A 210,704-nucleotide genomic window follows, 5' to 3' on the forward strand; every position below is an offset into this window, starting at 1 on the left:
TTGATTCGATGGCTAAATTGTATGTGTTTAATAGTTTAAACATGAATGAGATTATTAATTTGATGAGTTTTGACTGATACATTTGACAGATGCAGCTCCTCATCTTCACATTTGCGAGTCGACTCCTTGCCATCACTGAAAATATATCAATGACAAAGAGTCGATTCATTCGCAAACGATGCACCAGGTTCACGAGCTTGTTCTAGTAACTTCTAGGTCGCGTGCGGCTTAGAACAAGACGGTTGTTTTACCTGCTGCGGGCTATCAGTAGCCTAGGCGGCTAACCAGTCTTATATCACCGCTATTAGCTGTTACTCTAGCAGATTATTGCACATGGTGACTGCTAACTAACACACTCTCTCTCACACACACACACACACACACACACACACTGTACCAGTGAACTGCTAGCATGCAGGGTAAGGTTATACACCACACTACATAATTCATTCAATTTATTATTATTATTATTATTATTATTATTATTATTATTATTATTATTATATACCATATAAAGACTATTAGCCAAGTTCACTAACGATATTATCTAGCTTTGAGCTAGAAATATATTTTGTAATTAGGTCTTTAGCAATTTTAGGGAGGCTAGTATAACTATAGAGTTATATAAATGAAAACCATTAACCAACCTACCGAACCAACAATTGGTTTTATTTATTTATTTATTTATTTATTTATTTATTTATGTTCAATACCTCAGAAATGTTTGTATAAAAATTATCCACAGATGATAAAGAGTGTACAGGGTGGAGCAGAACTGCATGATGTTTACTGGCAGTAAATCAGTAAAGCTTTAATGAGCCATCAAAGTCCTAATAGTGTAGTGTAGAGTTCAGTAGGGTGATGGTAGTAAAGCTGACCCTGAACAACTGCTTCTGGTGTGTGTGTATCTCCTGTATCTCCTTCTGCACAGAATATTATGTATAAACCAGTAGTATGTTATTAGAAAATACAGTGACTAGGTGTTCAAACCTCCCCCTCTAGCAGACTGTCATACATGAGGACAAATCCACCCCTATATTTTCCAACGACATTCAATTTTCCTGTTATAGAGCAACCTGAAATTTTGTCAATTCACTGTTTTTCCCCCATTAATTCCATGTTAATTCCCATATATTTTGAAAATGAAAATTCTGCAACCCAACATGGAACTGCAGCTATAATAATACCACCCACTGCACACTGCACTCATTAGCACTGGGATCCCTTGCTGTGTCTCCTTCTCTACCTCTCTCCTAATGGAAAGCTCAGACAGGGTCATGTGACTTCTCAGGATTTGCAGCGAACATGCTCCCTCACTCAACCCCTCCTTCCTTCCTTCCTTCCATTCGTGTGTGTGTGTGTGTGTGTGCCCCTCCCTCCTCTCATCTCTTTTCCAAGGGGAAGATGCGTGTTGTTGTACAGCATCCCAAAGCTTCACTCTCACCAGCACTGACTCTGTTGTAGCTGCCTAATAAATGGCTGTTGCTTTTTTTTAAGCTTAGCTTTCTACTTATTTCTTCACTGACCATCTTATACACGGTCTACACAAGACTCCCATCTCTTTTGCTGTACGAGGCTGATATATTGTGGACATATTGGACACTGGTAATCAGAGACGTCGAGGAGAGCTTGGAGCAGGTGGCTGGTGAGTATGTATTAATGGCTGTCAGTGGTGCTCATGTGATTTTGTGCTTGGGTATTAAACATGATAATTTATTGTGTGACACATGTATTTGGCTCTTTCCGGGGACCAAATGTACTCACGAGGATAGTACTGGACGATATTGACATTGTATGGACATTTGACCTGGAGTGGAAAGAGTGCAGGAAAAAAGATCCATAGGCATAGCATTATTTTGATAGAGCAACAGACATCAATGAAAACACCCTACAATGATATCAATACAAGATATGGTGTGTGTGTGTTTGTTTGTGTGTGGTGGGGGATAAGCTGCTCTGAAATGGTCATGCTGGATCCTCCATGTGGTCAACACACTGATCCTGTTTTTACATCCGTACGCTCATTCCCTCTCCATTCACAGAGACAGCTGTTTGATGGGTTCAGAGGAATAAATGATTATTATTGCACACAGTTGTTACCATGCGTAATACAAAATACATGTGTGAAACTATATCCTTTAGTAATGAAAAGGTTCAAAATAGAGTGGTGTTCATTTCGCTGCTCATTTCATCTGCCGTGGCAAAAAATATGTCCTCTGCTGAACCCCAGAGAGTCACCACCTGTCACCCTTTTCTTAATTTTTTTTTTGTCTGTTTCTTTTTTCTCTTTTCCTCTTTGTCGGTTATGTTTGTTTGTGTCGTGGATTTTGGGAGACTGCAGTGTTTTCTAACCCTGTCGTGTTCTATAGCATGCTAGTGTTGATGATGTAGACAGTCTGCACAGAGGAATGTGGTGTAATGCTTAGACTGGGATGAAAATTGTTTTACAAATTCAAGGCTGTATAAACCTCCTAACTGGAAACGATAAAAATACACCATGGTTTTTCTTAAGTGTGTATGGAAGCTTTAGACAATGAAAAGGATGCACACTGTCTCTTTAGCATTGTCTGTACTTCGCAATATCTTGTCTGTACTGTCTTCCCTGGCTATATTTTTTTTGTGGTGCATGGTCTGTAAGTGAGCTGTCGTCTTAATCCCTTATTGGGCACAATAGTGTGACTATCACTACATTAGACTATATTATATATATATATATATATATATATATATATATATATATATATATATATATATATATATATATATATATATATAAAGGCATTGTTTATCTTGGTGCGTGATAGGTGTTTGTAGCAGACTGGGAGTATTTTTTTGTAAATGATTGGATCCTTGATTGTCTAAACACCTTGCAACTCACACTTTCATACATGTCCTGTTCTTGCTGTTCTTGCATCCAGGCCTCCTTTATTGTTACAATAAAATCTGCTCAAAAGTAAATTAATATGCATACAAACTGCATGTACAGGAATGACTATTAAGTCTCCATGGCAATAGTACATTGTGAAAGACAAAAACAGAAGCAGAGCACATAATGTGTTACAGTGTAACACAACCCTGAACGTTATTAAGGTTCAGTAATTTAATATCTAGCTGGAAGGATCCCTCAGCAGAACCCAGGCAAAATATCCTGCACTATATTTTTACACCCAGCATATTTGCATTTTGTTCAACTCAATAAAACTCTCTGCTAAAGTGCTTTTCCCATTCGAGTCACATTGCACTCTTTGTTTTCCTTAGAAGATAACGTGTGATGTCAGATTAATTATTTGTATTATGTAAACCTTAAAATGCTTGAAGAAATAAGGGGAGGTTTGTTTGGTACCTTGAGCTAATGCTTGTAGATGAATTATAAAATCATTAGATCACTGGGAAGCTTAAGCATTAATGTCTCAGGTTTAAGTGGAAGTGTCTCAAGACAGTGAGATTAAAAACAACCAGCAGACATTAGAATCATTATGTTTAAAAAATATCTGTATACCAAAGTCAGTACGATTTTTTTCTTTTGTCTCTCAGGAACTTATGAATAACAAATTTGTCCTATGTGGCATAATATGTGTATTATTTCTGACTTTTATGATTTGTGATATATTATAAGTTTGTTTATTAAAGTCCTATAACCCATTGTGTAAAAAAAATAATAAGCAGAATTCTGCCTCTGGTTTTGGCTCTAGCGCTGCCAATTCAACCGTGACAGCATGCTGTGACTTTTCATCACAAGTGTAATTAAGAATGTATTAAACTTAGCACTTTACAAAATAAGCTCAACTCCAGTTACAGCTTGAGACATCTTTTAGCAGGCGATGGATGAAACTGGGCACAGAGACGTAGAGTTTAAAGGGTACACTGCGCACCTAAACCAAACAGACCCATCAAATTAACTTCGCAGTGGTGCCTAGGGACATGGTCTCTGATGGAAGGACAAAGGAAGAGAATGAAGGGGAACTGGGGAGTGTGTCAAGGGAGGAGGGGGGGCATGAAAAGAGGTAGTGATGAGGGGAGGGGATGGTTGAGGTCATATTACTTTTCCCTGATGTCCTTTGTTGCACCATGTCCCAGACTCCTGACAGTTGCTCTGGTTTTGTTATCTTTTCATTATTTATTTTTATTCATGTACAGCATGCCTGAATATGTATTTTCCTTAACAAACACTGAAACTAAAAATAACATCATGTGAAGGAAGGCAGGGTTGTTTGGAGTGCAGATGTGCCAAGTCTACCACAGATCAGCTCATATGGTGGTTTAACCCTTTGCCTCTACCGCTGCTCTCATTTGCTTGTGTTGCATCCATCCCACTAGGAGAGACCTGCTACCTGCTGGCTCACCTGGACTCCTCACTTTATATCATTTTTTTCTTCTGTTTCCATATCAATCACTAGGAGCCATAGAGCAGTTTGAGTGTATCCATGATTGGTGTTTACTTGCCAGCAACAGCAGTTTGGCATAAGATCCCTGGCATCACCCACTGTGGCTGGTAATTCAAGTGGGAAATGATTTCTGACAGGCTCATTAATATTTAAGGCAATCTGCAACCAAATCACACTTAACTGTATCCTGAGAGGTCCTGCTGGTTTTTATGGTGCAGACTAAAAGCTTGCTTGCTCAGCGAAGCAGGCTGAAGACAGCGAACCATTGATTATTCTCTTGCAGAAGAACAACTGTTTGACTGTGCCATTTGCTTATAACCACACAAAATCCGCACAGTGAAAAGTACATTGAGATGGAAGCACTGACACTAAAGACTCCATTGTTTAACAAAGTGGCACCAGAACGATCCGCCATAAATTATTTATTAAATATTTTTGTTTAGGATTCACAGCTAAATTTACACATTTATTATTTATGCTCTCAGTTGGCTAATCATAATACAGATACCAAAATAATGCAAAGTGATGAAAGTTCACATAGTTCAACAACTGTCCTTGTAGGATTTATGCCAGTATAAGGTAACAAATGTCAATTCAACATTTATTCTACATTATTTACAGAGAAGGACCTATCACACCTCTAATGTATTAACCAGTTTAGATGCTCTGCAATATCACTGGATATACCGTGTCCATATTAATTATTAATTTCAGGCCACTAGAATTGTAAGCACATGGACTTTGCCTTCATTAGCATGTGAATGGCCCTGTTTAGCTCAGTTCCACTCCCTATGGGCTGCCTGGCAAACCTGGGTGTGTGTATGAGATTTTGACTCATGGGCATCCATGTATCTCTCCCTGAGGACTAATTAGGAAGGTTTTTAATGTAGAATTCTTCCTCGTTGATGCTTCTGCACAGCTGTGTCTCTCTATACCCTTTTCTTTTGTTTCCTTATCAGGTTTCGGAAAATGGATTAAAAAATCTAAGCTGCCATGCCTTCTTTGCAAATTATTCATTGCTTAAAGTCATTGCCTAAACCATAACAGGGCATCTTTTTTATGCTAAGTCAGGAAGATACTACATTTCAAAAGAACATCTCTTAATACTTCAAAGACTACACTGTTACTGTGTCATCTAGAATGACTAGACTGCCCACTTCCTACTTTCCTCATAAAACAAAACCCCTAAGAGCTACTATGATCATGAACTAATCATAAGGAAGTCAATTCCACCCCACCCCATTTTCACACCAATTTGGTTCTTTCAGTTGTTTCTCCGCAATGCCAGAAGAACAGCCTGAAACACAATCTGACTCAAAAGCACACCCTGCTTTTTTCCACTTAACCAAAGACCTCCACCACAAATTTCAGTCTTTAAACGTAAACACAGGTCACCTCTTGTTCTCTTACTGTTGACTGTCTGCATATGTATTCTCTCATTTATTCCATAGAGACTTGTGCTTTACTATCTGGTTATGGAAGTCTCCCACTACGCCTACTCTTTTTCTTACCCTATGTTTTAGAGCATTTCATAGATGCAACTGATTGGCTGGGTTCCAGGTGTAGAGAAATGTGGAGAACACCAGGCAGTAAGGATTTCTTTCCTGGACAACCTGAGAAACTCAGATTATTTATATGCTCATTTGACTTCATCTATGGATTTATATCATTGGGCTGGCTGTTTTCTTCTTCTTTTTCTTTCTTTCTTCTTCTTCTTTTTTTCATCTTCATTTCTTATATTATTTATATACATGGTCATTTAAACCCAGAACTTGATGGGTTTTAAAGAAATTATTTGGATCAGTCATATAAACTCCCCTTTTCTATGGTTTCCCTAAGGTTATATATGGATGGCTTGGTTTATAAGCATCAAATTATTCACGGCTGCCGTTAATGTGCAGATTAGAATTTTTTCCCCTGAAGCTCTTCCTGTCTGTACTAGCTGCAGAAATGCCAGAAATCAAGACTCTGGCGTGCATCATGTGGCCAAGAAAAATACAAGATAATTTGAAAGCCTTTTGAATTACTATTTAGAGGTTTAATAGTGGATTTTGTTGTTGCTTTCAAATCAGTCTGATCCCTAGACTCATGATCAGTAGAGATTATGGTGAAATTGCATTGAAAAAGCAGACTATTTTAAGTTAGCAGAGCAATATAAAGTGCCTGGGAAAGAGCCGCATCAGCATGAGAACAAATGACTGACCCTGGCTATACTCCCTAGTGCCTCTGTAACCCCTTACCAGGACTAGGCAGGAGATGAGGAAAAAAGGGATTAAGGCATAAAAAAAAAAGCAACAACCTGACTGCTTATAGCTTTTCACATTGCAAACATACGCAAAAAGTATGACATAGAACAGGTTTATAAGACTGCACATGCATGTTATAGGCTGGTGTTACACCAAAATAAAGTACAGCCCTTCTTAGCAGTTAGTTTGCCTTTCCCCAGAATCATCTTCTTCTTTTGGCTTCTTCAATTAGGGGTCGCCACAGCCGATCACCCGTGTCCATACCCCCTGTCCTCTACATCTGCCTCTTATATACCTGCATGTCTTTCCTCACCACATCCATAAACCTCCTCCTTGGTCTTTCTCTTTTCCTCCTTTCTGGTGGCTCCATCCTCAGCATTCTTCTTCCTATGTACCCCATATACCTCCTCTGCAAAAGTCCAAACCATCTCAATCGCACCTCTTTCACCTTGTCTCCAAAATGTCCTACATGTGCTGTTCCTCTAATAAACTTATTTTTAATTCTGTCCATCCTCGTCACTCCCAACGAAAACCTTAACATCTTCAGCTCTGCTACCTCCAGCTCCACCTCCTGTCTTTTACTCAATGCCACTGTCTCTAATCAATACAACATTGCAGGTCTCACCACAGTCCTATAAACTTTCCCTTTCACTCTTGCAGATACCCTTCTATCACAAATCACTCCTGCCACTCTTCTCCACCCACTCCACCCTGCCTGCACTCTTTTCTTCATCTCTCTAACACACTCTCCATTACTTTGCACTGTTGACCCCATGTACCTGAACTCCTCCACCTTCTCCACCTCTTTTCCCTGCAACCACACCACTCTACTGCCCTCCCTCTCATTCACACACATGTACTCAGTCTTATCCCTACTGACTTTTATTCCCCTTCTTTCCAGTGCGTACCTCCACCTCTCCAGGCTCTTCTTCACCTGCTCATCTGCAAACATCATGGTCCACGGAGACTCCTGTCTGACCTCGTCCGTCAACCAGTCCATCACCACTGCAAACACAAACAGGCTCATAGCCGATCTTTGATGCTGTCTGTTGTTCCTACTGCACACTTTACTGCTGTCACACTGTCCTCATATATGTCCTGCACCACCCTCACATACTTCTCTGACACACCTGACTTTCTCATACAGTACCACAGCTCCTCTCTTGGCACTCTGTCGTACGCTTTCACTAAATCCACAAACACACAATGCAACTCCTTCTGACCTTCTCTATACTTCTCCATCAACATTATCAAAAACAAATAATGCGTCTGTGGTGGTCTTCCTCGGCATGAAACCATACTGTTGCTCACAGATTGTCACCTTTTCTCTCAGTTTGCTCTTCCACTACTCTTTCCCATAACTGTAGGTCTGCACATCTCCCTTATTCTTATTCTCCTGAACATCTTAATGCTTATACCAGTATGTCATCTGGTCGAACCGACTTTTCACTTTTCATCCTCTTAATCGCTGCTTTTACTTCCTCCTTGCTAATCCTATTTACTTCCTGCTTCACCATCTCCTCATTATCCAATTTTCTCTCTCTCATTTTCCTCATTCATCAGCTGCTCAAAATACTCCCTCCACCTTCTCAACACACTCTCCTCACTAGTCAACACATTTCCATCTCCATCCTTCATTGCTCTAACTTGCAGCACATCTTTCCCAGCTCGGTCCCTCTGCCTGGCCAATTGGTGCATTTCCCCAGAATGTGTTTGTATATATTTTTTTCAGTCATTCAGTTCTATTGGTGTTATGAAAATATTGGCTATGTGCTCAAGTACATATTTCTTTGAGTCATCAGACACTGCTGCTTTTTATAGTAAAATCTTTGGCACGTTGGTTATAGCTTGTTGCTTTGTCCAGTATTTGATCTATTCTGGGTGGAAGGGAGTGTTTTGTTTTACAAAGAGGAATACTGAATATAGATTTCCATTAATGCACATACTCCATTACGCATTTTAGAAATAATAATAATAATAATAATAATAATAATAATGATACTACTAATTGTAGTAGTAATAATAATAATAATAATAATAATGATACTACTAATCGTAGTAATAATAATAATAATAATAATAATAATAATAATAATAATATAAATGTAATAAACTTCACCCCTTAAATTGAAGGATGATTTAATAAGAGTTACAGCAAAAATCTACAGTTTTACATATTTATATATAACATAATACAGGATGATGTGTGCACATGCCTGAAGCCTAAATTTCTTCTGCTTCTCTGACACAGGAATGTTGCCTTTCTTGGAGTCCAGAAGCTAGGTCAAAGAGTATGCATGGCTGAGTGTGTTTACATCTTCCATTGAGAACTCTGCTGATGAAAACCTTGCACTTATTTAGCCATTTAGCAATGAAGTGACCTCATCGTTGATGCTCACTCACTCATTTAGCATTCACGTGCGGTATTATGCTGACTTTGGCGCGTTAATGCCAACAGCTAACTTTCATCTCCAAGTGAAACTGCATCTGTTTTCTCCGCTGATAATAGATTGTTCATTCTTCTTAGCCACAGGGTGTGTATGTCTGTGTGGGAAGTGTTTTTCTGACTGGATGTTGTGAGTCATCGCTGAAACAAGTCTCTTGGAGTTATTCATAACTGATTCACAGTGAGTAGCTCAGAATGAACAAAATTGTTTTCTTCATTTTTCCTTTTTTCTTTTTTTTCTTTTCCAATTTCCAAACATTTTCCAATTTTTTATTTTTCGTTTGGACTTAACATATACTCTACATATGCTTTATAATACATATTATAATACAAATAATCTACATATGCATTATAATTTGGCACGGCTGAGTTCTTGATTCTGATTGGTCAGAAAGTGTTGATTTAATTTTTCCATCATATAAACTCAGTAGCACAACTGCAACCCCCAGGTCTATGTTAATTTGTTTGTTTAATTCTGTAGGTTTTTACAACAATAACATGTACACAGGGATTTATGGTGAACTTCACATATCAAATCTCAGCTTAATAATTTAAGTGTATAATCATTGATATTCTGAAACGTTGAGCAAGGGGATATATTTTCTGCATTTACTTCTGCCAGATGAATTTCATGGAAAAAAAGCTGAAATTGTATGTAAGCGATTTTTTTTAATGTTTCACAACATTAATAGAACTTCAAATGAATAAAAATTAATTTTTTATTCATTCATTATTTTACTGATTGGCTGATTGCTTTAATAGAAGACATTAAACACTACTAGACATGTTGTTATAGGAAAATAATGTTTAGTGTGGTCTGTCTTGTTTCATTCATTACATACTAATCTGATCCATAGGCTGCTGCACCCATTTTGAATAGCTATAAAGCAGTTTCGAATCACAGAAAGTTCTCTGTAAGACCAGTTTTGTTTATGGAGTAAGCATTCAGAATCAGTGGTAGAAGGAGTAATAATAATGGCCACAAATGCATCCAGTTATACGGGTTTATTGGTAATGATGGTCTTTACTTATAAACCAACAGTAAGATGCTCATTATTACCCTTTTTATCATTACTATATACATTTACATATTTATCATTAGTATGTTTTTTTTATGGTTATTGTTTATTTATGTATTTATTTTTACTATTTATTGTTTGTTTTTGTATAGTTTTAATGAACTCTAATACCAGCTGTAGATTGGGATAACATTAATTACGGTTCATGATAAGGCATGGCACATGGCAAAATATTACATTTGCATATCACTAGCCATTTTGTTTTGATCATTTTCTGTAATTTTTTATACAGAGTGCATTATATATAAAATGCACTCTGTATAAAAAAATTCTGTATAAAAAAATGTAGTGTGTGTGTATGTATGCTTATATATGTGTGTGTGTGTATATATATATCTGCACTGTACTACTATCAAATGCACTGTGTAAAATGTGCAGGCATACAGTGCAGCCAGTTATGTTGAAGATACGACTTGATTTTCAATAATGTAGCAGAGTCTTTGCTGTTCATTCAGACAGTAGGAGTGGAGCTAAAGTGATGGATGGATGGATTATAGATGGGTGGGGGAGGTCTTTAGTGCTCAGACTCAGCAAAGACAGATAATGACTCTGTTTGGAGGCACCTGCCCTCCTTAGAGACCCTCCTCCACACAAAGACCCTTATAGTGGCTCAGTGCTTTTGTTGTGCTTTGGCTTCATGAAGCCATTGTTCAGGACACTTGGCATGTATTTATTTATTTATTTATTTATTGCGCTTTCTTTTTATTCTTGACTGTAATATTTAGAAGACTTTTGAGGAGATTGCTACTAATAATAAAATGAAATGACATTAGATTTGGAAGACATAAAGGTGACCAGTAGAGTATGTATTTATTATGCATTGGCTGTAAATAGATTAGAGATTAAGGATTTGTTTGGTTTGTGTTGACATTCAATAAAAGAATTGATGCATTTTTTAAACCCTGAAAAGAGCTTTTTGAGTGAAACTAAAAAGCACTTGATGTTTATTTCACGTTGCTGTAGATGTTATTGACATGTCACGTTTTAGATTTGCTCTGGGCTATCGATCAGTGATCGTGACCACAGCCCTTAAAAGATCTGTTTAATTAAAAAGATTGCAAGGTGTTCAGCACTTTAACTGGATTGAACATGAAGACATTCCTCACAGCAAACTCAGCTGTAAGTGATACAGATAGTGTGTGTGTTTGTGTGTGTGTGTGTGTGTGTGTGTGTGTGTGTGTGTGTGTGTGTGTGTGCGTGCTAGATTTGCTCCTCGGAGGTCAATTATGATGCATCCTTCAATGATGAGCAGTAGGGGTCTAATCATCACAGACAACACATGCTGACTAATCAGATTAAATGGATGCCCTATTTCTGGTAGCTCATTTCATCTTCAGTATACAAAGTATTTACATTTATATTCTTCTGATTAAAAAGTGTGATTAGCAAAACAGGATGTGGACAGTTGAGGCTGTGCTTGAAAAGCAAGATAAGCTTGTTTTCAGGGGATAACAAAAGAAGCTAATGAAGGTTGCATGGCTTACTGCCTGATGCTTTTTCAAGTATTTTAGGGCTTTCATAATGAAGGATCTGGCATGAAATGTGAGCGCTGAGGGTTTTATTTATGCAGTGTTTACTCCATTCATATAGAACCGTGTTTTCCCTGCATGTTTTGGTACGCTGCAACACACACAGCATCTGTCCTGAGACTGATCAAAACAGCAAAACAGTCTAAAAGTGTCTGGCTTCAAGTGAACTCCAGCATTACAGTGAGAAAGTATAAAATATCCATGCACTTAGTAAGATTTGTTAACATTCTTTTCCCTCACCGCAGTTTTTTATTTGTTTGTTTATGTACAGTGTCAAACAAAACTGAAAAGCAAATAAACCAAAAATATCACTTTTGCACTTGGGAAATAATAGTGAATCAACAACAGAGGACAGTGAAATCTTCGGCTGTCGTGGTAAAATTATTTGCTCCCACCTTCACAGCTTATGAGGGTCTTATATTATTTTATTATTACTGAAGGAGTCATGGAGAGAATTTATAACCTTCGCCCATTGGGTGGTAGAACACTGTTCATCTTTCATGAAGGAATTCTCTCTTGCTCTCGCTCTCGCTCTCTCTCTCTCTCTCTCTCTCTCTCTCTCGCTCTCTGTCACTGAGGACTTGTCCCCTCTGAGATACTGGCATATAAACATACTCAGATTGCAGCTTGGAATTGTCAATTCTTAGTTTTGTATGGTTTTAGTAGTTATTGTTTGATGTCTTTATTAGGAGATTTCTCTCTTTTGTTTTAGGTTGTTTTTTTGTCTGAGTAGGTATCAGCTTGATTGCAGTGGGTGTAAATGTTCAACCGTACCAAGATTTATTACTGCAGTGCCCTAAGAAGAAATGCACTTTGTTCAGTGCAACATATACAGTATATACACTGCATATACCAAGTGCACTACGTTTCTCCTTCTGCAACCCATTGCAGCCAACTTTATACTAGCTTATAAACAGTCACATCAATTCACTAAGATGGCATGGAATATTAGGTCTCTCCTTACTGTATGATTGTGCTGCCATGTCATCTGTCAGTCTCACTGACGCTAGTCACCATTATCAAGTGTCTGTAAGCTTATGCAGCATGTGGGAAAAGATGTTTTGTCACATGTTAGTCTCCACTTACCCTAGTTATTAGTTGTTGTATGATTGTAGATCATTATATGGATGTGTAATAGAATGTTGAATTTTACGATGCACAGTCACTTATTTTATTGTTACAGTGAAATTAAATCAACAGTGACCAATGATGCAAGGTCTAATGAGGTCATTAATGTAATGTTTAAAGTTATTCACTAGTCTCGTAGGATAAAAATGCATTTCCTGTACCTGCATTTAAAAATTATCTTTTTGGTATTCAATTTGATAAATGAAGGTCATTATATATAATTATATATAATTATATAATTATAAGTTAATTTCTATAGCGCTTTTCACAACAGACATTGTCTCAAAGCAGCTTTACAGAATTTAACAGTTAAGGTGAATTTTGTGTATTTATCCCTGATGAGCAGCCATGGCGACTGTGGCAAGGAAAAACTCCTTTAAATGTTATGAGGAAGAAACCTTGAGAGGAACCAGACTCAAAAGGGGAACCCATCCTCATTTGGGTGACATCAAGAGTGTGATTATAAATCTTTAAGCAATACAGAACACTGGCGAGTGAGAGCTCATTTCATGAGCACTGGAATGTGTGATGAGTAACGTCCTTCCAACAGTCTTATACAGTGATTTGAAATTATGGAACCAGGAGCTACTGAGCAACTCATAAAATAGCTCAACATTTGTGATTATCATAGGTCCAACACCAGTAAATTTCACTCTAAAGTCATATAGTGGTGAAACATCACATTCCTGAACCCCTGTATACATATGTAAGTGATCTACTGGTAGCTGTAGAGGAAGGTTTCCTATTAGGGTTTTGAGGGAACTGGTTTTATGTTGAGTTCAGTTTTGAGAACCAATTAAAAGTGTAGTAAAATGGCACCTCCCCTAGATGGCGTTTTAGGCAGCTGTGCATATTCTCCTATATCACTGAAGACTGACCCTCATTAGCTCTGCCCTACTTTTGATGCCATGCTTAGTCTTTGCAGATGAAGCAGTCTCTAACATTTCGACTCTGCCCAGCAACTTATAGCAGGTTAAAAAGCAGTACAACATAAGGATTAATGAAGTGGATTTGTAAAGCGGAAATATCCCATAAATTTATTGTGTACATGGGATATTGTCTGGGGAGTGAGGAAACAATTGCAGCAATCATTTGCCAAGCATTAGTCATCAAGAGATATTACCCTCTTATGTGGGTACTAATTTCCTCTCTAGGTTTACTCTTATGAGAAGTAAAATATCTACAACCTGCCTTCAAATAAAAATGAGCCATTAAGCCTCAGCAGCTGGTTTACTACACAAATCCTCTGTCCTTCCTTTCTTTTCTTTTTGAGCTACAGAAAGTTATTCTTCTGACTTGATTTTGATGGCCTTCACTTCTTCCTTTTAACAGGCGTTGACGTGTTGTCACTAGGAAACCTATTTATCTGCTCAGTTACCACGCGTTTAGCACAGAGCCTGTGTTTCTCTGTATTTCATCTCTCAGGCACTTAGTGATTCCTAAGTACTGTTGATTTACCACTGTCTTTCCCAGAGGCCATGAGAAAGGTTTCCTGAGCTCATGTCTTTAGAAACCATTATAGAAAATGGGTTGCTAGCAATAAATGAAGACGCTTTTATCATTGTGTCAGTTCCAGTGCAAAACTTTTGTTTATCTGGTGTCGGTCAACAGTCGACTTGCTCCAACTCCTTTTTTAAAAACTGGTGAGTTATAGGGCAGGGCAGGGCGTTCTTTTCTAGACTTACATATGAGCATTCTGTGTACTCAGATTTTTTTTTCTTCTTTTTTCCCCCACATCAGTGTATAATGCAATAAAGGTTCAGTAGTAAACTAAGCAAACCCTGCAAGATCTGTGGAACATGTTAAAAATGTTTTACTAATGTAACTTAACTAAAGTAAGGGACAAAGTAAAGGGAAAATATATTACACAGCAGGTAAATTAAAACTCGGTCTGGGATGATTGTGTTTGGATGGGTCCGATAATATTAATTATTAGATAGATAGATAGATAGATAGATAGATAGATAGATAGATAGATAGATAGATAGATAGATAGATAGATAGATAGATAGATAGATAGATAGATAGATAGATAGATAGATATATGAATGTAAAATGCAGGATGTACAATAAGGTATGTACAGATACACATAAATAACATAGTAGTGCAGATGTATGTAAGACACAATATGTGTATAGAATTATACACATATTAAAAATATGTATTCAATTTCAATATGTAATTTGTACATTGTATGTATAATCATACAGAAGTCAATATTGTAATTGACACTCTGCTCCATGGCCCACTGCAGATCCTGCATATGGAGATTTTCTGCACATGAACAGGAAAGAGGGTGGGCAGGCTGAAGGAGATATAAAAATAATCTTACTCCCCCACTTAACTGTTAGAAAGCTCATCTGCATATTGGCAGAAATAAGGCTGAATTTAGAAGAAGAGATTTTAGATTTAGGAGATTAGTGAGTTTGGAATCGATCCTGCTCTGAGGGTGCGAGTGTTTTCCAGCCAATCATAGGCAGCTGTGAGGTCATGCATTTGGAAGAGGGCAGAGACCCTGTGTATTACAATGCCATTTGAAACATGATCACGTGGTTGACTGGCTTCACGTTTTTAAGTAAGCGTGTCAGTTTTCACCTGACCCTGTTATTGGCTGTTATACGATATTGTAGAGGTGAGTGTGAATTGTCAGGTGACCAAATTGGCAGGATAAGAACAAGCTATATTATGCTCTTCATGCCAACGTTAACTTGTACAAATTAAAAAAAAAAAAAAAGCCTTTGATTTAATATCGGGATGTATGTAACTGATAAGCAGAGATGGTTCATGCTTTAATAACTTGTGTCTGAGTTCTGCACTGCTGAAGTGCTGTTCTGTCATGTGTCACATCGACTGTTTATTTCCTGCTACTGCACCACGCATCAAGCAGCTTTGCTCCCTTCAGATAAGAGCATGAAGTGAATAATAGTTGGCTGTAAATTTAAATAAGGTTTAGTTCCTAGAATCATTATTTGGTTGCTAGATAATTTCCATGTATTACAATCAGTGGAAACTGAAGCATTATATACTGTACACTTGTTCTTTATGGTCTGCATGCTGACATGTCAAGATAAATTATAAAATCTTTTTTTTAAACAGAATTTAGATTTTTTGAAATCTTGTTAGATCACGGTTTTGACCTAAGAAAATTCACCTGATAGAATCCTGTGTCTTTTCTTTAAACAGCATTTTTTTGTGATACTCTTAAAAGAGTGGGCTACGAACAGTGGCCTTGGCGTTCCACTGCGTTAGCGACTTGCAGAGCCAATCAAATACAGCCTCACTTTTGTGACAAAATCCTCTGTCTCTGCCAAGCAGGAATCCATTCACTTCAGGTTTTTCTTTAAGCGCTAGCAGCCGTGTGGGAGGCGAGTACTCCTCTACAGTCGAGTGCAGGTTAGCATCTCAATGTTGGCTTTAGAGCACCCACTTTACACAAGGTGAAAAATCCCTGCCTTCCCACACATACCGTTTTTCCGTTTGTCACAGAAAAAGTATACAAAAGGCTGTGCCATAACAGCAGTCTTTTTACAAAATACAGTTTTAGCTGTGCAAATGCCATGTTAAAGCACTGAAGAACAAATATTCTGACCATTTGCAGTTTCGGCTGTGACAGCATCACTAAGAATAAAAGCAGTGTGAAGCATTCAGCCATACCTCAGACGTGACTAACCTTTATCTGATTTATTTAAAGCACTTTTTTTTTGTGGTGTAGACCATCAACTTGAAATCAAGCATGTAAAAAAATATATATAATAAAATAAAATTAGCGATTGAAAATGAGGACCAGAGAAATTGCTGTCGCTAAATAAAGAATTATTATTATTTTTTTCATTTTAAGATTTTATGTTTACTGTATAACAGTCTATAAATATAGATTTAACAGTGTTCATGTTTTGGTACCTCCACATCTACCAAGTAACAGTTTTATATTTCATATGTATATACAGTGTCGTGTACCTTCCAGACAAACAGAATGTGAGTTTGTCTAATCAGCAGATTAAGTGGAATCCAGTGCTCAGGTTCAGTAGCCTCCCAGACATCCACCCGTTGCTTTACCTTAAATACCCCCTTCCCCCGAGTGACCCTGTTTGCACCAAGGCTATCACTGCGGTCCGGGGTTGTTATTTAAACAACCAGAAAGGAATCTGACTTCTTCTTAAGCTTAACGCAGCATATGGGACAGTTCAAATCCTTTAAGGCTGCCACTCGTTGCCATGTCAAGTCTCTGTTTGAGCCCTTAGGAATAATCACGTACATTTTGCACTTGTGTTGATTTTGTAGTAGCTACATAACTGTTATTACTCTTCATTTGCTTGCCAGACCACAGTTTTGGTATATTGAAATGCCAGGGGCCATGTTTGCTTTGAGACGCTGGAAACTGATTAGTTTTTGGGTGCTGTTTGTGTTCAAGCGTAGTACAGTGAGTTCTCATGTTTCTGGATAATAATCAGTGAACAGTTTAGCTGGTCAGTTTACTCGTCAAATAGTCTTTGTGGAGCGACATTAGATGATGGCATGACACTCTGTTTGCCTGTCTTTCTTTATTTCTCTGTCTGTTTATCTCTCTTTCTTTTTTATTGTTTCTGTATCTTTTTCCACCAGTTTCTTTCTCTCTCACTCTTTGGCTTTCTCTTTTCCCTAAGTATTATATTCTCATTTTATCTCGACTTATGTCTCCACAAATTTTGTCTGTGTCTTGATGACTCTCTCACTCCATCTTTTTCTCTCTGCCTAAAACAGATTATACTTTTTTCAGTTCTAAAGTTTATGCTGATCGAGACAGGTTTGTACTGGTTACTGCTAGTTTATGATGTTTATGCTGTAGGAGCTTATTTTTCATGCGTTTTTTTTTATTTTTATTGCAGCATATGTTGCTTTAAACTGTTTTCCCCTCACAAGTTATCTGCCAGCACTACTTTCTGTCTGTTCGTCTGTCTGTCTGTCACTCTCCTTTTCCCTGCGGCGTGTATCTCCGTAGCTGTAGCATTATATCAACACTGCAGACCCGAACGCCTGCTGGCTAAAGAAAGACGTCTTTGTGTTCATATTTGAGGGTCTGCTCCCCCAGAGTCAGGTAGCAGAGAGTGTGGAAGGGCAGAGTAAAAAGACAAATGAGCATATACCTTTTGCAAATACAGAAAAAGTTGCACTAGTTCTTTCACATCTGTGTTTTATAAGTGTTTTAACTTAGGCTGAAGCTGTTGATTATTTAAGTGATTAAGTATTCTACCGATTATTCGGATAAACAGCACCTTTTCTTTTTAAAGAGCAATATTAATTATACAAGAGGAAATAAGACGGGTCTCTTAAAATGAACAAGTCATTTGTTTCCTTTTTAGAAACACAAGAATATCTGTAAAAATGCAACCCATTTAGTGCATTTATTTGCCATATTAGATCAAAATGGTAATACAAATATATAAATAAAAATTACTGTGTATAGTTAAATGGAGTAAACGAAGGATCGAGGCAAATAATTCGATTTTCAAATTACTCAAGTTATTCAAGGATTTTTTTTAGCCCCAGGTTTAAACCCATAATGAATCTTTTCAAAGCTGGCCAGCTTAATGTATATTGTTATGATCATGTATTAACAGTATTAAACAAGTAGTAAATTCAATTGGAAAAAAAACCTGGTCTCATGAATTTGTATCAATTTGTATAAACGTGATACAAGAAATCAGCATGTGTGTTTTACACTTTTAGATGTTTTCCTGCAAGCCAAAGCCACAAGTTCTTTTTGGAGTAGATCTGCACATCTGTATGGTTGCATTGTGGATGTGTTTTGCTTCCTGCAGTGGCCCAAAGTTGGTACTAGGTGGCCTGACAACACTTAACCTTTGACTCATGAAAGCCTAGACATGTAAACAAACGCAGAAGCCTGGCCTCAGGTGGTTCAGGCTGTGGATGTGTGATAATAAACTAATAAAGTTCCTCAGAGCCTTTTCAGTATTTACCACTAATTACATGCATGCCTCCAGAAATAACTGTCCATTTTGATAAATCCTTTTTAATATTTGTGCATTGTACAGTACAGTATCTCACAAAAGTTAGTACATCCCTCACATTTCAGCAACCATTTTAGTATTTCTTCTCAAGGTAAAATACTATTGAAATTAAACTATTTTAATAAAGAAATTATAGAGAAGTCAATAGGCAGTTTGTATAGCAGTACATATTTACTGTTCTCTAAAATTATTATTGTCAAAATAGCTGTCAACACAATTGAGTACACACTAAGTAAACATGTCCAAACGGTGTTTAAAGTGTCAGTATTCAGTGTGAGCACCATTGTTATCTAACACTGCTTTAATCCTCCTGAGCATGGAATTCACCAGAGCTGCACAGGTTGTTGCTGGGATCCTCTTCCACTCCTTTATAATGACATCACGGAGTTGCTGGATGTTAGACACATGGCGCTTCTCCACCTTTCTCTTAAGGGATGCCCCACAGGTGCTCAATAGGGTTCAGGTCTGGTGACATACTAGGCCACTCCTTCAACTTCACCTTCACCCTCTCAATGTAGTTGTCATCTTGTGTGTTTGGGGGTCGTTATTATGTTGGAAAACTGCCGTTCGGCCCATTTTCTGAAGGGAGGGCGTCATGCTCTTCTTCAGAATGTCAGTACATGTTGGAATCCATGTTTTCCTCAATGAACTCATTGAGCACTCATGCAGCCCCAGAGCATGACGCTACCACCACCTTGTTTGACTGTGGGCAAGACACAGTTTTCTTGGTACTCCTCGCCAGGGTCCATCACCACACATGCTCGATATTATCTGAGCCAAAAAAGTTTATCTTAGTCTTATCAGACCACAGGACATAGTTCCAGTAATTCATGCTCTTGGACAGTTTGATCTGTGTATGATCTGAGCACTGACAAGTGGACCTTCTGCTTCTGCAACCTCTAAAGCAATGCTGCAGCACTCATGCACCCATCTTAAAAAAACCTCTGTATGACCCTGGCCACTGTACTCTTTGTGTAGAGTAACAATTCTAATTCTTAAATCCTCCAGAGTTCTTTGCAATGAGGTGCCATGTTGAACATCCAGTGGTCAGTATGAGAAAATTGTACACAAAGCACCACATTTTAACTGCTCTAATACAAGATACACAAATCTGTATGGTCCTGTCAAGCAGACAAAAACATGAACATGGGACATGTGGCTTGGTTACATGGTTACACAATGTACAGCTGTTATTGCTCAGGGTGTACTCACTTTTTTTTGCCAGCTATGTTGCCAATAATGGCTGTATGTTGAGTTATTTTCAGAGGACAGTAAATCTCTACTGCTAGACAAGCTGCACATTGACTACTCTAAAATATATTCAAGTGTCATTTCAATAGCATTGTTCCTTGAGAAGATACTAAAATGGTTGTGAGGGGTGTACTCTATTTTTGTGAGTGTTTGTTTTGATCTTAATATAAAGCCAAGCATTTTTTATCATCCATTAGCATCACATGACCAGGCTGATTTTGTAAACATATCAGTAATATTTTGACCTCTCACATTCATAGAAAACAACCTGGGTGTGTGTAGCATTTTGTTTTAACTTAACCCCTGTGTTTATCGCAAATTCATGTCATGGCATGCAAACAGAGAAAAAAAAAAAAGAAAATACTACAGAGTGAACTGTGGTGTAACTGTCACTTATTGTGCCATGACAAACAAACAACATTCCCATGGACTTAAGCAACACTTGTTTCCATCCACCTGTGTTCAGCTTTCTCTCTCTCTCTCTCTCTCTCTCTCTCTCTCTCTCTCTCTCTCTCCATTAGTCAGCATTGGTAGTTTTTGTATGCTTGTTTTGGATGAACTTGAGGTTGGAATAATAAAAAGCACCACAGCCCTGCTTGTAATTTCCTGTGCATTTTAAAAAAGGAAACTAATTTCACGGGCCATATTTTTACTCGTAGTCTTTGCGGCTACATGTTTCCCACTCATCAAATTTCCTAGTTTTGCTCTAAATCCAGACTGAAACAAATCTGACTGTCCCCAGTCTGGAGACTCGAAGGAGAAAAATAGCGGGAAAGAGAGAGGAAAAGGGGGGGGGATTGATTGTTTGAGGGCCATTGGTGGTTTCATGTTTCTCCTTCTCTGCTTTCGATTCTTCTGCTTGCTTACCCATTCTCTCTTTTTCTTCTCTCTCTCTCTCTCTCTCTCTCTCTCTCTCTCTCTCGCTCTCTCTCTCTCTCTCTCTCTCTCTCTCTCTCTCTCCCTTACCTCCACTCCCACCTCCTTTAGTCAAGCTACACCATATTCTCATGCAGGAAGAGAGGGAGACAGACAAGAAACTACATCGTGAGTGCACTGAAGGACTTTCTTAAAGGTAGGAGATCTTTCTTTGGCTTTTAGAAGGAAAGAAAGATAAAGGCCAAGTACATTTCGTTACTAACTAGTACTAGTTGCTTTTATTCATGGAACACTTTATTCTGTTTCTTCTCATGCACAGTGTTTGAATTTTGTGGGAGGTCTAGACAGAGATTTGTTTTCATTCCATCAGTAAAACTCCATAGTAAATTATCGATTCGCTTTGCAGTTTGCTTCACTGTCACAGCCTGAGCGTTTTTAGAATAATACAGTTTCACAATTCTGATATTTGCTCCAAATTTGCTTCTATTTTTGCCTGAAAATCACCTGGACCAGGTAGTCAGAGGCTTTAGGGACACACACTGACTGCATAACTCAGGTATGTCGGGGGCAGGAGCAGAACAAAAACGCTAAACCACAGACTGCCTTGGGGTGTCTCAAAGCCTGGATTGGCTTGAGCAAATGATATCACCTAAGAAGCATCTTGTAAAAACAGAAGGTGTCTCTTTAGCTCTAGAACTGAGAGAACTACGGTATCTGCTGTTATCTCTTATGTTGGGTCTGAACAGTTGAATCACACAGCTCATCACAGGTCTACTGCGTGATGCAGATGATTTATTTGAGTCATACAACCCCAAGCAGGGCAGCCAGGTGTACAGACTTGTAATGAAGATGCTCTGATGCTGAGAACAACCATTCATGGAGAGTTTGCCAAAATCAGCAGTGCTGTATCATTCCCCGCAGCCTGCTTTTAAACCTGTAATTAGCACAAAACAATGGGTTTTTTTTCTGCAATTATACACACTCATAATCTTATTTTTGTGGATCTCTAAATCATGATAAGGGGTGTCACATTTAGAGCTGCTTGTGTTTGTTATATTTAGTTTGCTCAAAATGATAGGATGCTAATTGGTAGTGGGCAGATGGTTATTAGCCATTGAAAGAGGAAGAAAGTAGGAGCGGTACAGCAAATGACAGACCTCTACTTCATTACTTCAAAAGAATATAAGCAGTGCTGTTGCTGGAACATGATGGTAAATGCCTGTGAGCTGTAATGTGCTATAGGCATGATGTCCATAGGCACCTTCTCGTGTTCTTCGTGAAAGAAACCTCCACAGTAATAATAAATGCAGCTCCAGAGAAGCTAATGGTCCTACTGCAGAGTGTATTTATTATATATTAGATGTGTTTTTATCATATAGTACGATCCAAACATCTAAGTGCACTACCAAGTGGACTGTTTTTATTAAGACTTGAGACACTGCTGTTTCTCTGTTAATAACCCCCCGGCTAGTTGCTCTTACTGCTTACCTTGGGGAAAGACCAGGATAAAATTCCCTGCAATCCAGCTGGTAATTTTGTTGTTATTACAGAAAGACAAATCATCGTATAGACATCATGTTTTGCCCACAGGGACATTAATAATTTCCTTTCTGGTGACTCATTTTGTCAATGAGATATTTGCACCAGGTTTCCAAGTGCACCTTTGAGGACTGGATTTAAGATTTCCAGGTTATGAGACTAACAATTCTGTCATTGCAGCCTCAGTAAATTCACATTTTTTTTTTTATTGGCCAGGAATTTTGTGGCACGAGAAAATTGTCAACCATTAAACACTTTCACGGTCCAACCAGGCTTCAGATTGTTAACTCTTACACATAATCCAAGGTAGCTATTTTTTTTTTTTTTATGCTGTGACCTGGCTGTTTATCACCATGTATTGAGCTATCACAGGCCTCTGGATAAAAGTGATGGGCATAAAGAAGCATTTGAGAAAATTACCCTCTAGAATCATATCACCTTTTTTGAGAGGTGGGAGGAAGCCAGAACACTTGGAGAAAATGGACAATGTGAAGAACATGCAAAGCTCCACACAAAATCAGGGACCCTGACACTATTATGCCATTTTCTAGATTCTACACTGTGTTATTATGTGAACATTATGTGGCTCATTCAGCATTAATAAGCATTAGTAAGATCAGTCACTGATATCAGATCATGAGGGCAACTTATTCTAAAGGTGCTCAGTGGGATAACATTTCAGGGCTATGTGTAGGCAGCTTGAGTGCATTCAAACCAACCCAACTATGTCTTCATAGACTTTTTCATCATTAGAGATGTTGGCAGGGTTGTGCAAAGATACATCAAAATATATTTAAAAATAAAATACCAAATACCTTAACTTTAAGTGTGTTAAAATAAACTACAAGTTACAGCAGCCACACCATGTATCAAAATAAACTACCGTATTTTAGTATTTTAAAAATCATTTTACAAGACATTTCATCGCAAATCAGTTGGCCTTTTGATGGATCCCCTCACCATTACACTGTAAACAATGTTTGATAGCAACAGCTTTTCTCTGGTCAATCTCAATCTTAATCACAAAAAAGTCATTCATAACAAAAAAAAAACTGATGCCACCTGCATTCATAGCAACTAGTTTCTAACGAATGAATCATTTGATTGTTAATCATAAGTACAATATATTGTGAGTCAGGCATTGTTCATGCAGTGGTATGCAAAATCATGATCCTACTAAACAGCTACTTCAATTAGGGTACAATATTCGGCAATCAAATATTTATTTATCAACCACTGGACACCTATTTGAAAGCTGCCAGCCAGCGCGTTTCTTACCTTGACCACCTTCTTCCATATAGTTTAATTTTCTGTTAAGATCTCAACAAGTCTGGGCAAATTACTGAGTCGGCACCAATCAGAGGTCGCATTTTTACTTCTTACAAAGTTTTTTTTAAGTATTTAAAAAATACAAAAGTATTTGAATAATAAAAAATGAAGCCATTTTCATCAACCCTATCAAACACAAATTGCAATATCCTATTTTATACTTGAAATACATGTACCATCCCGGGATGCTGGGATGTGATGCTGGAACATGTTTGGGCTTCCTGCAATTTCAGGTTGAAGGTAGAAACCCTTCTGACATGATTTATTATGGTTTTATTTTTTTACATTTCAAAAACCTCCAGATGTGTTGAAAAATTGATATCCATTGTAGATTAGAAAATAATTAATGTTAAATGGTTCCAGATCAGTCTTAAAATGGCCCAAACAAGAGTGGTATAGATGACTCTGAGGCTGGTTAACTGGCAGCTGAATGGCCAGACTTGGCACTGCCAGCTGGTTGGCTGAGGTAAACAGAGAGATGGTGATGATGGGTGCTTTCAGGGAGAAGAATACATTGCTTGTCCTCTGTGACTGAGGGGCTTTTTGCTGTGTGTCTTTGTGTATCTGTGTTGGTGCTAGACTGCTTTCACTGGGACACTCCTCCCCAGAAAAGCCCTTGCCTGCAAGAGTAATTTATACACACATTCACTAGATGCTTGTGTGGCTTCTCCACACTGCCAGGCTCTCTGTTTTTAAGAGGCTCTGCCTCAGGCATTATCAGTATTGTACTGAAGCACCACCTTGTCCACATGGCCTTTTTAAAGTATCCTATCACAGAAGATTTGAGATCCTCAATTAATGCAGAAGGCCAAATAGGGAGCTTGTAATTTATTAAAATCTAAGGAATCTGAAATGTACTTAACCATTATTAAATTATAAAAGATGTTTTAGCCATGGTCATTTTCACTATATAGGTGTTATAAGATTCTGAAAACCTTCTGGCTTCACCACTTAGTGATGGACAAACACCAAATGGGACCATCAGCAATTGTTACCAAATGATAATACATTTGATATTAACATTGTCAATTTGTTTTTCATTTACTGTTTTCAGTAACATTTTCAAGCCGCAAAGATGAAGCTTGTTTTTTACCAGCTGGTCATTTTGCAAGTCAGTACATAAAAGCAGTGCTGAGAAATGATGCCACTTCCAGTTTTTTGAAACTTTGTTGTGTAATTAACTTATAGCATCCAAGCAAAACTATTGGACTCACTCAAGTTCTGGTCTTTCACTTGAGCACGAATTTTGGTCTGAAAATGTTTGGTCTAAAATCTAACCATAGCTTCTATATGCTAAGCATTCTTTGGGCTGCCATAGATTACCGTGTTAAAGTACTATAATAAAAATACAACTATTAATAATAATAATCCTAATAACAACATCGTACAAGTGCAGCAGGGTGTCTATGAAGCCTTTGTTTTTGGCAGTTTTAATATTATGCATATTGTTTCTGTTCTTTAGAATTGTAAACAATTTAGATCATCATTTAGTATTTAATAATATGGGAACCAAGTTGAAATGGACTTATAGAAGAGGTCTAAGAAGAAGAGATACTGATGTGTATCATAATGGATTAACATGATCATTGCTACTAGTGTCGGGTAACAATGAGCAAGTCAATGTTATAATGGCATACAGTACGTCATTAGAAGGAGTCACGTGTTTACTGGCCATAGCTAATTTAACCACACCCAGACCAAATTACAGGCTTCAGCCCACTTCTCTGTTCCCCTACCATCACCCCACACTCCTTTATGAAGAGGAAATGATGGATGGGCAGATATATATTTATCAGTTACAATGATGAATGTTTCAATTTGGCATAATGAAACCATTCATTGGAGCATGTTGACTCGTGTGAATTTTTACAGTTTTATAGTTTATATTTGTCATATGTAGGTTCAGTAGAAAATATGGGATGCTAATGTGTGATCAACTTGACAGATAGAAGGAAAGTGAGTTTGTGGCATGGCAGAAAATGCAGATTTGTTCTTTATTAGCTAAACACGCAAGCAGAGTCAGAGGAAGCTGAAGCTGCAAGAGACATAAAATCTCTTTTCCATCCTAGTTGCATAGTAACAAAGCAAGTTTCAGTTTCTATGAGTGACACATGAAACTGTCTTTCGACATCAAAGCGAGCTTTTATGAGTAACTGAATTGGTGACTCAATTTCAGTCATATTGATATGGAGATAAAAGAAAAAACTTCCACGCACTGGTGTCAGAAATATAGGAAGTTCAAATCTGCATGTAAAAAGTGTTTAAAGAACATACAGAACATGCAGAACTATTTTTGTTATTAAGCAAATGAGATCATGCTTATTTATGGCATTTCAATTCAATTCAATTCATTTTATTTGTATAGCGCTTTTAACAATGAACATTGTCTCAAAGCAGCTTTACACAGATAATGTGGTGATTAAATGTAAATATGTTCTTTGTAAGTATGTTTGTCCCCGATGAGCAACTGTGGCAAGGAAAAACTCCCCGAGATGGCAAAGGAAGAAACCTTGAGAGGAACCAGACTCAAGAGGGAACCCATCCTCATCTGGGTTGCACCAAATGTCCATTTGAAGCATATATGCAAAGTTGCGGGGTACAGTGATGATGATCAGAAGCAAACTGCACTCCCGAGTCAGTGCAGCAGACCGCTGACACCAACTACAGTCCAATCCGTCCTCAAAAGCACCCGTTCTACTCCGGAATTACATGGAACCACACAAGGTGTTGATGAGAGACCGTCCCGAGCTGCACAGAAGTGTGAAGATCCACGGAGGGGAGAGGGGCAGGAACAGTGGTCACTGGAGCCTCAGGAGCATGTTTAAACATGACACCCTTATACAGAGTGACTTATAACTGAGCATTGGAGGGTTAAGAGCCTTGCTTAAGGGCCCCAGCAGTGGCAGCTTGGTGGCGCTTTTTAGATTTTAACTTGTGACCTCCTGATCAGAGTCCAAGAATTTACCCACTGAGCTGCCACCTACCCTCATGTAGAGATTATGTTTAGAGAAGGCCTAAAACATATTAAATACCAAATAAACACCAAAAATACCATTCATTCATGATGAATACCAAAAATGTTTGTTATTTGTATGCGTACATTCACTTATACTTAGAATAGTTTGTACTAAGATCTTGTAAATTTACTCTTTCACTATTCAGTTCTGAAAATATTTTTTAGATATTGGAGAAAATCATTTATGTCCAAATAAATGAGCAGAATAATGTAATGATTAATAAAATCATAAATCTTTTTTTTTTCAGTTAATTAAAAATAATAATCACTGGCAAATCATAATGTATAATCTGAATAATACTCTAAACTATTTATTTAAAAATAATTAACCAACAGGTTTTTTTCCCTTACTTGCCACATGAACAAGGTCTTACAGTAGAAATATAATTGGAACAGAAAATTGTTTGTTTATATCGAGCAAACTTTGATCATGATACGCTGAAGAAAATCAGCCGTTTTCCTTCCGTATCAAATATCAAGCAGTCCATGTTTTTCAGCCATATAGAAAGCAATAGTAAATTCTGTTTGCTGATTTTAGAGGAACATAAACATCATCACAGTTACAGTCACGTCATGGTCAGGATTATGACCGTGACTGTTTTCAAATTGTAAAGAGAAACTGTGTCAGTAACATTATCACGTGTCATAAATTCTAGAAGTTCCATATTAACCTTTGTGTGGAAATATTTTTTTAACCCTGATGCTAAGTCAAAGATGGATGTTGCATCATAGTCTTAGAGAAAAAATATCTTGTCCCAATGTATGTTTGTACAACAACAGGATGACAGTAAAGTCAGCTTGACTTGCAAATTCCTTTTTAGTCTTATCTGAGTACTTTTGTGGTTTAACCAAACAACAGGATTTGTTTAAGGGAAGTTCATCCTAGAAGCATGGGGCAAACTTCTACGCACTGAGTGACGAATAACTGACTTGTCCAAGCACGTTAAACGTATCTCTATGTGCCTAGCTTGAGGCATTAGGAGGAGCAGAACTCCAGCGAAATGCCTGGCTGATGATACATCCCAAAGATAGAATCCTACCTTTGTCTCAATGCACCGGATGTCAGGCAGGTGTTGACACCCTGTTTAAAACACACATGCTTTGAAGCACAGATGTGAACACGCACACGTACATGTACACAGACACGGTGTGGAAAGCAACACATCACAACATTCTAGCAGCTTGTAATGAGTTGCCAATCATAAAGCACTCACCTTCAAGGCAAAGCATTGTTTAAGTTTGTTTAATGCAACATGCAATAAAAGGCACATCTGCTTTTTTATATTGTTGCTTAATTATTATTTATTAAATTTTACTGACTGGCTTTGTAAACGAAAAAAAAAAAATGGGTGTAAATGTTATCTTCTCGTGGAAAAACAGCTTTGTGGATCTCTGAAACGCCGATAGCGCACAGTTTTGTTTTGAAGATAAAGTAGTGAATCATGTGCTACAATTCCCAGCAATATTAAGCATATGTTCTAAAATCGTTTGTGTTATAAGGATTTAAAACCATCCTATGCACTGTGTTTTGAAGTAGACTGGAGGACTGTGTGAAAAAAATCGAAACAAAGGATTTTAGAAATGATTCAGTCAGCAAAGTCCTGAGTGTTTCTACTTGGACATTTGTGTTGTTCAGAGAACAGATGGAAAGAAAATGAAGGGCTTTCATGCTTTTTATGGCGGCCCCCATGTACTGCTCCTCCGTTATCATCCTTGAAGTACGGTGTCTCAGGAGACTCCAAAATTAGCACTCATGCTTTTCAGAAGATAAAGGGGATTAACGACACTTGCAGCACCGGTTTGGTCCAGCTAATAGCCATGCCACGCGTCCTCCACAAATAACCCACATTCTTTCCATTCTTTAAGCATGCTACTACTTGCTACACTTTATTCTCCCTAAAGGGGATGGTCACCACTGCCAACCCCTCATTTATCCCCTCATTTAGCATTTCATTCATCACCTTTTGTCGTTTTGCCTATTTCTTTTTTCCTTTTTTTACTACACGTGACCAGTAAAGCACACTGGAATTAATTCCTGCCATGGGTTTTAGAATAAAATGATCAAATCGCCTAATAATAAGATCCAGATTGTATGATAATAATATCCAACTGTTGAGCCTAGGGCAGTCTGAGAATGCTTACACGTTTATTGTGTGCTAAACTCATTAAAATGTTCAAACAGAACCATACCTGGCTTTTCTGCCTGTTTGAGTAGACAGAATCAGGCAATAATGGTGAACAAGCAACATCTTTACTTTAAGGGCACAGCTGGTGCTTCAAATCGTCTTGGTTTACAGATTAGCGGTAAATTACAAGTTAATGGGCCATGGTGAAAACAAAGACCATTGGGCTGGAATGTTTTAATTGGCCAAGGAGCATTGGAAAGAGCACTGTGGGGAGTTGTGAGAAGTTCAGGCTCATTCTTTGGGCTGCTGTGTGGCCAGACTATGATATATAACTTGTTTCCCCCAATTTGACAGGCGCAGCCTAAGTGTGAGGTAGAATTTATCTGTGGGAGACACTTTGTGTTTTCTGTGGAGTGTTTGTGTGCGTTGAAGTGGAGGGTCTGTGTTTGTGCTGAAGGGTAGGATATCTGCGTGTTGACATTCCAGTCATGCCAGTGACCCTGAGAAATAGTAGGTGATATCGGAGGAGGTGAAAGTTTGAAGCCTAGAGAGGAGATGATTCCAGATTAAACATGATTGAGTTTAGGTGCAGAAGGATCAATATACCAATTACAACAAAGTGTACTTCTGTGTAAAGTGACCTGACTGTAAAGGTGATAGCATGCAGGAGATATAATCTCATGCTTTCAGCATTAATGGTTGCACTCTGTAAACCAAATTCAAATGATTTCATCGCTGTCATTTTGCAGCAGAATGTGGTCGAGATGAAAGGCCATCATTGGGTTATCTTTCATGTGCTCCACAGGTTCAAACTGGATAACAGCACTGAGCTTGGATTCTTAACATTTCTGAGAAGTAACCACTGAACTCCACTTCTTTTGTGTTCCACAGACATAGTGCTTGAAGGAGCTGGTATGTGTTCTGCATTCACTGAATGAGCTTTTTTGAACATATTAAACTAGGGTAGAATTCTCTAAAATGGTTAAAGCTGACAAGAATTAGTCACAAGTAGAACTACATCTTAGAATGCACACAGCATACCTTCAGGTCAAGGCCTACAACAGGAGACTGAAAAATCATATCAGATTCTAGTGCTGTTAGTCAACACTGAAATTCAAGGTCACTCTAGACTTATCGAAAGTGGATAGATGGAGATTGGAATAAGAAGTGCTGTTTTTCTCTCCTGCAGAGGATTTGCCAAATATCGGATGTGAAAATATTTAGCTAATTTTTATGAGAATATTATTTTCCACTTGTTCGTAGATCCATTCAAGGCCTGGGAACGAAGCTCAACACTTGTGGACTTGCACAATCTTTTAACAAATTTTACATTTCTGGCCACCTCAAGAAATTTCTATCAGGATGTAAGAAAAATGAAGTGAACTTTTCCTGCACTCATACTGCTACAGCAGAAGAGATATGTCCAATTAGTCAGTGAACTCTGTGTTCAAGTTCATTCTTCAGAAAATCTGGCTTCAGGGAGGTTCCAGTCTGTTTTGACTTCATCCCTTGCTCATAAGTTTGAATACTTGAGTCAGGCGAGTCTGAGGGTCTATACAGAAATGTGGGTTGCACGAGTTAAACCCGTAGAGAAAAGAAAACACACTTCCCTTAATGCCAAACTGAATAGAAAGCTTTATCAAAACAATGTAGGGTAGCACTGGTGTTAATGCTGAGCACATGGCGGTGAAGGGCCAGGATAAATAGTGGGGCAATCCCAATGAGGAGATTGCTTTGGCATTGAGGGCCAGAGACATGAGCCTTGTGTCTCTTGAATGATGAGGTTTGACTGAACAGCAGGAGCTGAGGAGCAGTGGCTGGTCGGACAGAATAGTTAGTGTTGTTTCTGTGGTTAGTTAATAGTGCACCAAAACTCACCAGGCAGCCACAAGCAGGCTGCCTCACACTGTGTGTGGGCCATCTATACTTTTATGAAAGTACCCACATGTGTGGAATAGTTAGTGATGGCGCATTCAGGATATAGATAGGTCATTGTTTAAAGCTTTTTTTAGGGCATTTTGTAAAGTAAAAATTTCTCCATGTGCACTGGTTTCTAGTCTCTAGTTTCCTCATACTGTCCAAATGAATCCATGTTGATGAATTCATTGTTCCTGGGATTGACTCCAGGATCCAATGCAAACTCTAACCAGGATAAAATGCTGAATGAAGTCAAGTCAAGTCAAGAATCAAGAGGCTTTTATTGTCATTTCTACTATACACAGTTGTACACGGTACACAGTAAAAATGAGACAACGTTCCTCCGGACGAATATTAGATGAATAAATGATCATATAAAACATTTAAACTGAATAATGAGAATGGATTATTTTGAATGATCAGATAGTGTGTTTAAAACCTTAAATACAGGTATGAATCGATTTCTTTTCCCACTCGGAAATGTCACGTGTATAAGGTTGATGCTAGGATTGTGAAAGTTTTTTGCATTTATGCAGCAAGCAGTCAGATAGGAAGCTTGGGAAATAAAAAAGCCCATAATGCTTAATGTGAACATGAACAAGTTTTACTGAATTTAATCATTCATATATTTATCCTTAGTACTGCCTGGGCAAGGATTTAATACTATAAGTTGGTACAAAGAACAATAATATCTGGGTGACTGAAAAGAAACAAAAAGTCCCACCCACATCGCATTTTTGTAAAAAAAAATTAAAAACCGTGAAAGAATATGAAGCCCTGATTTAGTCAACCCCCACTGTTGATTTCAATCTAAATACAGTCATTGTTAATAATATATGAAGCATTAAACAGATGCAGATAGTGGCACTGATTCACGTGTTTTGAACACAATGCTCTATCACACTACTGGGTCTGAATCTGTGGCATTTGGAACACTTAGATATATAGATTTTGCTCAGACTGGGAATATTTTCCTCACAGAAATCCAATCCATCTGGCCGGGGCCTAGCTTAAATCATGCGTTGTGATGTTATGCAACTTTGTGCGGTTCATTAGCTTTGAAACTCTCTGTATTTACGTCTACACGGCACGTGAATGGTTTAATACAGAGTCTGGGTTGAAATCTTTTTGAGTGACTTTGTGCATGAATAAGAGGAGGTTGCTGAAGGAGTTAAGCATCAGAAGCCCAGCCCTATAGGAGTTAATGATTAGAGTAGAGAACCCTGGGTGGAGGAAAGCAAGAAGGCTGGGGCCATGCTTAGGGTGTGTATGTGTGTAAGAGTGCGCATATGTGTGTGTATTTGTAAAGAAGACAGCAGGATCGGCCGTAGTGCTTAAATGCAGCTGCCTGTTCCACTGAGAATGTAATCCATATGCGTGCACAAGTTCAGCTGCAGGAGAAAGGAGACATATCACCCGCGAAGAAGCAATTTCTTTTGCTTTTCTTGTTTAAATTCCACTCATACCCGCCTCTGGATCCTGGCTTGCCTTCTGCAGCCAGGAAGAGAGAGATTAAAAAAAAAAGGCAAAAGCTTGCAGTAGTCGCACGGGTCGAAAAAGTATAACGATGGAAGGAGAGGAGACGGTGGACGAGGGAGCATTGCGGTAGGTCTTGTTTTTCTCATGTAAACACTTGCTCTTGCTTCAGTAGTAGCGAGTTATGGGCTCTCACGCCTGGATGGGAGCTGAGAGGTGACCATGTGGAGCGTGTGTGCGGGATATAAACAGATGGCTTGTGTATAGCAGGTAGTAAAACAAAGATCTATGATTTAATGCGTGTTTCTTAGGCTTCGTGATGTTAATGAATAACTAGTTGGCTGTGTAATTCTGCTTCACTGCCATTCTCCATCTGCAGCTCCTATTTCAATGTTTGTACACCAATCGAATTGCATTCCTTTCAGTAACAGCTAGAAGTGTTGGGGAAAATAAATGGAAAGGTCTTAAGCGAAATCATTAGTATTTATAGTTATAATTAAAGTTATTCTGACAAACTACTGTATGTTGTTTGCTCTAATTGTGGACCTAGGTAAGTGATCTGAACTCCCTTGACCTGGGGACCACATGTACAGAAAATCTGCTGAGTACTGAAAAAAACTTTGACCACCTGAGAAACAAACTATTGCTGTTGCCAGCGCTTCAAAAACAGACACACTGATGCCATCTTTTTTGCCTTCAGATCTTGAGCATGCAGTAGGACTCGTTTCTTTGTTCAAGTTGTGTGCAGAGATCAGGTAGAGGGTGATCTTCAGGTTACAGATAGAAAAGAGGCTCATCAAGTGCTGCTTGGAGTATCTCATTTAATAATAATCCACTTGGCAGTCTTTGAAAAGGTTAACATTTAAGAACAATATGCATTGCACAACAAGAAGACCTTTGAAAAGCTCAGGCTTCTATAGCTGATCTTATTGTTTCAAAATCTGGGAGGGTTACAGAACTTAATAACTGGCCACAACATCCGGATTGCCACACTTCAAACTTAGACACACCTGTCTGTCTGCCAGAATGCCCTTTCATGAAGTCATCAGGAAGCAGAAAGGATTTTTTTTTTACGGTTGCTCAAGTGGACAGGTCTTTCCACACCTACACGAGACAAGCATGACATGTTTGCTGGGATTTGTTTTTAACGAACACTTAATGAACGCCTGTGTGTGAAGGAGAAGTCCTAAGGCGAAGGCAGATGTTGAAATGTAGGTTGATTTGTAGTAACACAGTGCTGTAGTGTTGGCACAAGACTCCCTGGTACTGCAAGCTGGCAAAAAGCCGCGCAGTCTGTCTTATGAGAGTCATAGTGCAGTTTGACTTTAGCACCCATAGGAAAAGATGTATTGTTCCTTGGAATGCTTTTTAAATGCCCCCCTGTATGTGTGTGTGTGTATACATGTGTGTGCATGTGTGTACGTGCTAAAGTAAGCATGTTTTTGTATCGGTGCAGATTAAAAAAAATTTTTATAAAAAAGGATTTCCGAGGATGGTGACGTTTTACTCAACTATCCATCACTTTACTCAAGTATTAATCAAATAGAACTTGCATATCTAGTTAATGGAATCTTTTAAATAATTTATTTCACATTACAGAAATCTCACGTATTATTTAGCATCAGTCTAACAAGTTACTGCACATTTGATTGTGTTAGTAGGTGTGTATACAGCATGCTTATTTTTGATTGCACACACAATTGTTTTTAAAATAAATAAAAAAAGTTATCATCTTTGACATGATAGGAAGTGGTCCGATAAATATCCATAAATTTAGACAATTAAGAATATACTTTAAATTTCCAACATGTAAAAGGAGGAAGAGTTAGCATATGACTGTTAGTACGTGACACGCTGCGTTGGCTGTGCTGCATTTTTGGAAGATTAACACCTTGTCCAGGAGGCGTGCGTCCATCATTTTGTCATTATTTTGTCATTCTCACCTTTCTGAGAGCATTTGAGCAATTCATAGGTGTTTCTAATGGTACCATATACACTCGCGAGCATGAAGAAAATCTGCATTGCCAGCACATATGTAAATCTGACGGAGGGTATTAGATGGGTGTAACTTGTAAAAACATTTACACAGAGCTTTATTAAAGGATTGATAAACAGAGCCTGGTGTGCATGAACAGGAGGTGATACATTTCCTAAATATGTCTCAAATGGATGTCAAGCAGATATTTACCTTCTGCATACATATGTCCTGCCCCTGTGCTAAATTTATAGAATCTCTCTGCTGCCGATTTGCTTGGCCTGGAACTGATCCTCAAATTTGGAACTCGGCTAACTATAAAAAAGGGCTAATTTCCTGATTACCCTCTGAGCATACTGTAGGCACCCACATGGCCTCGTTATGTCTGAGTCATTGTTCCCTCATCAAAAGAGCACTTAAATCTGCATTAACGCTTTAATGCTTAGCATCTGCAGATGGTACAATCTGACTTCAGGGCTCCGATCCAACTCCTACTCGATGACATTTGTTTTCATGTTTAGCCCATACAAGCTAATTGAATAGTACAGTCCCGGAGTCAGTGTTTGCTTAAACCAGATGATCTGCTAACTGTAAAGCAGTGGTAAAGGATTGGGTTCTTTCTGCTCACAGTAGACTTGTAGATTGCTTTGTGTTCCAGCAGGAGGAAAATACAGTATAATCAAATTAGAAATTAGGCTTCCTGGATTCAGTGCTGTATTTTTAGACTGAGAACCTGAACAGGAAGTCATGGGTGTAAAACAAATTACCATAGACCTTTTTTGCTACAGTCTTGTATATAGTACCTTGTATATAATTTTCTTTTAATATTCAGATTAGATTGATATTCTTGTAAGATTAGCTATACAAACTGAGATTTGTTTGTTAATTTTTAAGTGTAATAATTGGCCATAGGATTGCCATTGGATTATCATATCACCTGCACCAGGCTGCACAATTTTGAAAATGTTTGCATTGACACTTTAATTTCCTTCTGGAATAAAGTGGTCTATCTGTCTGTTTGTCTTTCTTATCTAAATGTTTTTTGGGAGAATGGATGCTCTTTCTTTGCATGTTGTGCAGTTCAGATCATTAATATACAGGCATTTGATTTAATCTTATTTCTGGAGTGAAACTTTCATGTGCACCAATATTATTTTATATTATGTATAAAGAGGTGAGACATGAATGATAAAAATGAATGCATACATTTGCTCCTTATGGTTTAAAATGGGGATAATTGGTCAAATACACCACTTTTTCATTAAGTAACTGTTAAACAAACATATTCATATATTGATTCTTGCATTTATGCATTCATCTTCAATAAGAGAAAAATCTTTTTTGATTCTTTGACCATGTTTGTGGCTTGTTATAATGAAGGAACTTTGGTGAAACCTAACACGATTTGTCTTCTTCTTATTTTCTAAGGGTATGCAAAAGTTTATACACTAAAGCATGTGTGAAAGAGGAGTGGAAATGTACAGATTAGTTTGCACAAACTGAGATTGCGAGAAGGAAGACCATGTACCAACCACAAAGTATAAACATTATGTTGCTTCCTTCAAGTTTCAAGTGCACTTGAACTTAACAGTAGCCTTGGGGAAAAAAAAAGTCACTTATATTATGTTTTTAGTCTGGCTCATCAGCAGATGGCTTGTGTAACAGTTTGCTGCTCACTAATCCGAATCGTTCCTTAGCTAACATCCGGGATAGATCAGTGAACATCTTTGATTGAATAAATCATGTTTAGTACATGTTCAGAGGAGGATGTCTATTTCCATCCTTCTGTTATTCATTAGATTAAAGGCTCTAGTGGCGATTTAATGGAGGAATGAATGGGGAATTTTCCAGTCTCTTCAGATGTACAGTCTGCTGCTTTGACATGCCTTGTTTTTTCAAGCTAATTGAAGAAGCCTGATTCCAAATTTAACCTCTGAATTCGGTTGAAAGTGGATTCCAAACCCTGATCCTCCACTCTGGCCAGTGCCATCTCTCGTTCAGCTTTTTGTTAACGCCCTTGTATGTCTGACAGGAACCTTCACCTTTTCATTGTCTCACTGGTGTGTCTTAGTCACACCATTACCCTTTGTTACTCTAGATTTCAGCCTCTGCTGGACAGTCTTGAGAAGAACAGAGTACCAGCAGGATCACAAAACAAACATGATACTTCGACGCTTGATGTACCTGAAGTGTTGTTTTTCCATCTGCTTGCAGGCAGTGCAGTTTGCACTGTGAAGGACAGAAGATCGTATTTTCCTTTGATGTCAAACTCGTTTGTATGAAATCGAACAGTGTTGAATATTGGCAATATGTATGGTATCATATTTTGTTGTCTTTTTTTTTCCCCTTCCAAAATTTCTTCCCAACCTCATTGTCATGGATGTGGTGGCTCATTTCATCACCTTAAACAACCTTATGCGGTTAAAAAACCCACATGTGACTCAACCAGTACCAGAGACACTCCAGGCTTCAAGATCAAATGTCCTCAAAGAGATCAATATGCTATCTTATTCTGTAGGTGCTTTTTTTGTAATGTGCCAGACTCTGACAGCTGATGAAATCACCATTTAAGGCTAAAGTTTCATTCTAGGGTTCGGATTTATAGGTACTTCAGGCACACACACACACACACACACACACACACACACACACACACACACACACATATACACACACATAGTATTCTCACTTTTTTTAGCAAACGGAAAAATTAACTATCTGAAATCATGATCAGCAGTGCGTAACAATAATTAGTAAGGTGTGTGCTACTATTGCCATGTATTTTCACCTGGCAGAGGATGATTTGTTTTTAATCTCTGCTGAACTCTTTTCTGATTGCGGCATCCGCAGCTCTATCAATACGCCTCCACCTTCTTGCTCGTCGGTAAGCCACTGCTTTTGTTCGCTTTGGCACCATTGACTGTAACTGCAGACTCGTTTGACGTTTGGCAAGCAGATCAGGTGCGTGTTTTTTTATACGCTTTAATCTCCATGAGCCTCCTCTGTTTTGTGCTGGTTTCTGTCGTACATGTTTAGCAGGCCCAGTGCTCAACCACTATAATGAGAACTGTCAAGGAAGGATCTCACCAGGAAATGAATGGGAGATTAACCGTAGTCATGGAATCTTCACTCATTAGAGATTAGCAGCGAATCAAGATCTCGCCATTTGGATTCACCCACATTGCAAAAATGTGGTCGTCAGCAGTAAATCCTATGGTTATGCAAGATGGCCTACTCCTACAGCCTACTCTACTCTGTGATATTAGAGAGATTGAAGTTCATCTCTGAAGACTGCTCCATTTACTAGGGAGAGACAGGGAAAGTGAAAGAAGCCAATAAACCAGACACTAGACACTCATCACTCCCCTGTGTATGATGTCACCAGGATGAGTTTGACAGATATACAGTATACACTCTAGCACTCTCACAAGATTGATGGACCCCCAGTTTACTTAAAACCTGCGAGAAATACAACCTGATGGCCTTCTTATTATTTTCTCTTCCAAATTCCATTCAAATTTTTACTTTATTTTGAGGCTCTTGTGTATGATGTAAGAAATAAAGCTGGACAGCATGGAACAGTTCAAAAAAAGAAAAATAAGCAAAAGATGGTGTGATGTATAAATTCTAGGATTATTTATGAGTGAATTATTTTCCAATTCCCACAGAATCCACACGATTTATTTTGCATACAATGTGTTTTTGAATGGTTATTTTTCTTTGGTTAAGAGCAACATCATCAATAGCTTTATGTAATGTACATTTTTGAATAAACATCTGTGATACCCAAGTAAGATGATAAAATAAACAATGTAGACTACATTTTCAGGATTAAAGTTTTCAACAACAAATTTAACGCCATAGGGTTAATGGCGTCCATCTATAAACGCAGAATCTGTCAGGAGTGTTGTGCGTACTGCACATGCATACATTCAACATATTCATAAACCTCTGCTATGTTTTTTACAGGATCTCACTCTCGTGCTCGCTCTCCTCTCTAAATTAAAGCAGTTTTTATAATAAAAAAAAATGAATAAGCAAAAATACAAGGGTCAACTCATCAGCAATTATGCTTTACTTTGATATCATGTTTGTTAAAATCATTTTATTGTTATTTCTAGATTAGGTGGACTATACACGCACTATACACGCATTGGAACAAACGCACAAGTCTTTAAATTACATTGTCAATCATGTTACAGGCAGAACTACAATCCTAACCATGCGCTTGTACAGAATTAATACACACATTTGGACCAATCAGATTTGAGGATTAAATCGCACTGTGGTATGAAAGGAATTAACTTTGTAACAAACACATTGTTACAACTGTTTAGATTTCGAAATTTGCTTAAGGTCACAGCAAGGTTAAATATTTTGAAACATTTTCTTCATATCTTTCTTCCTGTTTTTTCTACAGAGTTGTGATTTACAACTCAAGGCTCATTTTCTGGTCACACTTTTGCTACCTGTCAGTTTACTGATTGTGCATTTGTTCAACTATTAATTGAGTTTTATTTGTATATTTGATGGACTTTTTCCCAAAACAGCTTGTAAAAGATAAATAATTTATAAAATATGAATTTATCTTTTAGTGCTTATAAGTGTATCCCTTATAAGTGTATCCCTTATCCCAGTCCCAAAAAAGAACCATTTTCATCATTTAACACCGAATGCTCTTTCATTATAGTTTTATCATTGTTATGGCGTGGTCACTTAAATGCAGATCTGTTCGTGCAAATTGCAGTCCTAAGCCTATTAGATGTTTATATTAACTACAATCCAAATTTATTCTGCTTAGTAACTTCATGAATCTTTAGGCTTTTCATGTGGAGGCATTCCCAGGTGCACAGAGTGGTTTCTAACTGAATAGAGAGTAAAGAGGCCACAGGGGAAGAGAAATAAGGATTATTTCTCTTTTGATATCAATACTGAATATACAGTATCAGTAACAATTCAAAACAGGACTTATACAATACAGGATATGAACTTTGGCATTGATCCAAACATATTTATTGTGTGTTTTAAGTGTATAAAAGTGCTAGAATGTACATCCAGTTATTTTTGTTTAAATTAAATGGTATTGTTTTGTGAAAATTAATGTGCCAAGTGAACTGAAGTTAAACGGAACAGTGATTGATTTATAGGCAGAGTGAATTAATGCATTACAAAACGTCTGCACAAAAAGAAAAAAAAGGTATGAAAAGTGTAGAATTACATCCAGTTGACTGCTCACTCGAAATTCAGTCAGCTGCCTTTCTGCACCGAGTTATTGAACTGTTTGGGTGGGTCTGGGAGATCAAAACTCCACGATTACACAGGAGAGTGCTTTATTATAAATTACACTGGATTTTAATACAACTTGTCCTTTCAGCTGCCTGCAGGGCCTCTCTCTCTTTCTCTCTCTCTCTCTCTCTCTCTGTCTCTCTCTCTCTCTCTCTCTCTCTCTCTCTCTCTCTCTCTCTCTCTCTCTCTCTCTCTCTCTCTCTCTCTCTCTCTCTCTATCTCTTTCCTTTTTTGATTTCTGGAGTGAAAAACACGCAATAGGGTGCTCATTCAAAGCATTCATAAACAAACTGTACAGCACACGGAAGGGAATGAGGGAAACACATGTTTAGCTTTATCCAAAATAAAATGCAGTGAGTTTAGTGTTTTGCTTTTTTTTTTTTTCCATCAAGTGATTAAATGACCAAACGACTGCCTGATATCATTAAAACATAAAAAAAAATGAGTGTACTTCAGGCATCTGTGCACTAGGTGGCACTTTACATCTAAAGCAGGTTTAAATGTGCACTTGGGTACATAAAACCAGAGCCATTTCAGAAAACGGGGAGCAAGGACACCCTTTTTTGCTATATCTGATTGTTGTTTTCATTATTTTTTTATTCATTGGAGATAATTTTGCTTGGAGTCATTGTGCTAAAGGAGTATGGTATCAAACCCTTTTATCAGCAAGTATTCAAATGGCATTAATGTCAGAAACTATGAACAAGTACTAATATCAGTGAACTTTTTATTTAATGACTAAAAACACAATTTAATTGCAGAATTATTCGTGGAAGATTTATTTATATAAAGTTTAATATGCAGGTTGCTCAGGGTGCATCTGATACTAAGCAGCAGTGTAATGAGGGTATTAGACCAGCGTTTAACAGAGTTATGAGATGTATTCTACAAACAAGCTTCGTGGAAAACTACACACACCCACTCAGACACATGCTGTGATATCCCCGAATCTGAGCCTTCTCTCTTTCATATCTGCACTTGGCTGTAACTGAGTATTGTAGCACACAAATGCAACATTGCATCATAAATTCACGATATTACCATCTTCATCAGCACATCATAATCGGCCATGATATCATCGATCCGCTTGTAGTAATCGTCTGCAATCCAGAACACCGTGTTCAGGTTTTCAGTATAAACATGACTGCTTTCTGTTAGCTGTAATTTGCAACAGAGAAGATTTCTCACTAATTCAAAGGGAAGTCAAAAGATGGTTTTCGTTAGCCTGTCCGATACAAAACAGTATCTACGGTTTGTGGGAATGTGTGCAAATAATAAACAAAATCCTCTGCAGAAAGGGAGAACACTGTGGCATGTACAACTTCAGGTACTTATCCGATTCAGTGGACTTGCAACATGGAAATAAACATGTCAGTTTAAATTAATAATTATGTTGAGTTAATAAAAGTGGGGTGCGATTGGCTTGTAGTTCAGTGTGGAAGCTTTATTACTGCTAACATTGTGCCGGTTGGTCTTCATATTTATTTGCTGACTAGGTACATTTAGATCTGTGTACAGACAAAGCACACCTTATTCATGACCGTGATTTTTTTCTTATTTTCTGTTTCTGTTTTATTCTTTTTTGTATGTTTTCTAATTTGTACAAGGAATGACGTTATTACACGATATCTGGATTGAAGCCAGAGGGTTTTAGCAGCACGTGTGGAGTCCCTGTGTAGTACAGCCATAGCTGTGCAAGGGTCATCAGTGTTTTACTGTGCCGCACTGGTGCCTAATTATCCATCCCCCATCCCTCCCTCCACTCGTTCACTGCGTCCTCCAGCAGCCTTGATGCTGTGGATGTGGCTGCTGTGAAGTGGTGACTGTGAGGTTTGTGTGTGTGTGTGTGTGTGTGTGTGTGTGTGTGTAAAAGTGTGAGAGAGAGCGAGAGACAGAAAGAGAGAGAGAGAGAGCACCATATTGGCCAAACAGGAATTGGGGAGGGGCTTATTATGGCTGTTAAAGATTCATTTTGAGGTGATAGTCATTGCTGTGCATATTATTCTCCTGAACCGAATTCATGATGCCCATTCAATTAGAGTTTGTTTTCTCCCTTGACCTCTTTAATGACCTTTTGTTTGTTTGTTTGAGTGTCTTTTTTTATGTATTTATTTTTTTTTTATCAGAGATTTTCTATTAAATATTTCCCTGGGTCTGTTGACCGTTAAAAAAAACAAATCAAGCACAAGGGCCTCTTTTGCCAGAAATGATGAAATGTTGATCAGAGTTCATCATGTGCTATGCCAAATGTGTTTTTTTTTTTTCCCCTCTTTCGTTTTAATGAAGGAACTGTTGGAGAAGATTCAGTAGCAGTGGCCTGGGAATATGGAGTACAATAAGAGTGGGCAGAGTGCCAGACAAACTCCTGACAGATGTAGTGAACTTGAATGCTTGGGGGGAAACAATCTTTTTATAAACCCAGCTTTTTTTGCCAAGTCAGAGCAAAGTGCGACATGCCATTTGTTACACTGGGACTGATGGATTGACAGGAATACGTCACTGTTTAATACTGATTTATCTGATCCTATTATCATGAGCAAATCACTTCCTGTGTACATGCCCTTGCATGCTGATTTTTATAGGTCACTTTTTTATAGCTGACTTGCCAGGACAAAACCCCGTGTGACTCTGTGACATCCATCCTGTTAGTTTAAAGAAACAGGAAAAAAAACTAATACAATTATTGTCTGCACTGACACCGGCTGATCTACAGTATGAGTGAGAATGCTGTCTCAGAGAGCTTATTAATAGAATTCATTGTGAAACCCCATGAGCACTGATAACAAACTGACCCCGTGCATGGCCTTCCTCATTCTTTCAGGTTGAGCGTTTCTTAGAATATGAATCATAATCATCATGAGCTAAAACTTCAAAAAAAAATTAAAATGCAACACTGCAACAATGCTTTGGTCAGAGTTTAGAGCTTTAGGTTTGAATATCCAGAATAGATTTTAGTCTGGAGCTTCATGGAGTTGTAAACATCACACTGGAAGGTGAAGGCATATGCAAGCAACACTCACAGTGTCACTCACAAACGTTTCAGTCGAAACAATTTTTGCCTTTGTGATACTGTTCTTAGTAAAGAAACTGTGGATGTTTCAACACTTCACAAGCACATGATACACGTGAAATTCATGATTCTTTATTTATTTGCATTTTTATTCATTATTATTTTTTCATTTTTTCATTTTTTTTTTCCTCACATCAGCCCACGTGGCTTCAAACCTCTTACACAGGAAAAGCTATTTGTTGGCAGGTGTTCCTGCATTATTGCATGCCAAACATTCAAAAGTGTAGCGCAATCATCGCATAGATCAGGCGGAATTCTTCTACGTAAAAAAAAAAATAAATTCCTGTGTTTTTGAGCCCCGCCCCAAACAAGAACCGAATCCGTTGAAGTGTTTTGGTTGAATGGTTGTAGTTTCACACATGTTTCACCTGAACTGGACTTTTTTTTTCTTGCATAGAGAACATGAGATTTGATTGATTTGTCATGATGTTCATTCGTCACCTGTAGGACAGTTTCTTTCAGTTTCTTATATGATTATTGCTTTTTCACATGCGATCACATTATTTGCATGCTTTGAAAGATGGCTAAAAGATCTTGTTTTATTACACGCAGAATGAAATATAATTAATAAGTATGTCTAATGTGTACAGTCCAGCATTTCTGTTTACAAGATCTAAATCTGGCAACCCTGATAAATTATATAACTACTTGACATTTGTCAGGAAGCATGTTTGCATGTTAACTGCATGGTGTCTGTTTTTCAGCTGCTTATTGCAGGGTCAATATCGAATAGTATCGAATAGTAGTTTATGGTATGAGTCATTATTAATGTTGTCCTGCCCCCAAAATCTGTGGTCACAAACCACTGCTGCTGAAGATATAACTAATGGTTAGACTGGTTTATATGTACAAGTGAAGTCTATTTGTGCAGTCTAATGAACATTTTCATGACTAGTCTGCCTAATTTAATAGAAATGTTACGTATAGATTTTTTGGGACAGGAAATCATGGCAGCACTGCTATGGCCATATTTTTTATAGATTTACATCATATTAGCAGTCGTCATTGTTGCTGCTAAAAAGGAGTGAACATATTTTTAATAGGCCCCCTCCCTTGTTTAATGATTTTTTTAAGGACACATAAAAGCGTAAATAAATTAAAAAAATTATACTTTATATCATCTTGGGGTATGGATGCAGTATTTGCTTGATGATGATGATGATGATGATGATGATGATACACTGATCTTATTAATGCAAAGTAACAACTGGGTATCTGTGTACGATCAGGAAGAAGGAGGGTCCTGAATTGCTAACATGGTTTGAACCCCCCCTTTTTTTAGTTGCCGCACCCACTCTGTGGCACGTTTTGCAGTCATGGCTCTCCCATGGGTTCGCTGGTCATAATTAATGTATCACATCCATATCTTTGCCCTGTGATTTCAGGCCCTGGATAGGTCATTCAGTGACAAACGAGTTGATTTGACTGGTTGGAAGGGAATGAACAGAATGAAAATGTGAGAGGAGGAGAGTAAAAAAGATAGACAGTCGTAGTGACCAAATAAGCTGAGCAGTGCAGTTCTGTGAATGCAAGAGAGCACATGGGAGAAATAGAGAGAGGGAGTAAAGGACAGCAAAAGGCAAAGGGTGCAGAGTTGGAAGAGAAAGGAAGAGCAAATAGAAAGAGAGAAAGAGAATGAGAGAACGATAGAGGCTATGTTCTCAGGGAGAGAAAGGAGGACAGCAATTATTCTATCTAGCACCCAACAGACGCTCCTGGCATCAGCTGCTCTCTCTCTCTCTCTCTCTCTCTCTCTCTCTCTCTCTCTCTCTTTCTGTCCCTCTCTTGCTGTCTGTTTCTCTGGCCATCTGGTGCTCACGGTGAATGTTACATAATTGATCCGAGGAAATATGCTGAAGTTCCGAGCGGATCGGCGAGTCAGGTAGGTGAGGTGGTGACACTGCAGGGACGCTTTGGTGGAGCACGGCAGCGAGAGCGAAAGAGAGAGAGAGGGGAGAGAGGAAGAGAGGGATGGGGGGAAGTTTATAGTGAGCGAGCTAGAGAGAGGCAGGCAGCTGCAGAGGCAGCATGACTGGAAACTCAGAGCTGGAGGTCAGGCAGGACTGCAATGCAGTGCTGGAGGGAGACATCCATGGCTCAGAGAAGATCCATACAGGCTTTTGTACCTCAGCATTGTGTGAGTGTTGGTAGGTAGATGTGTGTTTGATGTCAGTGCTGACCATGTGCTCCAAAAAAATGCAAGTGTTTGTCAAATATAGTACATTTAAGATCATGAGCAGACTAACATGCTATTGATAATGGTATTGTGTCCTTTATGTGCAGTATATAGCTGGTTCTGTTTCTATATAGGTTTCTGGGTTATGCATGATAAAGCATGCTCAGTCGCAAGATCCTTAGAGATGACACACACATACACACAGTTCTCTGGTGATGTTCTAGATTCTCCATTTCCCTTTAGAGTGACTGGATTCCTGATTGTTGTTTGTTCTCTGTTGCGTTTATTTGTATATGTGTATGTATATATATATTATATGTGTGTGTGTGTGTGTGTGTGTGTGTGTGTGTGTGTGTGTGTGTGTGTGTGTGTGTGTGTCAGAGTATGTGAATCAGCAGACTGCCCTGACAGCTTGTGCTTGTGCATGGCATTCTTAAGCATAATTTTTCGTAGGAAGTGCGACATCTCTAATCTGCCAGAAATCTTTAGTTTCCTTCCATAGTTGACTAAAATTCTGATTTGTGGTCATCTAGACCCCTTTTCCAGCTCCTCGTCTGTCACGGTAAAATACAGAGTGTAGAACACCGAACTTCTTTCCCTCTTAATAATTCAGTTTGCGGCACGACAGCTGCAGAGTGCACTGTATTGCCAAAGAGCGCTTTCAATGTTATTGTTTATATTTTTCACTGGGTGCTTTATTGTTACTTTCAGTTCGGTAGAAACGAGCAATGTGGCCAGAAATGGCATATTGTGATAAGAAAATATGGCGTATGACCTTTTAACATATTAAAACAAGTCAGATCAAGATTGGCCAGCTATTAACCTTATTTGGAAGATATTCCAAATAATCTGTATAAAACTTTAGATTGTTACAGCGAACATTTTCTTCTGCAATCTCACCACTGAAAAAAAAAACCTTATGATCTGCTTTTAAGCCCTTATAAGTCCTTTACAATGCAGCATGCATGATCATGTATTTTTACTGTATCAGAGTGCAGTACTACTCCAGCAGACTGGTTCAAAACCAGGAAAGATTATCTACTCACTTCTTCTCTAGTGGACGTGAATTCAGTTCCTGCAGCAGCTGCATTCTGTACAAGTTTAAAGCACTTGTCGTTGGGGCTCGAGTCTCTGGAGCACAGCCTATCTGAGTTCTCTAAAGTGGAACGAGATACTGCGTTCAGTCACAAGTGGCTGAATGTAAGTGACTGTCAGGTTAAATTCAGAACAGGAGTGCAGTACATTATTCAGATGTATACCAGGACTTGTCTTCACACTCCAGGCTCCATGATGCTGTTCATGCTGCCATAGTTTCATGTTTAGTTGCACTTTGAATATTTTTGTATGACTGTTAAACCCTCTGGACAGTTATGGCCATGGTCAAACACTCAGCCCACTCCTCGCCGAAACACACACTCACAAGCAGCTAAATGGGTGTGTATTGATTGAGTGTAACACTGTACTGCTAAGTGTTGAATTATTAAGCAAGTTGGGTGCCTGTGCTTTGGTATTTTCACAAGATTGTTGTGACTAGTCTGGAAAAGTGTCATGGATCTTGCAAAACATTTATACTGCTATTCGTCTGCTTTCTTTTTTCCAGTCAGAATGAGCCGAACGGGCCAGCTGGGCTCCCAGTGATCCATACTCATCTGGAGGAGAACGGACAGATCCAGAAAGAGTTGCTGTAAGTGTGCTGTCCATTCTGTCTGAATTTGTCTGAAACTTTATTTATTTTCTTTTACTCAAACGAAATTGCAGGTGTGCAGGTTTCACACACACACACACACACACACACATACACACACATATATATATATATATATATATATATATATATATATATATATATATATATATATATATATATATATATATATAGTAAGGACAGTCAAAAATGCAATGGTAAATTTACCGTATGGTAAAATAAAACGAGCAAAGTTGATCAATGAGGCGTTTTTATTCGAAGACTATAACTTCTGTTATATGGTATGTGGTTGAATGAGAAACCCAGCATCTGGGAATGAGTTTTTTTTTTTTCTTCTTCTTAAATAATAATAAGATATATAAAGTGGGACTGTGGTATGAAAATAAACATCTAGATTGAAACAGGTGACCCAGTTTTTAGTGTGGTTTCTTGATCACGTCTGACAACTGGGAGTTTGTGCATGTGTGTGTTTGTGTGTGTGTTTTATTTCATTGTCCAGCATCCTGACTTCTACATGAATATCCAAATGTTCATAAGACTTGAGCTATTTCTATTTAAATTCCACAGCGCATACTTGAAGTGATGTAAAATTTTCCTTGAATTCATCTGCGGCCTAATAAATCTGTTAACTTATGAGCTATCCACTCGCACGGAGACGACACCTACACCCTCCTCTCTGCATTTTCGAGGATCAATACAGGGCTTCAATAGCACATTAATAAAGTTTAATACCTCTGAAGCAGAAGCCTTCTCTGGGTCTGATGCATTTAAATATCCACACATGGAATGTGACTTTTCTTGCATCTGTGTCGAAATCAAAAACAAATGAATAAGATTTGCTTGCTCTGTTGGCTCAATCATTTGATGTATATTTCGTAAATGAACTTTTGGGTCAGATTGTAGCATCTTGACTTGAATAAAATGAAAATCCCGCCATCGTTTTCTGTTACCTATGAATTACTTCAGCCTTGAGTAAATACCTTTTGAGTCTGAATGATCCACCTCTGCCAGGCCTATTGGTTAAGAGCTGCTCCTATTTAATCAAGCTCATATTTCAGTCTCAGTTGTTTGTAAGCATAAAAAGACTTCTTATAAAGTTGTCTGTCTTGCCAGACAGCAGATCAATTGCTTTTAGAAAGGGCTTGAAAAATCCAGACCAGGGATCAATATAATTAAATGAAGAATTCAGGATAGCATCTGCAATTTGCTGTCCCTTCTACCTCCTCTGTCATTTGAACTCTCTGCTAAAAATCACATTCTTTCTTAACCATCAACCCTTCTTAAACTACAGCCTCTGGGGTGCGGCCTTGTGCTTTTGCCAGTGGAGGATAAAAATAACATGGCTCCATGTGTGCATGTCTGCCTCTTTCCCATAGTCCTCCTGCAACTTTTGGATTCATTGGGCGTCCTTTTCTGCATTGCACTCATTTTATTTTTTGGTTAGAGAACGACCTCTTCGTAAAGGTAATGGCTCAATGTTTGAACCTGTGTGCGTGCAGGAACTCAGATTTGGACATGAATGGCAAGACGGGTAACCGAGGGCCCGCGAACAACGCCGTTGAGACAAACAGCAATGCAAACAACCTCAGCATGGCATCCCATTCAAGCTCTGAGGCCCAGAATCACTCTCAGGTCAGTATAGTGCAGTACACTGCAATCAATAAATAAATGAAAAGGTGAAGAAGTTGAAACTCTGCAGACAGATATGATTAATCTCTCAAATAAACAGTCAAATAATTCAGTGATTATTAAAATTTATTCTAGTAAATCCACTGTCAGAAATAGGTACATGAGAAATTAGTTTATGACTAGTTTATAACTCAAGGCTTGTGTAAAAATACTTTGCTTAATCTAAACATAAAAAAGGTATTAAAAATAACCCAAACCATAGTAGACACGCCTACATTTGGCTACTATACAATAGGGCTAGTTTCGATTTGTGTAGAAGATAGACACAGGGTCAAGTTAAAGAGATAAACACTAAACTGTTTAGTATTTGAATTTGAACTTGTGGATTTATTTTCTATAGTTCTAATAAGTCATATCAGCTGTAATTTATATCAGATGTTTATATTTATACACATGTTCTAATGCAATGCCGTTTCTATAGTAACAGCTCCTTCACAGGGACTTGCATGCTGCTGTTCCTCCTAATCTAATTTTAAGAATAAACAGAGATTGCAAATGTGTTGTTGATGTGGTACTACTTTCTGTAAGTAGATGTTTATTTAGCATTTTAATGAAGGAGTCTCAGGTGTACCATTCAGTAAGTTTTCCACCAACGTTAAGTAGCTATCGGGTCTTGGGTTCTCAATAACTGGCAATTTTTTAATTACTTTTTTTTTTACTTTAATAGAGAGAAAAAATGCTGGAGAGCTATAGCTGGTGTTTATATAGTAACACGTACAATGTATGTGATATGAAGAAATAATTGGAGTCACGTGACATCACGTGTCAATTAATAAATTAATATTGCTATTGGTACAAGAGAAAAAAGTAAGGATAAATACTATAAATGTGTATAAATTCTATTCTATTATTGTTATTACATTATTATAAAGTGACATTCCCAGTCCTGACCCGGTGTTCTAATATAAAAAAAAAGCACATTATGAAATGTCAGTTCACTAGATATTACACTGTATATACTAATAAACTAAAAATTCTGCATCTGACTTACTAATATCCTGTATTTGCTCAGTTAAGTGTGTGATCAGGGTGAGCACAGAATTATGCAATCAAGAAAAAGATTAGAAACTTTGATTAAATGAACATTGCCTAATGTCCTGTATCGTTATCTATCAACTATTTTATTTGTATTGTGTTTATATCGAGTGTTCAATGAAGCATAAACATTCTTCTATGTCTCTATGCAGCTGGTTTCACGGACGCCTAAAAGAGCTGCCACATTTGGGAAGCGCTCCAACTCGATGCGCCGTAACCCAAAGGCTGCTGTAACCAAGCAGGGCTGGCTTTATAAACAGGTAAAGTTTGTGAGAGCAATATTGCAGTGAACTGCTACTGTTATAATGATCAACTGATAAAACAGCTCATAATATACATTTTTTATTCAACGTTTAGCAACCTATATTTTTTATTTCTAATTCTAAAATACGATGTCAAATCCGTGTGTCAGAGTGCGGACAAGTGTCACGGGACAGGGACAACAATTTTATTATTAAATTAAATTAAATTAAATTAATTATTTAATCTATAATGAGAATGTAACTCATAATAACTCACCATAATGCTAAATTAATGTAAACTTATCGTCATAAGATAAAATAAAAAACTGAAACAAATGCAGGAAAGTGGAATAGGTGGAAATGATCTTTAAAAAAAAAAAAAGAAACACACTGCAGACTGCGAAAGTCAATAAAATGGAAATAAAGTATATCTGTATCATTCTACAACCTGATGATTTGGGACCCCTGTTCTATAGGACTCAAAACTTGCCTACCTAACTGTCTTTCTGATTTCTCTAGACTGACAAATACAAATAAACTATTTGACTTTATTGTGCTAAAATCCAGTATGTCAATCTTTCTAATATACAACATTTTTATACAGCGCTATACAAAGTGTGACATTTCCAGTTAGTTATCTTCATGATATAATCATAGTGTAATAAAATAGGTTAATATGGTTAAGCACTCCCATCTTTCAAAGCTGAAAATCCATTAATATCTTTTAATTAAGCATTTTGGCATCTCTTTGCTGTTGACAAATGAGCTTTAGCAGTGGTCTTAAGAAAAATATACAAACTACTAGAGACATTAATACTGATTTATTTCTAGTCCAAACTGCAGATCCATGTAGTCTATCATTTCTATTAGATCTCATGTCAGGTCAATTAATGTTACACTGATATCCTTCAGTCTGCTTAGCTGACAGATCTGCAACATGCCATCATGTAAAATGCAGGAAAATACTTAAAATACAGTCGTAGGCATAATGAATGGCAGCAAGGCCTATTATTTACTCTGTTATTATTCTTTTTCGATTGGTTTGAAAGAGGCAGATGTAGAGGACAGGGGGTAGGGAGCTGAATGATCCGCTTTGGCGACCCCTAATGGGAGCAGCCAAAAGAAGAAGAAGAAGATTCTTCTTTTTCAAAAAATTAATTCAGAGTAGAAACTAAAAGTATTGAGTCTAATCACAGATTGTCGCGTATCATGTTTTTTTTTTATTAAATCCGGAAGCAACTTTTATTTTGCAGCATTGCAGTCTAGCATTTTTTTTTTTATTATTATTATTAATACAGCTTTCTCACAGCTTTGTGTGTGGATGCACATGTGTGTGTATGTGTGATCATTCTTGCCTACCCTAATATTTCCATATTGAAACTTTTGAGACATATAAAATTTTAGACCTCCCATCTAGTATAACAGACTCAACATTGATGTTAAATATTTTGCTTGTAATAATTCTATAATGTTTTTATTGTAGGCCAGCAGTGGCGTGAAGCAGTGGAACAAGCGCTGGTTTGTGCTAACAGATCGATGTCTCTTCTATTATAAAGGTTGGTTGAGACGACATTTTAGCATGCGGTTATGCTGATATCTTTCTATATTTGTATTGCTGGTGGTGACCACACCTTCCAGATTTGATTATCCAAATGCCATTTACCTACAACTGAACAGATCCTTTTTTTCTATTCATTTGTATGTAGTGTCCTCTGATCACTCTGTTCTGCAGGAATGCGTTTCATCTTTGAGAGTTACATAAACACAGGCAGACAGCATGATTCACTAATAATGTGTCCAAACTTGTGGTTAGCTGCTGTATTGTGAAAGCTATTCCACAAAAGGAGAAAAAGCAGTCGGATTTGTACTGAGTTTGTTTATGTAATTAAACATACTTTAAATTGGGCAGAAACAATCTAAGCCGTTAGATCTTCTTGTTTGAAAGTCCAAAGCTCTCTCAGGCATGCTTGGCCTTAGGTCTTTTTGCTGAACGGATACATTTGTACGTACAAAAATTCACTGTATATAATGATATTATTTTACACACGTTTCTTGATACTAGATATTATAGACATTGCTTAAAAGCATGGACTTGAATCTCTACGAGTCACATTTAACAAGGATAAAAGAGATGAAAGGGCACGTAAAACTGGGCCTTACTTAGCAACGCTTATTGCTTATTTCATGGCAGCTCAGATGAGTGTTTTACGAGGAAGGCATATGTGATCATTGTAGGACATCTGTCTGCAGACTGCTTCACACTCTTCACACTCATCTGGAATATGGTTGGGTGATGTATGTATGTGTGGGAGGAGTGCTTCTCATTTTGACCCAACCGTAAAAGGTCGTGTGAATACAGGCGTCTCTGAGGACAGATGCCAGATTAACAATCCCCAACCTCAGTATAATATGCAGTATAATATTTAATATATAATATAAGTTTGCGTTCACTTGAACTTGGAAACCCAAACCCGTTCCAGCATGGCAATGCCCCTGTGCACATAGCGAGCTCCATGAAGATATGGTTTACTGGGTTTGGAGAGAAAGATCTTGAGTGGCCTGCTGTAGAGCTCTGATCTAATCCCTACTTAACACCTTTGGGATGAATTGGCACACTGACTGCACCCCAGGCCTCCTCACCTCACCCTACATCACTACCTGACTTTACTAACACCCTTGTAGCTGATGATTACAAATGTTCACAAGCACACTGTGGATATGTGAAATACGATATCCTTTGTATACGATATCCTTTGTATAGCGTGTAAGATATAAACAAGGACATTTGTCACCCTGGCGATTTGGGTTAAAGGAGTCACAAGTGTTGTTGGGCTGTTTTCAGGCTGTTGTTGGGCTGTTTTCAGGCTGATATTGTGATGTAGAAATAGTTAAGTAGTGTTGTCTCCGGTTATTTGGGGATATTTTGGAGATCAGCATAGTGTTATAATGCTGGTCTTATTTAATTTCCTCTAGTGGCCTTTGCTTTACGTCCAATGAATCAACAATTGCAGATTGATTTTTTTTTCTCCCCCACACTGTACTTAGCGGCTCGGCCTACACATTTAAATCTGCCTTGGTGATTCATATTATACTCTTTTCAGTGAAATATTTGAACATGCAGAATTTAATGGGGCACTCAGTGAATGAATGTGCCTGAAGGGGACGTGTAGGCTGAAACCTGGCATGTAGGTTGGGGTGCTGTGGGATCGGCTGGAGGCTTGTCAGTGTGAGACAGGATTTCCTGACTCTCTTTTTCATTCTCTCTTATATATGTCTCTGAGTCAACTGAAACCTTCAGCAGTGTAACACTCACTGCTAACTCTTTCCTGCTCATTCTCTTCATTGAATAAATTGCTGTGTTCAGTGTTGTTATTACAGCCAAGTTTTGGGATGTATGAGCGGATTCTGTCGTTTGAATTCCAGCCTCTCGGTGCAGAAGAGGAAAATCCTGTTTCATTTTTAAACAAAAACAATAGGCAATAAGTTTTACTAGCAGAGGTTAAGGTGTATTGGTCATTAGGGATAGTGACTATGTACTCTGTGTGTAATGAATGTTGTTAATGATACTTGATGCTTAAACGGTTTTAAGGGACCCTAAGGTGTGTTGCGTCCTTTGATTAATACGATCCTACATAAACAGTATAAATTACATTTCATCAGACCAGACATTTTCTTTTTATTCAATCTTCCAGTAAGGTAATAAGAGGTGTCGCCTGTGCCCCTTCACCCCCTCAGGACTGAAAGCAGATCAGGCTGCAACTTTTTTGCTCCAGTCTTGTCAGTCAGCCTTTCTGGACTGCACTCATATTCACAACACCATACTCATGTTCTTCAGTATTCAATAAAAGTGAAACTGCAGGCAGATTTCATACGTCGTCCATTTGCAAACAGTGAACCAAAGAACCTTTTGTCCATAACAGACCTGCCTTCTTTATCATTTACTATTGATGTGGTAATGGTGGTATCGGTCGGAAAAAGCTCCCAGAATCCTTCTTCTCTTTCATCTAATCTCACACTTACTTCTGTCCCGACCTCTGAACTTGCTAAACCCGCTTTAACGTGTGGGAATACCTGTGTTTCTCCACCCACTGCTGACTGTTTGAACTCATACGCTGTTGTTCTCCAGGGGAAAGAATCCCACACATATGATCCATAGATTTTTACCTGTTGTATGTGAAAAAGCCATTTTTCTGCTGCCACATACACAGTTATAGAGGACCTACATATATTTCTCTTCTAGAAATTGTATAGAACTGTCAAAATATTTGCTAGTAAAGCAGTGAGATAGCGAATGTAATTGTTATTGTGAAACAGAAATAATCCTGAGACCCATCTATTTTGAGCAACAAAACAAGAACTAGAATCATTAGTTGAGTCAATCATCTATATAATTGCAGATCTTATTATGCCACCCTTGACATGCACTACAACATATTAGAACAGAAACGGCATTTCAGAATCCGAATTGTAGTAAAGAGGAATAAACATTAAAGTCAGCTCTAGTCTTAACAAATGCATAAAGCATATTAAAGAGCATTCTCCTTGATTTCATTGGTTCTTGAACCAAATTCTTTCCAGTGCTACAGGGTTCTTTGGCAAAAGTATCATTGAATTCCTGGGCAATGCGGAAAGTTGCTCCTTCAACTGACGTCTCCCCTCTAACACGTCTCCTTCAGCACGTGAATCGTTGCTTAAAGTGGAAGGCCAGGAGATATTATGGGTCAGGGTGATGGAGGAATGGTGGAAGATAGGCTGGGTTTTTTAATTCTCTGTACAATGCTATTGGTTCTCAAAAGCGCTTTTCACACTGGAATTTTATGAGCCATTCTAACTCTCAGGTATACTGAATTTTGGGTTATCTTGTTTCATGTTCCACACTGCTCATACTTCACCCAGCGTTAATCTTTTTGTTTGCATATTTGCAGTTTCCACAGCCATGATTGGATAAATACAGCACGCAACCGGTTTAAATAACAGCATGTCTCACGTTTTTACATCAATGAGAATAAATGTCGCACTGCAAATCCTCTTTCGCTGGTTTAAGCCTTCCGAGACACACAAAGGCAAGAAAACAAAGACTAAAACACAAAAGAAAGAAAACACAGAGGAGCGAATGATGTAAATACCTTTTAAAATTACGTTTAAACACGCAGAGACTCGTGTTTACTAATGCAGAAGTCATTGCATTACTGCTCCATCCACATTTGGAAAATATTTTCCCCTCAAATGCTACGACCACCATTTCCACAACATTTGGGGTTTCTGTTACTGTACAAAGCACGTGATATGAGGCAGGTGCTGTTTAATTTCGGATTGGGTGTCTGTTGCTAAGCAGTAACTAACACTGCATCGTTTTACACGGTACATGTACTGCAAAGGGAATGCAGTTATAATCCTTTTACAGAGCAGGGTTCGAATTGGGGTTTAGAACAATTTAGGGTTAAGCGCAGTGTGAAAAACCCTAAAGTGCAGTAGGATTCATTGGGTCCATAAATCCAATCCCGGAGGTCTGTAGTCTTTTATAAGCTATTAATATTTCACTGTTGTTGTTTTGTTGTTAATCAGTATTTGGAATTAGTATATAACATATATGATATGATATGATATGATATGATATGATATGATATACGATATAATATATTGTATATCATATATGATGTGATGTCATGTCATGAGTACATTTGGTTCATCTCTACTCATTTGATTTTGCCCATTGATTTGTTTAAGACATTAAAACTTGATCTTTTTGTATCTAATTGTATAGCCTGTTTTGATGGTCATTTGAAATCGGATTAATCCAATCTTTAATACCTCAAACCAGCCTATAAAAAAATTTACTTTGTTTACTTTTAGTGAAAAATTGAGGATTAAAAATGCCATTTGGCTGTAATAAATGCCTAAATCTGTATCTGAATATTTGGCTAGCATGAGTATGTTCATCAATCTGTACTGAAGAGGTCTGTGGAATTTAATTTACAGTTACATTCTGCAAGTGCCAACAGAAATGTTGGCACTTCAACCAAACACTAAAGAAAAAGAGAACTGTATTTATAGCCTTTGACCGTTTCCCCAGTATCATATTTAATAAACAAGTTTAAATGACTTCTCTAACAGTTGAAATGATGGTGAGTTTCAGCTTTTCACATTGTAGTTTGTTTTTTGAGGTCATCAAGTTTCAGTTTCTTAATTCTGTCGTTATTTATTTATGAGAAGGGTGCCAATAATTCTGGAGACATCTGTGCAGTGTGTCTAATAAACACAGCAGGATTCCAGACTTCCTATTTGTACTGTCGCATTTCCATCACACTGCAATTAAATCCAAGGGTATAAAGTAGACATGGGTCGCTAATGGCTTCACTGATGGCCTTTTGCTTGATCAGGGTTCTTTTATTCTGCCTGCTTTTTTATGATTCAGCTAAGCAGACTTATAATTATGTGTGGGAGTCCAGCAAGGCCTGTGTTAATGGCATGATTCAAACCTGTTGACTTTGCCTGAGTCTATCAGGATAATTATTCTATTCCGCACCTCCGCTCCGCTGTCCTGCGGCGAACAGAACCGGATCACTGATTCTGTTTTTGCTCTTATAGTCTACATACTGTTACAAGAATTTTTTTAAATTACACTCACTGTCTGCAAACATAGATACTGTCATTTAGTTGCGCTCCACATTAGGACATATCTTTTGTTCGCATTCTTTATTCCGTCTTGCACAATCCCCGTCAATCGATTTGCGCCTTAAGCCTTTATCGTTAAATTTATAAACTAATCGCAGAATCCTACTGAATGGAAGCGGAAGCTCCCTCTAGGAGGCTGCAGTTTCTTTTCTTCCGCAAGTTCAGTGACTTCTCGGGACGCAATAAGCTGAACACAGAGGCTGGCTGCCGTCCATGCCATCTCCTCCTGGGTGTTTTCATTTCCTGGATGTGTCCCAGTGTTGCTGTATCGTCCCAAATCCATCTCCCCGGCTGTGCTGTGGAAACGAGCAAAGGGGAATGTGTGACAGAGCAGTTTAATGCCTCTGCTGTCGCTGCAGCAAGGGAGAGTTGAAAAATGGGGCATTATGGTTGTCACAGAAGAAATCAAAGCTGTCTGCCAGCTGTAGTGCCGAACGGAGAGAGAGAGAGAGAGAGAGAGAGAGAGAGAGAGATTTGTTCATTTGTGACAAAATGACAGATGAGAAGTGTAGATCGCTGGTCATCAGTGAAGAGATCAGCGCTGCATAGCAGTTAGGATGAAGGAGAGGGAAAGGAAAAGAGAAGGAACATTGTGTGTTTGCACATTTGTGCAAATGTGCTGTTTTAAAATCTGTTCGAACAGATGAATTATAGTACAATAACAAGGTTACAAGTATTTATAAAAGTGATATTTTTTTACAAACCCGATGTCCACTGCATGTTTAATTTATTTCTTTGTTGATTTTTGCAGCACGAGTTGTGAATATTAATGTTAAAAAAAACGGATTAGATTTTTCCAGTGATTTTTGAATAGAATTGCGAGTTTTATGTTAAAGCCTGTTGCATGTTACTGTCTAAAAAAACAGGTTTTTAATTTCTGCTTTTGCTGTAACTGCTGTCCGTCATTTCAGTAGTTGAAGGCACTTTGACACGCTATTTCTCAACCATGCATGCGTGTGTACAAGTAACAGGTGTGTGGGGGGATGCGTGTGACAGCGCGTGAGTGTGTAAAGGTGTATGATCTACGTGTCTGAAAGAGCCCTGGAGTCTCCATGGGTGTGTTTCTTTTTTTTTTTTTATTTTCCTGACAGGTTACCCTTATCAACTAGCCCAAGCTGATGATAAGAGCAGGCTTTCGTGCCTGAGGTTTTCAGCATTTTTTCATGTGTCTTCATAGGTGTTGTTTTTCATTCCAGTACTTTTTGTCTTTGACTTTTGTTGTGCGCTATGTGTAAGAGTTTTACAATACACTTTTACATTAGTTTGTCGTTTGACAGGTTGGTGGTCCAACAGCCTTAGTGTTTGCGTTTTGTGTGTGTGTGTGTGTGTGTGTGGGCAGAGTCCTAAAACATCCTTCTTTTATAACACTTTTTTATTTAGGGGAATAAGTAATATCTTGTGTATTATGTTATGTAATAAATGTAATTGCCAATCTGCAAAATCTTGTTTAAAGAATTAAAACGACGTTTTTTTTTAATTATGCAATTATATCTGTTTTGCAAACATGTGAGATCACATCCCACTTCATCCTGCAGTCTGTGGTGGCTTACTTATGCAGGAAAGGGTGTTTTGCATACAGTAAAAAAATAGAATAGGATGCATACCAGCATAGAAAAGTTCATTATTTAAAAATAAATACTGCATTTAAAGGATATGTGTAGACTTTGTTGTGTGTGTGTGTGTGTGTGTGTGTGTGTGTGTGTGTGTGTGTTGGTTGTTTTTGTTTACACTCACCTGTGTGTGACTGCTTTGTAACTGTGACTGGAGCAGGTATATGGGTGGATGCCAGAATTCCTGTAATACTGAGTCACTGAATCTCTCTCTCTCTCTCTCTCTCTCTCTCTCTCTCTCTCTCTCTCTCATACACACAAACACTGCACAAACACCCCCCCACACACACACACACCCGTCTTCTCTCTTTTTTCTCTCTAACACACACACACACACACACACACACACTCTCTTCCACAAATGCTCTGAGAAGGGCATCCATTTCCACGACAGCAGCAATAGCAATAGCACTCAGCGCCAGGGATCAGAAAAGGAGGAAAATACGAGAGCACCGAACCCGAATCCTCCTGCCTGCCTCTCTTACTCGCTCGCTTGCTCGCTCCCACTTTTAAAAATTAACACAACGCTACATTATTTAAAAAGCCCAAGTGCTTCAACCGTTCATTCCTGCTCTGTCGTCTCCCCCCGCCTCCCAGCCCTTTCTCTCTCGTCTCTGTCACTGCATGCTGTTGCTCTGGGAAAGCATGCACCTTGTCAACACTGGACTGCTGGACTAAAATGGATATCTATATTGAGATTCACCTGCAGTCGCTCCGGAGTTTACTTTTCCATTCTCGCTGCACTACACTGCTGCGGCAGCTCAGAGGAGGTCCTAGCGGAAAGTGACTGTGACTCAGACGTGTTTTGTGTATTAACTGCGCTCCTTGTATTTTTGCTGTGGGTTGTAATATAATCTTACATATAATTCTTTAACCTTTTGTGCATTACCAGGAGTGTTTTTTGCAGTCCTAATCTCTTGTTTTTTTTTTTTTTTTTTGTGTATGTCTTTTTCTTCATGCCATCCAGACGAGAAGGAAGAGGTTGTTTTGGGCAGCCTTCCTCTACTCAGCTTTAAGATCGGACCGATCCGGCCTTTAGACAACATCAGCCGCAAGTTCGCCTTTAAGGTGAGCAAATGCCGGGGTTTCAGTGGAGGCTAAATGTTTGTGGATGTGTGTGTTGTGGTGTATGTCCTGAGGAAGTTCCAAACTGCAGCTCTAATAAAAAAAGAAGTCAAGAAAGGTTTAGTTTCTTTTAGTTTAATTGTTAATGTAGCGTAGCATTTATTGGCTGCATCAGTATATGCTAATGAAAAGTCTTCATAAGGATTGCAAGACAAATGTGTATATCATTTTATGATGAGGGTGCAGTTATTTGAGGTTTATTATAATTCAAGACAAGTCCTGTATCTATAATAATAAAGTTATATGAGTATTATTGTTATTATTAATATTAATATTATTATTATTACAAACCACACTATATTTAGAAACACAGTAGATTTTTAAACAACAACAAAAATCATCAGGTTCAGTTTTATTTCAGTACTATACGGAAAAACTTGATATGGGTCTGTTTGATTACTATGTATTTACATTTTCCACTGTAATTCAAGTCTCTAGGTTTGTTTGTGATTCGTCTGTCATCTGTCTACAGCAGAACAGGTTGTGCAGGTGCACCGTGACGGTCTACTTGTCGTGCTGCTGCATGTGTTGAGTCTTTCCTAGTTCAGATCCGGAGTAAAGCCACGATGGTGGTGTTTTACTCTACACAGCTCAGTATTCGTTTACACATAGTATTCGAAACTATTAATAGAGAGTTTGTTTATTAGATCAGGTAGTTTTGGAGGGAAAACAATATAATATATTGAACTGGATTTGGAAAGGAATTCCGGTTTCTGCATTAATATGTACTACATGTTTATAAGCTGTGTGTTGGATTAATAATAACAGCCAGTGTTTTCAGGAAAGGGGTAGTAGTGAAGTATGCACAGGCAAATATCACTGTAAAACGTGTCATCCGAGACTCCAGGTGTGTTCCATGTTCCATGCCTCGGCGTGCGAAGAATGCGAAGCTGTGTTTTTTCGCACTGGGTTCTGTTTTCGGTTTTGCCCTCAAGCTGTGTGGATCTCCGCAGGCACAGGGTGGAGAAGTTTGTAGAAATTTTTTACATATAACGGGTCTGCGCAGGTTCACCGTGACTACGGATAAAACCGTCTCTTTTTTTATGAGCGCTCTTAGTTTTAGCCGACCCACAGCGCACAAGGTCAGCCTACAGGCAAGAACTCCACGTTGGTGACCTTTGACATGGATTTTTTTCAGGATCTGAGGGGTGAAGAAGGGCTTTAAGTCAATAAAACCCATTTCAAGATATTTACTGCCTCCATGAAAGGAGCCCTAAATCTGATTTATGGCACCTGAAATTGCAGAAGGTTTAAAGGTGACTGTTCATGTGAGAAAACACTTCCACTTATAATATGCCGTGTAACAGTCGGAGTTGCATGTGTTCAAAATAAGCACTGACTCATAGTCATTACATTTCTCATCCCGGCGATAGGCTTTTCTATTTTTAAAGCGTTCTAACGAATTGTGACGCGTCAAGAGACGATGCCGTCACACACGACCTACCACACTGAAGCCAGCATTTTTTAAACTAGTCAAAGCATGAGGTTAATAATTAAGCAAGAAACGGCGAGACGCTATGTGCTGGCCATGTGTGTGTTTTGGTTCAAAACACGCACAGAGAGCCAGAGGTGAGTTCACCAAGGTATAATCGAAGACGCTTTGAATGTCTCTGCTTCCTTGTGTCAGGTTGCTTCAACAATAACTCCAGCAGCACCTGCAGCATCTTACGCTCTTTACTCTAGTTGCATGTATTCAATTGTAACGTCGTTCCTTCTATCTAATCCTGGTCCTTCACAGCCTTACCAGAATTAAAGCTGGACCCTGAGGCAGCTAAGGATTGACTTCCTTGGGTTTTTTTTCCTGAATAGGTGTGATATCTTGTTTCTGCCAGTAATATTCCAGTGTCATGTGTCTCTCAAAGCTTCGTGTTGGATTTGTCACAGTTTCAAGCCTTTAGGTTTGGTGTGTATGATGAATATTTATATAGTCATAACAATATACTGTAATTCATACTATGTACAGTGTACAGCAACTACACTGTACCGCTGTGTCTACTTACTGACTGTACATTGCCTACTATTCAGCTCATTTAACCATTATGCTCCCTTTCATTATCTCTTTTTCTTCATAAGTCAAAACTTAAAAAGTATCTCTCACACACACACACACACACACACACACACACACACACACACACACACACACACAGTGTTGCCCTCCAGCCCAGAATAGCACTGTTTGAATATTGATGAAGAGGGGTTGCATAATCACTGGATCACTGGGAGGTTGCTTCCTCTCCCTGTCTCCCTCTGCAGGTTTTACAAAGCAGACTCCTGCCAAATATGAAGAACAAAATAAACTGGAAGACTTGTTTTTCCTAATCATACGATCTCATTAATGACTGACTTGCTGTGACGTTCTGAGGGATCTGTTTCATAACCACAGTTGGTTTCAGGGGGGAAAAAAAGACTTCAAAGATCTTTGTTGGTGTTAGAATTCGTAGTCAGTAAACCGTGTGGTACATGATGCCCAGTTTTTGAACGTCACATAGGAAAGAGCAGTCCAGTGCAATCACAGCCTCTTGTAATTTACCCTGCTATATATATATACAGTGGAACCCGGATAATTCGAGGGCCTAGGGGACGCCAAAAAGCGTTGGGATAACCGATGATCGAGACAAACTAAAACCAATATGGCGGCAATATATTAACGTGCTTGAAATTCCGTTATGTACATGATGTGCATTATTAAATGAGAATGTACATGCACGTGTTTTTGGAGGTTTTTTTACACAACAGCGCTGCCGCGATTTGATTGGTCATGCGGATCGAGATAACCTGTAATGCGGATAAGGAGGCGGAAGCCGAAGTAAACGCAAACAAAGTTTATTGAGAATACTCAGGAGAGAATCCACCAATACTTGTAGCGAAGCAGTAATATCCAGTGGTGCACTCCGGGAGCGTGGTCCACGAAGTTCTGTGAAAGCAGAGACAGTTTGTGTAGAGAATCCACGGAGCCGCGCTATGGAAAGCGCAGCGCTGGGCAGCAACGGATAAACATGGTGCAGAAAGCGTGAACATGGAAAACAGCAGGATCGGGGGAATCCGGGGTGCCCTTGAGAGAATGCGGAGTCCGAGAAGAAGGGTACGTAGCGGGATACGTATACGCGATTACACAGACCGCCATGAACCAACACATACGATCATGCACAAACAATAACGGACCGTGAGTGTGTGGAGGTGAGGGGATTAAATAGGAGATGGGATGAGTGAGTGAATGAGAGTCAGGTGTGTGTGATCAGCATGACTGCGACTAGCGCACGGGAAGAAGCAGGGTGCTTCGGGGAATGCCGCCGCCGAAGGGGGCGTGGCAGGGGGATTCCTGACAGAACTGACGTTCAGTGGCAAATTTGCCCTCCCTTGTGCTGGAGATATTAAAATAAATATTCATTAAACCTAAATATTTTAGATTTAAAACATTTTTAAAAATCTTGAAAATGTATTGTAATTTAATCAGAGAGCACAAAAAAGAAAACAATTGTTTACATGTGCTCCTGTAATGCTATAAAGTGACTTTTAGATCTTAATGAGCATTTGTTTAAATTGGCAAATATATTCTCTCTCTCTCTCTCTCTCTCTCTCTCTCTCTCTCTCTCTCTCTCTCTCTCTCTCCCTCTCTCATTCTCTCTCTCTCTCTCTCTCTCTCTCTCTCTCTCTCTCTCTCTCTCTCTCTCTCTCTCTCTCTCTCTCTCTCTCTCTCTCTCTCTCTCTCTCTCTGTGTTTTTCTGTGCCTGTGCATGTGTATATTTTGTGCTATTTTCTGCCCCAAATTTCATGTTAATTCCATTTTTTTACAGGTACCATATGCAGAACTAAACAGTTATCTGGTGCCATGTAATTTGTTAAATTGTGCAGTGATGAATAGCCTTTATACACTGTTTCCGTACATATCAGGCTCTGCGGAAAGACGTGGAGGAAGATAAATATGGTTTACAGCTTGCAGGAAGTCACCTTAAAGTATACATTAAACCCCTAACCCCTGTACTGTAGGTGTTCCACTGAGTTGTGGCCCAGACCCAGTAACACTGAGCAAGCACTACCAAACCTGAACATTCAGTTAGTGCATGCTCAATGTTGTTTTGGATCCACAGCCAATGCTGAAAACACTGGGTACAAAGCAAGAATACTCTCTGGCCCACGCAACCTCATGGCTATTCGAAGTTGGTTGATAATTAGCAAATGACCCACTTTTGTTTCACCAAATCAAGGACGCTTCATATTGCTCAAATCAGAATGTTTGCAGAGTAGGAAGGGCTGTGATGACCTGAACTAGCTGTACTGTTCCAGAACATTTGACACTGATGCCATAGGGCTGCTGGTGTAGGAGTCATGAATCTCTTTTATTGTTCATGTGGGCACTGTCGATTTACACAGCATGCATCAGCTTTCAGGAAGAGAGCTTCTGAAACAGGAAGGAGATGTATGCGTGCATGAAGCAGACAGAGCTGGAGACTGAACACACCCATGCAGTCATTCCCTCAAAATTGCCTAGTCATTATTGGTCACAGTAATCAGTAATTACTCTTGTCTCCGTAGTCTTGTTTGCGCTCGTGCGGATGATGTTGTCAACACATTAGTGCATCGAGCAGACCGTGGCCAGCAACCCGCTCACGTACAAACCCCCAAGTTTGAACATCTCCAGCTGTTTACTGACTAAGCCAGAGGTCTGTCTAATCATAGTAGCTTTGCTGCAGAAGGGAGCGAAACAAACTAGCGCTTTCTGTAACATTTTGTAACGAATGAAGCAGGCACCAAGTAGCATCACTCTCACCAGGTTTTATTTATCCAGGCAGACTCCATCTGTTGCTCTTTCCGCTGCATTAACCATGAGGGACTATAAGTAATATACCTGGGTGGAGAAAGGGACAGACATGCTGAGACTGTCACAAGGTAGAGGGTCACCTCAAGGATTTGGGAAAATCTGTCACTGTGGCTGAATTCCGGAGATTAAAACACAAAAATATGGATGTTCGTTTTTTTTTTCTGCCGTTAATTTATTTTTTTTTATTTTTAGGATTAAAGAAAGCATAAATATATTGCACCATAATGGCATAATGTTTCAAGTCACGCTAGCTACTGATTTCCTCACATGGTGTATGTCAATCATTGATCAAGATAGCTATGTGGCATTAACAGACCCAACCCTAATCATTTCAGACTGTCAAAATGCCTGATGTACCTGTGCTGCAGTCAGAATTGGTTCCTGAAATGCTTTAAAAATACATATTAACTTCAATTGATTGAGATACACGCAAAGGAGAACACGTCAGATAAGAAAAACCAAATGTGAATTTTGAATGATTGACAGTTGAGCAGGGGCTTAAATGCTTTTACATTATTGGATGGTCTGGAAGACCTGCTCACTCCCTTATTAGTAACCCCTTCACTTGATTTTTCCATTTGAAAATAACACTCCCTCACTCTTTGTCAAGTAAACTAAGAAATAAATCCATCAATTTTGCTTTACGGTAGGGTAGAAAAAATCAGGCAAAATTGGTAAAATCGGAAAAAAACCAACAACAAATAAGTAAATCGGCAATCAAAATTGTATAACAGATCACTTTTTTGGTGGTTAGTAATAAGAAGGGAAAATAAGTCGGTGCTAGAAACTGGAGTTTGCGTATATACGCTTTATTCTAACTGTTAAATGTGCACGTGTTATGTACGTGCACCACAGTACGTGTTCTACCTTCTAAAATCTTTTAAACTGATTTTTTTAGATGCTTATACTGTAAACACGCTGTTATTATGCATTGCTTATCTACAGGTCTGTAGCAGGTCTACTGTATATTCGAAAAGTCAAAATATGAAGGCTTTTCTCTAGATACTACACATACAGTATGAGCTGGACGAATCGCAACAAATATATTCAATGTATGTACTTAAGAAACAAAGTCTCAGGATACTGTCATTCTCGCCATCGAAACAGATCCACAGTTATTGACATTCCTGTTCTCCTCTCAGTATCTCCGAACGTGTTCAGATTTGTCACTTTTTCTGTCAGATGTGCTGAAGAATCTTTCCTCGAGCTAGATCATCATCTGAGAAGCTGTCTATGTGACAGAAAAAAAAGGAAAAGAGACCATTTATGGCTGTAGATCGGGAGATGTTTTTGTGAAAAAGCCAAAACATGTCAGCACGGAAAAAAAGAAACTGCCCTTTTAGGAACTATAAGTTTAAAACCGATTTCAAGGCCTCTGAAAATGACCATTAAAGCAGATTGTTTGCTCTGAATGTGAAATTTGACGAATAGTGTAGTGCTTATTGTTGCCTACGGCACTCCTCAGCGAGCACACAAACAAGAGAACATTTGGCACTGTGTAAGACAACTTAGATTACCAGCATTCTGTTTCATGCATCGTGAAAACAGGCCAGGCCTCATGCCATCGTATCCTTTACTCTGTTTGTAGCGTTTTACTATTGTCTGCCCAAAGCCACACTGTTACTGTTACTAATACAGTAAGTATCATTTTAATTCTGTACCTTGAATTAAGGCCATAGTTATGCAACGTGGCTTATACTGATATTTTCTTTTCCTTTGCACAACACTTGCACACTAAATCTGTTTTGCTTCTGCCTCGTCTCAGGTGGATATGAGCTTGTAATCCCCTTAAGGTTCCTATCTGATCCTCGGGTGGGTGACGCAGAGCTCACATTCTTGAGAATGCACCACTCCCTTGACACATGCAGGGGAACGAAAACGTATCAGCCTCTTCTGTTCACAGCCTTGTGACGACTGCAGTCTGCGTTTTGGCTTTAATTAACATCTGATGTCTATGTATAGGACTGCAGCCGACAGCAATGACAGCAAGTTAAAGGCTCTTGGAATGAGATTTATTTTGTACCTTTTTGATAAAGGCGCACAAAGGCATGAAAAAAATAAGAAGCCGTCAACTGTAGCTTTTATTTATTTTTTTTTTTAGCTTTTCATCATTTCTTTGCAAGACCTTTTTCATAATGTGTAGCACAAACCGCAGCTGACATTGCTGTGTTAGTCAGTGACGCACTGTTTGTCATGTCTCCTTACACGCTTTTGTTAAATGCCTGTAATATTATGTGCACTCGCGTTATAGCATTAGAAATCAAGCATGTGTGTGAAATCTGCTAGGACAGAGTCAGTGAGGTGTGATACACTATATGGATAAAAGTTTGTCGACGCCCGACCATTAGATTCAATGTGCTTTTTGAGCATCCGATTCCACATTCAGACCTCATTTGCTGTTTAAATAACATCCACTTTACACACAAGACGTTCTACTAAACGTTGGAGTGCGATTGTGGAGATCTGTGCTCATCCAGTCACAATAGTGCTTGTGAATTCAGCTACTGATTTAGATTTAGTGAGAAGACTTGGGAAGCAGTCAGTGTCCTCATGTATGCCAGAGGTGTTCATTAGGGTCAGAGTTTACTCAAGATCTTTTACTTACAACCCATATCTTAATACACTCACTTTGTGTACATGGGTATTGTCATAATGAAAGCGCTTTGGGTCTCCTGGTTCAAGTGAAGGAAAAATTGAATGCTTCCGCATCCAGAGACATCCAATACAATTGTGTTTTCAACTTTGTGGTTTTTAAAGAACCAGATTGGCTGGAAAAATTCAGGTGTCACAATGCTTTTGTCCATATAGTGTGTGTGACTGAATGGAATTAGAAAAACAGCGCCATCAGATTTTAAAAAGAGCAAACAGAAAGCCATGGTGCTGTGACCTTTAAATACAACAATATCTCTGAGTTCAAAATGTGGGATTTAAGTCCCAAATTCCAAGCCCTAATATCTTTTAACAGGCAAAAGAGTGCTTGGTATTTTCAGGGTGAGAGGTTTTGTGTGTGTGTGTGTGTGTGTGTGTGTGTTTGATGTATTAACAGGACTTTTTAATACACTGGATTTTTTACATGAATTTTTCACTAATCCAAATAAATATCTTTTACCTGTGGATTATAAAAGATATGTATCTTAAACAGGATGCTTTTGCAGGGAATCATTTCTTTACTTTTCCTAGTTATGAATATATCAGTGCCAACATAATCATAATACCACACAGAAGGACGAATGCTGTTTTTTTTAAAGTGCTGCTTATGTTGCATCACAGGATAATGTATCCCATCTTAGGAAACTTGCTGTCTGCCTCCTTTAGCATGCCTGAGCTCATAAATACCCACGCCTGGCTAGTGCTATGATTGACAGATTAAAGGATTACACTATTCCCTCCTGCCCGAAAAGTAGGGCCAGTTTTGCTCTCTTGGACTCTACCGATGGCTGTGGCATCATCACGAATGTAACTCGTGCTGTTGGGATGATACGGCAAAGTTTTTTCCGTTGCGCCACTTGTTGTCCAAGTATGATGGTTGAACATACAGCGGGAAAAGGCATTTGTGAGCATTTCGTAATGGGCTCACTGTCAGGATCAAGGATGATCTTCTTGTCCATCAGAATAAAGCCATTTCACATTCTTTACTATAATCAACATTAAAGCCAATTAGTTGGTAATAACATAAAAATTGTATTATTCTTCAAAGTTATAGATTATTAAAATGATTGCTTTTAATAGAACTTTCTTTTTTTCTTTCTTTCTTTTTTCTTTCTTTCTTTCATTCTTTCTTTCTTTCTTTCTTTCTTTTGACTGAGCTATCAGTTTAATTATTAACAGTTCAACAGGCTGAATGTAAACACAGCCTCAGTATGACTAGATCAGGGGTTGTTAACTTGTGGACAGTTGCATGGATCTATATAAGAACACAAAATAAACGCTGTAGCAGAACGAGTCAATATATACTCTAGTTCAGAGCCTCTAGCTTTCTAAACATAAAACATCAAGCTTCTGAAGCAGATCTTCCGTGTCCCATTGTCCAGTCACATGCAGCTTGCAGGAACAGCTGAAGGCAACGCAAGAAAGGAACATATTTTCATATCTTGCCCTTACTTTTCTTACTAGTAATATAATGACATGACTGAAAAAACGATAGGACAGAGATGTATTCTCATAACCATGGCTTTACGTCCCAGTGTGAGCCAAACCACAACCATTTCAGATTGATGCCTTTTTTATAGCCCTGTACTAATCACTTACAGTTAAGCATTGAAGAAAAAGCTAACTGTTATTCTCCCCGCTTATCTTCACCTTTGGAAGCATGGAATAATTTTTTGTAGCGTGACTTTCACAAATATTAGTCGAAGGTGAGCGATCGATTGGGTACCAACTCATGTGTTTCAGATTCTATTTGCTTAGTTTTAGTCGCAATTTCTGAAGAGTGTTTCCAACATTTAAAAGTGCCAAATGAACCACAGGCCATGTACCGTCTGAATTCAGTCTGTATAATCATATTCTGCACTGAAACTATGTTATAAGTGGTGTTATTTTAGGTCTTGCTAAGTCATCTAGAGTGCAGCCAAACCATTTATTATGCAGCAGTGTAGGAGTGCAATTACTTGGGTGACACTCAAAGTTGCTCGCTCTCTTCGTTTGTCTTTGGCATGCGTTTCATATTCTATACAACTGGTGAGGCCACATACCGCTAGAGTAATTATAGCCGCTTGTGATTCATTGTGTACATGGGCGACATTCCCACTAATGACTAACCATAGCCGTTTCTTGGATTGTGTTTGAAATTAATGGGATGAAATGCCAATAGTAGCTATGATTAAGTCAAATCAGGGGTTTAGCATTGTGTTTCCGATTTCCTGATTTACAGGGTGCTATAAAGCCATGGCATTATACAGTAAGTGGCACACACCCACACACATTTAAACAATGCTCTGGCTTTATTCACATAACATCCTTTGGAAATTAAAAGTTAAAAGTGTTTAATTTTGGTAACCATTTCTAATCTAGTTGAGAAAATGTGAATGAGTCTTGAGCTTCTATATAAGAAATGTTATGGATAAAGGAAGGTCTGTTTGGAAAATCAAGGCAGCAGGAAATGAATGTTTGCATATGGTTATGAAGCTATGGTTATATGTCTAGCAAAGGGAACATGGACTTTTGTCACATAACAAGGTAATGTTTGCTCAGGTCATGTGATGTGTCTATGTCCTGATGCCTTATCTGTATTGAAATATTTTAGATAAAGTTTATGTGATGAACTCTGTAAATATACTGAATTAGCAGATAGTGTTTTCTACGTGGCATTTGTTTAAAGTTGCTTTGTTGCCCCCATGTGATGCACTTTCTGAACTGCAATGTAACATGCATATGTGTGGGAAAAGTGTGTGTGTGTGTGTGTGTGTGTGTGTGTGTGTGTGTGTGTGTGTGTGTGTGTGTGTGTGTGTGTCTAAAACCAGAACTTTCACCAAATTCTATTTATAGCATTTATTATAACATAATATGTGTATTGTGTTGTTATATATATATATATATATATATATATATATATATATATATATATATATATATATATATATATATATATATATATATATACACACACACACACACACACACAGTATATTAGGACTGTCAATCGCTTAAAACATTTAATCTCATTATTGAACTTAATCACACATTTTTATCTGTTCTAAATGTACCTTAAATTAATACTTAAAGAGTTTAATACTCTAATCCACATGGGCATTGACAAATATGGATTCTCTATGTAAATGTATGTTTATTATTTGCAAAACCAAACTCAACATATCGCATGAAGACAAAATATTTTTGTAAAAGTAATGATGGTGTTTTAAATTATGTAAATCATCAGGACACCAAACTGAACTTTTACCATGTTTCCACACGGACGGTTTTGATTGCCGTATGTGTGCATCATGGCAGATTTTGGTGCTTGATTTGAGACCTTGTGCATCAGTAAAACAAATGTTTAGTAATTAAAAAAGATTTTTCGGGAGTTTTTTGACAAAAATTAAAAAACATTTTTTTTTTTTATATCTAAGTAAAGAAAGGATGTCATAAATAAATGTGTGTTGCATTGAAGGTTTTAATTTCCTGTGAGCTGCACAGGAAATAAAAAAACGTTTGTTGTTATCACCCATTACCCATTCCTACTATTTACTGACTTCTCTTCCAGGAAACTAACTCTGGATTTAACCCTCTAATGCTCTTTTTTTTTATTATTTAAAAAAAAAAGCAATTAACTGTAAACCATTCATTTCTTTATCACAGATGTTAACAGTCCTGCACAATATTTAAAAACCCTTTGCATTAACCCTTTACCGTAGTAAACCCACAACTTTGCTAGGTGTCCTCTAGCTGACCTTCATGTCTGACCCTGTTGTCCTCACCCAGTCTCTTCCCTCCTTTTACCTCCACCCAAACCTGTGAGGAGCCCTGAGAGAATTGGTCTCCACAGTACCTGTTCTAGTAGGTATGTGTTTTGTGTGTGTGTGTGTATGCGCACGTGTGTGGGGGTGTACTCTTTTTTTTTTTATACCGGCATGTCCATGTGCATGAAACTATGAACTATTAACTAAAAAACTATGGAGGTGGAGACAGTGTAATAACTTGAATCTCTTTTTTTTTGTTTTGCAGGTGTGGTTTGAGGTGGAGGAAGAAGGAATGGAGGGAGAAAAAGACGAAGGGCAGGACGCTAAAGGCAGTATTGCATTCTGTTTGCAGGCAGAACACGCAGGGACCCGTACATACTACTTCAGCGCTGACAGCTTGGAGGATAGGGAGGAGTGGGTCCAAGCCATGAGTGAGGCATCCAAGGTGGAAATTTTACCCCTGAATAGGTACACACACACACACACACACACACACACACACACACACACACACACACACACATAGGCCTTTTGCCATATGTACATATGTATCCTGTAGTTTTCTCTATTATCTTGAATAAAGTTATTTTTGTCCATGTTTCAGAAAAACCTTAGAGTCCATCCCTACAGACGAGCAGAACCATGTCCCAGTGACACAAACACCAGAGGCCAACTCTTGTCCAAGAAGTGAGGATTCAACGACTGAGCAGCACAGGTTTGAAAAACACGGAGTAAATGGGGTAGAAAGACGAGAGATTCCCGCTTCTACCACACCAGTGTCAATTGATATGGAGAGCCGGCTTGGGGAGAGGGGATGCCCAACTCCTCACCATCCTAACGGATGGGGCAACTATAGTTCAGGCTACCCTTCCCAGGAGAACATCAGAGAGGTGCGTGAGGTGCAGCCTGAGCCCCAAGAGAACATGGTGCTGCGCAGGGGCTTTGTGCCCAGGACGGGCCCTGAGAGGATGGCACAAAGAAAGAGCTCCATGACACAGCTTCAGCAGTGGGTAAACCAGCGGCGTGGCACGACACCTCAGGAGGACCTGCGGAGGTATGGATGCTCGCTTGCTGTGTTATTGTAATACAGGCAGTCACACACTTCTGGTGCAGATGCGTTACAATGACTATTGATGGTTCCTTTTTCAAGGGGAATTGTACATGTACTGTACTGTAAACTCAACAAAAATTGTGAATTATTTGTATTAATTGGTTTATTTACATTTTATTTAACTTAAGTTTATTTACTTTAAATGAATAATACAATAATAAAATAGTTGTAAAATGTTTTATTGTAATTTATTAGCCACTTACGGCTTCTCGCGAACTATCAGATTTTCGCGAGTTACTCTTAGTCCGGCTCCAAATGGAAAAGTGCAAACTATGGAGGTAACGAGTGTCAAGGTCGCGAGTATCGAGGTTCCACTGTATATGTATATGGATTTCACTCAGTTTCGTCACTGGAAACAAAGGAGCGTGACGAGTTAAAATTAGTCTTTGACTTTGACAAAGCACAGAAAAAAACTCTGAACTCTGTCGACCGCTGGCGAGAGTAAGACATCTTACAAGGCGTGCAAAATGAAAAATGGCAGAATGGGGAAAAAACAGCGAGGGAAGAGGAAAAGATTCAAAGAACACATCAGACAGTTTCCAAAGTTTGGGATCATTTAAAAAAAAAAAGAAAGAAAGAAAACACTGTACAGTAATTAAAAATTTCATTGTATTTGCATTTTGATGTAATATGGCAATTAAATGCATTAAATGGGTTTAGTTTTCACAGATATTCTTGTGTGCAATTTTAGCAATAATGATGTTAAAAGTTAATTGATCTAAAAAGAAAAGAAATTACTTGTTCATTTTAAGAGAACTGTCTTATTTCCTCTCGTATATTTAGTATTGCTCTTTAATAAAGGAGAAGTACTTTTTCCGAATACTCGATTATTCGATGGAATAATTGTAGAATACTCGATTAGTTGATTTGTACAGCTCTCTGATGTCCATTTGCTCTTTTATTTTCCCCTGCAGTCCATCACGTTATTACACGTTGAACCGAGGCATTTCAGCTGATTACTACGGCATGTATGGTGCCCCACCGTGCCCTGAGGAGTACCCACTGTACCCTCCAGGACTTCGGCCTGACAGCATCTGCTCAATGTCAGCTGCCTACGACAGGATGCCCCCTCGGTGGACAGCAGAGGATAAGCGGCGGTCGTTAAGGGACACTGCTCTTTATGGGCCTCCACGTGAGCCCCAGTGGATTATGGGGCCGCCTGGACCACACCCTGCCTATTACACTCAGCTAGAATCAACCCAGGGGACCATGAGACGGCTCTCACTGCAGCCACGATCACGTTCTGTACCACGCTCGCCTTCTTCATCGTCAGGAGGTGCTTACTCTCCCGGACCCCCAAGCTTCATCTCGCCAGCACGCTCACCTAGTGTTCGGTTTGACAGAATGCCCGGGCGGTTCAGAGACGAGGGAATCTACGCCGATCCATCAGTCTATGGCTTGCGAAGGTCTCTCAGTTCCCCCAAGGTAAATCTTAATCATAATTGTACGCACTTCATCATGGTTCTCAATCTTTTGAGTGTTTTTTTTTTTCAGATGAAAGCAAATCTCAAGTACCTGAATCTTAGTTTCCTTAGCCTGAATCTTAAAAGATCAAGAAGTTCCTGTGGTGTGAACATAACATTTATTGTTTCATAGTTTTAAATAATCGCTAGAAAATAAAATCTAGCTCAACGTTCAGTTTATGTGTATAGAAGAAATATTATATTATTTTATATTTTTTTGTAATGTAGTGACTTATGGTACTGTAGGAGGTAAATAGTTGACTGAATTTGTATGAGTTTCTTTTCTAGTCCAGATGTTTTAGGACACATTTATAGTAATTTAGTAGTCATTTAATATTGTACAGTTAAATATATTTTGTTTCCCTGATCTCTTTATTTTAGTATGATTTTTCTGGGGACCGACGGTCTCTTACCCAAAATGTTTACCATTACCCAGCCTCTCCATCTGTACACAGCAAAATGGTACGTTCCAGTAATTCTGTTCAATTTTCTAGCCATGCTTGCTGTTGCCGTAGACACATCCATGGCTTTTGCGTAATATATATATATATATATATATATATATATATATATATATATATATATATATATATATATATATATATATATATACGCAAAAGCCATGGATGTGTCTGTTTGGTGGATATGCTGCTGAAGTGTGCCATAGTAACAACTGATAATGAGTGTGTTTGTGTTATACCTACATTGTCTTAATGTTATGTTTTTTCCTTCGTCTCTTTCCTGCCTCTTTCTTTTACCTTGTGGGTCTTTCCATCCTCTCCACGTTTCCATCCTTGGTGTCATGTTTATGTCTTTTTGGCTATGTTTATGGTCCTGTCTCTGGTTATGTCTGAATAAATATTTACTAAACTCTCTCTGCTTTCTTTCTATTTCTTTAACCTGCACATATCACTGTATCTGTTCTCTGACTGTCTCTGTACTGGTTCTGTCTTCTGAATTCCATATGACTCTGTCCATATGTATGTGTGGGGCTCTGCTGCTGTGCTGCTTCTGTGTGTAACTCACCTGCTGCTGCTGCTGCTGGCACTTACCCCAGGATGACATTTTAGACCTGCAGCTTCAGAGAAACTTGGATTTCCTTGATCAGCAGGTACGCGTAACCCAGCACTGCCAATGCACTTGTGCTCAACTTCTCATACAGAACTGCTCTGAGCACTAACCCTGCTATAGTAATGAAATGTAAACCACTGTGAAAAGGTCTGAATTCTTTAGGCTTATACACCCTGTTCTCACCACTCGAACACTGTTTTAAATTCACTGTCTTACCACACTGTGTTTCTATGATTCTCTGTGTGTGACTGCCCATTTTCTATAATAAACTGTATATTCAGGTCTTTTCATAATCGGTAGAAGTCACTATGATTTCGTCAGAAACTGAAACACACTGACATACTAGATATTTTTGCCAGGAATACAGTGATAATAATTCTATTACTCCACCTATGTCAAATTAATCCTCTCTAAATTGGGCTTTCAGTTCAATTAAGGAAACATTGTGACGTCTAAATTTTGTAGTGTTTTCCACGAAAACATAGCTATTGTTTTAACACAAAATACTAATAGTGTGATTATGTAAATGTGACTTCCAGCTGACCAGCTGACTGGTAAACAGCAAAAAAAACAAAAAACAAAACCGTCAGCAAATGATGGTGTTTTTTCTCTCAGGCAATGGAGGGAGATTACCTAATCGGAATGGTAACCCGAATGGTTGATCGTTCCAACCCCAGAGCAAAGTTATTCCCACAAGTAAGAGAACTTAGACTGGCTTCACGAGGCAGGCTTCAGTTTCATATTCCCGGTAGAGCTACCAATGGGATTAATTTCAGCCTCTCGCTGCCACTTTCAGGCTCAAATAAATCCTTAGTTGGTACGAGCTTGGCTGAAAGCCGACACAAAGCCTGCCTCTCTGCCTAAATTCAGCATGGTGGTGATTTAGAAGCCTATACTGCTCTTCATTTAGGCTGTATTTTTATTTTATTGCTACTAATAGGGCTTTTTTTCAGTGCCCCTGTTATTTTTATGTTGCTAAGTCCCATTTTTGTGTATGCAGTTCTGTCTTTTGTGTCACATTCTCCATTTTCAAAGCATTGTGTGTGTCTCTTGTTTACTTATCCTTTGTATGAGTCATATGTGTGATGTCTCTTTCACCATGTGTCAGATACAGTAGACTTCCTACAATATTGTGCTTCCACACACTCATCATTATCACAGCATATGGGAATGGAGCGTGCGGCTGCATAAAATGTGTTATTTTTCTGTAGGTGGTATCATAAGTGCTGAGGCTGTTGAATGTGTTTTAAGAAGCACTAAAAAAAATAAAACGTGTATCTTTTATACTTCTGATTTTAGGTGCCTCCAGCACATGACATTTACAGGGAGCTGCACCCCACACTGAAGCTCAATGAAATTGAGACCAGTGTAAGACTTCATTTCTATCTATATGTAAATTGAGTTTAACAAGTTAAACATGCAAAGTCTTTTTCTAAATTGCAGAGGCTACTTTTATTTTTTTTGAGGCATTTTTATAATGAAAAAGTTACACATGACATATGATTTCTGTATCTAGAAACTGCTGAATCGCTTAATTGAGCAGAACAGGCTTCTGAAGGAGCAGGAAGCTGTAGTGCATCGACTGCGAATGGACAAGGTACTTTGAAATTTTACTCTTTAGTGGGGAGGTAAAGAAAGGGTTAATAGTGATTCTGCTGATCAGGATTACATTTTAGCTGCTCAACATATAAGAGCAAGTTAGAGCAAGGTCTTATTTTTACACATCAACATTCAACATGGAGTTAATGAGAAATCCAACATTGGCAAGTTCAGACTGCAATGCAGCTGTATGACAAATTTGAGTTACAGAAGAGACTTGGCTCAATTAATTAGTGAGTAATGAGTTGATGTGCTTGCTGGTGTTGATGGCAGCATTAGCACTGATCTGTGTAAGTAGAGTGTACATATTAGGGGAAAGAGCTGGGCAGAGTAAAACTTAAAGCACTGCTGCATTGCACTCTTAATGTGGAAATGAAAAAATGAGTTTCCTAAGATTATAACCAAATTTGGTTATAATTATTAATGACCAAATATTGATTATAAGGATTCACTGCAAGTAGTCTATTGTGCATTTTTATTTTTTAATGTGAATACTACAGCATGTATGGTGCCCCTCCATATTCGACCTGACAGCATCTGCTCCATGTCAGATATAATGTGATATAATATGAATATAATATGAATTTATGTCCAAATTGTTAATTTTCTAATGAACATTATCATGACATATTTCTATTACAAAATGATGTGATTTAGACCTAAATATAACAAGATGAACTAGATTAAATGTAATTGACTGGTTTAGTATCACATCCATTGTATAAAAAATAAATAAATAAATAAAATTGTGGTAAAAGCTTGTGTTCTGCCACTTCCCTGTGTGTTTTAACCATTTCAGGATAACTTGGAGGCCACACTAGTTGCTACCCATCAGGACATGGAGCTGTGCAGGACTCAGCCACTGGCCATGGAGAAATTGCAGCTGAAGAAGGAGAGCTTACAGAATCAGCTCATCAATGTTCGGGGGGAGCTCTCTCAGGCTTCCAGTGTAAGCTGTAAAAACTCTCCGAAATGCAGAGTAATGCTTTACAAAGCGTCTCAAAACATGTTAATTTTAAGGGATAAAATTTTACAATAATATTCTGACCCAAAAATAATTTTATATTTATTCATTTTCATGGTCGATTACAGTGCTAGATATGTATTTGAAAAATCGCCCTTTTCTGTTATGTAGACATATTTAAAACTAAGAGGCTTTTTCCACTCAGATCAAAATCTGTCATGAACTGTGAGTGTCAAACTAATCAGTCTCATTTCTGTGTTTCTCAGGTTCTGAACAACTCTAAAATGGAGTTTGAAGCCTTGGAGGATGAGGTAAATGCTATTCATGGTGACCTGTGGGAGCAGCTGAATTCTGGAGGACAGGTATTTTATTATCATTGTCATCATCATCACCATCCTCATCACCATACTCATCATTATTAACATCACAGTAATGGCATCTTGTCTTTGTTCACTTTAAAGCCTAGCATCAAGCACATGCCTTTTTGATCTTTGTTAAAGAACCATTGTATTGCTGATATGCGATTTTGGAGCAATATGAAGGTCTAATTTCGGTGACTGATTACTTTTACTAGCAGCTCCCATATGATTACTGTTAAACAGCGAATACAATCATCCAAAAGATGCAACAGCAAACTGACCTTGATAGAATTGAAATGAACCTGTAGGGAACTGTTAAGTACACATTTGTTAGAGAGTTGAAAAAAAAAGACTTCTTCACGGTTCATGCTTATGATTAACTATTAATTATTAGCATATGGGAGTCATATTACTAAGTCATGAGCAAACATTAATTTCCATGAAGCTCCTGATGGTGCTGATAAATAATGCATGTCAGTTTCTTACAGTATTACAAAAAACAGGGTTTGAATGAAAGGATTACATGGGCCCAGACACTGGTTAACTCTTTGGGTAAAAGATAGAAAGCAGAAATAGTTGGTTGCATTTTAAAATGTAAGAAAGACACAAAAATATAATAATATAACTATTGAAATTAATTGACCTGTCATCTCTCAAACTTTCGTCTTTGTTTCGCTAGAGTGAACTGGTCCACCGACATCTTCAGAAAGAATTCTGGAGGGTCCAGGATGTGCTAGAGGGCCTGCACAAAAACAATCCCTCTCGAGGCACAGATACAGCTAAGCACAGAGGTCAGCTTCTATATTTATATATAGAATATATAAATATTTTTTTTCCTGTACATATTTACACACATGCATGCATGTATTATTTTAATAGGAATGTCTGTACACCTGCTCTGACTGATTATGGCATTGTGGTCTGGTTAAAGTAAAAATAATTTTTTGCAATTTCCACACACAAAAGTCTCCAATATGTTATACAGGTTGATGCAATAAACAAAACAAAAAAGCTTCGAGTGAGCAGCAATGCATTGTCGATTGAAGGCCAAAGGAAAATTGCCAGACAGTTTTTTTTCTTGACAGGAACACTGTAATTACTAATTGCACATTGAACGGAGGACACAAGCTCACTGAAAATGAACAACTCTTCAGATTCGAACTAGCCTACATGACACATAATTGGCTGATTACAGTGATTGAGCAGGGCTATAGATCTTCTAAATAACTTGGCCAGCGAGTGTGTGTATCTGAACAGCTTTGTTGTTTGTGTTCAGCAGTCAGTGCAGCATCAGGTTCCTTCAGCACAAACAGTCCAGCGAGCCCACTGAGCTCAGTGAGTCTAACCAGCCCCCTCAGCCCTTTCTCACCTGTACCAGGCTCACAGCATTCACCCACAAAACTCCTGGCAACAGAGGTAAGTCACTAGAAATACAACACAGCACCTCAGAAAGTGCAACAACAACGTGCAACATATAACGATTCATTATTTATGTAGCAGAATGGTATGCAAGTGCTTATGTAAAAAAAAAAAAAAAAAAAAGAAATACTACATACTGTATAGCTTGATTTATGTAATTGATCACACATTTTGGTAAAACTACAAATATGCAAAAACAAACTTTTATTCTTTACTGAACTAGGTGATAGATGAAGTGTATTGTTTCATTTTATTTAGTCAGATTCATTAAGGTGTGTTTCTTGATTTAGATCTCATGACATTTGTTGACCTACTGTTAGGTACTGTACATGCATTGGTATCTAATTGGTGTTGTTTAAGTCAGTCTCATAATATTTGCAAGTATTCATGGTATATTTTCTTTCCTTTATATAACAAAATCAACCAAAATTAATCAGCTAAACCTCTCAGTCAGTAATCTAACAATATGTTGCCTGTCTTCTCACTGGCTGTGCCCTTGTTTTTGTCGTAGCTCTAGGCTTTCTGCCATGCCTTCTTGTGTACAAATGCTAATGTTTTTGTAGGCAACTCCATCTTTGTAGAAGCTCAACAGTGGACTCCCTTTTTGTTGATTTCTAAGGAGCCGTAAATGATCCACTATAGCAAACTGATCTGCACATTTAATTCTACAAAGGTCACATGTTCAAACTTAAAATGATCTTGTTTTTGTTTTAGGGAAGATTGTCTGTATAACAGAACTTAAGAGACACTCTTTAGGAGTGAATGTTTGTGGTTTGTGCCATGTGCAGGCCGGTTTCTGCTCATGTAAAGTGTGTGGCTTTAGTCAAATTCTCTACTGCATTCTACTACTACAAAAAAAAATCCCCATTTACCTCTGCTCTCTGCTTGGCTGAGTAACTCCTGATGCACAGCTGTCTCCCTTTTCTCTCCTCTTATCCTTTTTGTCCCTATTTTTCTTGGGCTATATTCTTTTCTTCTCTTTACTGTCCCTCTCTCTCCTATTCTTCCGACCTGTTCCAGGAGATTGGTCCACCACGGCCCCCACTCCCTAAGTCTTACCAGCCCCTGGATCCCACCACAATCATGCCCCCTGTCCCTCCCCTCCCTTTGAACAGCAATGCCTGGCCATGCAGCATGGACAGCTATAAGGAAGACAAAGACATGCACAGTCAAAAGGTATCTCAGAGTAGAAACAAAATATAACACAGCCTCCCCCCTGTCCTTAACAACAAATTCAGTGCCATATATATATATATATAAAACCTGATTAAATAAAGTCATATGAAAATGAACTTTTTGAATGTTTTATATATTAGGACTTCATCTTAAGAATCATCTTATCATTTATACAATCTCAGATGACTAACAACACATGACATCTTACAACAGAATGGAGATGTGTGGAAAAACTAAGTAAACCTGATTCAGTAGCTTCTAGAACCACTTTCAGCAGCAGTAACTTGACCTAATTGTGTTCTGTATGACTTTATTAGTCTCTCATATCATTATGGAGGAATTTTGGCTCACTCTTTTTACAATCTTGCTTTAGTTCATTGAAGTTTGTAGGGCATTTGCTGCCACATCATTTTAGTCTTTGGCACCTCAATTCAGTTTTTCTTTGCTTCCATGCTTTGGGATCATGCATGACCCAATTTTGGCCATTATTTGGGATGTACACTCCGTTTGGCAACTGTCTTAAATGTCTACTTCTAAATAATTTTTGTCACTGTAGGATGATGGACTACAAATTGTAAAATAAACCAAAAAAATCCTTAAAATCCTTCCCAGATTAATAGGCAGAAGCAATTGCTTCTCCAAATTTTCATAGATGATGTCTTTCTTCCTTGGCCTTGTGCAAACACATCTGAAAACTCCAGATCAGCAAACTGCTGAAACTTGTACACGTGTAATATGTCATGTGATGATGTTAATCTGAGACCTGATCAGATGATTTTGATTATGTCCTGATATATAAAGCCATAGAATTCTTTTTCACATAATATATATAGCCATGATGTATCTTTAATCAGATCACGTCAGTCCAGCAACCCGCTCATCATTTACCATCATCATTATCTCACTTTTATATCCAATACTTACCTTTTCACTTTCCATCAATTTCTCTTTCCTGTCAGTAATACTGACTTGCTATTTTAAGAACTGTTTTTTGTCATTGCATTGACAACGTATTCATTAGTTCATTCCTTCACCTTTGGTAATTCATTTATTCTGGACCAAAGATGTAAAAGTAGGTTTTGGTAATGTCCAGGCTAAAGTGTGTATTGTGCCGTGTCATCTTGTGCATTCTTTTATTAAAATGGATTCATTCAACAGTCATTATCATTTCACTGGCTCCATACATTGTGCTAGTACCTAGGTTTATTTATTATTCTGAGATGAGCAGGTAACCACATTTGCTAACTGTGCTTCTTTTTTCATGAATGAATGAATTTATTCTGTTTTCTTGTCCAGCACAACCACAGTTCATCAGAGGAAAAAAAGAACAATTATGACTTGGATCAAGACACACAAGGCAATAAAGGTAGGAGAGTCATTAGGGAAGCCCGATATCTGTATACACACTTGAATTTCATATATAAAGACATATAAGTTTTTTGTTTTTTTTTCCCCCAAAAGCCTTCATTGGGTTCAGACTTTCATACACTACCACGCTTCCATAATTTCACATCATTTTTTTATAACTGTTAAGGAATAGTGATTGTAGTGAGTAAATAATATGCCATAAGATGAATAATTGATATATTGTCACAAATGCTATTTTAATACAAACAAAATAGTAGACAGCATTGTAGCATAAAATGCAATTTTTATGTTTGTGTAGTCGGCATTGTCCCACCCAGGACCAAATCTCCAACAGACGACAGGGACGGTGTCCATAAGAGGAATGGGAAAATGCCTAATGGTCACATCTCCAGGGTGGGTCATTAGATAAAAGACCCTTTTATACTTATATATATATATATATATATATATATATATATATATATATATATATATATATATATATATATATACACACACACATATTTAAAGCGATCTTAAAAGTTTAGCACCATGACGGCAATTTAATTATTATTCACGTTCATTTCAAGGAGAGGCCGAAGAGTGCTGTGTTCCCAGCAGAAGTAAAGTCTAAGATGAGTTTGGAGGAGCAGAATGAGAGGATACGTCGGAACCAGAGCAGTTCGGTCAGAGACAAGAGACGCAGCCTTAATCTGTCCACCAACCAGAGCTTGGATGGCCTCAAACCTTCTGTCAACTACAGAGTGGTTAGCATCACTTTCACTCTACTTTCGATTATATAGACAGTGGTCAGTACTGTATAGGGTAAGCCACATAAAACGTTAGTTCCTTCTTATACGGTTGTTGTTTTTTTAACAGGTAATAATGGAGACTAAATTATTAACACAATTGTAGCTGTCTTTCTAAAAAAAACTAAGTTTAATTTGGATTCTCAGTTGAATTGGAATTTTCATTATTTTTCATGCCAGCACAATTAAAGACTGTTGAGAATTGCTAACATGGGCAATAGCAGTGAAGATGTATTGTGCTCTATTGTGAAAAAGAAGTCATTCAAATGATTATCACATTTCTACTGGAAATGTCTTTGCAAAAATCTGATACTGAAATTTAATGATTTGGTCATTTTTGTTTGTTTGATATGTTTACCATATAATGATTAGTGGCATGTTCTAGAAGATTGATGAATATGTTGTGAATGAAGCATTAAAGAAATATTATACTGATTATACTGGTACATTTTATTTTATTGTCCAACAGAAAGCTCAGAAACAGCAGTAACATTTGGATTATACAGGAATGCTAACTGGCTTTTTTGTAGGTGAAGAGAAGATTAACTACCCATGAGGTGGACATAAAGGACTTGGAGACAGCTGTACGAGGTGAAGGAATTGAGTCTCCAAGGGAAGAAATTGCCCGCTTACGGAGACAGATGGAGACTGAAAATTATGATCTTGATATCAGCAGAGAGGTAAATCGCAGTGCTCCCCATTTTATTATTGATATTGATATTTTTTATTTTTTTGTTTTACCAAATAGTAATAGTAAACCAGTACTACTTCTAACCCATGTGCTTTTCCATTCAAATCCCTATGAATAGGGCTGCAGCCTACATTCCAGTCCCAGTTGTATAGACCTGGTTTAGATACAATGCTATCAGTATCTGACTGAATGTAGCATGCAAATGTACTGGCTGCAGGTGACTTTGTGAGATCCTGATAGTTGTCTGTCACTATTTTTTTCAGTTGAATGCCCCAGACAAAGTTTTAATTCCAGAGCGTTATGTGGAAATTGAGCCCACCACACCACTCAGCCCAGAGGAGGAAAGAGAGAAACAGAAGAAGGTGGAACGGATAAAGACGCTCATTGCCAAATCAAAGTAGGTTACTGCGGTTTATACACTGTTCTCTTCAGCAGTAATTTGGAGCGTGTATTGTAGCATTCTGGAACACTTTTTGTAGATAAAAAACACTGCAGTGTATGTTTACCTTACTGTCTACTTTCATCTATAAGCAGCTTCTATACACTGTTATTTATGCAGTTTTTCAGTTAGCCAATGGGTACAATCCTAAAACAACAAGACTCTAGTAGAACAAACTACATACAAGGTGACATTAATGGCAAATGTTGACAAACCAGCCCTGTGTTCCTCCCCAGCCTGCAGAATGTTGTGCCGGTGTTGGACGGCCCTACAGAAGCCCAGGTTAACCCTGAGCAGAAGCTGCATGAGCAGGAGAAACGCATTGAGATCTCCTGTGCTTTGGCTGCCGAGGCCTCCCGACGCTCTCGCCTGCTCTCTGGTGAGGAAGCCTGCCATGGCGAGGAGCCTGGACAACCCCCTTCTGACCTCTGACCCCTGTTTGACCCTTTGTGTCAATCACCAACCCTTTCCACTCTCACTGTCCCTCACTGTCTTAAAACTTCAGAGCAAAGGTGGCATGCAGATTTTAGAGCAGTGCTCTAAAAAGATTTTTACTGTATATATAGTGTATAGTACAGGCTTAATGTTCACTCATTACAGTATTTTGTACAAATAGGTATTTTGTACAAAATATGAATTTCTGTAACCTCTGCTCTGAAGTACTGTCTCTTCCCATAGAGAATTAAATCTACTGTCAATCAGTGAAAAGTGTAATGTTTTCTAAGAGAAAGGGACTGGTCTTAAGCCATTTATTTCTCATATACAAGACACACCACATCGCATACATGCCAAGACCATTTCAGATCTAGTTAGTTAACGTTAGAGATCACGATTAGAGTTTGTAACAGAAATAATTGGAGAGAAGCACCTCTCGTTTTTGCTGCGTTATATACTTGCTTATTGAGCTGTTTTACTTTACATGTGTTTATTTTGTTTGTTTTAGATACCATTTATTTTCATTCACTCTGTTGCTGAATCACTCAAGATCATGAGTTCTGACTGTGCTTTTTATCACTTTCTTTATACTTTACTGATATAGTGATCTTTATACGTTCTTTTTTTTTCAATTCCTAAAGCTTTTTTTATGTCATGCTTTTACATTCAGCAGTCAGCAGTTCCACAACCCATTCCTAATGACTTAATTCATCCATTTCATTAATTTGTTTGTTTATTTGGTGTGTGAATTTTTTCCATTATTTCATTCCATTGCATTGCATTGCAGCCCAGATAACCTCGAGTCCTCCCACCTCCCCAACCACCCTGGCCCCTCCCCTTTCCTCTGGCTACTCTGACTCCTCCCACATCATGAAGGTGTGAGTGTGTAGAGGTGAGTTCCACTCACTGCACAAAGGCTCCCTCACCCTTTTATAATTCACTTCCCCTTTTCCTGTATGTTCCCTCTGTTCCAGTACTGTTTTAACACTCTTCGCTATATAGTTTCCGCTTACTGCACCTATACATGACAACTATAAACATTTTCATTATTGTGCCATCTTGTTACAGATATATTATACAAACTACAAAGTTACAGTTACATGGAAAACAGTATTGGAATGCAGGAGGAGAATGCTCTTTTTGGCTTTGCTTTGCTCTTACATTTTTATTTTCAGTGGAGCTTCTCTCAGACTTTTCATACATTATAGTACATTTACCAAAAGAAAAGAAAAGCTGGCAAACTCTCTAAAAGTATTTCGAAACAATAGAAAGTAATGTTTTTGATGTTTTTTTGTACTGAATATTTCAGAAACTGCTGATCTCCTTTGAAACAGTTTTTAGAGTTTACACAGAATTGTTTTGGGGAAACAGTTTTACAAGTAGTTGATGTCAATGATCACTTCTGCTTTTGTAGTCTGTCTGCTGCAGATGCTTTTCTGCTTACCACATTAGTCTGGTCATTATCTTTAATTAACAATGAAATATCTGCAATATGACACTGCTCACTGTCTTTTCTTTTTCTTTTTTTTTCACACCAATCTGTATAAACCCTAGAGAGGGTTGTGTATAACAAAATCTCAGGAGATCAGCGGTTTCTGAAATGCTCAAACCAGCCCATCTGGCACTGGAAATCATCTCATTGAATTTTCCCCCAACTGGATGTTTTTTGGACATGAACTAAATGTCTTGACCTGGATTTTGTGCTTCTGCCACACGATAGGCTGATCGGATAAATGTATAATTGTATGGATGCAGTGTATTATTACTAGAAACACAAAAAAATCTTCAAAGACAGAGATTAGAAACATTTTTGTGATTAAGTGATTGTGTAATGGTCAGTGAAATGCTGCTACCTCTCAGGAGGTTTTTTCTTTGCTATGCTGCTGCAATGATAATATAATTAACTGTTCTTATATAATTCTCCCCATTCTGATTGTCATTCTGAGTGTGATTTCTTCTTTTCTTCAACTATTTTTAGCTCAAGCACTGGCTGCTGTCAAGTTCGATGGTGGACCCTTCTGAGAACAGCAAACTAAAGACACGATAAAAATCACTTATATAGTCCCATCTCCCCCAAACTGTGCATTTATCTCAGTTACTGACACAATAGGAGGAGGAGGAAATACTCCGAAACGTTTGGAAGTTGGAGTTACGAGGGTGTTTCTCAGAGCTGCAGGACAGAGGTCCCTGCAAAGATGAAGTAACATCCTCACAGTGGGCCTCTCAAGCTCTCATTAACTTGCTTCTCTCTTCTAAGCCCTTCCATGTAGGACTTAACAGCAGGACTATACAATCGAAACGACAAATATTGTAACATAATGAAAGCTAAAAACTAGCCAGAAAGTGAGATTTGTTTACACAAAACTATCCACTCTGTAATGACTGCAGTGAGAGTTATACTAAATCTGTAAAGGCTGACCAGACACAAGTGAAGACACAAGTATGTCATTGACAGAGTGATGGCCTAGGAACAGAGAAGAATAAGAAGATACAGTGTTACAGTAGAAAAACGTGTCCGAGGGACAGGAGACCGATACAGCGTCACAGCAAGTGGAGCAAGGAAGCCGGGAAATACAGACAGAAAGTAGCAGGTCCCAGATTAACGACAAGAGGGAGTTGAGCAAATCAGCACATCAGAACATGACCACAGCAAGACCAAGGTCTAGCTTTCTAAAGGCTGTGAGCACTTGAAACAGCACTCATCCTGTGACTACAGACTGATATCACATCCTGTCTACACTAAAAAGAGACCCCAAGAGGATGCCAGATAAAATAGAATCAAATAGAAAAGGATCTCGGTGTGATGCACTTGCATGGGCAACTTGTTTCCTTATTTCCCTTCATTTCCCCATTTCAAAGGAGATCAAGACTCACTGTGACTCCATGAATCCTCTTTTTCTTTACTTTATGCTAAATAATAGGGCTTGATGGGAACACTGGATCTCATTCACCAACAGTCCGGTACATTAGAGTTCTGTTTGCACCACAGGTTCCTTATGTATCAATAAACACAGCATATACAGTATATCTATAGACAGTGAATATATAAATATATATATTAATTTAATTTGTAATCAAAGCCATGTGGATCTTTATAATGCTTTGTTTCTGCTTGGTACCTAAAATGTCTGTGTGTGTGTGTGTGGGTGAAATGATTACAATGAATTAGAATTAGGAGGCTATAGAATTTCTGTCGAAAAGTGCCCTTAGGACTGTAAGTCTGCTAGTTAAACAGTGTGTGTTGTACAGGCGAGGGTGACAGCAGCTTGCATCTCAACATGTAAAATGTGTGAAATTACAGCCCAGAAAACCCCTGTGAATATGGAGCCCAGTAGTGTAACACTGTGCCATTGGGTATTTTGTTTGTCTTTTATTGTGTTTAGGCGAACATATCCGTTGTGTAAATATGGATCCTGTTTGAGTGCGACTTAAAGAGTATTTTTGTATCACTGACAAGGAGAAAAAAGCAGCCAGGTTCTAGTACATCGCAAAGTGACGAATGATTTGCCAATCTGTACATGTCTTTCGTTTTGTGTTTTAATTCAGAGTTTTGGTACTTTAGCATAAAACATCATAAGACACAGTGAAACCAGATATAATGTGCAAGTCGTTAAGCCATCAGCTGTATTATTTATTTTTTTTTTTTTAGTAAGATAAATCTAGTGTTAAATCCAAGACTTTTTTCATTTCGAGAGCATTTTTCTTACTGCTTTGAGCTCATTAGCTCATTCAGCACATAACAGAATCACATGATACCAGGAACAGAGATAAGCATGATTAATGACCCATAATTGGATCATCAGTTTCACCAAGGAACAAAAACGAGTCCAAAAAAAAACAGAAGTTCTATTTTTATTATTTGAAAGAAAGGGACAAATTATGTCATCTAAATGCAGTATGTATTTTTCTAAGCACATGGATATTTAATGAATAAGAAGTCGTCTGCTCGGCTACGTTTCTAACAGAATAAAGAGCGTTTTTGCATTTTTCATGGCAGGTTCAAGGCTGGCATATCTTTATTTTGTTATTCTAAAGCATTGTTTCGGACGCCTTAGTTGAAGATAATTTTTAAGAACTTTATTTTTTATGTAACAGGATGAAACGGGAATTACAACAAAGAAAAAAGGCCCGAGTGGAGGTATCTAATATTTGAAATAAAATGTAGCAAATAAGGCTAAAATGAACTAAACTTCAGTCTCTGTACATATTTTCAAACCAAATATAATCTGCCTAACTGTTACTGTTGCTACTTTGAGTAAAATACAGAAAAAATGCTTGAACTATGCAAATCCATACAGTCAATATGCTTGCTTTAGAAATGCCCTCATGCAATAAAGTGAATGTATTTAAAATTGATTTGTGTGCTTGTACATAGTTCTTTTTTAAGCCTCTGTATAGAGTTAAGAGATGTTTACTGTACTGTTTCAGAAGTGTAATATATATAATTAAATAACAAACACTCACTTGGATTTGTTTGGCCACTCAAAAGATAATTAAATAATACTGAAAGCTGCAGTGACATCTGCTTATATTACATTCTGTTACACATCAGAGCATTTTCAATGTATGCAGGTGTTTTGAGATGTGTTTCACTGAATTACTGACAAATTTCATCATATAGAAAATTACATCACATATAAAAAATGAAAAATATACAAGTAGGTTTTTACTTTTTTGTGTATTTTTGTTTAGAAAGTTTGTAAAGACGTGATATAGTAGTAGTCTGAAAGCAACAGATATTAGAATAACTAGTTTACATTACAGTGAAGGTCTCAAATGATTTGGTGGTGATTTCATGTTATACTTTTCTTTACAAGCAACCTTAAATGGTCTGTCTGTACGTGTATATTAACTTTCTCCATTTAGCTTTAGTAGATGTTTTGTTGTGCACACTGATATACACTAGAGGGCGCTTTAAGTATATATAAGTGAGTCTGTGCTCTTCTGCATTGAAGACGACTGTAAAGTGTGATCAAAAACACACGCAGCATTCAAGTCTCTTGCATGTATTATTACACATATACTTTCTATTATAGCTGCTTGGTTACATTTCCACTTGTGCCAATGAATGTTATCATGTACATCCTTTTTAATCTCATGAACTCTTCAATTAGAGCTTGTGTCCTTTCATTCGTTTGCATGTGACAGAACAATGATAAAAACAGTGAAGCATTTGAACTGCAGTTACATGGTAATGTGCATGCAGATCATCTATCCACCTTATGGAAAAAAAGCATACCACTGATGCAAACCAATCCCCCCTCTCCTGCCAGAAACAATGCCATAGGAATAATTAAACACATATCATTCAGCGCATGAACGCTGGTGGTACTGGGGAGCTGCGGTTCATTTAGGAAAACATAAATTCCAAAATGTACCGTGACACTCACGCAGAACATGACGCCCCCCCAACCACACCGCTGAGATGACGACTGCCTTGCTGAGGAAGGTGTAGATGAAGGTAATGGAGTGGCCCAGTCTCCATGTCTCCAGATTTGAACCCTATTGAGCACCTGTGGGGCATCCTTAAGAGAAAGGTGGAGAAGCGCCATGTGTCTAACATCCAGCAACTCTGTGATGTCATTATGGGGGAGTGGAAGAGGATCCCAGCAACAACCTGTGCAGCTCTGGTGAATTCCATGCTCAGGAGGGCTTAAGTCATTGCTGATTAACAATGTTGCTCACACAAAATATTGAGACAGTTTTGATAAGTTCTCTTAGGGTGTGTGTATGTTTGTGTGTGTGTGTATACACAACCCATGTAAAGAAATCAAACCATAGATGTTAATTAATTAGCTTATGTGTCATATTTTGAAATAGTATGGAAAAAGTATTGAACACATAAATAATGTCAATGCAAATTAATATCAGCTGGTTCAGTCCCAACTAATGGCCTGTATAAAGGTGTCCTATTACTAAGGTGTCACACAAGAAACATTTTATAATAGGTAAAAGCATAGAGCTCTCTCAAGATATTCGCAAACTTATTGTTCCAAAACATACTGATGCATGGTTTCAGAAGCATTTCTAAACTTCTGAATGTTCTAGTGAGCACTGCTGGGCCATAATCTAAGAACATTTTACCATTGAAATGGCTATGACCAGATGCTCCTCGCAAGATTTCTGACAGAGGAGTGAAAAGAATCAGAATATATATATATATATATATATATATATATATATATATATATATATATATATATATATATATATATATATGTGGCAGGCGGTCAGGGCCAGCAAAGCCTTCTCTGCTGGCCTAAACACTATCAGAAGCACTGACTTACATTTACAGCCCAAATTCTACTATTTGTTTCATTAAATTGTATTAATTTATTCCCAACAATTTATTTTCTTCATTTCGTAGCATTTCTCTTGGCTGCACTGTTTCCAGTACGTGGATGTGGATGTTAGATTTTTTTGTCCAATCTGATTTTGTGCCTCTATGTGCTGCCATGTCAATCTAATCTGCCCAGAGCCTTCTGTTCTGCAGGCCTTTCTGACCATAGACTCGTTAAGAAAAAGCTATGTTTCTTTAACCAATCAGATTTCATATTTGCCTCACCTTGCCAGCTAACTGCCCCAGAATAGCGTCAGCATTTTTCTGTCCTCTGATTGGTTGGTCAGAGAAACTGTTACAGCAACGTTTGACTGGCAAAAAAACGTGTGTAGCTCTGCACAAATTAGTACATCTGAGTTAGACTTTTTTAATGCCTACAGAGGAAGAGCAATTGATTTGGTCTCAGACATACTTGAAAATAAATTTTGAAGAAAAGCTAGACATCGTAAGGAGAGGTCGGCCAACCCCAAAGCTAGTTAGCTTGTCTCAGCTCGGGAAAGTGTTTGTTTGCCACTTCCAGACCAGTAAATACGAGCGGTACCACTGGCTTACAGCCTCTAAGGAGCGGTGCAAATTATAAGTTTATACAAATTTTTATGTTTTTGTCATGTTATTAGACAAATATTGATTGTGTACTGCTCCAGATAATGTAAGTGGCACAGTTGCGGTTCTATTGTAGAGGTTTGGAGTTGTCTTAACTGGGTTTCTTGCTTTAGTAAAATGGTATTCACCCTCTATATGTGAAATGCCTCTTTCTCTGTAAAGCCACGTGTTGTTATATTGCGTTTTTGTATAGTATTGATGGTTTCTATAATCGCGATGTGATAGTGGTGGTATTAAGATGTGGATTAAGTTGGGTAAGTCCCCGCTGAAGGCATATATATATTTATGGAGGTGGTTTCTAATAATTGATTTTGAAACTTCGAAGCTCAACCGTACAATACTGAAATCACTCCTTCTAAAGGAGTTTCTGTTTTTCTGTGTGTTTGAATGGAAAAATTGAATCATTGAATGCAAATTTTTTATTAACTTTAAAAACATGTTTTACGTGGGCTGGAGTGGAAGCTCTTCAGTCTACTATAGAGCGCTGCCCTCAGGTCTATTGGTATTGGGACACCTTGGTGGTAAATTGGAATGCTGATTGTGCCTCAAGCCTCCTCACCCTACATCAGTACTTTACTAACACCAATGTGGCTGAATGAAACAAATCTATACAATCACACTTTAAGATCTACAGTAGATAGATAGATAGATAGATAGATAGATAGATAGATAGATAGATAGATAGATAGATAGATAGATAGATAGATAGATAGATAGATAGAACTTTATTGTATCTATCTATCACAGCAACGAAATGCAGTTTGGCATCTGCCAGAAGTGCAAAATGTAGCAATCGTGCAAAAGTGCAGATAAATATGTAGCATATTTACAGCATGTGATATATATGTAAGCGTATGTACAGTGAATAAATATAAAGGCTATAACAGTGCAGATATGTGTGGACTTTATTAAGAAGTACAGAACTGGTTCTAAGGCTATGGCATTGCAGAGGAATGTGCATAAGTGAAAGGTTACAAGATTATGGCATTTAAGAAATGTGCAAGCTGAATAAACAAGTCTAATATATATAAATAAAAATATATATACACGTTATATACACATACATGAATGTGAAATGTTGGGCAGAATGTACAGTAGGGATATAAAGATACATATAGATAAAAAATAGTGCAGTAGTGTAGTGTAGAGTTCAGTAGTGTAATGGTGGATGGAAAAAAACTGTCCCTGAACCTGCTGGTTCTGGTGCGTATGTTCCTGTATCTCCTTCTTGATGGAAGGAGGTTAAACAGTTTGTGACTGGAATGTGAAGAGTCCTTGATAATGTTGTGAGCTCTGCGCAGACATCTGCTGTAGTGAAGATGTTCAGTGGCAGGTAGTTGGGTGCCAGTCATGCATTGGGTGATTTTGACCACCCTTTGCAGGGATTTACGTTCACACACAATGGAGCCTCCGTACCATACAGTGATGGAGTTGGTCAGGATGCTCTCAATGATGCAGTGGTGGAAACTCGTTAAAATGTAATTTGTCCCTGGGGACAGATGAACTTTTTTGAGACTCAAGAAGTACAGGCACTGTTGTGCTTTTTTAACCAGCGCTGAACTGGACTGTTGCCATGACAGATCTTCAGATATGTGAATTCCCAGGAACTTAAAGCTGGAGACTAGCTCTACCACAGTTCCATTGTTGTTGACTGGTAGATGTCTTCTGCTGTTGGATTTCTGAAAGTCCACAATGAGCTCTTTAGCTCTTTAGTCTTTGTGGCGTTGAGGGTCAGGTTGTTGTTGGCACACCATGCTGTCAGATTTTGGATCTCTTCACTGTAGGCCGATTCGTTGTTGTTGTCGATCTGGCCAACCACGGTGGTGTCATCTGCATACTTGATGAAGATGTTTAAGTTATACAGAGGAGCACAGTCGCGGGTTAACAGGGAGTAGAGTAGTGGGCTCAGAACACAGCCCTGCGGGATGCCAGTGTTCAGAATAAGGGTTGAGGATACCTGGTTGCCCAACCTAACAAATTGAGGTCTGTTGGTGAGAAAGCCCAGAATCCATCTGCAAGTGAAGGTGCAGATACCCAGGTCACTGAGCTTAGTGATCAGTACAGTGGGGAGATCTGTATTGAACGCAGAGCTAAAGTCAATGAACAGCATTCTGATGTAGGTGTTGCTTTTATCCAGGTGGGTGAGGGCTGAATAAAGGGCTGTGGAAACTGCATCCTCTGTTGACCTGCTTGGGTGATAGGCAAACTGGTGTGGGTCCAGTGTAGGTGGTAGGCCGGCAGTGAGGTGATTCAGGACCAGTTTCTCAAAGCACTTAATAGCAATAGGGGTGAGTGCAACTGGGCGAAAGTCATTCAGGCATTCGGCAGCTAAGTGCTTAAGCACAGATATGATGGTTGTGGTCTTCAGGCATGTAGGAACCGTGGCTTGGACCAGTGACAGGTTAAAAAAGTCAGTGAAATACTGTGCCAGTTGTCCAGCGCATGCTCTGAGGAGACGTCCCGGTATGCCATCCGGGCCAGCTGCCCTGCGTGCATCCACTCTGCTAAACGCTGAATAGACATCCGTTGTTGAGAGTGAAAGTGGGCTGTAAGCTGTAGAAAAGTCTGTGGTTGAGGTAAAATCTCCTGTGCTTTGATAAAAACAAGCAAAAAAGCGATTGGGTTCGTCTGGTTGGAAGGCACTGCTGGTTGGTTGAGCTGTACTGTTTGTAGTCTGTAATGGTCTGGATGCCTTTTCACATGCGTCTGGGGTCAGAGTTATGGAAGTGCTCTTCTATGTGGAGTTTGAATATGAGTTTTGCTCTCCTGATGCCTCTTTTTAGGTTGGCCCTGGCTCTGTTGTAGTCCTCTACATTGCCAGAGTTCATCTACAGCTTCTGATTTGACCGTAGTGCAATTGTCAATTTACGTGTTGATATGGTCCAAAACAGATGATGTGTAAATGTCCATGTTCGTGTGAGAGTCCAGCGTGGCCTGTGAGGCAAACATGTTCCAGTCAGTGTCCTAAAACTGTTGCTGTAGTGGAATACTGAGTGGAGGTTATTAAACGGCAGACCTGGACTACATGTGGAAAGGGATGTTCTAAAAGCATATACAAACCTTATGGTCAGGTGTTCACAAACTTGTAAAAAGGTGTGCCAAAATGGATGGGAATGTCAGTAAGTAGTAAATTGCTAAAATCCAGAATATGCACCTATTGATATGCACGCAAGTTTAGCAAAAGCGTTCCACAAACGAGTTGTTTCTGCCATTCTTTTTCCCCCCATTTGGTTCTGCTACGTCGTACACTTTATTGTCCTTAATAATTAGATGCAATGCCGCATGCTGTGACATTCGGGAAAAGAAAGGAGAACGAGATAGAAGTGCAGGATAATTCTTTCTCGCACAATTTCCCAAATTGAAGTGTAGCAATCAACAGAGAATATGTGATTGTGTTGTTCGAGATTAACTAGTTGACATCATTGATTTGAGTTGAGTCACTGGCATTCATCTGTTTGTTAATTTCTCTCATTCATTTGCATTGCATCATTCTTCTCTAACTGGTTAATGTTTACTACTTATTGTCTGACATCAGAAAAGTTCAAAGGTCAGGACTGACATGAGAGGCACATGTTAAGGGGCACTAAGAAGCTGAAGAGTTGAGCAAATCCATCTGGAAAGTGGAGAGCATCATGGTTGTAATCTCAGAGTTTCAGAGTAAGTGGCATTTTCATCGTTTTAGAAGAGTGTGTACACTGTGTACACTGTGTGTGTGTGTGTGTGTGTGTGTGTGTGTGTGTGTGTGTGTGTGTGTGTGTGTGTGTGTGTTGTGTGTTTGACTTAAGTAAAAGTAAATAGATTCCAAATGATGTATTTTAGCAGACACATCAGTGCAGTAGTGAAATAAAGTTCTCTTCATTCTATGATAGTGCACTAATAAGTTAATAAATAAGAAATAAAGGAGTTTTTTTTTTTTTTAAGTAATTTCATTACAATTACTTTTACATGAGGCACAAGAGGTAGCGGAAATCAGAGCTACTGTTACTAATCACAACTTTAACATGACACACCATTCTTTATATATAGAGAAAGCAAAATATTAGAAAAATACTAAAATATAAAAATCTTTCAAATTACTAGTGATTTTCCCCCTGTTTTTACTAACGTTGCTGTAGAGATCGGTGTGGGTTTGTCAGGCTTCGGTATATTCTTCCTGCTGTTTGGAGTGTTGCTGTACTTTGACTCTGTCTTGCTGGCATTTGGTAACGTAAGTACTATTTTATCTCTGACTAATCATTCCTCTTCTTCCATTGAAACATGGCACTTGATGACTAAAATGAATAATTTCCCATGCCGTTATAATTCGAATAACATTTAAGGTATGTGCATCTCTGTGGGAATATAGTGGGATGATGGAACATTTAAAGCAAACATAATTGTTATATGAGCTTTGCAGTGCCACAAAGATGAAGTCCTCTTTATCAATTAAAACTATTATGTTGTGTCCATGTGGGTTTCCTCCCAGTTTTAAGTTTTCCTTTCAACTGCAATTAAGTGGATTGGATGTCAAATGTGTGTGTGTGCCTCCACATCCAGTTTTCCCAGAATAGATTGCAGATTCCACTGCCACTGGACTCTATCTTCCACTTCCACTGTACAGGATAATCTGCTTACTGAACGTGAATGCATGAATAAAGTAATGAATGGCTTACAATCTACATGAAACTCATAAATCTCTGACCAGTGAGTGGGATTTAAAATAAATACAGTCCTGCACACAATGCAATTATTCATTTAAACTTTAACAACTAAATCAAACGTACACTATATGGACAAAGGTTAAGGGACACAAGACTTTTCCAGCCATATGTTGTCTTCTCCATACTGTTATTGCAATATCGGACGCACAGAAGTTGTAGTGGATGTTAATGGATACAATATAATGACATTTTTACTTCACTTGAACTGGGAAGCACAGACCATTTCCAGCATGGCAGTGCTTCTGAGTGCAAAACCAGCTCTATGATCAGATGGTTCACATGGTTTGAAGTGAAAGTGGCCTGCGATACTGTAGAGCTCTGACCTCAACTCAATGAGTACCTGACTTTACTAACACCCTTCTAGACAAATAAGCACAAATCTCCACAAGCACACTCTAAAATCTAGTGGAACATCTTCAGAGAAGAGTGGAGGTTATTATAACAGCAAATGGGGACGTGGCAAAAAAAGGCATGGCATGGGACGATCAAAAAGCACATAACAGTCCTATGGTCCACAAACTTCAAAAATCTATCAAAAAGCAAAGAAAATAAACAATGCTAGACAACTGATGTATTTATTGAGCTTTATTAGGTTTACCCATGTAGTTTACATATTTTTCTATATATGGTTAGTGTTAGCTATAGTGACATTGTAAACCGTGATACTGGGCTGCATCGTCCTGTGAAAATTAAAACACAAGACTAAGAACTGAAGAGTTGAAAATTGTGTGCATTTGGATTTAAGATATTGACAGAGCTAGCGGTCTTAATGGGGTCTTGATCCTCTAGATCAACAGTGAGCTTGTCTCCCAGACTCCCATTTCTACAATCTAGCCTGAACATAACATTATCTAAAGTATACTGATAAACAGTACATTTCATTTCATTTGCTGTATTTGCTCTATTTATGCCAAATATCATATACATCATATACTAAAATATACATTATCAGTCTTATAATAAGATAAAAAGCAAAATTTCAGCATTTGTTTGTGTATTAATGTTAATAAAAAATATGAACTAGTTAATAATTAACTAACAAAATACTGTTTGTTTCTGGTTTTAATTATAATCTTTTAAACCTGTTGAGAGACTTCATCAGCTGAGCAAAGTGTTTTGATACTATTTCACGATATCAGCAAACCACGCTGTAGTTAAAACCCGGGAACAGCCCACAAGAGCTGCAGTTCTGAAGATGCTCTGACCTGTCATCTAGCCATCACAATTTGGTACTGTACTTGTCAAACTCGCTCAAATCCATACACTTGGCCATTTTCCCTCCTTCTAATACATGAACATTAGGACTAAATGTTCACTTGCTGCCTAATATTTCCGAACAGGTACCATGTTGAAGAGGTCACTGGTCATAATGCTTTAATGTAGCATGGAAATCTATTGATACACTACCAAGTACACAGTTCAAACAAGATACAGATTTTTGTGTCACAATTTTTTTTTTTAAATCCTCATCAAGCCTAAAGAGTGAAATGAACAATCATACTAGTTTTAGCAGTACTCAGTCTCACTGGTTCTGTATTTTTCAGGGGAAAAAAGGAAGATTGCATTCATTGTAAGATTGTTAATGGTCAATTTTGTGTGTTTGTGCTTCTAAATCTGAATGATCTGACATGTAATCATGTACTAGTAGCTTGCAACTAAATACCAAGATTAAAATTATGTCTAAGGGGATAGAAATAATGCAAGAATAATAGTCTGGAACAAAATCTAAACATATCCGCAATCTGGAATCTGTAAGTGGTATGTCATTGAGCATAGACTGATTTTCCTTTGCAATGATTTGCCTTTTTATCTCAGATCTTGTTCCTGACTGGTCTGGCCTTCATCACTGGCCTGAGGAGAACGGCTCACTTCTTTTTCCAGAGACACAAGCTCAGAGCTTCCTCCTTCTTCCTGGGTGGTGTGGCTTTAGTGGTGTTCCGATGGCCACGAATAGGCATGCTGGTGGAGACATACGGATTTGTGCTTCTTTTTAAGTGAGTAACATTTGTTTGGTTCGTATAATATGACACAATTCACAATAATAAAAGTGCTCCATTTAAACTTTCAAGTTATTAAAAGTACAAAAATATTTGCCATCAATGTACTTAAGAATCCAAAGTACTATGATTTATTATGACTATAATGTTCCTATTGTCATTCTTGTCACAAGACTTGTGCTTTATCAACTCAGTTTATATGAAAAGGCTTTAATGTTACTCTTAGTACACCAATCTATTAACAGAATATGAATATCAAATGCTTAATATCTATTAAAAATATCATGACTCCAAAATCTTCTTTTAAATAACTTAAAAAAAACCCCTGCTTTTTCAAGTTGTGACAAGAGTCAGGAGTTTAGTCCCAAAATGTTTTGCTTGTTGTTGAAATGATGCTGAAATATATGTTGGTGATAAGTAGATACACACCAAGCGGCAATCAAAACAAGTCCAAAACAGAGCGTGCTCTCTACTCTGATTGGTGGCTTGCTGTGTGCTTGACCAGTTACAGTTTTATTCACTCATAAATAAAAAAAAAAAGATTTTGCAAAAGTTTTGTAGTTAAATAAAGATATTTGACCTTGAAATGTAGTGTAGTTAAAGTAAAAGTCTCCCCAAATAGAAATACTTAATTAAAGTACAGACTTCATTAAATTACAGAAAAAGCTGCTTAAATACAGTAACGAACTATATTGACCAATCAGTTATTCATGTTTAGTATCATTCATCATTTATTCATGTTATGATTATGCTGACAAAAAAATACCAAAAGAATAATTTTATGAATGTAATTAATGAGGATTTCTGCACAGATCTCTAGTTAATGACAATTATAAACTCGATTGATGCAGCTGAGGTTGAGGAACTGTTCAAGCCAGAATCTACACAAGTCCCCATGCTGATAGTAATGCTGTTTTAACATCTTTTAAGCGGCATAATGATATGGTGTTTAAGCTTCAATTGAAGTCAAAGTCACTTCATGTTTAAATACAGATACAGATATTTAGAGAACTAAACAAAAAACCATATCAGTGGTGTACAGAAACAAAGTAAATGTAATTTGTCCTTCATGCTTATTTCTGACAGTTGGCATGCACCTGCATGAACCTAAAAACCTCCCATACTCATGTGATGTATTGCTGTGTTTCATGGGATTCCAATCTCAGTACTAACTTTAGTTTCAATTACATGCTCTGTAAACCTTTCCAACAATCTTTCTAAATCAACAAATAAAGAAAGAATAGTTCAGCTCCAGTGTTGGGGATTTGAATCCCACCTCTGCCCTGTACACATGGAGTCTGCATTTTCTTCCTTTGCTTTAGGTGTTTTCTCCAGGTAATTCCTCTGCCAGTCAAAAGATATACATTTATTGACGGATATTTCCAAATTATATCCATACTGTGTGAGTGTGTATGTGTCTGTATGTGAGATTCAGCCTGATGGATTGGCATCCCGTTCAACTTTCCATCTCCTAATGCTTAATGAGATTTTATCTTTGAGCCTCCAAACCTTAGTGTGAACTCCTTGCACGCCTAATGAAGTTGATTACGAAACTTAGCGTTACATAGTAACATAGTCAAGTCAGTTGGTCCTGTGGCTTCACCCAGTGTCTATATTCCATTACTTGGTTCCGCTTTTGCTACAGTGTAGGGTAGTGATGAGTTATTTGTTCATAAATATTTTTTTGTATTATTGTAAAAAGCCATCTCTGTACCTCTAATGTTTGTACCAACACTGCAATCGGCTGCTCGAAGGGGTGGAATTCTCAGGTCTGAAGTAGACAAACATCTTTTAAAACAGTTCTGTAGAGGATGCTGGATGATTCCTTGATCCTGAAACTACAGCTTGAGCAAAAGAAATAGTCACCATCGTATTTTGCAGAATTTATGACCATGCTACGCACTATAAAGGACAAACATGTTTCCAAAAGGGCACAGATGAAGGAGCATTTAGGAGCTGTCAAACCATGTTCTGGGATTTTATTGCAGCAAACAGATGAAATAGCTCAACTTAATTCTGTCACCACCCAATTGACCAGTCAAATAGCTGATCTTTAAAGTCAACTTACTACTCTGATATCAAGCCAAAAGAAGGATAAGCCTAACCGCAAGTCTAATGTCTCTAAAGGGTCAAACAAAAAAAGGCATTGAGCAGCCCAAAGATTAATGTAAGTCCACAGGCAAACGCCTAGTTTCCAGGCCCAATTGAAAGAACGCCAAAGAGAGTGGGAGGACAAATTGTTTCTGAACTTCAGTTAAACTGGGCACAGTTCCTGTTGTGGGACAAACAGGGACTAACAACTACCAGGCACATCCCAAATATTCCCAAATATTAATGGCTCAAACACAACTCAAACTACATCATCCCTTCTTACCTAAAGGGTTGATAGGTACTAAATGCACTGCTCAAATAAGCATTGCAGGCTCTAAATGCAATTGCTTACTCGATACAGGTTCACAAGTTTCTATTTCTCTCTTTCTAGTTTTACTATTTTTCAATCATTTTATGATAAAAACTTGCCAGAACAACAAATTCACCCCTTAAACAATTTATTGTAAGTCGAGATTGTAAATATCGAATATTAAATATCGTACTTAAATATAAGTGTACCTTATCTTGGTTACAATGAAGTGATCATTAATTTCCCAAGAGACTTTGTAGGCATTGAGATGGAAGTACCCACCCTGGCATTGATTCATTCCTTATTTTTCTTCTTCTTCTGAACCATCTTTACTAGTTGGTACAGAACTCTGGATAGGCTGTAAAAATGCCTAGCCAACACCCAACCCATTACTTTTCCCTGACTTATGCGTACAAACAAGTACTCAAAACTTTGGCAGTACAGCAAGCCCAGAATGTAAAGGGAAATGTGGAGCTGGTACGCTTATCAGGGAACTGCCCTCAGGTTTGGGTTTCTTGCCAGCAGGATTCATTGATAAAACCTCAGTAGTGATTAAAAATCCTACCATTCATGACATCACAGTTCCTTCTGAAAGTGCTTTAGCAGAATTAAAAGCTGTTCAGTTCGTGTTTGCAAAAATACAACTGAACCAAAACCCAGAACTCATTCTGTGTTTAAATTCAATTTTGGTTACTCACCTATCTCAGAAGGGTGGAGAAAAAGACTTACCAGACAGCTCCAGACCATGTCAGAGGGTTTCTCTATTTCCCCTTAGGATTTTGGGTTCACTGATGAGGTTGAGCATAGAATAAACCTTGCAGACACCTTTCAAACATCTGGCCAGACCTATCCACCCAGATTATCGAGAGACTGTTAAGTGCCTGCAAGAGTTGCTTGATGCAGAAATAGAAAACTGCAATAGTGTGTGTATTTGGGTTTTATGAGTTTATTCAAGTGCTGCTAGAAGTTACAAATGCTCCAAGCACATTTCAAAGGATCGTTCAATTCAATTAATTTTTATTTGTATAGTGCTTTTAACAATGAACATTGTCTCAAAGCAGCTTTACACAAATAATGTAGTGATAAAAAATGAATATGTTCTTTATAAGTAGGTTTGTGTCCGATGAGCAAAACGGTGGTGACCGTGGTAAGGAAAAACTTCCTGAGATGGCAAAGGAAGAAACCTTGAGAGGAACCAGACCCAAGAGGGAACCCATCCTTGTCTGGGTTGCACCAAATGTCAATTTTTTGCAGATATACGATGTTACGGGGTACAGTGATGGTGATCGAACGAAGTGGGAAGCTCCATGGAGGAAAGAGGGGCAGAAACAGTGGTCACCTCAGGAGCATGTTTATCTTGATCGAGAGAGAGAGAGAGAGAGAGAGAGAGAGAGAGAGTGACAGGAAGAAAAGGATATGGATTATTATGTGTCTTTATTGTTGTATTAAAGTTAATGTCACAGTGCAGTTTGGACTCCGGCAAGACTCGCTATGGCAGCATAACTAAAAGGGAGAATGAACCGGAAGGTAACACCGACATGAGGAATCTCTGGGATAAGAGACGACCCACCACACCACCATCAACAAACCTGAGTGAACGTGTGAGAGTGAGGGGACGACAGCATAGAAATATCCCAGTTCACCAAACACTCTATATCCATGATCCCTCCAGATCTGCTCCTTTACCTTAAAAACAATCTACTGATAAAAAACTTGACTAAATAAATACGTTTTCAACCTCGACTTGAACACTGAGACTGTGTCTGAGTCCTGAACACTGATTGGAAGGTTGTTCCATAACTGTTAGGCTTTATAAGAGAAAGATCTGCCCCCTGCTGTAGTCTTCATTATTTGAGGTACCAACAAATAGCCTGCACCTTTTGATCTAAATAGATGTGGAGGATCATACTGGTACAGAAGTTCACTCGGATACTGTGGTGCGAGACCATTAAGTGTTTTATATTACTGTTAATTTTGTTTAACGCCATTTACGTTCTAATTTCTGAGTGGTCTGTTTTAAGGTCCGCGGGGTCAGACGGAGATCTATTTAATATCGTGGAAGATTATTGATAAAACTCGCTGCTGTAGCTGACGTGTATGTATGCTTAACACGGTAACGTGGTGAGGTACTAATGCAATGACTGAGGCAGATTTAAAAAGAGATGAGATTATGGTCTGAAATAGCTTCAGACTGTGGAATTATGACTACATGTTTTATTTTTAATCCAAATGTTAATAACAAACAAAATGTTTTACATTTGTGTTTAGTCTTTTGTGTAACGCTAGGTTATTATTATAAATAGCTGCAACTCTGCCTCCTCTGCCATTTAGACGAGGCTGGTGTATGTAAGTATACCCAGGAGGACTCGCTTTTATTTAATGCTACATATTCATTCAGTTAATCCACGTTTCTGCCACATTATTTTAAACTCCTGGTCTGTAATAATTTTGTTTATAGTAAGCGCTTTTAATGTAAGAGTAATGCTAATCAGGTTACCTAAACAGACTTTCTGAGAATTCCTACATTTTGGTTTTGCTCAGGTGACAGACAAAGTCTCAATTTGGTGGATCCTGAGTGACGACTCTGCGCAGCTAGCAGCCGGTCGGTTTGGCTTGTCTGTCTGCTCCCTGGACTTGGCTCTGGACAGTCACCTGTTAATTAGTGCTGTTCTGAGACTATGACATATACTACAAGAAATGAGAGCAGCACCTTCCCGTGTGGGATGGATACCGTCCCACAGGCCAGCCTCGATCATGGAAAAGGGCATGGCAGACATTAACTTTTGAGAAGTCCTCATATTTATACACAACATAATTGTCTGGAGAAGCATGAAGAGAGACTGGTTTGAGTTTTGAGTAGGCTCAGGGGATATGGTCTGGAATTATCTCCAGAGTGATGTGTTTTCGCACAAACCTTTGTGAGGTACTAAGGCCATATAGTCTCGACGCAAGGTGTGACAACCAATTCTGAAAAAGTGGAAGCGGTAAAAACCTGGCCAGTTCCTAAAGCTTTGAAAGAACCTCGGTCCTTCCTTTGGTTTACTGGCTGTTATCGTCGATTTATCAAGGATTTTTTTCAAAAGGTGAGACCATTAAATGAGTTAACAGCTGGGTATCCTCCAACCCAGAAATCTTGTAGGGTAAGTGATTTTGGGTATCGAAACCCAAAAGACCAATTTGGTGGCAGATGGACTGCTGCTTGTCAGGAAGCGTTTGATTTGATGATCAGAGAGCTTACAATGGCACCAATTTTAGCTTTTGCTGACCCAAGCCTGCCTTACATCTTACATATGGATGCAAGCATAGCAGGGTTGGGTGCTGCTCTGTATAAGGAGCAAGATGGAAAGTTATCTGCACTTTCGAAGCATAACTTTAGGCTGCAATATAGGTCAGGAAAACAGAACATGGATGCCAATGGACATCCAGTAAAGCAGTATGGACATCTAAAATTGTAATTACTGTTCAGTTAATGTGTTTTGGATTAATGTTCTGCAATTGATCTAACTGATTGTCTTTTTGTTTTATGTGTGGTATTTACCTCAGTCTTTCATGGTGAAATGGTGAAATATCCAAAATATCAGTAGTTTTGATGCAACCTCTAAAAACAAAACAAACAAACAAAAAAAAACTAAGAGTAACAAGTTATTACAAGGTCAGGAGAGAAATCCTCAAACAACATCCTTGGTATATTGTAACCTTTATTTGTATTGACATTTTTAATTATGCCTTTTTTTTTTTCAGTGCATAGAAATTTCTATTTTCTTTCTCTTGCCACACAACTATATAAATTCAAATTTCTCTAAATTTGTGTGTGTGTTTTTATGCCTCCTGTGACAGAACAAACTATTTTTAAGCTGCTTTGATAATTATATGATGTCAGCAAACATTGTCATGCTGATGTCAGTTTTGCTGAAGACATTGTGAATGATACAGTTATGAATCAAGAGTTATATTTATATAAAAATTGTAATCTTGCATACCAGTGTAGATTTATTCATTGCTGGAGACTCAAAGCACTTTTGTACGTCGCTCTGGATAAGGGCTTCTGCCGCAAATGTTAATGTAAATGAATTATATTCTGTCTTTTCTCCAGGTCATTCTTCCCAATGGCTTTTGGATTTCTTGGAACTGTACTGAACATGCCATTTCTCACTGCAGTAAGAAGGACATGATATAATATTATAGAGCACTGACACAGAAAATGTAAATGTCGTATTAACTGTTTATCTTACTCGCTCTCTTCTAGCTATTTAATTCGTCAGGAAGCAGCTCCTCCATGGTGTAAGAGTTCTCACATCGATTGCAACACAGTGAAGCATGTGAATACCACCATACAATTGTAGATTCAATGATGTGTTGTGTGACGGCTTTTGGAAAACAATGGACAGAAAAAAACATATCCATGAAGCACACCATAAATTCACTTCCATTTGGCGAAAATATCATTTTCTTTGTCTGTATGAAATGTATATTATTTTAAAAATATTTTTATTTGTCTTGTTTTGAATAAAACTAATTATTATTTTAAAATCCTGCCCTTTTTCTATTTAAATAAATTGGACCGAATTCATATCTTGCATCTCCATTGTACAGTTAATTAACTTTGAATGATGATGCCAAGATGCTGTGTTTCATTTCCTTCTCATCACAAGTTTCCAGATGCACAGAGTTTCTACATAAAACTTGTTGACCTGATTGAGTTCTTCATCTCCATTTTGTATAAGCGCTTGTTCAGCGTGGACCCTGTGTTCCTTTCTTTTGTTTGTTGAAAAAAAAATGTATCTGATTTAATTATTAGATGTTGATGGCAAATTCCATAAGGATGCTTCATGATTCCAGTAAAAAGTTAGCCAGGATGAGAGAGACACAGACAGATCAGAGGGTGCGTTACTGGGGTCTCACCAACAGCATGCTGGGAAACTTATGACGCAGGACCATTGGGAGTATAATAAGGGATTCGGGAGAGTAACACAGGAGATGCACTCTATTCTAGAGTCTCATATTTATTGCACATCCAGAACTGAAGAAGTACACACAGGTAGGTTATTTAATATTGATATTTTGCTCAAGGATACACTTCTAAGTCTGTGCATTTTTTGGTTAATTTCAATATTGCTCCAAATTGCAAACTTCTGTAATGGCATTCCTACAGAATCTCTGGATAGTGGGTGTGGGTTTGGGTATGTGGGTGTAGTTGCTTGCGTATTGCATAAGTCAAGTAAACAAAAGTGATCTAATCATGAGCTTACTAAGAAAATTTCTTGTTACTCCTACAGCTGCTTTCTTTCTTCTGTCTTGACAAGTTTAACAAAATTAGCAACAGTTTGAAGAAGATACATTTTGCTCCATTTTCACCTGCTCTTCAGCATTATTATGATTATAAATATAATGCCTGTAAATATATATATATATATATATATATATATATATATATATATATATATATATATATATATATATATATACTACTGAGTACTAAGTGTTAAAAATCTTATATTTTCTCCCATATTTCATAACAAAATGTGGAAGATTAATAAAAGAATATTGTTGCATGTTAAAACACCCAAAATATATTCACATAACCACAGCTCCAGTATCAAGTTTAACCTTTCGGCTGCAGACCACGTCAGGAAAAGGTGACGTGATATGGACTTTGATGGTATTTGCTGTTTTTGAAGTGTGTGTGTGTGTGTGTGTGTGTGTGTGTGTGTGTGTGTGTGTGTGTGTGTGTGTGTGTGTGTGCGTGTGTGACAGATATGTTTTTAGATCTTGGTGGGGACCAAATGTGCCTACTTAGCCTGGAATCTTTTTTTTAAATGGTGCCCCTACAAATTTTACCTACTTTTTGTAGCTTACTGGGTTTAGTGTTAAGGGTAGATTAAGGTGCAGCATACTATTAATTAGCTACATTAATAATTATGTCAGTGAAAGTGAAGAAAACAAAACAAAATGTGTGTGTGTGTCAGCAAAAGAAAGGTACACACACGTCAATATAATTCCACCCTCTTATCTTAACTGCCTCAGATCACAGCCGTGTATCAAAAATTCTCTAAATTCTCCTTCTGTGTTTTTTTCAGAAACTTTTAGTCTAAGCTTTGACACTTGTGGATAGAGTTTTTTTTTATTCTTATTGTGATTTGTGTATTTCCTCACAGACACATTGCATTAATTTTTCCCTTTCAGGAAACTGTGGAGGCTGATAAAAATGCTCCTGTTTGCAGTAATACTTCTGTTATCAGCTACACTTGGAGAAAGTAATCCCAAACAAGAGTATGCTGAAGGTATTAAACAAACACACGCGTCTACGTATTCATGACAAGTAATGCATAAACACATCTAAATACACTTGGACAATGTTTCAGGATACCTGATCATAAAAATTATTTGTTTTTTGAACATCCCACCCCACAATCAGTCCCCATTTGCTGTTAAAATGTTTTGGGAAGATGTTCCACTAGTTCCCGGTGAAGTGTGTTTGTGGAGATTTGATGCTTATTCAGAGAAAAGGGCATTAGTAAAATCAGATTCTGATGTAGTGTTAGTAGGCCCAGGTGCAGTCAGAGTTCCAGTTCATCTCAAAGGTGTTCAATAGAGTTGATGTCTATAGCAGGTCAGTCAAGGTCTTTCGCTCCAGTCCATGTAAACTATATCTTCTTGGAGCTGGTTTTGTGCACAGGGACACTGTCAGCTGGAACAGGTTTGGTTCTCTAAATTTGAGTAAAGGAAACAAATTTCATCCAACATTGAGGTAACAGTTTGGGGAAGAACCTCACTTGGCAGGAAAAGTCAAGAATAAGGAAAAAGTAGCATTAGAGTTTTTACATAGATTTCTCTAAATTCATCTTTCGAGCCACTGTGTGTAGCAACAGCAGCAGCAGAAGACACAGTATTAACTACTGCAGAGATGCTTCTGTTGCCACTGATAAGGCTGCTGAAATATACATGTGGTTTTTTTAAATATGACTAAATTATCAACAAAAACAGGTTTTTCTGTGCAGTGTTTATATATTTAGAGAAAATGGCCCCAAATGACAGCCAGGACTACCCGTGCTAATCAGCCCAGAGTTTCACAGGAAATTAAACTGCATGACTTATGCACATCAGTCAGTTGTGAGAGGATGGAAACTAGAGTAGCACCTCAGCAAGTTTAAGTTAAAGTCGTTAAAATGATCATGATCATAAAAAATGGAAATGAGGTAGTCACAGTTTATGCTTAGGTTCAATTCTGTCTCTCTGAATCGTTTTACGTTCAAATACGTGATCTCTTCGAGGACCATTTAAAAATAATCCAATAAAACAATTGCAAAGTACTTTAATATTATAATAAGCATTGGGCCTGAGAGTGATTAAAGATGAAAATGTTTATTAAACCCAATGTGCAACTACCAAAATAACTGGAAGAGTAACTGGAACACCAGAAAGTGGCAATGATTTTGTTTAATCTTTAACCCTGTATTAATGTGACGTGTAACACTTTGTATGAGCTTATACTTATATAAGCATAAACTGTATATTCCTGTTCCTTTTAAAATTAAGCTTAAGTCATGCTCTTTAATTTAGTCCACAGCAGGTGTAGAACATGTATGTAGTTAAAAATGTTAAATGTATGTAGTTAAAATGATAGTAGAACTTATACAAATATATAAACATTTGCATTCTAAACATACAGGTATGTATACCTCTTTAGACTACTGTTATATTTTCTCACTGACTACATTATCTGAGGTATTTTAAGAATACATGTGCCTCTATAAATTCATGTTATTATCCAATCACCCAATCATGTCATAGCAGTGCAATTCATACTGTATATACTGGATATTACATGGCCTTTTTCATTTTCTTTTCTTGTAGATGTCACTTCTGAGGAGCGAGTGCTCAGGTTTTTGCAGAGAATTGCTGCACAGCCGACACACGAACCTCTCGCATCCAAACTCTTGCCTCACCACGCAATGAACATGCCTAACCCATGGCTAAGTGCACAACTCCCCAGTAGCTTGTGGTGGTGGCATCCAGAAAACCCTCATCCTGAAACCAAAAGGAGGCAGAATCTATCACCATATAATCTTAACTCATTTGGCCTTCGTTACGGGAAGTAAGATCAGGCCATGGCTACAGAATAAATTCTGCTCGCAACTGCTCGATAGTTTGATAAATAGAACAGTTTTGATTATTATCATTTTGATTTTTTCATAAATAAATTAAGCTTGAAATCCTACTGTTTGATTTGTCTATTTTGATAGCAACTTGGATGTAGTGAATAAGGGTGACTTGCACCAAACTTAGTATAATATATTCTATTCATATTAGATATACTTTATTATCTTTGGTAAAATTATATATTTCTGCATTTTTATTGTTTCACTTACTATGTATGCATTATACAGAATAAAAGCTGACTGATATTATAATAAAATGTAGTTTCCAGGACAGTGTATTACTATAAGCTCTAATTATTCTATATAACTTTTATATTTATCAGGTCTTATTCTTCAGTAATCTTTGCATTCTGGCTCAATCACAGTAGCACCAAAGCTTTTTCTAAGAATGCTAAAACATGCTGGATTAGACACCAGTTTCAGGCACCATGCACCCTTTTTCATGCTCATTTATACCTACAAACAATTCGCAGTAATGTGCCATGTTTTCTAGCAGTATAACAGAAACCATTGAACACATAGAAAAAACAGGCACACACATGGTGATTGCATGCACAGTAAATCCACATGCAAGACAGAGTGAATAGGATTTATTTGAGAATTCCTGAGCTGACTGGCGGAAAGGATGGAAACTGGGTTATATTCAGATTTGAAAACTTTGAAAGAAATCATACTTTAATAGTTATGTTTGTGTAGAAAAGGCCATCTGAAAGAAGTAAGATCTCCTAACAGTACAATAAAGTTTGATTATTATCATTATTATGTCATATGTGTGGTGTTCAATTCAAAATCATTCATAAAAACTTATAGTATAAAATTATTAAGTATAAAAACTTAATGTACACAACACATTCATTTAGATTTATATATATATATATATATATATATATATATATATATATATATATATATATATATATATGCTAATTCTTTAAAGTTGTGTTGTTCAATTTTAAATCATATATTTGTTGTTCTTTGGAGAATACATGTGACTCATGAGAACATTTAGGAGGGAGGAAGCCTCCCTATATAGTCGAGTTTTTCACTCTTGACTGGCAGAATGCCTCACTACAACTTTCCACTAACCTGAACTTTGCATCTAGTGCCATGTTAAAGCAAATATATATATATATTTTTAAATAATAGCAACAAATCTTTTGGGGGAAAAAACTACTTTAAATGTTGTTCTGAAGCCAGCAGGATGAATGATACCACCATGTAAGTATAATAATGTTTGATAAAGCAGTCATGAATATTAGGAGTTTATGTCGAAAACAATGTGAATTGTAATTTATAAGAAATAATGTAATACTTTCTCTTTTAATAATTATACATTTTTACATTTAAATCATAATCTTTTCATATTTATTTATCCTTTGTGAATTGTGTGCTAAACACTTTGTGTGTCTTTTGTCTATTCTATTTACATTTCAGGGTAATGCTGTTACTGTATTGTGTGATTTTGCTCCTTAGTGTCATAACTATACTTCTAATGATCATATTGCTCAGGAATTTCTGCAAATTGAACACGAGTAAGTTAATATACATTACTTTTTCAAAATAACAAAAGTTTCTCACTTTTTGCAACATTTTAATGACAACATTAGTTATGTGACATTTCCATGCGGTTGAATAAAATTAGCATAGACTTAGGAGCAGGACGAAAATCTATTTGAATTTGAAACCCATGCAAACAGAGGGTTTTAAAAATTTTCTCGGTTCGTGAATACCTGAAAGATTCAAAATTTGTATGTGCTTTTTGCGCATTCTATTTCAAACTTAGTCCCCATTTGCTGTTATAGTAACATCTGCTCCTTTTAATGTTCCACTTGATTTGACTCCACTAACGTGTGGACATTTGTGCTAATTCATATACAAATTCACAACAAATACATGTGAAATTAAACAATACAGAATTGTTTTAATAATTTTTTGTAAACACTAAATCTCCTAACTTTAATAAAATGTAAATACTGTATTGGCAGTACAATTATTTATTTTTTTATTTGCTGAAAAAAACACCTTTCTGGGAATAAATTTCAGTTAAAAAACGTTCATTCATGTCTACATTCTATTACTGATATATATATATATATATATATATATATATATATATATATATATATATATATATATTTGGTTCCCTGAACAAACACAACAAAACAAAATATTTATTGTGAGAACTATTAAACAAAGAAAAGAAAGATATGCAATATTCAGGCTTATGCACTCTTTCTGGGTCACAATAAAAAATGTAAATAAAAAATGAATTTGTCGTATAAACATACACAGTGTCACATGCAATGAAATGCTTTTTGTGACGGCTTTGTTACATCAAATAGAATACAAAAAGTTTAATTGATAAACATTTTAATTAATAAAAGAAAATAAAAATTAACAAGTTGCAGAATACAAATAGAACGAATGAAATATCCAATATAATAGAAGTCCAATAGAAAATAATAAATGAAAATTAAAAATAAAATAGAAATAGAAAATGATTGCGAATATTTAAAATTTTAATAAAATATGTATTATATACATATAACATATAGCAGCTTTTGATATAAATGCTGCTACATGTCAAGCGTGTAACGGAGTAACGTATTTAAATGAAAAAAGAAAACAGTCTGTGTTTAAATGCGCATACATAAGTATGTTTTGAATTGGTTATAGTAGTGATAATGATTTTTTTTTTAATATAAAGACATTATTTTGAAGTATTAAAGCCTTGTAAAAAAACAAAAAACAAAGCATTAATACATTTAGTGTTTATCGATTGGCAAAGTTTACACAGAAAACAGATTTTGCAATTTAAAAACTACACAATGTATATACAGTAAAGCCAGTAACACAGTAAACACCATCATTAACAGTAAAATGTAAATTAATCTTGTCATATGAAATAAGATATTCTAAAAATCTGATGAATTGCACCTACTGCTTTTCAGAAAACTCGCCTGACTCAAACATTGAAGGTGGAACTTTTCGCATGAGTGAATGTATGTCAGACCAGGATAATCCTAGTAATACCATCAACAAGCATTCAAACAAAATACAAATCCACAGTAAGGACAATTTTGCAGATTCTTACTTTTTATCTAAATGAACCATTTCTGCTCCACTTAATCATATTTTACTTTGCATTAAAGCTGCCTGCAGTGATGATTTGTCCTCTACTAGCTCTGAGAGCTCATGTGATTTAGTAAGCATTATTATTATTATTATTATTATTATTATTATTATTATTATTGTTGTTGTTGTTGTTGTTGTAATTATTGTTGTTATTATTGTTACTAAATTATTATTGGACTGATTTGCTGTGATGCTCTATTTCTTTAATTAGCCACATGGGAAAAGACTGCACTTTATTTTGTTTATTTATAGTTTGTTTTCATCTGCAAATATGTATGTATTTTTATATATATTTTTAAATTTTTTAATTTATATATACTGTGTATTTACATATATATATATATATATATATCTTATATCTTTTATATCATATAGCTTGAATATAGTGAAATTTATTGGGTATTTCCTATTATAAAATTACAGTAATCTCATCATATGAATGTTAAACCTATTCTATTTCTAGTATTTGCAGAATATAATCTGTTTAAAAGATTTGAGCAATTAATTGAAATGAAAATAAAAAGAGAAAGCTATGCATGAAATGTGTAAAGGCATCTAAAAACAGTCTTAAATAATATTTTATATTGAATTAATTAAATATCATCTCAGATACATCAAGTGATGTATTCCCACGTTTCTTTTTCAGCATGAAGATAAGAAAGACAGTGTGAATGATAGTAACCATCAGCAGTATATGACCACCATTCAAACTGCAAACTATGAAAATATTCCTGAAGGAAAATTGCCCAGTGCACTGGAGATTAAAAACAAGATGGCAAAGAAAAACCGGGATTATGTGAACATCGAAGAACAACACAACATGCCTTTAACTAAGGGCCGAATAAGCAAAACCAAGAGGCATCAAATAGACCAGGACGAGAGTCAAACCAGCAGTGAGAGTAGCAGCGACGAAAGTGATGAAGTAAATTACACCACGGTCGTCTTTAAAAAAGTCACAAATGAGGAGCTGAAAGAGAATTAAAACAGGTTTTATGCTTCGATTTTTTTTGTACTTAGATTTATTGAGATGTTTTTTCTCATTTTTTTATTTGGTAATCAATGATCATATACTAGCTCAATAATTTTTTCACAGAATGTTTTCACATAACTACTTTTGGTTGAATTTAATTTTTAGATATGAAAAATAACATGAATTTTCACAATATATGGGAAAAGAGACCTAATTTTAGATACTAGACGTGAGAATCATGTTTTTTTCTTCTGATGAACGTAGTCTGTGGTAATGATTATTATCATAATATCCTGTGAGGAAGGAACCACCGTGTGCAGCTCAGCAGGGTGGCAAGATAAAAGGCTTATTTGCAGTTTTTGCATTTCTACATGCTTGTAAATTTTGTATTTCATATACTTTGAGTTTTTTTTTAACAATTACAATTTATACAGTCAAACTTGTTATTGCTATAAAATGCTGAATGCACTACACTTTGACTGACGTCTTGTTGTTTTTAATTCATATATGTACCAGTTAATTTTATAGAGTGCATAAGCCTTGTCAGATTTTTTCCACTAGATTTTAGATTTGCTTGTGGAGATTAATGCTTATTTAGCATTAAAGGGCATAAATAAAATCACGTACTGATGTAGGAAGAGGCCTGGGGTGCAATCGACCTTTCAATTTATCACAAATGTTATCAATACAGTTGAGGTCAGATCTACAGCAAGCAATTTAAGATTATCCACTCCAACCCATGTAAGCTATTGTTTTTGTGGAGCATATTTTGTGCACAGGGACTTTGTCATGCCGGAACAGGTAGTGTCAGTGAACAGAAAGTTTTATAGTACCACATCCAAATACATCCTATGCAATTGTGTGCCTCCAGTTTTATAGTAGCAGTTTGGGGAAGAATGGATATACAATTATTTATTTTTTTTTTTTTCATTTTAACTGTATATCAGTGAAGAACACCATCAAAGATTATTTTCAAAAATATTACTGACAGTCAGAGTCTCCCAAAGAATTTAGATGCTTAGTAAATTTGATCAATCTCATAACACAGGGTTTGGGGTACAACCAGTGCATCTTTTTAGAGTTTTCAAGCCAGTTGTTGATTTTGTTTAGCAGTGGTGGACAAAAAAGGAAGTACTGTAAATGTAATTTTTTCTGTACTTAAGTAGCTCTTTCATGTAACTGTACTTTACGGAAGACTTTTTATCTTACCTTTTTACTCAATTACATTTTGTGAAATCAGTCGTTCCTTTTTATTCATGAGTGGATAAAAATGTATCGCTTGGTGGTATCAACTTATTATAAACATACAGTTCAACAGCAAGCAGAACATTAATGATGGAAGAAACTCCTGCCTCTAACTTGCTACGACATGTGACCTTATTTGCGTGATAGTTGAAAGGTTTTGGGCTCCTGATCATCTTAATAGATATCAATAGATTTGCTTGACTCATTAATATTATTCTATTAATAGACTGGTGTACTAAGAGTAACATTAGAGTCTTTTCACATAAACTGAGTTAATTAAGCGAAGAGTCTTGTAACAAAAATGATAACAGGAAAATTATAGCCATAACAAATCATAGTATTTTGGATACTTTCTGTAAGTATATTTGAGGGCAAATTCTTTCGTACTATTACTCAAGTGAAAGTATAAAGAAAGCACTTTTACATTTATTGGAGTAATATTTTACCAAGTATCTCTCTACTTAAACTTTGTTTGGTTTGTGTACTTTGTCCACCATTGCTGTTTAGTTTATTACTGTTTACTGCAGGAAAAAATGTTTCCTATTTTTCTTTTAAGTATTATTCCTTCCTTTAGCATTTCTTTATATATGCCATAAGGAGAAACTATTCCTTGTGTCAATCAGCATGTACATGACAAAAGACGACTATGTCAGAGCAACATGAGACTTGCTAATGCTATCATTTTGGGTTTGCTAACTGCATTTCTTTTGGTGCATAAGACTATATGTTAGCAAAGGAGGCCAGAGAGATACTTTTACTAGATAATAGAGTGCTCTCTCTTCCTTTTTTAAAGACATGTACTGGTGTATATGTGTACATGGTGATCGTGTTGTTGTGTTGGACCATTTGCTGGATGCCATTTGGCTGATGGCTTTATCCAAGCAAGCAAATGGATCCAGTTTACACTTTATTGTTTTCTTGTTTTCTGTGTCTCAGGATTTAATCAAGATTATCTATTTAAATGCACCCTAGATATATCCAAAACAGATTCAAATTAAGAGCTTAAACCACTTTATCAGCAAAATCAGTGCAAATTATTTCATCTCTCTAAGCCAAATATTTTAACAAAAACCCCTTCCAATAGATTGTGCTACACGGTTCATAACTGGCAAAACTGGCACATATAGTGAACTTTATGGCTTTTAAACCACAAACAGAACCAACAATCAAAGAAGGTTCAACAAAGTCAAATTCAGATTTCAATCCATCCAACCAAAGAAGTGGTTGAGGATAAAAGGCTCATGAATACAGTGCAAGATACATGAAATTAAATTTACACAAGATATAAAAGTAGTCATTGATTCAGGGGGCTGAGAGAAAAATAAAAACTACAAGAAACCAGTGTGCTAGCTGTGGAAAAAAAAAATATCATCATGCACAACAAAGGAAACCTTTATGTGACTGAACTGCAACAGCAGAAGACCACATCAAGTTCCACTTCTGTCTGCCAAGAATTATAAATCTGAATCTATCATAGTAACAGTCTCTTCTAAACAGGAAAGTAGTCTTTTTCCCTTTCTTCGAGTTTTATATTTGTTATAGTGTTATATAGTGTTATTTTCCTTAGTTTTACTAATTAGAGCAAGCTGTTCCCGTGGGACTGGGCAGACTCAGGAATTTCCCACCTCTTGGCAGACTCATTGTTGGTTGTGAGTCTAACCACTGTAGATATATTCATTTAAAACTAGTCATGGATGAACAGGCTAGAGCAGAAGGCTAATGCACCAGCCGTAAGGAATTCCAATGCTTACTCGTAGTGTGAATGATGTCGTCAATATGTCTGGGGTTTATTAAACAGAAAGTTGCAAACTGCACATATTCAAGATACCTAATCCACAACACTAGTTTAGATAGATCAGATGCTCAACTGTGCCAATAAACAAGATCCTAATATCCTGTGTTTTTTCTGTGTCTGATGTGTCTGTGCTGAGAGAGTGAATCATCTATTGAGCACATCTGGGAAACTGAAAGTGAAAATATGCTATGTATGACTAGGACAAATTTTCCACAACACCAAGCAGATGTGAAAGTAATGGGTCAGTATTTATTTAGGGTGGAGACAGAAGCAATGTGAATGGTTTCTTTCGAGCCTTACATGCACTCAATGCTTTAAGTGGTTTTTAGACCCTCAATAAAAAAGTACACCCAGAGCAGCAGTTCGTACACTGTAGAAATTGATTGCAAATGCGAAAAAAACTGACAGCAAAAACTGTATGCAGTGAACATGTTTATAAAGTATTGTAGCAACTAACATTGAAAAAACACAATTACTGATTCAATGCAATCTTTTAAAGATTTTGCGATATTTTTTTGTAAATAGGTTTACATTAAATGGCTGCCCTTTTTTTTTTTACAGTATTTTATTGGCAAACCCTTAATAAATGACTATAGCTTTTTTCCGCAGTAATAGATAGATGCCGATCATTGATGCCAGGCTCACTCTGTGTGATTTTTAATAGTCCATTGCATTTGTTGCTTGTCAGACTGTACAAGCATGATCCCCATGTCACACTGTAGGATCTTAGTTGTCATAATGTCAGAGCGTACCACAGTCAAAAGCTGTCACACACAAGAAAAAGATTCTGCACTTTCAGTCTCTGACACGTTCAGACTCACATTCTCTCGCTAATTAACAAAATAATGAACAAAACCTGTCTGTAGTGTCTGCAGTGTTCATTTTGTTTATGACATGACTTGATTAGAAAGACGTCACACTCCTTTTGCTTCTATTGGTTCTTGGTTTTTGACATTCTAGGAGAAGTCACACTACAAGAAAGTCTAAAATCTTCTGACATTCAGCAAAATTTTATCGGAGGAAAACATTTTCGCAACGGCCATTAATCATTAATCGGCCATTATTGAACATGATAAACTAGTAATCAAAGACTACAGATTATAGCCTAGGGACATATGAATCCTTTAGAATTTTTGACATTTTTTCAGGAAACCAAACTGTGGCCAAAAATTGCATAGTGATCAAATAATCGCATAGTGGTTTAAAAAAAAATAAATAAAAAAATTAAAAAAGTAAAAAGTAAAGAAACCCTTTTTAACAGAGTTGTAGGATGATTTATCTTAAATTGTAATCTAGCATACCAGTGTATATTTATTCATTGATCATTATTTTCATATTATTTTGCATTAAAATGCACAGACCTACAAATCAGTAAAATCAGTACTGAAAAATACACCAAATACACAAACGACTGAATTAAAAGCAGGTGATAATTTTATTGTGTGACATTCACAACAATGTCTATTTCAGATAAATAACTTTGAAATAATAATAATAATTATAATTATAACAATAATATAGCATTTTTTGTTTGCCTGCCCAGTCCACTATAACTTTACCTAGAAATATAAGATACTTCAAATATAACAAATATAACTTTTGCTTTGAGAGAGAGAGAGAGAAAGAGAGAGAGAGAGAGAATAAACTTATACCTGTATCTCATGATCTCCTTCATCATTTAAAAAAAAACATCTACATTTGTAGTGCTCCACAACATTCACTCCACCATGTTACATGAACAAATTCACCCCTATGAAATATCTGGAAAAGTCACATGTCACAATAAGAACAGTGAAACAGTGAAAACAGTAATAAATATTAATTGTATTTACTTATTTTTTATTTCTTTTTTTTTTAATGACCCATGAGGTGAACTCTGATGAAAGATTATAATTTATATTTAGCATGTAAGGCTATTAAGTTTTTGGTCATTTGGCCTTTCAGGGACTGCATCAGCAACGCTTTGGGAACACTTCCACTCTCTGAATCACAAATCGTTCGAACAGAAAAGTGCAAAGTCATCGGCGGAGTGACATCTCAACCTGGGAGTTATAAAAGCACGTGCCGTGAAGCTGGCGCTAGCTTTTATTTGTTCAGGAAGCGTTTTGTGTGTGTGTGTGTGTGTGTGTGTGTGTGTGTGTGTGTGTGTTTTGGCAGGCTTTAGCTTGCTAGCTTGCTTGTGTTGTTTGCTTAGGGGCGGAGCATGCTCGGTCCACTCTCGAGGTAGCCGGCTGCCCGAATTGCGAGCATATGTCCATGCGGACGTTCTGCTCCAGGAGAGCACTCTTTGAGGAGGGCACTTCCACTCCTCGCGATTCTGGCCGAAGTGAAGCAGCGAATCATGTCTTGGGGCTCGCAATTTGATCTGTGCTTTCTCCCAGGGTTTAGAAGCATGCCTTTTGGCGCTTTCTTCCCTCTGTGCAGAGAGCGATACACAGCACCTCTCTTCTTCTGAGGAGGGGGAGGGTATAGAAGCAAGCTATCCTGTAGAGGATACACACCCACAACCAGTTTAGTTCGGGGAGCTGCTGGAGGTAGTAACGCAGGCTGTAGCCAAGCTGGATATCGCTTGACCAGCCGATATGCAGAAACAACGTCCCCTAAACAAGCTGAATGAACGTTTTCCTCGACCGCCATCATTATCTTCATGCCAGGGTCTGCCGTTTTTTTCAGACCTGCACATTGAGGTAACCAGGTTGTGGAGCAGCCCTTATTAGGAGTGCAGTTATGGGAACATGCCCCGGTTTGAAGAGACACTGGCTGACTATCTCTCCCCAGGTGCTGCATTATTCCTTAAGGTCCCAGTCCTGCGCACCAAGCCTCTGAGGACTACATATATTAGGCTTATACCTGCCATGTCAAATTTGAATATGGTCATTGAGAAATTCCAGGAGGCAAAGGAACTGTTGGTGGTGTTCCAGTAGTTCCTCCCTCGCCCCTCTCATGGGGCTGTTTGGCGGGCGCAGCCCCAACCGCAGCCCATCGTAAATTTAAAGAAGAGTGTCGCTACTCGCGCTCCCCAGAAACTAGGGATCCAGGTCGAGGCTGAGGGAGCTGACAGATCTAAGGACCGTTATTTTCTATAATAGGGCTTTGGCCAAAATATCATTACAGCCAGGAGATTTTTGGGGTCTTTGCCAGGGGGGCGACATGCTTTCCCCCTCCATTGCTCACTCTGGGGATCAGCTCGTTTACCCTGCCACAAAGAGTGCTTTATGGCACAGCCATCTCTAGCATGTACCCCTTCAGCCTCCGCTGTAAAATTTTGCGGATTGGGGGCTCGCCGCCTTTCAGGAGGCCCCTGAGCGGCGCCAGGGTGTGCACTGTAGAGAAAGGCTATACAATTCAGTTTAGGTTTCGTCCACCCTGGTTCAACGGGGTGTGTCCCACTTTGGTGGGAACCGAGCAGGCTCTGGTCATGGAACAGGAAGTAATCACTCTTTCAGGGAAGAAGGCCATCAGGGTTGTCCCTCGACTAGACAGATAGTCTGGGTTCTGCAGCCGGTACTTCATAGTTCCAAAGAACTGGTTTGTCACGATAGATCTAAAGGACGCTTATTTTCACGTATTCATCCTTCCTTCACACAGGAAGTTCCTTTGGTTTGCTTTCGGGGCCAAAGCTTAACAATATTCATCCATTTGGCCTTGCAATCTCACCCTGCACCTTCTAATAGTGTGTGGATGCGGCTTTGGCTCCTGTGAGACTCTAGGGCATCCGCATACTGAACTATATTAACGACTGGTTAATATTAGCTCGATCAGAGCACCTGGTGACCCTTCATCGAGATTTCATTCTCGCCAATATGAAAGAATTGGGGTAAAGACTTAACGCCAAAAAAAAGCTCTTTCTCCTGTACAGAGAACCACCAATCTAGGCATAGTGTGGGATTCGACCGCTATGTATCCTGCACGAGTCGAGGCTTTCCTCACAGGGGTCAAGGGAGTGAGAGGAGGCCAGCTATTCACTGTGAAACAGTTTTAAGGACTGCTGGGTCTGATGGCAGCTGCATCCAATGTTGTGCCCCATGGCCTCCTATACACGCAACCTTTACAGTGGTGGCTCAGGGACAGAAGGTTATCACAAAAGGACTCTTGGCCCCTCTGTCCTTCAACCTACTGTAGCTATGCCTATCCACACTAAGCAGGGATTGTCAGTCTGGTGGTATTGGACACTCGTTCCCAAAGAACTGTTGGCGCAGCTCGAGTTTTTGAAAGATAATGTCTCTATTTTACTTATGTAAACCTGGTTCCCTGAGGGAATGAGATGCTGCGTCTCCAGGCCACACTCCCTGCATCTCTGCGAGCGCTTCCTTCACTTTCGAACCTAGCACCATTTCTACGGCATGTGCTTTTATAACTTCAGAGTCAGGTGACGTCACGTTTTTCCATTGGACCGATTACACATGTGATTCAGAGCGTGGAAACGGGGAAGCGTTCCCAAAGACAGATTTGCAAACGCCCCACTCATGGAATCACTCTAATGAAACCCCCCACAGTTTTTCCCCCATTGAGTATTGAGCATACAAAAAAATACCTATTTATTAGAAATCCTATATGCAGCAACCTACCAGTTGTTTTTTTCTTTTAGAAATGTACAGTCCTGTCTTCTTTTTGTACATCCTTGATCTATGAACAAACAAACAATCATGCAAACCGTGCAAAAAAGTTATCAATATGCAGGAAATGTTTTAAATACCTATAAAAACTGCAAAGGTACAGAATAAATTACTGTATAGATCTTTGCAAAAAATAATATTGAGTTTTCCATTCAACTCTGTTAGTATGCTATTTGATATTCTGTGCATAGAGATCTCACCTTTCGGTGCTTGTAGTAGAAGAGAAGTGTAAGGATCAGCAGTAATGTGCATGTAGATGTAGTCAGGAACGTTGAATAGATAGAAATGTTTGCAAGCTGGTACTCATTTTCCACCGAGTTTCTCTTTACATGCTTTATGGATTTCTGATCTGATCTGTCTTCAGTGTCTTTTCGAAATGTGGGATCTGAAACAGACTAACAGGTTTAATCTAGAATATTCCCTCCTAGCGACTGTAACTTTATCAGATACTATTAAATTTTGGGGAAGCTAAGAATTAATTTTTTTTGCCTTTACTATGATTCCACTAAGCATGTTTAATTCTATATTTTGTCTTCTAACCAAAGAAATCATTTGGAGATCTCTTTGGAATCAGCTCTATGTAGAACACAATACAGAAAAGGTTAAAAGCAAGAACTGCGTACATATCTGAGAAAACTATCCAAACAACCTTTCAGAAACCATGTTAATACAGTAAGAAGAAAAAACTCTTTATTTATAATAATAACATTGTTAAAATTGCATGTTAATCAAACTTTACCTTTGAAATCTGCTTCCTTGCTGGTGATTTTAAATACATTCCTTGGCATGTGAAGTTGCATCTGAAGGTGTGTAGGACTGTTCTGATTTCCAAGAGGGAGGTTTTCTGTTTCTTTGCTTATGATCTCTTCAAGTTTGACCTCCTTCCTAATTCCTGTGTTTTCAGTAATCCTACGCCAAAGCAGTTTGAAGTAGGAATCAGACAGCATTCCTTGCTCACTGGTATCTAAAGACCTCTTAGCAAGTATTTGCACTGGGTTCCTTTCAGATATCAGTGGTGTGTTTATTTTTTCAGTCGGCTGTGATGTTGCTGATTGGAAAAGAGTTCTTGTTTGTATGCTTGGTAATTCACTTGAGGATGCAGTGGGAGTAAATGTAACTGGTTGTGGCTCACTCCTCATTGCAACAGAAGAATCCCTGCTGTTATCCATCAAATCTGAAATGGTGGACATAATAAAGTTTGTAGATTCCTCTTGAGCTGGTCCAGACCGTTCTTCAAGAAAGAGTTCAGTTTTGGTGTACAGCCCAGTGATAGGACCTGGAACTGGTGAAATTGCAGAATTTTGATCTAGAGGTGCTCTAGATTCTTCATTTGTGTTAATGGAGATGTAAGCTTTTGATTGAGTGTAAGATGCCGGTGATGAAGTTGGAGCAGATTTGGTGAAGATGAAATATTTCATTGCTTGAGGGCAAGAGCACTGGCACTCTGTGGTACCTAAAGCCAAACAGAAAAATTTACTTTAAAATAAAAGAAAATAAAAATAAAATACAGGCATTTATTTGTTGTGATAGACAAGTACAATGCAACATGTCTAATGTCCACTCTAGTAATCGTACTGTATTGTTTTTCTTATCCGGGTTACCTGTTGTTTGAATGTTAAGTGCAGTGGTGGCTTCTGGAAGGTTGTTTGCATACTCATCCTCACAGTTCCAGTTCACTGCTTTGTCACTTTTACTCATCAGGTTTTTAAACATCTGAAAGACCTCCTCTGTTTTTTGTAGACCCTCCCTGGGCGAAGACGTGTGCAGTCTTGCAAACTTTACTGGACTTTCCTGAGTAAATTACATATTAATAGATACAGAACTTTAAAAGTTAGCTTGCACCTCATAAATAAGGATGTTAGAAATCTTAAAACGTTTATAAAAATCGCTTTTTTATAAAAATACAAATACAAATAAAAATACCAATAAAACAAGCACTTTCAGTATTTTGAGATCAAATGATTGAAGAAAATTGTACTGAAGTTGCTGTTTATAGTGTTCACATGTACTACAATTTTAAGATCAAATTAATGTCAATCAATAATCAATCCAAAATGAATGAGTTATAGTGACACTCATATATCCAAAATAAACTGAGTCACAACATATAGGCACAATTATAGTTATGTCAGTGTGACATTAGGATGGCACAGACAGTTGATCAGATACAGTGCTTCTATTTCTGTCTTTTTCATAGTGGTAAATTGAGGGTGACATTGCATGACAATATGTATGCCACCCTGTAGTAATGTGTTTTATTTGTATAAATATTTTAACAATAGACACTGCCACAAAGCAGCACATTTATACTGTACTCGCTGTTGATCACTTTTTAGCAAGCTAGTACTACTAGCAAAAGAGAAAAGCTTTTCTATGGCATAAGAATGTTCAGCAAGAGGAGCAGGATACACCTTAATATTTAACGAAAACATTTCTAAATCTGTGCAGTTTATAAAATTTCTCACTTCTCTTCATTATTTAAAAATGATGCTCATAATGATTTGATATTTTAAATTAAATTGACAGAGGCAGGTTTCCAAACCCCAATGAACTTCTTAAAAAAATGTTATGTTATAGATTCCCTTCATCTCTGTTACAAAGTTTATCGAAGCTTATTTACGAAGTTCACATCACTATAGACTGCATTTCTGTCCTGTTTACATTATGTGTTTGTGTTTTAATTCATGCAATGTCTTCACCCCTGAGTCATCATTGCTCCCTGTGTTCACGTACCTTTTTTATTCACTTTCATATTTGATTAACATGTGTTTAAATGCCCCTTTGTTTTAACTGGTTCCCATGCACTTATATTGCGCATTGCATAACATATTAAGATATTCATCTTTAATTTAACATTTCAGAAGCAATCAAATATAAATTTTACCTCAATCTCTTCATTGATTTGAGGGATACATTCATGGGAATAAATGTTTTGTATCAAGTCCTTCAGTGATCTTGTGTAGTGATGGTTATCAGAATTGTTGTCATATGTGAAGTGTGTGTTCAAAAGGTCCAGGATGTGAGGGAATGCTGCTTTTATGTAACAGACTTCACTCTGAAAAGATAAAATAAGATATTTCATTAATTCTTACTTACCTACTCATCTCTTAATACTCACCAATTTGCTGTAATAATGAAATTTATTTTACATGTCACATTGCTATATAGCAGATTATACTGCAAAACTTTAAAAGGGTTCAGAAAGGGCAGAGTCATATTGGGATAGTTTTTTAGGCACGGCAACTCAGACTAAACAAATAAACAAAAAACAGTAGTGTGAACAGTGAATGCGGGACTAATATATTACTGTTGAATATTGTAAAGAAAACAAAAAGAAAGAAAAGAAGGCTTGGGTTCACCAAAAAAGTGCTTATGTTGATGCCTTTGCCACCTCAGTCAAATGGAAATATACTTAAGTAACCAGAAATACATAAACCAATGCTGTTAAGTTTACAAACAAAAGGTACATTAAGCCAAAATCTAACTATCATCAGACTGATTTCATAATTCTGCATAATTTATAGCAATGATACCAACATAAATCATATAGCAGTAGTTTTGGCCTGTTATGAACCGAGGCATCACAATCTAATGCCTTTGTCTCTGCCCTGTCTGTTAACCACATTGGACAGTTGTTTCTTTACAGCTGTTTATTTGAGGTGTTTTCAATTAGTTAAAACAACAGGAATGCACTCATATGGCATAGCACTTAAAACAGAGAATGTGCATATGTCCGCTTCAAGAGTTTGTTTCCTCACTTCAGACTCATTTTACCGCCTCATTGGTGGTTAATGCTGCTAAACAAGCACCAAGCCAGTCATTTAGAGCATCTTCCTGTCATTTTGCTGATGTCACTACTGCTAACAAGCCTTTGTGATGTGGCCTAATATGTCATTATCAGAAATCCCCCAATTTGTTACTGTTAAGTACAGTAACGAATTACATTTAATTAGTTACTCTCCACCATTGCAAATAAGTATAGTTATTACATATGCACCACAACATTTCAGCCCAAAAAATTTAACCAGTGGATTTTTTTCTTTTTTATTTAGCATTAAAAAATAAATAAATTAACAAGTATTCTGTATCTTTAATTAAATATTAAATCTTAAATATTCTGCAATATTTCTAGATAAATGTCAGAAAATATGTGGTATTGACCATGTTAACTGCTTTGTACAACATCTTCTGTTTGGATTTTATCTAAAACCGCTTATAAGGTTTTGTACAAGCTTGTAGTGTCAAGTGCATTTGATTTGTGATAAAAATTGCTGTTAAATGTTAAAATTGTTAAACAAAGACAATTTAAAACAGGTTAGTTCTAGAGCCCAATTTACCAAACCTTTTTTTAAATTGTTAGTCTTTAAAATCAATTAGATGCAAAGCTAATCTTAAAAAAAATTGAAAGACGACACACATACCAGGTGCTGGCGTTCGGTGAAGCTATAAGTTATAGAACAGCCACTTTGGACTTGGTTCAAAATCTAAAAAAAATAAAATAATAGAACAGATATTTAAAGATGAGTTGAAATTACTGACTCCAGCACACATCCTTATGTCACAAGGTCTGCATCCTACAAATATACAGTATTAAGCTTACCTTAACATTCCTTTCATTACAAATCATTTATATTGTTTGCATTGTATTTCTCAATTATAAAATAAATGCTTGACCTTATACATATATAATGTTAGAATATTGTCTAAAAATAAATATGATATAAAAGCCCTACCAGTTTTGTTAAATTCAGAAGATGTTCCTCAGTCACAGAATGTACACATGGACCAGGTACAACACCTGAGGCCAAGTGCAAGCACAGGACAAGGCAGGAGCACAGATGCCTTATCTTCAGTCACATAGAAATCATATGAGAAAACAATGATAAATTAAATGTCTTTTTCCATATACAGATGGCACACATTGCCTTAGTCAATGATTTAAAGGTTCTTTTGCTACTTCTTTGCTACTTTCAGCAGAACAAAATTATTGGAAATATTGAAAATATTTACAAGGTAAATATCCTGATTGGGCTATAAATGATTACTTGCTTTTTGAAGAAAATCAAAAAATTTTCAGGTTATCTGCATAAATGTGCTCACCAAAATGTAAAAAAATTATATATTAATACTGCATAAACAATGCTTTGTGGACACTTGAGCATCATACAGTTATAATTACTGGTGAACATCCTTTTCCTATTCTATTTTAGCTCATGTATTTCTTCTGGAGAAGCTTTCACTTTTCAGTAGTTTAGAATGGTGCTGTGGGGATTTGTAGGCATTCAGCATTCATTAGGGCATGTGTTGCATTTAAAGTGTTATCCACAAATCGTTTATTGGTGTTTAGTTCAGGGCTCTGTGCAGCCTAATTTACTGCTTTAATTCCAACCTTGGCAAAACATGTTTTTATTGATGCTGCTTTGTGCACTGAGTATCATGCTGGAACATGTTTGGGCTAATTCCACTGAAGGGAAATCCTAAATCTACAGTATGAAAGATTCCTACAGCATTCCTGACAGTTATCAGTTTGGGAAAGGCCTACATATGTGTGTAATGGTGAAGTATCCAGATTTTTTCTTTCATATTGACATTCATACATCTATATTGTATGATATAACTGCACAACTGAATTCCCTATTTTTGCTCTTGCAAGATGATGGCATAACGTTTATTTGTTGTCCATTTAAACCAATTATTGTTTTTTTAGACTCTTTTGTCATGTCCTATGTTTGTGGTTATAAATTAAATAAATTAGGGGCCAAGCAGCTGCCTCCTTGATGGTATTGCATAAGAGATCAGCATCTGTCTGTATTTTTCAGCATTGAGGTCAACATTAATCCTGACTAAATCTCTAACTCCATTTGCAGAAATATAGTCAAAAATATAGGGTGACATCATGACCAGGAAGCTACAAAAGCACATAGAGTGAAGCCGGCGCCAGTTTCTGTTTGTTCATGAAGCGCTCAGTGTGTATTTCATGTTGAATTGTTTGTCTATTGTTTGTCAAAAAAAATCCAGCCTCTTTAAAAGGAACACGCTAAGTCAGTCCTTTCTCAGTGCCCGTCCTGCGCCGGCCCCCATCAGGGACCTTAATCGTTAACCCTGCCACGAAATGTGCTTCAGGGCACGGCCAGCTCCAGCGACCTCCCTTCTCGGATTCCGCCCGGCATCATTGGGGACCAGGAGGACTCGCCGCCTCTCTCGAGGCCACTAGAGCTGCACTAGGGTGTAGCCCCGGCTCTAGGCGCACCAGAGGTCAGTCTTGAGAGACTGATACTCTTAAGAGACTACCTGGCAGCCTGTTCAGCCAGTTCAGTGCTGGAATTCCTCCAAGGACAGTTTGCCAAAGGGCTGGCTCCGTCCACCCTAAAAATCTATGCGTCCGCCATTTCGGCGTATCATGCCCCCGTGGCGGGGCAGTCTCTGGGCAGAGACTCTCTCATCATGCATTTTCTCCAATGCACTCGGAGGCTGAGGCCCTTCTGTGCGACCCAGAGTGCTTGGGTGTGTCCTGGCCATCGTGTTGGAGGCTCTGTCTGAGCCCCCCTTAGAGCCTTTGGCCGAGGCAGCCTTTTTCTACCCAAAAACAGGTTACATCCCAAGGTGCCCTTGGTTGTCCCACTAAGGTTACAGGCATTCTACCCTCCTCCTTTTCAGGCCCCAGACCAGAAGTCCATGGAGCAGACCTTGAGCAGGTGAATTTTTATGCTATTGCATCCTCATATGAGTCCTCCTGTCTCCCTGCTCCATTTGGGGTCAGAGCTCACTCGACCCGGAGTGTAGCAGCCTCTAAGTTTTGGTCCTCTGGAGTGTCCCTCTAAGATATCTGCAATGCTGGTCCATCCCACTGACCCTTGTCAGGTTCTATAACCTCGACCTCAGTGCCACTCTTGGCCCCTCTGTCCTGGGCCTGTCCTGGTATAAACTGGGCTTATACGCACTAAGCAGGGACTGGTCAGTGTGTCATGATTGGACACTCGTTTCCAAAGCGTAATTTAGGTTATGTATGTAACCCTAGTTCCCTGAGAGAACGAGACGCTGTATCTTGATGCTATACTGCCAGTGTCCCTGCAGCGCTTCCTTCTCTTTTACCAAAGCTGGTGCCGGCTTTACTTCATGCGCTTTTTGAGGCTTCCTGGTCGTGACGTCACCCTGCTGGTGTTACTGTGCGTCCAATTTTGAGTGATTAAACACATTATTTCAGAGCGTGGACAACACAATCGCATTCCCAAAGCTTTGCGATGCAACGTCTTGTTCCCTCAGGGAACTAGGGTTACATGCGTAACCTAGAGGCGGTCCCACTGTTTTCCACCAGTTTTTTTGGTAATGGCACTGCTGAACATCTTCCTATTTTGAAGGGAAGCAAGGATGATGTCTTTTTTATCTGCTGCCAATTTTCCATGTTTCCTTGGCCAACCACTGCATCTATGCTCCCTAAAAGGTCTGTTTAATTGTGCTTTACCCATTTAACCTCTAACTTTAAAGACATTTAGGAAGTTTCTACAGATATCTGGAGGCTACTACTTATACATTCCAAGTAGAAATAAACATGCACATCTTGAAATCCCAGTCCCAGAAATGTTTGCCTGGGGGAGACTCCACAACCTTATTTTAGTTTCAGAGTTTGGCTTTTCCCCACCCAGTTTTAAATTTTCTACAAAGCTGTTTCTGTTTCAGTTAACGGCTGTGTTTTAACCTCCGTTTAAAATTGATGATTACCACCTGCTTGGTATAATCATACACCTGAATAAAATCCTACAAAATCTCTGACTTTATACAAGTGTAGAAAGTGTGCAAGTGTAGAAATAGATGCTAGTTTTAAACCGAGGGGTAGTCACCCCAAATGTTGGTTAAATTTAGATTTGGTTTTAGATTCTTTGGTTTGCTCACTTTGAATTTAGTGCATTAATCAAAATAAACAATTAGAATATACATTTTGAAAGCATTCATACTTTATAGTATTTCTTCACACCTGCCTAAAACATTTGTACAGTAATGTATAAATTGACATTTATAATATATATTTTTGCACTTATAGCACTTATATTTTACTCTGTAGAGGGTAGATGCATGATGTTCTATTGAAATAAACCATAAAATAATGCAAAATAATTTTAATAGTTCATTTTGCACTATTACATCACATGAATTACACCTGTACCAGTGTGCATGTTATACTTAAAGCATGTTAATTATACTGTCAATTCTGAAACTGGAGAACATTTCCTGACATAAAGGGGAATCGAATGACTGTAATAGGTTTTATTTACTGGAATGTTGCACAAAATAGTAACCAATTCCAAATGTCCTGACCAGACTACATTCTTCTCTGGTTCCTGGTGTGGTGGTTATTTTAGTTTAGTATTCTGACCCAAAAGAATGTGTGGGCTGAAAACAAGTTTTGAAACAGCAGTGGAAATGTAATTTTAAAAAAATCTTTTATATCTAATATTCAGTAAAATAATCTATTACTGTTATATGTACGTTGAAAGTCTATTCTGCATTCTGTTTAGACAAGAACATTTATTAGAATTTAGTAAAGAATTAGTCAATAGTAAGTTAAATTACATTTATCCTGCAAAATCCTATAGGCTTAATTAAGCTTTCTCTTTTAAGAGCATTCATGTCTGTGGATTTCACATGTTATTTCTTTTTTATTTAATTATATATAAGTCATGAATGAAGAACCATATTCTCCACATTCATTCAGTAGTCAATTTTTAGTTGGGTGAGAGCATAAAAACTTTCCAGGTCTAACAAATGTAATGTGCCATTAAAGTAAAGTTTTAGACACTTACCTTGGCGTTGTGGGTTGTTGTGTATGTGTTCATCTGGCTGGCTTAGACAAGGAGAAATGAGTGAAGTCCACTTTTAGATACATTAGAGTTCCTTTGCATTTCCTGTTTGTCTGAGAAAAAACAGGGTAAGTCACATTTAGTATCCTTGTACCTACAATAAAACTGACTTCAGTTACTTAAATGTGTAAACATCTTAAAAACTGTATATGCATACTCTTTTAAAGAGTGTGTCTTCACCTAAGAGGACCAATGTGAAAAGGCTTGTGCTCTCTTGCACTGGTTAACTGTGAGCAGCTGAGTCCCTCCCACCCTGCTCATTTCTTGACATCATGGATTTTATAAGAAGTATCTTCCCCTGCATCTGTTATCTCAGTGAAGGAATTAGCTTTCAGTGACCAAGCAAAAATCAGTGCAAACTTTTGGGAGTAACAAAAATGTGAAAAGAAAATAGACAGCAAGAAGAATATCACTTTGTTGAAATGCATACTATAAGGCTATTAAACAGGAAATATCTAGATAAAGATCAAGATATTAATTAAATGTAAAGATATTTATTCAGAAAGTTTCATTTTTTTCAGCAATATCATTGTGCATAGCTGGCTTCAGGGAAGAGGCATTTATAAAGCAAATCTATATTAAATATACTATATACTATCTATTATATGACCATTAAGAAAAAAAAATGAGCGTTCTTATATTTTCAGAATATGGAAACCAGGAAAGAGGGCCAAAGGGACCTGATCAGATGAATGAAAGCTATCACTGACTTTAATTACTAGATCCCAAATAATGGTATATACATTCATTTATCGATAATGTATGAAGGGTTGAGTATGATGATATTGTGAATAAAAGTCCTGGCATGACTAACTCTAACACAAGATTCTTCATCAATTCTAAGGTGAATGGATCAGGTATCCAGATGAGATATATTCAAATTGCATACTGAAGCAAGCGAGAGATTTGAGCATGAATAGTTTTTAGGAAGGGCAAACCCTTATGCTTATGAGCTCTAATCAGAAGTAATCTGGGCAAATCATCATTGAAAATCAGCTTTATTAGGAGAGTGAGAGTCATTGTAAAGCTGGGCATGCAATAAAGCATGGGCAATTCATGGGGAAGAAAATCCCCATTTTTGTGGTGAAGCAACCCCAATTTCTGAATTCTTGCACATCAGGAGAGTAAGAAGTCTAAAATAGCATGTATACTTTCATCATAAATGTTGAGTATGTGGAAAAGACTCCCATAATTAATTTAATAATTATTATTATTAATAAATATTAAATAATAGTTTGTTTAATTTAAACAAACAAAACAAACTAAATCTATTTTTAATATTTCTTATTTGTAATATAAATTTGTAAATATTTCTTAGAGGGGGAGTTTTCTAGGGACATAGAGCAATGACCCTAGTTTGGAAAACCCCTGAAATAAGGCCATACAAGCTTTTCACTAACATGAACTCGTGGTTTTATGTAGCTATGCAAATATTGGAGCTTGTTTCTTGAAAGTGAAGTAATAGAAAAAATAAGGATTATTACATAAGCAAAAACAATATTGAATAAGGAAAATGAATAACAGTGGAAAAGCTCATAACAAGGGTCAGACACCAGCAGGACTTCCTGTAAGCAACACCCACACACAAATATCACACAAAGCATTTGGAATGATTGACTCATGATTGGAATGATTTTTTATACAAGAGAATCATTATTCTATTGCTGCTGCAAGGGGAAAAGACCACACCCATGTCATGTGTGTGTTACTGTAAAAGACTTTGTCTTTTTTGTCTTTGTCTGCTAAAATAAGCTGAATTGCAGCATTGTATTAGATAATACCATTCCTGTACATTTACAATTAAATTTTCGAACCTTTTCTACAGACATGTCACAACATTCAATGGATAATATCCATAATATGTCATTGTCTGATTAAAAGACATTTTTAGCATTGTACAACATTGTGGACTAGAAGGAATAAGAAAGGAATGTACTGCTTTTAGAAAATAACAACTGTATTTCTATGGTAACAAAACACCACTTCACATCAAACCAAACCAAACCACAAACCTTATCTTATAGCTTTATTTTCTATCATGTATAAACTTTACTTGGAGAAGAGTGTGTTTAAAGGGCCTCGCTTTACACTTCTACATTACAGTTCCGAGTAGTTTTTAGTTGGTCTTTTTGGGGAGCACTTCTAATTCTTGTGGGGATCTTCAAAAACTTTTAGAAAATGTTCCAATCAGCATTAATTTAGAAAAATCAAACCACCTCTTAGGGAACAGACTATTATTTGTAACAAGTTGTGTGTTGTAGAGAGACTCAGGATAAAAGTGAAAGTGTTTTATGGGCCACTCTGTGAATAGAACATTAAGCAGCTGTAAAAACAGATTGCCAACCAGAGCAGGGCATACTTTATTCAAACCAAACAAACTAAAAAATAAAGCAGTGCCAAAACTAAGACTGGTAAAGGAAAAGTTAAAATGTAAAAATTTTTAAATAAATAAATGCACATTAATTCACCCAGATCACTGGCAAAACAAAGTAGAGAAAACATTTATTTTCGAGAGTAATTTTGCAACATTCTACATGCATTCCACGATGTTCTATGACTCATTCGCATTGCAATCTCTTAGAATCATATAGATACAACACTATGAGCATGTACTTTAGCATGAAATTCAGTTTATAGTTTCAAATGGGATTACAGTTAACGCTTTTGGCAAATAGATAAGCGTGTGCTTGAACATTTACCCTTCCTGGAATTAGTATGAGTAATGTTTAAGACATGCATAATGCCATTCTGATAATTTGTGCTGGTACCACTGTGTGCCATAAAATCACTCAAGGTTCAATTTGCTAGTTAAAATAAAGTTAACAATATTATTTAAATGATGGTGATTTCAGATAGTGTTTGCATTTTTTTTTCAACAAATAAATGTTGCTTATTAAATTCTTGTAAATAATGAATAATTAACCGCTATGCATTTTATTGAATCGAATGGTTTTGCATTTCTATCACACAGACATTTGCTCAGTGTCAAGCTTGAATCTTCATAGAGGAATGCATTTGGCAAGAAAGCAAGCATTGCACCACCATTCTCCTTTATTTTCCTTTCAGATTTCAGTGCAAAGTTAACCATATGCTGGCAATACAGCTTGAAAATGAACTATATTTCAACCATTGTAACCATTATTAGCAAATGTGTTCATGTCTTCCTCAATCCTTTACTAGTTTTTACTGTTGTTTAATGGGGGTATGATTTTCTGCATTCTTTTGGGGCCTTATAGATTCTCAGGTATCTTAGGTGACTGCTTATTCAACTAATAGTTCTAACCATAGTTAACATATAACCATGAATGTGTAGAGAATAATGAGAGAAGAGCTTGGTCTCTTCAGTTATTTATTGTTTTAAAAACAGCCTAGATTAGAAGGGGTTTTTTGCATGCTTGGCCATATGGCATATATTACTGTGGCCTCACAGCTGTAAAACTCAGACCCCAAGAAATGCACTCATTATACTTAAAATAATCCAGTTTAAAGTGTAAAATTAACCTCATTAAACTTTTTTCTCCTTGCAATTTTTTTGTTTGTTCAAGTTTAAAGACATTTATAAAGTTTCCACAGATATCTGGAGGCTATTACTTACACATTCTAAGTAGAAATAAAAATGCATATTGTGTTGGTCTCGTAAGGTAAAGGGAAATGATACATTAACCAAAATGATGTACCAATGCCTCACAACGCTTTTCCTCTTAATTCTCTTTTGCATTCTGGTTTGTCCTTCTTTGTCACTCATACCCACACGCACCCACCCACACACCTGCACTCTACATATTTGTGGCTGCAGTTTCAGAGCAACCCATGCAGTTTTTTTTTTTTATAATGTTGTTTTGAAATATCTTCATCAGCTCTGCTAGCAAAGTGCTTCGGAGACAGTAGAAACAGGATGTTCAAAATTGCCTCTAATACCACAGACCACTGACATTACACGCTCATATCAAAGGTGAGTGTACACCCTTACGTTCACATAGCAACACCCTCAGCAATACATCTGTTACTTACCCTACAGCCTCAGGAGCATCTTGCTTGTACAGATGTTTTTCTGGAAAATGTATGACTCTATCTTACATGTAGCCAACATAAATTATATATAATAATATTAAATTAATAAAGGCCAAATGTTTACAAGGGAAAGACATCTACACATTTTTTTTAGCAAAAAATGTAATTTGAATTTACTATATCAGTTTTTCTTTTCTTTAACTAATAAAATGTTTTTTTAGAATGCTGGCAGAGCTTAGTCAGATTTAATAGCTTTCATATTCAGACACATTTTTTTTAGTTCACTTCACAGATTTCTATAATTCAGGTCAGGCCATTGTAATATCCACTGTACAAATTTTAGGTTGTTCTCTTTAAACCACTCTGGTAGAACATTCTTAGAAGAACCAGTTGCAGCCAAGCTTTAAATTGTATTCTGGTTGTGGAGTTGTGCTTCTTTCTTGTGAAGTGGCTCTCTATATTGTTTGGACGAAGCTACATGTCCTTCTATCCTCCTTCACTAACTCTATTGTAATTGGCTTTAAGTTGCAGTGTCTGTGTGGCCCCACAACTTCTAAACTTGCATACAATTGTTTATACTGATTATCTGGTACTTTTAATCATCAAGAAGCAAGTTCCAAATTTCCCAAGAACCAGATTTCTTTTAAGATCTTAGCTAAGCTGTTTGGATTTTCCCACAGTACAAAGGACAAAAAAGCACTGGCCCTTAGATACAGCAGCACTCCCAATAACCCAAATATGGGAACATTGTTCAATGACCTCCTTACACAGCCACAAAATTTAGGTGGATGCAGAGCTGTGGTTGTGCCATATTCTTCCCATCGTTTAATCATAAAGTCACCGGTGCACCAGACAACACTGATGGATCAAACCCTGATTAATACTTTGTAAGAAATTTGTTAGACTTGTTTTGATAGCGTCATGGTTTTCATGATTTTGTTTGCATAGATATATACTCCAGTAAACACTGGGGTTTCCAAAAACAGGTGTTTTTAAATTGATGCCATAATGTGTTAAACAAAAACATAGTACCTTTGGTGGGAGACCACCCAATCAATGTGAGCAAAACATATTGTTATTAATTACTGGAGTAAGTGCATCCAGTCAGCAACCCACTAACTTCAACTCTTGCATTCTCCTTTTGGGAAGCTTTCCAGGAAGGTTTTTCTTCCTTTATTTCACTCTGAACAGACGAAAGGCTCAATTAGTGTAAAGACTGGTGATTGACTTCAGTCTAAAACTGGCCTATGGCAAAGTTTTGCCTCCTACCTGGAACAACAGTTATCAATACCATTGATGGGATCATGGATCATGCATGGATCATCACAGGGGTTTTTATTCACTGCAATGCAAAAGGCTTAGTTCTCTGGCAGACATGCTATAATGGATAGCAGATCAACAGCTGAAACTAAGTCAGAGCAACACTGAACTGCTGTTCATCCCAGCAGATTCATGTCAAAATCTCCATGGACAATGCTCACATCTAACCATAAAATCTTCAGGTAATGATGGACAAGTGTCCCTCTAACGTTGCTAAGTTGACACTCATGCCAGTTTCTTTTTCAAAACACCAGAAGTATTTGTCCCTTTTAATCATCTAACACTTCTTAAATGGTCCCATCATCTTTCATTTTACAAGGAAAGCATGCATCAAGGCTTTCTGTTCTCGCACCTAAGTGGTGGAATGAACTTCCCTTAGATGTAACAGCAGTTGAGTTACTGGCTGACTTCAAAAGGCATCTTAAGACATAACTCTTCAGTGTGTGTTTTTTTCATTCTGTACATACTATACCTCCTCGATTGAGTTAAGATTTTAGTATGAGAACTAATATGAGTATGTACATATACAGTATATATATACAGTACAGACCAAAAGTTTGGACACACCTTCTCATTCAAAGAGTTTTCTTTATTTTCATGACTATGAAAATTGTAGAGTCACACTGAAGGCATCAAAACTATGAATTAACACATGTGGAATTATATACATAACAAAAAAGTGTGAAACAACTGAATATGTCATATTGTAGGTTCTTCAAAGTAGCCACCTTTTGCTTAGATTACTGCTTTGCACACTCTTGGCATTCTCTTGATGCCTACTTTAAAGAACCTACAATATGACATATTTTCAGTTAACTTTTTTGTTATGTATATAATTCCACATGTGTTAATTCATAGTTTTGATGCCTTCAGTGTGACTCTACAATTTTCATAGTCATGAAAATAAAGAAAACTCTTTGAATGAGAAGGTGTCCAAACTTTGGTCTGTACTGTATATATATATATATATATATATATATATATATATATATATATATATATATATATATATATATATATATATTGAGACTTCAAAGCACTTCTGTATGTTTCTAATCTTGAAACAGAAAGATAAGACAATATTGCAATCTTAGAGCTGGTCTTTGACCACTGTAATTTTATAAAACTCATGGCAAAACATCCCTTATACATGGCAACTGTAAAACTAGGCTCTTGTTAATAAATAAAATTGTTCAAAGGAATGTATAAAATGCATAAAATATAGATTTAATTAAGCAAATACTGTAGTACTGTAAGACATTTTTTGCCCCAGTAGTTTGACTACAGACAGCAGTAGCAGAAATAAGTGAGCAGATTTTACAGCATAGTTTTCATTATACATGTTATTATATAACGTGATGTATGTCACTAATTTGTATTAAAGAGGATTAAAAGCCAAAAAATACATTGTAAAGAAACAGAAATGAAGCTTCCCATCTGTTTCTTTTCTTGTAACATTAGACTCTACATTCATCTGTACAAAACATTTTGCCATGGAATGTGTGATGTCCTAAACACACAGATTAATGAGGACAGCTGGAGGGGAAAGAAAAGGAGGAGGAAGTTGAAAAGAGAGAGAGAGAGAGTGAGAGAGAGAGAGAGAGAGAGAGAGAGAGAGAGAGAGAGAGAAAGAAAGAAAGAGCTCTGTCTGACTCACTTTGTATGTGTTTATGTGTGTATGTACTGTATATGAGTGGTCTCTTTTTCTAACCTGACCTGTGTCTCATACAGGAATTTGGGATGCCAGTAAAATCCTAGCAGTGAAATATTTGTTAAGTTACTGGGGGTCAGTTTAACCAAAATAAGCTTTTATTTTTTCAGCTAACAAATATACCAATCTATTCATTTTAAACCAGCACAAAGTGAAGATTAGTCATTTCAAAACTAAGTAAAGCATTACCCAAAAATTTTGGTTCGTGTGTGTTTTTTTTTAAGATTAAGATTTTCAACATTTTTAATCAGTGCTTAGAAATGGTAGTTTCAACATTCCCACTTGGAAATGTGCCAAAAAGAAAGCAGGTGATTATCCACAAAGAAACTCCACCCACTAGGAAAACAGTTATCTTTTTTTTTTTTTTTTTTCCTAAAAATCTTTTTTTAAAACAGGTCCAACCCAAAGCACAAATCCCAACAGAAAAACAGACAGGTTGGAAGTAAATGACAAATTATGGAAAAGGCTGTAGAATTAGTGACAGCTGAGCAAACACTTAAAGGAACCTGGTCTGTCCCCCTCTTGACCCATCAACTTTGTCTATTTGGCTCTGGTAGCCCTTCGTCCAAGTCTGAGACGTTCTGCTGACCAACAGTGCTCAGAGAACAACTTGCGTTATAGCAGCTTATACACACCAACTCTATGCACAAAAGGTATGTCATATGTTTAGTCATTCTTTGTCTGGGTTTGTCTGGATCTTAGGTGAAGCTTCAAGCTAAAAACTAGTGGGGTTTTGAATTTTAAACATAATGTTTTATGGAACAAAGGTGGGCTGAATATCCTGGATGCATTTACATATAACCTTAAGCTCCATCAAATTATTTGTCAAAGATGAGCTTTTTCTGTTTTAAGAAAAGCATTACATTTATGGAATTTATTGCATTTTGTTGAAATCTTGTCATACCAAACTTGTTGCCTTTTTTTGGTTTTTTTATTTTTAGTGTCTGCAAAGTTGTAGCACTTACTCCAGAGCTATAATTTCTTATCTGATGAAATTAAATTTAAAGGCATATTTATAAAAAATACACAATGTTCTTGTATACTTAAAGTGGTAAGTAGACTCCAGAAAGATTCCTTCATTGTATAGCAATCTTGAACAAACAATACAAAATCCCACTCTACAGTCTTCTATATGCAGACCTAGCTGTGTCAGATTTTGCATTCTTTACAGATACTTTTAACTCTCAAGTTGTAAATAAGGCCTGTTAATAAGCCTTCAGTACAGTTTTTAACACTCAGTCATATGTGTGTCTTGTGTGAGGATAGATGAAAGTAATAGGCAGAGAACACAAAAGTTACATACATATTGTAACCAGCAAGTTTAATATGTGTTTGGGTTTTATCCAGTTTCACATAAATTGAGGTAATCTTTAACCTTCTTTTTAATTTTAAATGTTACTCTATTTTTTTTTTTAAACAAAATAAGTCAAGTAAATTACTAGAACATTGTAAGATGTTGCTGCAAAGACTCATTAGCTTTACAGTTATTTGGCATAAAGAATTTAGCAAATGCAATAGTGAACATATTCACAAATAATCATAGGAACTATTCTTAGTAGACAACAGTATTATAGGAAATGGTGAAAATTTTACAGAAAACACTTCATGGTTTTATTTACATATAAGTAAATCTATTTGAGATTATTTGAACTTTATATACATCAACAACAACAAAAACAGCAGTTTTGTTAAATGTAGGAATGTAAAAGAAATCTTGTTTTTCTTGTTTTTTACTAGTTACCACAGATAGCACTTTTCAGATGTGTGACAATAAAAAAATTAAAAAAGATGAGAAAACAATAGTGTGAACAATAATTCTCCAGAAATGATGAGACTTGATAGTTTTAATTAATACCTATTTTACATACAACGTATTCTATTCAACTATACTTTTTGTAAATGACATGTAATGTATGACCTTGTTGGAGATTCAGGCACTAGATGTAATTTCGAGGTTATTCTGCATCTCTCCTACAGATGGCACTGTATGTAGTGATTGCTGTGGCCTTGCTTGGTTCCTGTTGGGCAGCTCCTCCAGTTGATACTGATTTGGTGAATTACGATGTGGATTCAGATACGTGGGACTTAAACAGCTATGGAGAATCATATGAATATGATGACTTGGATGAGGAAATTGCGAATGCCGGGTTTTCGGTTAGTGTGTACAACAGCGTCTTAAACTAATAAGACCCACACTTCGTGAAGATTTCAATAACATGGGTTGGAGTGAAAGATCTTGTGTGGCCTGCCATCGAGCTCTGAACTCAACCCTATTGTACAACTTTGGGATAAAAGGGAACACTAAATGCACACCAGGCCTCTTCACCCTCCATCAGTACCTGACTTTAAACAACGCAAGATAGGCACAATTGTCCATGCCCACGCTCCAACATGTAGTGGAAGATCTTCTCAAATAGTGGAGGTTATTATAATAGCAGATGGGGGCTAAATGTAAAATGGGATGTTTTAAAATCGCAGTTACACCAAGCTGCCCCTGGAAACACAACAGCAATATCTTAGAAAAGCTATTGTTGCTGCCCATCATTCTTGGAAGGGTTATAAGGCCATTTTTAAACAATTTAAAATTGCAAATCTTTCCAGTAGTTGTAATGGAGAGTGAACCACATTGTAAAGAATAGTGAACCAAAATTTCTCCACAACAATGAGAGACTGATAAAGCCATACACACACACACACACACACACATGGTATCTTCAGCTTATCTTGATTTTCGTAAAGAAATAATAATAATGACACTGTGAAATGAGCTATGTGTTGTTTATCTGAGGTTGTACAGTATTTACCTAATTCTAAAACTTGTTAAGGACCAGAGGATTTCTACTATGTCCTGGTTCATAAAACCATAGAATTCAAAGAGGGTGTACTTTCTTTTTCAGATGATTGTATATATTTTAAATAATAATACTCATTAAAATAATACATGTTTATATTCTTAAATAACTGATAAAGCATATTAAATTCTTGCGAAAATAATTGCACTTATATAAAGGACATGACCTAGGTCAGTGAGTCATCCACTGCTTAACACTGAACATTAGCAATTATTTTGGGCTTTATGACTGAAAACAAAAACATATTTATCTTCTTACAGATTGAGGTTGGGACCATGGCTCCTTCTTTGGCCATTACTCAGACTCCTGCAGTTATTCCCGAAGACAAAACAGAGGAAGTGACACTCTTACCCCAGACTACCAAACCCACAGTCCAACCTACTTTGGACTTCCAGGGCCCTGGACTTTTTGGGCCTGACACTGGCCTGGGTGAGTGGAACATATGACATCAGCCATCACATGCATCAACAGGCCTGAACAAACACCACACTGTTATTGTGAATCTTACACCCTCTAGTGATTAATAAGGTTATTACAATGTTATTTTTCTCTGCAGGGATGCCTACGTGCCTGCTGTGTGTATGCCTCAGTGGCAGTGTATATTGTGACGATGCTGATTTGATCGAGATTCCCCCTCTGCCCAAAGACACAACACACTTCTATGCTCGGTTTAACAAGATCTCTGTGGTCAAAGCAAAGGACTTTCTTAACTTGAGTACGATGGTGATAATGAATACTTTTCTATGCAGCGAAATCTATTTATTACGCAATTGTGATAAATGACATTATCTCTTAGAAAGTACACAATTGTATGCACAGCAGTCTAAAGTAGGTATTTTATATACAGAAATTTGAAAATGCATTAATATTCCCTGTACAGAGTACTGAGCAATTTTTATTAAAGGAGCATTTGTTGATTAGCAATGGATGTGCTGTTCTCTGAGCTTAATACAAATACCTAATTGTGATTTTACATGCCTGAGCACTCTAATCGACAAAGTAAATAAAGAGTATTTATTAAACATTTGCCAATATGAAAATAAGTGGAAATACTTCATAAGTAATTGTACATCAAAAATTACTCTAAATATATCTTGACCATATTTGCATTCAACCAGTTTTTTTGAAACTCACAAGAATAAATTAATACAAGAACGAGAAAAGAATTTGTCAAGAATGTGGCCACAAAAATAGCCATAAAATGGGCCTTGAATTCTGAACATGAATGTGACATGTAACACTTCTGTATGACAAGGACGTAATGAATGAGAAAACGGTTTCAGGCATTTGATCCTGCTTTAACCATGACCCTTGAACTAGTAAAAGAAACATAAAAAAGAAATCAAATATAGTTATATAGTACATGTAATTTTTTGTTAAATACATTAGTACTATTATTTCACAGTGTATTGCAACTACGAGCCACCAAGGAGCAATAATTTCCTTTTTTTTCTCTGTTTTAAGACCAGTTGAAACGAATTGACTTAACAGGGAATCAGATCTCTGAGTTGGATGAGGATACCTTCCGCCCTCTACCACAGCTTCAGGACCTATTTTTAGCTGACAACAGGATCCCGTCTCTGCCTGAGCTTCCAGCCACTATGAAGTACATCGATGTTCGCAATAACCGCCTGACGAGGGCTGGCATGCACAGAGAAGCCTTTAAGGCAAGTATTGAATGCTTTAAAGTGTAACAGACCATATAGGGACACAAAAGTATTCAGATCACAAGAGGAAGAGATTAGATTAAGTCATTTAAATAAAAATGTTTTCATTAAAAAAAAAGTCTTATTTGCAGATTTTTATGGGATTTTCTCACAAGTCAAAATTAATTTTCATCCTCTTTTAGCCACTATGCTTTTATATTGATTAACATGAAAAGGCCCTGTATACCTGCAGAGTCATGCACATACTGTATTCAGTCTTGTTGTAGTTGAGCAATGCATGCAGAGACATACAGACCCAAGTCAAGAGCTTCCAGTTATTGTTTTCATTTCACATGTTTAAATGCAAAAAATGTGATTACATTGACTTTGACTTTGCTTTCATTGTTGGTATAAGACAGGCTGGTTTAAATACTTTAGATTGCAATTACTAAACAGCCTCCACAGAAGTTTCAACTGAATGGTGCAAAAAAGAAAAAAAACACCCAGTAAACAGCGACAGTGAGCAGAAAAGCAACTCAGAATGTACTATATGTTAAAACTTAAAGTGGAAGTACCTGGACAGTTTTTTTCCCAATCTTCACCAACAGATTTCTGTTTTCATACACCCTCAAAACATGTCCTGATTTAAGTGTAAATTAATCTTTAGATTAGCTTTAGAGGCATGAACTCAAGTTCCCACACACAGTAAACAGTACTGTATTATTTATGTTTTTTTATTTGCATAGAATAAATAACACAAGGACAAATCTCCCCTTTACAGCAGGACATCTACCACAAGAGATTAGTACAGATCATTCTGATTCCCATTTACTACTAAAGCACATGTTTTGGTTTGAGGTTCTTGTGTGCACAAATTGTGATTATCCACTGTATTTGCTTGATTTATTAGTAGTTCTTATAATACGCTTCCTGGTTTACATTCAATAATTATATTATTGTTGATTATTTAAATGCAACTCAAAACATACCATACACAACTTTAATAAATAAGGGCCAGTGTGATTAAATATTGTAAAACCATAATGTGTTTGAAAATACAAATACAAGTGTGAAAACAGTGTAATACATTAAATTGCAGCACAGTATGATGCATACACAGAGCAGTATGCTAATTACTCTCAACAACAGAAGCAGTATTAGGATAAATTAGATGGCATAATGTGCAATGGTGAGCAGGCTGGCTGTGCAAATTACACACATATTTTAATGCATTTAACAAAGCAGAATATTAGCGTGCAGCATATAAAACATTAAGATAAATAAGCATCATTTGGAGAGACAAATAATGCAATCCCAATTCAGAATGCAGAATGCAAAAATGCAACAGTGTGTTATGAACAATTGCTAAATTGTGATCTGGATGCTGTGTTACTTTTTACCAGAGTGTATAGTGTTTAACCTTTTGTTGCAAGTGGGACATTCCAACCACAATGGGGGAAGTGATAGCTCAGTGGGTAGGTTACTGAACTTTAAAAAGTGGTTTTAAGACCTTCAGGCTTTGTTTGTTTAGTTCAGGCTGGTGTTATGGGCAGCAGTGTAGTGAGAGGTAGTTAAAGTCAAAGTCAACTTAAAAGAAAACATACTGCATTGAGTAAAGGTACTGTAGTAATAATTCACTTGGGTACAAATAATTAGACTAGTTTTGCTGTCTAGTAAAAGTATTATATTTTTTCTAAGTTACACAAAACCAACTAAATAATATTTGTGGGATAGCTATCCTAAAGTGAATGTTAAACATTAGCTACGTAGCTACCCCATTAGCTAAATAAGCTACCCCAAGTTAATTCAGACATTTACATCATGTTTGTACCTAGGTAATATTGCCATTACACATAATTCCCAGCATTACCTATGGGCTGTAGCATCTGAAATTCTAAGCACACCTTAATAAAAAATGTTTGATACTGTAACATGGAGATCTGGCTTACCAGTCTTCCTCAATCAGTTAGCTATTGACCTACTTGCTAAGCTGTGAAATGTTAATAGCAGGGATATTTCTCTGTATCCACTGTCTTAGACCCTGCTGCTGTATATGTACAGTATGTCAAGTACATTCAGCAGGAAATTGTTATCTTGAATTTCTTTTGAACTGCACATGGCTTCCAGTCTTCTTGGAGTAAAATGCATTATTATAATTTTTTTATTATTCTCTAATAGGAACAAAAACGAAAAAAAATAAGGACTTAACACAAACAAAACAACACAAAAAACAGTATAATTAAATTATACTCAAAATGTTTAGTTCGGTACTGAAGTGAGAGTGCAGTCGTTATGATTATGCATACTGCACAAATAAAATCAGGTACTAAGTCCTTTCTGTGCTACCTTACATACTTAAATAATCAACACAAAATATACTTATGAAGACATTTAGGAAAGTGAAGCTGTCCACCTGCAAATGCAAGGAAGAAACCTAACCATAAAAAAGAGGCATAATATAGTTGAGCTAACGTCAGGCTTGGATGGTGGTCTAGATGGCAATAAATTCAAGAGTAGGTGAAATATTAATTGAGGCAGATTAAATACAGCACAATGTACATGTTAGTGTAGTGGATTTAGTTGCCAAGTTAGCACTGTTGGGCTCAGCAAAGATTTAACCATTAAACCAGTCAAGTTCTTGTTTATGTGAATATAACATTTAAATTGAATGTCCTTAGAGGAAGGATCAATGATGAATGATGATATCTGAGCTTTGAACATGAGTTTAAAAAGATCCTCAGCAAATGTTTTAACCTGTCAAACCATTTCTGTTTTGTGACAAATTTTGCCACCATGAAGTCAAGATTACCCTGTCAAATTTTTTTTCTCAACAGGAAATGAAAGATTTGCAGTTCCTGTACCTGTCAGACAACCGACTGGATTACATTCCTGTTCCACTTCCTGAGAGTCTTCGAGTGCTTCACCTGCAGGTTCTGCTCATTTTCTTGCATTTTATAGATAATAGCCATATAGGCAAAACAAGTCAAATCTAATAGTTTAAATATCACAAGTGAATGTAAGGAATCCAGGTTGCCTTGAAATTCACACTGAGTCTGACCTCGTCACTGCTTCGCCATCCGCAAAAACCATGCCAAATCATTCAATAGTACTTAGTTACACCAGTCCAAGGTGAAGCAAATTGACCATCATTGATACATTTTAAATGAATACGTCTCATATGAGTATGAGAGTACATATTGACTTACCATCTTTGAGAGCACCAACTAAATTCTCAGATAATTTACAACCATGCATTACATACTACAAGCTAAAGTGAGGTCTATATTATAAAACTTCGAATGGCTGTCAAATAGATGGACAAATAAATGCATCATGCAACATTAGACACCAATCTAAAGGTGACACTTCAACCCCATCGACTTTGGAATGTTAAAATCAATTACCATTGACTATCCAGTGAAGCCAAAAAGCCTATTTTAAAATGTACTGAGAAGGTCTGAGAAGGTCTATAGATCTATATTTCATTTAACAGGTCAGCATATACATTTTATTAATAAAACACATATTTAGAACTTAAATATACTTACATTTTAATAAAATTTGGTGAAATTGAACTGAAACATTGTGAGATTCGATATGACATGACAGTCTACAGACAGTCTACAGCCAGTGTCCAGCTTGCTAATTATGCATTGAATGATACTATAAACTCTTGAATCTATCTAATCTATCTGCAGCATCGGTCTGTCACATCAAGTCAAGTCAAGTCAAGTCAAGACTTTTGTCACATTTGTTTCAAAGAAGTTTTATATAATATATAAAAATATATATATAATTATATAATGAAAATGCCAAGAATAATAACAAAAGAACACAATAAAACAGCTTTGAGAATTTAACTCCTAATGGGTGAGTTGGACAAGCACAGTTCTTTCCTTTGCAACATTTATCATTTTAATATGTATAATTTTAGTCCTAACATCATGTTATTCGAACATTTTTAGTGCCTCTATGCACATGTGCGTATGCACATCTAGCTGAGTGAGTGCAGCAATTTTTGCTGCTCTTTGTTTTCCCCTCAGCCAAGTGCCTTCACAATTGTGATTTGTTAATTAAACAAGCTTAACAAGCCAAATTCTGTCTATTACTTACAAAAAATAACTTTTTCTTGAGGAAATAAAGGCTAAGAGACTTATCAAATCCACATCTCAAATCAACATGTGAATATCCTGTTACATGTTAGGCCTAATCAGTGACCTTCCTCTAATATCCTGTTCAGAACAACAACATCCAGAGCTTGAATGAGGACACATTCTGCAACAGTCACGACCGAAGCTTTATACGCAAGGCTCTGGAAGACATTCGATTGGATGGTAACCCGGTGGACGTGAACCAGTATGCTCAGGCTTATGTCTGCCTGCCAAGAGTGCCTGTGGGAAAAGCACACTGAGTGTTAGAAGGGCATATGGCTACTCAACTGCTTCTGCTTCAGTGGATTCAGGTATTATGAGAGTCACCGTATTAGATAATATGGCACATGTAAGTCTTGGCCTTAATTGACATTTTAGTCAATTGACCACTTAAAATAGACAAAGGATGAATAGACAATACTGTTAATAGCCTATTTACATATTCCCCTTTTTCTCATTTATTAGAATAAACTAAAATATATTTTAGTAATCATTGTGATATCTTTACATAGATTCCCTATCTCCAATTTCTGTATGTCTTTTTCTGTCACATATTACGCGTGAATTATTTGAATTGCTGCTGAACACTATACTAATTTTGAAAATATTTTGTATCTGAAATCAATGTTTTTTGTCTTATTTTGTTTTAATGTCTAACAATTAAATGTTTTTAGAATGTTGGATGTGTGTTAATAAAGTATTAGTTTCTTACTTAAGGACCTAACCTACTAATGACCACATGGTGGCATTCAGCTTCTTTTTTCAATGCTATTCCTGATGAGCAAGCACCCTTTGCTGAGTCTCCACACATGGATCACGTTATACATCACTTCATTTTACTGAGTACACATATCTCACACATATATTTTTCAGATAAGCATACAACCAAATTCACAGTTCTCTTAACTTTATCTAGACTATGTACCCTTGAATCATATATATTAAAAAATGAGGACCAAGTTACAGGTTACATCTATTTTTAAATTGATTTGCTCATGTAGCGCAGGTGGTTGCAAGGGGTTACTTAGCAACTCTCAAATATTTATAGTATGACACTCACACATGCACATAACCTAAAGATACTTGTAAAGCATTTACATCTTTAGGCACTTGTCTCATGCTCCGCATATACATTCCTCTGACAAATTACAGAGGATTATTCTTTTATAAAATAGGATAAAATCTTATTTCACAAAATCTATTTTTAAATGAATCACAGCACAAAATGAACAGTAAGAATGAATTTATAATATTGAATTATGCCGCTTGGGCTGTTTGCACGTATTTAAGGTTCATCACATAAGTTTCCACACTTGTCAAACCAAAAACAGAAATTTGAGGCATTAGTGGACATGTTCTGCTGTGACACTATACTCTCTCTCTCTCTCTCTCTCTCTCTCTCTCTCTCTCTCTCTCTCTCTTTCTCTCTCTCTTTATATATTTATATAAATATATGGCAGAGTCAGAATTTGTTGTCAGCAGCAGGCATCCATGGTTCAAACCTATCTTTTGTCACCATCCTGCCGGTGCAATGAATTTTATGTTGCCCCAAACTGGGACCTTTAATAATAAATCAGTATCATTTGAAAGCCTCAGCCTTATCTAAATATTGTCTTTGAACATGTACAGCTTTTATGGCCACAATTCCACAATTTACCCATCCTTATAATGGCTTTTTCCAGCATGATAGTGTATCATACTGCAAACCACTAAGACAACAAGTTCAGTGTATGTCAATGTCCGCCCCAGCCAACAGCTATACATCCAAAAGCAAACCCTCAGGGTGTCCTAGAAGAGGAGATTCACAACATTAATGTTCAGCTGACAAATCTCTACCAATTGCATGATGCAATTATGTGACCATGGACCGGAATCTCAAAGTTTTCAACATTTTATGGAATCCAAGCTATGAAGATTCAAGACACAGGGTGTTCCAAAATAAAGTGTCTGGTCTAGAGTATAATGCAATACTAGAATATATCCAGACAGTAGTGTGAATTATAGAAGACATTGTACAACTAAATACTGAAAGGCAACACAACACAAGCAGTATAATAGTTGTAGCATCAAGGGCATGGTTCAGCATCAGCTCTAGGTGAAAAAGAAGCGGTTAAACTGACAGGTTATGATTCTCACCTGTGGCTTGTTATTCTTTGCCCTGTCCTTTTGTGCTTTTAGATTTGGCTATAAGCAGGAAGAACAAAAAGAAGTAGTGAATAATCGCTAAAAGTGTGTTGAAAGTAAAAAGAGAGAGTACTCGCTGAGTTAAAATGCAACTTTTCTCCATATGTCTTCCTCCACACATGCCAGTTTTACAGAAGTGTAACAGTGTAGCACATATAGCACATACACTAAACAGCTGTATACTGACTGTATGCGATGGGTAAAGTATCACCACAACTAGCAGCATAAAAGCATTATAAGTAACATCCATTTACATGTTAATCATTACAAATACATATGCAATGTAGAACAGGTTTACTGTAGGTGGTAAAATGTAAAATTGCATATCTATGAATATGGTGCAACAATGAATAAAATTGAATGTGGATATGATATTTCGTATAATATAAACAATATAAATATAAAAAGTTTGCTACAATAGCTTAGGACTATAATCACCATTAATAGTATTAACATTTGTTAATCTCAACAATGATGGGAATATAATAAATAGACAATCGGAATCACCCAGATGAGGATGGGTTCCCTTTTTATTCTGGTTCCTCACAAGGACTTTTTTCTCATGGAATTTTTCTTTGCCACTGTTGTCACTAAGCTGCTGATTAGGAATGAACTTATGAACTAATGAACATTTTTTTATGTAGAATATTTTTACAATGTATTTCTCTGAATTGAATTGAATTGAATTGAATTGAATTGTATAAAAACACGCAAGAGTCAAGCAATCGGCACAGAAGACAAACTAGTCAAAACAGTATATCCTACACTGATCAAAAAGAATAGAATTCTATGAATTTTCTTTTAGTTCAATGGTTTCCTCCTGCAAACATACAGGTAGATGGTCTGACAACAAGTGCCCAAGGTGTAAATGTGTGGGTCCATGAAAAAAACCAGTACAGAATTCTGACTGGTCAGGCGATGTTGATAAAATTTTTAAAACAGCAGCTTTAACACTAGTGAAGCTACAAACCACACATTTTTGTTAAGGCACTTATTCTAATATGTTATTGACTCTACAGTAATAAAGACTTGCATGGCGAACTCTCCACATAATACTAACAATAATATTACAATAAATGTATTTCAAAATGTGCTGATATTCATAAATAATGCAAAACTTAACAAAAGTCATCTGCCTTACTGTTGTATTGTATTAATATCAAGATAAAAAATAGACTGTTTTGGGGACAAATGTTTCTCGCTGCTATAATGCCAGTGATAACGTTAGTGTTTTGCAGATGCTTTATATTAAATACATATCAATGGTTGAACATGTATGACAGGTTCATTAATACATTTGTAAAACTATAAAAAGAAGAATGCAGTGGTTTAAGTGGAGTGAGACACTTTAGCCTGTATTGATTATGTTTGGCCATATCACAAAATCCTATTATAGCTTGGTCTGTGCTCTTTTATTTTTAATGTTAGAAAGAGGAATCCTTATGTAAAATTACCCTAAAAATCCATTTAATTCGTACTTTAGTTTTCAGCAATGACTTCATCACACACTATTTTATAATTTTCTTTACTCTTCAGTTAATGTGCTTGCTGCAGTCTGTGCTCAATGTATGCAAAATGTGGCAACTTTTTGCAACTTAACAAAAAACATAAGGTACTCCATGGCATACCACCTGCAAAAATAGATATCTGTAATGCAATGCTCCATGTGATACCATTGCCTGTCTTTACACAAATATTGCACAAAGTTTGACGTTACTGTTCCAGGCTAGGACCAAACCCAGCAAAAAAAAAAAAGTGCGGCAGTGGAATCAGTGATTTTTATTCTGGTGCTCCATTCCTCTGCCCAGAATTCTGCACTTCATCAGCGGATGAGAGAATGAGACGTGCTTAGCAGTAATTAAAATGTCCTGCTAGGGACTCGGCATATGGCTCAGCATGATCATCGCCTTCTTTTCCCTTTCCTCCTTTTTTTTCCTCGTTTGTGCTGACTCACCCTCCCATCTTTACCTCAATAAAGACTTACATCCTGTTTAAACATAACTCACCTGCTGAATAGAAGCCGAAGAAAGGGAATCTTTGTCTAGAAACTCTCAGTGTAGCTCTAGGGCAGAAGCTGGGGTCGACTACTTGATGCATTTGTCTAATTGGACCATAAAGATGTCAAATTCAGGGGTAGCAATAAAAGGAAAAGAAAGGAGTTTTGGATGGGTATGGTAGCTGAATAGTGCAAGTGCAGATTTTTGCTCTGAATTCACGTCTTTTTGTCATTCTGCTCATTTTTCCATCTCAAAATCTTGCTATGCTTCTGTAGATTTTACATTCACTTACACCCCTCTACAGTCTCTCTTACATCCTATCTCTGCTCCCTCTCTTTTTGTCTATCTCTCTCACTCTATCTTGCTCTTTAACATTCTTCAGTGGTTGCTGTTCCGTCTTGCTCATCACCCAACTCTGCATCTAATTCTCCATTTATCTCTCTCACACTCTCCCTTTCTGTGTTCCTCCCTTTCTCCCATGAAGGTGACCTTGCGTTCTGCTTGCATTTTACCAATTGATTACATTGCTGAAAGGACCTGGGGGCTTCCCTCCCACACGACCAGGCGAGGGAGGGGTGGCACATAGGTGCATATGGTGCGGGGGTGTAATGCAGCATACTGTGTGTGTGTGTGTGTGTGTGTGTGTGTGTGTGTGTGTGTGTGTGTGTGTGTGCGTGTGTGTGTGTGTGTGTGTGTGTGTGTGTGTGTGTGTGTGTGTGTGTGTGTATGTGTGTATGTGTATGTGTATGTCTATGTGTAGCCAAACTACCAAACAGGAACATATAAAACCTGCATCTATCCACCTCTCAGTGATCCCAGCTGCCCTAAGCTATCGAATAACTGAGTCAAGCCTCCTCCTGAGCAACACACATCCTGACCTTGTACACCCACACACCAAAACAAATTACGTCCTCAAGCATGCAAAATTGCATCTTAGCAACACTATATGCATTTTAACAGAACAAAAAAATGTCTCCCTGCTGGTCTGTGATTTGTCTTCATCCATCTTGATCTATATGAGCTATATCAAGATCAAAATGCTTGTATGTAATATTGCCATTTATTAATTTTTGTCCTGTCATTTTATATATGTGACACTCACTGGCCACTTTAATGCTTATTCTTGCAATCATTTAATCAACCAATCATGTGGCAGGAGCACAAGAGCGTCACCTAATGTTCACATCAAACATCAGAATAGGAGAAAAATTAAATCTCAGTGACTTTGCATTACTCTTAGTGCTTATTTGAGAATTCCCTGGGATATTCAGCAACTTCAGCCTCTAGACTTACAGAATGTAATGAAAGACCTGTTCTGAGAATGAAAATCCCCTGTTTATGAAAATGGCTAAACAAATTCTGGTAACTGACTCAAATGTCCACTCTTTATAACCATGCAGAAAGGAAGAGCATGGACTACAATCACAGATCATTCCAGTTCTACTCTTTTCAGCCCAGGAATCTATGGCTACAGTAGACACCAAAACCTAGAGAGTTAAAGATTGGAACATTGCCTGGTGTGAGAGAGAGTGAGAGAGAGAGAGAGAGAGAGAGAGAGAGAGAGAGAGAGAGAGAGAGAGAGAGAGAGAGAGAGAGAGAGAGAGAGAGAGAGAGAGAGTTAAAAGCAGACATTTGTACTTGTTCAGAGGGAAGAATAGAACATACGAAAAGTAGAAATGAAACAAAATAATGAATGTGAGCAGAGAAGAAGGCAAAAAGAGACAGAGAAAGACAGCAAAGAGTTATGGCTGCACTGCAGGCATATTGCGTGGGTGGGCAAGAGGCACAAGCATGCGCATGCATTGACGATCAATAGCAGGACAGTGTTATGGACAGCCAAAGAGAGAGAAAGAAAAGTGATGGAGGGAAAACAAGTGTTTGTGAACAAACAACATCTGGGGGAGCAATTTAGCAATGTAACGGTGATCGTTTATTTAAATTCTGCAGGAAATGAATTTGCGACAGGTGCTGATTAAAATTCTGCATGCCCGCTCTCATTATATGGACTGTTCCTGTTTATTAGAAGCTGCATAACATAGACTGATCTAATATATGAAAATGATTCACATTGTGTGTTTTTTGCATTTGTTTTCATTAGTGGAGACATTAAATTGTGACACAAAGAGACAGACAGGGCGTTTTTATTACCACAAAACCCAGTTGAGGAGTCACATTTGACAAAACCAAGAGGTAGGTCTGTGTACTTCGCAGATGTCTTGTGCTTATACAACAGTGAGAGATATAATGCAGGGCTGTAGACCAGCACAGATCACTCATAGTTCTGGAATCACTGAGAATCCCCCTGCTCTCCTTTCCTTTTGTGGAAGAGGTATGCAGAAAGAGAAAAGAGGTGCCTTGAGCCAACCAACCAATAAACCACTACTCTGTTCCCATGAGACTTATTGGAAGATTGAATGGGGAGAAGGAGGGTATTTTGAAGAGAAGGGGGGGCGTTGTCTTTAGAATGAATCAGGTCCAGTAACAGTCTGTCCTCACAATTGTGTTTGGCCAAGTATGGAAGAATCTTTTTAATATAAGTCATCGTGGCAGCTGACGTTTGCATTTGAATAATCTATTTAAGGGAAGGTTTGCTTAGCAACGTGATCATCTGTGGTGTTTCGCAATGGCACTGTTCATCCTTCGACAGATTAGAAAGTTGCGTCTAATGGGTTTGTTCCCAAATGAAATAATGAAGACCAGATGAGGTGTTAGATACATAATGGCTTTTAGAGCACTGTGAATAAAAAATATGTATTTTAACAACTGCAGGTGAGAACATGTTAAATGGAAAGATGGAGGTTAAAAATAATCATTTAATTCAAATGATTTTATACAAACGGCTGTTTAGGCCATGTTTTATTGTCAGGGCACTTTTAAAGATTTGATATATAACTGTACCATTTTTAAAGCATGAACAACAAAGTAATTTTATGGTTTACTTAATATTTGTAAACAGTGACAGCAAAGAAACCCCCCCCACTAATCTTCTTTGACAAAGCAGCTGCATTGAGGCTATATCCTTATAACAGCATGCGTGCATCAAACAAACCTCTCCAAAAGTGACAGGTTTATGCAGATAAACAATAAACCATGTTATCCATCAGCCACTGCACCTAATTGAACCTTGCCACATGCTTGTTTTCGCAAGTGACATTGCCTTGTAATTAGCATTTGTATTTAGCTTCACCTTGCACTGCACTCACCGTCTCTCATTTGTGTTTTAGTGGTTCTTGTAAATCTTTTTTTCTGGCAATTTGTTTGCCATTTACATATTTTTTTTGTACATATGCATTCTTCATTAAAATATCTACATTTATATCTGCCTTCATTCTTATTAAATGACAGATAATAGGTTTTCAATGTCTTATACAAAATGGCAGATGGAATATTACTGTACCTGCTAATGCATTTCATTCAGATTAGATCAATTACTGTAAACTTAATTCAATTCAATTAATTTTTATTTGTATAGCGCTTTTAACAATGAACATTGTCTCAAAGCAGCTTTACACAGATAATGTGGTAATAAAAAATTAATATGTTCTTTATAAGTGTAAGTTTGTCCCTGATGAGCAAGCCGGTGGTGACTGTGGTAAGGAAAAACTCTCCAAAATGGTATAAGGAAGAAACCTTGAGAGGAACCAGACTCAAGAGGGAACCCATCCTCATCTGGGTTGCACCGAATGTCCATTTATTGCAGATATACAATGTTGCGGGGTACAGTGATGATGATCAGAAGCAAACTGTAGTCCTGAGTCAGTGTAGCAGACTGTTGACATTAACTACAGTCCAAATTCATGCTCAAAGCTCCCGTTCTTGCTCCGGATTTCCATGGAACCACCCAAGGCGTTGATGAGAAACCCCAGCCGCACATAGTGGCCTCCAAACAAAGAGAACACAATCCAGAGGCAGGCCTGGACGAAGAGGGAAGATCCATGGAGGGAAGAGAGACAGGAACAGTGGTCACTGGAACAGTATATGATAATATCAGTTAGCTAGCTAGTTGAGACAAAATCAAGTAAGCTAACTAGCACACTGTCTAGTTAACACTAATTAATGACATGGTGTGATGCATTACCACCTAAACCTAACTTTCACAGAGTGTCTGCAAAACAAGTTAGTTTCATGTAGTGGTAGCTCTGTAGATAATGTGTTGAACTTCTGATCAGAAGGTTGTAAGATTGAATCCCAACACTACCAAGCTGCCACTACAAATCCCCCTGAGCAAGGCCTTTAACCCTTAACTGCTCAGTTGTATAAATTAAATAAATCTAAGTCATCTGGCAAATGTTGTAAATGTACAAGTATGTTATAGTTTCTATGGACAGTTGTTGCCTCAACAGTTTGCCTTTTATCTTTCTTGTGAAACGAATACCTTCCTGTATCAAAAAACTACAGCTTTATGTTTTATAGTTGTATGTTTTTATTTTAGAAAATGCTAAATAATTTTTATACAGGACTGTGCCATCTCAACATTTTTTTTTATCCAGTCATAATGCCACAATGAACATTTAATATAGTAAACATATTATATGTTATATGAAAGGAATGTGGCTCTATGAATACTGCATAACTCCGAAATGACCTTACGTTCATAGCACCCATTTTTATTTGAAAGTCTATTGGATCTATTGATCAATTTTTGATCAATCTGACAGCTGGAGAATTCAATGTTTTATGAGTAAGTGTGATAAAATTGCTTAGCTTTTAGAATCAATGAAATTTAGACATGACCTGGTCAGCAATGGTAAAGAGAACGATGGCTTAATGTCAACAATATTTGTATCCAATTCTATGTCATACATTCACTTTGCATCTTTTTGGAGGTTTCAGCATGTGTGTGCATGCAAAAAAATGGTATCCAGGTGATTCTGAATTGCTTTTCCTCTGCTAACATGTGCATTTGGTATAATATTTTTTATTAGAATCCTTGTATGTCACCAAAGTATATGACTGATGCTGCCCTTTCCATCATATAAATTACCCTTTCGGTGATCAATAAAACTTCATGAAATCCAATGTAAAGTAATCTAGCCTTAGAAATCCCACAGGATAAAAAGCTGCCAGGAACAGCTTGAATGACACAATTATATATTGTATTTTGTAAAATACATTTACTTTATTTTCCCAAAAAATAAAATCTAATTGCTTTTAAAAAAAGAAACCATTAATCTGACTGGGATTTTTGCACAGAGATTAGGATTTTTAACTATTGCCAATAGATACAGATTTCTTATTATTCTTATTACTGAAACATATTGATTTGAATGTCTTAAGTAGGGCAGTAAAATGTCTTAAGTAGGGCAGTGTGATGGATATCTTGGATTTTATGCTGATAGGATGGTAATGTTTATGATGCAGACAACGTTAATAAAGGCGACAGATTGAGGCTTACTCCAAGTAAGTCAATTTGATTATTAGTGGAGCAGCTAATTACAGCTACATCTGTGTAGTGCTTCAGACTATGAGATATACAGAAGTCATTACAGTCAGTCTATCACCTAGTGTTCCCGGTGAGGATAATAGAGCCAAAGCTATAGTAACCAAGAAAAGCTGCAATGTTGATAAGAGTGAAATTAAAATGTTTGTAGTTGTCCATCATTGGACCACCATGGACCAGATTTTTATTTGGATAGTGAACCATTCTCAGCACAGCAGTAACGGAAGTGTTAATGAAGGTGTATAAGGAACAACAAGTTAAAACACAATGATTTCTAATGAGTAGATGCAAACAATGTGAATGATTTACCTAGCATTATTTTTCTTTTAAAAATTGCCTTTGTTTGAGAAAATAATATTAGATATTGTTAAAAATATCTATTATTATTTTCTCGTGAACAGGCTACACGTACACTCCCCAATCGAAGTAAAGACCATGTAGATTTAATGATTAACTGCTGTTGTTTTTGCTGTTTTAAAATCAAAATGGTTCAACTTTTTTGTTTACCATAGTTACACAGCAATAAAAATGTTTTAACAACAAACATTATGCATTTTCTACAACCCCACAAGTTTCTCAATTGTTTTCCAGCATGCTTCTAAACCCATATTCAGAATTTGTTTAGACATATTTTCCTGTTTTCCTGTTGTACCACTGAGTCACGATGTTGTAGAATAACTAGCAAAGTTAGATGGATGGAGAAATGTTCATGTTTTATTGCTGAACTATGTAGCTAATTTGAATGGGAGTTTCAAAACACTAACACCAAAATCTACGTTCATAGTGTAAGCTAAATTGGCAAAATGAATGTATAAGCCAATAAATCAAACAAAGACAATTTCAAATAGTGATTTTATTTAAAAAACAGATCCAAAACACATAAAGACATAATCAAGAAACAGGCAAAAATCAGGTCAAAGAACAGTAAGCATTTTAAAGATAAAAGCAAAAATCCCAAATAAATCAGAATCAAACCTATAAACAACAATGAAAAATAAAAACTAGAACATCAGTTGTAATTACAGAGCTTAATGGATAATTCAAAGTGTGTGTGTTGGAGTGTGTTTAAATAAGTGGTGATATCTGTTGTTTAGGTGTGTGTGATCTGTAATTTAGGCTTGTGAACATTTGGACTGCACTGTTACATTTAACATATTGTTTGGTTATTGTAGTTAATGGAGTTCATGTTTGTGGAGTTTGAGCAGACAAAACAAGTGAGAATTTCTCTTACAATGCCATTTGTAAACACCCCTATTCGAATTGTAATCCCCAGTTTGTGTGTGTGTGTGTGTGTGTGTGTGTGTGTGTGTGTGTGTGTGTGTGTGTGTGTGTGTTAGTTAGATAGTTATAGGCAGATCCTAAAATAAATTTCATTACTGGTGATGAATTGAGAGAATTGATTCTGAGATTATAATATCGATCCTACCTGGATTGTTTTTTTAAACAAGTGAGTTTAATATATACTTAAAGTGAATAGGAACTATTCTTCTTCTGCTGTACCTTAGTTAATCGTACAAACAATTCATTTAGTCGTATTTTCTGTCATTTAGTCATATATCTTAGGAAGTCATAAATCTTTGGGTTGCTGAGTCATCTGTAATTTCTTTAAAAGCCGGAAAATTAATTACACAAAAAGAAAATAGGCTCAAGGGGAAAGAATGTCATTCTCTTCTAAGAGAAGTCCAGTCCATTGCTGTTTATTAAATTAATATTAACAATAATAGCTTTAAAAAATACTAGTAGTGGTATTGATATCTGTACTGATATGGATGATATTGGATTTAAAAGTACATGGCATTGGATTTAAAAAAAAGGGACATTGCCCTGTAATATAATGTATGTGCCTTGCTTTCGGTCTCCTCTGATTCAAAAGGGGAAACAAAAAACAAAAAACAAAAACGTTAATAGATGTATAGTCAAGCTAGATATACTAGCTACTGATAGATATACTATAGACAAAGTCTTGGGACAGCTGACTTTTTCAGCCATATGCTTCTACCACAGACTGTTACCACAAAGCTAGAGCCACATAAATGAATAGAATATCTTCAAATTACATTTTTCCCTCACTTCAACAAGGAAACCCAAACCTGTTCCAGCATTGCAGTGTCCCTGTGCTTCAGCGTCAGCTCCATGAAGATATGCTTTACATGGGTTTGAACAGATGATCTTGAGTGGTCTGCTATAGAGTTCTGATCTCAACCCTATTGAATCCATTGTAATGTACTGGAACAGTGTCTGTACCCCAGGCCTCCTCACCTCACATCAGAACCTGATTTTAGTGATGCCCCTGTGGCTAAATGAGCACAAATCTCCACAAGAGAAATCTAGTGGATCATCTTCCCAGAAGTGTGAATGTTATCATAAACGCAAACGAATATTTTCTGACTTGCCTACAATATACTGTAGTTCCAAAAACTTAAAAGTAGTGCATGTAGATTGTGAGACTTGCCAAATATAAATGTAGATGTAATATTAACAGATAGTTGTAAAAGTACAATCAGACCAGCCTACCAAATTATAGCCACAATTCACTAAAGGTCACACACACTGGAGTATTGACATTTCATTTACCAATGTCCAATGAAGACAATTATTTTACTACTGATTATACAGTCAGTATAAAATGTGGCCAGTTTTTTAGCAAGATCTGAATTTTTGCATTGTGCTATATTGAATAGACCATTTTGTACTCACTTATACATAAAAATAAATCCTGCTATGCAAATACAAACATCCATATTTAAAACATATATATATATATATATATATATATATATATATATATATATATATATATATATATATATATATATGAAATAATTCATTACATCTTTATTAATAAATATTGATAATAAAAATTGTTTACAGGTTCTCAAATATTGCTGCCATAATAATCTCCAGCAGTCGTTCTGAAGAGCTCTAAATTCATAGCAGAGCATTCATCAACAAGTATGGCTCATGTCACTGTGGAACACATCTAATTGAAGTCATCCATCCTTCAGTAAGGGGATGAGAGAGATGAAGAGAGCTGTTCCAGGAAAAAGAAATAAATAAATAAGCACACATTGTCAGAGAGGGGTAGCTGGAGGCTACTAGTCATGCTGTTGGAAAAAACATAGCCATAGTTGTGTATTACACAGATTGTGTATTTGGAGCTCAAAAATCGAGAAGAATGATCTTTGAATTAAATTTTTTGTTTGTTTATATGTGTGTTGTGAGTAGTGTTTGATCTGCAGGTTATGTATGTTTGTAGCAAGGACATGATGTATTTGCTTGGGTTAAGACATTAATTAAGGGATGTGATGTTATAAGAATATAATCAATAATAGCCTAACCCAATGCAAAGCTAAATGACTCTTACAACCTCAAAATTAATGATTTTCCAATAATGGCATATTTTAGGTCACTGCCAGACTTGTATTTCCCATCTGACACTGTGGCCTACAAACATGGCTACCCTGGACTCCAACTCTTAATGCACACTTCTTTGTTCTAAAAGTCATCAATTCCACCCTCACTCACATCCACATCCACTCAAATCACAGCAAGAGTTTTCTTTCTATTACCAAGTCATTGAATCTTGTTTGCTCCTTCGGCCTGTTTTGGAACCATTTTCTTGAATTTAACCTACCCAATGTTATATTTTGTTCCTCACCTGACTATTTTGCCTGTCTAGTGATTTTAAGCCTGCTTGCCAATTCTTTTTCCTATGTAATTAAATTTATCTGTTAAATTAAATCTGTTAAATTATGCATTTGCATATGTCCAGCATTCATTACATTACATCCAAAATGTATTAATTCCACGTATATTCCAGAATTTGTTTAATGAATATATTTTAATTCCATTTATTCTACATTATGTCCTTTTTAGTTTTATTTAATATTGTTACATGTAATGTGCATGCAATAAAAATATATCTTATCTTATAGCAACTATAAGCATAGTTCTCTGGTATGATAAAACAATTATTATATTGAATATATTGTACTCTCAGTACTATATGTTGGTTAGTATGCTTTTTACTTTTACATTTCCTATATGATTAATTGTGTAAAATTTCCCATATCAAGCTTTTCTGCTAAAAAGAGAAAAATCATATTCTTAGGAATGACTATAGGACAAAAAAGGTTCAGGCAGCTGAGGCAAGCGTTTGAAGTCAGCAAACCCCAAGGGTAGGAAAAAAAACTCTTTTGTTCCTTAATGGGGTGCATGTTTATTTTGATGTGTCTTCCTCGTGGAAATCTGCCCGTTTTAATAGCAGTACACTGATGAGCAAACAGCAGCATGCCTGCAGCAGAAAGCAAGGCCATGCACCATGTGATGTGTTTTTCATCTTTGGTTCGGAAAAATCTCTCCTTATTATTGTATTGTATTAGGTCATACTGAAAATAGCTGCATAAAGGGATGATTAGATCGATGACAAGCCACAACAGTGCAACACAGACATTATTGGTATTATGTAGGATTCAGTGGAAAATACAGAGCCTCGACTCACAAGTATAACAACATCTCTTTTAAAAGAAATTGGATGGATCATTTAGGAACTAAGTAATGATTACTGTATTCTATTTTATATTTTTGGCTCACTTGCTTAGTGGAAAGATATTTTTTTCCTACAACATTAGCACCCTATTCCAACCTAAAAATAAAACCAACCATCCCTTAATTCCATTGCTTACTTCCACTTTGGAAAATTCTAGCTAACTTATCATTTTCCGATAGCTCATTGAAGGCTGAGCCTTCCGATTTCCATGACAAAGTGTTCTGAATTAGGACTGAGCCCAGTCATGCTTAACAGGATGTACAGTGTGGTTCATCATCAGGCCTTAAAGTTGACCCACAGGGGGCAGTAGTGAGCAGGTAGTGCTGAGGGCAGGTATCTCATCAACATTCAGACAGCACAGTCTGTAAATAAGCAGTCTGATGGCTTGAGACTCTCTGGCCATGATCTCTGCAGCGACAGGGACATGGATAAACACTAAAAAATCTTGTCACCACTCACTACAATTACACTTATGTCTTTTCACCTGCATTTACTTTTGAATTAGAAGATTATAATTGTGTCTATATTTGAAATCTAAAACTATGTTCAGGCCTGACATTAAGCTGAAATAAAGTGGTGTTGGTGAATATGAAACAAAACTGTGTGTGCTTTTTATCATATTTTATTTATTATTTGTATTCCAACTATGCACACTCAAAACACACACACACAAGCCCCCAATACATTAGAAGAACATGTATTTGTTCATTTCTCTGAGATTCTAAAATGAAAGGAGATGGCATGGATCAGTGGCCAAAGCAATTAGCATGACAGACGCCATGCACATCGCCCCTCGCTCACTTGTTCATGTTTTTGTTTTTGTTATCTGACAGAAAGAATTAGCTGTTTAGCGTGCTATTAGAGCTCATGTTTTCATTCATAAGTCTATTCATGAATTCAGCAACATGCTTATGCATATGAGCCCGAGTCATTTATAGATAATGAATTAGAATAGCTGCAGCTCAGTGAAAATTTCCTTTCTTGCTAGAGTTAACAAATACATTATACACTGCAGGATTGGAGTCAGAATGATTTGTGACATACACACACACATACACAAAACACAAAACACACACATGCAAACAGGTATATCGTGTTTATGAGGACATCCTGACACCACTGTGGTTGTGAAGGACATCCCTACCTAACATCTTAGCAATGGAAAAGATATATTAGACAATGTCATGTGACACCACTGATCCCACTTAAATATATGAAACAATGAAACAATAGACATATATAATACCTGAATTTTCATGGTTTGTAGGGACAGTGATATAGACTCATGATTTGTTGAACATCTCTACAAGGACTGTTTATGTAAAACACATACCAGAGTGATTTACATTGTCAGACATAGTTAACCGTGACCAATAACAAATAAAAATTAGGATTGCTTATATTTTTAATTTGATGCAAATCATATTTAAGGGGTAAGTTTTGTCTGGGAGCTATTTAAAATAGAAATATTCTGTCATCTACATTTGCCTCTTTTAAACCAACTACCTGCATGTTTTCCCTCAGCACATCCATAAACCTCCTCATTGGTCTTCCTCTTTTCCTCCTTCCTGGTGGCTCCATCCTCAGTATTCTCCTACCATTGTACCCCATGTCCCTCCTCTGAACATGTTCAAACCATCTCAATCAGGCCTCTCTCACTTTGTCCCCAAAACATCCTACATGCGCTGTCCCTCTAATAAACTCGTTTCTAATCCTGTCCATCCTCATCACTTCCAACGAAAACCTTAAAATCTTCAGCTCTGCTACCTCCAGCTCCACCTCCTGTCTTTTACTCAATGCCACCATACAACATCGCAGGTCTCACCAGAGTCCTATAAACTTTCCATTTCACTCTTGCAGATACCCTTCTATAAAAAATCCCTCCTGCCACTCTTCTCCACCCACTCCACCCTGCCGCCATTCTTTTCTTCACTTCTCTAACACACACTCCATTACTTTGCACTGTTGACCCCAGGTACCTGAACTCCTCCACCTTCTTCACCTCTTTTCCCTGCAACCGCACCACTCCACTGCCCTCCCTCTCACTCACACACATGTACTCAGTCTAACTCCTACTGACTTTTATTCCCCTTCTCTCCAGCATGTACCTCCACCTCTCCAGGCTCTTCTTCACCTGCTCCCTACTCTCACAACAAATCACAATATCATCCGCAAACATCATAGTCCACGGACACTTCTATCTGACCTCAACTTGTCCATCACCACTGCAAATTGGAAAGGGCTCATAGCCGATCCTTGGCACAGTCCCACCTCCACCTTGAACTAGTCTGTCGTTCCTACTGCACACTTTACTGCTGTCACACTGTCCTCATACATGTCCTGCACCACCCTCACAAACTTCTCTGAGACACCTGACTTCATCATACAATACCACAACTCTTCTCTCGGCACCCTGTTGACCGGCGCTAAGAATGCACTGGCTTGTGCAACCCTAATGGCTGGGATACAGACACACATACATACACACATAAAATTACACTGTCACACTCACTCCTTTTCCCTGGCCATGGGAAACCCTAGACATGATTAAGAGCCTAATGGAGTGCACTCTTTAAAGAACAATGCATTATCAGTCAGAAGTGCTATATCTTTCAGTCCTGCAAGCACATCATTCAAACACAGCTGCCTCCCTGTAGTATATTGCTGATATCAGTGACCCTGTCTGATTTGTGTGTTTGCGCGTGTGTGTGTGGACATCTGCCGTCTTTCCCATATCCTCATTTTGATTAAACCACTACTCACCTTCTTCTCCTCCACTCATGGCAGTTCTTTTTTTATGTGTGTCACGCACGTCTCCCTGCCTGAACCTTTTCCTTGGCACGTTGCTTTCTGCTTGATCTCATTATCTCACCAATGCTTAGCCATTGATCTGCTGAGTGTGCTGGCCTCAAAAAGGTCAGACACTGGATGAAGGTTTGGACAGGTGGAGGTTCTACTGACAGGCTCTACTGATTGATAATGCGTGTGTGTGTGTGTGTGTGTGTGTGTGTGTGTGTGTGTGTGTGTGTGTGTGTGTGTGTGTGTGTGTGTGTGTTCTCATTAGAACTAACCCCCTTTTTTCAGACTCATATCTGTAGGGCAACAATTGTAAGAATGGAAAAATGGCCAGCTGGACTCTAATCAAAATGAAACAGCACTTGCTTCCAAAAAAGCCTTTCTATCTCTTGATTTCAGCCATCATGAAATTTGTAATGGGGTCTGGATATTGTGCAATTTCACTGTGAAAGTAACTTTCTGTTGAAAACATGAGCCTCTTTTAGTAGGCTATATGAGAACAGTGCTCTGCTGTTTACAGAAACTGGTAGCACTCAAATTAAATATAATATTTGTAAAGCTTCATGGCAGATTTATAAGCCCTTAATTACATCTAATAAACCTGCATTCATATTTATAAAAAGTTTTTTTTTCTGAAAGGTGCCTGCTGTGCAGCTTTCCTTCGTTACTTTTTATGTCAGAATTACATAACATGCATGGTTTGGTAAAGGTTGTGTCATGTTATAGGATAAAACTTTCTAAGATTTCAAAGATACTTTTCTGCTCATCATGGCTCATATGGATTATAAAAAGGTTATATAAATAATGCCCTTGCTTGTATTATGCATTGCCATGTAAATGGATGATAGGATAATTGCATGAACTATAACTATTAAAGTGGCCGGTGAGTCTATGCTTGGTATTGTATTGCTTTAAAACCATGATTTATTAAATTAATGACATCAGTTTGGCAGCAATCAACTAGTTGAAAACAGAACATGGGGCTCATGTCGCATACTTTAGATTTTTTTTCCCTGCTTTATGCAGAAACCCTTTTTTCTCAAAGCTGTAAACTGTGCTGTGTGGTGTTTTTTGTGCTGAGTTGATTTCCTATAATAACAATAATAAAAAAAGCACTTATTTGAACCATGCTTTCCCTTTCTTCCAGTTGGCTAAGCTTATTTTCTTTTTTGCATTGCTAGATGTCCTAGTGATGATTCCTGGAAAATAGAGTCAGTAGACTATAAGTTTTGAATGCACTTAAGGAGATAAGTTAATTTTAATGTACGTTAATGAATTTCTCTTTGGAACCGTGCCTCAGAAAGTGGTTTGCAGCTGACAGCTGCTGAAGATTGATGATTAATTATGAGAAGAAACGGAAAAATTATTTGAGCTACAAACATAGTCCCCATCTAACCACCCCCCACCCCCACCCCCCTTCTGCTCATTCCATGTAGATACATGAGTATACAGAGTCATTTTTTAAGATAGATTCTTTTCGATGTCAGGACTTCAAAGGTTCCATTGTACATTTAATAAATATTTGACCAGATTTCTTGCAGAGGGTGAAAAACTGACTGAGTCTTATTCTAAATGGAAATGATGTTTTTCAGGTTTTTCTCATCCACTCAAATCAGAAAACCTTGTACACCGGTTGTTTTAATCCAGAATAACAAATCAAAGCATGATTAGCATTAACAATGCTATAACAAAGGCCCTCTAAGTGCACATTTTACCCAAAATATCAAGATTGACCATTTAGTGTTGTAATACTAAATACTAACCCTTAGCCAGGCTTAATTCCAGCAACATACCTTCAAACCGTTGAAAATATTAGTGGCCTCTTTATCGTTTGTCCCTGGGGCCCTGCTGTACTCAAAATTGTTTAAAAACATAATCATACTGTATTTTATCCATTTGATGTATACATCAGTAAAAGAAGCTGACTTTGATATTCCTCATCTCTCAAAAGGAAGCATTCCTTGTAAATGTATTTATGATTATAGGATACATTCCCAGCATACAGTATGTCATAGGGGAATGTTAACCATACATCTTAGCTTCATTAATACCTTCAAACTCTGTTCCATTTAATTCACCTTCTATGGGGTATATTTACATAGAAATCACATCAGCCCTTTTTTTATTGCTTTCCTTTTTCAGCCTTGTCACTAGAGTCTAGAAGCTTAAATTTCTCATTGGTTATGGATTGTACTCTGGAATGACCTAGTGCTTTCACAGACATTTAATATACAGAATTGAAATGACTTTTAATTCCAGTAATATAACCAAGGCCTGTTATAATATATAACGCAATCTACATTATTATAACATTATCTAAGTTGTACACAAAATGACACAGAACTCCCTGCTGCAGGGCCCCAGGTTCAGGACCTCGTGGTATGTCTTTGTACAAATTTCTCTCTGTGTTCTTCTTGTGGGTTTCTTTCAGGCTCTCCGGTATCCTTTAAACTCTCAAAAACATTCCAGTAGGTCAATTGACTAAAAGTAATTGGCCAGAGTTGTGAAATACGTACCCTGTACGACACCAGTGTTTGATTCAGGATGTATTCCAGCCTAATACACAGTGTTTTCCCCTACCAGGAACACTGTATGCGAGTGAATACAATTATAAATGCTTTTATTGATATACACAGCAAGCTAATTGAAACATTTCAAATATATGAAAGTATACAAAAAATATATATATTTCACTTATTATGAGAAATGTGCTAAACAATTTCAACACACGACCTGTACAAAAAAATTGGTAACAATGTACTTGTGCATTTTGGCAGATCGACAGATAAAAGAAAAGATGAAAGGAAAAGAATTAAGAATTCTTATGCATTACCCAGTTAATAAGTTACTATTATTAATATTATCAATAATTATTCATTTTTAATAATTATTATTTAGTATTATTATTACTAATAATTATTAATAGCTATAAATAACATTTAATGTTTTTGGCAGATCCACAAAAAATTATTAAAATGTTATGGGTGTGTAGGTGTAGGTATTGTTGCAGGGAAATTATAGTTTAGCTTATAGAATCAGTTTTCCTTTTTACTCCTTCTGCAGTAAACCTCCAGAACCTCAGCCATCACTTCAATATCCGAGATCTCAGAGAGCTGTTGGTCTGTTATCTGAGCGCTGTGCAATTCTCACAAGTCTTGAAGAACTCTTCCCATCAGTAGTGGGTATAGTGTAGCAAGTCAGAAAAGTGTAAAAAAAAAAAAAAAGGTTTAGCACATTTAGAGTATATTCAAGTAGGTGTTATTTTTTATATGTTCATTGCTCTATCTAATTTCTATAGTAGTTTTCAAACCCTGATTGGGTTTTCACCATAGCAGCTGGACTGTAATGTCATTAAGCAAGCCACGCAACACTTTTGTAATGATGACTGTGCCGACCTTTAATGAGCATCATTACAATGTAATTACTGCACAACACAATGCTATTTCACACGTACATAATCACCTGTGTTGTATGTGTGTATCATCTTTTAAACTGTCATAAATTATTCCAGGGAAAATCCACCCCACTAGTTACACTAGTTTACTGGTAGCTATATAATTCACAGATTAATTTATTTAAATTCAAATCTAAAACCACAAAGTTGTAATCGGATTCATGTTGATGTTGATAACTGTAAAATTCAATACACACTGTTTGATTTTAAGAATTTTTTTTTTTGTGAACACCTCATAGGTAAACATTTACTGGAGTCCGGAAGATGTTAGCTAGTGAAACAAGCAAGATGATGTAGCACATTTAAAAATAATGACAGGAACAAGGAGGTTCTGATCAGTCCATGATGTTGCATTCATTCGTTTTTGTTTTTGTTTTATCTGCAGTTAAAAAACTACAGTATTACAGTGTGAGCACACAGAAAAAAGAGATAATTGCTCATTTATTAATATTTCTATTCAGCAACTCAGACAAAGTCTATTAATCAAAATATTGAGGAATGCCCTTAAGTGCACAGTTACACATTCATAGATCAAAGATAATCTAATAGAAGATGGTGTGAGAAAGGGCAAGGCGGGACAATGTTGTTTTGCAATAAATGTAAGAAGAAAACATGTGTTGGGCTTCCATTTACTGTTACTCTCTTGTTGCATTTCAAAATCATCAGTCACATGAGATTATACAAGAGTACAACAAATCTAAATAACTCAAATGGCAAGAATCTATAAATGAGACACCATTTTAAATATTTTACAAATTGATCAAAAATTAGTTTTTAAACATCTTTCATTTTATAATATGTTTTAAATGAATGCAATGCACACAAACCCTGATCAGCTATATTCAATGGAAAGTAAATGTTAGACAGAAAGTTTTTTGCTCTTTGCAGCAACAGATTACTAAACAGTTAAATACTGTAAGGAAATAAAACAGTACTTTTATCTTTCAAATGCCTGTAAGTGTAATAACACTGTTTTAATGCTACTGGAACAACAACTTCAGCAAGAACTTGACTTTTTTGCTTGTGTTTGAGTGTGTGTTGGAAAAAGCAAGGGAATATACAGGCTTGGCTTAAAGGTCAGTCCTCCCACTAGCCATGACAGAGGGCTTATACACAGCATATGAGTTTGTCCAAGCCTTTGTTTAATGTCAGTCACATGTCTCTGACACACTCAACTGTATGTCAAGGTCTCATGGATATTCAGTTAAACTTGCCATGCAGATGTCTTCGCTAACTCTGGTTGAATGGTTTGTTTTGTCCCCCCACCCCTCCCCCTAAGTATAATATTTTTTTCAATTACAACCTGCAATGGACCATAAACTGGATCACAGTTTTATAATGTGACTAAGAGACCACAATGAGAGAGTAACACATCTTTAACCCCACTATTTACCATTGATAACACAATAAACTTTATAGAGCTTGGCAAATTTGATTCCTTATTTTATTGAGTATTGTTGAGAGCTCTGCCTGGTAAACAGGATTTTTCACCTCAGAAGTTCATAAATTACCTCACAAATCATCTCATGAGTAAATGGAGCTTTTCGAATAGAGCATTGGGATACATTGCATAAGCAGCATTACAGAAGTAGCAAGTCATCTAGAGTTTTTGCCAGGAAATTCATGCTGCATGTTGTGACAGTTTCACAAAGTCAGGTTAACTATTATTGTGTTAGTCTGTCTTCATATATTCACTCATCAGCCATATGTATCTAGCCAAGAAACTTGAAAACTTATGACAGTAAAATGTAAAAACTGTGACTGGTCAAGGTGTCTGAGCTGTACCAGTCACGCAGCCACACTGCTATATATGTAGTTAGTATATACAGTATGTGTGTGGGGGGGTTGTCTCTGTAACTGTCATACTGTAGGCTGGTGTTAGAAAAACATAGTATGGAGAGAAATTGTAGTGGGACTGCATGCAAGACTTGTTCAAAGTTACTTTTACCACCTGAAGTAGATAACAACATAAAACACAGTTTTTGTTCCTGTGTAGGTAGTGTTATTTTATTGTTTACTCCTCAAAAGTATAGACATTTGCTATTAATTTACTTTATACTGTATTTATACTACAATTATATAAAAATGACCCCAAAAATTCCTAATTCTTTCCAGATTTTGCCCCCAAATGTATATTTTCTTTGATAGCATCATTCAATATCTAGTATATAATGGTGGAAGTGCCTGCCTTGCTCAGATGAATATGCTCCTATGTTTACCTTCAATTTATTCAAATAAGCATCAAGGACATGTACTCTGAAAGACTCTGGAGCTCATTGTACCATTAGCAGAGTCTCAACCACATAGCTCCATACAGATTTTAGCATTGTGATTGCCCAGGAAGCGCTAAACCACTGCCACAAAGTTGTTCCAAGACACTTTTTCTTGTTCCTAGTGAGCTTCTTGGGGAATTGCTTCCATTCCTGGATATTTGTTTCTTGTGGTCAGCCAAAGACCCTGGCTTTGGCTTTTGCCTCAAGCAGCTTAGGAAAGAAATCTTGAAAGTTCTTCAAGACTGAAAGCTGACTTCTGATCTAGTGCTGTGACAATTGTTTCATTAGGCTCTATTATATGTAATTTAATTTGGCATCATCATCTGCCATTGAAGTTTTTTCTTTCCAAGGAAGATGTTTTCCTTGGTTAGTAGTGATCTGGGTGTTTCCTTCTGTCCAAAAGACATATCAGGAAACCTTAGTAAAATTTGCTTTGAAACCCACCGGGAATAGCACCATTTGTGAAGTCTCAAATGACCTCTTAGCTAGAGTATACTCCTCATATAGCACTTCAAGTTATTCTATTTATATTGTTATATAGTGTATAGTGTTATTTTGATAAAACAGAATGTCTCAATGTGTTTGGCTCGACTTATACAGCAGCTATTTTCAAATGATTAAAATGTTTTTGTTGTATTAATGAACAAAATACAAAATACAGGACAAACATTCACACTCTCATTCACAGGGAAAGCCATCTAGTGTTGTATCTTGTCACTTCTTTTCTCCATTGGTTAACTTTTCTATAATGTCAATGTTCAGGTACAGGTCATATCATAAACATTAATTCATAAACATCAATATCATGTTATATATCAACTCATTATAGACTTATGTTAACAGTATGGAGAGAACAGTGGCTTAGTATGTCTGGGTAACATTTTTGAAAACCTGCCTCCACTCTCCAGAGTTTGTGTGTTCCTCCTTTGCTTTGAACATTTTCTTTTGCAGTCCAAACCCCAAATTACATTTGTAAATTGTCTGTGAATGACTAACATGGCACCATCTCGAGGGTTCTTTGTGCCCTCAGTTCCCTGGTGTACCCTGTGTAGGATAAGCAATAGTAAATGGATGGTGGCTGTTCCATTACTAAATAATTATCTTGATAGCTGGCATAATATTTGATGTAATCATGGTCTGTGATAGTTAATCTATCACCTGCTGTTTCTACTCATCAGATACTTAATTACATTAAGATTTATGACAGGTATTGACTAAAAAATCATTATTGTCTCATCTGCTCATACCTCAAAAATATGTCACTTTAGATTTCAAATTTCCAAGAAGAAGAAGAATTTCTAGAAGGGTATGTATATATATATATATATATATATATATATATATAAAGAATTCATAAAATTTGAAAGGAAGCAAAGACGGAAAAACTGACACTAAATTGTTTCAGTTATTATTCCTCACATACCACGAGTTACTTAACAGTGTTTAAAGCACAGAAGTTCTGTGCATGTTTCATTTCCTCATTACTGAAATATCAACTTAGACATACAAGCACACACGCACACACACACATGCACACACACACACACACACATACTGGTTTTTATGTATTAGGTGGACTTTGCCTGGTAAACAAGTTGTACCATGGTTTAAAGGTACCCACCCTTCCCCTTGTGCTACAGTGATGCTACAAATGTCAAAAAATCTAATCAGCTCTGAGGAAAACAAATTTCACTTCAGAATTACTTTACACAAATTTAAACAATTTATATAAAGACCTGACATTATGGTTGTATATGAGGACCTGCTCGGAATGTCCCGCCTTCTGACAAAAATAGTGTTTGTAAGGACATACAGGCTTTATCAGGACATTGGTTTTAACAATACACAAACAAGACATCACACAGTATTGAAGGGACAGGCATGTTTTATTGGCCCTCTGACACACACAAACACAGACTTGACAGCATGGTGCACTATCAAGACATCAGTGACTTAAAAGAACAAGTCCTTTCCTTGTAGTTTTCGGGACTTCTTTTAGAGTTTTTAGTCTCTGCAAAATATTCATAAACAAACTAACCAAAAACCCATTATAAATGAAATTTGATAACCAAGATGTTTAGATATTTGAATGTTTAGTGCATAGTGAAATCTCCAAAATGCTCAGTGTTATATAAAGCTTGCAGAGAGATAGATATACAAATGAATTACATAAAGACACTTAAACCAATTTAAAATGAGGAAAATTGTAAAGCTAATTACAATCCTAATAAATCCCACCCACGATCAGCTGCCATAATAAAGAGCTAGTGTTATTCAATCACTAGTCATAACGTTATAAGATCATAACGTTATGCCTGGTGTGTACATTTCTTGATGGGAACTCCAAAGCTTTTTCTACGTCGCTCTGGGAATGGGAGTTTGCTATTGCCATAAATGTAGATGGGACATCGAAGAACTCAATTGTATCAATGAGTGTATGCAAACATAACCACAGACAGTAAGTGAAAGAGGTATGATGGCAGAGGTTTGTTTAGGATTATAAATAGCAAATAAATGTGAATAATGTTACCTTTTGTAATATAAATTCTTATTGCTAATTAATATATTGAAAAAAGTGTCCTGAAAAATCCTGAAAAATCATAACCTAAAAAAATGCAACGCAAACCATTTTCCTCTTCTGGTGTCCGATTGCTTCACATCCCTGTAAAAAAGAAATCATCATTGAGTACATTAGCAGTGTGGACTGACATATTATGGCGCATATTAAACATGGTTAGAACAGGTTAGAAAACCTACTGATCTGTGCTGGTGTCTTCAGGGAAGCATCCAAATTCGCAGCATCAGCCCCACTCTCAGAGTCACTTCCATCACTAGCATCAATGTTGAGTTTATCTTAAAAGCAGATGCAAAAATTAATACTACTGTATGTTTCGTTTGTAACTAAAAGCTCATCGATTTGAATAATCATAACATTAAAGATTTTCACCAATTTATCTTGATGCCTTAATACTAGCCTAATTCTACACAGGACATATCAAGGACTCAATTTTACAATTTAAATGCATACCTTTAATTTCAAAGCTGAGGTGATAAAATAACAAGGTTTTTGTATATTCTACTGAACAGTAATATGATATACAAATTATCAATATAAACCTTTGTCATATTTTCTTTTGTTCAAGAACTGTTTTTGTTATTGTAAGATACTGTTCAGTACATATTTAAAAACATAACCAAAACAAATACTCAGTTTATAATTATTTAACAGAATTTCTTATGACAAAAATAATGTCTATCAGGCAACCTTACTTTTTTGTCTTTTCACAAAGTTCTTTTGAATCCTGTTTCTTAGGCTTAGATTGGCCCTTTACAATGGTAATCTAAAATAGACAAAACTAAATGCTTTTATATGGACCTGTCCAGGGATATTTTAATGGCTATTACCTCCCTTTAGGCTGGACACAAACCAATTAGATTCTCAAAGCATTTTTGATTTTAAACATACATTTAGCTTCACTAACGTTTCAAATTTACGCTCGCATTCCACTGACTATCTGATGTACAGACAGCAGTAAAATATTGGAGTTATTCCAAAAATCAGACAATGTAAGCCTGGCTGTAGCATCTTCTTAACCAGGTTAACACATTTGGACTATCATTTGGACATAATTAACAATATATAAATATTTTTTTACTTTTCATAATCTTTTGGCTCTCTATTAATTTGCACCCATATAATTGACACCCAGCAATATAATAATACGCATGATGCATTAACTATAATCTATTTGGGTCACTTTTGTTCTCATGATATACAATCACCCAGGTCACATCTGCTATGTGGTGCTTCTGTAACAAACCCTTACCTCTGAGGGATAAGGAAGTACAATAGTCAGTAAGTCTACATCTATAAGATGCAAATTTGAAAGAAATTAATTTAATAAAGTTTATGGTGCTCATACAATAACTTTATAAAGTGAAGTCCCTCGAGACCAGGTTTCTGTCAGACACTATACACACAGCTGATGATGTACATTGACTATCACATTACTACAAGGTACAACAAATCTGCTATGTGGCGCTTCTGTAACAAACCCTTACCTCTGAGGGATAAGGAAGTACAATAGTCAGTAAGTCTACATCTATAAGATGCAAATTTAAGAGAAATTAATTTAATAAAGTTAATGGTGCTCATAAAATAACTTTATAAAGTGAAGTCCCTCGAGACCAGGTTTCTGTCAGACACTATACACACAGCTGCTTATGTACATTGACAACGTCCCCATATACCCAGTGTACTGCTAAACCATGTCTGTTCCATATACACTCAGATAAACACTAAACATGTACATCACTAAAGCCCTGATATACCATGTATTTGTCAAACACACGGACACACTAATACTCCTTTGGTAGAGGACTCTTACATGATGGTCTATGCATGTCCTTATTAGACACAGTGTTCTCATAAAACAGGTCTCAGCCATACACACTACATACACACAGACTAACTCAATCCTAACCCCAGCACCTAAAACTGCACACAAAATCTCAGTCATTTTGATCTCAAGACATGGTTCACAGATAGTGTTCACCCATCCAGTCAATCTCTCCCAGTGACTAAGAGAGACAATACGTACTGATAAAAACATACTAAAACAATGCAAAGTACCTGCAACATTTTGGGAATAAATAATCAGAATATGATTTTTATAAATTACCTTTTCTCACTCTTCTCCTGGATCAGCAGCCTCCAACTCATCTACTGCAGTAACCTCTAATGTTTTCAGCTACATTCTAAAAACAGAAACAAGAAATCTTTCTCACATTTGTTATAAACATTAAGTAGCCCTAGAATGTATTTGATACTTAAGTCACATTTTAATGCAATTAATTTTACTGCATTAGCAACCATATCAAACCAAGACATTAATTTCAAAAGATACATAAAACTAAGTTTTACACAAAACATTTAATTTAAAACAGATTGGTATGTTTAGAAATATTTAAAAAAAGCATTTGGATCACCAGCAATTGTATTATTAACAATCGCAAACAAGGTCTTAGTATTTAGTCCGACATACTAGGTTTTGCAGAACTGCTAGTTCTACAAATGACTATGCATAAAACTGTTTCTGTGAAAATTCCAGTAGTTTCCACCAAGATTGAATCAACAAATATTCCTTTTATTTTTATTAGAGCAACAACAATCTGCCACTTCCTTTACTATTGCATTTTACAGATACTCTATAAGGTCTATGTCAGGCTTTTGGGGTGATTTTAAGTGCACTGTATATACAGTACATTAGCAAAGCACACTGTATATATGGTATATTATTTACACCCAGCAAGAACATTGCTGCCTTAACTATACTATAATATTTGGGTCACTTTTGTTCTCATGATATACAATCACCCAGGTCACATCTGCTATTTGGTGCTTCTGTAACAAACCCTTACCTCTGAGGGATAAGGAAGTACAATAGTCAGTAAGTCTACATCTATAAGATGCAAATTTAAGAGAAATTAATTTAATAAAGTTAATGGTGCTCATACAATAACTTTATAAAGTGAAGTCCTCGAGACCAGGTTTCTGTCAGACACTATACACACAGCTGCTGATGTACATTGACTATCACATTACTACAAGGTACAACAAATCTGCTATGTGGTGCTTCTGTAACAAACCCTTACCTCTGAGGGATGAGGAAGTACAATAGTCAGTAAGTCTACATCTATAAGATGCAAATTTAAGAGAAATTAATTTAATAAAGTATATGGTGCTCATACAATAACTTTATAAAGTGAAGTCCCTCGAGACCAGGTTTCTGTCAGACACTATACACACAGCTGCTTATGTACATTGACTATCACATTACAACAACGTCCCCATATACCCAGTGTACTGCTAAACCATGTCTGTTACATACACACGCCAATAAACACAAAACACATGTAAATCACTAAAGCCCTGATATACAATGAAACAGGTCTCAGGCATACACACTACATACAGATTTATAAGATATAATAAGAGCTCAATATAATTTCACAACTGTAAAAAAAATATATATTACCTGTTTACTGTGTTCGATGATTGCCAGAGTGTCTGCTGTTGCGAGGTTAAAGAGGTCTCCCTCATCAAAAGGGACTGAACTGAATACTCCACACCCTGAATAAGAAAAAATGAAATATTAATCCAGTCGTGAAATTCACACCAGTTTTATCCTAATGCCCTGTCTGTTAATGAAAGCAGTCTAGGTCAAAAGGAACATAGGATGGCATGTGTGAATGGACCCTTACCTTTATCTGAATTTATATATTTCCAGGTTTGTCTTTCCCAGCAGATGTGTAATACTCCGTCTCCTGCTTTGGATGTTCTTTTCTCCTTCTGCGCTTCATCTCAGCCATGTTAAAATGATGCTGTTCTTCCCCACAGAAATGAGTGTTTAAGTTGAAACCTTAAATTGTTAATATAAGTGGTGTTTATGTAAAACATGTCCAGTGATGGAGCATGGGGCAATGCTGAGGAGAGCTGGGATTTAAACTCTCCATGTGTTCATTCTGCTTTTCTTCTGACTACAGTATTACTGAGTTATGAGTGAAGAGTATCAGGGGTTATTTACACCCTCACAGTGATACAGCAGTGTTTACACACTGTACCATCATCTCTATCTCACACTCAGACCCTCACCACCGCACCAAACTCAGCCATGTAACTCCCGCGCCGCACGCACTCAGCTGTTTCCGGTCGCACGCGCTAACCGGAAGTGATGTTCTAGTGACATTAAATAGCATACAGCCTTATAATAAACAAAATAACAACAATTAAAAGCAGTTCTGAGTAGTTTGTAAGCAGTCCGGGTGCTGTGTGTACAACAGCTCACCTTACAACACTGCACGCGCTAACCGGAAGTGATGTTCTAGCGACATTAAATAGCATACAGCCTTAAATAAAATAATTAAAAGCAGTTCTGAGTAGTTTATAAGCAGTCCGGGTGCTGTATGCCCAGCAGCTCACCTTACAACACTGCACGCGCTCTGTGGCCGGAGCGAACGCGTTTAAAGAGCCGCGAGGATGCGCGCGCGGCTATCAGCTAGCGGCTATCAGCACTGACTATTATTAGCTAGCATCCATGCTAACATACAGACATTTCCCCTTCATTTTAATTCGGCCAAACGCACTAAACCCAAATTTATACAGTGCGCATTCGGTACAAGATTTATCAGTAATTAGTTATTCAACTCAGGTTTTAAAACTAACCATTGATAATGTTGCTAACTAGCCAGCTTTAATTTATGCCTTCTTAAGGCTAAATTCACCCCAATCTCCAGATTCCAATGAAATATTTCTTACAACATTAATTTACAACAAGGAACCGAGCTCTTGGAATATATCAATAGTCTACTCATTAAGTTTATGAACTTTATAATCATACCTGGCTTTTAAAGGGCTGGATAATGGCTGTTCAATGTGTTGGCAAACCGAGTCTAATGAAACTCCGCCCTTAAAAGGAACACGTAGGATAATTGACGTAGGTCTCAGCCAATCACAGAACGAAAAATGGCAATCAGCGCTAGCCAATCAGAAGGCTCAAATTTTCACACATGTGTGAACGGATTGCAGTACCGGCTCCGGGCTACAGGGCGCACTACGAAATTCCAAAGTTACACTGTGTTAAGTCAGTTTCGGGTGTTTGTGGTATAAATGGACATGGACTGAAATTTTGAATTTCAGCTCCTCTAGTATAGATATATATAGCCACAGTGCGGGAATTATGAGGACACCTGTCCTGTCCCCATAATCCCAAATGTCCCCATAATGTCGGTACGTAATCAGGTCAAATGTCCACATAAACCACAAAACCAACACACACACACACACACACACACACACACACACACACACACACACACACACACAAACTTACACACACACACACACACACACACACACACACACACACACACACACACACACACACACACACACACACACACACACACACACACACACACACACACAAACATTAATAGGAACCATTTATACAAACGTTGTTATGGATACCTGTTGATGGCTTTATCTAGTTTCATTCTTGCTGCAGCTAATGAAAACGTTTCCTTGCACGGCATCTTAGAAATCTTTTCTCTCTATGTAAATCAATGTCATTCATTTTTCCTGTTTTAAGCACAGTGAAGTGTGAATGTAGACCTAATTTTAAACCATTATTTCTGCTTGTTGTCATGGTTTCAACATGGTTCGACATGATTACATAGCACCATGAGCACTGATTTTGAGCTCTGATAAATTTGTATTGACTTGACATTAGAGGCATTTCATATAAGATATGAACAAACATTAAGAAATGGGTATTTTCTATTGTTTGTAAATAGTACCATAAGCATGTGTAACAATTAGCATAAGACAACATTTGCAATTATAGCTGTTATGCTGAAAATCAAATGGTAATCCTAAACATATTAATTCATACAAACTGTAAATTTGACTCACATATGATTACGTGTTCTTTTATGACACATTCGTGAATTTTTCTTCAAGTCAAACAAAACACTCTTTATAACCATGGTGAGCAGAGAACCATCTCAGTGTGCACATCTACATGGCACAAGGGCTGCATTAATAGTCTGAGGATATAAATCATATGTTTGTGCTTTCACAATCACTGAATTTTATTCTAGTTTAACACACAATTTATTCTGTATCAGTTTGATTCACTTTTCTCTTTCACTCGTTTAGCACATACAGTACCTTATCTATGACCAGCGTGTTTACACTTCTCCCTTCTGTTTTTATGATTATTTTCTATTTATATGAAATGTGCTAAAGCATGTGTCTGAGTGAGGATAAGCAAAATCTACGGTGCATATTTATTTCATTCCTTGACTATGAAAAAATTCAGTGAAGAGGGGAAATCCTTTTACATAAGACTATGGCACGGAAAAGATGCCATTATTGGTTTTGGGTTTGTAAAAGCAGATGTGAGAAAAAAAGCTAAGTGAATGGTTTGGGTTGTGTGCAAAGTTATATCTGAAGAGTAATGTGTTGGAAATGGATATTAGCAGTTTTCAAATTTTTTGTGCCCTGTTATTTCACCTGGTTATATTTATTCTGACATTAGACACACAATATTTGCAACAATTTACGATGTTCATTAGCAGTATATAAAATTGCTGGCCATGACATGGCACAATTACTTAAGCACTTGGCTTGGACACGCGCTATATTTTGGCTGACAGACTACAGTGTCACGGTGGCTTGAATGTTTTTGCTTTTTATGTTTAGAAACAACAGCATTAGGCTTGACATATGATACCATGTTTCTTTTCCACAACATTTCAATATGCACTTTTTGCTTTTCCTTGGCTTAAGGTAATGATGCAATAACACACATCTATCCAAGAAGCCACAGCCTTTTTCTTCAGTTTTTTTCATAGCTACAGTAGCATTTGGATAAAGGTGACCTTGGAGGGAGTACGTTCCTGTAAGTGCCATTAGTGGTGGATATTAAGAAATTGGGTTGTATTAGTGAGAATTTATCTCCAATCTCTCAGGCCATTATCCACTTGCTGATCACTGCCTGAAGAAGACATGAATGACAACATGAAGGGCGGTGGTAGGTTAGTGGATAAGACATTGGATCAGAAGGTCAAAAGTTCAAATGTCAGCTGCCACTGCTGGGCCTTTGAGCAAGACCCTTATCCCTTAACTGCTCAGTTGTTAGTCGCTCTTGATAAAGGCATCTGCTGAATGCTATGAATGTAAATATATAAGAGGTCAATGTGTTAAGAGCACTGATAAATGAACCATACAAAAAGTGTCACTGTTTAATTTAATGCAGGCTCCGTGGGCTACAAGCTCCTAACTTGACAAATGTTATTTGAGTCATTTTGTAATAAGATATTAAGCATTTGATTGAACTATGAGCATGAGGGAATGTTTAAACTTGGCTTCTTTAAAGCTTTAGACAATGATGTATTAACTAATAAATGCTGGTGTTAATCTTTTTGGTAGCTTTGGTTTTGAAGTCAATTCTTGAGGAAATGAGGAACAGTGAGTTCTAACTTGGCTGCCAAAAGTTGATTTCCAAGAGATTCACAATTCATAACAGCTTCACCAGTAAGATCAGCCTGGGAGCTTTCCATCACACCCCTCCCCCCTAAACACACAAACACAGTCACTCCTAAGCAACAGGCCTGAAGTGGAATTTACAGGCAACACACAGCTGCAGGAGATCACAGGGGTCTTTACTATTTCCCTATCGTTCGTTTCAGCCCTCAGGCTCTCAGGAGAACGGGCAGAAATCATTCCACATCATCCTTGCGCACTGTGTCAATCGATACAAGACCGAGCCAATCGATGATGGTGAGGATCGGCTGCAAGGCTGAAACATTCAGCTAGGATTTTCCATTTGGTACTCCTATACGTTCTACTCTGGTTGCAGGTCAGACCGAAAAAAGATCTGCCTTGTCAATCATATGTAAGTACATATAAAAAGACCCTGAAAAACTTTAAAAGACAACACCGGATAGATATTTCTCATTCTGTCGTTGTTCAAGCTTTAGGATAAGCATTTATTTCCATTAATTAGTCATCACAGTGAAAATAAGGAACTCAGGTGCATATGTAAACACATCAGATGATCTTGGGATGCGTGTCATCATGTTGCAAATGAATTCAAGGAAAGGTCAACATGTGTTTTCAACTGTTTTGCCATGGTGTTTGCCAACCACAAGCTGCCGGAACACCATCACATACATAGAATAAACCCATGAGCACAGTTTTTCCAAAGGACATGCCGCCTTTTCTGTTTTGATGATGGTGGTCTATTACATCGCTCTAAAATTTCCCAAAGGTCCACAGTCAGGTTAAGATCTGCTGATTGTGATTGATGTAGGACATTATTTACATCAGAGCATTCAGTGAGCCCATGTGTCCTAATACTTAAGGTTGAAGTCCTACTGGAAGAGACCACTCCTAAGAGGATTGAAATGTTTCATCGAAGGATCGCTGAGAAGGTCTGTGTAATTAATTTCAGTGACCCTCGGCTCTCTGGGGACCCACAATATGCCAGCAAAATAAGCTTTACAGCATAACCATGCCTCTGTATTTCAGTCCATTTGTCATCTTTATGCAGTTTAATCAACTGGTGAGGCGATTAAAGATGATTTTCAAAAGAAATAGCAACAGAGACTAGGTTAATTCTCTCAAAATATGCCGCATACCTCTGGCATGCATTTCTAAAGCTGCATGTCTATTTTTTGTGTGGCAGCATGGCAGAAATTCTGTACCCCCCCCAAAGCTCCTGACAGACTTGTATTTGTTTGTTCTGTAAGTGCATTGAAACTGCCTATGCTGGAAGGAGATTTCTGATAAGCACAGAAGACAAAGGCAAGACTGTGCCATGCAGGTCATTCCTCTGACAAACAAACCTCTCCCCTTGAGTGAGACACAGAGAGCCGTTGGTTATGACCAAACAAACAAGTAAAGAACCATTTCCTGGAGGTTGACAGGACAGAAGGTGTGTTGAATCAATCCGATATATACAGCATCGATTTTGTGTGTTATAATGGGATACAGAGGGCGACTTTTCTGACAAATATCTTTTCTTCTCTCCTGTGCCTAAAGCTGTGCGTTTTAGCTGGCAGCAGAGCAGATCCAATTAACATACAAATGGAGATTTCGGCACTTCATCACTCATTGCCATACTCGTTCATCATGCCTTTCGTTGCCACCCGTTCCCAATTTAATTTGCTAGGGGTTTTTTGTTTGTTTGTTTTTTTAAAACAAACTCTGCAGTGGTTCTTCATGGCTATATGGGAATCAATTTCTAAAATCTCAGAAGCTACACGATCTAAATTCCTCAGATTGCACATGATCCCACAATCTCAGATTGTGCTGTACCTTTGCGAAGGTTTTTTATATATAGTGCTCATTGACTACCTATCCTGCAGTCTCAAAGCCTCAAAGATCCCCTCTGAGATAATAAAAATCTATCTTCCTCATAATTCACCTGGGGAGCACTTGTCAAAACGAAAGTGTGTGTTGAGTTATTCACGACTCAAAATATGGAGACAGAGAAGGACGGGAGCGAATGAGAAGGGTTGCAAGAGAAAAAGCCACTGGGATTAGATGGATGGATGTGAGAGAGTGACTGAGAAGTAGGTGTGGAAATGACTCAGGCACATGAGAGTGTCCATATAATGTACATAGATACTGTAGATAGGATGTTTAAATATATAATTTAAATATATAATATAAAAGTATTGTTTTTTTAAACATTTGTTTCATATAAAATTTTATATTGCAGTGGTATTGCTTAGATCATGCCTATTTCTTTTGGAATGGGCTAGAAATCCACTGTGACCTTGACCATGAGATTCATGAATGAATGGATAATCTCTCTTTTTTTCTAGTTGGTAGTCTTTCGATCATATGCTGACTAAATAGTTTAATCAGAATACTTTCCACTGTTCTTCCATTGAGAGGAAAAAACATCACTTTGTCCTATTCCTATACATTTGTTTAGCTACGTTCTAGTGCTATGTAGCAGCAAAACATTAATTGTAGAGCATCTATTATTAATGTCTAGGCAGTTAATTATAAATGGGCATTCCCAGCATAGGCCTAATGAAATTCACTTATAGTGGTAATTAATATGAGGGTGCTGATTCTCTTTGACGGTATGCTCTTTTGTGTCAGTGAGGTGTCTTCATGCCTACCAGCTACAACCTCCATTCATCAGTCCTGCTGACATTTTCAGAAATGTCATCAGGTTCAGTTGAGGGTTTCCAAGACTTATGGTCTCTATTTCTCTTCCAAGTTCATCTCACACTGGTACCTTTTTATAAAATGATGGTCTTGTACAGTTTTGAAGTTTATTTTATTTTACTATGAAGCGGGAGGGGGGTTGGGGTGGGGTGGTGTTTTCAGATTGACTCAGCTGAGCTAAATTGAATTATTAAAAGAACTCAGAATTTTTTTTTCCAGATTTACCAAAATGTTTAATGATTCTATGGCATAGTCACAAAGCTAAGACTAATGCTAACAACTGTCTACAGGTACACTCAGTTAAAATAGCTCTGGTTTTAGGAAACAATAATGACATAGTGTAGGGTTATCTTAAAGCAAATTATGAATTTCACTTTTGAAGTCCAAATGGTACTCCAAAAACAATTTGGACTGTGCCCAGCCCTAGATTCCCTGAAGTGCCACTCAGCTTCCACCATATCATGTCTATTCCATGAACTAAACATTATCAAAAATGGAGATGCTTGCTCTAGCAAACTAACTACCATTAAATTAGATCATCCCAAAAGTACAGCAAGGACCTTTAAACAATAGCTAGAACTTTATCTCAAGCACTTATTTAAAATTTAAATTGTGTTTGACAGAAACTTGGAAAAGAACAAATGAGTATGTGATACAAATGAGATCCCACAACCAGCGATGTACACCGCCCTTGTATAATTGTCCCAGGAAAGACATCAGAAATGTCTAACAATACTCTAGGCATTACCCAGTAATCTGTTAATTAAGTGACCTCATTTAAAGTACATGCTTGGCCATGAAATAAAAATAATTTCACTCAATAATTTTGAATAATTAGTATTTACAGGCCACCAGGGTCTTTTTGTCAGTTTTTACATGAATTTGTGGACCTTCACTTAAATCTGTGTGTTTCATTATGAAAAGAATTGTCTGCCTGCAGGCATTCAATCTGTGTTTAGGTCTCACTGGAGTACTGAAACTTTGTTAGTTAAGGTAAAACATAATCTGCTATGGCCTCTAGATAGGGTTGTGTCTTTTGGCTTGTTTTGCTCTATCTTAATGCTGTTTGTGATAACAGAGATCACAAAGTACTTCTAGATAGACTAATTTATTAGGAGAGCAGCTCTTTTAATTTGCATATTGTGATTTGTTTAATAAATAATATTGGCAAACTTGTTATGTGAAAATGGGAAATGCAGTGTAGCATTGCATGGTAAAAAAAACATAACTTGTTACTGGTTTAAAATAGGTTAGCTAATGTTAAGATAGTAATAATATAATTAAGCTAGTAAGCTAATTAGCATCTCCCCACCACTGGCTACTTCTACTAGTACCCCGGGTAACAAGAAGTAAGCTTTTTGTGTAGATTATTTAGAAACTCCTGATGGCCTTTCAGTTACATCATGTGCAGTTATAAAAGGCCTTTATGTGATTATTGACTCTATTCTTTCATTTAAAATTAGATAATAAAATTAGGATAGACACAGTAATCTAAAAAAAAAAAAATGTTACATAAACCAGATGTCTGGATATTTCAGTATTTCAACTGAAAAAAACATACCCCATATCTTATCCACCCATGTTGCATTGATTATAAAATTAGTGCTAATTACCTATAAAGCACCCACTGTTCGGTCTACTATGATCTGTTTTGATCAATAGGTGCAGGTACCAAAATGGTGACTACAGTAATAGGCAGTGCTCCTCAGCTACGGAATAGACTTCCAATTAATGTTTAGTAGTCAGACACAGTCTCAAGATTTGCATTTCCAAACAGTTATCATTATCAAGCCTCACCCTAGCTTCAGGGTATAAACTGGATGTATACCCTGGATATCGTTGATTTTTACCTACAAATTGCTGCTGTTTTCATACTGTTAATGATAGGACTCTGTTCAATGCTCACAATAAGACCATATTGAATTTTCTTATAACATAGGCAGTACTGTATAAGTAAACAAATTAACAAAAAATAAAAAAATAATATTGGGGCATGGTTATTTTGTGGTTAGAATGTTTGGATTGTGCCTAAGGGTTGGGGGTTCAAATCAAATGCTTTGGGGTTTTCCTCCGGGTCCTCTGGCTTTGCAGGTTGGTTGGCATTTTATAACTGTCTAAGTGTGTAGTGTGTAAGTGTATAGGTTGTGACCTGCAGTGGGTTGGCCGCCCATCTATGTTGTCTTCCACCTTCCATAATGAATAATAATAATAAATCCTGAGCAGATTATTAAAGATCACTTATGATTTGAAATGATGTAGCTGAGGTTGAGGAACTTTCAAAGCCACAATTTAGAGATGCTGGCAGTGCTCACATCAATTCTGGGATTTACTGGGATTTAGTTTGGTACATTTATAAGTAGATGTTAATCTTTGTATTTAAATGCAAATACAGATAAAGTAATGGATTCTTGGAGCACAGATACTCTGTGGAAATGGTGAAACAGTATAGATGGATCTGCCCTTATTACTAGCATTCTAATTTAGTTTCAAATGAAATATCAAATTTTTAATTGGGAAAAAAAAGGTTCTTTATCTATATAGATTTGTATTCTGTTTGTACTGCATGTCTGCAGTGTTTATTGGCACATGTTGTGGTGCTTTTCCTTTTATGACTTCATCTCTATGAGACTTGTATATACTGCAATTCTGCCCTTGTCCTCTTTTCCCCCACCCACTCATTCACATTCTCTCTCTCTCTCTCTCTCTCTCTCTCTCTCTCTCTCTCTCTCTCTCTCTCTCTCTTTTTTTGCTCACTCGCTCTCTCTCTTTCCCACATTGCAGCAATCACACTTGCAGATTCAAGCTGACAGATAATCAAGTGAATGCAGAGGTGAAAGCCAGGACATTCATTTACAATAAGCTGCCATGGGCATATAAAGAGAAGATAAATAAATGGTATGAAAGGACAAAATATGAAGAGTAGTGGCAAGGCAACATGCATGCTCCCTTTTGCCCTTTTGCCCTGTTAGGACTGTGAAAAGCATGGGTTGTTGGCGTAGGCTGCACGGCTGCCCACTCTTTTGCCAGAAGCTGAATACAGGGAGGCGAAAGACTCTGGAAGAAAAGCTTAAATAACAGTTCTGATTTGGAGCTCAGCAACTAAGCAACAGGTCATTAAATTTGAGAGAATGTTACCAGATCCAGGGATCCTCGGCTGTGATCTGCATGTAAAGTGGAAAAAGCGAGAGAGCAAAGAGACAGTGAGAAAGAGAGAGTCAGAGAGAGAGAGAGAGAGAGAGAGAGAGAGAGAGAGAGAGAGAGAGAGAGAGAGCAAGAAAGGGACTGCAAATTCTTGGGTTTGACCAACTCCTTTAGTTAGAATTGTCTGTTCTCATGTGTCCTGTAATTCATTCAGACAAGCTTTTTTGTAAACAGGCAAGAACATGTATACAAATAAGATTTTATTTAGACTGGTAAATTAAATATTAATTTATTTTCTTTATTTTTTGCTTCTCAGTATGCCACAATCTATTAGACCTAATTCAGCTAATATAAAAATATACCACTTATCAACCCCTATTCTTAAATTAAAGGCACAATAAAAAAGGAAATGTGGAAATATAGACCTGTACTACCATAAATAATGGGAGTTTAAGCCAAGAAAAGACTTCAAACTAACAACAATGTATTTCTTTGGAACTACACAGTTAACTGTATTACAACTATGCCCTTATTTGTTCAAAACAGAGTTAGTATATGAAGGGCTTTAGGAGAGCTCCAGCATTGTTCAGGTCTTATCTGGAGGACACCTTAAGGTCACCACTCACTTTATGGAGTGGATGAGCTGTCTGCTCTGTCCTGTTCAAAAGGAATGTGAAAAGCCATATTATCACCCAAACACGGTGGCCTCTTAAACACAATGTTGGTAAGGAGGACAAGTAAATAAGACAGATCTCTTCTTCTCTTGAAAGGGACAATGCTTGTGTGACCTAATAATGAAAATAAGGTTTAGACCAGCTTGTCCCCTTATAGGGCAGTGTCACTGCAAATCAATGCAAAATTATCCTGACAGATCAGCTACATTATATAGTGAAACAATTTTAGCTTGGTAGGACATACTTAGTATAAGATATTTAATGAGTCACCAGATCCCAACCCTGTATTAGGTGTTCTTTTAAACACTATTTGAGTGAGTATCTTTAAAAAAATTGTGTTGATCACACCAGTGTAGTTTCAGGTGGCTCTTTGTGGCCCAACACAAACAATTGTTATTTTTTCCTCTTAGTTCACACATGAGCAAATACTGCTTTAACACAACTTAAAATGTTCAGAATGGCAAAAAAAAAGACATAAAATAAAATACTTACTATTCATATTTAAGTCAATAAGGGAAGTATGAAAAGATGAGTTGTGAGTAGTGGCACAGTAAGTGTTGATAGTATTGCTGTCTCACAGCCACAGCACCAGGATTCCCAGTTTGATCCTAAACTTGTATTTAGAGTTTCACATATCCTTCTACATTCTTATTATCTTCCTCTGGGTTTTTTTGTTTCTTTTAATCTCCCAAAAACATGCCAGTAAGTTGATTGGCTAAATTTTGCTAGGAGTAATTTAATTGAATATTGAACCAGTGGTGGGCCATGCATTTGGTACCTGGGCCTGCAGTGAGGACTTCCCTGCAGTGACTTAATCCAGCTCTTAATACCTCCACTATCACATCACGATTATAAAAACTACCGGTACTATACAAAAACGCAATATAACAACGCGTGGCATTACAGAGAGTGAGGCATTTCACATATGGAGGGTGAATACAATTTTACTAATGCAAAAAACCCAGTTAAAACAACTCCAAACCTCTACACTACAACTGTGCCACCTACATCATCTGAAACAGTTCAGAAAATATTAGTCTAATAACATGACAAATACATTAAAAATGGAAATAAAATACAACCTACTGACCAGAGTGTCAGGGTGTGGACCACGAGCTGATCAGAATACACACATGCAGAGTTACGCAATCCACGGAAGGAGTATAATCCACGGAACGGAAAGTAATCCACAGAACGGAAAGTAATCCACAGAACCAGCGGGGAATGCTGGCAGCCTCGAGCAAGGTCGGTGTCCTTAACCATAAAGTAGGTCCGACACGAGTGACATGGGAATGGAGGCTTATATAGGGGATTCGGTAATGAGAGACACCTGTCTCTCGTTAATGCCAGGAGCAGCAGAACGAGGCAGCATGACAGCTACCAGGGTGGGCGTGGCAGGTAGATCCCTGACATTACCCCCCCTCTCCAGGGGCGACATTTGACGCCCCAAAACAACCCACAACAGGCGGGCCAGGGCACTCAGAGGAAGGCCCCGCTAACCGTCCAGGGTCGAAGGAGGTGGCCCGGGAACGCACTACCAAGAAACCGGGAAAGGTCGGGAAGGACCCAAAGTAGAGCGATGTCCCCAGCGGAGATCCAAGGCGGAGCGATGCCCTCAGCGGAGACCTGGAATGAAGCAATGTCCTTGTCGAAGACCGGAGGCTAAGCGACGTCCTCGGTGGAGATCAGAGGCAGAGCGACACCCTCAGCGGAGATCAGGGGCAGATTGACGTCCTTGGTGGAGCTTGCAGGCTGGAAAACCACTGACCAGAGATTGGAGGCGGAGAGACGCCCTTGGCGAAGATCAGAGGCCAAGCGACTTTCTCGGCAGAAACTGGGCCCGAGCGACGCCCACGGCGGGCTTCAGAGACCGTGCGACGCCCACGGCCAGGCAGTGGTACGACGTCCCTTTCGCGGCTAGGCGGCGGTGTAACGTCACCCTCGGCAGAGCTCTGAAGTGGAGCGGCACCCACGGCGGAACACTGGAGTGGAGCGGCACCCTCGGCGGAACTCTGGAGCGGTGCGGCACCCTCGGCGGGACACTGGAGCGTGAAGCGAGGAGCGAGGAGCGGCAGCAAGCATCCGGGTAAAATCCGAAGCGGAGTTCAAATCAAAATCAAATCAAATCAAATTTTATTTGTCACATACACATACATACAGGGTACGACATGCAGTGAAATGAATTGAGTTCGGCTGCCAATCCATCGCGGTAGGGATCGTGGTATGGCAATCCCGTTTTTGGTTTCGGTCGGACCTTCTGTCAGGGTGCGGACCACGAGCCGGAAGCAGGAGTAACTCCATCATGCTTTAATCAGAATACACGCACACACAAGTCATGTAGAGTTACGCAATCCACGGAAGGAGTATAATCCACAGAACGGAAAGTAATCCATGGAACAGAAAGTAATCCACGGAACGGAAAGTAATCCACAGAATGGAAAGTAATCCACAGAACCAGCGGGGAATGCTGGCAGCCTCAAGCAAAGTCGGTGTCCGTAGCCATAAAGTAGGTCCGACATTAGTGAGATGTGAATGGAGGCTTATATAGGGGATTCGTTATTGCCGGGAGCGGCAGAGTGAGGCAGCGTGACAGCTACCGAGGGGGGTGTGGCAGGTGGATCCCTGACACAGAGATGCACTCATAATTTGCACCGTTCCTCAGAGGCTGTAATTTAGTGGTACCGCTCGTATTCACTGGTCTGAAATACCCTTCAAACCCTTTCCCTGGCTCAGACAAGCTAGCTAGCCTCGGGGTCAGCTCCTCACGATGTCCAGCTTCTCTGTCTGAGACCAAATCAATTTCTCTTCCTCCGTAGGCATAAAAAAGAGTCTGTCAGATGTATTAATAAGTGCAGCATGCTACACACGTGTTTCTCCAGTCAAACTTGGATGTAACAGTTTCCCTCTGACTAACCAATCAGAGGCCGGAAAAATGCTAAAGTTATTCTGGGACAGCTAGCTGGCCGTGTGGGGTGAAATTAAAATCTGATTGGTTAAAGAAACAGACCCTCTGGTAATATTCTTAATGGTCAAAGAGCCAGCAGTATAGACTTTTCAGGCCCTGGGCAAATTAGATTGACATGGCAGCACATAGAGGCTGAAATCTGATTAGACAGAAAATCTAACATCCACATACACGTACTGGAAGAATTGCAGCCAAAAGAAACAGTATGAAATGAAGAGAATAAACTGTTGGGAATAAATTAATACAATTTAATGGAAAAAATATTAGAATTTTGGGTGTAAATGTAGTCAGTGCTTCTGATAGTGTTTAGGCCAGCAGAGAAGGCCTTGCTGGCCCTGACCGCTCGCTACTGGTTTGAACTGATGCCCTTTCAGGGTGTATTTCTGCCTCATGCACAATATTCCTGTAATAGATTTTGGATTTAACCTGCATAGCATAAAATGCTTATGGAAGAAGCTTTTCATGATAATTGACAATTCAATTAAAAACCGTCACACTTTTAAGCCTTTTTGACCAACCTATGTATTTAAAATAGCTACAGTAAAATATAAGACCAAAATCGAATATGTTTAAAAGCTTTCAAAGATACTTGTGGAAATAGGAACATGGCCACACTGCAACATTCTAACACGCAATCTAATAAAGCTCATGGTAACATTATTTGCATCAGGAAGACACACATTCTGTTATCTCTTGGAAACAGTGTGGCACATTTAGCGCTGCCTGATGTGATTTCATTTATCCCTGGTTAGAGATACACTTCATCCCCATTACTCTGTTGGTCTTAATAAAGTGAAAGAGTAAAAGATTAGCTATTAGATAAGCAATGTCTAATTCACAGACCCTGGTGGACTGCCAAAATCTTTTAACAGACTTTTTTTTAATGAGTTACTTCACCCTTTCTCCAAACAGGAGAGCTTCTGATCACTTTGGACTTCCCACTTCAGAGACTTCGACTAAAAAATTTTGTTCCTCCTACTGTGTAATTAAAATGTATCTGCATATAATGATTTGACGTGTATAATAAGAAATTTGAAATCATTTCAATTTCAGAAGCAGCTAATAGGTTTTAATAGGTTACATTTTGAGATTTCCAATGACTCCTGGCATGAAAGAGACATGACACAATTCAATAGGAGAGCACATACCATGACAGTATACATCTTAATGAAAGTTAACATGAGACCACAAGACATACTAATAGGTTACACTCTGTGTGAGTGCTGGTGATAGCAAGTGATAATGCCCCTTATTATTTTCCTGCTCTTCCATTTTCATGTTTTAAGATGAATTTATATCGGTACTATTGAGAAATAGGTAATGTACAACACCTAGTTTAGTCTTTTCCAATTCATGAAAAAAATCATAATATGGATGGAAAATTCGAGTTTATTTTCAACTTGGTTATGGCTACCTTTTTTTGCAAATCTTTAGTTTATTTTTGTTGAATTACCTAGTGTCTCCAAAGCCTTTACATGGAGCACTGAATGGAATAGGTTTCTAGTCCATGACAAGGCATTTTAGATTAAGAAATTTAACAAGGTTTACACCAACTCTTTGTAGCTGCTCGGAGGGCTGCTACCAAAATGCACAAGTAGTTAGGAGTTTATGAAGAAAAAAAATTATTGCAGCAGCATTAATTGCAAAACGTGTGAATGGGAATCTGTGCCATGCGATTATGGTCTGCATTATTAATAACACAGTAACACTCTGACAAGTCTGTCATTATCTCAAACTATACAGGATAATGCACTACACAGACCTTCAAGCCTTCACATTTGCCATCTTTTATATTGTCAGACAATGGAATACACTGACACTAACTGTCATAAAGGACATTTGCTGTTTTTGTATTTTACCACGATGTTTGAGTTTAGTTTATAACATACATAATGCATGTCTTCCTAAGGAGCTATTTAAAGGTGCTTTTTAATCAAACTTTCATTTTTGGATGCATCTAAAATCAATCAAATCTGTATGAGTAGTCATAAGTTTAAGTGTTTTTTTGTGTGTTTTTGTCTTATTTGTACTCATATTTGTGTCCCACTGTGTGAGAGGAAAAAGATTGCAAGGGGCATAGTCTCCATTGGTAAAACAAATATCCAATTCCACCTTAAAGGGATCAATAAAGCCAGATGGCCGTAGACATATTGCACATTGATTTTTCCATTGACCCTATGTCCCTACAGACTCTGCACTATGATGCATCCTGGTACCCACTACAGGGATATTCCCATTCACAGTGAACATTTTATATCTATAAGCTATTTGAAAACAGTCAAGTGCAATTCCTTTTTCACATTTACACATATAAAGCAAAGGCAAATCAGTGTGGGAAAAAAACATTTCAAACATGTCGCTGCTTTTTGTTCCAAAGGGCCGATCCACACCCTGTCCTCCATTCTCGCAGGGAATCCCAGCAGCTATTCCTTTTTTCCTAACGTCACAACTTGGGAAGTGCTGGTCTCAGTCCAGGTTCCAGGGTTGAAGGCCTCTCTGCTGTCCAACTTTTTCTCCCTGTGCTGACTCAGTTTGCCTCCTGGCAGTTCTGTTCTCTGTGGCACCGCACGTCAACAGTTGGCCATTTGGAAGAGGAACAGCTTTGGAGCGGCAGTGGGAGGCTGAAGACGATGCGACAAACACAGTGCTGATTCTCGAGCTGCAGCAGAATACAGCACAATGAAAAACGCAGAAGCGATCAGGGGAGATATTGGCATGGTCGGTTTAGACCAGAGAGAAGCATCGAGACATCAGAAGGTAGAGAACTGACAGGGTTTCAAAATAACTCCCCTCAAAGCAAAGTATAGTGTTGATTCCTGTGGAGCTTTAACAAAAATGCAGCCGTATGTGACTACACACCCTAAAATTCTGCAGTAAGCCAGCTCATCCCTTTCTGCGTATATTATATGTATAAATCTTTTAGTTGTGTAATATAGTAAATAACAGTATGCTATTCCAGATTTTGTTGTTTATGCGTATTTGTTTTTCAATATTCGGGCACTGACTGCCAGTGTGTGTTTGCCCCTTGTGCAACAATTTGGCTATGCAGAGCAAAGCAACCAGCACAGAAATGCTTCGTCAAATACAATGACTGGACCCTGCAAGACGTTCTTGTAATTTCATTGGTGCACAAGAATGGGGGTAATAATCAGCAAACCAGGGAAGATAAATGTGAGTAGGTGACACTTTTATTAAGCACTACCTTTTAAACAATAATTAAAAAAAATGCTGTGATTGCACTGGTGCCTAATTTTCATTTCACAATGCTCTATGAACTGTGACATTATAAGCAGTCAGGAAATATGCAAACAAGAATATTTGCTCTACTGTGTATGTGTGTGTGTGTGTGTGTATATATATATATATATATATATATATATATATATATATATATATATATATATATATATATATATATATATATGGGGTTTTTATTTTTATTTTTTTTATTTTACAAAAAAAGCTTGTCTGAATGATTTACAGGACATATGAGAACAAGTATTCAGCCGCATGCAGTTAAAAAAGCCATTAGTGAAAGGTTTTTCTTTTTCAGTGGTCTGATCAGAACATGCAGTACACCATTCAATCAGTCACCCTTAGTTCCTGCCTGGTCGGATTGCAGTGGTTTACATAGTGTTTGTGAATAATATTAGCACGATCGCCTTCTTTCACCTTAGAAATATTACTAAAATTTGAAATATGATGTCGTTACAGGATGCAGAAAAAATACTACTACTGACATTTAAAGCACTTAATGGTCTCGCGCCGCAGTATCTGAGTGAACTGTACTATTCTGATCCCCCAGGCCTACTAAGATCAAAAGGAGCAGGCTATTTGTTGGTATCTCAAATAATGAAGACTACAGCAGGTGGCAGATCTTTCTCTTATAAAGCCCCACAGTTATGGAACAGCCTTGTAATTAGTATTCGGAACTCAAACAAATTCTCAACATTATTTAACTGTAATATTTGGAGATTCTGTGCCACCCAGATGAGGATGGGTTCCCTCTTGAGTCTGGTTCCTCTCAAGGTTTCTTCCTTATGCCATCTCGGGGAGATTTTCCCTGCCACAGTCGCCACCTGCTCGCTCATTCTTTTTTTACCACATTATCTGTGTGAAGCTGCTTTGAGAGAATGACCATTGTTAAAAGTGATATACATATAAAAATTAATTGAACTGAATTGAAAATTAGGCAACTAGTTTAGATTATGTTTTGGGGAAATAAAACTAATAAAATAAATGAATGCCATTATATGTTCCAGTTCTCATTTAAATGCTATTTTCTCTAGTTCATCATGTGTATCCTGTGCGTCTTTCATTTACCAAATTTTCACATTTATCAAGAATTAAATGACATGCAAAAATCATCCACTTAACTAAAGAAGGTCAATGGTTAGAACAGTGATGAAGCTTACCATAACGACGCTATATGAACAAAATCATTGGTATTGGACCACAACACACTTTTCTCACTCTACATAATACACGCCACAAACACACTCCAAAATATAATGGAACATCTTCCCAGAAAAGTGGAGCTTATTGAAACACTAAATTGGGACTAAATGTGGATTGTTCATTCTATGCTTGTTCATTCTATGCTTTTGCTGCTCATCCCACGTTCCGCGATGCGCTCCTACCAAGCACTGCGCCACGCTCCTCATCGCATAACAACAACAAAAGGCATATGTACATTAACTAACAGCAGAGATTCACCAGTACACAATACAACACCTGTAGCATCTGTAAGGCTTGATTTTTTCGATACTTTCGCGAGTTCTTCTGCGGCTGCACAGTGGCGATCGACATAACTGACGTTAAATGGCAAATTTTTCCCCCCCTTGCGCTCGAGATATTAGGGTTCTGCGACATAAAAAAGTCAACATAACCATTCAAAAACGTCGACTTAATAAGGTTGTCGAGTTAACCGAGGTCGAGATAAGTGGGTTCCACTGTATATTTATTTGTATAATACAGCTGCAAATAAGTATTTGAACACCTGAGAAAGTCAATGTTAATATTTGGTACAGTAGCCTTTGTTTGCAATTACAGAGGTCAAACATTTCCTGTAGTTTTTCACCAGGTTTGCACACACTGCAGGAGGGATTTTAGCCCACTCCTCCACACAGATATTCTCTAGATCAGTCAGGTTTCTGGCCTGTCGCTGAAAAACACGGAGTTTGAGCTCCCTCAAAAGATTCTCTATTGGGTTTAGGTCTGGAGACTGGCTAGGCCATGCCAGAACCTTGATATGCTTCTTACAGAGCCACTCCTTGGTTATCCTGGCTGTGTGCTTCGGGTCATTGTCATGTTGGAAGACCCAGCCTCGATCCATCTTCAATGCTCTAACTGAGGGAAGGAGGTTGTTCCCCAAAATCTCACAATACATGGCCCCGGTCATCCTCTTCTTAATACAGTGCAGTCGCCCTGTCCCATGTGCAGAAAAACACCCCCAAAGCATGATGCTACCACCCCCATGCTTCACAGTAGGGATGGTGTTCTTGGGATGGTACTCATCATTCTTCTTCCTCCAAACACGTTTAGTGGAATTATGACCCAAAAGTTCTATTTTGGTCTCATCTGACCACATGACTTTCTCCCATGACTCCTCTGGATCATCCAAATGGTCATTGGCAAACTTAAGACGTGCCTGGACATGTGCTGGTTTAAGCAGGGGAACCTTCCGTGCCATGCATGATTTCAAACCATGATGTCTTAGTGTATTACCAACAGTAACCTTGGAAACGGTGGTCTCAGCTCTTTTCAGGTCATTGACCAGCTCCTCCCGTGTAGTTCTGGGCTGATTTCTCACCTTCCTTAGGATCATTGAGACCCCACGAGGTGAGATCTTGCATGGAGCCCCAGTCCGAGGGAGATTGACAGTCGTGTTTAGCTTCTTCCATTTTCTAATGATTGCTCCAACAGTGGACCTTTTTTCACCAAGCTGCTTGGCAATTTACCTGTAGCCCTTTCCAGCCTTGTGAAGGTCTACAATTTTGTCTCTAGTGTCTTTGGACAGCTCTTTGGTCTTGGCCATGTTAGTAGTTGGATTCTTACTGATTGTATTGGGTGGACAGGTGTCTTTATGCAGCTAACGATCTCAAACAGGTGCATCTAATTTAGGATAATAAATGTAGTGGAGGTGGACATTTTAAAGGCAGACTAACAGGTTTTTGAGGGTCAGAATTCTAGCTGATAGACAGGTGTTCAAATACTTATTTGCAGCTTTATCATACAAATAAATAGTTTAAAAATCATATATTGTGATTTCTGGATTTTTTTTTTAGATTATGTCTCTCACAGTGGACATGCACCTACGATGACAATTTCAGACCTCTCCATGATTTCTAAGTGGGAGAACTTGCATAATAGCAGGGTGTTCAAATACTTATTTTCCTCACTGTATATATATATATATATATATATATATATATATATATATATATATATATATATATATATATATATTGCTAGCATATATTGCTAATGCTGGTTCATTCAGAGGTCATTCCATCACAACCACTGGAGAAGATAAATTCTTAAGTACAGCATTCTATAATGGAGATTTTATCACCCATCTCTCACGCTCTCTCTCTCTCTCTCTCTCTCTCTCTCTCTCTCTCTCTCTCTTTCTTTTCTTTTCTTTTCTTTTCTCCCAGGAAGCACAAGCATAATAACCCTACTGCGGTTGGATCAACATGCATGAAGAGAATACTTGTGAAACAGCTCTGTATGTCCCAGTTCTCTCTTTCACTCCACATTTAGGAGAGATCCCTCTTCAATACATCTTTTGATTGCTTTTTTTTTTTCTTTTTCCCTTTGCCTTCATTTTAGTTCCCTACATTAAGGACAGGCATCTTCTTTGGGGAATGGCACCTCTTTTCTACGCTTCCATACAGAAATAATTGCGTCAGACAGACATGTGAGCATGTTCGAGACTCAGCATCTTTTGCCGCTCATATTATTCATGCCAAGCTCCTCCTGGGACCGTTGGTGGAAGCACTGATGGGACGAAATACACTAGAGTTCCCTCTTTTGATATACATGACTATGGTTTTATGATGCATGTTAACATAACTGATAAAAAAAATGACCAAGTAACTGTGGCATGCAAACACATCAATGGCACTGACAGACTTATTAACATATAAAGGAGTTTGTGTGGACTATCTATTAGAGGACCATCAGATGCTGATGACGTGCTTTTGTTCGACTTATGCCCAGCATAATGCATCTAATACACGAGATAAATCGATGAAATGCTAATTACTTCTTCCATATAAGCCTGATGTATAGTGTTTGTATTCGTGGCTTTGGGAAGACATGTCAATATTTATATGGATGCATGATATTCACAAGGTTCTCACAAGGACAGTAAGACAGATTAGAAGGATAGGTGTATGTGTGTTTGTGTGGGGGGGGTGCGTGTGGGTGTATGTGTGAGATTTGTGCTTATGTATGTTGGTACATATCGAATGAAGCTTGTTCTTCTTTAGCTGCAGTATCTTATACTTTGATACAAGCAGCTTTATAAAGAGCTGTAGATCTACTAATGTTTGATGTGACCACCCAGTATAAGTATGTATGTGTGTGTTTTTGTATGTAGCCTGCATATTAATGGTGAGGCAGCGGTGCTGAGCGTGGGAGAGAGGGGGAAAGGTCTGCCACAGCCTACGTTGGTGATGTTACTCAAGAGACTCTCGGCAGCAACAGCAACACAATTTCACACTTTACTTGTTGAGGCGGAGGGACGGAGGTTTAAACATATCGTGATTCCAGCCAAATGTTAATTCATACTCAGAGTACAGTGGTGTTTGTTTGAGCTGCTAGGATGTGGAAAGCAGGGTATTTGAGAGTGAAAAAAAGTTTTAGTGTAGAGGCCTTGCACATCCATCAGCAGTGGCATCTTACATTCCATAGGTATGCACAAAGTGTATAGAAATTAAACAGTGAACTTTTGAAATATATTTATCCAGAATGATATAAAATGATATAAAAATATATATATTTTTTTACTTAAAAATGTTTTTTATATATCCAAACTCGCCTAGGCTCTCTGAAGTAATTGTATTAAGTGGATTAAGAGATGGTTTAACAAGCAGATTAAAAAAATAAACATTCTGTCATGCCAGAAAAAACGCTTTAAGTCCTTGTGTAACAAAATGCCAAAGACAGGTTTTTAATGAAACAAAAGACAACCAAAACAAATAAAGTCAAAACAGGAATCATATGCGGAGTGAAACTAGGAAGTGCTAGGAAACAAAACACAGAACAGCTTAGCAACCGAAGAGGAACAAATAAGAACCTATAGAAGGAAATGATTTCATGTGTTTTACTAGTAGTGCTTTGATGGGTCTAATGGGCCACGCAGACCAGGCCAGTTACATCAATGCTGAAACCAACAGTTTCATGACAGCAAACTTTCAAGCTAAATGTGTATTCCTTATGCAATGAATGTCAAGTGTTTGTTGATTACATGGAACGAGCACAAACCTAATCGATGCTGCATGTTAACAGTTTAAATACCAGCTATCAATGATCTGCACTGCAAACTTGCCATTGCATTGCTTACACTGCAGAGTTAGCGATTTGTACCATCTAAATGCTAATAAGAATGTAATCAATAGAGCAAAACTCACTGATTTTAATCACTGATTATTTCAGCACCTATGTAAGTGCGAACAGTGATCAGATGAGTCAAGTGTGATGACGAGGCTCCTGTTGGCCAAATGCCGCGACTGAAATTAACCTCAGGATATGAGATCAGACAGACTGATGTGCATGATCAAAGTGATTACACATTTTCCATCCGAGATTTATAATCTTATAAGTGGCACTAAGGTTGTTTTCACCAAATAAATTATGTTACAAATGTAGTAGGCACTGCATTCACCAGCCTATTCTGTCAGGATTACATTAAATCATGGTTAAGATCATTACAAGATACTAACAGAATAATGGAGCATTCTAAATGAGCAAATATAATGAATTAAAAAAAATTGTGCAGACTGAATTTGTAGATTATAAAAAAGAAGTATATGACTGCTGCATGGATGGGACGACTGAATAGTCTGCTAGACTGTAGGTAATGATTAAAGTTTAGCTTGAAGGGAGACAGTATTTATGGTCATATTTATAATTTATATATTTTGTTTATTACACATTAAATATTTAAACAGCAGTTGCTTTTTGATTATTGATGTGTTTGTGGCATTTAGTGGAGTTAGAATGAAAGCCATTGTGAAGCCTTTAAAACCATTGTTATTGAGATACATGTCAAAGAAAAATCACAAAAGTGAGATACATGGCACCTCATGGCGAAGAACTCTCTGAAGATATGAGAATTTTAATTGTTGCTCTCCAGGCTATAAGAAGATTAATAACACCCTGAAACTGAGTAACAGTACAGTGGCCAGGGTTATACAGAGGTTTTCCAAGACAGGTTCCACTCGGAACAGGCCTCGCAAGGGTCCATCATAGAAATTGCGTCCTCATGCTGTGCGTCAGGTGCAGAAGCTGTTTCAAAAGCAGACGTATGAGAGCTGCAGTATTGCTTAAAGGGTTGCAGAAGCAGAAGGTCCACTTGTCGCACACTGAACAAGTCGGTTTGCATGGCCGTCGTCCCAGAAGGAAGCCTCTTCTGAAGCTGACTCAGAAGAAAGCTCACAAATAGTTTGCTGAAGACAAACTGTCCAAGAGCATGAATTACTGGAACCATGTCCTGTGGTCTGATGAGATTAAGATAAACTTGTTTGGCTCAGATGGTGTCCAGCATGTGTGGTTACGCCCTGGTGAAGAGTACCAAGAAAATTGTCTTGCCTACAGTCAAGCATGATGGTGGTAGATTCATGGTCTGGGGCTGCATGAGTGCTGCTGGTACTGGGGAGCTGTGGTTCATTAAAGGAAGCATGGATTCCAACATGTACTGTGACACTCTGAACCAGAACATGATGCCCTCCCCGAACGGCAGTTTTCCAACATAAAAACGACCCCAAACACACCGCCAACATGACAACTGCCTTGCTGAGGAAACTAAAGATGAAGGTGATGGAGAGGCCTCCAGAAGTATGTCTGCAGACCTGAACCCTGAACGTGCAACAGTTCTGTGAAGTCATTATGGAGGAGTGGAAGAGGATCCCAGCAACAACCTGTGGAGCTCTGGTGAATTCCATGCCCAGGAGGACTAAGGCAGTGTTAGATAACAATGGTGCTCACACAAAATACTAACACTTTGGACACAGTTTTGACATGTTTACTTTTACTCACTTTTGTTGCCAGTTATTTAGACAATAATGGCTGTATGTATAGTTATTTTTAGAGGACAGTAAATATGTACAGCTATACGAACTGCCTATTGATTACTCTATAATATATCCAGTTTCATTTTTTATAGTATTGTCCCCTGAGAATAAATACTAAAATGGTTGCTGTGAGGCGCACTCATATATATATATATATATATATATATATATATATATATATATATATATATATATATATATATATAAAATTATATTGTAATTATTGTAATTATATTATAGTGTAGAAGATATAATTGTATTTATATATATATATATATATATATATATATATATATATATATATATAAAATTATATCTTCTACACTTCTAGTGTAAATTTTGCTCTTTACAATTTAAATGCTTAGCATGAAGACCTTGTACTCATAAGAAACATGGAGATAGTTCATATCAGAGATTAACAAGCTGCACCATTCTGTGTTTTTTTCAAGCTAGCCAAGCTTCTGCTTATTAAATAATATCCGCTGCCAAAATGTGTGTACATTTGACTAACTGAAACAGTGACGAATATTCAGCGTGCAGAACAGCACCGGCTGCATTCCACTGTAGCTATAGTAACACTGCTTTCCAAACCCTTTCATTCCTCCTTGTATTGCTGAATCACTTGATTACAGAAATGGAAACATTTATTTGTTCAGCAGAGTTGTCTTTATTTCTCACACCATTTGAAGGGTTATATACAGTAGATAAAAAGCTCATTTATCTCCCATCCCTAATATTCATTATTAGCATGTACACTATATTGCCAATAGTATGTGGAATATCTTTGTATTCTGCAGTTTGCTAGAACTGACAATTTGCAGACTGACAATGTGCATAAAGCAAACTCCATGGTTTGCCAAGGTGGATGTGAAAGAATTTGGGTGGCATAAACAGAGCATTGGCCTCAACCCCACTGAATACCTTTGGGACTTCGCATCTAGCCTTTATGCCAAACATCAATACCTGACCTCTAGCACTCTTGTGGCTGAATGAGGCCAAATCCACACAGCTGAACAAAAGTCCAAAATCCAGGGAGAAGCATGGTGGCTCTTATAGCAGGAAAGAGAGAATTCAAATCAATATTAAATGCCATTTTTTTGTAATGGATGATTGAATGAACGCTGTATCATCCATTTCAGCATTTCATCCAACACAACGTATATTTTTGGCCACATTGTGAATTTTCATCTTTTCCATACTCTCTGGATTTATTGATAATCGAATTAAAGCTGTTTAAGGAAATTCTAACATGTATTAGATCTTTAAATGTAATTTAATAAAAAATATCAAATTGCTCTGTAGATTATTCAACATTCTCAAACATTTTACATTTACATTAATGGCATTTAGTAGATGCCCTTCTCCAGCATGTCATACAGATTGTCTCTGGTATAACCTTACAAATAAAAATGTATTATTTTATATTATATCATGTTATAATATCCTAAAGCAGCTGTATCAAATTATGACTCCCAGAGACACTGCACTTCACCTGATTAAGACACTCAGGTCACATGAATGTATGCACCTATTTTATGTTTATGTCTAACAAGCAGCAGTGCTTAAGTCACGTCACTGTGTCTAGGGCATGTAATCTGCTGCTGGTGTCATTTTACTTACTTATGTCTTGTTCGGGTTGTTGCTCTGCTTTGCTAATCCTCATTTTTTTATCTCAGATCCTCGTGTTTGGCTCTGTTTCATGTTTTGTTAGTCAATAGACAAACCTGCACTTGTCTCAGCCTCCTCTAAAATTTCACTATATGAATTCAATTCAATTCAATTCATTTTTATTTGTATAGCGCTTTTAACATTGAACATTGTCTCAAAGCAGCTTTACACAGATAATGTGGTGATTAAACGTAAATATGTTCTTTGTAAGTATGTGTGTCCCTGATGAGCAACTGTGGCAAGGAAAAACTCCCCGAGATGGCATAAGGAAGAAACCTTGAGAGGAACCAGACTCAAGAGGGAACCCATCCTCATCTGGGTTGCACCAAATGTCCATTTGAAGCAGATATACAATGTTGCGGGGTACAGTGATGATGATCAGAAGCGAACTGTATTCCTGAGTCAGTGTAGCAGACTGTTGACATTAACTACAGTCCAATCCATCCTCAAAGCACCCGTTCTACTCCGGAATTACATGGAACCACCCAAGGTGTTGATGAGACCGTCCCAAGCTGCACAGAAGTGTGAAGATCCACGGAGGAGAGGGGCAGGAACAGTGGTCACTGGAGCCTCAGGAGCATGTTTAACTCGACCGAGAGAGAGAGAGAGAGAGAGAGAGAGAGAGAGAGAGAGAGAGAGAAGAGGGTGACAGGAAGAGAAGTATATGGATTATTAAGTGTCCCTATTGGTGTATGAAAGTTAATGTCACTGTGCAGTTTGGACTCCGGCAAGACTCGCTATGGCAGCATAACTAAAAGGGAGAACCAGAAGGTAACACAGACATGAGGGATCTCTGGGATAAGAGACGACCCACCACACCACCATCAACAAACCCGAGTGAACGTGTGAATGTGAGGGGACGACAGCATACAAATATACCAGTTCACCAAACACTCTATATCCATGCTCCCTCCAGATCTGAGCCTTTACCTAAGAAAAATCTACTGATAAAAGGCTTGACTAAATAAATAAGTTTTCAACCTCGACTTGAACACTGAGACTGTGTCTGAGTCCCGAACACTGGTTGGAAGGCTGTTCCATAACTGTGGGGCTTTATAAGAGAAAGATCTGCCCCCTGCTGTAGTCTTCATTATTTGAGGAACCAACAGATAGCCAGCACCTTTTGATCTAAGTAGGCGTGGAGGATCATACTGGTACAGGAGTTCACTCAGATACTGCGGTGCGAGACCGTTAAGTGCTTTATACGTCAGTAGTAGTATTTTATAATCAATGCGAAATTTAAATGGGAGCCAGTGTAGACTGATTAAAACAGGGGTGATGTGGTCATATTTCCTAGATCTAGTGAGGACTCTTGCTGCTGCATTCTGAACTAACTGAAGCTTATTTATGCACTTATTTGCACACCCAGACAGTAAAGCGTTACAGTAGTCTAATCTAGAAGTAACAAAAGCATGAACTAGTTTTTCTGCATCCTGTAACGACATCATATTTCTAATTTTAGCAATATTTCTAAGGTGAAAGAAGGCGATCCTGGTGATATTATTCACGTGAGACTCAAAGGAAAGACTCGGGTCAATAATCACACCAAGGTCTTTGACAGCCGTACACGCTGAAACAGAAACACCATCCAGAGATGCTACGTAATCGGAAAGTTTACTTCTAGCTGCATGTGGTCCTAGTAAAAGTACTTCCGTCTTATCTGAGTTGAGCAGAAGAAAGTTATTAAGCATCCATTGTCTAATGTCCTTTACACACTTCTCAACATTGTTAAGCTGATCTCGCTCATCTGGCTTTGCTGAAATACAAAATACTGTGTGTCATCAGCATAGCAATGGAAGCGAATCCCATGTTTATGAATGATTTTACCAAGAGGCAGCATATATAAAGAGAAAAGCAGTGGGCCTAAGACAGATCCTTGAGGAACACCAAACTTTACCTCATAGAGTGTGGAGAACTCACCATTTACATCAACAAACTGATAGCGATCAGTCAAATAAGACCTGGGCCAAGAGAGAGCTGTTCCCTTTATTCCAACAACGTTCTCAAGTCTAGCAAGTAGTAGTATAGTGTGATCAATGGTGTCAAAAGCTGCACTGAGGTCGAGCAAAGTAAGGAGACAAAACCCTAATCAGAGGCCAATAACAGGTCATTTACCACCTTACCTAGCACCGTCTCTGTGCTATGATGAGGCCGAAATCCTGACTGATACATTTCAAAAATGTTATTCATAAGTAGGTGTGAGCATAACTGCTGTGCTACAACCTTTTCAAAAATTTTGGATATAAAGGGGAGATTTGATATTGGTCTGTAGTTGGACAACTGACATGGGTCAAGGTCAGGTTTCTTAATAAGGGGGTGGATAACTGCCAGTTTGAAGGATTTAGGTACATAACCAGTGCTAATGGAAGAGTTTATTATGTTTAAAACAGGTTCAATTACCTCTGGAGTTATCTGTTTAAAGAAACTTTTAGGCAAGGGATCGAGAATGCAGGTTGATGGTTTTGATGAGGAAATTAATGAAATTAAGTCATTCTCATGAATAGGAGTGAAGCTTTGTAGTTGATTGTCTGTTATAATTACGCTGCTGTCTACAGGGTTACTTGTAAAATAATTTGGATTTATATTAACCGTCTGGATTTCTTGCCTGATGTTTTCAATTTTATTATTAAAAAAGTTCATGAAATCATTACTACCTATTGATGGTGTGCATGTTAGCGCAGTGCTTTTATTTCCTGTTAATTTTGCTACCGAGCTGAATAAAAATGTAGGATTATGCTTGTTATTTTCTATGAGGGTGGAGAAATATGCTGATCTAGCAGCACTAAGAGATTTTCTATAATTTAAGAGGCTCTCCTTCCATGCTATTTGAAATACTGTTAATTTTGTTTGACGCCATTTACGTTCTAATTTTCGAGTGGTCTGTTTTAAGGTCCGCGTATGATCATTATACCACTGTGCTAATTTTTTCTCCCTGATAATTTTGGTCTTAAGGGGAGCTACATCATTTAGAGTGTAACGTAACATTGTTTCTAGATGTTCAGTGGCCCAGTCGAGCTCTGCGGGGTCGGACGGAGATCTATCTAATATCGTAATTTCTGGAAGATTATTGATAAAACGTGCTGCTGTAGCTGACGTGAAAGTACGCTTAACACGGTAACATGGTGAGGTAGAAATGCAATGACTATGAACTGTTTTGGACCTTAATGTTAAAAGTGTTTGCTTATAAAAGCATTTTTTTTAGCTAATGGTATTTCTTAATTTCTAGCATGTGAATTTTTAAAGTAATTGTTATTAAAGTACACACTATATGGAAAATGTATTGAGATACCAGACATATTTGGTTCTACCCCAAACTGTTTCCACAAAATTGGAGGCACATAATTATTTAGGATGCATATTTTTGGATGCAGTAGCATTAAATATTTCCTTCATTTAGACAAGGAGACCCAAACCTGTTCCAGTATGACAATGCCCCTGTGCACAAAGCCAGCTCCATGAAGATATGGTCTAAATGGGCTGAAGTGGAAAATCTTGAGAGAGCTCTGACCTCAACCCTACTGAACACATTTGGGATGAATTGAAATCCTGACTGCACCCCAGGCCTCCTCACTACATGTCAGAACTGGATCACAAATCCTCACAAGCACACTTAAAAACCTAGTGCAACATCTTCCCAAAACAGTGGAGGTTAATATAACAGCAAATGGAGACTAAATCTTATGGTCAGGTGTCCACACTCTTTTGTCCAGTTAGTGTAATATATAATTTAATATATGTAATTAAAAATAACAAAAATTATTTGAATTTAGAGTAATGAAAAATCAATTAATAATTAATTATATATTTCATTTAAAACAATTTATGTATGGAAGTGTCAAAAGATTGACTTTTGCTCTGAAAGCATTAAAATGTTCCTAGTGTATACAACATGGTCCCACACACACACACAAGTCACCTTCTTGTCACTTTTCAAGCTAAGAAATTTGTCTTATCGCACTACCAAGACCTGCATGCATTACATAACAGAGAGAATGAACAAGCATTTTCAAGTTATTTTGTTGCTCCTGGCATTCTCTCGAGATTAGATTCTGCAGCCTATGGGTAAATGTACGGTTATGTGTGCTGTAAAGCCAAGCACCTCATTCTCAGTCTCATTTACAGAGTTTGCCAATAGACCTGTCTGGAGGAATCTGTCAGAGTTGTACTGCAAGCCCTGTGGCTGATAAAGCTGGATAAAGTCTAGCACGAAATATACAGTAATTCTATCTGCTATAAAGCAGACAGACAGTCTAGAAGAACTGCTAGATGACATTCCGGCATTCCATAAGATTGATTCGCCTCCATTTACATCAAGTGTTAACGAATTTCCACTAGGTTTTGCATTTGAACATTTGATATTTTATGAAATAAATCAACTCTACAATTTATTTTGCAAATGAAATGCAAAATAAAAACAAAACCAACATGCATTTTAATCCCATATTTGTACTTTCATAGCTTATGTATTATACATACAGCTTATACAAAGAAAAAACACAGCAAAGCATTAAAAAAAATATATTAATATATGTAATATAATATATAGTATATATTATATTGCATTAATATTTCATATGATAGTAAATTAATTCTATTTGCATTTAATTTATTATATGTGGGAACTAAAAAATATTCATAACAAAATATTACTCAAGCATTTGTTCTTGGGTTCTTTGTGTTGTCATGCTCAACACCCTCATTCACTCACTTATTCCCAACAAGAGGCAATTTAAAGCAATTGAGCTACCAGCATGTTTTCAGAGGTGGGAGGAAATTTGAGAACATAGAGGAAATCCATGTGAACATGTGAAGAACGTGAAAAGTTCCCCACAGACAGTAATCTGAGATCAAGATGGAACCTAGTGGACTTTTAGCTGTTTAGCAACTCTACTGAACCTACTACACCAACATGCCACCGATTAACAAATATATAGGGTAACAATCTGCTTTGACCTTACTGCATTTAGACATTTAATAGTCTATTGTTTGAAAACAATATAATGAACAAAAATAACTTTATAACTTTAAGCTTTTGACCTATACAGTATATAATCCATATATAATTTCAAAAAGTGAGCCATAACTGACTGTAAGCACACTGAGCTCTGGACCTCTGCAGTTTCAGAAGGTTTTTGTTTTTAAGCTATCATGTGTCTCTAGTTATTAAGTTCAATATGGAAACAGCTATGTCATGACCACATAGTGGTAAAATGTAGCCTAGTATGCGGAAAAACCTTCGTTCCATGACTACCCAATCAGCAATGATGACTCTTTCTCAACTGGCACTCCCATACTCTCCCCAACACTCCCAGGTTTTCCACAGACTTACACTGCTTTCACACCTATTACCTAGTCCGGGGAAAACACAGCAGGATTCGATTCACATAGACCAAATGCTGCATGTGTGAAAGCACCCTTAATCGCCCACAGTGTTTTGCTCGCTAGAGATCTTAGGTTATAAGGAAATTTTTAGTATTTCATCTCCAGACAGCTCCAGAAAATTCTGAATATAGAAATCAGAGATGATGTACTCAAAAATACACACCCAAAAAAAACCCTAAATAGACAAAGCAAGTATTTGACCATGTTGGCAAACAAAACCATGGATATCAGTAGTATAAAAGAGTCACAGGAGGTTGAAACCACAGAAATATGTGGTCTTCCATAGTTGGATATCACTCACATTTTGATCCTGAATATGGTCCTGATAGTAAAAAATTTATAGACAAATTTAAAAAAACGAGCAAGCATCTATTCATATCTGAGTATTATATTCACACACAACTTTCACTACTTATGCAATGTATACTTTTTTTTATATTCTTCGTAAACTTTAGAGATTGTTGTGTGTTAAAATCCCAGGAGGTCAGCAGTTTATGAAATTTTCATACCAGTCCATCTAACAACCTAACAACCATGCCACAAAGTCACAGAGATGTACTGGTGTTTTCAATAAAGTTCATGGTAGTGTGCATATTGAGAGTATGTAAAGTATATGCACAAATGATCGTAAACTCCTGACTTTAAAATTCGTATGCACTTTTTGAACATCCCATTCCACATTGTTGCTATAATAAACTCTTTTATAAAATGAACAAATAAACAGTTTGCGGAAAAAACCCATATTGTTGGAAAAGTCAGATGTCCCAATGCTTTCCTCCATATATTGTACATACGGTTCCACATTAAAAAGATGTGCATAAAAGACAATGTAATTAAGTATTTGTACAAAAAAAAACCATCCGATGCAAAAATGTCAAATGGCAGTGATTATGGGACAAACCCTGAATCATAATTCTGAGTAAAAAGGCATTGTAGAAACAAGTAGCCATGGATACCGCTGGCCACAAGCGTTCTTGGGTGCGCACACTCACACCCACTCACACCACCTACATGCACAAAGCCATTTATAGGCACCGTACACAAGGTATGTTCATGAGTTTTACAGCTGAAGCTAATCTAATGTGGTTGCTTGGTTTCAAAATGACATACCTGATCTCACATCTCAAATTTTTAAAGAGAAACAACCAAGAGATTCTCAAATCCTAAAACAAGGGAATTTATAGGGTATCTTACACTCCTCTTGTGACTGATCAGGTTCATCTTTTTTCCTTTGTGTGTATACACTGTACATATGAGATCATCGGCTAAATCGGAGTATCATGCAACAGCACGAATAAAATATTCACAGAATATAGTATATGTAGCAGAAAACCTCTTTACAGGATGATTTATTTTTGGCTTTTCATTTATCGCATATACTATATAGACTATAGACATTCGGAACCAATATATATTCCAATATGTATTTTAACTACAAGTAGTTTTAACCAAACATGACAAATGAGAAGGTTCCAAATGTGGTGCAGAAACATTGTGGACGAGTTTAAATGCTGGTATCTGATTACAAAATAAATTCATTAGGCTTATGTCAATTTCTCTACAGCATGTAGCTATCGAAGCACTTGACAGTGACTGTTCCAGAAAATCTTTTGGCAGACTGATTGTTTTTACCTCTGCCGTTCTTAAACTGGCAATCTTTGCAAGAACATACTATATTCAAGATGAAATTAAAAGCATATTTTTTTGTCTTTTGTCATCAATTCTGCTTCAGTAGCCATTTTATCCCCAGAGACTATAATGGGAACACTGGGCACAAGATAGGAGAATTTTCTCCCAGATGGGATGCCAGGTAATCATATTAAGCCTAGGGGCAATTTAACCTAGCCAAATGCCCCTTCTAGCATTTTGTTTTCTTTAATTTGAGATATAAATGCATGTTATAGGCTTTTTTTTTTTTTTTGCAATAGCTTAAATGAGGAAACAAATACAATATTATGGTTGAAATCAGGTCTACAACACTGAGGAGGTTTCCCAGACCACCACGCATATAGTATATCACAATCTATGATTAAAAAAAAGGAGTTACTCTTCACTTTGAGTTGATAGTCTGGATAGGCAAATATCCTACAGCGTTTGCATACTGAGGTGTTAATGGCAAGAGTTTGGAAGTGTGGAATCAGTACACTGTAAAGGTGGCACCTCGGAATTTTGTTAGTCGAGGTGTTAATTTTGTCAAACCCTAAAAATGTGCACACTTACACCCATGGAGGGCAGGTGCTGAGCGGCAAGGTTTGTAAGACAAATAGAGCCTCTCTTGGGTTCGAGGTGCGAGATTTCATAGCACGCGCACATGCAAGCCATATGGATGCATCTGTCAAAACTGTGAACTCATTTAAATTCCAAACAACTAGTCTGGCTTCCAAAATATGAGACATGAAAGCAAAAAAAGTTTATTCTGCAGAATTAGATATGAAGGAGCTAGAAGGATTGGGGTTTCAGGAGAACAAGAACATCAACATCTGATGCATACCACTTTTTTTTCCAGTGACAAGTCAAAAGAAACAAACCATGATAAATGCTCTCTGTAAATGTGGGCGCAACATTGCGTGTTTATATTATGTAAACCCATTTGCTGCGTCCTAAGTGCTATCGCATTTGCAAGTGCTGGTGTTTATAGAAGGACCATGTGTCAAACATGTCTCTCTTATTAACTCACAACAGCAGGGAGAGGTCCAGTGTTTTTTTGTTTGTTTTTTTGTTTTTTTGCTTATGAGAATTACAAGTGATTTCATATTGGATAGAAGGGTTAAAAAAAAAAAAGCATTTTGAAACGATTTTTTGCTTTCCAGGTTAGTTTAAAGAGCATTTGATGCACCAGTTTTTATTTATTTATTTTATATTGATTTACTCTGCTTTTTAGACTCCTCCTTGTTTGCTTTGCTTTTACTGTGAAATATCAAATGTTGCCTAAAAGATTCAATCTTGTTAGCTCTTTTGCCCTTAATTGACACAATTACCCGAGAGAGTTACCTTTTTATATCCTTGGGGTCTGCAGAAATTGTGGTAGGGGCAGCTGCTCATTGTTCACCTTCCTTGAATTCCCCCACCCCCTACCAAAATATGAACACAAATTGGGTTTCAGGACTCTGACACTTGACAAAAGTAACCTTTCATAGATAGTGGTATACAATATAACCGAGACCCTCTGTGGTACGATAAATTGAAGACTGAAACTTCTTTTTTTTTATTGAGCCTTTTTGCTTTGTCACCCTGGATTTCAAAAGAAAAAAAAAAACTTGAATTTAAAGGGCAGAAATGATATTTTAATAGTGGACGTGTTGTACTCTGGATCAAAGAGCTCATTATTCCAACTCTATAATTTTAAGGATATTTACGAAAGGGCTTTTAGTTCTTAAGGCTTTGCAGAGTTTCAAATATTTTGGTACATTCTGTGACATCCTTTTGTCCCACAATGTGTTTATTTCTTGACCAAAACTGTAACTGGAAGTCTTTGGGCTTATATACAATTTTTTAACGGACAATATGCATTAAAAATAAGCAGCTTTATATAAATATGTATGTAGATTTAGATACTATGAGACCATATTTTAATATTATAAATTGTTTTAGTATAGAGGTGTAGAATAGTAAAGGCAATAGATAGATAGATAAGCATATTGGCATGAGCCCAGGGCAGGCTTTATTGCCACAGGAGCAGTTCTTAGGTACAAATCTACAAGATCTAGGTGAGAGTATCCAGTAATGCAAGGTTGAGTTATGGTACAATCAACTGTTTATGGCAATCGAACATTTTTAGAGTATCTATGTGGGACCATCTACAGCCACAAGGACAAAAAGCTCCAAGCAGTAGAAGAGCATAGGAATACCTGTAAACAGTGTCACATGTATTATATGTACATGTATGTGTATACAGCTGCTAAAATATGCTTTTCTGGCATTTTTATAGCCCTGATACTAAAATACCAAATGCTCTCTTAGAGAAATTCAATCAAGTCTAGCTTCCTAAAATGTGATGGGCTACTAATAAGGATGTGATTTCTATATAGCTCCACAATCTAGAAATAAAACCACACGTCTTCACTCTTTTATTTCAAACCCAATTTGTATAATTGTAGAAATGTAATAAGTTTTATACTAAGCTTTATGTCTACAGTATATACAGTACATTTAAAGTCATTAGCTTACACACTTCTTGTAGATTGTTAATTATTTTGTTTTCTGAAAACCATGTAGCTTTAATTTCAAAAGTTTATTAAAACAATTTTCCCTGCTTCAGTTTGCACCTAGCTAGCTCTTCATGTTCAGAATCAATGAATGTTTGCACATTTAGTAATACTCGTGTACTAAAAGGTCTTTCAGTTTTCCAAATAAAGTCCAAGAAAGGATTTCAGGAACTCAGGAACATCGCAAAACATAAAAAGATCCAGTTAACAACACGCAGTATTAGGATCGAAGCGCATACAAACTTAAACTGGTTTATTTGCATAAATTGAGCTATTATCGTGTCTTGAAATAGTTTAATCCAGGCAAAAACAGTTTATGATCCTTCTTATTATTTTTATATTAACATTTTGCCGACAAAGGCATACGAAAACGTATGACCTCGACAGCAAGTATGAAACTGCTAATTTAACATCATATTCGATAAGGTTCAAAAGAGACTGCAGTTCATGTTCAGTAATCACTTACAGTACTAAAACCCTAGACTGGATCTAGCCTATCACAGAGTTTTGTAGTGTTAAAAACCAATTTTGTAATCTAGCTTAAACGAGGAAGTCAGCACCAAGGATGAAAACAAATTGTTTTTTCCCTTTCCCATATTGAAAAAAAGTATTTTTAACACTAAAAAAAGCTTTCAGTGCTCAACCCCTATTCAGAGTGTATATCAATTCAAGATTAAGCTTCATCTGTGTCTAATACAAAATATATTGTGAAGGCATAAGATCATATTTGGGTTGCTTGTTGCATCATCCGGATTGCTGTTTTAGCTGACTTGTCCACATTTACTGTATTAAAATTGCAAAAGGAGCCTCATTTAAGTGCTTCCACTTCCTCTCCCCTTGGCTGTCTGCCCTTGCCTGGTGTGCTGGGACCCCTGAAGTTGCTGGGAAAGCAAAAACATAAAACAGATAAAACACTCCTACGTCTACACACCCTTCAAATCTTCAGGGGCTTTTTATAGTTCTTGATTTTGTTGAAATAGTGTTTGAACTATCAAACCGAAGGTCATGAGTATCATGAAGTGTTTTGATGTCGGCCGATTTGTCCCGTGACCTGCCTGTTAAAGAAAGACAGTAGACATCTTCAATAAGAGCATTTTTCCACACTGGCAAATATACTAAAGAAGAAAACCACCCGTGTTAAATGAACCCTGACAGAATAGATGTGAACCAACAAAGTTAAAATATAATTAGATCAACTTTCCAAGTATTTGTTTAACAAGAGTGCTTGGTGGAGAATGAACCTGTAGGCTATATTAAGCATTGGCTGAACTGGAAAAAAATATTTGATGTCACTCTCTGTGCTAATAAATGTCAGTTTGTGTAATGCAATTTTTGACCTGCTATAATACGAGAAGTTGAGGGAAGGATAAAGACCTGAGTGTCTTATTGGCTGCTTTGCAATGTTCTTTGAGTTGTCACCTGTTAGTGCTGCCACAACACAACTTGTATCAAATGTAAATATTCCTATTCCCTTTTTTTCCAGGGCTTGATTCTGTAAGAGACTAAAAATATATTGTACCCTGTCCTATGACACATGTCTTGCAAGATTTTACTTGTCTAGTGAGCCTTCATAGGGTCCATTTTAAACACTGTCAGTACAGAATGAATGTAATAAAAATAACCACTAAAAAAGGAAAAAGGTATATATTTTGAGTCAGCGATGCTTAGAAATGCCTGCCTACCTCATAGTGAATCTCAAAGTTTGAGTGCAGTTCAGATGGCACCTTCCTAACTCTATGGTATAACAGAATTTCAGGAGGCATTTCCCTTAGAATGCAGTATTTCAGGATCTGAATATTTATGAATTATTTATACAACTTTTTAAACAGTGCACAACATCAACTAAACTGAACTGGATGGGAAATAAAAATATTGTTACTTTAAAAGCTTTTTAGGGGCTGCAAGGGATGAATTTAAAATTGTGCATGTTTCTAACAAGTTAAGAATGCTGAGGATGGAGCCACCAGGAAGGAGGAAAAGAGGAAGACCAAGGAGGAGGTTTATGGATGTGGTGAGGGAAGACATGCAGGTAGTTGGGGTGTAAGAGGCAGATGTAGAGGACAGAGGGTTATGGAGACGGATGATCTGCTGTGGTGACCCCTAATGGGAGAAGCAGAAAGAAGAAGAAGAAGCATGTTTCTAACAAGTTTTTTTATTGACCATTGGGATGGTTTGATCATAGAGACCAGTCAACCCCCATCAACATGCTTGACTGATTATGACTAATCATTTTCCGTATACCACAAACCATACATTCTGAAAATCAACAGAATTTTTTTAAAGAAATCTCCTTTAATAAATACATCCCTCTGAAGGGATGACTAAAAGTAGTGATACGCACAGTAAAATTTTAGCCCAGTGAAAGTGCTCCCTTTAAACTTTCACTTGAGTAAAAGTACAAAAGTATTAGTCTTCAAATATACTCAAGTACCAAGTACTATGATTTATTATGTTTATAATATCTTATCATTTTTATCACAAAACTGTTGCTTAATCCACTCGGTTTTATTAGTCAAACAATGATGATATCTAATAAATGATCATGAGCACAAAACCTTCTTTTCAACGACTTTAAAAAAACAAAACAGAAAAAATCACGCAAATAAGGCCCCGGGTGTTGTGGCAAGTAAGAGTCGGGAGTTTCTTCCATCATTTATTACTCTCAAAATGTTCTTCTTGCTGTTGCACTGACGCTGAACTGTATGCTTATGCTAGATACCACCAACTGGCAATGGTGGTTCTCGCTTGAATGATGCCCTGGGTGAACAATGCCATGACCCAACGTCTCCCCCATTGATTAGTTTCAGCGTTGAAAAGCTCGTCTCTGCTTCAGCTACTGTCACTGGATGAGTAAGACATAATCTCAGAGCAGTCTGCAAATTTGGATACATTTCTGAGAGCTCCTTTTCATGTATAAATATCACCCTAAATGCATTTATTGCACAATTAAATACACAGGTCATTGCGCAATGTCGTCTATACCTAAATCCGCTCTACCCTGATTGGTAGCTTGCTGTGTGATGACCAGTTTTTATCCACTAATAAATAAAAAGGAACGACTGATTTCATAAAACATGTACTTGAGCAAATAGAACAATATTTGACTTTGAAATGTAGTGAAGTTAAATCAAAAGTCTCCCCAAACAAAAATTGTTAAGTACAGATACGCAAAAAACTCCCTAAGTACTGTAACGAATTACTGTCCATCACTGAAAGCTACTTTCGCATGAGCAGCGATTTTATAGTGGCTAGTAGACATTCTTTCTATGGGTTGCCAAAGTCATCACTGGCTGGCGTTTTACTATTGACAGCAGATTAGTAAACAGATCGTGTACTCTCTACTGTCTTTACTCTCAGTGGAAGTCACTGCACATTTT

General features: G+C 37.3%; 6 protein-coding genes across 27 annotated transcripts; 5 read left to right on the forward strand and 1 right to left on the reverse strand.

The window, feature by feature from the left end:
* The first annotated feature begins 284 nt into the window (after positions 1 to 284).
* Positions 285 to 87,396, forward strand: plekha6 (pleckstrin homology domain containing, family A member 6). Of its 19 annotated transcripts, XM_046874703.1 has the most exons (28): positions 1,413 to 1,645; positions 21,061 to 21,145; positions 46,460 to 46,543; positions 48,064 to 48,196; positions 49,441 to 49,548; positions 51,014 to 51,086; positions 58,783 to 58,883; positions 70,423 to 70,625; positions 70,762 to 71,211; positions 72,183 to 72,693; positions 73,113 to 73,193; positions 73,789 to 73,842; positions 74,418 to 74,498; positions 75,102 to 75,170; positions 75,319 to 75,399; positions 76,201 to 76,350; positions 76,632 to 76,727; positions 77,404 to 77,515; positions 78,001 to 78,140; positions 79,164 to 79,319; positions 80,616 to 80,685; positions 80,986 to 81,080; positions 81,257 to 81,433; positions 82,006 to 82,155; positions 82,430 to 82,563; positions 82,842 to 82,984; positions 83,828 to 83,932; positions 85,019 to 87,396. In XM_046874703.1, exons 4-27 carry the CDS (start codon positions 48,080 to 48,082, stop codon positions 83,920 to 83,922), a joined length of 3,447 nt encoding a protein of 1,148 aa, XP_046730659.1. In that variant the 5' UTR covers positions 1,413 to 1,645; positions 21,061 to 21,145; positions 46,460 to 46,543; positions 48,064 to 48,079; the 3' UTR covers positions 83,923 to 83,932; positions 85,019 to 87,396. The 19 variants fall into 19 exon arrangements, with proteins under 19 accessions (XP_046730664.1, XP_046730659.1, XP_046730660.1 ...); XM_046874708.1 differs by lacking the exons at positions 1,413 to 1,645; positions 21,061 to 21,145 and adding an exon at positions 285 to 419; XM_046874704.1 differs by lacking the exon at positions 21,061 to 21,145.
* Positions 87,397 to 93,539: 6,143 nt separating this feature from the next.
* golt1a (golgi transport 1A) lies at positions 93,540 to 103,634 on the forward strand. The gene is made up of 5 exons (XM_046874722.1): positions 93,540 to 93,640; positions 94,099 to 94,190; positions 96,499 to 96,677; positions 103,175 to 103,238; positions 103,328 to 103,634. The coding sequence occupies exons 1-5, from the start codon at positions 93,616 to 93,618 to the stop codon at positions 103,364 to 103,366; spliced, it is 399 nt and encodes a 132-aa protein (XP_046730678.1). The 5' UTR covers positions 93,540 to 93,615; the 3' UTR covers positions 103,367 to 103,634.
* Positions 103,626 to 107,204, forward strand: kiss1 (KiSS-1 metastasis suppressor). Its single transcript, XM_046874519.1, is given in 3 exon segments — positions 103,626 to 104,119; positions 105,265 to 105,362; positions 106,936 to 107,204. Coding segments are annotated over 2 exon segments (345 nt in total). The 5' UTR covers positions 103,626 to 104,119; positions 105,265 to 105,286.
* Positions 107,205 to 108,300: 1,096 nt separating this feature from the next.
* On the forward strand, positions 108,301 to 111,818 carry LOC124402342. Of its 2 annotated transcripts, none has more exons than XM_046875314.1 (5): positions 108,301 to 108,458; positions 108,675 to 108,772; positions 110,192 to 110,308; positions 110,393 to 110,445; positions 111,022 to 111,818. In XM_046875314.1, the coding sequence occupies exons 1-5, from the start codon at positions 108,442 to 108,444 to the stop codon at positions 111,355 to 111,357; spliced, it is 621 nt and encodes a 206-aa protein (XP_046731270.1). In that variant the 5' UTR covers positions 108,301 to 108,441; the 3' UTR covers positions 111,358 to 111,818. The 2 variants fall into 2 exon arrangements, with proteins under 2 accessions (XP_046731270.1, XP_046731271.1); XM_046875315.1 differs by having other exon boundaries at positions 108,714 to 108,772.
* Positions 111,819 to 115,801: 3,983 nt separating this feature from the next.
* csf1a (colony stimulating factor 1a (macrophage)) lies at positions 115,802 to 128,141 on the reverse strand. 3 transcript variants are annotated; one of them, XM_046875583.1, is made up of 10 exons: positions 128,014 to 128,141; positions 127,800 to 127,909; positions 123,735 to 123,848; positions 123,423 to 123,485; positions 121,886 to 122,056; positions 120,603 to 120,792; positions 119,741 to 120,454; positions 119,202 to 119,386; positions 118,954 to 119,011; positions 115,802 to 116,146 (listed from the first exon to the last, which is right to left on the reverse strand). In XM_046875583.1, the coding sequence occupies exons 2-9, from the start codon at positions 127,830 to 127,832 to the stop codon at positions 118,970 to 118,972; spliced, it is 1,512 nt and encodes a 503-aa protein (XP_046731539.1). In that variant the 5' UTR covers positions 127,833 to 127,909; positions 128,014 to 128,141; the 3' UTR covers positions 115,802 to 116,146; positions 118,954 to 118,969. The 3 variants fall into 3 exon arrangements, with proteins under 3 accessions (XP_046731539.1, XP_046731542.1, XP_046731540.1); XM_046875586.1 differs by having other exon boundaries at positions 128,037 to 128,097; XM_046875584.1 differs by having other exon boundaries at positions 115,802 to 119,011; positions 128,014 to 128,051.
* A 7,160-nt stretch (positions 128,142 to 135,301) lies between these two features.
* On the forward strand, positions 135,302 to 144,277 carry optc (opticin). The gene is made up of 7 exons (XM_046875328.1): positions 135,302 to 135,551; positions 136,876 to 137,052; positions 138,011 to 138,179; positions 138,307 to 138,465; positions 139,215 to 139,417; positions 142,231 to 142,326; positions 143,637 to 144,277. Exons 2-7 carry the CDS (start codon positions 136,876 to 136,878, stop codon positions 143,805 to 143,807), a joined length of 975 nt encoding a protein of 324 aa, XP_046731284.1. The 5' UTR covers positions 135,302 to 135,551; the 3' UTR covers positions 143,808 to 144,277.
* The last annotated feature ends 66,427 nt before the right edge of the window (positions 144,278 to 210,704 follow it).

The sequence above is a fragment of the Silurus meridionalis genome, chromosome 19 (assembly GCF_014805685.1).
Source record: "Silurus meridionalis isolate SWU-2019-XX chromosome 19, ASM1480568v1, whole genome shotgun sequence".
In the NCBI taxonomy this organism is placed as follows: domain Eukaryota; kingdom Metazoa; phylum Chordata; class Actinopteri; order Siluriformes; family Siluridae; genus Silurus; species Silurus meridionalis.

Bases quoted from the DNA above. Each gene is read 5' to 3' on its own strand.
- optc (XM_046875328.1), top strand. From the start codon at position 136,876: ATGGCACTGTATGTAGTGATTGCTGTGGCCTTGCTTGGTTCCTGTTGG. The intron at 137,053-138,010 runs GTTAGTGTGTAC...ATCTTCTTACAG, and splicing joins TTGCGAATGCCGGGTTTTCG to ATTGAGGTTGGGACCATGGC. The intron at 138,466-139,214 runs GTACGATGGTGA...CTCTGTTTTAAG, and splicing joins AAAGGACTTTCTTAACTTGA to ACCAGTTGAAACGAATTGAC.
- plekha6 (XM_046874694.1), top strand. From the start codon at position 44,712: ATGACTGGAAACTCAGAGCTGGAGGTCAGGCAGGACTGCAATGCAGTG. The intron at 51,087-58,782 runs GTTGGTTGAGAC...CATGCCATCCAG, and splicing joins ATGTCTCTTCTATTATAAAG to ACGAGAAGGAAGAGGTTGTT. The intron at 71,212-72,182 runs GTATGGATGCTC...TTTCCCCTGCAG, and splicing joins CCTCAGGAGGACCTGCGGAG to TCCATCACGTTATTACACGT.
- golt1a (XM_046874722.1), top strand. From the start codon at position 93,616: ATGGTTGTAATCTCAGAGTTTCAGA. The intron at 96,678-103,174 runs GTGAGTAACATT...TCTTTTCTCCAG, and splicing joins GGATTTGTGCTTCTTTTTAA to GTCATTCTTCCCAATGGCTT. The intron at 103,239-103,327 runs GTAAGAAGGACA...GCTCTCTTCTAG, and splicing joins ACATGCCATTTCTCACTGCA to CTATTTAATTCGTCAGGAAG.
- LOC124402342 (XM_046875314.1), top strand. The intron at 108,773-110,191 runs GTAAGTTAATAT...ACTGCTTTTCAG, and splicing joins TTTCTGCAAATTGAACACGA to AAAACTCGCCTGACTCAAAC. The intron at 110,309-110,392 runs GTAAGGACAATT...TTTGCATTAAAG, and splicing joins AAACAAAATACAAATCCACA to CTGCCTGCAGTGATGATTTG.
- csf1a (XM_046875583.1), bottom strand. From the start codon at position 127,832: ATGAACACATACACAACAACCCACAACGCCAAG. The intron at 120,455-120,602 runs GTAACCCGGATA...GTTTGGCTTTAG, and splicing joins ACTTAACATTCAAACAACAG to GTACCACAGAGTGCCAGTGC. The intron at 119,012-119,201 runs GTGAGATCTCTA...GTTTGTTCATAG, and splicing joins TCTACTACAAGCACCGAAAG to ATCAAGGATGTACAAAAAGA.